The 288358-nt window shown below is 37.2% G+C and overlaps 3 protein-coding genes across 3 annotated transcripts; 1 reads left to right on the forward strand and 2 right to left on the reverse strand.

The window, feature by feature from the left end:
• Nucleotides 1–17023: 17023 nt before the first annotated feature.
• On the reverse strand, nucleotides 17024–57359 carry ADAT2 (adenosine deaminase tRNA specific 2). The gene is made up of 6 exons (XM_007484654.3): nucleotides 57221–57359; nucleotides 38316–38420; nucleotides 27511–27661; nucleotides 22355–22461; nucleotides 17662–17734; nucleotides 17024–17552 (listed from the first exon to the last, which is right to left on the reverse strand). The coding sequence occupies exons 1-6, from the start codon at nucleotides 57314–57316 to the stop codon at nucleotides 17509–17511; spliced, it is 576 nt and encodes a 191-aa protein (XP_007484716.1). The 5' UTR covers nucleotides 57317–57359; the 3' UTR covers nucleotides 17024–17508.
• Nucleotides 57360–57723: 364 nt separating this feature from the next.
• PEX3 (peroxisomal biogenesis factor 3) lies at nucleotides 57724–124682 on the forward strand. The gene is made up of 12 exons (XM_001370528.5): nucleotides 57724–57855; nucleotides 62424–62555; nucleotides 81108–81189; nucleotides 87420–87463; nucleotides 89631–89755; nucleotides 90298–90364; nucleotides 90472–90526; nucleotides 90992–91160; nucleotides 99853–99923; nucleotides 116885–117007; nucleotides 120854–120950; nucleotides 123763–124682. Exons 1-12 carry the CDS (start codon nucleotides 57783–57785, stop codon nucleotides 123844–123846), a joined length of 1122 nt encoding a protein of 373 aa, XP_001370565.1. The 5' UTR covers nucleotides 57724–57782; the 3' UTR covers nucleotides 123847–124682.
• Nucleotides 124683–174044: 49362 nt separating this feature from the next.
• FUCA2 (alpha-L-fucosidase 2) lies at nucleotides 174045–186663 on the reverse strand. The gene is made up of 7 exons (XM_007484655.3): nucleotides 186218–186663; nucleotides 181564–181751; nucleotides 180815–181154; nucleotides 178808–179018; nucleotides 177786–177976; nucleotides 175848–175956; nucleotides 174045–174514 (listed from the first exon to the last, which is right to left on the reverse strand). The coding sequence occupies exons 1-7, from the start codon at nucleotides 186463–186465 to the stop codon at nucleotides 174374–174376; spliced, it is 1428 nt and encodes a 475-aa protein (XP_007484717.2). The 5' UTR covers nucleotides 186466–186663; the 3' UTR covers nucleotides 174045–174373.
• Between the last annotated feature and the right edge of the window lie 101695 nt (nucleotides 186664–288358).

Genomic DNA, 288358 nt, shown 5'->3' on the forward strand with positions numbered 1-288358 from the left:
CATAAATAGCATTAAATTGCCAAGGATGAAAAGTACAGGAAGATCAACATAAGATATATTATCATTGAAATGTGTGACCAAAAAAGAAGTCAGGCAATTCATGCAGGAAGAGTGAAGGATGATTGAAAGACAATTGCATGCTCTGTTTTATCCATGTAATGGCAGGGGATCTAATAGAAAGTCTCCATTTTGTTGTATGGGTCCCTTCCTGTGCCAGATTTATGAGAAGACATATAAAAAGTCCTACAGACTGGGGATAATTAGTTGTAATCTACTTCAGAAATGTAAACACTGATGAGATCACAGTTCCCATTGAAGTGTGATCACTTGCCTAGGACTTCCCTAGCTTCTTCTTCCAGACTTCAATTGGTCAAAATGCTAGTCTCCCTACAGACCAATCTTGAAGTAAAAACTTCAGTAATAGGAACTAAACCAATATACCACAAGTTAAAGGAGAATTCCTGGGTATCTTGTCATCACTCTATCACTTCTTCCTTTTCTCCATCTTGAATAGCCACTCTTGCATGTGACCTTTAGAGACGATGCATCTCCTCCATAGAGTATGTAATCCCCTCCTCTTTGAACTTTCTGAACTGTACTCAGTTATCCAGATAGTGACTGAGTGTGAATTCATCTAACCTCTATTCAGCTCCATGTTTCACATCCTATTCATGCATCCACCAGGGAACCAGAGCCAATTAAAGGATCTCACCATCTTCTCTGCTGCTTTGTGAATCATCCCTTAATCTTCCTCCCCCATCCCACACACACCTGATCTTTCCATTTCTAGTCCTGGGAGGAGTAATTAAATCCATGAAGTAGGAAGATCATGGCAATTGACCACCCTATAGGTCTACTTAAAATCCCTCTTACTAAAAAGATCAAAACTCACTTCTCTAGTCACAGGGCAATTTCCTCCATTAAAAAGCAAGTTCCTTAAGGGCAGGCACTTTCATTTTAATATTTGTACTTCCAGCTCTTCACATAGACATAGTAAGTGTTTAATAAATGTTCATTCATTCATTCAAGTTGATAAAAGTTATGAAAAGCTGTTATCAGGTTCCCCTCCCTGGAGTTTATGGGCTCTCCTAACAAAACAGAAATATCATCAGTAGTTGTAGAGCAACCCTTCCTCAAAGCTTATGGACTCCTGTTCCTTTCCCCTTTAACTATAGTTTAGCCCTCCTACTCAGTGACTCGGCATGGCCCTTTTTAGCAAAATAGATTGTCAACTCTCCATCCAACCCCAAACATAAACATAAAATAAGTATAGAACTTTGAGGAAATGTAGATCCTCCTCTGAAAAGGGTTGGCGATTCCTGTCATGAGGACATTGGGATCCTCAGCTACAACTGGCTTTTGTGTGTTGTCTTTTCCCTTTTAGAATGTAAATTCCTTGAGGGCAGAGACTGTATTTTCTATTTGTAAATCCAGTGCTTAGTACAGCATCTGGCAGAGAGTACATGCTTGATAAGTGCTTATTACCTTCTTTTTAATACCATACCAAGAATTAGCCTGTCAGTGTCCTCAGCATCCCCTTTTATCTCCTTTTACCTACACTCTAAGACAGACATTTGTCACATTCATTCCCACTTCCAAGCCTTTACTCAACCTATACCTTCTTCCTTCCTTGCTTACAAAAATCCTACTCAGGAACCAATTCAAATTCTGCTTCCTTCCTGATATCTATTCAGTTTAAAAAATAGAAATCCTTTTTTAAAAATTAAGTGCCTACTATGTGAAAGTCAATTTAGATTATCTATGTGGATTTTTTAAAACCACTAATAGAAACAGAGTTAGAGTTGAAAGGGACCTTGAATGTTTTTAAGTCTATCTACCTGCCCCTTCCATTTTACAGGGGATGAAACTGAGGCCCAAAGGAAGAATTTTTATAAAAATAATATATACATGTACTAGATAAATAATAGAAAATTGGACTTTGAAACTTCCTTGAACTTTGGGATAACTGGTTTTGGTTGTATCCTAACAAAGATTGCCTGGAAAGAAGTCTTACTTCCTTATAGTCCACAGAATAGATGGTTCTTCCTGGTTCCATCATGTGACAAGGAAATCAGTTCTTTTTGACATAACTCCTAAGCCCAGAATTGTGAAGATTGGATTTAGCTATCTCCTGATTTGTAACAATAAAGATGCTTAGCCTAACAAAATCGGGAATGTCTGTAACCATGCTTGAAGATTGAGGGTTTAGGAGGATGACCTTTGTTAGATAAATTTACAAATCAGAAAGAGCTGACAGACCCCTGGGCTGTCCTAAGTCAAGCTTAGGCTACGATTGGTACAGAGGAGACACAGGAAAGGGAGGTAGAATCATCTAGGTTTGTTTGTTTTTCCCCACAGGGCTTCCTGTCGTCTATCTCTTTTCCCCGAAGAGGTGGCTCTGGCTGGCAGCGTGCTAAGTGTTCTGACATCTTGGGGTGGTGGCAGCTATTTGTCTGGGTTTTGGAGGTGAGTTTGTCCTTGAGTTAATTCAGGTTCAGGCATCTTGGCTGAGCCCTCTTGGAGTTCAGGCTGATTCCTTCCTCCTCTATTCTCCAAAACCTTATCTTCCTAGAGCCTCTAATCTTCCCCCGGGCACAAGCCAGGTGGGAGAAATCCTACACCCTTTCCTTCTCCCTTCTTAATTTCTTTCTACTATATTAATTAAATCACCATAAATTTCCAGCTGACTTGGGTATTTTTTTATTTGGGATATTCATGGCAACCAATAATTAATATAGTTTAGGTCACAATGCTAAAATTATCCTTTACAGAATCATGTAAGGAACAACCTGGAGTTGCTGGTTACACTTGTCCTTTTACCAAGAGGTCAAATCACGAGCCAAAACTCAGCCCCTGCTGCTCCATGGGAAATGTCCCAACCAAAAAGTCAGAGGGCTACCCTCATCATTCTCTAATATACCTAAAAAGTACCTCACAGAATTCAAAGGGCTTTACACATTATAGCTTTTGAGTCTCACATAAATCTTGTGAGGTAAATTGTAATGCATTTTATAGAATAGAAAACGGAAAAGTTAAGTAATTTGTCTAAGGTCACCCAGGAGGTGAATGGCAGAGCCAAGATTTTGAGAATAAGATGAACCCACAAATTAGTATAGTACAAGAAAGAGGTTGACAAGGACATAAAAGGATCTGTGTAGGGGGCAACCAGGTGGCTCAGGGCATTGAGAGCCAGGCCTAGAGATGGGAGGTCCGGGGTTCAAATCTGACCTCAGATACTTTCTAGCTATGTGACCTTGGGCAAGTCACCTAATCCTCATTGCCTAGACTTTACCACTCTTCTGCCTTGGAACCAATGCACAGTATTGATTCTAAAACAGGAGGTAAAGGTTTAAATTTCAAAGGGCGGGGGGCTATATAAAGTGCTATAAGAAATATAAAAGAGGATGACTTTTCCTAAAACTAAATTTAGCCTTTAATTGCATACTTTCTTTTATTATCTAGGTGTTATATGTGTATTTAGACATACCTTCCCAAATTCCTGCTGGAAAAAAGTGGGTGAACAATAAATACTTGTTGAGTATTTTTTTTTTCTGTGTATACCATATGACATTTCAGGATTAGCAAATCTGTTGAGTAACAGGGATGGGTTTCTAAATCAGTAATGATTTCTGGTTTAGAAAAGTGAACAATGGCAGCTATGGGGAAGGGGGTGAGGGGTGGGAGTAGGTGAAGATATAATTACATCATCAGAGATCACAGAGTTGGAAAAGAGCCTGGGGGTCATCTCGCTCCATCCCTCATTTTATAGATGAGAGAACTGAGGCCCAGAGAGGCAAAGCAAGTTACTCAAGGTCTTAAAGATAGTTTCTGCAGAGCTCAGGTATAAATCTAGTTCTTACCGGTTCACTAACTGATTTAAATGCTCAGTTATATTTTCAGTAAGATGATCATATGTAACACTTAGAGTCAGATATGGATTTTTAAATCATATTTCCAAACAAAGACTGAAGCATTGTTCTTATTTAGAAGCAACTTCTCTTCCTTCCACCTCCTCAATCTTTGTATTGGGCAAAACAAACAGTTGAAATAAAAAAATAACTATCTTCATGTTTTTGAATCCTTTTGCTATTTTTAAAAAAATTCTAAAAATCATGGCACTGGTACAGTTTGCTACAAGTTGGAGTGAACCAGCACAATTTAATAATTCAGAATCTTAGAGGGTAAGTGTGATTATTTGAGTGAAGTGATTTGTAATTGTGTTCATGTAGCTTCTGTGTATATATATATTGTTAGGTGGATTCCCAATTATTTTATACTGTTATTTTAACTGCAATTTTTCTATCTCTTTTGTTGGGAATCTATAAAATGCTAATGATTTGTATAGTTACTTCATATATATTGCAACTTTCCTGCAGTTGTTAGTTTTTTAAATAGTTTTTTAGTTGATTCTTGCCATTCTTTAATCATCTTCAAAAAAAAAAAACAACCACCTTTTTTTTCCTCCTCATCTGTAAGATAATTAGGAACAAACTAGGTGATATTTAACAGGATATTTTATTTATCATTAGGAAGATCAGAATTCAAATCCTGTCTGAGATGCTTATTAATTATGTGACCCTGAGCATTAACTATGTGACCCTTAACTTTCCTCAATCGTAAAGTAAGGATAGCAGAATCTACCTCACAGCATAGTTGTAAGGATCAGATGAAATAATTTATGTAAAATACTCTATAAACCTTAAAGTGTTGTTCAAATATAAGCTATCATTTATTATCATTTATTCTTTAGTATTATTTACTCCTTCCAATCACCTTATGAGAGCAATACTATTACCATCCCCATTTTACAGATGAGAAAACTGAGACTAGGAAAGCTTACATGACTGTGCCTATGGTCACATGATTACTAAGTGCCTAATGCAAGATTTGAACACAGGTTTTCCTAACACCAAGTCCAGCATCCTACAGAGGTCCTAGTCCAATGCTCTCATGCTATACATGAGGAAGTTGTGGTATAGAGAAATGAAGTAACTTCTAAGGTCCTTTGGACTCTTAAATCCCTGTTCTTTTTGGAATGTTGCCTCCCTTACTCAATCTTAACAAATCAGTAAGGTTAATCACATACTAGCATGGTTTATAGTACCATAGCTTAAAGGGAGAAATTAGATTCTTCCTCATTTCAAAGATAGAGAAGCTAGATGGTACAGTGGATAGCAAGCCCTTCCTAGAGTTGAAAAGACCTGAGTTCAAATCCAGCCTCAGATACTGTTAAGATAGTTTTTATTATTGTTCCTTTTCCTCTTAAATAGAAAAAAGGAGAAATTAACAAAAACTCTCTTAACAATACTTACTAGCTACTAGGTGAGTCCCTTAACCCTGTTTGAACTGGAGAAGGAAATGGCAAACCACTCTAGTATTTTTGCCAAGAAAACCCTAAAAGGGGTCATGAAGAATTTGGTGTGACTAAATAAAGATATAAAAGACAACAAGCACATTTCAAAAATATCCAAAGGTGGAAATTGTGCCAGTGTAGCCTATAAGTATAACCGCCTACCCCCATCTTCTGCCTCTATCACTAGCTCTTCCTCACCACACAGTGAGCAATTTTAAACATAGAAGAACAGTTGGCAGTTTTGTTACGGATGAAGTCAATCTCAGTTCTCTTGCCAAAAGCCAAGAAAGCAAGTAACTTAGTCCTTTCCCCAGGCCATTCAAGGCCAGCAGAAGTAGGCTGAGCAGAGAGGGGCAGGCTAAACACAGGCTCACAGTTTGATCTTAGTTGTAAGGATAAACACTGTAAGTCTCTTCTTCTCCCTTGGTGTATTCACTTTTTCTGGATAACTCTTAATTCAAAAGAAAAGGAAAGCATTGGAAGCATTTTAACTTTCAAAATCTCTATGGAAACCCAAGAGAACTTGTATTTTATTGCCAAATGACTACCTAACTTGAGTTTTATATCCTATTGGATCACTATAGGCCATCTGCCATACCAGAAACAGCTCAGGCCTAGTTTTCCAAAGGTCTGTCTATAAAATGGCAATTAAAATTAATATAATTCTTGGCTTTGATAAAGAGGAATACAGGAGGGAGAGAAACCAAATTGTTTCTCTGGCTGTCTTTTAAGCTAAAGAATCCTTTTGTTAATTTCAATGGAAATACCCCAATTTCAAATATCCCTTAACGAGAGAGCTCCATTTTGGCAGACGTAGAAGGGGGGGAAATTAAATTAAAACCAACAGCTGTTTCCAGGGCTTTATCACTAATTGTCCTCCCCTCCTTTCCATCAGTGTCAAACACATTTTCTCTTAAAATTTAAACAGTTACTGCCTACACCGGGGTTCTTGGCTACCAATTCCTTTGCTGACATGCTCCAAATACAACACAGGAAGAGGTTTTTTTGTTCCAAGTAGCAAGAAAACACACAGATATTCTAATACGATCTTTTATCTGTGATTGGAGCTTGCCAAAGCATTACATGTCACACAATACTCTAAGGAACCAGAAAACATTTCAAACCCTTTTTCACAGGTATCCACTTTGAGTCAATCTCTTTTTTCCCTTCTTTCCTTAATATCCTTTATGAAATGATAGTCTTTAAACTCTTAACTCATTAACCTTTCCCCAATATCCTACATCACACATATTTTAAAGAAAATCAAATTTTCAGTTGGGATACAGTTAAGAAAGATATCAAGTTGCAGCAACATCTTAGTTTCTCCCTGATAGAATGGAAAAGCTAAATAATAATAGAAAGTAATAATAATCCTTTATATAGTGTTTTAAGGTTTGTAAAGCACTTTATGAATATTATCTCGCTTTATCCTCCCAACTACCATGGGAAGTAGGCACTATTATTATCATCTTCATTTTACAGATGAGAAAACTTGCCCAATGTCAGATAGCTTATAACTCAGAGGCCAAATTTGAAATCAGTTTTCTGGCTCTTGGCCCAACATTCTATTCTGAGTTTGATTGTTTGGGTTTTTGTCTTTGAATCTCCAATGACAAGCAAGGGCCTTGCATATTGTTCATTGTTCAATTGTATCCAAATCTTTATGATCTCGTGGATGATAGCACACTAGTATTGTCAAAGGGGTTTTCTTGGCAAAGATACTGGAGTGGTTTGCTATTTCCTTCTCTAGCTCATTTTACAGATGAGGAAACCGAGGCAAACAGGGTTAAGTGACTTGTCCAGAATCACACAAGAAGTTCCTGAGGCTAAAATTGAACTCAGGTCTTCCTAATACCAGACCCAGCACTCTATCCACTGCACCACCTAGCTGCTTCATACACAGTAAGCATTTCATATTTATTGAATTGAATAGAATTAAGCAACTTTTTCAATTTATCAAGTCAAATTTCTTAAACTTTTTAATTTATCAAACATTTGTAAAATACCTACCAAGTTTTAGTGTACAATGCTAGGTGCTGCCAGACAAGACACAAGTATCAATTAGATATGGTCCCTGTCATGGAATTTAAAATCTAGTAGGTAGACTTAATCACACACATAAAATAACATAGAATATAAAAAGAGAACAAAATAACATCATAGGAAAAGCATAAAGATGTTTTGGAAGGTCTAAGGAAAGAATATCTTAAAATCTAAGAGAAAGAAAATGATTAGGAAGTTCAAAAGTCTGAATCATCCCTTTATTCAGATATCCCACAGTTCACCACCATAAACAAGGTTGTTCAAGTTCTGCTGCCTGATTCCCTCTTAGCATTCTCCTGTGACACACTGGGGAGTCCTGAATACCCATGAAAAACTCTGTCCTCCTTAAACAAAAGATACAGAGCAATCCTAATGCTTCACAAAACAAACTCTTTCAAGTTAAGACTTTTAAATTTTAGGGCAAAATATTTCAGTACCTCAGTCATTATAGGGAAGAAAAAAATAAAAACCAAAATGTGTTTAAACACACCAGAAATCAGAAATCACTTTTTCATTCCTTATAACTGCCACAAAGGTAGGTCAAATTCTACTCAGAAAAGAGATATAATACTTTTTTCTATCATGTAGGCATAAACAGGTGGGGGGGGGGTTCTTTTTAAGGTAGTTTAAGAAATGATTGTTTCTGGAATAACACCTAAATCCTTTTTTCCCTCCATAAATCCTAGATATTTTCCCTACAATTCTATTTCTCAAAAGTTCAATCAAAAAGCCCAAGTACTCTATATAAAGATGCATTTTGAACCTGTTACCACAGGTAACTTGCTGACTATTAAAGAAATACATCATTTGTCTGCCCTAAAAATGATTACTGGGAAAATGTCATAATCAATGAACCCTTCTGCTTACGGGAGAGGAAATTGATAAGGCTAGCAATGAATGATGTTCACTAAAGAAGATATGTCAATCACTTCCTTAATTAAGAACTTAGCTTAGTCACTTCCTTTTGAGGGCTTTGGTCTCCTCATCTGTAAGATAATTTGGAACAAACTAGGTGATATCTAGGATCTTTTCTATCTCTGATATTATTTGATATATGAAGATAGGAAGTGAACTACTCAAAGAACTAAAATGTAAAGAAATGCTTACTTTTAAAAATAAGTAATATTGAGAGGCAGCTAGGTAGTACAGTAGATAAAGAGACAAACCTGTAATCTAGAGGACCTGGATTCAAATTTGGCCTCAGATACTTTATTTCCTAGATGTGTGACCTATGTAAATCACTTAACCCCAAATGCCCAACCCTTACCACTCTTCTGCCTTGAAATAGATACTTGCCATCAATTCTAAAACAGAAGGTAAGATTTTTTTCTTTAAAAAAATAGGTAATGTTGAGCAGAAGCTACATATATAGCATTATTAAATATTTAAAATCAAATATGCTCTTCCCCATAAAGCTTGTCAAATATGGCAAAAATAAAAAGAGAAAAGAGTAAACCTCTGGCTCACAAAGCCTGATAAATATGACTACTTACTCTTCTCAGAAATATAAAAAATATTTATGTCATAATTACATTTGATTAAAAACAAACAGGTCAGATATTTCTTAAAACCATAAAATCCGCAAAAGCCCTCCCCAAGAAATAACAACTGAGGATCCACTTTCTCTCTACCTGGAGCTCTGCTTTATTGGTGGAACATGAAGGCCCTCTTCTGGGCTAGGCTGTGCAGCACAACACTTGCCTGGCAAGAAATACAGGGCCAACCAACAATCAGCAAGCCTGGGGACCAAGAGTCTTTGCAACTTGCTGTTGCTGTTGCTACTTCTGCTATGTGTATATAAGGAGTGTGAGAACCATCAAGTTCCCTTAGAAGGCTGCTTTGGATGACCTAAAGAAAAAATTCCTGATGAGATTTATGAAATGATTGTCCCTGCACTCATACTTAAATCCTAGATATCTTCCCCACAACTGCTTATCTCAAAATATCAAAAAATAAGCTCAAATAGTATATTTACCAAACCTATTTCCATGGGTGGCTTATTTGAACATTCTACTTTATCTGTCCTAAAAAAGATGATTAGGACAATGAAGTTATGATTGCCTTCAGTCTCTCTCTCTCTCACTCTCTCTCTCTCTTTCTCTCTCTCTTTAAATAAAGAACAAGTCTTTAATAAGGACAAGGGAGACAATGCTCTTATGGCCACTGCAGAGAGTTATGCACACACAAAATACCACCACACCAATCTTTAGGCTCTGAGATTATGGAAACAATGTCACTGGAAAAATACACTGGGAATGGGAATTTCCATCATGGGGATTTCTCAAGACTGTCTAGTTTTAACATGAATTTCAGATATGAAGGAAACTACCTATGTATGTAGTTATTTATTAAAAATCACTGAAGAATTATACCACAGAAGTGGTTTTTATTTTTAATAATACTTAGAGAACAAACCAAAAAACTTAATGAAATAATTAACAACTTTAGCAAAGTTGCAGGATATAAAATAAACTCATATATCATCAGCATTTCTCTATACTACCAATAAAGTCCAATGGCAAAAGATAGAGAAATTCCAATTAAAATAACCATAGAGAATATAAAATGGCTGGGAGTCCACCTGCCAAGACAAACCTAGGAACTATATGATCATAACTATTTTGAATAAATACTTGCTTTAGTCTTTCTTTGAAGCAGACATTCTAAAATCTTTATCTAGGAGTATATTGGACTTTGAAGTAGCATATCTAATTTCTTATACAACAGTACATAGGGGCAGTTAGATGACTCAGTGGATTAAGAGCCAGGACTAGAGACAGGAATCCTGGGTTCAAATCTACCCTTAGAAATGATCTCACTGTATGACTCTGGGTAAGTCACTTAACCCCTATTGCCTAGCCCTTACCACACTGGTGCCTTGGAACCAATACACACTATTGATTCTAAGGTGGAAGGTAAGGGTTTAAAAAAAAGCCCAACCTGAGTACATACTTTATAAATGCTTTCAGTAAGCAGAAATCTAAAAACCATGTAACCACAGCATGTATTCCACCCATAATGCTACTCAGAAGGTCCAGGGTATAATACAGTCAGGAATCCTTGTGGTTGCAAACAATTAAGGATCAAATGCTGATATAACAGGCTCTGAGCATCTGCCCACAATTGCAGCACAAAACAATCTACACCCATATCAGGTAATTGTGTCTTACAGTGTACACTCTGATTTGTCAGCACAATCCAGTATTTAAAGTATTGTTTTTGGCGGTTAAGCGTTCACTGGTTGCTAATTTCTGAAACCCTAGACCCTAATTTGTCTCCATTCGCAATATTATTTTAACTTCGGGAAAGGGTGTTTACAAAATATCAGGTTTTGGGAAAGTGTTCATTGGTTCATTTGACACATCCTTTCACAGAATTACTGAATTTAAGGGTTTGAAGAAATCTCAGCAATCATCTAGTCCAACTCATACACAAAATGCATCACCACATACTCAACAAGTGACTATCCAGTTCAGATTCTACTTGAGGACCTCCAAGAAGGGTAAACTTATCACCTCTAAAAGGCAGCTCTTTTCCCCTTGGGACAGCAGTGTGAATTGTAGGTAGTTTTTCCTAACATCAAGTCTATATTTGCCTCTTTGCCACTTTTGCTCATTCCTCCTGGTTTTACCCTCTGGGGCCAAAACAAATCTAATACCTCCTCCAAATGACAGCCCTTCAGATATCTGAATATAACTGTCATGTCCTATTTCCCTACAAGTTTTCTTTTCTTTCTTTCTTCATAGTTTTGCTATAAGAATCATCTCTTTTATTTATACTTCAGCAAATAATTATTAAAACATAGTTTTTTCTGGGTGCAATGGATCATTATCTACAAAATAGGAATTGAGTTAAAATGGGCATTTGTGGGGACAGCTGGGTGGCCCAGTGGATTGAGAGCTGGATCTAGAGATAGGAAGTCCTAGGTTTAAATATGGCCTCAGACACTTCGTAGCATGTGACCCTGGACAAGTCACTTAATCCCCACTGTCTAGCCCTCATTGCTCTTCTGCCTTGGAACTAATACACAGTATTGATTCTAAGATAGAAGGTAAGGGTTTGAAAAATATGTGTGTGTTATATGTATGTGTGTATATATATATATATACATATATATATATATATATATATATATATAATATATAAAGTTACTACCACATCATGGAGTCTTGTTGAAAAGTATTCTTTTTTAAAAGTGCATGGAGGTACAAAATTATCCAAGTATTAAACAGAAGGCCATTATATTGAACAAAGATTTTGAACAAATTATTACAATTCAGCAACTTTCAGAAAAGCTGCTAATGCTAAAGGCTCAATGGCCAGCTGTTCAACAATTTCTAGCAAGTTGAGGGGTTATCCATGGCAGCTGCTGTCACTTAATCATTAATTTTCTTTCTCTCTGGTAGAATGGGTTCTTTTAGAAATGTAAGTTCCCATCTTATGTTTGAAAAACAAACACCTCTGAAATTTTTCTCATAAGCAAAGCCCAATAAAAGTTGCCAGAGAAAAATGAGGTATACAGTTGAGGTAAATAACCAAATAGTCTTCTTTGTGTATCTCCTATGTTCCCCACAACTTTGTAACCATTTCCAGTTCTTCTAATGTGTTGGGCTTCTTCAAGAAGTCTTCTTTTCTCTAGGATGAACATGCCCATTGCTTTCAAATGATCCTTATCTGTCATGAACTTCAAGCTCTTCTTCTGGGGGCCAGTCTCCTTACCATCGTCACTCTATCAACAGCCTTCTGTAACAGTGGTGCCCAGAACTGTGCGCAGTACTACAGATGATGTCTGATGAAGACAGAGTACGATGGTGCTATCACCTCTCCCTTACTGGAAGCCATATCCTCTCAATGTGGCCCAAGATCTCATCAGCTTTTTTGGCTACCATATCACACTGCTGACTCATATTAAGCTTGTAGTCCAATGGCCTCCAGATTCTTTTCAGAACAAATACTGTCTAATCATGCGTCTCTCATCTCATACTTGTGAAGTTGGTTGGGTTTGTTTGTTTTTTTTTTTTAACCTAAGCAGAGAACTTTACATATATCTCTACTGAAGTTCATCTTTTTGGATTCAGCCAGTACTTTAGCTGGCCAATATCATTTTGGACCCTGAATCTATCATTAACTGTGTCATCCACTGTCCCCATGGATGTCGTCTACTATCCCTCTCAGCTCCGTTGTCATCTGAAAAGTTGATGAGCATACCTTCCATTCCTTTATCCAAGTGACTGATAAAAATATTAATAACAGGGCCAAGCACAACCATCTGGGGTACTACATTGGAGAGCTGTCAAACTGACATTAAACTGTTAAGTTACTCATTGAGTCCATCAATCTAACCAATTATGAATCTATCTCACTGTATTATTATGTAATCTGTCTCTCTTCTCCACAAGAATCATAGGAAATACTTTATCAAAAGCTTTGATAAAATATAGGTAAACTCTATTCACAACATTTCTCTTATCTATTGGTTTCAGAAACCTGTCAAAAAAGGAAATAGGGTTATTATGACATGACCTGTTGTTGATTAAGCCATCCTGACTCTTGATAATCACTGCTTACTTTTTAGAGGTCTGGCAATCATCTCTTGAAAAATATATTATAGATTTCCCCCAGAATTGTAGTCAAACCCTAGGCTAATTCTGGTCTCTTTCCTCTTTTGATAATCTGGAATTTGCCCTTCTCTAGTCTGGTGGTATCTATTTTTTATAATCTTTCAAATTTCACCAATAGTGAATCTGTAATTGCATCTGCCAGTTCTTCCAGGGTTTAAGGATGTTGCCCATCTGGACCAGGTGACTTGAATTCATGAAGGGAAGTTAGTGATATTCTCTTACCTGTTTCATAATTTGTCTTGGGTTTCTTTTTTGTTCTGTAATTTCCAGTGTAAAGGTCATTTTCTTTGCAGAGAAAATATAGAAACAAATTAAGAATTAAGCATTTATACCTTCTCTCTATTGACAATTATCATTGTCCCATTCATTCCAAGCAAAATTTCCAACCCTTCTTTGATACATTTTTTCACCAACATAGCTAAACAAAGAAATCCTTTTTGTTTTCTGTAGCATTTCTGACATGTTTAATAAGATGTATACGCTTACATATTCATCTCTGTTATCTGGCTTTGCTTCCATTTTCAGAACATTTCTTTTTTTAAATCTAAGTTGGTAGATGAGTTCCCTGTGCATCCCTATTGGTCTCTCCAGATAAACCTCAATTTTCCTATTCATTGTTTCCTTTGTTTTCTTCAGAATTTCATTTTTCAGTCTTTTGCATGGTGCCTTGAGTTAACTTCCCTTAAAGCATTTTATCCCATGAAGTCCCTATCCTTCCACTGAACCTTTTGAAACCTGGTTTTCCAGAATGTACAGTAACTAGATTTCCTCTCCTCTATCATAAGATGAAATAAAAACTTATCCTAGATTCCATAATTTTCAATGCAGCAACCAGTTCTCTGTGAAACACAGAAATAGAAGAGAACTTACCCTAGTTGAATTTCCACCTTTTAGTGCATGAAATTATCAACAAGAAAATTCAAGAAATTATTAGCTATTTTGCTTTTGAAAGGAGTGTTCCAGAAAATATATGAATAACTGAAATTCCCCCATCACTATATATGATACCTTCAGGTCAGGCTTGTGATTTGTTTCTCAAACTCTATTTCCTCTTCCTGTCCAAGTGTTTGTATTGTCTCCAAAGGAAAAAAAAATACTACCATTACCACTCCTTTGGCTTACACTCAAATAGTATTATATCTAATCCCTGTGGGTTCTAGATTTCTTTGCAAGTATATATTCTTAATATGTCACCCTTACCCCCCTTTAATCTATCATATTTATTTTGAATAAGGTATACCTGCCCAGAGCCAAAATCTAGTCATGAGCTTCATCTTAGTGATACTTATGAGGTCAGATTTTCTCCCTTGTATTAGAACCTCTAGTTCTTGCCTACACTTTGGGAACATGTGCACAGATATTTGAGACCAAGGATTTTGTTAATGGCTCTTTTCTTGCATTTTGTGTCTGTGAGCATTAATGTCTGAATGGCTATTCTTTACTCTTTTTTGTGGCTTCTTTCTATAATATCTAAATCAAAGGATACTATATAAGTTGTCTTGTTCTTTCCCCATTCTAATTAATTTAAAGCACTTTTGATTAGAATTTTCAAGACAAATGGCAAATACATTCTTTGATAGATACACTCTCCCTCTAATTAAAAATCTGTCAATGCAACATTGTAAGCCATGCTCCATAAATCTGTATGAGAGAAAATCTTTGGCAGGAATCAGATGCCAAGAGAAAGCATTGGGGAAGAGCAAAGGAAAAAAAAAAACCCCTCAAGATTCCAGGTAGAGAACAGAAGCTGGGAGAACTCAAAACTGCCAGCTCACCAGACTCCTCCAGTTGAGAGCCTGAGAAGAGGACCTCTGAGGCTGGGGTTCCCCTCTGGATATCATTTGCTTCCCAGTGAACCCCTGAAATCTCTTACTCAGCTTGAGACATCATAGATTGGGACTTTGAAGAAAGCTATCTACTGAAAAATCTTCCCTCCAAAGATTATTCTCTATCTCACTCTCTCCAACTTGTCCTGAACTCCATTACTCTAACTAGATTAGCTCAGGTGTAGGGACCAAACCAGCAGCTGACCGGGAAACAAGTCCAGGTCAAAAGCCAGGACCCCTGAGACTTGGGGGGTCAGTCTGCCAGTCAATAGGGATTCCTGCTACCCACTTTTCTCACCTGATACCTTCATCTCAAATACTACTTAGATCAGGTCTGCCTAGTTCCTGACTCTAAGAAAGGGAGCTGAAGATTTGGGGAGAACCATGCCTCTCCCCAAAAGGGAGGGTTAACTCAGGATCCTAGGGGTCCAAATAACTAGACCCAAAGGAGTAATCCTCTCCTCTGGACAGAGGAGTAACTCCAGGTTTTAGGGGAGTTAGGAGTTTAGTTTAGGAGAAGTAGCATAAGGACCCAGAGACAGGAAGGACCAACTGGTCTCTCAACCATAGCTGGGACAGAAGGGAAACTGTGCCATTTCACTAAAGCTCTTGCCTCTAGTTTTAATCTCTACCTCCCAAACTACTCTCTGAGGATACATACTTTGTCCCTCAAGGAGACAAAGCTGGGTTACCTTCCTCAAGGGGAAGATCTCTTCCTTCTCTTCATTTCTCTCAACTCTTTCTTTCCCTCTCTCCAGTTCCCTGGTGTATGTGTGTGACCCTCTAACTGGCCATATATTACAAATCCAAACACCATTTTCAGATATCACTTTTAATAGCTAAATTAACCTCCCAGATTTAATCTGCTAGTCTAGATCCCTAAAACTCCGTGGCCTTTAGTATTAAATCTTTGCCCAAGATTTTTATTCCTTGGCAATACTTTTGGGGTTCTTTATGGAAATACAGCTCATGTCCATATAAATGACCAGAAGAGGATAGCTGTTATCTATTTTGTAAATTTGGGGAGGTTCTCTTTTACATCTTGGGTACATTCTCCAGGAAATATAGCACATCTCACTATCATTGTTATCGGATCAACAAACAGATGATCCTATACCATAGGCAGGGAAATCACTAACTATCACTATTTTCTCTTCTTCCTCTGCATCTTACTAGATTATCTCTTACCTGATAACTTTTGTGTCTCTACTTTATTACTCTTGGAAAGAACTAGAAGCTTCTTCCTCTTCAAAAAGAGCATCAAATCTGTAGTAAGCTCTCATTGCACAGATATCCTTTTTATTTCCTTTCTTCTCTGTGTAAAACTCTTTCATTTATCATCCTGACAAGAAATCTCTTTCTTCCCCATTAAAACGTAACTTCTATTTTTTTTTTAAGGAATCTTGCATTTGGGTCACTAGGTGACATCGAACACTAGACCTAGAGTTGGAAGGAACTGGGTTCAAATCTGGTCTTAGACACTTCCTAGCTATGATGACCCAACAATCATTTAACCCCATTTGCCTAGCCCTAACTCTTCTGTCTTAGAGTTGTTTCTCAGACAAAAAGTATTTATTTGAGATTTTTAGTCTTATTTTTTAAAATCCTTATTAGTGTTTCACCTCAACCATAAATACCTGGTTAAAACATTTTACAGACAATTCATTGTCCTTTCCTTTGTTTCAACAACTCTGTAGCCATGCTTATCCCCACTTTCCCTTCAGTCTTATCCCATCTCCTGTCAGTTTTACCAGTTTGCCCCCTCACAACTCTATTAATTTATTCAACTCACTAATATTTTCATGAATCTTTTGTTCCTTATCATGTTTTGTATTGCCAACTCTCTTCTCCTTATTCTTCTTGAATCTATTTCAATTTCTATCCCTAATTCTTCTTAATCCTTTTATACTCTCCTTAATTATCTATGATTCTGTTTCTCTCACAAACTGCAGGGAAATTTGAATCAGTAATTGAGCCTGTTCTTCAAACTCTCCTCATTTTTTTTCTCAATTTTTTTCAAATTTTTCCTCCCAAAACTTAACACTTGAAATACATTAGGCCAATCCCCTTCAGGTTGGCTACATAATTTTTTCTTTTCCCTATTTGGAAAAACCTTTCCCTGCTCCTTCTCTCACTACACCCTCCCATAAAACCTAGAAGAAGCATATGATCAACGACCATTTTAATTAATTAAAATATATCATTATTTATTGATCTGCTACTATGTATCAGACACTGTGCTAAATTCAAGAGATACAAAAGAAAAACAAAACAGTCCTTTCCCCAGGGAGCTTATATTCTGAATTACAACATGTACCTATATATGTATAAATAAGACACATTCAAGATAAATACAAGGTAACTTTTGCTGTTAAGTTTTTAAGGCACTTCTAGCTGGGAAAAACCAGAAAAATCTTCTTGCAGAAGATGGAGTTTGAACTGAATTTTGAAAGAATCAAGTATTCTAAGAGGTAGAGATAAAGAGGAAGACTTTTCCAAGAATGGAGGATAACCACTGCAATTGATAGAACATGAGGAACATTTGGTTTGCTGGTATGGCTGGACCATGGCTGGATATGTGATTCAGCCATGTCATGTTAAATGTTTCCATTACAAGCATTTTATTGAAGTCACTATTAAAGATGGGTCTTCCATCAGATGAAGTTCAACATTTGTGACCTTCCTTTTTCCGGACTTTTGATTTTGGTGCTACAAAAATATTAGAAAAGAAAGAGAAAATATGTAAGTATGACAATGTCTGAATTTTGTGCTTTGATTTGTTTCAATGCATTGGTCTGTACATTACAAGAAAACTAACCATTTGGATTTTCTTGTTTGTAGAAGGTCTTTAACATTTCCACTGCTTCCTCAGCTTGATATCCAGGAATGCACTATTGAAATAAGAAAAAGGAGAATGCAAGATTATGAAAGTATTTTGTATTAGAGACCAGAAAAAATGTACATAGTCAGGAATTCTATGAGGCATTTCAAATATAGCAATATATATAGGATCTGGGGTCACTGGGAATGTTGATTGTTGATTGCTGTCCTTTGTACTCAGAGGACCAATATGACACCACTGGGTGATTTTTTTTTTTGGCTTGATGAATTGGATTTAAATGCAGAAGAGTTGCAGAACGTTATCATCCTGACATTATCTTCCAAAGTCATCAAAGTGCACAATAAAAGTTAAGATGACTAAGGATGACTTGGGATGAAGTGGATGAACTTGACTTCTTCAATGTCTAACCAAGCTCTAAGTACTCCACAATGCCTGCTTCAATTTCTTTTATGGCCATTGTAACAAACTGTTCTCATCTGTTTCTTCTTCCAGGGATGGGTTGGAGGCCTATCATTTACCCTGAACCTGGTTTACCTCTCCAGCTTAGAGGGTTTACTGGGTACAGCTGCTGCTCATGCTACAGCTTTTTGGAGCCACATGTATGAAGATGGGATTAACTCTCCCCTGCCCATTTTTAGATTTAATCACCAGAAGCATATATACCCCACTTACACTTGAGTGGGGGAGGTCTGTGACCCATGTGTGCAAAAGTGGGTGACAAATCAGAAACCACTGACTAAACAAAACTATAGATTATAATATGTCCACATAAAAAGCAGGGGAAGGCACAGGAAGTGACGCAAAGAAGTATCTTTTAAAGGATTTTTATTCTTTGGAGTTCTGAGTTCGAGTTGGAGGCTGGTGAAGAATCTGCTTACTGGACCTGAGACCATGGACTTGGTGAGACTGTTCTTAAATTTCTCCTTTTGAACTAACATGTAGTTTGAGCTGCCTCCTTTCCTGGATTTTCTGAAGGAACTAGCCTAAAGAGAGGCCTCCCCTCTTGAGAGAGATTTTGTGACTGAAGCTCTTGCTTTATTCATCCCCTTTATTCATTCAGCCTCAATTGGCTGTGGACCAATTAGCCCTGCATGGGTTGAGCCAGGGGTCAGAGCAAAATACTTAGTGTGTTAGGTTAGATATCTCACCCTATCCTCTCTCTGATTTTCTTACTTTCACTCTTTTTATATTTTATAAATAAATTGCTAAAAAATCATTTGGAATTCATTAAATTCCTGGCAACTATACTCTTGTCCAATCCCTTACATTCTGGCTCTTATATAAGAGCTAGGTAGCAGGTAGACAACAAAAGAGGAAAGCACCTTCGAAAAGGTCTTGGCAAGTCCTCACACCAAAGGTACCATTCTTTCCTAAACACCTCCACTGGAAATGTAAATGAAATAAAACTACTCTTTATTTTTTTCTTCTTTTCCAAAATGGCATCAAAGTTGTCTCAATTTAATATGTCAATTAGTTAACAACTATGTATTGCCTACTACACATCCAGATAATTTAGCTGGTAAGACACTAGCATATATCAAGTATTCAGTGAATAAATAAGACTTATACTGTGTGGCACTAACTAGAAGAATTATAAGCACAAAAAATAATTCAGAGTCTGGGAAAGTAAATGCTGGCTGGAGTAATTGAGAAAAGTTTTATAGAAGAGATGAGACCTAAAGGATGGGTATGATTTCAAAAGATATCTAGGACTATTCCAGATGAGGAGGAAAAGCACTGGCAAAGGGCAAGAAGGAAAAAGTATTTGGCTTTCTTGGAGGACAGGGGAGAGTGCAGGGAGCCAACAGACCCCCACTGGTTTGGGAGCCGGGAACTGCAAGGTAGCCCCCCCCAAGAACAAAGTCCCCCACTAACCCCCTTCTGTGACTTCTCTCTCTCAAACTTTCCTTACTAATGGACTTGTTATGATTATTGTTTCCTCCCCAATACAGAAGAAATAATATGAGAGCAAATACTTACAGGATTTATCTATCGATATATATATATCTCCCACTTTAATCCCCCTAGGTTATTACCCCAAAAGATTGCATTTACAGAATTAAGGCCCAAAGATCACAACCCATTACCCCCCTCCTTTCCCTCTTAACAGAGCCACTTTCACTCCCATTACAAGCCAAGCAAGCCAAGAACATCAATCACCTTCAAGACACACTCCACTGAATTCTGTTTATGGAAAGAAACCAGGCAATATTGCCAGGTGCTTTAAAGTAACACAAGAAAAATAAATCTTGTAAGTTGAGGAAAACCCTAAATTTGATCTGTCGTTAAAATGCCCTGTAACCTTGTACCTAGCTACAAAATGTTTTGTTACCCATCTCCTAAGTAATTGTGATTGACTGTGAAAGCTGACCAAAAGTAACAATGATTCTCCTAGGTCAGAGAGAACTAACCTCTAGATCACCCTATTTATTTCATTCATGTAGAGCAACAATGTTTCATTGGCTATCTCCTTAGGCTATGCATCTGTTGTTAAGTATTATGGAAACACATATGCAGAAAATTGATTGTGTGCCAAAGAAGTATGTAATCACCAGCCTATATAATAAAGGAACCTCTGTGCTAAGGCAGAACACTGTGTAATGCCTATGCATGTGAGTCTAACACACAGTGTTTCTCATCTCCATTACTCGACTGAATCATCACACTTACATGGAGAAACCTTGTACCCTCAGAGAGACCACTGGACACCTCTCCTTAGGAGAGCACTGAGAAGACTAGCCTGACTGCAGTAGAGAAAGTTATCTTGCAAAATAGTAATAAATAAAATAACTGAGTAAAGAGAGTCTTGAAGACCAGATAGGAGTTTGAATTTTATTTGGAAAGCCAAATGGAGTTGATGGGATCAGCTAGACTCTTCAGAAAGAGATGGAAAAGGTAATTATGGAATTATTCACCCTATTGTTAAGTGTATCTGCACTTCCATTGCAATGAGCAATGATGATTCCAAATGTCAAAGTGGAAGGCAATAAGGAGCCATTTCAGTTTTCTTGAGCAGAGAAGTGATATGAAAATGTCACTTTAGGGAAAACCATCCTGGCAGCATTATGCAAAATGGATTAAACGGGTGAAAGTTTGGTGTTAGAGAAGCCAGTAAGTAATCCAGGTGGGACCTAATTAGGATCAGAATTAAAATGAAAGCTGTAAGAATAGAGGTCAGAGGCAAGAGACATTTCGGAGGAAAATCTGTCAGGCTTGGCAAATGACTAGATGAGGGAGAATCTAGGATCCTGTGATTGAAGAGAGGGAAGAATGACTCTAAGATTTTTTTACCTGGATGACTTGGAGAATAATTGCTTCATTGTTTAAGAAAAGAAGAGAAAGGCAGGGACAGAACTTGATTTTGCTCCTTCTTCCTAGTCCCCCCCCCCACTCATCCCACCCTTACCCCCCTCTGCATTGTACTTCTCTTTTATTCTTTTCTTCCCAAATTAAAGCTGAATAATGCATAGAACTTAATCAATATCCCTTTCTAGTCAAGCTAAAACAGGAAGAAATAATGAGCACTGCCCCTCCTTTCCTTCTTCCACTTATACTAGGTCATTTCTTGTGCCTGTGTATATACATGAACATAGAGGTAAATAAGAGAGAGTGGCAGCAGATAAGACAAGTTGTATACTCAAAGCATTGTTATTCAGGAGAGACTGGTGACACAGCAGGAAACTATTCCTTCCAAAACATTGCTACCACCACCAGTAAACCACTATATTCGAGGTCAGGTTGTCCTTAAAGAACTCCTACACTGGGGGTAAGGTTAAGGATAAATTTAAGTTTGACAACATATGATATTCCTCAAATACAAGTAAATGTATGCACTTTCATATGTGACAACAGGAAAGGAAAAGAGAAGGGTGGACCACTAATGACCTCTTGATCTTAAGGGAATTAAGCATCAAATGTTCATATTATAAATAATTTCTATATGCAAAGCATAAAAGTTCTTCATTCATGTATCCATTATTGCTACAGGATGGTTCTGCTAAGTTGTTAAACATGTATTCTGCATAAAGCAATATTAATGAGGGCAATTGTGCCAGCTGTAGAATATTAATATTAATCACACTCTTTTTCAAAGGGTGGTTCAACAAGTGATGTGAAATGAATTTTAAATCTGACTGATAAGTATGGTTAATTATTTCTCACATTTTCTTTATTCTGGAACCTATAACACAGTAGTCACACTAGGGCCAGAAATATACCTAAAAATCCAAAAAGGAAGGAACAAAAGTAAGTTCCCCAGGTATCTTGTTGGTCTCTTACTATCCAGGGACCCAGAGTAAAAAACATTCACTTAGAGATTTAAACTCCAAATCTTCTTTTTGAGTCAATTAGGTCACAAACATATGTCACAACCAAATTCTCTTTTTCAGGCAAAGTAAAAAAACTCCAAATATGAGGCATGCACATATTCACATGCACATAAAGGTACATACACATGTCTAAGATAGGTTCCAATCATATTCAACAACCAAGAACTCTGTCTTTTTAGGAATTCTAAGCACTAGACTTGACCTTACATAAAGAAAGAACATGCCAACTGCACAGAATTCTATCAACAATTTTATAATGCTGATTAACACAATCACCAAACAAAAAGGAAAATAACACTTCCAGGAAAAGGAATAGATAAGATCATCCTTCTCTGTCTTACCTGGAATGGTGTCCCAGTATTTGGTAAGTCTGCAGAAGCAATATCCAGAACAGAGCCGCAACCTCCAAATCGTTCATTCTGGCAGCCATATACAACAAGTGGAATTTGTGTGAAAGAATTAAGGTCTATGAAGCCAAAGTATGAACCCACCTCCAGTGATATAAATAAAGACAAGCCAATTCAATCTAACTGAATTAATCAAACAATTACTAAGCACCTATATACGGAGGACTCTGTTGGACTCTGGGATAGAGACAAAGTTTAGAAAAGCCACTACTCTCACAGAACATACAGTCTAGTAGGAAGAAAATAGACACATACAGATAACTATATTTTGTGATAAGTGCATTAGAGAGCTACAAAACCACATAAACTCTTTAAATGAAAGGTTTCTTGTTTTTGTTTTTTACCAAGAAATAGAATCAGGGAATGCCTCATGAAGGAAATGGTCCTTAAGTGAGCCTGCTTGGGATTACTGTTAGGCTGATAACAGTATTTCATGAATACTCAAATACTATGAGGAGAATATCAACAATTTGGAGACAAGAGGCATACTGCACATAAGAACCTTATAGACTGGGCATATAAAAATGAAAAGGGACTTTAAAACATTTAGCAAACTATAAACAAATACCAATTAATATAATTCAAACTACTAAATGAAAAAAGAAGTCTATATTTTTCTCCTCCTCAAATCATTTCATTCTCTCTGACAGATAAAGAAACAAAGGAAATAATTCACTAACCAGCATATGCATAGTTGGAATCAATAGAACTCAGGTCGAGGCTTGCCCATGCCATTTACCAATTGTGTGATCTTGTTATATGACTTCTCTGGGCTTTTTTTTACATATATGTTCAATGAGAAGATGGGAGTAGATGATTTCTAAGGCCCCATGTTAGCTCTAATATCTTATGAAATTTAGGAAGATGCCTTTCTATTACTGATTTCCTTCTCTGAGAGAAACATATTGATCTTTTCTCTGCTAGAAAGTCTTCATGCAAAAAATGATCTAAATCACTCTTGACTAGAAAAATGCAAATTATGCCACCTCACGCCTATAAAGGTTGGTCAATATAACAGAAAAGGAAAATGACAGCTATTGGAGGGGACATGGGAAAACTAGGACACTAATGAAATGCTGGTGGAGGTGTGATCTGATCTAACCTTTCTGGAGAGCAATTTGGAACTATAACCAAAGGGCTACATCTGTGCATGCCCTATGATCCAGCAATAACACTACTGGGTCTGTATCCTAAAGAAATCCAAATAAAGGGGAAAGGACCTATTTGTACAAAAATATTTCTTGCAGCTCTTTCTGTAGTAGCAAAGAAATGGAAAATGATGGGTTGTCAATAAACTGGGGAATAGCTGAACAAACTGTAGTATATGATTGTGATGGAATACCATAAGAAATGACTAGCAGGACAATTTTGGAAAAACCTGGAAGGGTTATAACATGAACTAATGCAAAGTAATATGAGCAGAACCAGAAGAACATTGTACACAGTATCAGCAAAAAAATTTTTGATAACAACTGTGAATGACCTAGTTTTTCTCAGCAATACAGTAGTCCAAAACAATCCCAGAAACTCATTATAAAAAATGCTACTGGCCTTCAGAGAAAGAACTGATAGAATCTGAATGCAGACCAAAACAATATATTTCAATTTCTTTCTTCTTTTTCCTTTAGGATCTCTTCCACAAAATTATTAATATGGGGAAATGCTTAACATGATTACACATAAAAAATCTATATCAACTGCTTACTGTCTCAGGAAAGGGGAGGAGTGGGATGCAATGAGGGAAGAAGGATATTAAGAAAGGAGTAAAATTAGAACTCAAAAAAATTTTTAAAAGAATGTTAAAAATTGTTTTTACATGTCATTAGGGGAAATAAAATATTATTTAAAATTTTTTTTAATAAAATAAAATGTAGCTTAAGAAATAAAGAAAATCTTCATACAAGACTTGGACCTTAAAAGGGTTAAACTTGAATTTGGCAATTACATTCCTGGGAGTTGTCTTTTGGGGGTTTAGTGTAGAAGGTGTTCTGTGAGCTCTGTCAGTGGCTGTATTGCCCCCTTGTTCTAGAATCTCTGGGCAATTTTCTTTGATTATATCTTGTATCACCATGTCCAGTTTGGTGTTTATTTCTGGTTTTCTGGGAGTCCAATTATTCTTAAATTCTCTCTTCTCCCTCTATTTTCCAGATCTATCACCTTGTCGGTGAGATATTTTATGTTCTCTTCTAATTTCTTGGTGTTTTGGCTTTGCTTTATTAGTTCTTGCTTTAAAGCCTGGTTTTCTTTTACAGTTTGGTCAAACTGGTTTTGTAGATGCGTGAATTTCTTTTGCATTATTTCCCACTTTTCCTCCCAGAGGGCTTCCATCTTTTTGGTCATTTCTGATTCAAATTCTTCATGGGTTTGTGGAGAGTTTCTATTTCCTTTGGAAGATTTTGGAGCATTTTCTTGTATATCTTCTTCTATCTGCTCTGTATTTTGTATTTTGGCTCCATAGAATGTGTCCAAAGTTGCCCCTTTCTTCTTATTTTTCTTGGTATTTTGGGGCTTCTGTGCTTCTGTGGAGTTTGCCATCTCTGAATGTGGAGGATTAGCTTTTCTTATCTCTGTCTGGTGTTCAGAGGCTTTAGTCCTGGGCAGATGTTGGTTCTATGAGCTTTCCCTGGGTTAAACTGAATATGCCTCACTGGAACTGGAATGGAAGGGTCGGACCACGAGGCCACACTCTCCCCCCGGCTCGCTTTCCGGAAGTTGCCTTCAGAATCGCTGGCTGTGAGGCTGTTTCGTCGGCCTGCGGGGGGGATGGGCTGCAGCTTCCCCAAGCTCCGAGGGCAGGGACTTTCACTGAGACTTGGATAGCAGGATCCAGCCCGTGAGGCTGTCTTGACCGCCCTGAGGGTTGCTGTTGTTTCGACCAGCTCTCTGCAGCGGGAGCCCCAGGCAGTAACTTTCACTGGGACTCGGGTAGAAGGCCCTTAGGGTTGTTGTTCCGAGGACCCTGCTCTCTGAGCCGGGCCGGGCTGCGGCTTCCGGGAGCCTAGGACTCTGCGCTCCTACCCCTGAGGTCCGAGTGATCTCGGGTTCTGGCTTTTGAGGGGAGCCGTACCTTTTGATCCGGGTCCAGGTCCAGGAGGAGGGTTCCCAGGGTCTGTGCTGTTGATCGTTTTGAATTTCGGCACCTTAGGAGCTTATAGTTTGAGATCGGTCGGGAAGGGTTTTCCGGAGATCTGAACTTTAGCTTTCTCTAAGCCTCCATCTTACAAGGGTTAAACTTGAAATAGCATGAACAGCCATGTTAAAATTGGGTACCAGTGACATTCCACTTTGTTCATGGACCCAGAGATACTTTCAATTATGGAGGTTGAGATGTATAAGCCAGTAAAAGAAACTGAGTAGTGACCAGTGGTGTTAAAGGAAAATAAAGAGAAAGTAGTGTCACAAAAACCCAGAGAGCAGAGAGTATAATCATCTGTGCCAAATGCAGCAGACAGGCTAAGAAGCATAAGGGCTGAGAAAGGACCATCAAGTTTTATAATTGAGAAACAAGTTTGAGTTATATGATGGGTCTGGATCTCAGATTGCAAAGGGTTAAGGACAGATTAATAGAATAAAATTGTGTTTTTTTCAATGAGCAAAAATTCACTTTTCCCCCCAATTGGAAACAAAAGTAAAACAAAACCACTGTTACAAAGCAGATTCCCACATTGGCCAAGTTCAATACACCCTTGTATATACATATATAAATATAAGAATATACACACATATATATGTATATGTATATGTGCATGTATGCACATGTGTATGTATAAGCCTCATTCAGCAACCTGAGTTTTTCATCTCTATGAGGAGGCAAATAAATGTTTCATCATTAGTTGTCTGGAATCATGGTTGATGGCTATACTAATCGAAGTTCCTAAGTCTTTCAAAGTTATTTGTCTTTATAATATCAATGTATAAATTGTTCTGGTTCTTTTCACTTCACTAGGCAACAGTTGAAACAAATCTTTACAAGTTTGTCTGAAACCATTCCCTTCATCATTTCTTATGGCACAATAGCATTCCACCACATTATATCTTGTTCCATTATTCCCTAACTGAAGGACATCCCTTCAGATTCCAATTCTTTGCCACCTCCAAAAGAGCTATTAAAAATTTTTTTACACATTTGTGTTATTGTGTTTTGCCTATCATCGATGTGAACTTGAAGAGAATAAGAAGCAACTGACCTTGGAGTTCATTACACTAGAGAAGAAGCATACTCTATTTGGTAAGAATAGGACTGAAGGAATCAGTATTTGGATAAGTATTGGATCCAAGGTAGAAGAGTGGTAAAGGTTAGACAATCGAGATTAAGTGACTTGTCCAGGGTCACACGACTAGGAAGCATATGAATTCAAATTTGAACTCAGGACCTCCTATCTCTAGGTCTGGCTCTTTATCCACTGAGTCACCTAACTGCCCCTTTTTCATTCTTTTAAAAATATATAATATTTGAAGTTCTTTCCACCAATGAAATTTTATCATTTTAACTTAACAAAGGTTCATTATTTTTTAAAAGGGTTCTATATGTCTTTTTCACATACCTGTGTAGGTAATTAAAATAGAATGTTGCTATTTTAATTGCAAAATGGACAAAAAAATATGTAAAACAAAGAAATTTTGAATCTTCTAAATTAAAAGGTTGTTTCTAATCAGTTTTCAAATTCACTATTTTTTTGGAAAGTTTACAAAATAAAAATATGTACAAAAATAAGTTGGTGAAAAGTTATTTGAAAACCTTGTATTTTCATGTTGACTTAACATAATGTCACTGATGCTTTATTTCCATTTATGATTTACCATTAGATGGCTCTAACTCCCAATAGGATAATTCAAATGCTTTTTAGCTTCTAATTTCTTTAAGTAGTTAACTAATTATAAGAAAATATTCAAATTTTATTGATAAGAACCTCCCCCCCAATTTTTTATAAAGTGATATGGCCTTTTGTGGTTTGAATGCTTTAAGACATTTTGAATTTTTGTATATAGTGTATAAAACATATATACTATATAGCGTATAGCACACATCCAGCTACTTTTGTAGTCATGTGACAGGGACAAAAGCATTACCTAGCAAAGACAAAGGATACTCATCAGGCGAAGAGCAGCTGCACACATTATACATGGCTCCACAGTGACATATAATACAGTGTGTTCAAATACTTCTGTAGGACTTTTACCATAACGATGACACCACTCTAGGACCTGATCAATTGCTACCATTTCTGCATGTCGTGTAGCCTGAGAATAGAAAAAAAAAAATTCTTTTTATTTGATGTTTCCATTCACTAAAAGTAATTGCTATTTTACTTATTTATATTCAAGCTAACAAAAGCACATTATAACAATTTCCTATTGTATATTCCCATACTTTATGACCATAATTCTTTGCTTTTGTCAAAGCCATCAAGAAAGGTATCCAAGTCTTCCAAACCAGAAGATAACAAATCAGTTCCCCATATATGTAATCATGACCTAACTTAAAAAAGAAAATAGCTTATCTGCAAATCCATAAAATTCCACTAGATTTAGACCTTTCTTTTAGCTAAGGACTCAAAGGAAAACTTCTTTCTATTAAACTTACATAGAAAAAGATGTAGTTCAAAAGAAAAGATTTAAAAATAATGGTTCTGAATATTTCAGGGGAATTCTTAAATTTTCATAAGCTTATGTCCTAGTTTCAAATGTGTTATTAGATTTTCATGATCCCTTACTCTAGGCAAATCCATATTTAGTTTAACATAGTATCATTTCTTAACATGTCTTTAGGATAAGATTTTATAGACAATAAAAATATTTTAGGTAAAGGCAAAAATTTGGCACAACAAATATCTTAAGAACATGATTTAATGTAAATTGTAGATTTTATTCATAACAACTATTTGTAATATTTACCAGAAACATTTTATATCATGTAATGAAAAAATGTTTTGTCTTACAATTGCAGAATAATAGTTTTATGATTGGAAAACATCTTAGTGCTCATTTAGTCCAGTTTCCCTCATTTACAGAGAAAGAATTTAAAGCAAAGAGAGATAAAAACTGAAAAGTCAGGGAAACTAGAATTGTACATCCAGAGAATGCTTACTTTCAGCAAATATTTGCCAAAGTCTCTCTGCTTCAGGATAAGATGAAAAGATAATTATCTACGTTATATGATAATACAATTAGGAAGAATGGGAAATAGTTCGTCCCAAAGATTAGTGAATCGATGTCAACTTGGAAGAAGGAATTTAATGAACAGTCAATATCTGCTGCACTGTTCTATTAAATATTTAAATAGGGGCAGCGGGGTAGCTCAGTAGATTGAGAGCCAGGCCTAGAGACAGGAGGTCTTAGGTTCAAATATGGCCTCAGATACTTCCCAGCTGTGTGACCCTGGGCAAGTCACTTAACCCTTATTGCCTAGCCCTTGCCACTCTTCTGCCATGTAACCAATACACAGTATTGATTACAAGATGGAAAGTAAGGGCTTAAAAAAAAGATTTAAATAAAAGTATATATCAAGCAATTTGAAAATGACACAAAGCTTGTTGGGTTAGCTAAACCAAAAAATGACAAAATTCAGATGCAAAAAGATCTTGATAGGCTAAAAAAAATGTGTCAAACTGAAGAAGCTGTTATACATTTGGGTTTAAAAAATCAACTTCATAAATACAAGATGGATGGGACATTTGTTGTTATTGAGTTGTTTTCAGTCATGAAAGAACAGTTCATGTGGAAATGATCTTGAAGTTAGGTGAAACATAAACTCAAAATGTGTCAATAGCATACAATTATAGCAAAAAAAAAAAAAAGCAGATGTAATGATTTCCCAAACAAAGAGAAATAAGGCCATATCTATAGTGTTGTGTTTCATACCTGGCACTACCTTTTTTTTATACCAGAATGTACTGAAAAGAAGGCAATTAGAATTGTTACAGATCTAAACAATATGCTTGATATAGGAGGATCAACTGAAAAATTGGGGAGGAAGAGACATTAAGTCTGAAGAAGAAAAGGCTTATATGGAACATGAAAACTATCTTCAAGCATCTGAAGAATTGTCAATGTAAAGAGGAGGACAAACCTGTTTTGCTTGCCAGACAGGTAGTCAGCCAGGCAACAAGCTTTTATTAAGCATTTATTTTTTTGCTAAGTGATAGGATTATGAAGAAAGGCAAACACTTGGCCCTGACTTCAAGGAGTTCATATTGTAACAGGGGAGACAATATGAAAATAACTATATATGTATAGATTATTTAGAGTGTAATTGGGAAGTAAACTCAGAAAGAAGGTACTGGTGGGGGATGTGAAGGAATATCCTTGAAAGGCTTCTTGTAGAAAGTGAGTTTTGAGCTATTGTGAAGGAAGGTATATCTTGCAGATGAGGGAGTGCATTCTTAGGCAGAGGGTAGATCTAATAATAATGAGAAGTTGGAAAATTGGCTCTATAGAAGGAAAAACTTCCTGAAAATTAAAACTATCCAAAGTGAAATAAATCTACTTACTCCTTAAGTGGATTCCTCATTGGAGATCATCAAGCAAAAAGAGAATAACTACTTGTTCTTTTGAAAAAATTTTGTTTGTGGGTTACATTAAAACTCTCAGGTATCCCTCTATCTCCCCCCATCCCCCTGTCACTCTAGAGAAGGCATCAATTAATGAAAAAAATATATGTATATATAAACTATTTCTTTCATGTTTCTAGTTATCAATTTTTTAGAGGTGGGCACTCATGACTTATTCCTCAAACATTAATTCTGTAGATATATAAAATATTCTCTTGGTTCTGCTCATTTTGCTTTTCATAATTTCACATAAGTTTTACCATGTTTTATTTAAATAAACCTACTCATCATTTCTTATGACACAGTAGTATTCCAACACAATCATATGCTACAGCTTGCTCAGTTTTCCCTAATTGAAGGGTATTTCCTCAATTTCTAGTTCTTTGCCACCCCAAAAAGAACTGCTCTCAATATTTTAGAACATATAGGTTCTTTTCTTTTTCCCTGATCACCCTGGGGAAGAGACCCAACAGTGATATTGCTAGGTCTAAGGATATACAGAGTTTTAGAATTCTCTGGACATAATTAATTGCCCCTTCTGATTCCTTCAATTTATTTTTCTTCTCTTACTACTTCTGCTAATATTTCCAATACAATATTAAATAATATTGGTGAAAATAGGCATCTTTGTTTCACACCTAATCTAATTGGGAATATTTTATCTTATCTCCATTACAAATAGTCTGTGCTGATTATTTTAGGTAGATTTGGGGAGATATTTTAAAGGTAATTTTGGTCCAGTATAGGTTGGAATATCTGGTTTCTAAGGCTCATTCAAGCTCTTAGACTCTGTGATATTCTGAATAAGATATTTTTTCTGCTCATCCATAATTAGGAGTAGTAAAAGTAAAGGCTCAGAGGGTGTCGTATCTGTTCAAAGTGATCCTGTCAGATCAGTGATGAAGATGGAAACCAAAGTTAGTAGGTCACAAGATATCACCTGTGATAAGTAATGGAGAAGAGCCCTTTTGGTCTTTTTTCCACATTTAAAGAAAATTCTGTTAGTACAGATATTACTGAAGAATAATAAACAGGCATAACACCCTATGCTCAGGAATGCTATAGGAATACAAGAGTGGTCTATACCTCCTTTTATAACATTTTGCCTATTTACAGAGTGCAATACAAGTCACTGTAGGCAAACTCTTAACTTTCCCTGATAATAATTGAATGTGAGAACTCTGGTAAAAAGATTTTAAGGGGACCAGATTTATGATTTCATTAGTATATGAAACTACTGATGAGGAAACTACCAATACAGATTGCCATATGTTCTGCAAAATAGTCTCAGAGAGTTGCTTATGTGTAAATTAAGGGAAAGAAAAAACTAAGGTTAGAGACCTTAGTTCATATAAATAGATATATTGTTGATAAATGAAAAGACTATAAAGAATCCTACAGAGAACAGTAATCAAGATGGTACCAGGCAGAAGGTATTCAAAGGTAATTCTAAAGGGTTTAGTTTACTGTTAGGATGACGAGGAGGGTTTTTGGAATTCCATGGTTGATTGACAGGACTGGAATGGCAGTTGGGAGAGCAAGGGCTTATGGGATAAGAACAGTGAGCTGGAGGGGATTCTGAACAGCCCCTGGGGGGGGTCTTTGATCTCAGAACTGAGAGATGAAAGGTCCAGTTTCTGAGTTGGCTGAAGGACCTCTGAAGCCACCAGTGAAGATCCTGAATCCCTGTCTTTAATCAATAGCTGCTTTCTCTCCAGAAATCCTACTACTGGTTCTTCCACCTGCTACAAATAACACAGACCCCTGAGGGGGTGCTGGCTAGGACTCTCTAATCAGAGCCCAGCCCTCCTGAAAGTCCTCCTTGTCTCCCTAAATTATTTCTAAGTTTGTCCTTAAGGATATACCAACATTTAGATTATAAAAAGTGCATTTAGCTGTGAAAGGAACAAAGACGTTCCTGGGCACAGACATCAGCCCTTTGGACCAGCAACTGCATAGATAACCTGTCAGGGTTTCCTCTACCCACTTCCCCTCAACCCATTTACCCATCCTTTCAATAAATCAAGTAATTAACAGTCAGATTTTTGGTTGGCCTAATTCAATAAAAAGAATGGTGTTTAGATAACTGGAGACAGGCCTCAAAGCTTGAGACCAGTTCTTCTGTGGTGAGGTCAGAAAAGGCCTGCCACATATCTCCTTTGGGGAAGATAATATAGAAACCTTCCCCTGGAGCTGCTGACAGTGGAGACTGACATCTCATCCCCTCCATCATTGATCCAAAAGGGACTCAAGGGATACAATCTGCTTGATATCACTTGAGAAGGTGAGAGAGAGGAATTCTTTCCCTCTCTCTTAGAGTTTACCTCAAACTGTGAGTCTTGAAATTTCTCAGACTTGTGAATGTTAAAGGATTCTCAGACTCTACCTTAGAACATTTGGTTAAGGCCATTCCCCATTTTAAACAGTGAAGCTACTTAGATCTAAAATGTGAGAACTCTACTTGGATCAGAAATGGGAGGACCTCTACTCCACCATACTTGGTACTGCTTTAGGGGAGAAAACTCCTTGCTGAACAATGAGAAATGCTTACACCCATACTTAAGCCATGCCTATTTTTAGAATTAATACAATGGGGTGCTAAGGACCTATTAAAGGTCAGGCAACTTGTAAACTTGCCAGGACAAAAAGAAACTTGCTCAAAGATTCTAACCTACTCAGGTGTGGATTGCTAAAAGGATTAGTTGACTCAGCTGTGAATTCAGAATGGGCTGTCCTTTGGAAAATGTCTACTGTGATTGGTAGATGGAAGAACTTAGGGGAGGTGACATAGGAGAAAACCCCCTATATAAGAAAAAGGAATCTCTTGAAAAAGGGAAGCTCTTGAGATATACAAGCTCTTGAGGAGGAATCTCTTGGAGGACAATCTCTAAGGAGGTCTCACAAGAGAGGCTGACTCTGGCTGGAACTCCCTCAGGGGAGACTCTGTCCCTCTGAATCCTTGCTTGGACAAATCTTATGGTGAGTGATTAAGGACTGACTGGTTTCTCTCTTAAGGCTTAGGCCTGGGTTGGCCAGGGCAGCCCTGGGCCAGCCTATTCTTTTCTCATTAATTCCCTTTCTCTCTCCTTCTCTCTTTCTTTAATTCCTCATTGAATTATTAATTAAAATCGCTATAAAACCCAGTTGACTTGGGTATATTCATAATTGGGAATATTTCCCTGGCGACCACCTTATATTTGATTTAAAACAAAACACTGTAGTGAAAACATATTTTCTGCTGTCACATTTTACTCACCCACTCTTATATCTATTACAATTTATATCTTCCACTATTTTATTCACTACAGTTTACGAACCTTCTACCATTTTAACTCTTACAGTTTATGGCATCCACTATTTTAAATATAACAAAACTCTTGCTCCTTTTCACTCTAGGGAGGGAAAGAGAAGTGCTGCCATTTTTCCTCTCTCAAAAGATTTTTACCTCAACCCCCATTCCTGATCACTTGGTCCTCTCAACTCCCCACTGGTATAACACCTCAACCAGTGAGGCAAACCATCCATTATTATTATAAGAAAGAATCCTCTTTTTTTACATTACATAATCTGTGTATTGTACTGAGAGTGATCTATCTATCTAATCTATATAAATGTGTCCTTTATCTGGAAGCCCATCAATAATACAGTTCAGAAATGGAAAATAAACTGGGAACCCTGATCAGAGGTGATATGAAAAGGAAGACTTAATAATGAGCCATTTTCCTTCAGGAATATGTAGGCAAACTTGATCACAGGGGAAGACCCAGCACAAAGAAGGAAGTAATGATTTAGACTATTAGTAAATTGGCATCATATCCCTGGGACAGAGGCAGGGCCATGACAAAATATAATGAGAGCTGGTAGGGAGAAGTTATAATAATCTATTGGCTGACCACACTAGGATTCCAAGCACTTACTTCACATCATTGGACACAACAGGTAGCACCATTTTGTAGATAGATGGGTAGCTAGATGACTCCATACATATGGTATGAGACTTGAAATCAGGATAAACTGAGTTCAAATGCTGTTTAAATACTTGGTAGCTGTGTGACCTTGGGTAGGTCATTTAAGCTCTATCTATCTTAGTTTATTCATCAATAAAAAGAGGATAATAACAGTACCTACCTCACAGAGCTGTTGTAAGCATCAAAGGAAGTAATGTGTAAAGTGTTTTATAATGATATTTGCTATGATGATGATGATGGCCATCCAAAGTCTGAGGAAACTTTTAAGTCTAGAAAAACAACTAATGAGTTGTCATGAAAGACGTGGAACATAGAGACATAGGCAGAGGAGCAGGAGCTTATCTATCTGACGGCCACTCTTCCCTTTGGTTTTGTGGAAGGCAGATAATTGGACCTAATACAGACTCCCTCTACTTGCTGGTGGTGAATTAACACTAACGTATTTCTTGAAGTTAAGTGGTTGCAAAATTTATATTCTGTAGAAGAGATTATTAAGGTGACTAATTTGTCAACTATCCAAATTCAAGTAGGTTTTTTTTTTTTGATTGGGTATCTGCCAGCAGATTATGATGTCCAAGAGAACAAGTGATACTGAACTTAAACCTACTGAAAAAAGGTTCCACAGCACTAGTGTTACTTGAACTGCAAGACAGTGTGAGGAAGATGATGCCCCAAGAGGACAGAGGCAGAGCCAAGAAGGCAGAGTAGCAGGAAGTATAGTTAAAAACTCCTCCCTGACACCATTCCCCACTCCCACCCCCTACCCCCAAAAGAATCTCTAATCTATCAAGGAAAATACACCAGACTAATCAGAGTTGAGAATTCCATTTTTCAAATCACAGCAAATCACTTTTCTAGCCCAGCTCAGCATAGGAAAGCAGACAGAGATGTTTGGAGATACTGGGGACAGTGTCTGGCCAGGACCACTTCACAGTTTGGAGTGCTCCAACTCAAGGAAAGGGTGCAAGTACAAGTGCAAGGAGAGGTCCAAGGCCCACACTGGAGCTTCATGATCTTACACAGAGAATGGAAACATTTGCCAACTGGCAACTCTGTTGCTGACCACCCAGGTCTAGGTCATAGATTCAAAACAGAGTGAGGGAAGGGATCTAGGCTTATCGGAGATATGCTGGGAGAACTAGCAATCATAGCATAGGATATGAATAGAAACAAAAACTCTATCCTTTGTTACAAAGAAACAACAAATTCAGAAGTAAGCAGTACCAGTCTAGCATGGACTTCACTTAGGAGCTGAGTATGTTCTTATTTCCAACTGGTCTGAAGCCTGCAGAAGAATAATGAAGATACACTGTTAGGGGTTGAGAGTAGCAGCAGTCTGCTTTTTGCTCAAACTCATATCCAAGTCAGAAATTTGCAGACCTGAGACCACAGGGTCAATGACCAGATTCTGCTTTGTATCAGACCACTTTGGAGTACTGAAAGTTAGTAGGACCTCATCCTGAACTATACCTGAGAACCTGGAATGACATAACACTCAACACCAAGAAAGTAGGAACAGGAACAGTCCAGAGTTTCCCTCCAGAAGTGTGAATATTAAAAACTACTCAGACTATACTTTAGAAGATTTTATTTAGCTATTTCCTTATTGTAACAATGGAGATACTTGGTCTAACAAGAATCAGGAATGTCTTGGGAACTTTACACGACTCCACCCATACTTAGACATACTTTAGGGGAAGATAAATTTGTAAACTCCTGATTGAACAAGGAAGATATTTAATTCATACCTTATAGTGAAGCTAGAACCTTAAACTAAGTCTATTTTTAGATCTAATACAAAAAGGTATTAAGTACCTATAAAGGTTAAATTAATCACAAAAAGGGCAAGTAACTCACAAAAGGCAAGTTTAACAAAGAAGTGTGAAGTACCTCAGAAGATATAATCTAACTGGAGAAGGTGGGAACTAAAGAGTGGTGAGAACTAAGAATGGGCAGTCCTGGAAAAAAGTGTCTATTGTGATTGGTAGACATAAAAATTTGGGGGGGGGGTGACATAAGAGAAAATTTCTTTAAAAGGAGGGGTTAAAAGTCAGTTCAGGCAATTCAGTTTGGAGTGAATTAGGTTCTGAACTCAGTTCAGGAGACTGAGTTCAGTGGAGGACTGGAATCCAGCTTAGAGATGGTCTCCTGGTGAGTGATAAGACTGACTCCCTTACCCTTAGGCTCAGGGAGGCCACTTTGGTCAAGGCCTTTAACTACTGCCTGGCTCAGCCTGAGCCAGTGAGCCAGAGCAGTTTAACTCTCTCTCTCTCTCTCTCTCTCTCTCTCTCTCTCTCTCTCTCTCTCTCTCTCTCTCTCTCAACCCCCATTGCCTAGCCCTTACCACTCTTCTGCCATGTAACCAGTACCCAGTATTGATTCCAAGATGGAAGGTAAGGATTTAAAAAAAAAAAAGTACACAGAACCTGGCTCTCACATAAAGTTCAAGGTCAGAAAGCAGGCTGTAAGAATAATTAAATATGGGAAGCTAGGTAGCTCAGTGGATAGAGAGCCAGCTCTGGAGACAAGAAGTCCTAGGTTCAAGTCTGGTGTTATACATTTCCTAGCTATGTGAATTTAACCCCTGTTGCTAAGCCTTTATCACTCTTCTGCTGTGGAACCAAAACTTAGTATTGATTATAAGATGGCAGGTAAGGTTGTTTTTTTTTTTAAGAGTAAACAAAGAAAGAACCCCACCATAAAAATCTACCATGGTAACCAAGATGCTCAAGACACAAACCCAAAAGAAATTTACTCTAAAACATCTACATGTAAAGACTTAAGAAAAAAAAAGCAGTTTGGCCCCAAATTCAACTAGAATTCCTAGAAGAGATAATAAAGCAAGAGTCTTAAAAAAAGTTTAAACTGTTTATAAGTAAAATGAGGGAACAAAGGAAAAAATTGGGGGAAGGGGGGAAGTGCTATAGAAGAAAGAATTGGAAAGGGGAACAAAAAAATTAAACCTTGCCCAAGCATCAATTTCCTAAAAATCAGAATGAACCAAATTGAAGTCAATGATTCCTAGGAATGACAAGAAATAATAAAATAAAATCAAAAGACTGAAAAAAACAGAAGAAAATATGTTAACCTATAGCAAAAACAACTGACCTAGAAAACAGAGAGAGGAGAAAAAATTTAAGGATTATTAGACTCTGAAAGTCATGACCAAAAACAGTCTAAATATCATATTTCAAGAAATATTTCAGATCTCTTAGAACTAAGAGGAAAAAGAAAGTAAAAATAGAATCTACTGGCCATCTCCTAAAAGTAATCCCAAAATGGAAACTCTAAGGAACATCATAACCAAAATCAAAACCCTCCAAGTCAAAGGAAAAAATATTATATGTGGCCAGAAAGAGTTCAAGTGCCAAGACACCCCAGTGATAATCAGCACTCACCCCTATAAAGGAGTGGAAAATCTGGAATATTATATTATAGAAAGTAAAGAATATAAGCTTACAGCCAAGAACAATCAATCCAAAAAATAACTTTTAGGGATCAGAGATAAAAGAACTGTGGGAAAAAAAATCCTGTTGGGATAAAGCATGAAAAAGTTCCTTTTCCACTGCCATCACCTCTTATAGCATAGTCCTTTTGAGATTTTCCAATTTTTAGTAATATTAACACTAAAAGAAAGTAAAAAGAGGGAATTGAAAACATTCTGGAGATGAAGTGAAGCTGTCAATCTTACCTATGAAAGATATGTGCTTTAAATGGGGGAGGAGGGATTTAGGATAAACATTATGAGATGGGTTCCATTTTACTAAGCACCAGGAAAGCAAGGAAGGTGAAAAACCCTGGTCAGAAACACCATATGATTTCAGAGTAGGGGAATTTCCCTTCCCTTTCCTCTCCCTTTCCCTACTACCATTGCTAATTGTGCCACTGCAGCTGTCATCATAGAGATGAACACTGAGATACAGAAATCAGGATTAGAGGTGGAAGGTGCTAGGTAGCAGCAGGATTTACAGCAGTAAACAGGGACAGAAGGGAAAACATTCTAACTAAAAGATGTGGTGCCATTCATATGTAAATGAAACAAATAAGTCAGATGTGAATCCTGTAAAGTGGGATTTTGCACTGAATAGTTCCACTGGATTGGATACCATTACCATATTTTTACATAATTATAACTTCAAATAGTACAAATTTGAATACATGGGGCCACTTTATTTGATTCACTATTCATATTAATTGGGATCTAGCATTAAAAAAAAAAGGCCCATCAAACTGAAAGTGTCACCAAAGCAGAAAATTTTTCTTGTAAAGTTGATTACATATATTCCCACCTTCTCCCACAACTATCACATGCTGAAAAACACCTTTTACTATCATCATCTCTGTTTGCTTAGGATTCAGGTATTTTAGGCAACATACATTTTTAGTTTGATTAACTTCATTCCTCCCCTTTGCCAGAACTTTGTTATTGTAGACCATGAGGCATCCAACAGGAACTTCACCATTTTCTAGGGCTTCTTTAGCCTATAAAAAATAATTAAAAAGGAAATTTGTGATGAAATAGTCAAATGTGAATTAATAATAATAATAATTAGGATTTATATTGTACTATAAAGATTACACAACAATTCTGTGAGGTAAGTTATCGCCATCCCCATTTTACAGGAAACTAAGGGTGAGTTAGTTCTCACAGGCACCAGAAACATTTAGTGAAAACAGCATTATAGCCATTCTTCCAAAATATACTTTTATCAGCAGTGTTTGGTTTCCAGCCTGCAAATTTCATAACCTAGGATCCATTCTGCCTCTGAAATGCTTAATCCTCCTTTTTGTGCATTTGTAAGGATCTAGATGGCACCATGAATAGACCTGGAATCAGGAGGACCTGAATTAAAATCCTGCCTAGCTTGTGACCCTAGGCAAGGCACTTAAAACCTTTGTCAGCCTCAGGTTTCTCATCTGTAAAATGGAGATAATATCATCTAATTCTAGGATTATTGTGAAGAACAAATGAAATAATATGTGTAGCCATAGTATTAAACTGTTTTAAATGCCTTTGCCAATCCATATCACAATTAGCCTTTCAAAAACAAGATGAGAAAACAATTAAGTTTAGTCATACTTACAACCTGCCTACAGTAATGTTTTCCACTGCAAAAAAAAAATACTAATGTGCTTGAGGTGCTCCTCACATCCTGCTCCCAAGTAACTGCGGGGATCATACACCTACCTTTCTTTAGCAAATAGATTTGAAAGGAAATGCTGCTAATGGTAATAAATTGAGCCCCTTCTTTTCTGCTTGTGCCCCAGAGGTGACAAAGGTAGTATACAAAAGAAGTAACCTGTAATTTTCAGGACAGTCTAAGTGTCTACCTTGTCCTACCCAGTTCTATAATAATGGTCAAAGTAAGAATTTATGCAAACACAAAAAGGGGAAATGACAAATTGCAGAGGGGTTATGGGAAAATACATTAATGTACTATAGACAAAGCTGTGAATTGGTATTGCTACTCTGGAAAAAAGGGCTGAGTACTCCAAAGTCACTAAATTGTGCAAATATCCTTTACCTCATTTGTACTCCTACTAGGCTTATACCTCAAAATAATTAAAGAGGAAAAAGGTACTTTATACAATAATATTTATAGCAGTTTTTTTGTGGTAGCAAAGAATTGGAAACTATGAGGGTACCTATAAATTGGGGAACAGCTGAACAAACTGAGGAAAATAAATATAATGAAATATTATTTTAAGTAAACTGAGGATGCCATACATGCTAAGAAATACATGCAGAGAGGAAATAGATTCTAGGTATGGGAGACAACCTATATAAAGCTATAGAAGAAGCTGCGGTCTTTGTGGTGGCAAAAAATTGGAAAATGAGGGGATATCCTTCAATTGGGGAATGGCTGAACAAACCTTGGTATATGTTGGTGAAGGAATACTATTGTGCTCAAAGAAATAATAAACAGGAGGAATTCCATGGGGACTGGAACAACCTCCAGGAATTGGTGCAGAGTGAAAGGAGCAGAACCAGGAGAACATTATACACAGACTGATACACTGTGGTACAATCGAAGGTGATGGACTTCTCCATTAGTGGCAATGCAGTGATCTGTGAATCTTGAAATTTCTCAGACTTGTGAATGTTAAAAATTCCCCATTGGGGAACTTTTTATTGGGACAATTCCCTATTGGAACTATTCCCCATTTTAAACAGTGAAGCTACTTAGATCTAAAATGTGAGAACTCTACTTGGATCAGAAATGGGAAGACCTCTACTCCACCATACTTGGTACTGCTTTAGGGGAGAAAACTCCTTGATGAACAATGAGAAATGCTTACACCCATACTTAAGCCATGCCTATTTTTAGAATTAATACTATGGGGTGCTAAGGACCTGTTAAAGGTCAGGCAACTTGTAAACTTGCCAGGACAAAAAGGTGAAAAACTTACTAAAGGGATTAGTCGACTCAGCTGTGAATTCAGAATGGGCTGTCCTTTGGAAAACGTCTACTGTGATTGGTAGATGGAAGAACTTTGGGGAGGTGACATAGGAGAAAACCCCCTATATAAGAAAAAGGAATCTCTTGAGAAAGGTCTCTCTTGAGAAAGAGCTCTTGAGAGACAGGCTCTAAGGAGGGTCTCTTGAGAAAAAATCTCTTGAAGGACGATCTCTAAGGAGGTCTCTCAAGGGAGGCTGACTCTGGCTGGAACTCCCTCTGGGGAGACTCTGTACCCCAGAATCCTTGCTTAGACAGTCAGAAGAATCTCTCTCCGGAGAAGGCTGGCTGGCTGAACTGGTGTCTATATCCTTGCTTGGACAGATCTTGTGGTGAATGATAACTGACTAACTGATCTTTTCTTTTAGGACTTAGGCCTGTGTTGGCCAGGGCTACCCTGGGCCAATCTATCCTTTTCTCATTATTCCCCCTTTTTCTCTCTTTCTCTCTTTAATTCCTCATTGTATTATTAATTAAAATCTCTATAAAACCCAATTGACTTGGGTATATTCATAATTGGGAATATTTCCCTGGTGACCACCTTATATTTGATTTAAAAACAAAACACTGTAGTGAAAACATATTTCCTGAGGTCACAAATTTACTCACCCACTCTTATATCTACTACAATTTATATCATCCACTATTTTACTCACTACAGTTTACAACCTCAACCATTTTAACTCTTACAGTTTATGGCTCCCACCATTTTAATTCTCACAGATCCTGAACAACTTGGAGGGGTCTACGAGAAAGAACACTATCCGCATACAGAGGAAAACCTGTGGGAGTAGAAACACCAAAGAAAAACAACTGCTTTATTACATGAGTGGAGGGGAATTGACTGGGGATGTAGACTCTAAATGATCATCCTAGTACAAACACCAACAACATGGAAATAGGTTCTGATAAAGGACACTGTAAAACCAAGTGGAATTGCGCATTGGCTACAGGAAGAGGTGGGGGAAGGGTAGGGAGGGAAAGAATATGATTCTTATAACCAAGGAATAATGTCCTAAATTGACTAAATAAAATTTTCAATAAAATAAAATAAAACAAAACAAACAAAGCTTAAAAAAATAAAAATAAAAGTATAAAGCTATTGAAGAAAACAGAAAGCCCAGTTCAGGGAAAAGTATACACAGAATATAGAAAAGGGATTAAGGTGAAGAAAATCTGGAGATAGGCTGGAACAAGTCTATCAGGTTCTTTAAATATCAAGGTGGAAAGGTTGTATTTTATGTCAGAAGCAATAGAGAATCACTAAAGAGTTTTGGCCTTTCCTGATTCCCTTGATTGTTAGTCCTTTTCCCATCCAAAAATTATTTCATATTTATTTTATATGAAATTTGTGCTTATCTATGTAGAGTTTAGAATAGAAATGTAAGCTCCTTAAGGTCTGGTATTACTTTGGTTTGGATTTTGGGTTTTCTTATCCCAACACCTAGCATAGCAGCAGGCACTCAGTGAACACTTGTTGAAAATTAATTCATGATGATGCCTTGAACAGAAATAGGATGGGAAAAGAGCTTTGTTTGCAATGTGTTGAGTTTGAAATGTCTATAGGAAAACACAATAGAGCTAGCTAGTAGATAGTTGGTAACATGGTCTATAGTAACTAAGGAAGAAGATTTGGGATAAGAATGATAATTGAACTTGTAAGAGTTTATGAAATCTCAAGAGAGGATATATACAAAGAAAGGAAAATCTAAGAAAGAGTCTCTATAACATCCAGAATTAGGGAATAGGAGATAGATGATGATTATGCAAAGGAGCCTGATAAGGTATAGAGAGAAAGGTAAGAGGAGAACCAGGAAAAACAGTACCCCAAATGTCAGAGGAAGAATCTAGAGAACTGACAGTTAAATGGGGCAAAAACTGCAGAGGTGACAGTTAAATGGGGCAAAAACTGTAGAGAGGTAAAGGACTAGTGAAGTTGTGAAATAGCAGCTATGGAGTAAGAACTAAAAAAGACAAAAACAAAAACAAAAAAAGTAGAAATGAGAAACCTAAGAAGGAAGGGTAGACAAATGGAAATAGCCTAAGAGTGGGGAGAAAATCAGGAAAATGCTAAAGATTAAAAAAGGAATGCTTAATATATGTGTGTATATATATATATATGTACATACATACACACATACCTTTATTATAAGCTGGCAGATAACTAAAAAATCTAAAGCAAAAGGGAATGTTGGGGAGGATAAGAATATTTTCTATTCCAAGTGATCTTAATATTTCACAATATTATGCAAAATTAACCTAGGAACACATGTGGCCTGATACATGCCCTGAGCTGTGGGTATAATTTATGACTTCTAACTAGTTCCTCTCTTACCCTCTTATCAGAGAAGACTGCTGTTCCACAACTCAAGTACTTACACGCTGAGACCTAGATAGGATTTCTATCATAGTAACCATAGTTACTTTGCTAATGAAACCCATAACTAGAGCTCATATTTAGAATGGGTCTAGTTTAAGGGACAGAAGAGGGAACAAATAGACTGGAAAGTTGGCAAAAATGAATGGTGTGGGGGGAGGATAGAAAGGCTATATGCCAGTGAGAGAACTACTAGAAAAGAATACATGAAATCAAACTACATGTCCAGGATTATTTTGTAAAACAGACTCTTTAGGAGATTTATGTGCAACTATGTGGTCCATTCCAAATGTGATGAAAAGGGGGAAAATTTGGAGCAAAGGTACAGAAAGAAGTGGGAATACAGTTCAAGCCCAACCCATATAATACCATTCTGAGTTCAGGCTTGTTCTAATGAAAGATTGCCAGGATCATATTGCAGAGGCACATATTGCAGAATACTAATACCTTATATAATACACACATTGCCTATAGCTTTAGGCAATTGGGGATGTACATTTTGTTCATACCTTCTTACTTTTATTCTATTTTTCTCCTACTCTTCTAGCTTTCTATCTCCTATCTTATCCCTTACTCGTGTTTATACAGTGTATTAATTATATTCTTTTTGTGATGCTATAAACTATTGTTGAAACTATAAAGAAAATATGGTGGGCATATAAAAGAACCAAGAAGATGATAATTTAGATGATTAATGCTCAATGGTGCTCCCAGCTTAGATGTCTAAATATCTTGCCTGAGCAGAGATGTGTGTATCAGGGTAAAAAGCCCCAAGTCCATGAAGAACACCTGGGGCCACCACCATGTTCTACTCACTTCATAAAAAGACATTAAACAAAGATAATAGGAAACAAGTTTAGAGGTAGGTGTATGGGTTGATGCCTTACCATAGTGTAGAGAAGAACTTGAGTTTTTAAAGGTCATGTCAATGAAGCACAAGCTCTGACAGGTCCTACCAAGCTGGGAATTCTACAAGTATATATATATATATACATATATATATATATACAATATCTCTGATATTGTCCAAGCATTAGTTTAGATAGGTTTAGAGGTTTACCATAAGACTAGCTCTGCCCAGGGGATATAATTTTTAGTCACAACAATTCTACAAAACTACCCACTAAGTTATTCAACCTTTATCAGTGGAAGGAGAAGAAAATGGCAAACCACTATAGTATTGTTGCCAAGAAAACCTTGAATGAGGGTCTCAAAGACTCATACACAACTAAATTGACCAAACATTTTTCAATCAGCATTTCACATCATGACTTTCATTTTAATAAAAGTACAAAAGATGTAAAAGAGTTGTTTCACCATTCACATTTTAACATGATGTGGAGGAAATAATATTTCCCCTACTAGGACTTACAGCTTTTGACTCAGTCTGTTAATCTGTTAATATGTATATATGTCCTACATTGGTGAAGTGAGCAACACAAGATTCTGGAGGAGGGATTGACTCTTTTTTTGTATTTGTATCCCCAAAGCCTAGCACAGTGCCAGGCATATGGTAGTCATTTAATAAGTTTTGACTCATTGATTGAAAGGGACTAAATTGGATTTCATGCAGAAAGCTGGACAATCTTTTTCGATAATCCTAATTTGTTCAGGCCACAAAAACTTATCTTTTTAATACTAATAAGGTTCTAGTAATGCTGCATGGCCACAAATCATAAAACATCAAAATCTCAGAAGAATAAAAATTATGAGCAGGCAAAAGGGCCACAAAAAGTTACATAGTGAATATAAATGTAAGTTATGTTATAACTTATAGGGAAAAAGGAGATATGAACAATGTCTTCAAGGATGAAATTTGGTAGTCAAGTTATACACAAACAAAAGAAGTCAGAAATGTGATATGGTAGATGTAGCAGTCCACACCTATCTATGGTCAAGGGAAATAGTTAAAATGTAAAGATTGTCTTAGGAGAGCGCATGCTCAGTCCTGCGCATGGCAAGTAAAGCCTTTGACTCTTGATCGCAGCATCTGCCAGGTTTAGGCCAAAATCAGGTTTCTTTGTGCTCACCTGGCTGAGACAAACCACACCTATACCTTGTCATAATTTACAACTGATCAATGGCAATCCGCTATGTATTCATCTATATGTATTGTGTACATTTGCATCTCAATGAGAATAAATAGGAGTGTCCACAGAAAGCCAGCCTCTTACCTCATCACCTCACACCTGTCTCTGTCTTTCCTGGAGCTTAGCCTCTGGCCAAGCTCACCTTTAACGTCCTATCTCTATCTCTCTTTCTCCCTCTAAAGACCTTTCCTTATTATCCTCCTAACCTCAAGCCGGTGTGGTCTGGGTTTAGAGTATCTACTCTAAAGGACTGGGTTTTCCTCTCAGCTAATCTCTATACTTCTGGTAACCCCGTGTTGTTAATTTAAAGCTACCTTATGGTCTCATGTCCTCGTTAGAGTTATGTACCTGGGCTTGTTATGTGGAGCTCAATTGTTAAATATTACGTGTGTGTCTGCCTGCTTCTTATCCATCTCCTTGGCTCCAGTCCTTCCCCAAGGTCAACCTTCTATCTTTCCTTTAGTAGGAGGACTGCGGGCCAGCCCCCTACTCCTATAGTAAAAGAGGTATCAAACACTCAGTCCTCAAGCAGCATGCTGCCTGCAACATTCCACAGTTAGGCCTGAAATAGATTAAAATATACTTAGGAAAGATTTTATAAGATAAACAAAGATATAATAGATTATAATGTTTATGTGGTTCTCTAAATCAATATGTGGCCCAAAGGGATACAGTTCAATGGTCCTGTTTCTGATTGAAGTTGAAACCACTGCAGTAGAACACTGATAGTAGCTCACTATTGTTTACTGAAGCAAATCTAAAATTTTTGAGGCAAATATTTAAGGCTCTCTAGCCCTCAGATTTCTCAACTACTTAAATTACTTCACAATTTAAAGCAGAGATGTTAAAGTGGCTATCATGGAGATAATCTATAGCACTCCAGGAACAACTAGAACCATACTAAAATGTAATTGAAAAAAATGTTTAATAAAATAAAGAAAATATGGTAAAATATAGGTAGTGTTAGTTTGTGGTTTTCTAATTTAATCAACACTCTAGAGCCTCTACTCCAGTTAAACATAACTATCTGGGCAGGGAGTGGACATAACAAAGAAATTACCTTGGTAAGGAGAACCTGTTACCACTTCCTTTCAGCTTTTACACCACTATGCCTTTGTCTCTCGTACCTTTTCTCCTTTTGCCACAGTTAGTTACATCTTATTAGCCCTCATCTCTCACTGGTAGCTAAAGTCCTATCCCTTTAGTTTTCAAGATTGTCTCTCACTAATCTCTTACATCAAATCTTCTGCTTCAAGGAGGTTGCTTTACTACTCATTGTGCTCTTAGCATGTCTCATATATTCCCTTCTTATTTTTACCTCTTTGACATGGCACCAACACTTCTCTCTGAATCCTACTAATCCTTCCTGTTATAAAGTCTATTACTGTTTTTTCTGCACATATCTTATTTTCCAACTAAATTATAATATCTTTAAGAATAGAGTTAAGGTAGAATGTTGTAATGAAAAGAAGACTGATTTTTAAGTAGGAAGGCATCAATTCAAGCATTAATTATGACACATACCAGTTTCAGTCTACTAACTTAAACTCTCAGTTAACCAGCATATTGCAGTGTACCTGGCATGTAGTAGACACTTAATAACTTGTTTGCTGACTGACTCTTACAGTCCCCAGACAACTCTCTAAGACTATGAACTGGAAGATAAGCTGCTAACCTACATTGATAGTTTCCCTCCACCAAAAATCACAGATCCCCATCCTTCCTTCAGAAAAAGGGCAGAGATACTTCTTTTTGTTCTCATATTTAGTAGAGATTCAATAACTGTGTTAGATTTTTAAATCATGTATATATGTATATAAATATAAACATGTATACCTATGAGTATACATGCTAAATGTGTTGGTTTAAGATTTTGATTAGAAACATTGTTCACTGATGGAGGGCTCAGTAAAGATATCATAATTAGGCAGACTTGAATGACTATTAGGATTCAGTGAGACAGAAAAGTTCCAATTCTGTCCAGAGAGATAAAACTAAAGATCTGGGAATACATAAGACATGTTGAAGGGATAGTTAATGGTATGTCAGGCTCCTTGGGATAGAGTTAATATAAAGGAATAATAGGAAATGACTCTAGCAACTGGAGTATCCTCCCAAATTTGCAGGGCAGTTTAGCCTAGGTTCAAGGTATATTTTGAGTCAGCATCCCCTAAAACTATAGCTCATCATTCTCTATTTATGTATTCACATTTAACAGTCAACAAGAATAAAAAATTAGCTCAAAGACATTTAATGAAATAGCCGTGTAGGAAAAATAGTAGCAAAATATTTGCCCCATTAATATGAGGTATACTTTTGCACAAATATACACAATATAAACAAGAAGACTGGATATATACAGTGAGCATACACGGAAAAGCTCACACATATAGAACACTGTTATAATTAAAATTAGGTTTTTTGTAATAAAGTATTATATATTTTAGAGGTTTATTAAATATTAAGGATTAAAGAAAATACAAAATAAGAAAGCACATGCCTAGGAGGGCTGAATGGCCCATTTACTTACACTACATCATGAGAGACGTGTCTGCTTGGAAGCGGAAGTAAGAAGAGAGACCCAGTAGGCTTTACAGCCAGTTTAAATAGAAATTTTGATCTCGCCCAGGTAGGGATCTCAGTGAGATTAGAGGGCATCTCGGGAACTAGAGCAAAGACTTCTGGGGATTAAAGTCTGGGGTTCAAATCTCAATTTTTACATTTCACCGTATGATCATTTGGAAAAAAGATTTTCCCCAAAGGATCATGAAAACATAATCAAGTTAAAGATTCCAATAACTTGAGGATAAGAGGAAAAAAAGAACAAAACCAATAATTGCTAGATGCATTGACAAAAAGCCAGTTAGGGGACAGTCCCCTTCGGCATGAAAGTATAGATACAAATAAATGTTCAATCAACCACACCCAAAGTACAATTTTGATCTTCTTGTGCAGCTTATGGTCTGGAGGCTTCTTCATGGTGTCTTCAACAGTTCAGTTTCTGGATTCGGAGAGGTAGCATTTTTCTTAACCTAAAATTCTTCTTAGAAGGAATTTAAACTTTGCAATTTAAAATAATAATATTTTTACATTTTCCCGTTAAAAGGGTGATTGAAAAACACAGATCACTTAGGGATGCATGGCTGAGGTATGAGATATATGAATCAATTGGTAAGAGAAATTAAAAAGACATCAGAAAAATCCAAATTAAAAAAAAATAGTTTCTGGATGAAAATATAGACTATCAAAGTCTTATGTGTAAAAATTCCAAGTAAAGGAAAAATAAATCTATAACAGGTCCTTGAATTAGGACCCAATTAAAATGATCTAAGCAAGTAAGAATTTACCCAGTCAGTAGCCAGGACTACAGAAAGTTTGCCACACTATGAAAGACAGAAAAGGGACTAGATTAGAGAAGCCAAGTTTGGGGATACTCGTCTATAAGTATTTTCAGAGTGAGTTTGGACAGAAGGAAGGCCTATGTCTTAACAAATGTTAAACATAGCAACCTCAAGTCTTCACACTAGGTTCAAGACCTTTGTATTGGCTTAGAAGTGCATCAATCCATCCTGGATTGGTTTATCTTTGGCCCTATGCAATGGCTCTTTTGTGTATATCTTGTCCTGGAATCAGACAGAAGTATTAAGCAAAGTCCCATAATTTTTTTAAACAATTAGTAGCATCATTTTTATAGTCTCAAGCTTTTAGGGCATGCATTAGCATTATAGCAAATGTATTTTAAACTTATATTACTGCAAAATCAAAAAAGTTAAAGAAGATCTTAATACTGGTGACATGTGCTTCAAATATAAAAAGGTGAGAAAAAATTAAAAACTGAAATAGTATATTGTACATGCAAGAAAAATATAATAAAAGAGTTTTAAAATAAAAATGTAGCTTATAATCATTGACACACTGGGTCAGCTAAGAAAATATAGAATGCCAGGCTTTCTCACCAAAAATGTGATCCATTTCTTCTTCATATCTGGCCATGATCCACTGTGAATTTCACAAGGTAACAGGTTTTTTTTTTCCTCTTATCCTCAAATTATTATAATCTTTAAGTTGATTATGTTTTCATGATCCTTTGGGGAAAGTCTTTTCCCCCCAAAGGGCCATATGGCGAAATGTAAAAATGGAGATTTGAACCTTGGACTTCAATCCCCAGAAGTCCTTGCTCTAGTTCCCAAGATGCCCTCTAATCTCACTAAGATCCCTACCTGGTCAAGATAAAAATTTCTATTTAAACTGGCTGTAAAGCCTACTGACTCTCTCTTCCTGCTTGTGCTTCCAAGCACACATCTCTCTCTTGGCTTCTGAGTCTGGGCATACACGGCTCTACCAGGCAGGATGTAGAGTGAGTGATTGTAAATGGGCTCTCTGGGCCTAGACACGTGCTTTCTTATTTTGTATTTTCTTTAATTCTTAATCTTTAATAAACCTCTAAAAAATATAATACTTCTAGCAGAGAAACTAATTTTAATTGCTACAACATGTGGTCATAGTACATGCATGGAAGGCACATACATAAGAAATATGTGGGGCCAAAGAATATCCATGGGGAGGCAACTCACAACTCTGACACTGCAGTGCTACTGATGTCCTCTAGTGATGTGATTACAATTCTCATAATGGTGCTTCTGATCTTCTGGCTTGTTGCAGAGACCCACTCCCTTCTAGTCTTGTCATCTCTGCCAGACATTCTAATAAATGTCAAAAGAAGGATTTGAACCAAGGTCTATTGACTCTAGGTCCTACATTCTTTCCTCTATATTATACTGTCTTTTAATTCATTTCAATAAACATCATTTATTAACTATTATTTATTTATACTATTATTTATACTATTTTATACTTTTATTTATACGATTATTTCTTATTAAGTACAATGTAGCATGAAAAAGTGTTCTAAATCCCTCCTGATTACAGAAATACAAATTAAAACAACTCTGAGGTACCACCTCACACCCAGGAGACTGGCCAATATGGCAGCAAAAGAAAGTGGTAAATGTTGGAGGGGAGATGGCAAAATTGGTACACTAACACACTGCTGGTGGAGTTGTGAACTGGTCCAACCATTCTGGAGGGCAATTTGGAACTATGGGCAAAAGACTTTAAATTAATGCCTGCCCTTTGGCCCAGCCATACCACTGCTGAGTTTGTACCCCTAAGAGTTAACAAGGAAAAGGACTTGTACAAAAATATTTATAGCTGCGCTCTTTGTGGTGGCAAAAAAATTGGAAAATGAGGGAGTGTCCATCGATTGGGGAATGGCTGAATAAACTGTGGTATATGTTGGTGATGGAAATATTATTGGGCTGAAAGGAATAAATAAATGGAACAATTCCATGTGAACTGGAATGACCTCCAGGAATTGATGCAGAGTGAAAGGAGCAGAACCAGAAGAACATTGTACACAGAGACAAACACAGTGTGGTACAATTGAATGTAATGGACTTTTCTACCAGCAGCAATGCAATGGCCGAGGACAATCTAGAGGAACTTGTGAGAAAGAATGCTATACATATCCAGAGAAAGAACTGTGGAACCAGAAATGCATTAGAAAAATATATGATTGATCATGTAGTGTGATAGAGATGTGATTAGGGTTTTGATGTTAAAGGATCACTCAACTGCAAATATGAATAACACAGAAATGTGTTTTTTTTAAACCATTATATTCTGTCTTGGAATCAATACTCTTTATTGGCTCCAGGGCAGAAGAGTGGTAAGAGCTAGGCAATGGGGGTTAAGTGACTTGCCCAGGGTCACACAGCTGGGAAGTGTCTGAAGCCAGATTTGAAACTAGGACCTCCTGTCTCTAGGCCTGGCTCTCAATCCACTGAGCTACCCAGCAATATATTTTGAACAATGATACATGTATAACCCAGTGGAACTGCTTGTCAGCTTTGGGAGGGGGAAGAAGAGAGCTGGGTTAGGGGGGAATTATGAATCATGGAATCATGGAAAAATATTCTAAATAATTTTTTTTAAATTAGGTACAAATGTAGCATATTTAAGAAAAAAATCTATGTCAACAAGTCAGAGCAAATTGAGAAGTAGACCTCAAAAAGGATGAATGCACTTTAAACTATGCCATATGAGGTAATAATTGAAGGAAAGAGTGATGTTAAGTCTACAAAAGACTAGACTCAGTGATTGAGAGAAAGGCTTAATAGCTAGCTTCAAATATAGGAAGAGTGGTCATATGGACAAGGGATTAAACTTTTCTGCTTAGAAATGAAGAACCAGGACCAATAGAGAAGTTACAGGAATGAAGTTTTTTTTTACTCAGTAGTAGTATATTAAGTGCACCTTTACTGGTGATGAAAGTTGGGGATATTATAAGCAAGATTAATATATGGTACTAATGGTCATAATATAGTGAAATGAGAAACACAAGAAGTATGTTAAAATGCTAGATTGGCTAATTACTAGTTGTGTGACTTGAGTCAGATCCTTTATTTCTCTAGTCCTCAATTCCCATATGTATAAGATAATGGAATTGGACTAAATAATCAATAGGGTTTTGTCCAGCACTAATTTTTATATCTGTAGTTTCTATGTCTGAGATGACAAAAGTGATCTCTTTGGAATCAATAGGGGATGGAGAGCAGCATGGAATAGAGAGTGGGGAAGACTTAAAATAGACCTATAAATAGTCCAGGTACAGGACATAAATTATTAAGGGCATACACTAAGATGAATGTGGAACTAAAAGAAAGGGACATTTTAAAGGAGGCAAAAATAAGAAAGAAATTAAAACTGACTTCAAATCTTCAAGCTTGAATAACTTGGGAGAATTGTGGTATTGATGGAAAAACTAGCAAGAAGTTTATATAATAGGCTTACATGTACGTATTATCTAGGTTTAAGTTACATGCTAAAATCCTTCTTTTGGTCCCTCTCTCTCTTTTAGATCTTTGTCCATTCCAAATGAATAACAGTTCATACACTGCAGGTGCCATGATCATTTTCAGATAAACTTTTGGTATAAAAATACTGGTGATTTATCAGGACTAGAATTTTACCTACATACTCCAAGGCAAGTTGAATTAATATAAGGGGTCTATATCTGGCTTATCTACACAGATAAAATCACACTTAGAATTTCTTGGAAAAATATGTTTATAATTTATTGTCAGTTAATATGTCATATTCTAGAATTTATTTTCCTTGAAATTTAGGAAACCAGATAATTTTTCACAAACTTGCTCATTTAAAGCAAAAAAGAAATGTATCTAAACCAAAACAAAAAATCAGTAGACAAGTAATTCACATTCACTTGGTGCAATGGAGGAAAAAATGAGGGCCAGATATTTATGAGCCAGATAGTATAACACTAATCATTAAAAATGCTTAATATTACTCGATCTAGATACTCAACCCCTGCCTAATTTCAAAGTAAGAAATTTTGGACATTTTGATGAATTCCAGAATTTTTGAACCAAAAAAAAATGCTTAAAGACAAATAAAGAAAGGACTAACCCTTTTTCCTCTTAATATAGAACACAAAACACAGAAATTGATAAGGCTTCTAATTCTTCACAATTAAGGTAACAGTGGAGGTTAAGATAAAAAGCTAGAAATTCTATTCCTGGAGTCTTCTGAGACCTCATTTGGAAGTTAGGTTTTTCTCCCATTTCTACTTTACTGGTAATGAGGTGAGAAGAAGATTGATATAACCTGGTCTATTAGATACTGTGGCATAAGATCCTGTAGCAATGTTTCATTTAAAAAAGATTGTTACATACTAATATGTATGAGTTACCATGCAAAAAGGACTGCAAGGAATTGCAGATAGCAAAGCTTTGTTTTTGCCTTTGGCCTATATGGTACAAAAGATGAGATAAGGTAGCAAATGTTACAATTACATATATGTAAGCTTATTCAAAGATACATAATTTGTATTTACTGAGCAGGAGTTAATTATGTATCAAGGAAAGCACAATGACAATAATCGTAACACATAGAATATTTTAAAGTTTCTCATTGGAGAAGGTGAATTTTGAATTGTGCCTAAGGGATTTATTTGTATGTGCAAAGTAGTGCCCAGCACTAGAGTACAAATGGATAACTTCCATTAAAAAAAAAAATAAAGTTTCATCTAGAATAGAGCTGACAAAAGAACTGAGAAATGAAAGTTGTTAGACACAATAAACCCAAGTAATAGAATACACATTAAAACTATGAATAAAGACAAAAGGATGTGACCTAAGGAAATTAGAAGCTAGTGATGAAAAAACTAATATGAATTAAAAAACATGTTTAATAACATCATTCAATGTTAACTAAAGAGAGCCAACACTGAAGACATTCCTTTGAGGCTACTGAGGAATAAAAGGAGGAAAGGAAGAAGAATCAATACTTTGCATACACATAATGCTTTAAAGGTTACAAAGCCCTTTCTTTACAAACTTCTGTAGCTAGTAGTGCAGATATTAATATTCCTATTTACAAATGATAAAATCAAAGTCCACTATATGGCAAAGTGAGTTGCATAATCATTACCATAATAGAAAATGAAGGAACTAGTCCTATAACCCAGATCTTTTGAGATTCAGAGCTTTTTCTACCATTCAATTTGGAGATAAAAAACAATTAAACAAGCTCTCATATGAAATTTGCATCTTAATAGCTGATGTTTAAAATTAAGAATCAGGACAGAGAAATGATTATAAAACCAAACCACATAAAACTACAAAAAAAAATGAGGCAAGAGTCTACTACAGTAGAAAGAACACTGGCTTTGGAATTAGAGGGTCTGTGTTCAAATTTTGCCTCTGATATTTACTTCCTAAGTGACATTAGGAGGATCAGTTAACCTCCCTAGGCCTCATTTTTCACAACTGCAAAACGAAGATATTGTCCTATATGAGCTTTGAGTTCCTTCTAGTAATTGATAATCATTGATTAAACCCTTATTATGTGACAGGCAGGATGCTAAGTGCTAGAAATTCCAAGAAGGGTGAAAACAGTCCTTAGCCCCAACAAGGGAATATTCTAGTTGGGGATACAAGATAAGAGGCTGGATCTACGATGTCACTGATACATGAAACTTCTAATGAGAAAGTATTAAAAGAATAGTGACTTGGTTAGGGTCAAAGGCAGGATTTAAACATTTTTTTTTGTTTACGATTACAGTAATATAACAGCAATACAATGATCCAGGACAATCACAAGGGACTTATGAGAAAGAATACTATCAAAAATCCAGAGAAAGAACTGTGGGAGCAGAAATACAGAAGAAAAGCACATGACTTATCACTTGGTTCTATGGGATTGAGGATTTTCATTTTAAAAGATCACCCTATTACAACTATGAATAATATCTAAATAGGTATTGATCAATAGTATGTGTATGACCCAGTGGAATTGTTTGTCAGCTCCTGGAGAGGGAAGGGAAGAGAAGAGTGAGAGAACATGAATCATGTAACCATAGAAAAATATTCTAAATAAGTAAATAACAATTACATGTAATACTTTTTAACATTCATTTTATTTTGTTTCAAATTCTCTCCTATCCCTTCTTCCTTGTTAAGGCAAGCAATTTAATATAGACTATACATTTATAGACATGCAAACTATATTTCCATATTAGCCATGTTACAAAAGAAAACACATATTAAAATAAAAATAAACCCAAGAAAAAATAAAGTTAAAAAAAAATTCTTTGAGGTGCAGATTCCATCAGTTATATCTCTGCAGGTAGATAGCATTTTTTTTTATCATAAGTCCTTCAGAATTATCTTAAGTCATTATATTGCTGAAAACAGCTAGGTCATTCACAGTTGACCATTGTACAATATTGCAGTTATAATATACAATGTTCCCCTGGTTCTGATCACTTCACTTTGTATCAGCTTTTATAAATATTCTCAGGTTTTTCTGAAACCATCCTACTTGTCATTTCTTATAGCACAAAACCTGTCACAATCAAGTCACAATTTATTCAGCCATTCTCTCCAGAATGGCCAGATCAGTTCGAAACTCCACCAACAGTGCACTACTATATGCCAAACACAGGGTTTGAACCCAGGTCTTCCTGAGTCTGAGGCCAGTTCTTTACCTACCCCAACATGTAGACAATTATATACATACAAGATACATTTAGAGAAGATGGAAACTAACCTTCAAGTGGTAGTAGCCAAGACCAGAAAAGGCCTCCTGCAGAAAATGACAATTGTGCAGTCTAGGGCAGAGATGGCAAACCTTTTAGAGACCAAGTGCCCAAATGCAACCCTCTTCCCACATGTGATCTTCACCCTTACCCCAGACAGGGGAGGGAGGAAATACTGTCATTGAGCTACTGGGTAGATGAGTGGGTGATGAGAGAAATTTCCCCAGGCGCCCAAGAAAGAAAGGGGAGCAGCGCCTTCTAACACAAGTGCCATACATTCACCAATATAGGCCTAGGAGAAAACCAAAGGAACTAAAAGGTAGAGGTGAGGAGACAACAAAATTCAAGAGGGTACAGCCAGTATATAGATTTTCTTGTGATAGGAAGAACAAATAGGTTCATATGCATGGTTCTTGGAGGGAATCAAAGTTCATGGAGGGAAGTAAATTGTAAAAAGACTGGAACACAAGGAGAATGCAAATTGTAAAGATCTTTAAATGACAAATCGATGGATTTATATTTTATCCTAAAGGGAGACACGAGTTTGTTGAATAGGTGGTGAGTGATGCAAGCTGACCTGCTTTGTAGTGTTGGAAGAATATGGAATTTAGCTCTTTGCTGCAAAGCAGGAGGAAGTCCTACAAGGCAGAAGCAGGAAGTCCTTAAGAGCAGAAAAATTCCAGAACGTTGGGGACTGACAGGCTGTTGCTTTCCTTAATAGTCAGAAGAGCCAGGAAGGTTATATAGGAGCTAAATCCTATATTCTTCCAACAGTAGGAAAATCATTTTGGCAAGCTATGTTTAGAATGAATTGAAGCAGGTGTATTTTAATATATAATCACAGGATATGACCTTAAATTGGGTATCCAAATAGAAAAGTTATTGAATGAATTAAGCCAAGAAAGAGGTGATGAAGACTAAATTAAAATATTACCTTGGGCTGGAGAAAAGCAAGATTTGGCAACTTGGGGGTGCAGTGAAGAGATAAAGATGACAGAGGGTTATGAACCTAGATGACTAGAAGGATGGCCCTTCCTTTCTAGCTAAAGATCTGGGATCCTATAAACTAGGTACAGGGCAGCTGTAGCTCAGTGGTTGAGTATTAGTTCTGGAGTGGGTAAGACCGGAGTTCAAATCCAGCCTCAGATAATTCCTGACTGTGGAACTCTGGACAAGTCCTTTAACCTGTGATTGCCTGACAAAATGATCCACTAGAGAAGGAAATGGCAAGCCATTCATTCCTGTGTCCTTGCCAAAAAAGCCCCATGGGTTAGCTATCTATGGTCTGTGGGGTCACAAAGAGTCAGACTGAGCTGAACAACAATAAAACTAGGTAAAGTACTTAATAAATATCTGTTGTACAATAATAGCTGTCATTTGGGGGGGGGATTATATGTAAATACGTGTGTATGTATGTGAGTATATGTATATATTACTTTTTATTTAAAAACTCTTATTTGATTCTCCAAACAACCCTGAGAAGTAGACGTTATTATTTGTATTTCTCCCATTTAACAGAGGAGGAAACATTCTTAAAGAGGGTAAGTGACACAAGGTCAAACTGCTAGAATGGTGGAATGGGAATCCAGATCTCCACAACAGCTACCTTAAGGAATGGTAAACGAAAGCCTCCTAGGTCAGCATCCCTGAAGGAGTGGAGAGACATAAAAGGAGATAAAGAAAGCATGAAAAGGTAAAGAAAAGTGCTGATAGCAAATAAAAAGTGTTGCTAAAGAAATTCCGCACCCCCAGTCCCCCATGGTGTCTCAGTTTCAGTTTCCCCCAATTCCATAATTTATGTTCAAAAGTGACCTCAAAATAGGAAATTACTTTTTTGGTGGAGCGGGGCCAAAGAAAAAAGTGGGTTCTTGACCCACCTTTGTCAGAAGCTGGCTGTGGGACTTTAGATTAGAGTAAAAAACAATTCTCTCCTTCACACCGCCTCCACTTAGACCGCCTGGAGTACGATCTTGGCAGTCCAAAGGCTGCAGCTCTGGACCAGGTGCTGGAAACCGGCACCACGATCTCTAGCAGACCCGATACTAATTAGGTTAAAGTGCGAAAGTGGGGCTCTCTTTCCCAACTTAAAATGCTCCGCCCTACGCAGCAAAAAGGTTCCGCTCTACCAACGGGTGGCGGTGGCCCCGGCCCCGGCCTCTCACTACCCCCGTGGCTGGCGTCACCCCAGCTCGTCCTCCCCCGCCCTCTTCGGGGCGCCCCACCCCCTGACCCCTCACCATGTGCATTGCCCTTTCCATCCATGCCTCCCTCTCCTCAGTCGACACGGACATTCCCCGGGCTGCTATCGCCGCCGCTGTGGTAGTATCCTCCATCCTGCTCCAGCAGCCGGAGACCAGTCAAATCAAAGAGGGAGAGAGCAAAAGCAGACAGAAGAGCACGGGCGGCGGAACGCCGGAGCTCCGCAGCTGCTGTTTCCGGGGGGGCCGCCGGATGGTGGGCACACCGGGGATCGAATTCGGGACGGACGCGGCTTTCCGGCCCGAGGCAGCCGCATAAGCGGCGGCAGTGGCAGTAGCCGGGAGGGCCTCCAGGACGTCTCAGTCAGGTCTCCACGCCCCCTTCCCTCTCCGGTGACAGTGGAGCCGGAGTCTGGTGGCAGTGATTGTACCCAGAAGGACCTAGGGAAGGACCGAAGGCGACTGGGTACCTAATCTTCGGAACCGACGAGCCGGACGCGTTCACCGAAGAAACGGTTCCCTTCCCCCACGCCCCCTTTTCCATCTCTCCGCCGACCCTGGGGCTCGAGGGCCCCCAGCCCACTGCCCCCGGGACCGGAAGATGCTGAAGTCCGTGTGGAATTTTCTGAAACGTCACAAGAAGAAATGCTTGTTCCTGGGCACCTTCCTCGGAGGTGGGTGCCGGCTTAGGTTGGAGAATGCTGGGGGCGGAGGAACCCGCGCTCTCTCACCCTGTGCCCTGTCCTCCGGTCCCTATCAATCTCCAGTGCTTGCTCAGCCTTTCTCTCCCTGACTGGGATCAGGGTAGGGGTTGAGGGAAATATCCCGGGATTTGTTTTCTCCTCTGTGGTTTCTTAGAGCTAGGAGGCCCCTGAGAGATCCTAATTTGACAAATGAGGAACCTGAGGCTCAAAGTTGAAGTAGCCCAGGTAGAAAAGTTGAAATGTACTTGTGTATATAAGTAGGAGATGGAGTCTTATAAGTATGGGGTTTTGATAGCCTTATTACTAAATATATGCATTAGGCTAAAAAAAAAATAAAAAAATACGTGCCCTGGATACAAAAAACTCCTTACAAATCAAGGAAAGATTTTCCAAAAAGTTTGATCCATCTCTTTTATTTTGATTATGGTTTTCCCTGCAAATCAATAGATAAATAATAGCACATTCTATAGTCATCATTAATTCAGAGTTGTGGCTAATTTTGTGTTTTAATCCCAAAAGCTTGAAACCAAATCCTCGTTGTTGATGGAAGTGTAGTTCTGTTTGAGGTTGTTTTTTTTTCCTGTGTTTTGAGGTCTTAAATAATATATTTAAATGTTTTCATCTAAACTGCACAGATGTCACTCAATATTCCATTATTCAATTATATTGAATGTTTAGCTTAGAGAAGTGTTAGTGAGAATTTGATAAAGATGATCTGATATTTGAAGGATTGTTATTTGGAAAGAGTAAGCTGCTTTTGCTTGATTTCAGAGGGCAGAACTAGGAACAATAAGTAGAAGGTAGAGACACAAACTTCAGCTAAATGTAAGGCAAAACTTACTAAAATTAGAGCTGTACCCTTGAAAGGAAGAAAGGGGGGGGGGGAAGCTACATGGTTCAGTGAATAGTCAGGAAGAACATAATTCAAATCTGGATTCAGATACTAGCTGTGTGATGACAGGCAAGTTCAAGCAAGTCACTTTAACCTTTGACTGTCTTAATCTGTCTCATCTGTAAAAATGGGAATAATAATGCCTAACTCCTTCTAGGGTTATTGTGAGAATAAAATGAAATAATAATTAAAGTGCTTTGCAAACCTTAAAACTATTACATAAATTCTAACATTATTAATACCTAATACCCTGTGATTATGTAGCACTTTAAAGCTTAGAAAATAATTTCTACACTTTGACATATTTTTATCTCTGTTTTAAAGATGAGAAAATTGAAGCTCAGATAAATCAATTGGTTTTCCTGTAGTCAGATAGCTAATAAATGTCAGAGGTGGAATTTGAAACTGGGTTTCATTTGACTTCAAGATTAGGTAACCTGAAGAAACCAAGAATTTCCTTCATAATGACAAAAGTATAGATATAGCATTTTATTGAGTTCTTATTGATGTGTAAGGAAGTTAAAACCTTAATGCAACAGTTCAGGAAGGAACAAACATTCTCTCTTTCAAATGAAAAGAGAAGACTGAGAGAAAGCTTAAAGATATGTAGGAAACTTATTTCTTGGTCCCTTTTTCTGTTTGATTATAATTCAAGGAGCAACATAAATAAGAAAGATAAGAGCTTTGTGCTGTATATTGGCGTTATAGATAGATGCAAATAGAATGTAAGAAAAATAATTAGAATAGGAAGACAAATTTACTTTATGGTCCTACATCAAGAAAACTAACTTGTTCCTTTCTTTTTATAAAATTATATTTAGTCAAGAAAAGGAAGGTAGTGCAGGATCACAATTAACATTTGCCAAAACTACACCAAATCTCTGGAAAATTAAGGGTAAAGCATACATTGATTTAGAGGTCAAGCCCAAAGATTTGATTCAAAAAAAGTATGAAGATAGAAGTCACTAAAATTATAGGTCTCTCTAGTATGGGAAATATCATGTCTATTGGTTAGTTAAATGACTATGTTTGCTTGGCAGATACTTGAAAGGGAAGCCTGGCTGGCTTCTAACAAATGTTACGAAAGAGTGGACCACCAGTTATGGTATATCTTGTTTTTTTTTTTGTTGACCACTACCAAAAAAAAGTAGATAGATTTAATTTTATGGTTCTATATTTTTTTATGAGTGATTCCTTCAGGAATATAAAGTGAGGAACAAGCAAATCATTCAAGAACTCTTCTTTCCTTTTCTTCATCTCAAAATTCATCCTTTTCCCCCCATTATTCCAGTCTCTGATGAGGAGGTGGGCCCATCTCCATGCCAAAACAAGCCCACCTTATTTCTTGATCCCATCCTTTAAGAAATTCCAGAATATTCATTCCAACCCATATCTTCAGTTTCTCCTTATCTACTAACTCCTTCCTTCCTTAAAATACCCTTAATTGTCCCTGCCATATTCTCAAGCTATTATCCTGCATACCTGTTGTTATTTTTTTAACCCCTTCCTTCTGTCTTAGAATTAGTATTATGTATTGGTTCCAAGGCAGAAGAATGGTAAGGGTTAAGTGCTTTGCCCAGGGTCACACAGCTAGGAAGTGTCTGAAGCTGAATACCTATTTTCATAGCTAAAATCTTGAAAAATTAATGATTGCCTCTATTTTCTCAATAACTTTTCCAATCTATTGTAATCCTAGCTTTCAACATCATTACTCAAACGGCTTTGTCAAAATTTCCTAATTATCAGGTCCCCACCTTGATGTCTTTAGCATTAGAAATTGTTGAACACTCCCTCTTCCTAAATATTCTCCTATCTAGGTTTTCTGAACCTGCTCACTCTTGCTTCTCCAACCTCTATAACCATTCCTCAGTCTCCTTTATTAGAATGCCATCCATATGATGCCCCCTAATTATAAATTATAAATATATATGTACATATATATATATCCATCTAAGACTGTGTCCTGTGCCTCCTTCTCTTCACTCACATGATTACTGGGGTTCCCCCCCAATAATCCTAGTTTCTCCTACATACTAATTCCACATCAACTTTCTATTAACAACTCTTTTCTCCCAAACTCTACCCTGTTCTTTCTATTAAGTGTCATAATAATTCTATTCACTTGGATTCACAACCTCAGAGACATCTTCAGCTCTTCCTTTCCCTCACATACATTCAGTCTTCAAGTTTTGTTACTACTACTCCCATAATTTATCTTCCATCTTTGTTTTCTCTCTTCACATGGCTACCACTCCAGCTCAAGCCCTCATCACTTTCAGCCTTAAGTGATATAATAGCCTTCTAATTAGTTTTCCTGTTTCAGGTTCCTCTCTTTTCTGATTCTTCCTTCCCACAGTTGCCAAAGCATTTCTGTACTCAGAAAGTTTCAGTTGCCTCTAAGATCAAATACAAACTTTTTCTGTGGGGTATCTAAAGGTTTTCTCAGTCTGGTTCCTGCCTTCTTTCCCAACATACACATTTCTCCATTATGATTGTGTGTGTGTATATATATATATATATATATATATATATATATATATATATATAGTGTGTGTGTGTGCATATATATATATATATATATATTCTGTCTCATAGCCACACACAAGTTTACAAAGGTTGTGCTCCTTCCTGCTTGGATTGGACTCCCTCTTCTGTTTCTTAGAATCAATAATATCCATCTAAGCTCAACACCAGTGCCACCTGCTATGGAAGCTTTTTCCAATCTCTCATATATTGCTTTCCTCTCCAACAGGGAACATAAGTCCTTAAGCGGCAGATAGTGTTTCTTTTTGGTCCTTCAATCTCTAGTACCTGTTAAAGTGCCAGGCGCACAGTAGGTACTTGTTTTTTAAATATATTGATCTTGGAGCAACTAGGTATCACAGTGGTTAAAGCTCCAAGCCTGGTATGGAGAGGACCTAGATTCAAATCTAGCCTTAGATACTTTCTAACTATGTCTCCCTGGACAAGTCACTTAACCCCAGTTGTTTGACTCTTACTGCTCTTCTGCCTTATAACCAATACTTAGTATCAATTCTAAGACAGAAGATAAGGGTTATATTTTATTTAAAAGGAAGTCACTTGACCCCAATTGCCTAGACCTTGTCCCTTTTTTGTCTTAGAATTGATAATAAGAGGGCAATTAGGTGGCACAGTGGATAGAGTGCCAGGCCTACAGCCAGGAGGTTTGAGGTTCATATCTATCCTCAGACACTTCCCTAGCTGTGTGATCTTGGGCAAGTCAACCCCAATTGCCTAGACCATACCACTTTTCTGCCTTGGAGGATACTTAGTATCTATTCTAAGATAGAAGATATAGGTTATATATATATATATATTTTTTTTTTTTTTTAAAGAATTGATTCTAAGAAGGTATGGGTTTAAAAAAAGTGTTGGATCTTATTATTAGCAAATAAACTTATTTTATATTCCCTGTTATTTAGTTTCGTAAAACTAAAGGCAATGATTTTGTCTTGTATAAAAAGAACATTTAATTTCATCCTTCATCTTTCATAGAGATTCATAACTGGATAAATTAGGAATGTTTTTTTTTAAACATTGTGATACCATAGGATTATTTGGTTTTTTAAACATTATGAGAAATATTTTGGTACTATAATTAGATCACTTTAAAAAACTATTTTAGGAGTATATATCCTTGGGAAATATGGACAAAAGAAGATCAGAGAAATACAAGAGAAGGAAGCTGCTGAATATATTGCCCAAGCAAGAAGACAATATCATTTTGAAAGTAACCAGAGAACTTGCAATATGACAGGTAAGACAAAAGCATACTTATATATATATGTGTGTGTATATATATATATATATATGAAGTTGTTTATATGTGTTTGAATGTGTATACTTTGTGTTTATATACCTTGAATATGCATGTATGTAACTGTATGTTTGTGTGTGTGTGCCTTTGTGTGGAAAACAAACTGAGGCTGAGGATTATTTTGATTTGGGGGGTTTCTTTGTAATGAATAGAGAGCTAGCACAGAAGCAGGAACTTCTAAAGTCCAGCTGATAACACATACTGGATGTGACCCAGAGCAAGTCACTTAATATCTCTGATCAAGGCCAGGGGTGTCAAACTCAAATGGATCCCTACAGGTAAAATATTAATTTGGAAAACCCAAGTTTATGTCATGTTTTATTTTTACTTATTTCGTTAAACATTTCCCAACTACATTTTAATCTGGTTGAGGCAGGACTGTTAGCTTTAAATTTAATAATCTAGGTTCATGTTGGGGAACCTTTGGCATGTGTGCCAGAGGGGTCTGCTACCCTCCCCCTTCCACCTGCCCCTGAGGACATTTCTCATATGAACCACCCCTCTGCTCAACTGCCCAAAGGGAGTGCTTCTTCCCTCTGCAGGGCAGGGGTGGGGGTGGGCAGTTCACATGCAATGTGAGGGTTGCAGTTTGGCCATTCGGTCTTTAAAAGGTTTGCCATCACTGCTCTAGGCTATAGACTGTTCTCTAAGACATGTAAGATATAAATTAATATCAATAACTCCAAGTATTAATTGTATAAAATTTATTAGTAATCACTTCAAGTAGAAGAAATTTTTAAAAACGAGAGATAAAAGTGTAAAATCTAATTAACTAAAGTAAGACCATGTGTGTAAATTCTCCTGCCTAGTGTAAAACCTGCTTCAGCAGCTACCATCAAGGGAATGGGGCAGGGGGTGGGGATTACAACAAAATATATCCTCCCTACTTTAGCACTTGGTGTAAACACGGAACATAAGGATGCAAATGGGATGCTGGGTAAGATAGTTCTGGGGAACAAATTCCATCTACACAGACGATAATTTTTTAGAAAGTTCTGAGCCTATATTGGAGGAGGAAGTTTGCTAGTGAAATCACAAGTCTAGGACCTGTGCTTATCCCTAAGGATGCCTAGCACACTGTACCTTTCACTTATTATTTACTATAAATGTCTGTTGATTTGAAATGACTAGAAGTGAGGGGAAGCTCCTCACCATTAGATTGGCTACCAATTAATCAGTTCTTTTGGTCACAGCACCTCGTAGAGATCCTCAGTTAAGGTGGATAGGAGTTATAATCTACATTAGTGGAAAGAGTACCCATACTGATGAAATAATAGTTCTTTTGATATATTAATTTCAGAGAACAATGTTTCAATAAAATATGCCAGGGCTACATATTAATTAATGATAATAAGATTTTAATGGAAAAATTAAAATATAATTATATAAAATTTTAATAAGAATATGTAACTTTTTTATTATTTGAGAAATCATAGACCTTTTAGTTTAGCAAAGTGCCTTCCCTGAAGTAGGTACCCAGTATCTGTTTGGTAATTTAAATACCTGTAGCTAGAGAAATTTGGATAAGTGTGACTTCTTTAATGATAACAAATTCTCCCTTCAGTTGATGTGATGATTATAAGAGCTAGTCTTCCCCCTGCTGTTGTCACTTGGGATTTTTCCTGTTACTTCTTGGTCAGATAGCTCCCATATTTTTCACCTTTTCTAAGTCTAGGGTGGATGCCTAATAACAAGAGCACCTGTTTGTGCAATACTACTATAAGCTATGGGGAAGATACAAAAGCTATGGGGAAGATACAAAAGAATGCCAGCAATTCATAGTCCCATTTCCTTATGCCAATTCTAGGTCCATCTTATTCTTGCTTCTGGGCTATGGAATTAAGGAGAAGCTGAAATATTTATGACGTGGATATGAAATTCTAGTTGGAAGCAACAGGTGATAGCAGTGAGAATAGAAGAGAAGAAATAAGTAACTCAGAAATAGGAATAAGACATGTCCCTGCGTGTTTAGTTAAGGATTCAGATATTGACAGAAGGCCCTGTTCCCCCTCACCCAATCTGATTTTCCTTACCCTCAATGGGTTCCTTTGCCTTCTTTCCTTTTTCCTCCTTGACTCATTTCCACAACACTCTTCTCAAAATTCCTGTCTGCCACCATCCACAAATGTTTGTTCCTCTTAATATACCAGTTCTTTCCCCCAAGATTTTAAAAGCCAGTACAAGCGGTACTATGCAAAATGGAAGCTGAGCACATCCTCGTTCTTAATATTGATGGGCAGGGGGGCTCAGTGGATTGAGAGCCAAGCCTAGAGATAGGAGGTCCTAGGTTCAAAATCTGGCCTCAGATACTTCCCAGCTGTGTGACCCTGGGCAAGTCATGTAACCCCCATTGCCCAGCCCTTACCTCTATTCTGCCTTGGAACCAATACAGTATTGATTCTAAGATGGAAGGTAAGGGTTTAAAAAAAAAAAAAATATATATATATATAGGCAAAGAAAAACTCTTCCTCTCCTGGCAGTTGAAAAAAATCTGGTAGAAAAGGTTCTTTGCATCTGCTGGTATTCTACATGTATTTTCCTATGGAAACAGTGTTACCTAGAGGGGCTACATTCTACTGAAGTATAGAGTTGTGTATAGTACAAAACTTTAAATGTGGGCTAAATTGGGTGTTTACAAACATAAACATAATATATTTGGGGGAATGTTCATATTGAGGTCCAAAGAACCAACTTTAACATGAACTTTGAGAATATAACCTGTTGATGATATGGGATTGTACTAGAAAAATGTTAACACAAAATTAATTTGTAAACTCCTTGAAAGGACCCTTATAATGGGTTATATAGTAAGCCCAGCTTTAAGAAGAAAACTTAGGTCAGAATTATCTTAACTGTGAGAAAACAGTAACTAAAATCATAGATCTATAGCTGCCTGGTACCTCAAAGGCCATTTAGTACATTTCCCTATTTTATAGAAAGGTACACTTTCCATATTCCAGTAAATGTATTTGCTTAGTTGATTAAAAATACACTCTTAAGATCAGTCTTCATTTTAGCTAAGGATTAGATTAGTCTATTTGCAAAGGGTAAACAGTCTTGTAAAGATTAAAATTTAGGAATATGGGGAGACTGAGGCAGGTAGAAATTAGTTTCTCTCTGCAAGGAGTATTATATTTTTTAGAGGTTTATTAAAGGATAAAGATTAAAGAATATACAAGTAAGAAACATGTGCCTAGGCCAGAGGCCTAGACAAAATAACCTCACATCATGGAAGAGACGCCTCTGCTCCAAAACAGAAGTCCAAAAAGCGCCAAAAACCTTTGCCACCAGCTTAAATCCTTTCTTGATCTCAGCCCTCCTCAGAATTCCTGTGAGATTACAAAGCATTTTGGGGAAATGGAGCAAAGGCTTGTGGGGATTGTAGTCCTGTATTCGAGTCTATTTTTACAGTCTTAGCTTTGTAGTTAGCTAATAACTATGCCAGATGCACCTTTATTGTAAGCATTTGGCTTGGAGGGAAATTTGACCAAAAATTTCCCCTTTTAGCCAATGACTTTTCAGACTTATTTCCAACTCACTTTTTATAATAATCATGAAGCAAAAGATGAAGAGATTTTATGGTGGTGAAAGAACAAAAGTATATAATTTTTAATTACAATTTTTATTTCCAAAAGGAACATAGATAATGTTGACAAATTCTTTTTTATTATTTTATTTAATTAATTAATTAGTTTGGAATGTTTTTCCACTGTTACATGATTCATGTTCTTTTCCTCTCCTCCTCCCTGGAAAATTCTTTTTTTTTTTAAACCCCTACCTTCTGTTTTAGAACCAATTCTGGGTATTGGTTCTAAAGTGGAAGTGCGTAAGAGCTAGGCAATGGGGGTTAAGTGACTTACCCAGGGTCACCTAGCTAGGAAGTGTCTGAGGTCAGATCCCAGGACCTCCTGTATCTGGGCCTGACTCCCAATGCCCTGAGTCACCCAGTTGCCCCTTGGCAAATTCTTGAAAAAGATCTGATTGACAGTTGTGACTTCTTGGAAATAATATACTTACAAATCCTAATCTTTTCAGTGACTCAGGGAGAACCCTGAACATTCTTACAATACTAATTCTTAATTTTTGCAATTTAATAGAAGCCTTATTTTTGTCTTTCACAGTAACTTCCCCATTTTGTTTTTATATCACTGTAATTTCTCCTTGTAGTCTTACCCCTCCCAGAGAAGCATCCATATAACACAGAATGTTTTTTTTTTTAAAGAAGAAAAGCAAAAGTCAGAAAAAATGATCAATACATCAAAAAATAACCTGAAAAATATATGCTTTGTTCCACATCCATGAACCTTCCACCTTTGCCAAGGGATTGGGGAGATGCCTTCTCATGTCTTTTCTTTGGGGTCATGCTTATTCTTTATAATTTTGCAACAATCATTTTCCTTTTTTTTTTTACAAATACATTTTTATCCATCTCTTTTTAAATCACCAATTTTTTGCCCCCTTATTTCTTCCCTCTTTCATAGAGTCATCTATATAATAATAATATTCTTTAACAAAAAAAGTCATCAAAACTGATCAATACATCCAAAAAAATCTCCACATTGAAATGTACACTGATCAACTTCCTATAACTTCAAAGAAATGGGATGAAGAAATGTGAGCTAATGACAAAGTCTTGTGACTTCTCTCAGGCCAAAAAAAATCATTACTCATCAAGAATGGGTATTTGACCTGTTCAACTGTGAAACCATCCTAAAGTAGCAGCTCTTCTTTGAAGCCATGCTTATTCTGTGTAATTTTGCAACATTTGCTTTAAGTTGTTTTAAGGTAGTTGTTCTTACATTGTTGTAGTCAATGTGTATATTTTTTTATGGCTCTACTTACAAAACTGAATCAGTTCATTTGTCTTTCCATTATCTGTATTCATTTATTCGTTGTTTCTTATAGCAAAGTAAAATAGTTCTTTTCATTTATATACCACAGTTTGTTTAGTCCTTTCCCAACCAACATGCCTTTGGTTTCTAGTCATTTGCCACCAGGATATTAGTGTGCATAAGTGCATATCAGTATTTTTTGTGGTTATACATATATATGGCATATATAAAGTCTTTCTTCTTGTCTGTCATTTCCTTGAAGTATAAGCCAAGTAGTGGAATCTGAGTTAGGGTACTGACTTAATCACTTTATTTGCATAATTCCAAATTGCTTTGTAAAATGGTTGTACTTATTCATAGCTCCCTTAACAATGTACCAATTCTGCCTATTTTCCTATAACCCCTCTAGCGTCAATTATTCTCATCTTTTTGTCATTTTTGCCAATTTACTGGGTGAGAGATGAAACTCCAGGGTTGTTTTGATTTACTTTTCTCTTAATATTAGTGATTTCATAAGGCTGTTAATAGTTTCTGGGGTGTTTTGTTTGTTTGTTTGTTTTCCTTTTAACCATTTATCCATTGGGGAATGGCTCATATTGGAATTGAGGCCTTGCTGCAAAAATATTTTTCTCAGTTAACTTTCCCTTCCAGCCTTAGCGGCATTAGATTAGTTTGTGCAAAAGTTTTACATCTGTTCTAAAAACATTTTTAAGCAGTTTAAGTGAAACTGGCCTCATATACTTTTTTCATCAGAGAAATACTATGGACTTAGCATATTCTTGATTTTGGCAGTGTTTTGAAGTTTCCCACATCATTTTTATGGACAAATTGGTAAAATATAGGCTGCCTCCAGATGATTCACAGAGGAGCAGCTTAAGCACCCATTCTTGATGAGTAATGATTAAAGATTCTTTTTGACCTTGGGGTAGTCTCTGTTTGCATGCCAAGTATATCAAGTAAAGACTTCATCATTAACCCATGCTGTTTCACATTTTTGTCAATGACTTGACTTAGATTTATCAAATTTTCAAATGATATAAAACTAGGAGGCATAGCCATCAGTTTGTATAGAGGATAGAAAAAAGTGGCTTGACATTGATATAAATAAAAAAAAAATCAGCATTTTAGTTGATCACAAGTTTAATATGAGCCAGCAGTATGATACAAATGCTAAAAAAAACCAACTTATGATCATAACCAACATTAATATAAATGATGTACAGGTCAAAGGAAGTGGCATTTTAGTGATTAACAGGAATACCATTAGTGCCTGATTGTGTAAGAATCTATACTGGAGGCTTAGTTAATAACACTGAATTGTGACAAATAATGTCATATATACATACACACATGTTGTTACCCCATTAGTGTAAATGCCCCCTAAGACTTTGTCCTTGCCCATCCTTCCTTCTATACTCTCTTAGCCTTTCTCAATGCAATTTATTCTTATGACTTCAATTAACCTTTCTTTCCAGATGTTTAAAAATCTATGTATTTAAACCCATCTCTGCCCTGAATGCAAATTCCATATATCTCCATCTACCTGTAGGGCATCTTGACGTCTCACTTCAAATTCCCTGTGTCCAAAATGGAATTCTCTCAAATCTGCCATTCCTAATTGCTTTACTACTCTTGGTGATACTACCAGTCTTCCAGGTTCTCATTCTCCAATTCATCTTTAATTCTTCCAATCACCCTAATCTATCAATTCCATTAAACTCTATGTTTAGGTTTGGGGCAAATTCAAAATTTATAAACAACATGGTCATTCCTGACTTCATCTTAAGTTTTAAATGTAGATTATGCAATATGCAAAGTCTATTAGAGATACACAAAACAGTGCTTTCTGAGGTCAGAAGTTATTGCCACTTGGAAGAATCAGGGAAAGCTTTATGAAGGAAATGGCATTTGAGTTGAGATTTGAAGGACAAGTAGATATTCACAAGGCAATAAGGGAGAAGGAAGAGTCTCTATTACATCTCAGCTTGCTTCCTCTTGTCTAGCCCCTCCAGGTGGTTGTAAGTTTCCAAAATTTGTTTCAATTCTAGCTCTAACTGTTCTTGTAAATGTATCAAGCCTAGGCAATATAGAAGAATCTTGTCCATAAAGATTGGATCTCTAGGCTGTTATCTGTGTTGCTGTATACATTTCGTTGTTATCAGAGAAAATAAACTGTCCTTGTTGCTATGAAGTACTTAGTAGTACTGGACCTGCTTCAATGCTATCTAAAATGAAAGGTGAAGGAGTTTCTCTGGAAAGGCCAAATGAGAGGTGAGACTATCCATTCAGTACCTCAAAACTTCTAGAAAGGAATCAAATTACTAAACTACTAAACAGGATTTGTGTCAAGATACCTAACCAGGAAGTCATAGCTAAATCCAACTCCCTTTTTACATCATAAATAGTACACAATAAAACAAATAGAGAAATGATATGGCATTAGAGCAATTAACTTGAAAAGCGAATGAAAGGAAAAGTACTACCGCAATTTCCACCTGCCCTCTCCCATGAAATACCTTCCATGATTACAGAGCAATAAAAGATGAAATAAGTATGGGTATCATGGCACCAATTAGACCTCAAAGAAAAAATAAAAAAGACAAAGGAATATAGAATTTAGAGCAAACAAGGGTGAATTTCTTTGGGGGGGGGAAAGATCAGAAGATCTATAACTCAGAAGGAGAAATGAGACAAATTGAAAAATGTCAAAAGACAAAAACATTTAAAAGACTACATGAGATCTTTATGAGCTAAAGAACGTGATCCTAAAAATAAGCCCATCTTAAAGGTTATAGCTCTTCCAGAAACAGAATTATTTAAAAACTGAATAACATTGAATTATAAGAAAATTACCTAGAAATACTGGAAACAAAAGACAAATTTGCGTGTGTGTGTGTGTGTGTGTGTGTGTGTGTGTGTGTGTGTGTGTGTAGATTCCAAAAGACCACAATAAAAAACCCCAAGTGTCAAGAAATATTGCAAATAGTCAGGAAATAGCCCTGAGTCATCTTTGCTTCTTCACTTTCCCCTCACAACCAATCAATTTCTAGATCATATTGATTCTATCACCATAATATATTTCCTATCCATCTTCTGGCCACTCACACTCACAAATAGGGCTACTGCCCTATTTGAGGCCTTTATTACCTCTTTTATTGACTACTTTAATAGTCAAGAATTGACTGATAGGTCTCCCTACACTAGATCTTTCTCCCTTTTAGTTCATCCTCCATCCACATAGCTGCCAAAACGATACTCCTAAAGCAAGGTAAGAGTATGGCAATCTCCTGCTCATAAAGCTCCAGGTTCTCCCAATTGCCTCTAGGATCAAAGAAATACAAACTGGTCAATATGGTATTTAAATATCTTCCAAGATTTGGCTCTAATCTACTTTTCCTGATTTCTTACACATTGTTTTCCTTCACACAATCTGCATTCTGATATATAGTACTCCATCTTTAATTTTTCCCTCCTATACAGTTTGTTCCTCATGTCTGTAACATAAGCTTTACTCACCTCTACTTCTTAAAATCTTTAGTTTTCTTCAGTTTAAACTCATGTGTGACCTCCAAAATGAAACCTTTATTAGTCTCCTTCATCTGAGATTATTTTGTTATCTTTGTATCCTTGGTACCTGGCATAAAACAGGTGCTTAGTAAATGCTTTTTTTGATACAGAACTCCTTCTATCATATCTTACTACTGCCATAATGAATTAATGTTTTTATAAATGAGTCTTTTCAGAAGATCTGTCAGAAGGAAATAAGGAGTAAGGGGAGTTGAGCCATAATCCCACTAATAGTTAGGCTAAGTGGGTTAGATTCTAAAGTATCCTAAAAGAGGAAAAAAATTAGAAGGGAGATGAATTCAATTAAAATTTCTTGGAAAAGGTACTAAAATAAATTGAATGATTTGGAAAGTGGAGTTGGGTGAGGGAACTCTCTTAGCTATGTGGGAAAAGTGAATTAATGATGGAAGAAATTACCTTAAACTTTAAGAATTTGGGCTTGGAAGGGGAAATAAGGCAGAATAGGTAAAGAAGGGACCAAATTGGGTAGAAGAATGGTAGGGAGAAGCTTTGAGAGGAGCTTGTGCTCATGTTAGTATAGGCAAAACAAATTATAGGAACTAAGTGCTGATTTAAAAAGAAAGGAAAATAAAATAATAGATTGTAAAGGGAAAGCATGAACTTAAATATTATACCCTAAGTAGAATTGTATCAGACTTCTCCAATAAACTGAAAGCACAGCAAAATAGCTATTCAAAAAATTCAGGTGAATTTGCAGTAAGCATTAATAAGTGCCTACTATGTGTCTGTTACAATGCTAAATCCCGGGGATATAAAAAGAGGCAAAAGATAGTTCCTACCTTCCAGGAATTTGCAATCTAATGGGGAAGATAATATTTAAACAATACAAATACATGATAAATAGAAAATACTTAACAGAGGGAAAGCACTAGAATTAAAAGTAATCCAACAGATTGGACTAGAACTAATTTAAAAGGGCCTTTGAGGAAGATATTTGGAGTTTATTATTTGTGAGTTGTTTACTCAGTAAATTCTGTGGTTATTATGGATATTAATTAAAACTGTTATGGTTTTGGGAGCCTTTCAGCTAAAGAGAATTAAGAAAAAGCTAGGGTGAATTTCAGCCTCTCATAGCAGAGCATCAGAACTTGCATATACCTGTAGCCTGACAAAGGTAATAAATGGGAATTTTCATGGTTAAATTCAATAATATGTTGCTTACCCTGTATTGAATTTTTTTTTCTGTAATCAATCAGTACCTCCCACTAATCATTTTAGACTTCATTTCACAGTGCTCATTTTGGTCATTACTAATTCCTCAGTCTCATACAGTTCCTTACCTACCAAATATTGTTTTTACTTCAGAAATCACTACAACTGTTCTGAGATATGTATCTCTGACTATCAGACTTCTTGAGTCTACCTCAACCCTACGGCCTTCCCTGGAATCTGTAGAGAAAAACCTCTCATCTTCTCTCCTACAATATTTTGTTTCTGTCAATACCACAGAATTAATGAAGTTATAGTCTTTGACAATTCCAGCATACATGTGTGTGTGTGTGTGTGTGTGTGTGTGTGTGTATGTGTGTGTGTGTATAAAAGCCTCCAGAGGACAGGGAAGCTCAAACTACAACACACCTCCCCCACAGACTGCAAGGAGAGATCTTCTGTCAAAGCTCCATGAAGGGAGACTGACAGAAAACCCCAAAACCAAAAAAATGAGAGGAGCAAGATCACAGACAAATATAGGGAGTAAAAAAGGGGTAAATATTGGCAAACAACAAAAAAAGAAGAAAGAAATTGCGATAGACAGCTTCTATACAGGTAACAAACAAAGAGCAAACAGAACAGAGCAGGAGGGATCATCAAACGATAAATCAGAAATCCCAGTGAATTGGATACAGGCTTTGGAAGAACTCAAAATGCAATTAAAAACACAATTAAGAGAGGCTGAAGAAGATAGGGAAAAGAACTTAAAGTCATCTGGATAAGTCATCTGGAAACAGAAAATAGTGTCTTGAAAGCCAAAATCAACCAGCTTGAAAATGAGGCAAAGAAGATGAAAGATGAGGCAAAGGAGATGAGAGATGAGGTAAAGAGGATGAAAGATGACCTCCAAAGAAAATCAGACCTGAAGGAGAAGGATGACCAAAAATCCAGGGAAGAAATCCAGTCTTTAAGAACCAGAATACAACAACTAGAATTAAGTGACCTCACAAGGCAGCAGGACACTATAAAACAAAATGAAAAGAATGAAAAAATTGAGGAAAATATGAAGCATCTCATTCACAAAACAGAGGATTTAGAAAATCGTTTGAGGAGAGAATCATTGGTCTACCAGAAGACCATGACAAAAGAAAAAGCCTGGACATAATACTACAGGAAATTATTCAAGAAAACTGCCCCAATATTCTAGAACAAGAGGGAAAAGTGGAGATTGAAAGAATCCACAGATCATCTCCTGTGCTTAATCCCCAAATAGCAACACCCAGGAATATTATAGCCAAATTCAAGAACTATCAGACCAAAGAAAAAATATTACAAGCTGCCAAGAAGAAGTCATTCAGATACCATGGAACCACAGTGAGGATAATATAGGATCTGGCTGCATCTATACTGAAGGACCGAAAGGCATGGAATATGATATTCTGGAAAGCAAGGGAACTAGGTCTACAACCAAGTATCAACTACCCAGCAAAACTGACTATATTGTTATAGGGGAAAGTATAGTCATTCAACAAAATAGAAGAAGTCCAAGAATTTGTAAAGAAAAGACCAGACCTGACCAGAAAATTTGATGTCAAAGCACAGAACGCAAGAGAATCATCAAAAGGTAACTAAAAAAGAGGGGGAAAAAGAAAAAACAAAAAAACCCTTTTTTTAAAGAGACTCAATAAGTTAAAATATGTATCCCTTAAGAAAAGAGATCATTGGTAATTCTTAAAAACTGTTGTTAATACCTGGGCAGCTAGAAGAATTACACTTAGAGGGAACAATAACAAACTGTATAGGATGAAATAACAAGACATAAATAGGTATATAGATAATGTATGCATAAACACATATACATATGTGTATGTATGTATATATATACAACTAGAGCTAAAAAAAGAGGTTAATACTAAAAGAAATGGGAAAAGAAACAAAAGGGGGTAAATTTATATGTCACAAAGAAGCTCATGGCGGGAGGGGGGATAACATCAATACACTGGAAGGGTAAAGAGGTTGGAGATAGGAAATACTCAACTCTTACGTGCGTTGAAATTGACCCAAAGAGGGAAGAACAATCCAATCCATTGGGGCAGAGAATAAATTCATGCCCTATAGGGGAGTAGAAGGGTAATAAATGGACTGGTGGGGAGGGAAGCAGTATAAGGGAGGGAGAGGGTTGGGGGGTAGTTGTAAAAAGACTGCAAAGAAAATAAGGGGGGAATAAGAAGGGAGGGGGATAGAATGTGTAGTAAAATAAGGGGGGGGAACTAGGGGGATTGATTAAAAACAAACATTGGTGTAGAAGGAAATAGTGAAAGAAGAAAAGGCAGGACTAGGAGCAGAAATCAAAATGCTGGGAAATACACAGCTAGTAATCAACTCTGAATGTGAATGGAATGAACTCGCCAATAAAACACAAGTGAATAGCAGAGTGGATTAGAATCCAAAACCCTACCATATGCTGTCTACAAGAAGCACACATGAGGAAGGTAGATACACATAGGGTGAAAGTTAAGAGGATGGAGCCAAATCTATTGGGCATCAACTGATAAAAAAGAAGGCAGGAGTTGCAATCGTGATATCTGACAAAGCCAAAGTAAAAGTAAATCTAGTTAAAAGAGATTGAGAAGGTAATTACATCCTGATAAAAGGCAATATAGACAATGAGGAAATATCAGTACTCAATTTGTATGCACCAAATGGCAAAGCATCCAAATTTCTAAGGGAGAAACTAGTGGAGCTCTGTAGGGAGCTGACCAGCAGCCGCTACACTAAAGGGAATATTTACCTAATTATGATTTGAGGAGAAGACAGAAGCCGGAGGGATGTTTAAAGAAATTAAGGAAGACACACAGACCAGACAATAGAACGAAGCCACACTGAAAAGCTCCTGTTATCTTTCTCTGCAGGGACACAATGCAGAAAAATAAAAATAATCAACAATACCTGAATGAGGATAGAGATCAGTTAAGAGAGTAACCTCTAACAGATTTAGAGCTTGCGCTCCAAGTGCAGATCACACTGCCTTGAGATCAGGAGAGAAGGAAGGAAAGATTAGAGAAGGAAGATCTTTATTAGAGAACAAAGGGGCTCCATTAAGGGAGTGGTTCCTGGCTTGGGGCCAAGTTCCAAGTAGGAGAGAAGAAAGGTAAGGGAAGGGGCTTTTTCTGGTGGCTCCTCCGTTTTCATTGGCATAATGATGTAAACGATACGTAATACATAATCAGCAGCACACAGTGGATTGCCATTAGTTCAAATGTAAATTACAACAAGTTTGAGGCGTGGATTACCTTAACCAGGTGAACACAAAGAAACCTGGATTCGCGCCAGAATGTTAAGAACCTTTACTGCCATGCGCAGGTTCTGACCATGCGTTTCTCAATACAATTCCACAGATCAAACATCTACCTTATACATACACATGTGTGGACTGTTACAAGCTCAAGGATGAAATAGATAGAAAAACTATTCTAGTGGGAGACCTGAACCTTCCTCTATCCGAACTAGATAAAAATCAAACCAAAAAATAACTAAGAGGTAAGAGAAGTGAATGAAATCTTAGAAAAAATAGAATTAGTAGATATGTGGAGAAAAATAAATAGGGACAAAAAGGAATACACCTTTTCAGCAGTACATGGTACATTCACAAAAATTGACCATGTATTAGGGCATAAAAACATTGTAAACAAGTACAAAAGAGCAGAAATAATAAATGCAACCTTCTCAGATCACAATGCAATGAGAATAATAATTAGTAAGGGTACATGGAGAGCTAAATCAAAAGTTAACTGGAAATTAAACAATACGATTCTCCAAAACCGGTTAGTCAAAAAACAAATCATAGAAACAATAATTTCATTGAAGAAAATTACAATGATGAGACATCCTTTCCAAACATATGGGATGCAGCCAAACCAATACTCAGAGGGAAATTTATATCCTTGAGTTCATATATTAACAAATTAGGGAGGGCAGAGGTCAATGAATTGGGCACGCAAATTAAAAAACTAGAAAGTGAACAAATTTTAAAATCCTCAGATGAAGACTAAATTAAAGATCCAAAAAATCAAAGGAGAAATTAATAAAATTGAAAGTCAAAGAACTATTGATTTAATAAATGAGACTAGAAGCTGGTACTTTGAAAAAATAAATAAAATAGACAAAATACTGGTCAGTCTAATTAAAAAAAGGAAAAAAGAAAACCAAATTGATAGTATCCAAGATGAAAAGGGAGACCTCTCCTCTAATGAAGAGGAAATTAAAGCAATCATTAAAAACTACTATGCCCAATTATATGGCAACAAATATGGCAATCTAGGTGATGTGGATGAATACTTAACAAAAATATAAATTCCCTAGACTAACAGACGAAGAAATAGATTACCTAAACAACCCCATATCAGAAAAAGAAATTGAACAAGCCATCAAAGAACTCCCTAAGAAAAAATCCCCAGGTCCAGATGGATTCACAAATGAATTCTATCAAACATTTAAAGAACAACTAATCCCAATATTATACAAACTATTTGACAGAATAAGCCAAGAAGGGGTTCTACCAAATTCTTTTTACGACACAAATATGGTACTCTGAATCTAAAACCAGGCAGGTCAAAAACAGAAAGAAAACTATAGACCAATCTCCCTAATGAATATAGATGCAAAAATCTTAAGTAGGATACTAGCAAAAAGACTCCAGCAAGTCATCACAAGGGTTATTCACTATAACCAGATAGGATTCATACCAGGAATGCAAGAACGATTCAATATTAGGAAAACCATCCACATAATTGACCACATTAACAAGCAAACCAACAAAAATCACATGATTATCTCAATAGATACAGAAAAAGCCTCTGACAAAATACAACACTCATTACTATTGGAGACACTAGAAAGTATAAGAATAGAAGGTTCTTTCCTGATAATAATAAACAGTATATATCTAAAACCATCAGCAAACATCATCTGCAATGGGGATAAACTGGAAGCCTTCCCAATAAGATCAGGAGTGAAACAAGGATGCCCATTATCACCTCTATTATTTAACATTGTACTAGAAACACTAGCAGTCACAATTAGAGAAGAAAAAGAAATTGAAGGTATTAGAATTGGCAATGAGGAGACCAAGCTATCACTCTTTGCAGATGATATGATGGTCTACTTAAAGAATCCTAGAGAATCAACCAAAAAGCTAGTAGAAATAATCAACAACTTTAGCAAAGTTGCAGGATACAAAATAAACCTGCATAAGTCATCAGCATTTCTATATATCTCCAACCCATTTCAGCAGCAAGAACTAGAAAGAGAAATTCCATTTAAAGTCACCCAAGACAATATAAAATATTTAGGAATCGATCTGCCAAGACAAACACAGGAACTATATGAACACAACTACAAAACACTCTCCACACAATTAAAACTAGATCTAAACAATTGGAAAAACATTGATTGCTCTTGGGTAGGACGAGCTAACATAATAAAAATGACAATCCTACCCAAATTTACTTATTTAGTGCCAGACCCATTGAACTACCAAAAAACTTTTTTACTGAATTAAAAAAAAAAAACATAACAAAGTTCATATGGAAGAACAAAAGATCAAGGATGTCCAGGGAAATCATGAAAAAAAAAATGAAAAGGAAGGAGGACTTGCAGTCCCAGATCTCAAACTATACTATAAAGCAGTGGTTATCAAAACAATTTGGTACTGGCTAAGAGACAGAAAGGAGGATCCATGGAATAGACTAGCAGTAAATAACCTCAGCAAGACAGTCTATAATAAGCCCAAAGATCCTAGTTTTGGGGACCACACCCCACTATTTAATAAGGAACTGCTGGGAAAATTGGAAGACAGTATGGGAGAGATTAGGCACCAAGATAAACTCAGAATGGGTGAATGACCTGAATATAAAGAAGGAAACTATAAGCAAATTAGGCGAACATAGAATAGTATACTTGTCAGATCTTTGGGAAAGGAAAGACATTAAAACCAAGAAAGAGCTAGAAAAAAATCATAAAATGTAAAATCAATAATTTTGATTACATCAAATTAAAAAGGTTTTGTACAAACAAAACGAATGCAACCAAAATTAGAAGGGAAGCAACAAATTGGGAAACAATCTTCATTACAAAAACCTCTGACAAAGGTCTAATTACTCAAATTTATAAAGAGCTAAACCAGTTGTACAAAACATCAAGCCATTCTCCAATTGTTAAATGGGCAAAGGACATGAATAGGCAATTTTCAGATAAAGAAATCAAAACTACTAATAAGCACATGAAAAAGCATTCTAAATCTCTTATAATCAGAGAAATGCAAATCAAAACAACTCTGAGGTACCACCTCACACCTAGCAGATTGGTTCACATGACAGCAAAGGAAAGTAATGAATGCTGGAGGGGGTGTGGCAAAGTTGGGACATTAATTCATTGCTGGTTGAGTTGTGAATTGATCCAACCATTCCGAGGGCAATTTGGAACTATGCCCAAAGGGCGATAAAAGACTGTCTGCCCTTTGATCCAGCCATAGCACTGCTGGGTTTGTACCCCAAAGAGATAATAAGGAAAAAGACTTGTACAAGAATATTCATAGCTGTGCTCTTTGTGGTGGCCAAAAATTGGAAAATGAGGGAATGCCCTTCAATTGGGGAATGGCTGAACAAATTGTGGTACATGTTGGTGATGGAATACTGTTGTGCTAAAAGGAATAATAAAGTGGAGGAATTCCATGGAGACTGGAACAACCTCCAGGAAGTGATGCAGAGTGAGAGGAGCAGAACCAGGAGAACATTGTACACAGAGACTGATACATTGTGGTACAGTCGAATGTAATGAACTTTTCCATTAGTGGCAATGCAGTGATCCTGAACAACTTGGAGGAATCTACAAGAAAAACCACTATCTACAGTCAGAAGAAACAGTGGGAGTAGAAACACCAAAGAAAAACAACTGCTTGAATACGTGGGTCGAAGGGATATGGTTGGGGATGTAGACTCTAAATGAACATCCTAGGGCAAACAACAACATGGAAATGGGTTCTGATCAAGGACACAAGTAATACCCAATGAAATTGTGCATCAGCTGTGGGAAGAGTGGGTGGAGATGAGGGAGAGAAATAAAGATTATTTACTTCCAAAAGTATAATTTCATAAATAGGCATACTTCCTCCAACACAAGGGAAGCATGATCCCGTCCCTTCTTGCAACACCTCAGTCTCTGGAAAGAGAAGGTAATTAGGTTCACAGGCCAGCCCAGTTCCTATAGAGATCTGCAGTTTGGATGTCCCTGTAATAGCCAAACCATAGTTTGTCCATGCCTCTCCTTCTTATGATTCTTATTTATATCTTCCCATAAAATTAGCATGAAGGAATCTCCCCAAAGTGCATGATTATGCCCCATTCTCACTTCCTTTCTCCAATCTGTGTCTATCATAGAGGTTATGTTTCTTGGCAAGGCTAAGGCTATTTAGCCTTGATCTCATCTCGTTCAATAGATCTTGGTTTCTTTCTGTTTAAAAACACCATCTTCTCTCCCTTTCTCAACCAAATTACTATTAAAAATCCATTTACACTTGTTGCCCTTGTTTCTCACCCACTTATTCATTCTCAATCCATTATAGTCTTGTTCTCAAACTCATCATTTAACTGAAAATGATTTCTTTAACAGTATCTACACTAATATTTAATTGCCAAACTTCATAACCTTTTCTGAGCTCTTAAACTTGAATTCTTTAACTCCTTTAAAATTGTTGGTCACCCTCCCTTTCTATATCCTCTCTAGGTTTTCCTAACTTTTTCTTGCTTCTCCTTTTCCCTATCTAATCTTTCTTTTTCAGTCTTTTTGTTGGATCATCATTATATATCCATCTCACGCTTCTTAACTCTGTGTAAACCAGGGCTCTATACTGTTCCTGCTTGTTATTTTTCTTTACTCTCTCAGTGAGCTCCTCAGTTCCCATGGATTTTAATATGTATTTGAAGCTGTCTCCCAAATAGGCCTAGTCCTAGTGTCTTTCATGAATTCTGGTCTCACATTATCAATTACCTGTTTGGATGTATCTTGTGGACCTAGTGTCATCTTTGATTCCTCACTTTCTCTCACATCCAGTAAGTTGATAACCTTGTCATGGCCACTCCCACAACATCCCTTTACACCTGTTCCCTTCTCTTTACTCATTATAGCACTAATTTAGTTCAAGCCCTGATCCCTCTCACCTGGGATGATTTTGGTCTCACTGTCTCAAGTTTCTCTATTCTTCAGTCTATCCTCCACAAATTGCCACAGTCATTTTCCTAAAGCACAAGCATATGCACGTCAGTCCTTATTCATCGAGCTTCAATGTTACCCTATCGTTTAGGGTAATATACAGATGCCTTGCCTTGACTATATATACCCATCACAGCCTAAACCTGTATTTCTGTTATTCTACATTATTCCTCTTCACATTCTCAGAAGTTCAGTAAACATAACCTTCTTGTTGTTCCTAATACACAGTACTCCATTTCCTGTCTCCATGTCTTTGTTTAGGCATACACATGCCTGAGGAGCACTTCCACTTAGATGCTCTAGCTTCCTTCAAAACTCAATTCAAGATTCAGTTTGTAGACTAGGCCTTGTCTGATTGCCCAGTTACTAGTGGGTTCCCCCAGAAAATTATTTTGTATTTATATATTTATTTTGTATATCCTTATATATTGTCTTCGGATAGAATGTAAATACCTTGACAACCAGAGTTGTTATTTTTTGTATTTTTATTCCCAGAATTTAACATACTAATTTGAATGTCCATTCTTTACTCTCTGCCAACATATACCTACTAGACATGTTATATAACCAAGTAGCTTACTATTATTCATATTATTCACTTAAGATACTCACATAACTCTTAGTGTTTTAACTGCTATATTTATTTGAATTACAGTTCTATCAATGCTTCCAACATTGAGAGATGCCTTAATGCAGCAATTAAATTCTGAGAACCTCACAGCTCTTCTGAAGAACAGGTAAATACAAGAAAAATGTATTTAATAAAAAATCTACATAATCCTAAATTTATAGATGCATCTAAATAGATTCATCTTTCCAACACATAGGAATGCTTTAAATTTAGATTTATTGAGTTTTTTTTTTAAACCTTTTCCTTCCATCTTGGAATCAATACTGTGTATTAGTTCCAAGGCAGAAGAGTGGTAAGGGCTAGGCAATAGGGGTTAAGTGACTTGCCCAGGGTCACACAAATGGGAAGTGTCAGAGGTCAGATTTGAACCTAGGACTCCCCATCTCTAGGCCTGGCTCTCAATCCACCAACCTACCCAGCTGCCTCCTTTATAAAGTTTTTAAAGAGCTTTATGCCTTAATATTGGACAACTTGAGAGAATAGTTAGATTTTTAGTTGGGACCAGAAAATAGTTTCACAAAGATAATTTTAATTAATATAATTTAAATGCTTTTTAAATCATATTTTCTTGCTATTTTGTACAAATTGTCTTTAAATAGACACACATGTCATTGATATAATTTAGCACTGTCTGACAGTCTTGATCACCATTCTTTGCCTGTCCTTCTATAATCTGTTCCTCAGATTATATGTATCTTGACATTAAATATCATACAGCTAAGGGGCAAAGCTGGAACTAAAAACTTATGCTTTCTGGATTTAAGTTCTGTTCTCTTTCCAGACAATGAACTTGCATCTCCATCAGAGTAGCTAAAGAATTGGGGGGGGGGGGGAGGTAGGGGGGTTAAGGTTTGGAACACTGTCCATTACCCAATGACTAGAATAGCATAAGTAATCAAATGGATCTGTGAGAGTTCCTTCTAAAAATGCAGTCAGTAATCCATGTCGATGCATCCTGTATCATTCTTGTCCATGTATTCCTCTAGCTTCACCACAGAGGTTCTACTCAGGAGTACTACTCTGCCCGTCTCCTGTTCTTTTTCCATCCTTTGACTTCCCAATATTATCCTTTCATGCTTGTCTTCTTTTAATTTCTGCATTAGTTACAGGTTGTAGGTTTTGTGTGCCTCCTTCCCACTTCCAGCCCCCTTGTGTCTCTCCATTGCCTTCTTTGTGATACAAATTTTTTATTCAATGGAAGCTATTGTAAACAATACATTTTTGCCATATAGCTGTTCTGTCCTTTCCTAAAGGCAATCTAGGCTACTCTCCTTATTGTTCCTCTCTAGGCTCAACTTGTTCCATCTGTACTCTCTGTCTCAAATATTCCTAACGCCAGATAAGTTTCATAAATTATCCTTTCAGCTGCATTCCTTAATCTGGTGTTAGACAGTCTTCTTCCTCATGGTCTTTCCTGTGTGGATAGTTGTCCTGGGCTGAGCCTAACTCAGGCCAGTACCTGGTTGTTCAATTTCAGTATCTAAGATTTACTGATAAGTAATTTAGTGGCTAAGAAAAAGATATTAGCCAAAGAAGGATATTCAACAAGCAGAGTCATAGAAAACACCTCCAGTTAATTCAGCTGAGCAGAGCTCTAATCATAATTCACCATCTGAGCATATGTGAGGCCCTCAAGTATTCATGCTTTATAAATCACATAATAACAAAGTAATGTCAGTATTCTCTTCGGCCTACTAAGTCTCCCATCAATAGCTTTTAAGGAAAAACTACCCTAACTACATGAGGGGAAAGGCTATGATATTGCCCCTACTAAATAGTATAGCCAAACTTTTTTGAGTGGTTACATATTTCTTCCTGGAGGCTGTACAGTTCTGGGACTTGATGCAGCAAGTGCAAAAACAGTCTGAAGAACCTCACCATTCACAAAACGCTTCTTTTCTACCTTATCTCTGAGCTAGATCTCCTCTTCACATTGCTGAACATCTTTAGTGAGCATTCATAATAGCTTGCCTTCTTATAGTACTTTTAAGGTTTGCAAAGCACTTTGCATATGTTACTTTATTTAATCTACACGACACTTTATAAAATGGGAATTATAGTACTTATTTTACAGAGGAGAAAATTGAGGTCAAGCACAGTTAAATACTTTGCCAAGGGGTCACACAATGATTAAATGTCTGAAACAATTCAAATTCAGATTTTCTTTCTTATCCCTTACATTCATTGCTTTATGCGTGATGTTATAGTCAATTTTTCTATTTTAATTCATTTTTTATATTCATTTATTTTTAATTTTTGAGTTCTAAATATTTACTTTCTCATTCCTCCTTCATCCATTGAGAAGACAAGCAAAATTATATCAATTATACATGTGCAGTCATGAAAAAAATGTCCATATTAGCCACATTGCAAAAATAAAAAAGTAAGAAATCTAAAGAAAGTGGAAAAAAGTATCCTTTAATTTTCAGATCTCTTACTGGAGGTGTGGATAGCATTTTTCATCATGGATCCTTTGGAATTGGGTCTTTGCTTTGATAAGAGTAGCTAAGGCTTTCACAGATGACCATTTTTACAATATTGCTGTTGCTGTGTACACTGTTCTCTGAATTCTACTGACTTCACTTCACATAAGTTTTCCCAGGCTTTTCCAAAACCATCCTATTCATCATCTCTTACAGCACAATAGTTTTCCATCATAATCATATACCACAACTTATTTGTTCAGCCATTCCTCAATTGATAGACGTTCTTTCAGATTTCCAATTCTTTGTCACCACAAAAAGAGCTAATAGAAATATTTTTAAGCAGGTATTTCTCTTTGTTCTCTCCTTTAAGGAAACTTGAAGGATTTTGATAACTGATTCAGTGACCCTTTTCTTGGAAAAGAGCCTTCAAGTTGGCATTTTTTTTCCTGTGGTATCAAATGCTTTTTCATAATCAGTTAGCAAAATGAGATCTTGTATAATAGTAAAAATGTGGTTCCTTATCAACTCTTGCTTGCATAAAACCGGCTTATTTTCTATTATCCTCATTAAAGTTGCACTTTGTTCTTGAATAGATTTTTGTATAGCTGGGAATGTAGGCACGTTAGAGGTTAGTGTTTGCTGATATTTTCTTGGTTGCCTTTTTTAGATATGAACAAGTTTGGAATTTATCTTCCCAGTTTTCTTATCTTTCCTTCCTTAAGCAGGAAAGACATATGTAGATCTCTCGTTGCTTCAACATTTGTCTCTTCCAATCCAGGTTTTTCTTTCTATACATACTTGGTCCAGTTCACTGTTTTCTTGTCCTTTAGCTTCCCCACTACCATTTGTATCTCCCCTACAAACATATCTGGAACTGTGGTTCTCCCCAATTGACAAGTGGCCAATGGATATGAACAGGCAATTCTCAGATAAAGAATTAAAACTGTATTTAATCATATGGGGAAAAATGCTCCAAATCGCTATTAATTAGAGAAATGTAAATTAAAACAGGTTAGGAACCACCTCATACCCTAACATGACTAGCTAACATGATAAAGGAAAACAATAAATGTTGGAGGGGATATGAAAAAATTGGGATATAGTTGGTGGAACTGTAGACTGATAACTACTATTCTGGGCAGCAATTTTGAACCATGCCCAGAGTCATAAAACTGTATACCCTTTGACCCAGCATTACCACTATTAGCTCTGCATCCCAAAGACATTAAAGATAAGGACAAATAATCTACCTGTACAAAAATATCTATAGCAAAGGGTACCTAGGTATTTCAGTGGATTGAGAGCCAGGCCTAGAGAAGGGAAGTGCTGGGTTCAAATCTAGCCTCAGATACTTCCTAGCTGTGTGACCCTGAGCAAGTCATTTAACCCCCATTACTTACCCCTTACCACTCTTCTGCCTTAGAACCAGAATTGATTGTAAAATGGAAGGTAAGGATTTTGAAAAATTTATTTATAGCAGCTCTTTTTGTGGTGGCAAAGAACTGGAAATTTAAAGGATATCCATCAGTAGAAGAATGACTGAAAAAATTATGGTTACATGATTGTAATGGGATATTTTTAGGCCAGAAAAAATGACAAAGCAAAATGATTTTTAAAAAGCCTAGAAAGACTTATATGAAGTGATACAAAGTGAAGTGAGCAGAACCAGGAGAACACAGCACACAGTAACAATAGTGTATGATGATCAACTGTTAATGACTTAACTGTTATCAACAAGTCAAGGATCCAGGACAACTCCAAGAGACTCTCATGAAAAATTTATCCACCACCTTAGGAGGAACTGGCAGAGTCTGGATGCAGATTGAAACATACCATTCTTCACTTAATTTCCTCCATGAATTTTTCTCAGTGTAAGCAATATGTGTTTTATTTCACAACATGACAAGCATGAAATATGAAATGATAATGTATGCACAAACTATATCATATAATCTGCCTTCTTGGGAAGGAAAGGAAAGAACATGGATTGCAAAATGTCAGAAAATGATTATTAAAAAGTATATCAAAAGAAATCTGGAAAAATTTTTTTTTACAAAGGGTAATGGTTCTTATGACTGTGAAAATATGGTTTTCAAGACTGTGAATTGCCAAAACTGAAAAGATAATTTTAGTGTCTTATTTGTATAAAAAATAAGTGGTCGCCATGGGAAAAATTCCCAAATATGAAATACCAAGTCAGCTGGGTTTTATGGAGATTTTAATTAATACGAATGAAGGAATTAAGGGAAGGGAGAGAGACAGAATAAGAGGAAATAGTAGGAAAAGGCCTAAGCCTAAACCTTAAGAGAGACTAGTCAGTCTTTTATCCACTCAACCACAAGATTTTGTCCCAAGCAAAACTCCAATTAAGCTCCTCCACACTAACTCCAAAACTCCAACTACGAACTCCAACTACTCAAATTCAATCATCCCCTTCCTTTTAAAGAAATTTTCTCTTGTGTCACCTCCCCAAAATTTTCACATCTACCAATCACAGTAGACCCTTTTTCCAGGACTGCCCATTCTTAGTTCTCATCTTCTTTTGTTCTCACCTTCTCTGGATAGACTAAAACTTCACATCTCTTGCTAAGCTTGCCCTTTGTAAAGTTGCTTGACCTTTTAGTGATTAATTTAACCTTAATAGGTACTTAACACCCTTTTGTATTAGATCTAGAAATAGACCTAGCTTAAGGTTCTAGCTTTACTATAAGTATGAGTTAGGGACTTTTTCATTGTTCAGTAAGGAGTTTTATAACTTTATCTCCCCCTAAAGTATGCCTAAGTATGGGTGGAGTAATGTTAAAGTTCCCATTACATTCCTGATCAAGTACCTGTTTCAATAAGGGAATAGCTTAACCAAATGTTCTAAGGTAGAGTCTGAGCAGTTTTAAGATTCACATTCTTCTATCCTTGATGGTAAAAAAAAGTTTATTATACTAATCTTTACAGATCTTTTTCCATGTTTTTCTATTTGTTTTTCTTCCATTTTCATCCTTGCTCTACTTAGTTGGATTTCTTGTCAGGTTTGTTTGTTTTTTTTTAAGCCATTTTGCCTTCTATCACCTCCCTCTGTTTTAGTAGTGAGATTATTCACAATTTCCCATCATCATTCTCAGTACATTTTGAAAATGAGTTTATGTTCTAAACTCTAGTTGCCTTTTTGTAATGTTAATTGGTACTCACCATGTCCATACAAATTCTGCTCTTGAAGGAAAAATTTGTGATATAATAGCCTGAAGCTTCTGCACAAAGTTCTTTTTTATCCCCTCCACCCTCCCCACCCCCCCAAGGCATCTTTCCAGTTTAATTGTCCATCATCTTTTTCCACCTTTGGTTTGAAGTCATCAAGGCATATATTGATTTAAAATGGAGGTTAGTTTTTTTAATCAAATTCTGTGTAGAATTTCTTTATCTCTTTAACCTTAATGGCTGATATGTAGCCTTGGCTACAATTACTTTCTTGATGGCTTTTTGGAAATATTTATCATCATTACTATAATATAATATAACCAAATATCCCATGAAATGATGTTCCCTTTTGTCTTTGGTTATACAATAAAAACCAATTTTCTTTGCCTCTTCAAGGCAAGATATGATCCATCCTTACATTTAACTGTATTTTCTTCTTCTGGTTTTGTTTATAGCAAGAAAGTCAAAATTGCTATGAATCAGGTCTTCCTTTCCATCTCTTTGAAAGACTTTTTTCAAAAACATGCTGTGCTTCGGTATACTTTTATTATTCATGTACCTAATGAATACAGCATGGCATAGCATCTGCATAATAAAGAGATGATGTTTCTTAATAATTTGTGTGTTGATTTTAATAGCATGTTTTATAACAATACTTTTAGATTCTATAGATTAATTTCACACTTTTAAATTTAAATATTGCAATATTTTTTCTCCTTAGGCCTTCAAACAAGTTAGAAATATGGGAGGATCTGAAGATAATAAGTAAGCTTGCATATATCATGTGTATATTAAAATGTGACTGAAATATTTAAAATCCTACAATATAAAGGTTTGTTGCTGATAGTCTTCATGTCAGTTTTAGTGCTTTATTAGGTGGTTAATACTTATATAATACTGATCTAGAACATATGTAGTAACACACCATAGATGTTTGGGATCTTTAGGCCTCTGCCGTCACAAATAAAGTTAAATAAAAATTTCATTTTATTCAAGTTAGATAGAGGCTTTATTCAGCTATATATTACAATATAATATTCAGTGATAAAACTTTTATTTAAGTGTCTTGTTTTAGCTTGAAATTTTCTAAATGGTTTTAGGAGAGAAAGGCAGCAAGATATAATGGATAGCTGGCCTTGGAACCAGAAGATCTCAGTTCAAGTTCTCCCTCTTAACATATACTGTCTGTTTTTCCCTGGGCAACTCACTTAATCTCTGAGTACTTTGGGCAGCTTCCTAAAACTATAAGTTTGTAGAGAAGGTAATGGCCTGTATTGTAGAGGGATCTCCAGGGAATCCCCCATACCAATGAAATTACAGATCCAGGCCCTGTCTCCGAACCTACGCAAGAAACCATATAGTTCCATTACACATCCCCAGAAATAACTATGATACATTTAATTAAAATGTATATAAATAATTGGTCAAAGATAGGACATGGACCCAGGTCTTCCTGACTCCAATGTTAATTCTCTATCCTCTGCACCATCCTGTCTCTCGATACATTCTTTTCTCTGACATATCTTGTCTATGTAACCTTGAGCAAGTCATATAACTTCAGTGAACAAGGCAAATCTCTAAAATTATGAATGTCTAAAGAGTTGCAGAGGCGATGTGGTCCAGATTTTGTAACTAAATAACTTCTGTGGTTCTGTTCCCAGTCGTTTTCCAGAATAAGATTTTTATTTTTTTCATTGCTTTTTTTATTTCTAAAAAGTCCACAAACTAAATCCTAATCATGAAAAATTATATTACAGTTTTATAATTATATTACAGTTTTTTGAGGGAGTAGGGGAGGGATTGAAAGTATTAACCATCAAATTCAAGTTTGTGCTGTAGATTTTTAAAATCCTTTAATACAAAAAGAATACTTCGCCTTTTCCTCCCCTCCTGTTTTTGATTCTAAACTATGTTCCATACAACACTTAATAAATAAATAACAGATTATATTAATAGTTCATATCTGTATAAAATGTTTTAGTGTAAATTCTGTGACTCTTATTATGAAAAAGCTACGGTTCAGAGAGGCTGAACTTATCCATAAGTCACACAGCCAGTAAATGGCATAGTGAGGACTTAAACACAAGTCTTTTTATTGTCTTCCTGCTGTCCATGCTGCCTTTCAGACTTATTAGTTTCAACCTCCTTCATTAAACTTTTTTACAGAACTACTCACAAGTTGCAAAATATGACAGATTTGAGTTTCAACAGGCCCTCAACACCGTCAGATGAAAGTGGTTATGAATAACAGAATAACCAAAAGATGGGCAGCGGAAAAGAAGTAACTACATAATTAGCTCCTGTATAATTGATAGTGAGCTGTTTTTCAAATTACAAATTATAAACCTTATAACTGTACTCATCAAATTGTTATACTTAAGAAATATTTTAAACCAGTATTTTTTTACTCATTTTCCTTCATACATATTAAATGATGTTCTATAATGTAATTTGATGAGCCAATCAAGTATAATCTTTCCAGGTTTTTTGGCATGCTATAGTTTGTAGCTCTCAAAGGCTCTTCAAATCCTTCCTATTTTGAATTTCTAAGATGATACTGTAAAACTGTTACTAAAACTATTTTTGTTGTTTATTGTTTTAATTAAGAAACTGGATCTCTTTAAATAGTAAGTAACTTTGAAAAATAGCCACTAGTTCTAGTGAAGATCCACTTATATCAAATAAGAAACAAAGAACATTTATTTTTCTTTCCTACTTTTACCTCTGTATATCTCTTTATTATGTTTTTTTTGGACTAGTAATTTTCTGTACTTGTTAAAATTGCAAGACAGTATTCTCCATTTTTTAAGTAATAAATCCTATGAATGAATAAAATTCTGGGATAATACAATCTTATTGTGTGTGTGTGTGTGTGTGTGTGTATTTTAGTTTTAACAATCCCACCTAAAATTATTTCCTTTTCCCTTTGAAGGTTTCACAAGAAGTATTGTTGCTGTATATAGTACTTGCATGCTTGTTGTCCTTCTACGAGTCCAACTAAATATTATTGGTGGATACATATATCTGGATAATGCAGCAGTTGGTAAAAATGGCACTGTAAGTTTATCACACTAAATAGATACCTGTTACCCCTTTCTCTCAAGAAGCTCTACAAGGGGGCAGCTGGGTGGCTCAGTGGATTGAGATCCAGACCTAGAAACAGATGGTCCTGGGTTCAAATTTGGCCTCAGACATTTCCCAGCTGTGTGACCCTGGGAAAGTCACTTGACCCCCATTGCCTAGCCCTTACCACTCTTCTGCCTTGGAGCCAATACACAGTATTGGCTCCAAGGTGGAAGGTAATGGTTTATTTTTCTTTTAAAAAAAAGCTCTAGAAGTTCATGTATCACATAAAAAATATGTGTGTCTATATTTCAGGAGATGATGAACTTAGAAACAATATTATGACCTTTAACATTTGCATTTTTTTTTACATTATATGTTACATGACACTTGGCCTTTGCCCATTTGGGGGGGGATTAGGTCTCTCACATGTAGACTGGGAAAAATGTATTAAAAATTTGACTAAATATAATGTATTTTAATGAGAAAATGATGATGAACTTTTTTGACTCAAACTTGATTTTTCACTTTTATAGACACTTCTTGCTCCCCCTGAAGTCCAACAGCGGTATTTGTCAAGTATTCAGCACCTCCTAGGAGATGGTAAGATGATGCTAAGATGTTCATCTGAGAATTGACTAATTTTACTTCATTTGTAGCAATGAAATCACTAAAGAAATTATTGTGGATTTGTTTGTTTTTATCCATAGGTCTGACCGAGTTAATTACTGTAGTTAAACAAGCTGTTCAGAAAATTTTGGGAAGGTAATATGGTGAATTTGCACTTTTTATTCTCTATATTCCCAGTCCGCTGGGAGATTAAAGAAAAATAGTTAATATCATCTTGGTAAGGGAGTCAATTTGACAAATAATAATTGGGCTGACTGTTACCTATGGTTCTTAGGAAAACCCTTTCTCTTCCTTATAACCCTTCCTCACTGAAATGTTTTGGTATATTCAAAACTTTTTCATTTTTAGGATAATGTGTTACTAGGACTTTTATATAAGCCAAGCAGCCAAATATGTCATATGCCAGCAATATTTGTAAATTACTATGTGAAATCCCCAACATTATGGCTGTACTAAATTACCCTTTTCTTGACCTAACTGCTGAGTTCCTATCTGTTAAAGTATTTGTTTGTTTTTTAGCTTAAAAATTGCAAGAAGCAAAGTATTTTGATGTATAGTTTTTAGTATGCTTTATCCCACTTACTTTTTCTTTATTCCCAGTGTTTCCCTTAAACATTCATTGTCCCTTTTGGAGTTGGAGCAGAAACTAAAAGAAATCAGAAAAATAAGTGAACAGCATACATCTTCATCATGGATTGATAAGACTGGACCCAAATCTTTACTTTGTCAGTATATGATGCCAGATGAAGAAACTCCATTAGCAATTCAGGTGCTTATTTCATTGCCCTTTTAACTATATTGATTTTTGCCCTGTTTTTCCAAATAAATGTTGATTAAACTTTGCTTTAATCTCTTCAAACTCAAATATTTGGGTTTTTAGTAATTTAAAGATAATACTATGACACTAATGAGGAAAAGTAATATTTAATTGTAGAATTTGTTACTAATATTTATATGGGAAATCATTTTCCCTTTAACCTTACAAAGTCAGGCTGAAATAGCCTGCTTCCTAGTTAAGGTTACTTCCAGGACCCAAACCATCAAACTGGGTTGGGACTTTGTCTTTTTTTGTTGTTGTTGTTGTCTTTTTTTATTTTTTAAACCTTTACCCTTTTTCTTAGAATCAATACCATGTATTGGTTCCAAGGCAGGAATGTGGTAAGGGCTAGGCAATGGGGGTTAAGTGACTTGCCCAGGGTCCCACAGCTGAGAAGTATCTGAGGTCAGATTTGAACCTAGACCTCTACTCTCAATACACTGAGTCACCCAGCTGCCCCCCACTTTCTGTCTTTCTTTAAGACAAAAAGGCAGAACTGATCAGCCATGACAAACTTTGACCCATTTGAAAGTAAGGTGGGGTCAGTTTCCCTGACATTTTCCTTATTTAGGCAAAGACCCATTTCTCCTATAACAAAATAATGAAGAAGGAGTTAAGGTAGCTAAGACCATCTATTAGCTATTTACCAATCTTGGGGTGTCTTGGCATGTCCAAGGGAGGGAAAGAATAATGGGCTCCAAAATTATAGACCTACATGAAGGAACTTCCTGGTTGAATCACTGACCTATTAATTAATTGGTTAAATACTAGCCTAATCAATAAATTGATATTCTTACCCCAAAAATAGTTCTCAAATATTTTTAATTGAAATACTTCATTAATTTGGAAACCAAAATTCTCAGAGAAAAAAAGCAGCCTAATTAAAAAATATTTTAAGTTGATAAATACTATAATAATCTTCTCCCTTAATGCTATTCTAATGCCTCATCATTTCAAAGGCTATACCAAGAGAGTGCAAATTACAATAGTCTCTCAAGCCAGAAAGATTTTGGATTTATTCTTGTTATCCAGGGACATCCTAGTTTCATTTGTAGAGAGTTCATCACAGGTTGACTGCAAAGTAATGAAATTTATCTATTTAAATTTTTCTTTATATATGCCATCCTATTTTATGCATCATATACATGTATTTATCCCTTGATAAATATTTATTAAATAACCATGAGGCTTTAAAAGGTTTCCACATGTGCGTGTCAGCTTATTTATATTTCTCCACTTATTTTTGTTTTATATTTATTTTGAACGTAATTATTAAGCACGAACACTTCATTATACAAAGATGACTAAATAAGATTGTTTGTGAGATTATGGGTTCCTGCTATTTTTAGTAAATATATTTTATTTTAAAGTTCTTTTAAATGTATGTTACATTTAATCTGGTACTAAAACTGGCCCTTTGTGTTTATTATCTTGTGTTCTTACTAAATGTTGTATTAATGTTTTTTCTTTTTTAAAATTTATGTCTCTACCTACTGATTCCCCCACTCACCCAAACAGAAGCCTCTTATCAAGGAAAATTTATTCAACACATTTACTCTCTAAAAATATATGTCTTATTCTGCATTTCTAGTGCATATTTCTGCAAAGTAGTATGTGGCATGTTTCTTCAGTTTTCTCAAGACATGATTGGCTACTATATTGATTCAGAGTTCAATTTTTACAATGTTGTGGTCATTGTGTAATTTGTTCTCCTGGTTCTGTTCATTTCAATCTATGTCAGTTCATACAGATCTTCTCAGCTTTCCCTGACTTTATCTTAACTAATAATTTCATATAGTGCAATAATATTCCTTTTCTTTCATGTCATTCTTTTTTTAGTTATTCTTTAGTTGATGAGCTCCCAGTTTGTTTTCAGTTATTTGTTACAACAACAAAAAAAATGTTACTATAAATATTTTAGTGCATGGCTTTAGCCTCATTGGGGGACATATTTGTGAATTTTAAGATAGCTACAAATTGTTTTTCAGGATGATTAGATTATTTCACAATTCCCCCTTCCATGAATTAATGTGCCTATATTCCCATATCCCTTCTAAAAACTTACACTTTCATCTTTCATCAACTTTGCCAGTCAGACAGGAGGGAAGTCGATCTTCAGAGTTGTTTAAATGTTCTTTTGGTTATTTTTAGGAATTTGAAAATTTTTTCATATGATTCTTGGTACTTTGTATTAGATCATTTGGAGACACTCTATTCACTTTTGGTCTTTTTGCAATTGGAGTTTTTATTCTCATATTTATATCAATTCCATTTATATCTTCGCTATCATACTTTTAGCGAAGACCCATAAGATTTTTCCCCCACTTTGTTTTTCTAATTAGAATTTGTTTGTGTAAAATTTTTTAAATGTTATATGATTATCCATTTTATTTAACCTGGCCCTTTGTGTTCCCTTGCAGATTTTTTTTGTTATCTTTATGTTTTTACTAAATGTTTGTTAATGTTCTTTTTCTTTGTTCTTTTTTTGTTTATTTTGTTTTGGTATCCCTACCCACTAACTACTGCACCTACCCAAACAAAAGCCTTCCTTTGGCAAGGAAAAAAAATTAACACATTGGCCATAGCTAAAAATATATGTGTAATTCTGTATTTCTAGTGTACCCTTCTGCCAAGTGATAGGTGGCATGTTTCTTCAGTTTTTACAAGTCATGATTGGCTATCTCATACTCTGATCATCTCTTTATATATTTTCTTAAGTACTCTTCCCCTGGACATAGTTATGAAAAGTACATCCTTTCCTTCTCTTTTGATATATCTTTTATCTAGGTCTGTGGTGGCAAACCTATGACACATTTGCTGGAGGGGGCTGCTCCCTTCCCCATCTCCACACACGCCTGAACACATTTTTCACATCACAGCCCCCCTGCCCAGCAACCCAATGGGAGTGCTTCCTCTCTCCCCGGTCTGGGGAAAGACAGGGGGGCTCACATGTGGCATGAGGGTTGCAGTGTGGGCTCTCGGTCTCTAAAAGGTTCTCCATCACTGTTCTAGGTCATAAATCCATTTGGAGTTTACTGTGCTATTTGATATAACATGTTGATCAAAACCTACTTTCTAGAGGATGGCTTTCCAGTTTGCCCAGTATTTTCTTGCCCTTACCTTAGTTGTTTCTATCCCTGGGCTTATTAAACATTGTTCTACAATATGGTCATTTATTTTTGTAATATTTCTACCTTATATGTTCCACTGATTTTTTTCTCATTATTTCTCTTTAAATTCTTGAAACTTTATTCCTCTAGAAGAATTTTTTAAAAAATTTTTGTCCATTTCCTTTGATAGTTTGAGTGATATAGTAGTAAATCTATAAATTAAGTATCATTTTTATTATATTGACACAGCCTAACCATGAACACCATGGCCTAACCTAATCTCTTCAGTTGCTTATGTTTTCCATCAGCTGTTGTTTTGTTGAAGAAGAAAATAGAAAACTACCCCTATCTTTGCCAAGAAAACCCATATTCTTGTACCCAACTGAAAGACTAAACAACAGCAAAATTGTTTTGTTAATGACATACAGAAAAGCTGATCATTTCTTTGGATTTATTTCATATTGTAAATCTATTATAACATATGCTCTATATTATATTTATATTACTTAATGAATGGTTCATTGTTTCAGTTTCTTTTTAGCTGAATTTCTGGCTTCTGTAAGTCATTTCTGTGCAAATATAATAATTGTTTCGCCTTCTTTGCCTATGCTTATTACTTCAATTTCTTTTTCTTATCTTATTATAATAGCTAGCATTTCTAGAAATGTACTGAATAAGAGTGGTGACAAGGGCATATTTACTAGGTCTTGATCTTGTTGGAAAATCCTCCAGGGTTTCTTTATTACAGAAATTATACCTTTGTTTTTATGGCATTACTTTTTACTGTATCATGAGAAAATACAGAGGCAGCTGGTAGTGCAGTGGATAGAGAGTGCTAGTCTGAAGTAAGAAAGACCTGAATTCAAATCCAACTTCAAACACTAGTTATGTGAAAAGTCACTTAGCTTCTGTTTGCCTCAGTTTCCTTAACTGTAAAATATACATAATTATAGCACATACCTTCCAGATTTCTTGTAAGGGTCAAATGAGATAATTCATAAAAAGTACATGGATTTATACTAGTATTTTGGCATCATATTATAGTATAATTTTATATGTTACTCTTCCCATCATTTTCTCATCTATTTTATGCACAATATCATAATAGCCAGCATTCATGTAGCACTTTAGATTTGCAAAGTACTATGTGTATTGTCTTAATGCTTACAACATAAACCAAACTACATTCTATAGGTATGGAAAGTGATGCTGAGAGAAGCGATTTGCCCAGGTTAACACGGCTAAGTTAAGTATCTGAGGCAGGAATTTTAAATCAGAGCATCCAAAGTTGCACTATTAACTGCAACACTTATCTATCTAGTTGTTTATTAATGTTTTTGCTGGGAAAATTGCATAAAAGACTAATCTAAGGTAAATGACTTTAAAATATCATCTTTATATTCACTTTGAGAATGTGGCAATAGTTCAATTATTCTCAAAACTTTTTTCCCTGTGGCAAAACTTTTATAAGTTAAGGGAATTTTTGTTTATAATGTATGTATAATGTATATTTGTATTTAGTCTGATTTAAACCATTATAATTTGTGTATCTTTTCCCTGACATAGGTAAAGAAAAGAGAAGGGCAACAAATAATACTAGCTGATTTTAAAACATATAAATCATTTTGCGTTTTTTAATTGAATAAAAGAATTATGATATGATAAAATGAAAGTTTCTTGCCATTAAAAGTGAAGAATAAAAGGAGGCAGCATGATCAGTGGAAAAGAATGATGAGCATAGAGGTTAAGAATCTGAATTCTCAACTACCACTCATTATTTCTGTTAAGTCATTTAATTCTCAGGGCTTACTTGTCTCACTTGTTATATGAGAAATATGTACTAGATGATCACTTCCAGCTCTAGATCTTTAATCCTGGGACATGGGGATGACAGAGCCTCAGAGCATGATTGTAGAATTTCTAGAGATGATGGGGCTCTGGGAAATAAGTTCATATAGCCCACGTGACAAGAAAGTGCTTCATCAATCAAAAGAACAGTGACGTACTTGGCATGAGAACTCACAGCCAACCAGCTGCCCAAAGCTCCCCTGGTGGGAAGTCGAATTCTTTAATAAAGTTCTGGTGATCTCAGACACGCCACCAGTATTAATCAGGTGCCTGGTGCAGTGGCTACCGTGCGCAGCCCAAAGTCAGGGGGGCCTCTCTCTGCCTCAGATTCTCAGTTGTTAGAAGGGATAATAAAGCCATCTACCTTTGAGGACTCTTGTAGAGATTAATTGAAATACTATCGCTTAGTTTGGAAACTCCTTGGATGCGCAGACTGTCGGGGCGGCTAGGTGATGCCAGAGAGAGAACGCGGAGCCCGGAAAGCCCCTCAGGCCTTTACGAGCTGTACGAACCTGGGCCAGTCACTCAACCGCTATCTCCTCGACTGCAAAATGGGGGTAAACGATTGCCCCTCCCTTGCAGGGTTGTTGTGAGAGTTCAATGAAATGATCGTTGTAAAGCACGTAACATGGTGCCTAGCGCGTGGGAAACAGTATATAAATGTTTGCTCTTGTTAGTATTTGCAGAAGACCCTCCCCTCAGGCGGGTAAATGGACTTGGGAGACCCCATCATACGACCAAAAGTTGTCTGAGCGTAGAACTGAAATAACGTACAACTACCTGGCGGGAGATTCTAGTTTGTTGCAGTTTTCTTAACCCCTTACTCTGTGTCTGGGAATCAGGACTGTGTATCGGTTCCAAGCTAGAAGAGTGGTAAGAGTCAGGCAGTGGGGCTTAAGTGACTTACTCAGGGTGACCGAGCTAGATCTGACGCCAGATTTGAACCAAAGACTTCCCGTCTCCAGGCCTGGATTTCTATCCACTGAGTCACCCAGCTGCCCCGAGTGGAATATTCTTATGGGGGGTAACTAGACCAGTGATGGGCAGCCTTTTGAGCTTGGCGTGTCAAAATTCGTCAAAAAACCAAGCATGATTCGGGTGGTGTCCCTTTGAGAAAAGCCGTCGTCCTCGGCACGCGGCCCCGTGCTTCTTGCCGCATGTCAGTGCTGACACACGTGCCATAGGTTCACCATCTCGGAACTAGACTCTGCTCTAAGCGAGACCAGTATTGATTAGGAAAATCCCAGGGAAGGAGAGGTGGACACGGGTGGGCAAAGCCATGAGATGAGAAGAAAACAGTAGTTAGTGCTCAGATTAGGGGAAGTCATTCTTGTAAGGCGAGGTGCTGATACTTAGTCTGAAGAGAATAAGAAATCTGTGCTAATCTGACTCCATAGCAAAGGGTTCTGCCAGAGATTGAGAGCCAGAATGGCAAGGAGCCATGAATCTTATATTTTGCCTAACCTGAAATCACTTGCCCAAAGTTAGGTTTTTTATTCTAGAGACTCTGAAGTCCTGTTGCTTTCCTATGGTGCTGATGACTCAGATAGCCCTAGGAGGGGCCTGCTGCCTCAACCACTCACACCCAGGCATGCACTCATAAGCCGTGTCTCTCCCCACGACTTCCATCAAGGCCTCCCGGACTGCTGGAATACAGGAATAGACACAGTGTGTGTCATTCTCGCCGGGGGCAGTAACAGGAAAAATCCTACCACGCATTCAGCTAGTTTCTGGGGTAAATGTGAGCTTGTCAGATTTTGATTCTGTAGCGGAGTTTACTTGATATTTGGGGTTCCTGTTTGTATAAGACCACTTTGGCGACGTGTAAGTCACACTAGGTGACTTCCTCATGCTCAAGCAGACTCTGCCCGTAGAGGCTGTGCTGGGCCAAATGAGCAGGAAGGGGAGCTAGACCTGTCACTTCATTGGTTTGGGTAACTTGAGGTAAGGAATCACTTTCCATTCAAGTCAGTGCCTTCTCTTCAGCCTAGGATATTAGACGGTCACCTAAAGTTCTGAGACATTAAGTGACTTGCCCAGGGTCACGCTGCTGTTAGGCATCAGAGGCATGGCTCAAAGCCAGATTTTCTTTGTATTGAGCCTAGTTCTCTATCCACTGCCTCATGTTGCCTTTCTCAAGATGAATGAAAGGAAAAACAATGGTTGTGGAAGCAGAACGCTCCTAGGTGGTCCCGTTGGAAGTTATGATTCCACGATGGACAATAGAGTCATGTAGTCGTGCGCCTATCAAAGAGGCAGCATGAGAAGGATGGTTCAAGCCTTCCGTTTGTGGGCATCATCTCCTCACCACACTGGGGAGGATAGGCAGCGAGGGGTCCCCACAGGGAGTAGAACAGAAGGCTGGGGAGCCCGAAAGTGTCTTTCAGGAACAAGCAACCTCATTTGCCTTTGCTGACTCAGCTCCAGGGAGGAAGTAAGCCGGCTCGGGGACAGTGTCAGTGAGTCACTGAGGAAGGCCAACGCGGCCACTGCTTAGGGTTACAGGGGGCTGGCCCTCTACCAGCAGCTGTCAGGTGTCAGCCGTGAGCCCCAAAGGCCACAGGACACAGGAATGCGTCTTTGGGTCCTCCGTCATAGGTCACTGAGCTGTGGGAAGAGAGCCGGACCATCACCTATTGAGTTTCACCAGGAAGGACGTGTCAAGTTCTAGTAGAAGGGCAGGTGCCCATTGAAGATCCGCTTGTTCCCAAGGGCGGGTACCCGCTTAGAGAAGGCAGAAAGTTATCTGGTGATAGCTATCTCATGCCTGCTACTCGTGAATTAGCCCTAATACAACTTCATGATAAATCGGGCTGAGTGACTGCAAACTATTTTTGTATAGAAAGTTCTGCCAGAGTAAGTCATCCTTCTGATGGCCAAATTCTGACTTTTACCACTCTCTGTGTGCCCATAGACTACTGTAAAGGTTAAATTTAACACTTGGATACAGTTTGTTTACCAAAAATAGAGGGAAAACAGTAGAGAAATGTGAAAGAGGTTGGAGAAAGTACCTATACTAGTCCTCAGCCAGGAGGGCCGTAGTGAGTCATGTGGGCTCCTCCAACATGGACGGTGGTCTCTTAGGAAACTAGGGAGGGAGTCAGCCTTTTCACTCACCCAACCAGGAGTCAGAGTCTAAGTTGAAGTCAGGATCCGCGCTGTAGTCTCCAATGAGGTTCCCTCAAAGACTATCTCCAGGAGACCCTGTCCACAAGCCTCAACTTCACCAGACTGCCAGACGAAGGATTTTGTGGTGGTTTCCTATCCCCGCCCCTCTTCACAGGGGCCAATCACAGTTTCCAAAATTGTCACCACTGTCCTCCGAGGATTCGCAGTACTATGTGTAAAAATGTAGGTGACGACAAGATTGTATTTACTGAAAAGGTTCAGTGTATGTGGTGTTGATTTAGCTGCTAAGCTACATAAAATTACTTCAGGTAATGGGCTCTGATTGAGAGGGCTATGAAGTTTCTTTGTATAACCTTGTAGGAGAGAATACATGGAAGGTATGTAAGTTGTGTGAACCAGATTTTAACATCTAGATTTGCATGCCTATTAGGTAGAGTTTATAAATATGTTAAACATGAATATGTATGTAAATTATGTTTTTCTTTAAACATTCTTTGGACATTGACAAAAATTAGTGTTTGAAAAATCTAAAATATGGCCTGTTTAATTTTTTTTAGGCTTGCGGTCTCACAGAAGGAGATATTACTACTATTAAACTACTTAATGAAACAAGAGATATGTTGGAAAGGTATGTATATCCTGCATATTTTAAAAAATGTATTTGAATTTGTGTGTACTTTTAAAGCTCCAAAAATAGTATAGAATTGAATTTTCAATGTGACTTCCAATATTGAATCCTAGAATCCCAGAACTGTAAAGCTATAAAACTAGTTTAGAATACTACCTTCAGGTGTAATATCACTTAAACATTGGAGATCGATGTATTCTTAAATGTTTTCAAGCATAGAGATTCTGACCCACTTAAATTTGTTTTATACTTAGTCATTCCTAGTATCTAAAAATTGTCCTTGTACCTAAATTACTTGCCATTTAAACTTAGTTATAGTTCTCTAGGAAATTTGACATTTCAGTACTTTGAATATTTAATTATGAACATTTTCTTCATCAGTACAAACTGCAGTTCATCTCTTTATCTAATGAGATTCTTATCTTTGAACTTGCATTGTCTTCCTCTATGTCTTTTACATTTTGTGGTCACTAGAAGGTGCCTCTCAAAAGACTTGATTCTTTTATACATAATCTCAGTCTGCATTGCATCTTGGGAAATTGTACCTAGTAATTCACACTCACAAAGGTTGTCTTTTAAAACAGGAATGTAGAGGTGTTAAATGTCTAGAATTAAGATATACCTTGAGAGGGAAGCAGAGTCAAATTAGAGGAGTAAGAGGGAGCATTTTTGCCTAGCTCCTCCAGCACACTCCCTCCATTGTGTCCTAGAAAGTATACCAGACAAAATGCTGACTGGGAAAACTGAGAAAAAGTCACATTGAGTCATTTTTCCCTCTCAGAGCAACTTTGGTAGAAAAAGAGGGAGGTCTTATGGAATGAGAAGCTATCCAGGAGCACTTACAGCAACAGCAGGGAGTATTCCAGTGCTGAGATACAGAAAGAGGACCAAGACAGCACCAGTGCAGGAAGCACCTGTGCAGAAAGAGATCTCAGGGGATTCCTGAACTATCTGACAACTCATTGGCCTATTAGCCAGTTTCAGGTCACAGATCTAGGGCAGAAGGGAGCACTTGTAAATGAGCTTGGATCTCGACTCTCTACTGGAACAAGTTCTCTGAGCCCAGGAGCAGAGTGGTGATTCAATTCTAGTCTTTATCCCAGCACTTAAGTCTGCAGTGAAATAACCAGGCCAAGAGTGCCAGACCAAAGTGGAGCCAACAGTTTAGTCATTCTGAACCTGCAGAACTTACCAGGGTGCTAACATTAACTGAGTACAATAGCAGTCCACTGAAACCTATAAAAATTAAAATTAAATCTTAATAATAAAAATATTATATTTTAAGAGGTTTATTAAATGATCATTAGAAATCAAGGAATAAAGAGGATACAAAATAAAGACCACGTGCCCAGGGCTGATTAGCCATTTCAAAATCCCTGCACTTAGGTTACCACTACCACCATGTTTGCTGTATCATGCCAAAGAGCAAGGCGGGACCCTCTCCATCCTCACCTCATAACCTCTGTCTACAGGAAGTGGGCTCCTGGGAAATTTAGTTCTTTTTTTAGGGTAACAGATTTTCAATATACATTACCCCTGATGATTAATTTTGGGGAGGCTAGTCCCCCTATTTGATCACTTAACATAATCAACTTTTAAATTACAGTAATTTGGGGATAACAGAGAAAAGAACAAAATCAATGATTTCTAGGCTCAGTTCAATGCCAATTAGGGGGCAGTTCCCTTTGGCATAAGAGTATACATAAAAAACAAATGCATTCAACCCCACACAGTTCAAATCACCACATCCCAAAGTTCACTCTGGACCTTCTGATGCAGTGTGTGGTCTGTGGAGGCATCTTCATGGTGTCTTCTCCAAGCAGTTCACTTTCTGAATTCGGAGAGGTAGAATGGTTCTTAGCCTAAAATTACTCTAAAAAAAAAATAAACTTTGCATTTTAGAATAATAATAACAACACATTCCCCCATAAAGATGGTGTTGAAAAACACAGGGATCACTTAGGAATGAATGGCTGAGTTATAAGGTATATGAATCAATTGGCAAGAGAAATCAAAAACATCAAAAAAAATCCAAATAAAAGAGAAAAGATAACTTCTGGGTAAAATATAGACTATCAAAATCTTATGTGTAAAAATTCTAAGTAAAAGAAAAGTAAATTTATAACAGGTCCTTGAATTAGGGCCCAATTAAAGTAATTTATATCCCACAAGTCTGTAGAACAAAATGCAGTAATATTTCACTTGCTCATTTGCAGCCAAGACTACAGGAAGTTACCACACTATGAAAAACAGAATAGGGACTAGATTTTTGTGTGATAGGGAAGTGTCATTTCCTGATCTGATTTTACCTTCACACTTAGGGATAGGGGGAGCCAGAATGATAGCTACACTTCGGTACTTGTCTGTGAGTATTTCACAAAGGGTGTGGATGCAAGGTGTCCTTCGTCTTAATATATGTCAAGCATCGCAACCTCGAGTCTCACACTAGGTTCAAGTCCTTTTGTATTGACTTAGAAGTTCATCAATTCTACCTGGATTGGTTTGGTCCTTTTTGACCTTGTGCTCCATGGCACTGTATAATGGCTCTTTTTGTATTTCCTTCTCCTGAAATCAGACAGAATCATTAAGCAAAGTCCCATAATTTTTTTTCTTTAACAATCAGTGGCAACATTTTCATAGTCTAAAGCTTTGGGGGTATGTTTTGACATTAGGGCAAATGTATCTTAAACTTAATATTACTGCAAAATCAAAAAAGTTAAAGAAAATCTTCCTAATACTGGTGACGTGCTTCAAATACAAAATGGAGAGAAAAAATAAAACTGAAACAGTATGTTGCATATGTAAGCAAAAACAATAATAAAAGTTTTTAAAATCAAAAATATATAGCATATAATCATTGACACACTGTGTAAGCTAAGAAAAGGTAGAGTACAAAGGTTTCTCACCCAAAAAAAACGAGATCCATTTCCTTTTTCAAACCTGACCATGATCCACTGTGAGTGCAAAGCAAATTATTTTCACGAAGTAACAGTTTTTTATAAATAACAATAGTACAACATGTAATGCACATTCTAAAAGCATCAATATCCCCAAATTATAACAGCCCATTTAATGACAATAACAAAACAAACCCACTATCATATTTTACATGAATCTGTTGTATGACATTTAAAACTAATGGACACTTGTCACAATTTTTTTTTAGGTGTAGCAATGTTTCAACCTTGGCTGAGATATTTTTTTAAAAATCTATTACTACCATCATTACAAAAATTTGGCAGAGGAGTCTAGAAAAAAAACCAGATCTCTGTATTGTTGATGTTGGGTCTAAAAATGCCACCAAGAACCTAGAACATTCTGGTGAAAGGGTAAAGTGAGGTGAAGATTTATAAATGATAGATGCCCCTCTTGGGAGCCATCCAGGGTTACCATGCCCTGGGATCAATTTTCCACCTCCTTTGATATGAGACTGTAATGTCCCATCCATTCACATTTTTTACAAATGTGAGAGGTAGGAATTATAATAGTGCTTCACTTCAGCTACTAAAATGGACTCTTTACCTCTTGTTACAAATAACTCAGAGGCAGGCAAAATGATCAATTAGAGTTGTTGAAAAAAATTGAAAAATCGTGTCTAAAGACCACTTAAAATCAATTTGAGATATTTAGCTCATTAAATTTACCAAAGGTTGTTATACAGTTGCAACCAGTTTTGATGAAGTCCATCCATCCTCTATGTGACAATTTACAAAGCCAAAATAGAAAAAAAAAACTGTTTATGGACTTTTACAATGTTTTTGTTCAGTAGTCATAGGGGAGAAGCAAAAGAATATAACAGTACTTAAAACATGGTAGATTAAACTGATTTAGTGTAACTGAATAGTATTGAATACATTAATATATGAACTTAAAACAACAAAATTAAATATTAAAACAATCAGGAAAATACAATAAGATATAGAGACTTTCATAAAAAATAAATGGAGTCTGAAAAAGCTTGAAATTTCACCTTCAGACTTTTTTAAGTTCCTTTTGCTATCCATTCAGATTCCTGTTGTCAGTGTAACAGTTAAAATTAGTTTCTAGTAATAAAAGTATATATTTAGAGGTTTATTAAAGATTAAGAAATAAGGAAAATACAAAATAAGATAGATGTGCCTAGGAGGGCCGAAAGGCCCATTCCATTTCACTTACTACATCTCGAGAGAAGCGTGTGATTGGAAGCAGAAGCAGGAAGAGAGAGCCTCAAGTAGGTAGAGTCAGTTTAAAATACAATTTCTGTTCTCACACTCAGGTGAGATTCAGGGAGATTAGAGGGCACTCTGGGAACTAGCAAGGATGTCTGGGGATTGAAGTCTGGGGTTCAAATCTCCATTTTTACATCAGCACTCTTGGATCTCCCATAGCGAGGGAGAACATAGGTTTTAGGAATCTCAAACTGGGCAGGCCCAAATGGCAAAGAGTTGCAGGGAGATAAATTTTTCCCCTAAATCTCAGGCAAGATAAGTAAAGGATCAGTGCACTCATGAACTGTAGAAACTGTTTGAAATAGTCAAGGTACTGCTCTTTCATAGAGTATGCCATGCTTTAATCAATTTTCTGTTTGGAAAAGTAAAAACTTCTCCCCATACCCCCTAAGGTAAAATGCCAGTTTCCTCAGAGGGAGTTGAGGCTAATCATTGCCTAAGGAAAAATACACTCCATTTTTTTTTACTATATTCTAGGGAGAGGGGATCCAAGAACTCCTAGCTTCTCGGTAGCAGCAATCAGCAGCCCAGCAGGATCAGCAATAGCAGTTGGGGTGGAAACATTTAGACATTTAGGAGTGGAGCCAGAGATCATGAGGAGGATAGCTGGGGGCCGGGGACTGGAGAAAGCAGTATCAACAACGCCAGAGGCAGTATCAAGGAACAAGGAACATGAACTTGGGCTCAAGCATAATGCAAGAGTCCTCAAACAGAAAATAGCCAGGCCCATAAGGAGGACGAATGGGCAAAAAGAAAAAAAACAAACAAGCAACCATACAAACTGACAGGAGCAGATCAGCAGCCCAGGTAGAGAGTTTGGAGTCCTCTCAAGAGTTTGTGGGGGTGGGGGTGGGGGCAAAAAGCCTTGGCAGGAGAAATGTGGCTGAAAATTTTATCTAGGCTATCTTTAAAAAAAAATTTTGAGAGTTTTTCTCATCCCTTCTTACCAACTATAAAAATTAAAATTAAATCTTAATAATAAAAAGATTATAGTTTAGGAGGTTTATTAAATGATCACTAGAAATCAAGGAATAAAGAGGATACAAAATAAAGACCACATGCCCATCGTTAATTAGCCATTTCAAAATCCCTGCACTTAGCTTACCACTGCCACCCTGTTCTCTGCATCATGCCAAAGAGTGAGGCGGGACCCTCTCTATCCTTGCCTAATAACCTCTGTCTACAGGAAGTCAGTGGGCTCCCAGGAAATTTAGTTCTTTTTTAGGGTAACAGATTTTCAGTTATACAAACCCAGTAGACCCAAATGAGAATCAGGAATTTGCAGAGCTCAGACTAGAAGAGTGAACAGACCTCTCCCTAAGTCATACCAGTTTTGTACAAAATCTGCAGAGCTCTAGACCAAGGTATGAAAGCAGCAAAAGTAAGAAGACAGAGGCTCAGCCAGACAATCCCATCCTCTCTCCTCCCCCCAGAAGTAAAAAGAGATTAGCACTAACACTAAAATCAAGAAATAGGCTAGAAGAATTAACAAGCAAATAACAAAAGGTACCTGGCTATAAAGAACTAGTATGGTACACAAACAGCAGAAAATATTGACTTGAAAACATCTATAAGCAGTCTTAAAGGAAAAAAAAATCAGATTTGACTCCAACAAGAATTCCTAGAAAAGTTCAAGAATTTTAAGTGCATAAGAGATTTTAAAGGCCCAAATAAGAATAGTAGAGATAAAAATGGAAAAAGAAATGAGAGATAGGAAAAACAACTGACCTGGAAAACAGATGCAGAAGATAATTTAAGAAACACTTGACTAATTAAAAATCATAAATAAAAGAACCTTAATATCATATTTTTAAAAGAGAATTGATATCCAGGTATCTTAGAACCAGAGGATAAGATAGAAATTAAAAGAATCTACTTTTCACCAACTGAAGGAACCTCCAAAATGAACACTCAGTACTATTATACTAAAATCCAGAGCTCCCAAGTTAAGGAGAAAATGCCACGAGTAGTCTAAAAGAATTCAAGTACTGAGAGCCAATCAAGATCAAACAAGATCTGGTAGCCATAAAGGTCAGAGAACTTGGAGTATGATATTCCAAAAGACCAAAAATCTAATCTTACAACCAAGAATAACCAACCCAGCAAAATTGAGCATTATCCTACTAGAGGAAAAAATTGATCTTTAATGGATTAAAGAATATCAAATATTCCTAATGAAAAGACCAGAACTGAGAAGACAATTTGATATTCAAAACACAAGACACAAGAGAAATATTAAAAAGGTAAACATGAGGGAGGAATCATAAGGAATTAAACAAAGTTAAACTATATTCTTAAATGGGGAGACAGTATGTTTTAACCTTCAGAACATTTTTGTTACCATCATGGGCTTAGAGGGAATCTAGACTGAGGACTTGGGTGTGATTCTAAAAAATAAGAATTCTTTGGGAAGTGAGGGGTAAGGGAAGGAAGAATGGGGGAAATTATCTCATATAAATGGAGTGCTTAAAGGGAAGTTTGTACAATAGAGGGGGAAGTGAGGGGAGTAGGTAACACTTGAACTCTCTTCTGAACTAATTAAAACAGGGAAGAATACATATACATATGCAACTGGGTATAGAAATACATCTTCCTTAACAGTGAAATAGGGAAATGGCTTCAGGGAAAGGAAAGGGTGGAATAAAAGGGATTGGATTTAAGGAGACAGTGGTCAAAAATAAAACAGACTCTTAAAAAGGGGGTAGAATAAAAAAAGAGAAAAATGAGAATTAGAGAATAGAATAGAATGGAATACACAGTAAACAATATAAATGTAAACAAAGAATATTAAGAACTATGAATGTGAATGAGATAAACCCACCCATAAAACAGATAGCAGAATGGATTAGAAGACAGAATCTTAGCAATATGCTGTTTACACGAAATACACTTAAAGCAGAAAAATATGTGAAATAAAAGGTAGGGTGGGGGAAGGGCTAGAAAACCAAAACAGAAACTTTTCTGTTTCCTTGGAAGTAAAAAGGACAGAAGTAATAATTATGATCCCCAGACAAAGCAAAAACAAACATATGCCTAATTAAGCCATAAAAAGAGAAATATTTCCTTAAAACTACTAGAGACAATGAATTAATATTAATTCTGAACATATATGCATCAAATGGCATATCTTCTAAATTTAAATTCTTAAATGGGAAGAAATAAGATAGTAAAACCATAATAGTAAAAGACATCAACTTCCTTTAGACCAAGATAAACCTAACCATAAAATAAAAAAGAAACTTAAGTAAGTGAATAGAATTTTAGAAAAAAGTTGATTCTAATAAACCTATAGAGAATATAAAAAAGAAAATGGAAAGATTTATACCTATTACTTAACTGTTCATGGTACCTTCACAAAAATTAACCATGTATTAGAACCTAAAAACCTCATAAATGCAGAAAAGCATAAATATTAAACTCCTATTTTAGACCATATTGCAATAATAATTATGCTCAATAAAGATCCTTTAAAGCATAAAAATTAATTGATAACTAAGTCCTAAAGAATGGGTGAGTCAAAGAACAAAGCATAAAAACAATAATCTGGTTAAAGATAATGACAACATGACCAAACATACCAAAATTTTGGGATGCAGCCAAAGTGGTATTTAGGGGAAAGTTCATACTTTTAAATACTCATTTCAGTAAAAGAAGACAAAACAGATTAACAAATTGGGCATGCAACTAGAAACCCCTACCCAACTAAATACAGAAATAAAAATACTAAAAATCAAAGGAAAGATTAACAAAATTGGAAGTAAAATTTAACTAATAAAACTAACTTTTTTAAAAAAGAAAGCTTTATAAGAATATGATTAATTAATTAATGACCAGTTAATAAATGGTCAAAAGACATAAGCATGTGGTTTTCAGAAAAAATCAAAACCATAGTCACATGCAAAAATGCTCTAAATCAATATTGATTAGAGAAATGAAATTAATACAACTCTGGTACCACCTCACACCTATCAGATTGGCTAATTTGACAAAAACAGAAAACAGCAATTGTTGGAGGGAATGTAGAAAAATAAGGTCATTGATGCACTATTGGTGAAGTAGTGAACAGATCCAACAATTCTGTAGAACAATTCTGAATTGTACTCATACTCTTTTATCTCGATATACTAGGTATTTACCTACTACTAGGTAACTAGGTAAACTCCAAAGAAATAAAAAAGAAAAGGACCTATGCATAAAAAATATTTATAGTAGTTCTTTTTGTGATGGCAAATAATTGGAAATTGAGGGATGACCATCAATTGGAGAATGGCTGAACAAGTTGTGATATATGATTGTAATGGAATAATGTTGTGCCATAAGAAATGATGATGAGCAGGATGCTTTCAGAAAAACCTATGAAGATTTACAGAACCAATTCGAAGTTAAATGAGCAGAACCAGAAGAACATTATACACAGTAACATCAATATTGTGCCATGATCAACTGTGAATGACTTAGCTGTTCTCTGCAATGACCCAAGGTGGAGTTATCTACCTCCAGAGAAAGAACTGATGAGATCTAAATGCAAACTGAAACATACTTTTTAAATTTTATTTACTCTTGTTTGATTTGTTTCTATTTTTGGTCTGTATTTTATTTTACAACATAGATAATATGGAAGTGTTTTGTGTGATTTGCATATGTAGAAATCTATATCAAATTGCTTGCCTTATCAAGAAAGGGTTAGGGGAGGGAAGGAGAGAGTTTAGAACTCAAAAATTTTTTAAATGAATGTTAAAAATCTTGTTTACATGTATTTGAGAAAAATAAAATTAAAATTAAATTTCAAAAGGAAATAAAAAATCAAATTACTAGTATCACAAATGACAAAGATAAATTCACAGCAATGAAGAAGAAATAAAATAACTTATTAGGAGCTATTTTGCCCAACTACATACCAATAAAACTGATAATTTAAATGAAATTGATTATTATTTTTTAAGATAATTACCCATCTTAATAGAACAGGTAATAGAATACTTAAATAGTCTATATTAGAATAGGAAATTGAACAAGCCATAAATGAACCACTTCCCATTCCACAAAAACAACAACAACAAAACAGGAACAATGAATTCATAAAATAATTCATTATACCACAAACTATTTGAAAAAAAAAAAGAAAAAATAGTTAAAGAAGTCCTACCAAATTACTTCTATGACATAAATATGATCTTGATATCTGAACCAGGGAGAGTCAAAAAAGAGAAAACTTTAGGCCAGTTTCCCTAAGAAATATTAATGCCAATTTTTTAAATAAAATATTACCAAGGAGATTATAGCAGTATATCACAAAGGTTATATATTATAACTAGACTAGATATATACCAAGAATTCAAGGCTAGTTCCATATTAGAAAAACCATAAGCATAATTAAACATTAATTTTTTTTAAACCTACACCAATCATAATTGTTTCAATTTGGGAGGAGACTGTTGACAAAATAAAACACCCATTCCTGTTAAAAGCCTAAGAAAGCATAGGAATAAATGTCACTTTCCTTAAAATAAGTAGTACCTAAAATCAATGGCCAGCATTGTCTATAATGGGAACGAGCTAATGTAAAGGTTAAAATTATGGTTGAGACTGAATGTAATAATTATATTTGGTCGCCAAGGATTTTATTTATAAAATCCTAATGAAACACCCAAAGTCAGCTGGAAATTTTATGGTGATTTAATTGACATAGTGGAGGAGATTAAAAAGAAGAAGGAAGGGGCTAGTACCGGGTGGGAAGATTAGGAGATCTAGAAAGTAAGGTTTTGAGTGTGAAAGAGGAAAGAATCAACCTGACCTCCAAAGGGGCTCAGCTAAGAGGCTTGAACCTGAATCCGCTCAAGGGCAAAACACCACCAACACACCAAGATGTCAAAACGCCTAGCACACTCTCAGCCAGAGTCACCTCTCCAGGGAAAGAAAAAGATACAGGAAGTGATGTGCCTTATTTAGATGGTTTTACATCACTTTCCTGCGTCTCATTTGTACCAATGATAGCTTAGCTTGATTTAGGATAGCCCAAGGGTCTGTCAGCTGTTTCTGCACATTTCTGCACATGTCTGCACAAGGCCATCTCCTCAGATAATTAAATATTGAGTATGGTGTAGGCATCCTGACCTTATTAAACTGAGTAGGGTAGAGAAATGTGGACTTCCCAAGACCTGATTCTGTTATTCCAAGTATCTCTATTGTTATTGATCAGGAAATAGCTAAATCAAATCTTCTAAAGAATGGTCTGATTAGGGTGGAATAGTTTTAAAATTCACACTGACAACCTTTCCAGTGTGATCAGGAGTGAAGCAAGGATGTCCATTATCATTTACTATTCAGTTTTGTACTAGAAATGCTAACTATAGCAATAAGAAAAGGAAATTAAAGAACTAAACATACACAAAGAGGTAAGTAATAAAGAGGCTAACAAGAAGAGATAAACAAATTCCATTTAAAATAATTACAGACAATATAAAATAATTGAAGATCTGTCTGCCATGACACTACACCAGAACTTTATGAACACAATTTCATAACTCTTTGCACAAATAAAGGCAGATATACATAATTGGAAATATATTAATTATTCATAGGTAAACTGAGCAAATATAACAAAAATGACAGTACCACCTAAATTAATTTACTTATTTAATGTCATGCCAATCAAACTACCAAAGTACCACTTTATAGAGCTAGCAAAAATATTAACAAAAAGGGGGAAGCTGGGTAGCTCAGTGGATTGAGAACCAGGCTGAGAGATGGGAGGTCCTAGGTTCAAATCTGGCCTCAGACACTTCCCAGCTGTGTGACCCTGGGCAAGTCACTTGACTCCCATTGCCTAGCCCTTACCACTCTTCTGCCTTGGAGCCAATACACAATATTGACTAGGGTTTAAAAAATGTATTAACAAAATTTAACTACGTAAGTTAAAGAATATCAGGGGGGGAAAGGTAAAAAGATAGCCTATCAGTACCTAATTTCAAACTATATGACAAAACTAGTACTGTCAAACTAACTCTACTGGATAAAAAATAAGGTAGGTCAGTTAGAAAGATTAGGTACACAATGGGCAGAAACAAATTAATAACAATAACCACTATTTGACAAACTCAAAGATCTGTAATAGTAAAATTAGGACTCTGATCCTTAGAATTCAATATGGTTTATTAAAATTACTTGGATAGGTAGTAAAAGGAATAAATAGAGAGAGAACAAGGGCTAGGCTAACTTTCCCTGTGGCTGGTCCAGTGGCACCCCCAGCAGCAGCTTCCTTAGCAAGACACCAGAGACAGAGGGAACACTTCCTCTTTTGCCCCTTTTATCCTCTCATGTCCAGTTCAAATTCAGAGTCATGTCCAGATCAAGTTCAGAGTGACTACAGGAAGGGGAAAGGGGAAATGTCCTTCATACACCTTTAATTCTTTGAAAGACCAGCATGTTAAATCTCCTCACCTGGGTTTTCTAGGAGAGTAACATGACAGGTCTCCCCAGTGAATCCTTCTACATATGGAGCCTACACCTTTAAAGATTCTCTTACTAGAGGTATATAAAATATTGTACCTTAAATGGAATTACAACAGTTTGGGGGATAAGAGGGAAAGAAAGAAAGGGGAAAAATGATTGACAAAAAGACAATTGGGGGCACTCCCATTTGGCATGAGTTTACATTCAGAATAAATGATAGGTTCAAACCCCACACAGTTACATATAAAGTAAATGGCTTTTTGTCATCTGGAATTCCTAGAGCAGAGGCAGACAGAATAGCTTGTTTTAATTCTAAGAGCTTCAAGGTGTTCTACATCCAATTGGAGCTGTTCAGGGATTGAATTTTTTGTCAGCTATAAGGGGTTTAGTGATTTCCCTATAGCAAAGGATCCATTGCCTACAAAATCCTGTTGCTCCTAAACTGCCCTCAACTTCTTAGTGGAGGGAGCAGTCAATTTCTAAATAGCCTCAATGTGCTTAGGGGAAATGGAGCAGGCTTTAGCAGTTAGGACAAAACCTAAATATTCCACTTTGTAGAGAACACCATTGAACCTTGCCTTAGAGACCTTGTGGCCTTTCCCATGTGGCTCTAAAACGATGCTTACTCTCTACCTAGCATGCTGTCACATTTGGTGCGGGCAAGAGTAGATCTTCCACAAATGGTATTAAATAGCTCTTCTGAAAAATATTTGCTAAGTCCTGTCTTAAAATTTGTGAAAATAGAGTCAGGCAATCGATGAACCCCTCTGGAAACCTCAACCATGACCATTTAGAGCCTTTCTAGGTGAAGGCAAATATATTCCTGGAATTTTCATGGATAGGGACTAAGAAAAATGCAGAGCACAAATCCACCACAGTAAAATATGTGACCGTGCTGGGAATAGATGAGATAATTGTAACTGGGTTGGGGACCACAGGGTGTCTTTATGACATAATTATTTATAGCACTTAGATCCTATAAAAACTGATATAGATGGTTTTCCAGGTAGTCCTGACTTTGGCTTTTTTACAGGGAGAATAGGTATATTCAGATTTGCATGGAATTATTATTCCTTACCCAGAATAATGAATCTATCACTGGGGAAAATCCCTCAATTGCCTCTCTTGATAGGGGTTACTGGGGAATGGAAGAAGGTAGGCCACCTTTTGTCCTAATCTCAGCAGGAACAGCTGACTCAAGTAGGCCTACATTGGAAGAAGATGTGGCCCAGACAGACTCAGGGATAGAGAGAGAGAACACTTCCTCATTAACCCCTTTTATCCTCTCTTTCACGTCCGATTCAAATTCAGTCATGTCCAGAGCAAGTTCAGAGTCATGTAGCCTACATAGGTGATATAGATGATGTGACTCCAGGAAGGGGAAAGGGTAATTTTCCTTCATGCAGATCACAATTTATTGGCACAAGAACTTACTATGTGAGAAAACATATTGGGAAAATTATAAAATAGACTGGCAAAAACTAAATATAAACCAGCATCTTTTGCCTTATACCAAGATAAGCTCCAAATAGGTACATGATTTGGACACAAAGGGCAATATCATAATTAAAATAGAGGAACACAGAAGAGATTGTTCATCATATTTTTGGAGAAGAATTCATTACCAAAAAAAAAAGAGAAAGGGAGCATATAGCAAGTAAAATGGAAAGTTTTAATTACTTGAAATTTAAAAAGGGCTTGCACCAACTAAATCAATGCAGCTAAAATTAGAAGAGAAACAGGAAGCTGAGGGAAAGCATTTGCAGGAAATTTCTCTTAAAAAAGTCTCATTTTCAAGATATATAGGAAACTGAATCAAATTTATAGGGGTCATTCCTCAACGGATAGTCAAAAGATAGATATGAATAGGCAATTTTCAGAAGAAATCAAGCTACCAATAGCTCTATGAAAAAAATATTCTAAAACACCAATAATTAGAGAAGAGCATGTTAAAGCAACCCTGAGGTGCCACCTCACACCCATCAGATTGGTTAAATTGGTAAAAAAGGAAAATGACAAATGTTGGAGAGACTACAGGAAACAGATTCTTTAATGTGAACTAGTCCAGCCATTTTGGAAGAATCATTTGGAATTATATCCAGAAAGCTATTAAACTCTGCATACTGTTTGACCCAGAAATACCACTTTGAGGTCTATATTCAAAAGAGATCAAAGAAAGAGGAGAAGGACCCATACACAAAAAGTATATCTAGAAGTTCCTTTTGTGGTGGCAAAGAATTGAAAACTGAGGAAATATCCATCAATATGATTGAGTACTTTTGCATATAAGAAATGACAAAGGGAGATGGTTTCAGAAAAAAAAACTGAGAAGGCAGCAGAACTAGAAGAACAGTTTATAAAATAGCAACAATATTATTATATCGATCAACTCTGAAAGAATTAGCAATTCTTATCAACAGATGCACTAACTCCAATTCATGGGCTCATGATAAAACATGCTATCTACCTCCAAAAAGAGATGATGGACTCAAAAGGCAAATCAAAGCATATGTTCTTTTTCTTCCTTCTATATACACAGCTTAAATTTGTAATGAGCTTTGTTTTTCTTGTCTTCTCAAAAGGTAAGATTAGAGAAGAATTTGGAACTGAAAATAAGATAAAAAATTGAGGGGGAGAAAGCACCATGTGAATGTTTAAAATTATATGCTTTGATTATTTTGGGAAAATTTAGCACACAAACAAAAATACAATTCATTCTTTATCAAAATGATTAGCTCAATCAAATAACTACTTTGCTTTCTGAATTTAGCATTGATTTCTAATAATAAATTGTGCATGTCAGTCAGAGAATACACAAAGCAAAGGTTGATGAGAGGAGAAGACATTCACAGAGATAGAATATTGAGAACTAAAACATAAGGAGCAGTGAAAGTATCTTAGGAAAGAGGGAACAACAACAAAAAAAGAAGATTCCTTTTCCAGGACCCCATTAGACTCTGTGTTAGGATGCAGTGGAACCCATGGGAAGGCAGAGAAAGCAAGGGTGTTGGTCCAAAGAACAAGTGAAAGATATCCAAGACAGAGCATGAGGGGCAAGGCAGACATGAGGATGCATGCATGTATATTATATATGTGCACAATCTATGAATGCTCTTGAAACATCACTCATTTGGTGTCATGCTAAATTTTCTACCAACTTGTTTTTGCTTTCACTGCTCTTCAGTGTTTATGAGATGAGACTATTAGTATCCTCCCATTATACTCCTCCCTAGTATTTTACATATGTATTTGTATTCTAAACTAGTCTTGACTATGGCTACCATGTCTTGCTCCCAGGGACTCATAGCCACCTTGGTATAGCTACTATTTTTCAATTGCAATTGTGCCAGTGGTGATGATCAAGTTTAAAATGTTTGATGTTTTCCATTTCTTATTTTTTTGACATTGATGTATCATTTAAATAAGTTGAAGCAGTTGCCATACCCTTGTATCTTGTTCTTTTTTTCCATTTTTGATTTTTGGCCCTTGTTCTCATTTGTGACCAATATGGCTATTTACCAATAATCAAATTGGACTCCCACCTGAGTAATTAGTTGTTTCCTGTCAAGATACATATGGTTAGTTCAGTTTTTATGATGTTGTTCAGTGCTTATCATGCCCAGCATCTTTTGACTCTTTTTTAAGAAAGCATTCATAATAGATAAATATTCTGAGTAGTTTACAACTCTTTCCTCTGTTCCTACCTTTGCATTGAAGTGACTTAGAATTAGAGTTTTATATTGACTTGTTTTAAAAGATTATACCCAAGGGGGCAGCTGGGTAGCTCAGTAGATTGAGAACCAGTCCTAGAGATGGGGGGTCCTAAGTTCAAATCTGGCCTCAGACACTTCCCAGCTGTAAGACCCTGGGCAAGTCACTTGACCCCCATTGCCTAGCCCTTACCACTCTTCTGCCTTGGAGCCAATACACAGTATTGACTCCAAGACGAAAGGTAAGGGTTTTAAAAAAAAAAAAAGATTATACCCAGTTCTCTATAAAAGTTCTTGGACTCTACATCCTCTTCAATGGATATTAAAACTAAGCAGCAGTTATCTTCTTGGTGGTGCTTTTGCTTATGTTCACTATGGATCCTGCAATATGAGATGATCAAGAATTCCATGAAGATATCATTTTTATTGCCTCTGAGCACATGATGAAATTATCAGCTCCTTTTTCTGTCTCTCTAGGGCGACTTATGAGTTTTTCCCCCTTACATAATCCCAGCTTCCTTTAATCATCTGGTTTCATTTATCAGGAATATTTCCATATTTATCAAAGGAATTATTATGCCCTCAAACACCTATAGTGATGTAGGGCAACAGTGTCAAACTGAAATAGAAACAGCCACTAAATGCTACATATGGAGGCCTGGAGACCTCATATTGACTTAGAAAACCACATATTAACCTTATCTATATTCTATTGTATATTTATTTTGTTAAATATTTCCCAATTAACCTTAATCTAGTTTGGGGCACACTGGAGTTTTGCAGCCATATGCAGCCTGTGCAGCTGTGTGTCTGACACTTCTTTAAGGTTGCAAAGTTCTTTATATATAATAGTTTATTTTATCTTTATAGAAATTTTGTCAGATAGGTGCATTAGGTATGATGATCCCTTTTTGCTCATAGAAACTTAAATAATATGGTCAGTGTTATAAAGCTAATAAGTGTCTGAGTTGGAATCCAAACCTAAGGCTTCTAGATTCTTAGTCAAGTATCCAATGTTCTATGTGGAGTCTCTGGTTCAGTTCTACTATTTTGTCAACTTGCTGGCGGTAAACAAAGATCTCATAGTTAGGGTGCTTATAACATCCTAGACACGTGGAACAATTAACACAAAAGTAGAGAGGTAAGAAAGCACGGAGATACATGTAAAATGGTCCAGTTTAGTTAGAGCCAAGAGTACTTGGAGAGGGAGGGAGCAGAGGATGGAGAATAAATATCTTTATTCACCAGCAATCTAACAACCAATCTAATAGGCCAGGAGAGTTTCCTGGAGGAAACAGCATTAACACTGCCAGGGACACTAAATTCTATAAATGGTTGAATAACATAAAAAAATACATGAGTCTTTTTTTTTCTGTTCCTGTGTATGGAAAATAATTTCTTTATATTACATGTATTTCATTTTATTCATTAATTTGAGTTAATACTAATATGCAAGTTTTAATTCAAGTCATTATAAATTTGGAATTGATATTATTAAATATTGATCATGACTAGATATTTGGGGCAGTTTTTAAAAATTCCTTCTCTATAAGATAGGTAAATATTAACATATCTTTTAAATCTTACACAGTCCAGACTTTAGTACAGTTTTGAACACCTGTTTAAACAGAGGTTTCAGTCGACTTCTGGACAATATGGCTGAGTTTTTTAGACCTACTGAACAAGATCTGAATCACAGTGACTCCATGAATAGGTAAGATCATATATATATTATAGATTATATTTATATATTACAAGGATCATATATTATCTGTACATATAAAGGAGTTTAATAATTACAATAAGATAAGTGCTTTAAATGCTATATAAGAAATATATTAAGGAAAAATTGTATTCCATGTTAGCATACTAAGAATATAATAAATACTTTAGAATGTGAAATTAGAAAACTATTCCTTCAGTTGAATTGAATTCTGCTAAACTAAAGACTAGAATTCCTTTACAAAATATTATAAATGGATTAAAGTTAGTCTTAGTATTTCTCCCAAAGAAGAGTTTCCATAATATATGGAAATGGTTAGGAAGTAAAGATATATTAACCTAAGCTACCTTCCAATGATCTCTGGGAAGCAATGTGGTTCAATGGAAAGAGCATTGACTGTGGAATCAAAAGACCTGGGTTTGAATCCTCCCTCTAATGTTTACTCCTTGTACAACCTTATGAAAATTACTTAACCTCTCTAGGGTTCAATTTTCTCATCTTTATTATGTGAGATTTAGACTATAAGTCCCCTGAGGTCCCATCTAGTACTAGTTTTATGATTATACAATCTCATGATTAATTCTTTGGAAATAACTAGCAATCAGACAAATTTAACATTTAATTCTTAAGTCTTTATGTATTATTCTTAATTTGACCCACATAAAGAACTCAGTACAGTTATCATGGGAGTTGTTAGTTCTTCCTTTACCCCTTTTCACAGATTACTTTAATTCTTTTTTGATAATTTGTTAATTGTAGAATTATACCTATCATTTTTTATGCTTTTAGAAGCACTTAAAATTATTACTACAATAGAACTTAAATCTATCCTAAAAATATTCTATATCTACACCATCCAGGATAAATAATAATTTATTTTTCCTTTTCAACCTTTATGTTAATCAAAAACAACTGATTTGCTCTCTATTTCATATATATATATATATATATATATATATATCCAGTAGAATTTTGTACAGATTAGGCACTGAATAAACAAATAAAATTTCAAATTTTTCCACGTTCTCAACACCTGCATTTTAAATATTTAATATTCTTGGGGGCAGCTGGGTGGTTCAGTGGATGGAGAGCCAAGCCCAGAGACAGGAGGTCCTGGGTTCAAATCTGAACTCGGACACTTCCTAATTGTGTGACCCTGGGCAATACACTTGACCCCAATTACCTAACCCTTACCACTCTTCTGCCTTAGAACCAATACACAGTATTGATTCTAAGATGGAAGGTAAGGTTTTAAAAAAATTTTAAATATATAGTATATTCTTTTTATTTTGTGCTATACAATAAAAATCAATGTAAATATCATTGATTTGATGTTTATATAACTTAGAAGAGAGTAGTTTTTTTTAAAGAAACACATCAGTTTTTTAATTCTCTAAATTATTGGTTTTTTTTAAAGAAGTGCTATTTTGCTTTTGTTAAAATGTTTCAAAACACATGTATAACTGTAACTAGGTTGATAAAAGATAAGTTAGTACAGTTCCTTATAAAGATGGATTTTAATGAATGAGCTCATGTTAAGGATGGGGTAGATGTGACTTGTGCTTGTGTTGAAATAATTTCCTTGCTTCTGAAATTCCTTCCTAGTCTATCATTGAATAACTACTATGGTAATTATTTTTCTGTGAAAATATTCTTGAAATCTTTCTAGAGGTATTTCTAAAACAACTTAAGTATTTTAATTATTTCCTCAAAAATCCTATTTACCCATTTTACTTAGTAAACTTTTTTTTAAAACCAAGATTGGTCTGTCAAATCCCAATTTCCCACATAATGGAGTTCTAATTAATGAGGTTTTACTTTATTGCCTAAATAGCAAACTGTTGACTATTTGTTTTCCTTGTAACCAGATTCAACATAATTTGTAACCATTAGGATTCCTGGATTGGGTAAGAGGCTGAGCTGGAAGACTTCTAAGATTCCTTCCAACTTGAAGGTTCTGTGATCCCATAAGATAATAGGAAGGTAAAGGTGGTAGTGAGATCATAAACCCCTTTTGACAGGTTAATGATTGTTTTAAGGTTAGGATCTTAGGTCACAGGATTCGAGATCATGAAGTTTATAACTAGTCAGGGCTTGACTATCATCCAGTCCAGCCCCTCATTTGGTACATGAGGACCCTGAAGTTCAGAGATATTAAATAAAGTCACTTCACCTTGAGGAGGATACAAAAATAAGTTCACAGAGCTAAGATTCAAACCCAGGCTCTCAGACTTCAATGTTTTGTTTTGTTTTTTCCATTATACCACCTTCTTTTGGTTTCTCTTTTCTCAAAAAAGTTTAAGGAACTTTTTCTGGACCTGTTCTTTGCCATTATCACATTTTTACCTTGTTCTTTACTGATCTGTGTACATACCTAACTTACCTTTCCATTAGATTGTAAAGTCATTGAGGGCAAGGACTGTGTTGTTTTGCATCTTGATATCCCACAGGCATCATACAATGCCTTAGATGTGGTAGGCACAACAAATATTTATTAAGTGAGCTTAACTATATTATTCATTTGCCTACAGATCATCTAGTTGTAATCTTTTCTTTCCAAAAAGATTGTTTGTTTTTTGCCATTAAGTTATAATCTTCTTTAAGGTAAGAACTATGTCTTCCACTTCTATATTTTCCACAGCACTTACAATAACCATAAACACCCAATAAATGTTAATTGTGAGAGGAATGAATACTATCAGAAAAACATCTTATACATTATCAGAAATGGTATTAGAAAAGTCTTTAAAATTAATATATGAGTGAAACTTTGCTGCTATTACAGTTTTAGAAAATCTGAAATCCAATAGGATATGCAACTCTTTTCACCATGGGATTTTGTTATGTAAATGTAAGTTGACCATATTTATGAAAATTCAGATAAAAAGTAAACTATATTTGAAGTTCCAATTCCACAAACTGTTCTTCACAGCTTATTTATACATGCTCTAGCCTCTTACCAACTCCCTCTTTCACTTTATCATACACTGCTCCCCTATTCAAATCTATATTTTGTTTTAGGCAAACTGTTCTATGCCTTATACAAACATTTCTGACAGGCTCAAGCCCGTGACTCTTGAAATGTCCTCCTCTTTCCTCTTTCTTTCTGTTAATTTAAGTCACACTCTTTGAATGCTTACTTCAAACCCTCAATTACAAAGTCTTCCTTGACTTCTTATAGTTTTCAGTGAACAGTCCTTTTCCTCTTACACTCAGAATCTGGTCAAACTAGCCTCCTCTCTTTTCCTTACACATGACCCTCTGTCTCCTGGCCTTGTATTGACTGTTTCTTATATCTAAAATGCACTCTCTTCACTTCTCCTCCTTTAAAATGGAGTTCAGACACAATCTTCTGTATGAAGGCTTTCCTAATGGTCCCAAGTGCCATTAGTGCTCCCTCCTAACAACCTTGTATTTAACCCCTTGGTCTATATTTATGTTTATATGTACATACATACATATATATATATATTTATGCTGAAAAGCATATTTTACATGCACTTATCATTTCCATTAGCATGCAAGCTCCTTTGCACCCAGGGATTGGGCCATTCTCTCTTTGTATCTTCACTTGCCCAGCATAGGCACTTAATAACTATTGTCAATTGATCCATCATTTTTGGAACTTAATATATGCTGCCTTGTATAATTGTTCATTCTTTTATGCCCATATCTTTTCTCCAGTGAGATTATAAATCTTTTGAAGGTAAAGGACTTGTCACAATTTTTTCATATCTTCAGCACCTAGCAATGTTTTTGATGAGGAGCACATTGTATTTTGTTTTTGCCTGTCAGAAGATGACCGCACCAAATAATTCTTCTTATGGTTTTCCACAGTCTCTCCAGTGTCAGCCTACCATTAGCTAAGATAATTCCAATAATAAATGGACAGATCCATTCAGTTTGCAGTGAGACTCCTAGTCACTTTGTTCAGGTAAGAAGCATCATTTTCTTGGCACCATAAAATACAAATTTATAGTAGTTTAGGGTTGTTACCACTGGTATTATTCATATATCTGAACTGTCTTTATCTCATGCAGTATAATATGTTTTTAAAAGCCATAAAACAGTGAAAGGTAGGATGTTCCTTTTAGGTCAGAACATATTCTGGGTAATTTGTGAAACGAGTGAATTTCATGATATTTCTGTAAGACATGCCTATTGGATTGCAGATTGGATTAGATGTACCATAATGAACCATGGAATTCATATAATTATTGGAAAAGATCATTAGCAATTAACATTACATATGTAACATTCATATGTAACTTTTACTATTTACACAAGGCTTTCCTCACAGTACTTCTGGTCTAACAAAATTAATATTAGTGTCCATATTTAAGGAAAATTGCCTAAATATGCACTAAATTCCTCCAAGGCAGGACTCTCAACTTAGAATCTATGAACTTGGTATTTTGGTTTTTCATTTTCATTGCATTTTCATTACTATATTTCAATACAACTGATTCCCTTGATGATCTATGTATTTTATTTTTGCATTTAAAAACATATTCTAAAAAGAAATGCATGACCAAACAAAAAAAAGAGTTTAAGAAATCCAATCTAAAATAACCCAATGATTTCTAGGGTTTTAATCTATCCTCTTTTTTTTAAACTATGATTTCTATAGGTTAGTATATAAAATAATTTCTTTTTTTTCTTTTATTTACTTACTTGATTCATTTTATTGTTATTTTTATTTCTATTTGTTTTAAATTTTAAGTTTTCTTCAATGGTTACATGATTCTCGGTGTCTCCCTCCACTCTACCCTCCCACAATTGACAAGTAGTTTCACTGGGTTACACATATGTCATCACTCAAATACTATTTCCATATTATTCATTTTTGTAATCTTTTTGAAACAAAAACCCCAAATCATATACACACATAACCAAGTGACAAATCATATTTCCTTCTGGATTTCTATTCCTGTAGTTCTTTCTCCAGATGTGAATAGCACTCTTTCTCATAAGTCCCTCTGGATTGTCCTGGATCATTGCATTGTTCTTGATAACAAAGTTAGTTACCTTTGATCATCCCAAAAGGTTTCAGTTTCTGACAATGTTCTCCTGGTTCTGCTTATTTCACTCTGCATCAGTTCATGGAGGTTTTCCCAGTTTTTATAGAAATCAAGCAGTTCATCATTCCTTAAGCACAATGAGTATTCCATCACCATCATATATCACAATTTGTTCAACCATTTCCCCATCTAAGGGGCAACCCCTCATTTTCCCATTTTTTTGCCACCACAAAAAGCTCAGCTATATATATTTTTTAATTTTATTTTATTTAGTGAATTTAGAACATTATTCCACTGGGTATTACATGTATCCTTGATCAGAACCTATTTCCATGTTGTTGATGTTTGCACTAGGATGTTCATTTAGAGTCTATACCCCCAATCATATCCCCAGTCATATCCCCCTTGACCCTTGTAATCAAGCAGTTCATCACAATCTGAATGTGGATAGTGTTCTTTCTCATTCAGCTATATATTTTTTACAAACAGTACCTTTCTCATTTTTTAAAATCTCTTTGGGATTCAAACTCAGTTGTGGTATGAAATACATTCTTTTAGAGCCCTTTGGGTATAATTCCAAATTGCCTTCCAAAAATGGTTGGATCAATTCACAACTCCACCAACAAAGCATTAGTGTCCCAATTTTGCCACATCCTCTCCAACATTTATTACTTTCCTTTACTGTCATATTGGCCAATTTAATAGGTAGGTACCTCAGGGTTGTTTTGATTTGCATTTCTCTAATCAGGAAGGATTTAGAGCGTTTTTTCATATGAATATTGATAGTTCTGATTTCTTCATCTGAAAACTGCCTATTTATATCCCTTGATCGTTTGTCAGTTGGGGAATGATTTCTTATAAATTTGACTTAGTTCTTTGTATTTTTGAGAAATTAGGCCTTTGTTAGAGAATTTTGTTATAAAAATTTTTACCCATTTTGTTGCTTCCCTTCTAATTTTGGTTGCATTGGTTTTGTTTGCACAAAAACTGTTATTTCTAAAATACCAAAACATTTTTGAAAGGGATTACTAGAAATGACTGAAAATAAAATGAAGGCTTTAGCTATGTAGTTTATAATCTCTTAATATGGGATGATTTTTTTTTCTTGTGAAGTTTTTAACTCTGAAAGATTTATTAATTTACTGCAAAATCAAGCCATATGAATTTTAGCAGCCAGTCCTACGTTAAAGAAATGGTGAGGGGGCAGCTGAGTGGATCAATGGATTGAGAGCCAGCCTAGAGATAGGAAGGCCTCTGTTCAAATCTGGCCTCAGACACTTCCCAGCTGTGTGACCCTAGGCAAGTCACTTAACCCCTGTTGCCTAGCCCTTACTGCTCTTCTGCCTCAGACCAATTGATTTTAAGATGGAAAATAAGGGTTTAAAAAAAAAGAAAGAAAAGGAGAAAAATCACAAGAATATATTTTATGTTATTATGGAGCAAAAATGGACATAGAAAAATGAATATAAAGATTACAAATGATTGAAATGAGAAATAACTAGCATTTCTTTATATTAGCAATTTAATGTTGAAAAAGATTACTCTCAAATAATTTCAGATATTTCAAGAAGTCAGTTTTACAGATAGCTCAAAACCCAATTATGCCATTTTAAAATCAATTTACTGAAAATTCATTTAAATTTTATGAGTGTATTTTCCTAAACAGCTGTTAGTGTTTTATATAAATTGAGTAATATTTTAACACTGAATTGTCATCTCTATTAGGACCTATTGATGATGGAACAAGTAAAAGACTTTGCTGCTAATGTATATGAAGCTTTTAGTACCCCTCAGCAACTGGAGAAGTAATTCTCTTCTTCAAGATAAACCCCACTGAAGTCCACTTGAGTGGACAACAGACACATACTGCATACAGATCAAGTATTTACGGTGCAATGATTTGTTACAGAAATTCCAATTAATATTGTTAATCAAAATATTATTTCATAATGTAATAGAATTATTTGGCCTGTTTAAAGTGTTCATTTAAAAAAAATCATCCAACTGCACCAGTTGTTGACATATCTGTGTGGTTATTGTACACACAGTAGAAATATCACATTTGTATCCTTTCACCATTAATTTCCTTTTAAAATTGCTCTTATTAAGAGTTGAGTATACCATGGTTCTTAGTATCAAATCTACTAAACAACTAGTTTAGTTATTTTTATATGCAAAATACAGTATACTTTAATGTTAATTCCAAGGAATATCTATTGGGAAAATAAATGATGGGCTTAGGGAATGGTGGAGTCAAGAAAATTTGCTATTTAATTTTTTTTAACAGTGTGCAGGCTTTAATATGCAGGAATGGGTCAAACTTTTTCCCCCAAGTTACTATTTAAAAAGGTAAACTACTCATCCTCAAAAAATGCACTGGTAGAGGACTTTTTTCCTTTATATAAAAATCAGTGAATTTTAGCTATTTATCAGATATACCTGACCAAGATGTGAGGTATTCTCTATCAAGCCTTAGAAAATTATATTGAATTAGAGGTTAAAATTGTGTTGATGCTGTTTACTAACAGCTTTTGTTTTTACACAATTGTTGTGAATTTGTTTGTAAATATTCTTATTAATTTACTTTGTATTGATTTTTGAGCCCAGTGAATGTCTGTATTGCAATAAAGTATTTTAATGTAAAATGTGGTTTGTTTTGAGTTTTTTAGCCTCCTTAATATTCTTATTCTAAAGATTTCTTGTTCAATTCTATGAACAGAATTGCTTTGGGAAGCCAATTTAAGCTCAATTTAGCTTCCTTTTGACTGGCAGTCTGATCAATATATTTTCCTAACTTGGTGGTAGGATGAGTAAGACTGGAAGACTTCAGTTCAGATGCCATCTCAAATATTTACTATGAATGACCTTAGGCAAATCACATAATCTCTTCAGCCTCTTTCCTCATCTGTAAAATGGGGTAACAAAGGAACTGATCTCACAATATTGTTGAAGAAGATAAATGAAATAGCATATATAATGCTTTACAAACTTTTAAATGTTTTATAGTCTCCAAAATTGTTAGTGCATGTAAGAATTAAAAATTAATGTTTTGACTAAAATATATGAAGATTATAAATAATAATGGCGGTTGCTGATTCAAAATATTATTGGTCAAAGTCGAAATGACTTTTAATAGCTTTTATTTACAAAAGACATGGAAAGAGTAAAAGCAGAGAAATACAAAAGGGTAGAGAAGACATTAGCCTATCTAACTAAATATTGTTTGGGTGCTCAACTCAGATAGGACTTGTTGACCTTCAAATGGAATTAAACTCTCTCCAAAAGACAGAAAGGGAAAGCCAGCTATCTACTCACCCAACTTCCCTCCAAGGGACAGGTCAAGATGATGACTCAAGCTGAAGGTGACTCCTGAGGCTTACTCTTCCTTGAGGCGACCTTCTTCTTGAAGCTTCCTTCTAACTTCAACTCTTTCTTGAAGCTGGCTTCTTTCTTGGAGTTGACTTCCTTAGCCCCAGAAATTCAGGGCCTTTTTTTTTTTTGGCTTCTTGTCCTTTCCCCTTTTCACAAGGGCTAATCACAGTTTCCAAATTGCACAGCATTAACCAGGGGGCAGTGTTTGTGGGAACCAGTTCTCACCTTCTGGGGAGATGAATACTCATCAAAAGGGTTCACAGATTCTTGACTGACTGAGGTATGAATTCTCATTTCCTGACTGATAGAGTTGAAAGAGGGCAGAGCTCCTCCACCTTGTGCTAAGTAGGGTATTCAAACTTTTGTTGATTCAATTCAAAAGTAGACAAAGGGGAGTTAATCCTGTCTTCACAATCCAGTGAGGTACTAAGTAGGAATACTTGAGTCATTGTTAACCAAAGTGTTAACTCAAAATACACAAAGGGAATAAAGGATTTCCTCTCAAAAGTGTAAACTCAGAACAAGGAATTCCCTTTTACAGTGCATTTTTAAGCTTTAATAGTTTTAATAGCTGTTAAGTCAATAAGCTTTACTAGCTTAAATCTCCACTAAAGCTTGTATAAATGTTACCTATTATTAGCTATTGCTTGAGGAAGTATTAGAGGTAAAATAAATACTGGGTTTTGGTAAGGTAGTGACAGAAGCGTGAATCCTGTCAGACTGTCAGGACTGCCTTGGGTGTAACTTTGAGCTAAGGTCTTGCTTAGGAATTCTGAGAGACCTGAGGAGTTGGAAGTTCTGTTAGGCCAAACTCTCTCTCTGTCTCTGTCTCTCTCTGTCTCTTTGTCTCTCTCTGTCTCTCTGTCTCTGTCTCTCTCTGTCTCTGTCTCTCTATGGCTCTCTCTGTCTCTGTCTCTGTCTCTCTCTCTCTTCTGGGAAAAAAAAGAGAAAGTTGTAAGTTTGGGGAAGAGCTATGAAAGGAAGATCAACAGTTAGAAGAAGAAAATCTAGTTTTTGTTCCTCTGTGGTTACAGGCCGGGCTTGGCCTTCTAGGCCAGAAGCTACTAGACCCAAAAACCAGTTGGAGAATTGAACAGAACAATGTGAATTTTAGATTTTCTCCACCCTGATTAGTCTTTAAAATCCTAGCAGCCAGAAATGTATACACCCCTACTTAAGGATTAAGTGTTGAGGAGGATGGCCTATGACAGACATATGCTAGCAAGTGACAAATTAGAAACAACTGACAGACCCCTTGGGCTGTCCTAAGTCAAGCTTAAGCTACCATTGGTACATGTGAGATGCAGGAAGTGATGTAAAGAACGGCCTATTTATTTTGTGTCACTTCTCTCCGGCCTCTCTCGCAGAGATGTGGCTCTCTCTCTGGCTCGTGTGGCTTGTGGCAACATGCTAAGTGTCTTGGCGGTTTGCGGCTTGGTGGGGAGGTGACTGGGAGAAGCTCAATAGTGTGGGTTAGGTGAGGTGTCTTCCCTGAGCGACCTGGGCAAGTGGTTAGGCTGATTCCTCCTTTCCATTACCTCCTAAAGCACTATCCTCATAGGAGGCCCTTCATCTCAGAGTAGACCTTGTGACTGGAAGCCAACCTAGTTTTAATCTTCTGAGGAGGCCTCATGGCTGTTCTCTGAACTTCCCTTGGCTTAGGCTAGGCCAGAGAAAAACTTATACCCTTTTCTCTCTCTCCTTCTTAATTCCTTCCCTCTATTATAATTAAACCACCATAAAAATCCCAAACTGACAAGCATTTTATTGGGATTGAATTAATCCCTGGCAACCATTAGTATAATATATTCAGTCAATAACCCCTAATTTTACCCTTGACAACAACTACAAGGAGGCAGTAACTTTATAATATATAAGAATAATAATTATTAGAAATAGGTTTAGATAGTCAGAAATTGGATTAAGGTAGTGATTAAGAGAGAGAACAAGTCTGGTTTTTACCAGACAGAAGTGGTTCTCATGAGAGGCCTTGAGTTGGATGTGGTTTGAGTTAGTCCCCTTTTTAGACTTAGAGAATGCTATTCTTATATTCCTTCAACCTTTTAAGTCCTTATAAACCTTAATAAATTGAGGTTTTGTTTTTACCTACTACTTCCACAGTTCTATCAGTCCTTATCCCTGGAGAAGGCCTTATTGTTATACAGGCCTCACTGTTCTTCTCAACCTAAAACAACTTGACTACAAAGTTTGGCCAGCTGGCCCTTCTTACCAACAGTTTCAAAATTTATCCACAACAGTTCAAATAGGCTCTTCAAAAAAGGAATTGTACAGGATGTCTCTATTTTGTTCTTTAATAAGTTTAAAGACAGAAGAGAAAAAATGAGCCATTTTTTATATGACATCATGCAACCTGAAATCTCTTAACATTCATGATCTTTATTCTGGTTATCAACAGCTTAGAGAGTTAGGTTTTTATCCTACCTCCAAATCTTACTAGCTGGGTGATCATTTCGATACAACTTAACATTTCAAAGCCTTAGTTTCCTTATCCATTAAAAGGAGAAATAATTATTTGGACTGCTTATTTCACCAGATTGTTGTGAGGAAAGAACTCTGCAAATTTTGAAGTGTTATATAATTGTGAGTTTTCATTAGTATTTCCTTCCATCTCTGAGGAAGTACAGATGAGTAGCCACAGATGGAAATTCAATTCTAGAGTGGTCAATTAGCTGAGTCTAAAATAAAAAAACAAATCATTCCAAGGTATTTTAATAGTGGAAACAACCCCAGGAATCTAGGTTTGGTCTTCTGCTATTTAAAATTTTTATAAATGATATTGGGTCAGAATCATTGATATTGCCCATATAGGTGTTCTCTTTCTCTCACTGTGCCATTTCTCCCCTTGTAATTCACTGCCTCTCCACCCCTCCTCAGAGAATCCATCTTTCCAAGGTTTGGCCTATGTGCCACTTTCAAATAAGGCTTACACAATTCCACAAAATTACTTTGGATTAATTTTTTATATATTTCATTTTTCTGTGTACACATCATTCCTACCCAACGCTAATAAAACATTAGTTTCCTGGAGACAAGGGACTATTTTACTTCTGCCTCTCACATAGTAAATAATTAATAAATTCTTGTTTCCTTCTTTCCAGTTTTGGGTACCACTTTTAGAAAGATTCCAGAGTGCAAGAGGAAAAGAAATGTTCACTGAAATCACAAGAAAACAAGGAAGACAGTAGTGAAGGGTTTGAACTATACATTCAAAGAGTGTAATTTAAATTAAAAAAAAAAAGAAGAGGAGAACATTTTAAGGGAGATAGGCTTGAACCTGATAGAAATATTTGTATAAGGCTTAGAACAGTTTTCAAAAAAAAAATGTAGATTTGAATAGGGGAGTAGTGTATGATAAATTGAAAGCGGAAGTTGGTAAGAGGCTAGAGCATGTATAAATAAGCTTTGAAGAAGTTATTTTGAAGAACAGAAGTTTAAATATAGTTTACTTTTTATTCTGAATTTTCAAAAATATGGTCATTTTATATTTACATAATAAAATCCCATGGTGGAAAAGGGTTACTTATCCTACTGGGTTTCAGATTTTCTAAAACTGTAATAGTGGCAGAGTTTCACTCATTTATTAATTTTAAAAACTTTTCTAGGGGGCAGCTGGGTAGCTCAGTGGATGGAGAGCCAGGCCTAGAGATGGGAGGTCCTAGGTTCTAATCTGGCCTCAGACACTTCCCAGCTGTGTGACCCTGGGCAAGTCACTTGACCCCCATTGCCTAGCCCTTACCACTCTTCTGCCTTGGAACCAATACACAGTATTGGTTCCAAGACAGAAGGTAAGGGTTTAAAAAAAAATCTAAACTTTTCTAATACTATTTCTGATAATGTATAAGATGTTTCTCTGATAGTATTCAATCCTCTTACAATCAACATTTTTGGGGTATCTACTCTTGTGAACAAGGGGATTGACCAGGAGCAAAGAGAAATCTGAAATTTGAAGAGGAGCAAATGGAGCATTCACAAGATCTCAGGAGATGGGATGGAGTTCCATCCAGGTTCAAAAGCAGTTAGAGCCAAAGACTCAAAGTTCTTATCTGAGTCTCTGTGTGGAGCTGGGTGGAAGAAATACCTCAATCTCAAAATCCTTTTGCTTGAACTGAATAAAGATCTCAATGCTCAACTGAAGCCAATTTTGGGGATAGAGACTCTTTTTCCCATAGGGGAACCCAGAGCTTAGTCTTGAAAGATTTTCCTTGGTCAAATCCTCCAGTTATATTAGGAAAGAAATCTTAGGGACTTTCCTCTTCCCCCTGCCCTTCCCTTCTCTTCTCTTTCCTTCCCTTCTCTTCCCTGCCCTGCCCTGCCCTTTCTATAACATAGAAAGTTATTTTGGTGACAGAGAAGATCAAAACACAGACTACAAAGAAGAACAAAACCAATACTGTTTTATATCTAAAGGCTCCAAGAAAAATAGGAATTGCTCTCAAGATCAAAAAGAATTAATGGAGTAAAAACCAAGCAAGAGGCAGAAAAAAAATCACAAAATGTAAAATAAATAATTTTGATTATATCAAATAAAAAAGGTTTTGTACAAACAAAACCAATACAACCAAAATTAGAAGTGAAGAAACAAATTGGAAAACAATCTTCATAACAAAAACCTCCAACAAAGATCTAATTACTCAAATTTATAAAGAACTAAATTAATAATACAAAAAATCAAACCATTCTCCAATTGATAAATGGGCAAGGGACATGAATAGGCAATTTTCAGTTAAAGAAATCAAAACTACTAATAAGCACATGAAAAAGTTTTCTAAATCTCTTATAATCAGAGAGATGCAAATCAAAACAACTCTGAGGTATCACCTCACATCTAGCAGATTGGCTAACATGACAGCAATGGAAAGTAATGAATGCCGGAGGGGATGTGGCAAAGTAGGGACATTAATTCATTGCTGGTGGAGTTGTGAATTGATCCAACCATTCTTGAGGGCAATTTGGAACTATGCCCAAAGGGCACTAAAAGACTGCCCTTTGATCCAGCCAGAGCACTGCTGGGTTTGTACCCCAAAGAGATAATAAGGAAAAAGACTTGTACAAGAATGTTCATAGCTGTGTTCTTTGTGATGTCAAAAATTTGGAAAATGAGGGGATGCCCTTCAATTGGAGAATGGCTGAATAAATTGTAGTATATGTTGGTGATGGAATACTATTATGCTAAAAGGAATAATAAACTAGAGGAATTCCATGGGAACTGGAATGGCCTCCAGGAATTGATGCAGAGCAAAAGGAGCAGAACCAGGAGAATATTGTACATAGAGACTGATACACTGTGGTATAATCGAATGTAATGAACTTCCCCATTAGGGGAAATGCAATGATCCTGAACAACTTGGAGGGATTTGTGAGAAAGAACACTATCCACATTCAGAGTAGAAACACAGAAGAAAAACTACTTGATTACAAGGGTCGAGGGGATGTGATTAGGGATATAGACTCTAAATGAACATCCTAGTGCAAACATCAACAACATGGGAATAGGTTTTAATCAAGGACACTTGTAATACCCTGGGGAATTGCTGCAGGAATCGTGGGGGGAGGGAAGGGAAGGAAGAAATATGATTCTTGTAACCAAGGAATAATGTTCTAAATTGACTAAATTAATTAATTTTTAAAAATAAATAAAATACACTGAATAATGTTTTAAAAAAGAATTAATGGAATAACTCAAAAAAAGATTTTAAAAATCAAATGAGATATAGAAGAAAAATTAGTAAAAGAAATGAGTCATTACAGAAAAAATTATGAAAAAAAGTTAGTGCCTTGGTAAAGGAGGCACAAAAAAATACTAAAGATATTAATATCTTAAAAACAAAAAATGTCAATTGGTAAAAGAGGCACAAAAATCCATTGAAGAGAAGAACTTTTTTAAAATCAGAATTTTTCAAATGAAAAAATATATTGAAAAATGCACTAAAGAGAAAAACTTAAAAGACAGCACTGACAACATGGGAAATGAGGTATAAAAAATTCACTGAGGAAAAGAATGCTTTAAAAAATAGAATTGGGCTAATAGAAAAGGAAATACAAAATCCCACTCAAGAAAATCATGCCTTAAAAATTATAATTGGAAAAATGAAATAGTGACTCCATGAAACACCAAGAAACAAAGTCAAAAGAATGAAAAAAAAATAAAAGAAAATGTAAAGTACCTCATTGGAAAAATAACTGGCCTTGAAAATAAATCCAGGAGAGATGATCTGAGAATTATTGGACTACCCAAAAGCTATGGGGGAAGGGGAGAGCTTAGACATCATCTTTCCAGAAATTATCAAGGAAAACTGCCCTAATAATCTAGAATTAGCTGGTAACATAGAAGAGGAAAGAATTGACTTATCATATTCTGAAAGATATCTCAAATGGATAACTCCCAGGAATAGTATGGCCAAATTCCAGAACTCCCAGGTCAAGGAGAAAATATTGCAAGCAGACAAAAAGAAACAATTTTAATATTGTGGAGCCACAGTCAGGATAACACACGATTTATCAGCTTCTACTTTAAAGTATCAGAGGTCCTCAAATTATTATAATCCCTTTGTGCTTTCCTTGGGCATAAGATAAATTTCTATATCCAACTGTGTGTATGTTAAGCCAAATCAGTTGAGAGTAAGTTTCAAGTATTGCCTGCCACCCCAACCCTATATTTTCCTACATTATAATAGTTCTTTTGTGCCTTTTTTATTTGAGATAATTCACCCCCACTCTATTTCTCCCAATTCTGGTTGGATATTTTTGGTGGGGAAGGGGACATCACCCCACTGTATTTCATTCACATCCACATTCTCTATCTAGATTTTCTCTCATTGCCCTAATATTTATAAAGCTCCTAAGGGTGACAAATATTATCTTACTGTGTAAGAATATAAATAGTTCAATCTTTTTTAATCCTTATGATTTCTCTTTCCTATTTAGTTTCTTATGCTTCTCTGGAGCCTTCTGTTTGAATTTCAAATTTTCTTTTGGTCTTTTTCTCATTAAGAATGTTTGAAGGTTCTCAATTTCATTAAATATCCACTTTCCTCCCTGAAGGATTATACTTATTTTCACTGGGTAGATAATTCTTGATTTTAATCCTGTCTCCTTTGCTGTCCAGAATATCATATTCCAGGCCCTCTAGTTCTTTAGTGTAGAAGCAGCTAAATCTTATGCTATCCTAACTGTGGCTCTACTATATTTGAATTATTTTTTCTGGCTATTTGTAGTATTTTCTTCTTAACTTAGGAGCTCTGGAATTTGGCTATAATACTCTTAGAATTTTTCATTTTGGGATCTCTTTGTGGATGCTATTGATGTATTCTTTCCTCTTCTGTTTTGCAACTTGGTTCTAGAATATCAGAGCCTTGGTAATTTCTTGAAAGATAATGTCTAAGCTCTGTTGTTGTTTTTTTTTAATCATATCTTTCAGGTAGTCTCTCCTTGATTTATTTTCCAGGTCATTTTTCCAATGAGAAATGTCATATTTTCTTCAATTTTGTTAATTTTTGTTTCTTAATGACTCGTAGAGTCTTTAACTTCCATTCATTCAATTCTAATTTTCAAGGACTTATTTCCTTCAATGAGCATCTGTACTTCCTTTTCCGTTTGGCTAATTCTACTTTTTTAAAGAATTTTCTTTGGTGAATTTTCATATAATCTTTTCCCATATTTTTGTGCTTCCTTTAACCAAGCTGTTGACTCTTATTTTGTATTTTTCTTGCATTACTCTTTTCTTTTCCCAAGTTTTCTTCTAACTTATTTGATTTTTAAATACCTGTTTTTACCTCTTCTGAAGTCTTTTGGGGACTGATTCCAATTCACACTTTTTCTTTGAATTTTCATTTGTTTTACATTATTTTGCATTTTTACATAGTTCTCTTCTGGGTTTGTACCATGATCTTCCCTGTCACCATAATGGTTTTCTATAATTATGCTTGGCTTTGTATTTTTTTGGTTCATTTTTCACATTTGTCATATACCTTTTCATTATATATTAAAGTTGGACTCTGTTCCTGGGCTGAAGAAGACTCGATCTCCAGCTTCTTCCTGTAAGGCTCGGTACTTTGCTGTTAGTTCCCATGAGTTTTGAGGCCTATCCACTGGCTTTGTACTGGTGAAGGACTTCACCATTGGCTTATACTGGTTGGGGGGCCTTACTACTGGCTTGCACAGTTATAGACCTTGCTTTTTGCTTGCACAGTTGGGGATTTACTATTTACTTTCATTGCTGGGGGCCTCTCTGTTAGTTTACACAATGAGGAGCTTTGTGGGTATCCTACACAAGGGATGGGACAATGTTGTAGTCAAGGTCCAAATGAGACCACTCTGCTGACCTTTACTGGTACCAGGCCTTCTATTGGCTTGCTTTGGACTGAGGCCCATTCTTTCTCTGCTAGACTGTGGACTGCCCCTCCTGCTTCAGAGAGTACTCACCTTCCAAAAAAACATCTTTTCCTACTGATTCTCCAATCTTTTCTGGGTTGAAAACTGCTTCATTGATCCAACATTTATTTATTTATTTTAATTTTAAAGCCCTTACCTTCCATCTTGGAATCAATATTGTGTATTGGTTCCAAGGCAGAAGAGTGGTAAAGGCTAAGCAATGGGGCTCAAATGACTTTCCCAGGGTCACACAGCTAGAAAGTGACTGGGGCCATATTTGAATCCAGGACCTGCCATCTCTGGGCCTGGCTTTCAATCCACTGAGCCACCCAGCTTCCCCCAACTGATCCAACATTTAGTGAAAGGCTTTGTTTTAAAAATAGTTTGGAAGGGAATTTGGGAGAGAACAGGCAGGTTCCCTCCTCACTCCATAATCTTGACACCAGAAGTCTCAGACAACTTTAAAAATTTTTTGATTTATATTTTCAGTTCAAATTCCCTAAATCCACCCATCCTCTCCCTTAGCAATTGAGAAGGCAAGAAATGCAATAAAAATTACACAAATAAAATAATGCAAAACATTTTCACATTAGCCATTGTGTGGAGAGGAAAGCAAAAAAAAATTTTTTTTTAATGTTTCAGTTCACTCTTAAGAGTTCACTAGTTTCTTCTCTGAAGGTGGATGACATTTTTTATCATAAGTCTTTTGGAAATGATGATGATCACTATATTGATTAGAGTAGCCAAATCACAGTTAATTATTGTTACGATATTGCTATTACTATGTATAATTCAAAACCAAATGGTTAAATTTTTTTTCAAAATCACAACTCCAAAGTATTTTAGCTTTTTCAATTCTATGAGGAATACTGAATGACAAGAAAGCATTCATTGTGAGGGTTTTTTTTTCCTTTTTATCATCCTCTGATGAATAGGGGACATCATTTTCACAGCAAACCAACTCAGATAGTAAAGAGGAAGGTCACACTGGTTGTTCAGTGCCAAGACACTGAATAGAGCCAAAGGAACCAAGTGGAGTGTGTGTTGACCTTAGTGATAGGAGAGTGAGTCTGGTGAACAAGTCACTCAGCCTTTATAAATCTTGTTTACTCCTCTCTAAAATGGCACAAAGTACTTACCTCACTGTTTTTATGAGAATCAAATGAGAGATGTTTGTAAAGTTCTTCAAAAAACCCAAGTATACTACATAAATGTGAGCTATTAATATAGCTCAAACAACTGGTTGACTGATTTTTTTCAACTGCATTCCAATTTAAAAACTCTTATGTTCCTATTTATAAAAAAGTTAGGGAAATATTAGGCAAAAAATTTAAAATGAAGTGTAAACTTTGTTGCTGAAAATAATGGCAAATATTTTTTTAATTAATCTATTTAGTCAATTTAGAACATTATTCCTTGGTCACAAAAATCACATTATCTTCCTCCCTCCCCACCCCCCACCTTTCTGGTAGCTGACACGCAATTTCATTTGGTTTTACATGTGTCCTTGATCAGAACCTATTTCCATAACATGTTTGCACTAGGATGTTCATTTAGAGTCTCCATCCCTAATCACATCCCCTTGACCCATGTAATCAAGCAGTTGTTTTTCTTCGGTGTTTCTACTCCCACAGTGTTTCCTCTGAATGTGGATAGTGTTCTTTCTCATAGATCCCTCCAAGCTGTTCAGGGACATTGCATTACCACTAATGGAGAAGTCCATTACATTCAATTGTACCACAGTGTATCAGACTCTCTGTACAATGCTCTCCTGTTTCTGCTCCTCTCACTCTGCATCACTTTCTGGAGGTTGTTCCAGTCCCCATGGAATTCCTCCACTTTATTATTCCTTTGAGTGCAATAGTATTCCATCACCAACAGAAACCACAATTTGTTCAGCTATTCCCCACTTGAAGGGCATCCCCTCATTTTTCAATTTTTTGCCACCATAAAAAGCACAGCTATGAATATTCTTGTACATGTCTTTTTAATAATGGCAAATATAATAGTAAAACAAATAACAGAAAGGTGAGTTATTGTGTCTATGTTGCTACAAAAAAGGAAGAAGGTAAGAGAATAGAAAACTCAGAAACCATGTAGACATCAAATTTATGAAACTTTTACCCAAAATTACAAAATTCTAAGATTCATCATTCGATACCACAAAATTATCTTTAAAAAAAAAACTGCTTCAAGCAAAAGTTTTCTTAGCATTACTTTCCCTAGCTAAATCACACAAACTTCTATTCAACTTAAACATTTTCTATTTTCACCTTATTGAAAACATTGTCCTCTCCTTTTACTCTGGTTTTAACTAGGGATGCATACTACAAGCAGAAGCATAGCAGGAAGCCTCCCACACTAGGAAGACAAGATAAGAATCTCAGACATGTGAATAGTTTCGCTGCAAGCTATTTAAGAGAAAAATAAGCACAGAGGGTTTATTGGTATATTCATTGAATCTGTCTACACATATATACTCACATTCAAAACTGATGAGTCTATCAAAGTGAGAAACATTTTATGTAACTTTTATTTCCAAAGCTGATTGTTGAGGGGATTCGAGGTTTTTACATTTTTGATTGACTCCCAACTCTGATTTTCAGTCTGCTTACTATGGGCTGAGCTCTTGGACACTTATGACAGATCCCCAAAGAAATCTTTAGTCTGAATATCTCAAAGCAAATAGTCTGCTGGTTTACTAATAGTTAAAGAAGATAAAATCATTGAGCTAGAATTCTGAGACATTAAATGTCATCTAGTTTCACAGTGATGACTTAAACCTAAGTTTTCTGATTCCAGTGATGAGTTCATTTAAAATATATGTGAGCATATATATATATATATATGTTGTAAGTGGCGTATGCATATGTGTGGATGTGCATGTATGTATATGTATATCTTTGTTGAATATATGTATATGTGTGTGTATGTATGTGTATATGTATATATATGCACACACACACACACACATATATATATAGTGAAAATTCCACTATATATTTTTTTTATTTAATTTAATTTAATTTAATTCCACCACTCTTAGTTAAACTTAGTTAAACTTAGTCTTAGTTAAACTCTTGTTTTTAGAAAAGGCTTTGGAATGACCAATCATAGGCCTGAGATGAGGACCAAAGTTTGGTTCTTGCCTGCTTCCTATACTTGCTTAAGTCATGAAGTTAGTTCAGAATTTCATTGGTCTGGAATGGGTTGTTTAGCAATCCAGTCCTTCTGCTAATAATGCTTTGCCTTGGAGGGCTGTGTGAAAGAAAAGGAGTTGTAGAGCCTGTTATCTTTAGCTACCAAAAACTATTCTTCAAGGGTGTCTTGTTTGATATCTAAAAAATCTGGGCCATTATCTTGCACCAGAATCCCAACAATGAGCTTTTCTGAAGTCCTGTGGGAAAGAGGGGGCTCTTCTACCCAATAATGTGGGTCCCCCTGCACCTCAACTCCGACAACTAAGCATTTTGTACTTAATCCCATGATGTCATTCACCCTGCTCTGGTCTTGTGTGTTCCCTTCTCTCCTTCCCTTTGTGATTTTTGCTTTAAAAGTCCCCAGATTTGAATACATGTGGGACACTCTGGGATGACAGTATCTGCAGTGTCTCACTGCACACAACCCCTGGGCTTGTCCAATTAAAAGATGCAATTTATAGATCCTGACTCCTCTAGTTTATTTATTCTGAATCTTGGGTTGATAACAACTGTGTGTGTCACACACACTATGTACATACATATATATGTCTACACATTGTTACAAGGGAATCACTTTAAAAGACTGATATATATTAATTTAAGGTCGCCAAGGAATCAGCAATGTAATTCCTAAATGAAAACTTAAGTCAGCCGTCAATCTTTTATGGAGTTTAATTACAATAGGAGGAAGTAATTAGAGATAGAGAGAGAGAAAAGGGAGAGAAGGAAATAGGGCTTAAATACCCCTTCTGTTTAGGCTGGGCCAAAAGGCCCAAGCCCTTAGATAGCTGGGGCAAAGAAAAGAGATCAGTCCCTATTACTCACGTCACCAAAATGGAGAAACAGTCTCAGAGGCCCCCACCTTCAGCTTCCTTCAGCGCAAGCTTCTCAGAGCCCACACAAACCACACCGACCAACTATTCCCCCCCCCTCGAGTCTTCAGCCCCCCTATCTTTAAGGAAACCCTCCAAGTTGCCTCCCCTCAGTCCTCACATCTACCAATCACTGTTCATCAATTTCCCTGTGCCAATGGAGGCTCTAGCTTAACCCAGGACCACCCAGAGGTTTCTGGCTTTTGCACATGTCTGTTGAAGGTCATATTTTCAAATGATTAAATCTTTGCTCCTTTGCTACAGCCCTTTCTAAATCCTGTTAACCTGAGTAGGGTAGAGATTGGAATAATTAAATTTTGATCTAGGCTGCAGCCCTTACTCAATCCTGTTAGGACTGAATAGGGTGGAGATTTATTCCAAGTATCTCCATTGTATCAATTCTAAAATCAATCATGACTCAAAGAAATTCTGTTCTATGCTTAAGCATAGGTCAAAGTCCTTTCCATTTGTTCAGCAAAGGGTTTCTGTCCTAAAGTAATCTTAAGAAGGGAAGAGAAGGAACCTCCCATGCCAATGGGGTTCCTATTCCAATAGACTATCAGTAAGAAATTTTCCAAGTATGAAATATCCCAATGGTGAAATTTCCAACATTTATAAGTCTAAGGAAATTTGAGGTTTACAACATATACATATTATATCTTTATATAAGATATCCATATTAACACATACATATTGTATACACACAAAATGCACATACACTATTGGGAAATAACTCTCTTGAGATAATACTGTAAAATAATCTTTCTGTTACCAACTGGTTAGAAAAGGGATGACTTTAGTCCAAATATTTGTATTTTCTTGGCCAGGTGTCTTTATAGCTTTTTGCTGTCAGTATTGCCCAGGCTCTGCCACGCTTAAACTTCTTGGATTTTTTTTTCTTCAAACTTTCTTAATCAACTTGATATCCCATTGCTTAATCTTCCTGCCATTTACAGTAGCAGCTGAGTTCACTGGGATGATCACATATGGCTAGCCTCCAGTCCTCAGTTTGAGAAGATTTGAGCTTATCAAAGTAAAGGAGTAAACTATATTACCTAAGGCTGCTTTATTCCATAATCCCCCATCTTATGATAACAGAGTCTACTTAAATCCTTGTTGACCTGTTACTTCTTACCATCACCCTGATTTAGCACAAACTCTTCTCAGATGGCTCCTCTTGCCTCTGAGGACACTGGCTCACCTCAAGGTATTTCAACTAGACTTGAATAGATTTGAATTCCTTTTCTGCTGTCTTCCTGATACTTTCCACAGACTTTCAGAAAATCCCTATCTGATTTGTAAGGCAACTTTGAATTCTTTAATAGGTTTTCCTCTCCAACCCCACCCTCAAGACTTTGTTGAGTGGGACAAGACATAAACTCTCTTAATATAAATATCTCCTATAAAATAAAGAACACAAAGTGCTTCTCTTATAGAGATTATTCCTTCAAATTTCTATCCGAAAAATATCTGTTTCATAGACAAAGACAATAATGCTATTAAAACATTTTTACTGAGGCAAGCTATTATTCTAATTCATTTTCTCAACTTCACTATTAAAATGAGTTATGTATAGAGGGCATGATACCTGACATGTCACCCATACTCCCTTCTTTTTCTCTGGTTTTGGCTCACTCACCTCACCCTATACTCATGCTGCCATGTCTTGGGGATTTTCAGGATGGAGACAGAGGGGAGATTGTCCTGAATTCAATTCATTCTCAGAATGGTAGCACACTCTGGGGAAACCTTGGTGTAGGAAACATTCCCCTCCCTTTATTTGGATGTAATCAATCAGTGACCTCTGATGTAATCAATCAGCATTTACAGTTGACATCTGTAGGGATAGATAGACCTTCAGAGAAAGGAAGTTGAAACCAACAAGAGGAGATGCCTGGGCAGTGCCAGGCAAATTAAGGAACTGTGATTGGTTCCTGAGATGTTACCTAGGAGATTTAATAGGTGGAGAAAACAGCTTATAAAGCAAGACCAAGACTCCACACACACTCTCATGCTCTTCTGGCTGGAGATTGGAACCTGAGTGCTACAGGCTAGGTCCACCCTCACTCTTACCTCCAGGGGTTCCTGACAGGTGGCGAACGATCAGTCAAAAAAATAACTAATGGAAGGCAGCTTAATCATTACAGCCATGGGACTGCTTTGCATCTGATAGCTACTCCGCCATCCCCAGGTCTGGTTTTTATTTTTATACCCATTTTCTTGCCACACAGATACATTACCTAACACACATGTCTAAATGGAGATAATTGGAAAAGCGATATGTCAACTTTTAACAAATCACTTGATTAACATTCTATATTCTTGTATGGTGATTATAGATTCTTGACAGCATAAAGGTTCCACACAAGATAAATGATTTCATCACAGGTGACTTAATTTTTCTCATTACCCTGTGAGGAGCCACAAGCTGCTAGCATGCGGCAGCGGCCACACCCCTGGCAATGGCTTCGACAGGCCGGCTAAACCTTGTGAGGGTAGCCATCGGGTCATCGACCCCTGGTGAACCAGGGCTTTGCTCACCCAGCATGTGAAGACTGCTTCGGCAGAACAGGCAGAAGAAACCAACAAGAAGGTTCAACGGCTGAGAAGGCGACGCAACAAGGCACTATGGAGTGCTTAGGGCGTGTTGGAGCACAAAAGACAACACCGCCATCCAATGCAGCTGAGGAAGTCTCCAGGTGTAACGACTTTTTGTACCACTGGACCCAGGCTTCCAACGCCAAGAGAGTGGGACTGTCTCTGTGCATCGAATTTTTCCACTTAAATCTCCTTTACACACAAGTGTCTTTGTGCACACTCCTCTATCCTAGAAAAAAACACACAAAGACAATCGTCATCCTTGGTTACCGAGAGACTACTACTACTACTACTACCCTGTGAGGAGTTTTGAGCTTACAAACAATCAAGGAAACTAATAATTGCTTTTAATAAAATGGAATAATTAATCAACAGTTCTTAAAAGACAATTCAACAATCATATCATTGAGGTTGAGGGGTACTGGGAACACAATTCAGATTTAATATTAGACTAGTCATTTTTCAGGGTTTACTAGGGAGTTTGTCCCTGGTGAGTTACTGGTTTGTGTAATTGAGTCACTGAGTTATATTGAAGCTTGGTGTACCTGTACATTTTGTATGGGCCTTTATGATTGATTTGTATGCTGGCTTCATGAGAATAGGTTTCTGTGAATGGAAAAATTCTGGGCTTGGCTTGTAGCTACAGTTTTACTGGGAATCATGTACCTAAATAAAAGTTAACACATGATAGTCTTTTGGGATTAGATTTGAGAGTCTGATCTTTTGGTGATGTTTTGGGGAATTAGGGTACAGGTATTTTGCTCTTGCATTATTCTTTCTGAGACTAAGAGGAGTAATAATCATGTCAGTTCTATAGGTAAGAGACATTGATGAGAGAGAGGACATGCAAGGGGGACTGAGTGGGCAATCAAATGTTGCCAAGGGCCACTCTGTGGCCTCCTTAGCTACCACGCATGATTCTGACAAGGCGTCGTGGCCTGATGGCTCCCAGCACCTGAGGGAGAACCCCTGTAGATGGTGAGTGTCAGTTCATCAGAACAGCACACAGAGTGGTAGGCTAGGCAACTCTCTACCTCTTTCCTACATTTCCCTCTCTTTACTATCACTACTTTGATGTAATAAAGCTGTTAAAGCTCCTAGAAGCCTTATCATTTAATTTTAACTATTATAATCCCTATTATAACGGCTCCTAAGTGCCTACCAAAAGGAAACAAAAGCAAAAAAAAATCATAGCATACCATTTACTGATTAGAAGGCAAAATCAGAAATAGACATAACAGCAATCCACCCATAAACCTGGGTCACATTCTCTTATCGATGCATATAACCTTTGAGGTAGGGAGAAGAGTGGCAGGAGCTTAAAGAAAGCATGCAGGAAGGCAGGAGTCAGGGAAACACCTATGCTTAGGGTAGTTTATCACTTCAACTGGAGGTTAAGTGATATCTTTTAAGTAATGTTCTGTACCATGTCACCTGATCCTCTTCTGAGCCTCTCCATCTCCTATTCAATGAAGCTACTTTAGGACTCTTTTAATTGAAGAAATGTTAAGCTTAAGACTACAGAGTTTCCCAGGTTTATTCCCCTGTCTAAGCACTGAGACAGTGGTGTTCTTTCAGTGAAAAGCAATTCCCTTTAATTCTGAAATAGAACTATTTAGGAATTTCTTTTTATTGCATTTGAGTTTTCCCCTAATTGAGGCACAGAAAGTAGTAGACAGTCACACAGGGAAACTCTTAAGGTGATTCTTCTTTCAACCTCTAGGTCATGCTAGACAGCAAAACAGCTTTCCCTAAAGCCATCAGTCAGTGTCACCCATAGCAGATATTTCTCCTTTCCTCCAACCAGATCAGCTTCCTTCCTTTACCTATACTTATCAGCTATGCTTAGCTGGTGTCAGCCTTGAAGCTCCAGCTCCATGGGCTTTTGTGTTCTGTCTTTTGGATTCTGATATCTTGGTTTCTATAAACAAACATCTCTCTCCTGCATTCAGTTTATTTTGTCTCCTACTTCTGACCTGGCATCTGATGCTTCAGATCAGAGTCTCTTCATATATACACTGACCCATCTCTAACTTAGGTTAAGAAACCTCAAATCCAGGGGACAACTAGGTGGCTCAGTGGATTGAGAACCAGGCCAGAGACAAGAGATCCTGGGTTCAAATATAGCCTCAGATACTTCCTGGCTGTATGACACTTGCAAATCACTTAACCCCCATTACTTAGCCCTCACTGCTCTTATGCCTTAGAACCAAAATGTAGTATTGATTCTAAGATGGAAGGTATGGATTTAAAAAAAAACCTCCAAAGCCTCAAATTCATATTTGTGTCATCTGATACAAATTATTGTTATATATATATATATATTCCTGTAGTCTCAAAACAGTTCTTTATATCAGCATTCCAGCAATAAACTTCCTAAAAACAATCCTAACTATACCGTTTCTATATAAAACTAACTTTAACAGAAAAACACACTGTAACCAATCAGCATTTTTGCCTCAATGAAGATCTTCAAAACTATATTTCTTTGAACTACTTTCTTTTGCATTCCATACAAAATATATTTTCAGCTCCTCTCATCAAATAAAATGTCTACCTTAATAGGAGGATTTTGCAAAAATATGGCATTTATTTCTCCTGCTTCCATTTTCTTTTTAACAATGTCTTAACTTCAGGCAATATGAAATTTCTCAGCATCTGTGGAAAAGGCATGGAGAGAGAAAGGACTTATAGAAGTACAAGTAAGTCAACATGGTGAAGAGAGGGGGTGAGGAGGAAAAAGGTAGGAAATAGATTGATCCATTAGCCTTCAAATAGGGATCAATAGGCAAACCCCAGAGCATTCCCCTGTAGCAGCATCCCTCTATCTCTAGTACTATCTCTATCTATCCCCATTTTAACTAAGCAGCTGCAAATGTCCCTCTACCAGCAGCTCTCTAGTCACAAGCCAGAGAACCTAGTAACAACCACCTGAAATTGTTTCTACAGATCACCTCTTTTATTATAATTGGCACTTCACAGTTGATTGTACCCCATAATCCTTCAGGCAAGGTAGTTAAGGAACAAAGACAAAATGTTCAAACAAGTGGTTTTTGGTCATGGCAGCCATTGCCTGTTTTGGGGTATACCACTTATTATATAGCAAACTTACCCATATGGTAGTGGAAATTTTGGATTATGTTGGCAATGTTACAATGTCCATTTTACAGTTGCCATTCCAAAATGAAGTGGTTCTCTGGCAAGTCCTGGAACAAGTGTATGTACTCTTTATGGCTGTGTTGCAGACTGTTGCAGACTGACTCAAGTGAAGAAAGTATTCAGATTTGTGGTCCCCCTTAAAGCTGAGAAGATTATGGCCATGGATACCAACCTAGAAGGCATTATTAAGTCTGTGTTTGAACAATTGATTAAGGAAAAAGGACTAGATCTGGTTATGGGCAAGGACAATGGGCAGAGAATGTACCTCAGGAAAATGAAAGTGGCAATGAAAACAAGGCTGCTAGTGACCCTGAGAAAATCTACCCATTGAAGGAGGTCACTAATCTAACTAGTAATGCTGGTGTAATTCACTCCAAAGCCCATAGACAATTCAGTCCCCAAGAACTTGAATCCATAAAGCGCCATTTCCCAAAATTTGTGGACAAGCCTTTCAAATCACAGAAGGAGCTTAAACTGGCTTTCAGGATCTTTGATCCTGATTTTGAGGATGTGGAGTTCTTATTGTCAGAACTGTTCGGCCCCCATGAACAGAGGCAATTTTTGGAGAAAACTAGATCTGACTGCACTTTGACTAGTTGGCCAACTGTAGAGCAAAGGGTGGACATTGACTTTGCCCATCCCACCTGCATGTCCTACCTAAGAAGGTGCAGGGAGGATTTGCTTCAGGCAATAAAACTATGCTGTTCAAAACCAAATGCATGGGCCAAGTTTGACAAGATCAGGCAGGATAAAGGGGAACATCCTGCCACATACATAGACCATCTGCCAGAGATGGCAGACTCCATCTTAGGTCTAGAAGCTGAAAGTGAGAAATCGACTGGCCTCGTCCGTAGAAAATTTCTAAGGGGATGCACACCTAATTTGAGAACCTTTTTCAAAACTATTTCCCTAAATATAACTCAGTTTCCCTGATTGAATTGAGAGACACGGCGAGTTACTTGTTTGAAAATAATTCAGAACAAAGTAAGCAAGTCCAGGATCTTAAGGGGAAATTGGAAAGGACAGAGAATGATTTGAAACAAAAGGAAATTGATGAAATTAAAAATCTGAACACAGTTAGGACTTACACTAAATCTACTTACCAGAAACCTAGTCACAAGGGAAGATCAGTGAAAAGAGAGACTAGGGAATGTTTCTTTTGCCACAGGAAAGGTCACTTGATTAGAAATTGCTTTTTGAAGAAGAAACATGAGAGTAATAACAAAGACAAACAAAATGCACAAACTAGGTACAGTTAAAGTCCTCACAACAAGCTCTGGTCTTGAATGAAATGCAACTGACCATAAAAACTGGAGCTAAGCCTAAATATTCCGATATGGTTAGAAAAGAGTTATGAAGCCAGGCCCATAAGATATTTAGTGTGACAAATGGAGATAGAAGAAGTAGTGAGAATAAGGCTGCAGTTAAAAATAATAGACAAAAGTTGGGGAATGGTGTAAATTCTGTGCAAAGAAGTGAATCTGTGAGTGATAGCCATTGCAATAATGCAAGAGAAAGGCAAAGACAGATTACAGAAAATGAGGCAAAAATTAGGGAAATAACATCTCAAATAGTAAATGAGATGAAAGACTTTGAAATGACATAAGAATATGATCATGTCATCAATGCAGATACATACAGATGACATCTGAGAAAAAAACAAAAGTCCTAGTCATGAACTGCAACATGAATAGCCCAAGAAGAAGTCAATGACAGTCTTGTGAATGATAGTGTAAAAATGGAGATTTGATTCCAGGACTTCAATCCCCAGAAGTCCTTGCTCCACTTCCCCAGAATGCTTTGTAACATCACTGAATTCTCACCTGGGCCGAGATCGAGATGGGGTATTTAACCTGATTGGAAAGGCATCTGGGCTCTTTTTTCTTTCCTGTTTCCACTTGTAAGCAGAAGTGGCTCTTTTCATAATGTAGGTGAGGTTGTCTAGGTCAGAGGCCTAGATACGTGTTTTCTTATTCTGTATTTTCTTTAATCCTTAACCTTTAATAAACCTCTAAAAATATAATACTCTGTGCAGAAAGAAACTAATTTCTACCCTGCTTCAGTTTCCCCAATTTTTAATCTTTAATAGCCTGATGAAAACAAAGGAAAGCCACCAGAATACAGAAGAGAGAGCCCTGCATATGTTGTAATAATGTAAGGATAGCACTACCTGAATCAAATAGTACAGTTCCACTAAGAAATACAGCCAATAAAACAAAAGGAAGAGTGCATTTGAAAGAGTAGCAGCCACAAAGAAAAAAAGCCTCTATATAATTTTTATTCCTAGCCTCTGCCCGTCACACAGTAACAAAACAGGAAGAAACAATGTTGTTATAAACGAACATATAATTCTCTAGATTCTATCTCCAAGATACAGAACTAAAGTAACCATATGATAAATCTTCTAGTGAAAGGCGAAACAATACGATTTAACAAACTTGAAATCACTGTTTTTATGCATAATGCTCACACCCATCCATGTAAAATACGTGTTCAGCTTACTTGCAGGCAAAAAGATGCAAAAGCTTACCCCCATGCATGAATAAAACACCTGTAATCTTACTTGCAGACATGAAGAATAATTGATAAATTCTGGCATTCATGAAGATTCCATCTTACTTCCATGCAAAAGTAATTTTCACTCTCAATTGCACACACACATAAAAATCTCACTTGCATAAATTGTTCATGTGTTGCTGGTTCCTGACTGATTTTACCAGTGGATCCTAATTTGAAAAACACATCTTCGATAAAGACTGGACGATGGTGACTAGCATGTGGACCAGACAAAGGAATAGAGAGGAAGAAAGAGTTTCTATAAGCAACATGAATGGACATGGAAGGACGTTGGAACTTTGAAATCTTGGAACTTCTGACCATGAGGATATGTAAGAATGCGTCATACATGTGAACATCACATATATATGCATGCACATCCTACATAGCAAAGGAAGATATCTCATGGAATGGGTAAGTATACAATGTGTGTAGTTGCATAACGAAAGACACACTGATGAAAATTTCTGTGGAAAATTCAAACAGATAAAGATATTTCTTTTCTGCATGAGTTTGCACAGAAATTTAGAATGATGTACATATGTAAATCTGTACTAAGTATATCCTGTGGGCACATATACTTACTAATTGACTAACTTGCTATTTTTTTAGAGTAGTTTATTAATATTCTAACTACTAACATAGTGACAGCCTAGTGAATTTAAGTCTTAAGAAAGAAGAGACATAGAAGTTCTGAAGTATAGAAGTAGATTAGCATTTGTTAGTAGTAGAAGATTTTACTTAGTGATTGTATAGACATTAGTAAAAAGGATATTTGCACATTCTTAATGTTAGTGGAATTGTCTAGATGATTTGAACATTGTTAATTGACTTGTTGTGATGTAAAAAAACTATGTTCCTGTGAATTCCCTTACCTAAACCATTTTCCTATAACCCATTCTTAGCTTAGCATCTGGGTAGATAGAATAGCTAGGTTGAGTTAGGATTTTTTTATTTTGGGGGGTAAGAGAATATTTAAGATAGCACAGGGTTAAAAATGGATAGATAGAATTATTATACAGGTAAGTATCATTAAAAAATGCAAGTTGCATTTTTTATGGAATAAAAGGGGGGATAGTGGAAAAGGCATGGAGAGAGAGGACTTACAAGCCAAGTCATGCAAAAAAACAAGCTGGGGACCTGATCTGCAAAATCAAGGTGAAGATTCCAAATAGAATGTTCCCAGGAGGAGGCAGTTGAAGCTGACCGGGGCGGGGGGTGGGCGGAGGGGGAAGGAACTGATTCTGTCTCTCTCTCTCTCTGGGGGTGACTGACCAAGAAAGAAGACTTTGGCTCTATCTGGGTTTTTCTGACCAAGGGAGGCAAGCCTGGCTGTAGGGGGAAGAAGCTGAACTGATCTTGTTAGCTTTTGTCCCAGGCTGAAGTACCCTTGGGGGGGGGCTTCTGGAATTAAGCTGAGAGACCTTGATGGTTTTGTGAATTGAAAGAAGAAAAGAAGATTTTAAACAGTTGTCCTCCATCTCTCTGGCTGTCTTAGAGTCACAGCTGTGACTGGACTGACTTCCCAAACCCTCAAATTCTCCTTATAGATTAGGGAAACTCTCATCCTCAGTTCTCTGTTGTTTCCCAATAAACCCTTACCTGAGAAAGAAAACTAGAGTATTTTATAGACCACTCAGGGGGGAGGGAGGAAGCCAAAAGGCTTCAAGAAGTGGGTGGTTAAGGGAGGGAGTGAGGGTGGAAAAGGGTAGGAAATAGATTGATCCATTGACCTTCAAATAGGGATCAATAGCAAACCCCAGAGCATTCCCCTGTAGCAGCATCCCTCTATCTCTAGCAGTATCTCTATCTATCCCCATTTTAACTAAGCAGCCTCAAGTGTCCCTCTACCAGCAACTCTCTAGTAAGCCAGAGTATCCAGTTCAGCAACAAGAAATAGTTTCCACTCAGATCATCTTTTTAATACACATCCCACAGAATCTGCTATGGTTCTGGTTACCAGTGGCTTCCTTTGGGCTAAATCTACCAGCTCATGCTGAGGCAGCAAGGTGGCCCAATGGATAAGGTGTTGGGTCTGGAGTCAAGAATGTGTTAACTGGAAAAACACAGAACTATTAAATAGTCAGAGAAAAACACTTCTTTAATTAAGGAGAGTGTCATGGTCTTTATGTTCACCCTGTCCATGGCTTTGGGGGTCCTCAACTAGGTGTGACATCCAAGGTGGGTGTGAGTGATGGAAAGACAGTTGAGAGTGTCAGCCTGGGGCCAGGCTTTGCACAGAACTGCTCCCTCTGGCTCAGAGTTGTGTTTATTTTTATACCCCCTCAATAGTTACATATTTTTTTTAACACAGCTACATTATTCAACATACATGTTCAATGCAAATAATTGGATAAGTCATATATTAACTGTGAATTTTAGATTTACTCCACCCTGCTTAGTCTTTAGAATTTTAGCAACCAGGAATGTATATACCCCCACTTAAGGATTAAGCGTGGGGGAGGAAGGTCTATGACCCATGTGTGCTAACAAGTGATAAATCAGAAACAACTGACTGATTCCCTGGGCTGTCCAAAGTCAAGTTTAAGCCACCATTGGTACATATGAGACTCAGGAAGTGATGTAAAGAACTGCCTTTATATTTCCCTTCACTTCATGTGAGAGAGACTTGGCAATGGAACTTGACTTGGAGGAACTCAAGTGTGAGATCTCAGCCTGCTTCCCTTAGATTGTCACATGGTGAGTACAAGGCTTATTCCCCTTTCCTTTCTGGAGGCACAAGCCTCTGGAGAGGACAATCTCTTGGGACTCCTTTTCCCTTGGCTTTCTGGAGGCACCAGCCTCTGAAGAGGCCCCTCATCTTGGAGGAGGCCTTGTGGATGGAAGCCATGCTAAATTTAATCCTCTGGCACCCCCCTCACAATTGGCTGGGGCCTCTGAACTCCTACCTGGTATCTCTCTCTTTTTCCTCTCTTTCTTTCTTCCTTAATATCTTCACTCTATTGAAAATGAACCACCATCAATTTCCATTCTGACTTGAGTATTTCATTGGGATTTAGAATTTAAAATCCCTGGCAACCAACTAAAATATATATTCAGTCCAACCTTAAGTTTTACACCTAACATAACTTTTAACAAATTGTTTGATTAACATTCCATGATTTTTCTACATTTTACATTGCTATTGATTCTGACAACACACACAAAGTGTGGCATTTAAAAGAGTGGATACCATAAACTGTAAGAGTTAAAATGGTTGAAGGCTATAAACTGTAGTGAGTAAAAATAGTTGAAGACTTAAATTGTAGTAGATATAAGAGTGGGTGAGTAAATTGTGACCTCGGAAAATATGTTTTCACTACAGTGTCTTGTTTTAAATCAAATATAAGGTGGTCGCCAGGGAAATATTCCCAATTATGAATATACCCAAGTCAACTGGGTTTTATAGAGACTTTAATTAATAATACAATGAGGAATTAAAGAAAGAGAGAAAGAGTAAGAAAGGAATAAGTATGAAGGGCCTTAAGCCAACATGGCCTAGACCTGAGTCTTAAGAGAGAGAGATCAGTCAGTCTTTTATCACTCACCATAAGATCTGTTCAAGCGAGGATTCAGAGGGACAGAATCTCCCCAGAGGGAGTTCCAGCCAGAGTCAGCCTCCCTTGAATGACCTCCTTAGAGATTGTCTCTCAAGAGCCTCTATATCTCAAGAGCCTCTCCTTAGAATCTGTCTCTCCAGAGCCTCTTCTCAAGAGATTCCTTTTTCTTATATAGGGGGTTTTCTCCTATGTCACCTCCCCTAAGTTCTTCCATCTACTAATCACAGTAGACGTTTTCCAAAGGACAGCCCATTCTGAATTCACAGCTGAGTAGATTAATCCTTTTAGCAATCCACACCTGAGTAGGTTAAAATCTTTGAGCAAGTTTCTCACCGTTTTGTCCTGGCAAGTTTACAAGTTGCCTGACCTTTAATAGGTACTTAGCACCCCTTTATATTAATTCTAAAAATAGGCATGACTTAAGTATGGGTGTAAGCATTTCTCATTGTTCAGCAAGGAGTTTTCTCCCCTAAAGCAGTCCTAAGTACGGGTGGAGTAGAGGTCCTCCCATTTCTGATCCAAGTAGAGTTCTCACATTTTAGATCTAAGTAGCTTCACTGTTTAAAATGGGGAATAGTTCCAATAGGGAATTGTCCCAATAAAAAATTCCCCAATGGGGAATTTTTAACATTCACAAGTCTGAGAAATTTCAAGATTCACAAAAGCATTTGCAAATGATAAATGATTTCTTGTCATAGGAGGATAGCTAGAGGTGTAATATTGGGATTTGCAAAAAGACTGCAATGCAAACATGACCTTCCTATTACAGAGGTCAGATCTCATTAATCTGTGGGGTACTTAGACTTGTGGACAAAGAAAATCATTTGTTACTTTTAATAAAATAAATAATCAATCAGGAGATCTAGAAGACAACCAATAAACACTGTTGCCGACTTCCTGTCAAGATGGCAGTTTAGAGAAAGCTAAAGTTTGGAGCTCCAGAAACCCTTCCTTACCGATCTCAAATGGAATGCTCCTAGGGCATCGAAATTCAAAACAAACAGCAGAATAGACCCCTGAAACACTCCTCCTGGACCTGGATCAAAAGGTATGGCCCCCCAAGAGTCAGAACCCGAGATCACTCGGATCTAAGGGGAAGGCAAAGGGAAGGTCCCAGGACCCATCCCCCCCAACCCAGAGTGCTGAGGCAGAAGCAGGAACCTCAGGGCAAGCAGGGGGGGCTCAGAAGCCGGCTGTTCTGAGGGCCTCCCCCTGAAAACGACCTGAACCAGTTGCGGGGGGCACCCAGACAGCAGGAAGGCAGAGAGAGATGGGGGGAGCCTGTAGCCCCCTGACCAGAACCTTCCATCTGGGTCTCACTGAAGGTCGCTGCCTGAGGGCATACTCAGTCTGAGGTTAATCCTATCACCAGCCCTCAGAGCTCCAGGAAGCCAATGCACCTCCCCCCTCAGAGTGCAGGGTCGTCTGAAACAACAGTAACCCTCAGGGCTGGCAAAAGGGCCTCGGAGCTGAAGGCCGAATCCTGAAAACAACCTGATCCAGTCGAGGGGGCACCCAGACAGCAGGGAAACAGAGAGAGGCAGGAGGAGCCTGTAGCCCCCTGACCAGATCCTTCCATCTGAGGCTCACTGAAGGTCCTTGCCTGAGGGCATACTCACTCTGAGGTTAATCCTATCACCAGCCCTCAGAGCTCTGGGAAGCCGCGGCCCCTCCCCTCTCAGAGTGCTGAGGCACAGAAACAAGGGCCAAGCCATAGAATGGACAATCTGCCTAGGGCTAAAACCTCTGAACGCCAGACAGAGATAAGAAAAGCTAGTCCTTCCAACTCAGATAGAGTCCTTCCCACAGAAGTACAAAAAACCCAAAATTCCAAAAAAAACAAGAAGAAGGGGGCGACTTTGGACACATTTTATGGAGCAAAAATACAAAACACAGAGGAGATAGAAGAGGAAACACAAGCAAATGCTCTGAAACCTTCCAAAGGAAATGGAAACTCTCCACAAACCCATGAAGAATATGAATCAGAAATGATCAAAAAGATGGAAGCCTTCTGGGAGGAAAAATGGGAAATAATGCAAAAGAAATTCACGCATCTACAAAACCAGTTTGACCAAACTGAAAAGGAAAACCAGGCTTTAAAGCAAGAACTAATAAAGCAAAGCCAAAAGACCAAGAAATTAGAAGAGAACATAAAATATCTCACTGACAAGGTGACAGATTTGGAAAATAGAGGGAGAAGAGATAATTTAAGAATAATTGGACTTCCAGAAAAGCCAGAAATAAACAGCAAACTCAGCATCGTAATACAAGATATAATCAAAGAAAATTGCCCAGAGATTCTAGAACAAGGGGGCAATACAATCACTGACAGAGCTCACAGAACACCCTCTACACTAAACCCCCAAAAGACAACTCCCAGGAATGTAATTGACAAATTCCAAAGCTCTCAAACAAAAGAAAAAATCCTACAAGAAGCCAGAAAAAGACAATTTAGATATAAAGGAATGCCAATCAGGGTCACACAAGACCTTGCAATTTCTACTCTGAATGATCATAAGGCATGGAACATGATCTTCAGAAAGGCAAGAAAGCTGGGTCTTCAACCAAGAATCAGCTATCCAGCAAAATTGACTATATACTTCCAAGGGAAAGTATGGGCATTCAACAAAATAGAAGATTTCCAAGTTTTTGCAAAGAAAAGACCAGAGCTCTGTGGAAAGTTCGACACTGAAAAACAAAGAGCATGGAATACCTGAAAAGGTAAATATGAAGGAAAGGGAAAAGGAGAAAAATGTTATCTTCTTCTTTTACTCAAACTCTCTTCTATAAAGACTACATTTATATCAATCTATGTATACTAACATGTGGGGAAAATGTAATGTGTAAACAGGGGGAAAAGAAAGACCAAATAGAATAATCTTTCTCACACAAAGATTCACATGGGAAGGGGAGGGGAAGGAAACTCCTATAAGAAGGAGAGGAAGAGAATTTTTACTTAAACCTTAATCTCAGGGAAATCAACTCTTAGAGGGAAAAACACCCAGATCCATTGGGATCTTGAATTCTATCTTACCCAACAAGGGTAGGGAGAAGGGAATACCAAGGGGGGAAGGGGGGAGGGAAAACAAAAGGGGAGGGAAAGAGAGGGGGGAAGGGGGAGAACAAAAAGGGAGGGACTAAAAAAGGAAACATATCAAGGGAGGGGACAAGGGGGACTGATTTAAAGTAAATCACTGGACTAAAAGGTAGAGTTGAAGAAGAAAAGGTTAGAATTAGGGAAGGATATCATAATGCCAGGGAATCCACAAATGACAGTCATAACTTTGAATGTGAATGGGATGAACTCACCCATAAAATGTAGATGAATAGCAGAATGGATTAGAATGCAAAACCCTACCATATGTTGTCTTCAAGAAACACACATGAGGCGGGTTGATACCCACAAGGTCAGAATTAAAGGATGGAGTAAGACCTTCTGGGCCTCAACTGACAGAAAGAAGGCAGGAGTGGTAATCATGATATCTGATAAAGCCAAAGCAAAAATAGACCTGATCAAAAGGGATAGGGAAGGTAATTATATTTTGTTAAAAGGGACTTTAGATAATGAGGAAATATCACTAATCAACATGTATGCACCAAATAATATAGCACCCAAATTTCTAATGGAGAGACTAGGAGAATTGAAGGAAGAAATAGACAGTAAAACTATATTAGTGGGAGACTTAAACCAACCACTATCAAATTTAGATAAATCAAATCAAAAAATAAATAAGAAAGAGGTAAAAGAAGTGAATGAAATCTTAGAAAAATTAGAATTAATAGACATATGGAGAAAAATAAATAGAGATAAAAAGGAATACACCTTCTCAGCACCACATGGCACATTCACAAAGATTGACCATACATTAGGTCACAGAAATATGGCACACAAATGCAGAAAAGCAGAAATAATAAATGCAGCCTTTTCAGATCACAAGGCAATAAAAATAATGTTCAGTAATGGTACATGGAAAACCAAATCAAAAACTAATTGGAAATTAAACAATATGATACTCCAAAATCGTTTAGTTAGAGAAGAAATCATAGAAACAATTAACAATTTCATCAAGGAAAATGACAATGGCAAGACATCCTTTCAAACCTTTTGGGATGCAGCCAAAGCGGTAATCAGAGGTAAATTCATATCCCTGAGTGCAATATATAAACAAACTAGGGAGAGCAGAGATCAATCAATTGGAAATGCAAATTAAAAAAACTCGAAAGCGATCAAATTAAAAACCCCCAGCAGAAAACCAAACTAGAAATCCTAAAAATTAAGGAAGAAATTAATAAAATTGAAAGTGATAGAACTATTGATTTAATAAATAAGACAAGAAGCTGGTGCTTTGAAAAAACAAACAAAATAGACAAAGTACTGGCCAATCTAATTTAAAAAAGGAAGGAAGAAAAGCAAATTAACAGCATCAAAAATGAAAAGGGGGACATCACCTCCGATGAAGAGGAAATTAAGGCAATCATTAAAAATTACTTTGCCCAATTATATGGTAATAAATACAACAATTTAGGTGATATGGATGAATATATACAAAAATACAAACTGCCTAGACTAACAGAAGAAGAAATAGAATTCTTAAATAATCCCATATCAGAAAATGAAATCCAACAAGCCATCAAAGAACTTCCTAAGAAAAAATCCCCAGGGCCTGATGGATTCACCAGTGAATTCTATCAAACATTCAGAGAACAGTTAATCCCAATACTATACAAACTATTTGACATAATAAGCAAAGAGGGAGTTCTACCAAACTCCTTTTATGACACAAACATGGTACTGATTCCAAAACCAGGCAGGTCAAAAACAGAGAAAGAAAACTATAGACCAATCTCCCTAATGAATATAGATGCAAAAATCTTAAATAGGATACTAGCAAAAAAACTCCAGCAAGTGATCAGAAGGGTCATCCACCATGATCAAGTAGGATTTATACCAGGGATGCAGGGCTGGTTCAATATTAGGAAAACCATCCACATAATTGACCACATCAACAAGTAAACCAACAAGAACCACATGATTATCTCAATAGACGCAGAAAAAGCCTTTGATAAAATACAACACCCATTCCTATTAAAAACACTAGAAAGCATAGGAATAAAAGGGTCGTTCCTAAAAATAATAAACAGTATATATCTAAAACCATGAGCAAACATCATCTGCAATGGGGATAAACTAGATGCATTCCCAATAAGATCAGGAGTGAGACAAGGATGCCCATTATCACCTCTACTATTTGACATTGTACTAGAAACACTAGCAGTAGCAATTAGAGAAGAAAAAGAAATTGAAGGCATCAAAATAGGCAAGGAGGAGACCAAGTTATCATTCTTTGCAGATGACATGATGGTCTACTTAAAGAATCCTAGAGATTCAACCAAAAAGCTAATTGAAATAATCAACAACTTTAGCAAAGTTGCAGGATACAAAATAAACCCACATAAGTCATCAGCTTTTCTATATATCTCCAACACAGCTCAGCAGCAAGAACTAGAAAGAGAAATCCCATTCAAAATCACCTTAGACAAAATAAAATACCTAGGAATCTACCTCCAGAGACAAATACAGGAACTATATGAACACAACTACAAAACACTCTCCACACAACTAAAACTAGACTTGAGCAATTGGAAAAACATTAACTGCTCATGGATAGGATGAGTCAATATAATAAAAATGACCATCCTACTCAAACTTATCTATTTAGTACCATACCCATTGAACTCCCAAAATATTTCTTTACTGATCTAGAAAAAACCATAACAAAATTCATCTGGAATAACAAAAGATCAAGGATATCCAGGGAAATAATGAAAAAAAAACACATATGATGGGGGTCTTGCAGTCCCAGACCTTAAACTATATTACAAAGCAGTCATCAAAACAATTTGGTACTGGCTAAGAGACAGAAAGGAAGATCAGTGGAACAGACTGGGGGAAAGCGACCTCAGCAAGACAGTATATGATAAACCCAAAGATCCCAGCTTTTGGGACAAAAATCCACTATTCAATAAAAACTGCTGGGAAAACTGGAAGACAGTGTGGGAGAGATTAGGTTTCGATCAACACCTCACACCCTACACCAAGATAAATTCAAAATGGGTGAATGACTTAAACATAAAGAAGGAAAACATAAGTAAATTGGGTAAACACAGAATAGTATACATGTCAGACCTTTGGGAGGGGAAAGACTTTAAAACCAAGCAAGACATAGAAAGAATCACAAAATGTAAAATAAATAATTTTGACTACATCAAATTAAAAAGCTTTAGTACAAACAAAACCAATGTAACTAAAATCAGAAGGAAAACAACAAATTGGGGAAAATCTTCATAGAAACCTCTGACAAAGGTTTAATTACTCAAATTTATAAAGAGCTAAATCAGTGGTACAAAAAATCAAGCCATTCTCCAATTGATAAATGGGCAAGGGACATGGATAGGCAGTTCTCAGATAAAGAAATCAAAACTATTAATAAGCACATGAAGAAGTGTTCTAAATCTCTTATAATCAGAGAGATGCAAATCAAAACAACTCTGAGGTATCACCTCACACCAAGCAGATTGGCTAACATGATAGCAAAGGAAAGTAATGAATGCTGGAGGGGATGTGGCAAAGTAGGGACATTAATTCATTGCTGGTGGAGTTGTGAACTGATCCAACCATTCTGGAGGGCAATTTGGAACTATGCCCAAAGGGCAACAAAAGAATATCTACCCTTTGATCCAGCCATAGCACTGCTGGGTCTGTACCCCAAAGAGATAATGGACAAAAAGTCTTGTACAAAAATATTCATAGCTGTGCTCTTTGTGGTGGCCAAAAACTGGAAAACGAGGGGATGCCCATCAATTGGGGAATGGCTGAACAAATTATGGTATATGTTGGTGATGGAATACTATTGTGCTAAAAGGAATAATAAAGTGGAGGAATTCCATGGAGACTGGAACGACCTCCAGGAAGTGATCCAGAGCGAGAGGAGCAGATCCAGGAGAACATTGTACACAGAAACTAATATAGTGTGGTATAATCGAACGTAATGGACTTCTCCATTAGTGGCGGTGTAATGTCCCTCAACAATCTGCAGGGATCCAGCAGAAAAAACACCATTCATAAGCAGAGAATAAACTGTGGGAGTAGAAACACCGAGGAAAAGCAACTGCCTGACCACAGTGGTTGAGGGGACATGACAGAGGAGAGACTCTAAAGGAAACCTAATGCAAATATTAACAACATAGCAATGGGTTCGAATCAAGAACACATGTAATACCCAGTGGAATCACACGTCGGCTATGGGGGGTGGGGAGGAGGAAAAGAAAATGATCTTTGTCTTTATGAATAATACTTGGAAATGATCAAATAAAATATTATAAAATTAAAAAAAAAATAAACACTGTGGCCAAGTTGAGGGATCAAAGGGTAAGAGAAACAATTTAAGGTTTTAGGTATTTATTTAATATCTGGCTAATCATTTTTCTAATGTTACATTTGGGGTTTCCAAGACAGATTTTAGTTGATAAAACAAGTCACTGAGGCATGGTGTACTAGCTTCTCCCTAGGGTGATTGATGTACTGGCTTAGGAGAACTTGTTCCTGGCCTGTACATGGTGTAATAATGGGGGGTATTGAGAGAGAATGGAATCTTCCCTCTGTCAAGGCAAGAACGAACGAAGGAAGAGGAGATGATGTAATTAAATCAAAAGATAGAAGGAGAGTGAGTCTGTTTTTTTCCCTTCAATCCCCTCTGATTATGGCCTCTCACTGTGTCTGCCCTTTCTCTCTCTATTTCCAAGCTCTTCCTAAATGATAAACTCCTTCCTTCTAGGGAGAGAGAGAGGTCACTTCTCTCTCCCCTCAGCTGTGACTGCCCTTCACTGAGGCTTGAGTCAATTAAAGGGTTTGATAACAGGTTATTCCATGAAAACAACAAAGATGAAGGACAAGGTTAAAATGGATGGTGGATTAGGGTTAAAAGGAAAGAGGGAGGAAGGAATTCCTATCTAGATAAACCCTTGCCCCCAAAGTTAAAGTTAGGAGACTCAAGTTTGGTGGCCTGAGCCCCTGAGGGGATCAGGGCAGTGAACCTTGGCTTTTGGCACAGCACAGCAGGTGTCTTAAGTTCAGGATAAAGAGATTGTGACCGTTCTTCTTGTGGACTACTTCCTTCTTCAAGTCTTTGCCAACTTGTTGACCTGGGAGGATTGGGATGAGGGAGAGAAAGGTTTCTGAGTTTCCTTAGCAGGTCTCAGTCAAGAGAGAAGAGCCAACTGACTCTCTCAGAATTTTTTCCTTTCAGAGTTCCAAGCCTTATCTCTATGCCCAACCCCCACTGCTATTGGGATCCTTGCAGCTCCACCAGGCTTTCCTTCCAAAAGTCTCTGGATTTCCTCTTTCACAAAGGGGGTGGAGACTTTTGAGTATAGCTCTGTTAGAAGTTAAACCATAAGAGTCTTTTAGGGTTGATTTTGTAAGTATGATCTTTTGGTGATATTCTGGGGGGATAATGTTCATTCATTCATATTAATTCATTCATATTAGTTCATTCATATTAATCCTACAAGTATTTTTCTCTCATATTATTTTTCCTGAAACTAGGGAGAGAACAATAATCACAGCAATTCCAATAGTAAAGAATGTTAGTGAGAGAAGTCACACAGATGGGGGTGCTAAGTGGATGTCTCCATCCTTCCTAGAGGCCACTTTGCAGCCTTCAGTTCCCACGAGTGACCGTGTCAAAGCATCCTGGCTTGATGGCCCCCTGCAGGATTGGGCTACAGCATAATTCCTCAAAGCCTCCACACAGAGCCCAGAGACTCAGGCTGCTCTGGCCACTGAACCCCTGGGAATGCCAACCACACAAGACTGACAGTTCCAAAGAATAAAAGAAATTGAGGGACTTATATACTGTTTAAGGGAATGGGAGTGGAGGGTGGGGTTATAGTTGATTGGCTTTACAATGGCTACAAAGAAAATGAGGAGCTCTAGACAGGATTATAGGTGAGCTACTGACGCTTTACAATGGACACAAAAGGGAAAGATCCAGTCAAGGGCTTGGCTACCTAGGTACAGGACTTTGACACAAAGGGAGAAACCATTGGGACAAAAAGGGTACTCAACACCTGATTGGATTTGCTAACTCCACCTAAACTACTTTGAGGTCTATTGTTAATCTGAAACTTGTGAAGTTGGACTTTCCCTCAGGGAGAAACTTTCATGTTACAAGGTCAAACTTGAGGTCTTCATCTTCAAGCTAACTAGACTGGGGGGGGAGGTTATTAGATCTCATGAGACTACAAGTTTGGGGGTTTCTAGGTTCCAGGTAGACAAAGGTATGTGTTCAAATCCAGTCTCACTAGCTGTGTGACCCCGGGCCAGTCACTTAACCTCTATTACTCTACTAGAGAAAGAAATGGCAAACCAATCCAGTATCTTTGTCAATTAACTACATGGACAGAATAGGAGTGCTATGGTCCATGAGGTCGCAAAGAGTCAGAGACAACTGGACAACAACCAGCTAATGCTATAAAATCTGTCAGTTTCCACTCTTTTGAGCTTATCTGCTGATCTTGGCAGACTTATTATGCTCCTTCCCATATTACCCTCTTATAATTCTCCTTATTTAAAAAAATAAAAAGTAATTTCTAGACAACTCAAATACCTAGACCTAAAAGAAAAATTCTAGGATCAAGCAGGAACCAGAGCCAAGGAGCACCAAGAGAATGAGCCTTACCATAGAAAAATAAACCTGAGCCTTGTAGGTATTATGAGTTGAGTTGAGAGAGAAATGATCAACTCTAACAACATATACTGCTTTCCCTTTTAGAGGTCCCCAACCAGGGTACTACTAGAAGTGTGGAAGACTCTATAAGTCCTTGGGCTGGTGGGGTTCACAGAAGAGGGAAAGAGAATTGTTTTGTTTGTAAGCTTGAGTGCAAGGGTAAAGCAATTCATTTTCTCTTGATCCTGAGTGCTTTCCAATCTTGGGGGAACCTCAATCTTAGGAAATATGATGAATTTGAAGGATTCTGTGGAAGGTAGAAACTCAAATAAGAGAAATAGATAGTTGTCTTGACTGTTGTTGGTTTTGGTATGTCTTTTCTGTTTTTCATTTTCTCTCAATGAAGAAAAAGTCTATAGTTAATATATTATTAGCCTGCTTGATTGTGTGGAAGATGAATACATTTTTTTTGAGACTGTAACTGCGAAAATGTGGGTTTCAAGACTGTGAATTGCCAAACTGTAAAGATAATTTTTAGTGTCTTGGTTTTATATTAAAAATAAGTGATCACCATGGGAAAATTCCCAAGTATGAAAATACCCAAGTCAGCTGGGTTTATGAAGATTTTTTTAAAAATACAAATGAAGGAATTAGGGGAAGAGAGTAAGAGAGAGAAAAAGAAAATGGTAGAAAAAATAGTAGAAAGGGCCTAGACCAAATGGCCTAGACCTGAGCCTTAAGAGAGAGCAAGTCAGTCTTTATCACTCACCCCAAGATCGTCTCAAGCAAGCTCCAAACCCTGAACTCCATCTCCAAGTACGAACTCCAACCAGTCCGAACTCCAACTAAGTTCAGAGAGCCAGCTCCTTTTAAAGAGAAATTTCTCTTATGTCACCTCCCCTAAATTTTCACATCTACCAATCACAGTAGATGTTTTTCCCAGGACTGACCATTCTTAGTTCACATCTTCTTTTGTTATCACCTTCTCTGAGTAGACTAAAACTTCACATCTCTTGCCTTTTGTAAGTTGCTTGACCTTTTTAGTGATTAATTTAACCTTTATAGGTACTTAGCACCCTTTTGTATTAGATCTAAAAATAGACCTAGCTTAGGGTTTTTGCTTCACTATAAGTATGAATTGGGGACTTTTTATTGTTCAGTAAGGAATTTTACAACTTTATTTTCCCCTAAGGCACTGTCTAAGTACGGGTGGAGTAATGTTAAAATTCCCAATACATTCCTGATCAGGTACCTCCATTTGTTACAATAAGGGAATAGCTTAACTAAATCTTCTAAGGTAGAGTCTGAGCACTTTTAAGATTCACAAGATCTAGACATGAGCTATATATTCTGATTATCCCAGGGAAGAGCCTGACTTGGAATATGTACCAAAGAGAAAATAATTTATAAGATGTACCCAAGATTGAACCCAGTCCATGGAAACTCAGAGTTTCTAACTTCTCCCTAATGTTGAATTTCTCTTTATCTGCAGAATATTATTCTACCATCACCTACACCAAAAAAATTTTTCTAAAAATACTTTGTCATGTTTACACCTAACCACTTTCCAGTGTGGCTATTATTGTCAGAGGCCCCACTGACTTCCTAGCTCCAAATGCTTTGCCACAGAATCAAAGGGATTGAAGGAACTTTGAACCCTGTTTATATAGTATGTGCCAGAAATAGTAGTCTAAGGATCTCTTGAAAACTATTTTGTTCCTAAGCAGCCCAATTCATTTACATAATATCCTGATAATTAGGAAATTTTTCCTTATATTCTTAAGACAAAATTTGCATTTTTGCAACTTCCATATATTTCTCCCAGTTTTGCCTTCTCAGAAGAAGCAGAATAAATCAATCTGTTCTGACAAGACTGACAGCCACATGACAGCCCTTTACATACTCAAACTCAGCTGTCATGTTCCTCCTAAATCATCTTTCTTCCTTTTCCTAAATACTTTCAATACCTTCAACCAATAGTCATGTGGTATGAACTGACGGCTGTTCATCATCTTGGTTAGCTTTCATTCAGTCTTTTTATTTCTTTATTTTTTAATTTGAAATTTTTTATTTAATTAATTGATTTAGAATATTTTTCCATGGTTACATGATTCATGTTCTTCCCCTCCCCTCTTCTCACCCTGCCTCCTGTAACCAACAAGCAGTTCCACTGGGTTTTACCTGTGTCATTGATCAAGACCTATTTCCATTTTATTAATATTTGCACTAGGGTGATCTTTTAGAGTCAGCATCCCCAATAATATCCACATCGACCCATGTGATCAAGCAGTTGTTTTTCTTCTGTGTTTCTATTCCCACAGTTCTTTCTCTGGATGTGAACAGCATTCTTCCTCATAATTCCCTCAGAATTGTCCTGGGTCATTGCACTGCTGCTAGTAGAGAAGACATTTTATTGTGCTACAGTATATCAGTCTCTGTGTATGTTCTCCTGATTCTGCTCCTTTCACTCTGCATTAATTCCTGGAGGTCATTCCAGTTCACATGTAATTCATGCACTTCATTATTCCTTTCAGCACAATAATATTCCATCACCAACATATACCACAATTTGTTCAGCCATTCCCCAATTGAGGGGCAGCCCCTCATTTTCCAATTTTTTTGCCACCACAAAGAGAGCAGTTATGAATATTTTTGTTCAAGTCTTTTTCCTTATTATCTCTTTGGGGTACAAACCCAGCAGTGCTATGGCTGGATCAAAGAGCAGACAATATTTTAAAGCCCTTTAGGCATAGTTCCAAATTGCCATCCAGAATGGATCAATTCACAACTCCACCAGCAATCCAGCTTCAGTCTTGAGGCATCTTTACCCTCTCTAATCTTCTCATATTTCAATCCATCACTGAAATTACTTTCTCTTCCATACTAATATCAGCAATACCTGAAATTTATTTAGCCCTTGGAGGTTTACAAAAAGTTTCATACACATAATTTTATTTCCAATTGCCTGCCAATGGGTCTGCCTGCTCAAGTCTCCACTGAAGTCTATCTTCCATTCAGCCATTAAAATGTGCAGAAAGTTAATATTAATTTTTATCTCTTTTGGATCCCCAAACTAGCCTTTTGATTTTAAGGCTCAGATAGTTTGATTTTAGGACTGAAATTCAAAATGTCCTTCTCTAAGGTCATCAGTGGGATCCATCCTTCTTTTGTGTAGATCTAGATCTAGGCAGGCAGAGTAGAGACCAGCTCCTTATTTAATCTGTAAAAAAGGATTCTATTAGGTAAAGAAGTCAATCAGTTAATCACCATGTTCAGTTAAATGGCAAGACGGGAAAAGCAATTCCTGGCATCTAGAAGATCCCACCATTTGTTCTGAGAGGTCTGCATTCTCCAATCAGAGAGGCTCCAGAAAGGGAATCATGAAGAGCAAAAACTGACAGAGGGGACTGTAAGTTGACCACTTTTTTCTCAACTCAGGAGGCAACCAGGTCTGGCTCTGGGTTTGCTCAGCTGCTTCTCTCTCCACCCTGCTTTTTGCTATTTAATAAATAATTTTAAAATTATGATATAGTTTCCAGAAAATTTTAATCATTAAATGTGATTTTCCTAAAACACAGATAGATCTTATTATTCCCCAGATTCAATAAACTCCAGTGTCTTCCTCTCACTTCAAGGAGCAAATGCAACATGCTCTGTTTTGACATCCAAAACCTTTCATAACCTATCCCCTTCTTAACTTTCTTGTCTTCTTTTATATTCCTTTCCAACATATACCCTTAAACATAGTGATACTATCCACTTAACTTCCATGAACAAGACACTCCATCTCTTGTCTAGTCTCTCTAGCTGTTCCCCTGTATCCAGAATGTTCTCTCTCTTCCACTACAACTATTGACCTCCGTGGCTACCTTTAGCTCCCAACTAAAATCCCACCTTCTACAGGAATCCTTCTTTAATCCCTTGCAATTCTAGTGACTCCCCTCTGTTCATTATTTCCTATTTATATATGTAATATATATGCGTGTATATATATAAATATATGTGTGTGTGTGTGTATATTGTCTTCCCCTACTAAATTATAATGCCCTACAAAGCAGGGACTATTTTTTCCCTTCTCTTGTTATATCCTCAACACTTAGTAGAGTCTGGCACAAAATAAATTCTTACTAAATGTTTATTGATTGAAATTCTGCAAACCAAACCCTCCTATTCCCATAGACCCTGTTAATTCAAACCCTGTTGCTTCACAACTGGACTATAGCTGTGTAATAGTGTACAAAGCAAGGTTTATGATTTAATAATATTAATTAGCCCAGGCATGGGATATTAAAATAGCATTGGGCATTACTTAGTTTCCATCTTTCCCTAAAATAGAATTGCATAAATACCACCTGGTCCAACTGATACCTGCAAAATTATCCCTTCGAAGGACCAATGATGATCAGCATTACCCTCTTACTCTAAAATATCAAGGCATTTTCCTTGGTAATTTATTAACACAATGTCCAGGTTCTTTTTTTAGATAATAGGTTTTAAGTAGTACAATAATTCTTAAATTGCCTCTCCTCAATCCATGTTCCAGGTCAGTTGTTTTTTTCCTGTGAGAAATTTCACATTTTCTTCTAATTTCTTTATTTTGATTTTGTTTGTTTCTTAAAAAACAACAACAACAACAACACCTTACCTTCCATCTTATTATCAATACTGTGGATTAGTTCAAAGGCAGGCAATGGAGGTTAAATGACTTGCCCTGGGTCACAGAGCTAGGAAATGTCAGAGGTCACATTTGAACCCAGGACCTCTCATCTCTAGCCTTGGCTACCAATCCATTAGGCCACCTAGCTTCCCCCTGTTTATTTCTTGATGTTTTATGGAGTGGTTAGCTTCCATTTACCCTGTTCATTATGCAGGGAAACAAGAGATGTACTGTTTACACTAGAGAAAAATTCATGGAGGAAATAAAATAAAGAATCTTGTGTTTCAATCTGCATTCAGACTGTTCTAGGTGTGATGGTAGATATCTTTTTTTCCATTATAAGTCTCTTTGAATTGTCCTGGATTCTTGCCTTCTTATTTGATTTTTAAAATCTATTTTTACCTCTTCCAGAAGTTCTTTTTGGTCCCAACTCCAAAGTACATTTTCCTTTTGGTTTGTGAATATTAGATTCAGCTCTCCCCTGATTGTAACAATGAAGATACTTAGCTCTTCCTTGATTGTGGAGATTAAATTGTAATCCCCTGTCTATTTTTAGATTTTAATCCCCAAAAATGTAAGCACAGTACTTAAAAGTCGAGTATGGAGATCTACCCATTTTGGATTTTAACCACAAAAAGGTGTGAACACCCATTTCATACATTGAGTGGAAGTTCTGTGACCCACATGTGAAAGAGTGGGCAGTCCTAGAGTGGAATGTCAGCTGTGATTGTTAGATGTAAAAAATTAAAAGTGATGAAGAGAATCACTTGGAAAGGAGAGAGACTCTTGGAGTGAAGAGACACTTGGAGTGGAACCTCCTGTAAGAAGTAGTTCTGCTGGAGTTGAGGCAGATAAAGAATCTGCTGATTGAACTGACACATGGTGAGTGTAAAGGCTGACTTCCTTTCCTTGGCCTTACTGGAAGCATTATCATCTTGAGACTCCTTTCCCCTGGTGGGGGCCTTTGAATTCCTACCTGGCTCAGAGTAATTATGGGTCTTTGCTTAATGATTCTGTCTGATTCCAGGACAAGATATACAAAAGAGCCATTGCACAAGGCCAAAGAAGCATGAAGCTAAACCTGAATTGTGCCAAAAGAGCACACAGGTCAAAAAAGAAAAAAAAAGAAAGAAACCAATCCAGGAAGGATTGATGCAATTTTAAGCCAATACAGAGGACTTGAACCTAGTGTGAAGACTCAAGGTTGCGCCATTAAGACGTAGGCCTTCCTTGTATCCACATTCTTTGTGAAAATACTTAGAGATAGTATCAAAATTTGGCTCCTACCTGGCTCCTATAATCTAGTCCCTTTTCTGTCTTTCATAATGTGGCAACTTTCTGTAGTCCTGGCTACTGACTGGGTAAATGCTTACTTGCTTATATCATTTTAAAGGCCCCTTTATTTTTCCTTTTCTTGGAATTTTTAAACATAAAACTTTGATAGTCTATATGTCATCCAGAAATTATCTTTTTTTATTTGGATTTATTTTGATATTTTTGATTTCTCTTACCAATTGTTTCATATACCTCATAACTCAGCCATGCATCCTTGAGTGATCCCTGTGTTTTTCAATCACCCTCTTCAAGGGGGGGGGGATGTATAATCATTATTATTTTAAATTGCAAAGTTTAAATTCCTTGAGAGAGAAATTTTAGGTTAAGAAACATGCTACCTCTCCAAATCCAGAAACTGAACTGTTTGGAGAAGACACCATGAAGATGCCTCCACAGACCACAAGCTGCATGAGAAAGATCAAGAATGAACTTTGGGTGTGGGATTTGAATGCATTTGTTTTGTATGTATACTCTTTTACCAAAGGGGACTGCCCCCTAACTGGCTTTTTGTCAACGCACCTAGTAATCATTGGTTTTGTTCCTTTTTTCCCCTCTTATCCTCAAATTATTGTAATCTTTAAGTTGATTATGTTTCCATGATCCTTTTGGAGAAACTGGTTTCCCAATACAATCACAAGGAGGTATGTAAAATGGAGATTTGAACACTGGACTTCAATCCCCAGAAGTCCTTGGTACTTCCCAGAATTCCCTATAATCTCGCCTGAGTCCACACCTGGGAGAGAACACAATTTGTATTTAAACTGGCTACAATGCCTAGAGAACACAATTTGTATTTAAACTGGCTGCAATACCTACTTCGGTCTCTCTCTTCCTGTACTTGGAGATTGCAAGATGTAGTGAGTATGCTAAACGCAGGGATTCTGAATTGGCTAATCAGCCATGGGCATGTGGTTTTCTACTTTGTATTCTTAACTCTAATAATCCTTAATAAACCTCATAAAAGTTACTACTTTTAGTAGAGAAACTAAATTAATTTTTACACCCTGCCCATGCCTCCTATCCCACCCTTAGCCCCCATCCCCACCCATGATGCCTCCAGCCCCAACCCCATTGCCCTGGATACCACCCCCACCCCCCACCCCCCACCCCCGTGCTGCCTGCCCTGCCCACACTGCCTTAACTCCCCCGCACTCTTAACCATCCCTCGAGCATACTGCCTCCCACCTTTCCAAACTCATTTCTCATACTGCTCCTACCTCTCATCTTTCTGGCACTCTGGGCCCACAGCCCCTCCACCTCAGCTTAACCACCCCTTCCCCTTCTCTTACCTACCCCATTGAAAACAGAGCAAGAAGCCTAGAAACAGAAACACAAGAAAATTCAGATAGAAGTTTATTTCTTTTAAGGGAAGTTCCAACTTTCAACAAAAATGGGAACTTGGTATCTATAAGACATCATATACCTTTCAGTCCTGAGTATTTAAATAAATTCAAGGAAGGCCTTCCCTTGTTGGAGGAAGAGTCAATATTAATTATAAAAAGATTGGAGAACATATTCAAAAATTTTGACCCCACTTAGATGTCAAAAATTTATTGGAAAAATTTCTGACAAACAGAAAAATAAAGTCATCTCTTTGGCTAAACAGAAGCAAGGTAGGGGAGCAAATTATTGGTCAACCAAAAATCCACATTGGAACCCCAATGTTGAAGCAGATTATACAAAACTAAAATAGGCCAGACAAGCATTATTGACAGCCATGAGAGCTTGTTCCGATAGGCCTGATTCGTGGCACATTTATAAGGGCCATACAAAAAGACATGAGGAAAACAATAAATCAGTGGAAGACTTACAGAAAGAAATTGAAATGTTAAAAAGAAAACTGAAAAATCAGGGAGAGACCATAGCCCCTTTTCAGGAATCCTTTATGGTGGAAAAGGAGTCCATATAATGATGATCTGTAAGAAATGACTATGGGAAAAAACAAATAATAACAACCATAGAAATGACTATAATTATGATCATAGAAATCACATCTTTAGAACTGATAGAAATAACTATAATGACTATAATAATCAAAATCTTAGAAATCAAAATTATAGAAACAGAAATTTGGAAAATGATAACTCAAAACAACTAACTCCACAATAGTATAACTTAAGTGGACCTCATCCAAAAAATACTCAGGGTGCTACTGCCCTTTGTAGTAGATGCTCCTCATTAGAATATTTAAGGTAGAAGAGAAGTGCTGGAGTGATGACATCAGGAAATAGGTTAGAGGAAAAGCTAGGATTCTTACTCCTTCCCCCCCACCCTACTTCCTGTCTCTCTCTCAGTTGATCCTAATGGCTCTTCTTAATGTGGTGAGTTATCTGAAATGTCAGAAAGACTATTCTCACACTATAGCTCTTTCTGAAAGGGGTTTATTCTTAAAGTAGGGAAGTTAGGGAGATGGGAGACAGAAAGAGGGAATTTAGGGTCTCCTTAATCTTTTATGAGATTCAATACAAGGAAGTAAAGTTAATCGTCTCTGAGGGGATATCATTGATAACTGAAAAGGTTCTTCAGAGCTATGCTCCAATCTTTTCAATGTTAAATCACTAGCCAGGAATCCAGAGCAGTTTGTATGCTGGCCCCTTCTCCAGAGTCCAAGAGGAGAAGAAGTGACCAGTTTCAGGTGCTAGCTTTCTTAACTGCCTCCCTGACCAGATTCTTCTTTGGAATCTTCCTTCCTTCTCTCCTTGACTGACAGTTCCTTCAAGCTTCCATTTCCTTGCATTTGTTTGCCAATCTCACTAGTATTATAATCTCTTCCTCACACCGTCTATGTAGGGAAGAAGGTGGTGCCCCTTAGGCTCTATTGTTTTTGTTGATTTTAACCCTTTTCAGTTTTGTCTCCCCTCCAAATAGTAGCAAAGAAGAAAAAATGGATTTTTTTAATACAGTCCTGTGATTGATTATATCTTCTGTTGATAATGACTTGACTATATTGATTGTATTTAACTATTGATTATGATGAGACTTCCCTAGTGATGGATCTGTACTATTTTGTTGCCTTTTATTTGTGCCATAAAGTATTTTATTTTTTTCTTTCTCTCATTTTCATTTTTACATTTGAATCACATGTAATTATATTGAAAAGATTTTCTTTTAACTATTTTTTATTTTTGCAATAAGCTAAGATATCCATTTGCTTAGCATATAAATGCACACCCAAAAGCTTTAGACTATGGAAACCTGCCATTTATTGATAAATGTTATGGGACTATGATTAATGATTGTGTCTTATTCTAGGGAATGGGATAAAAGAAAAGGAGCAGAGATTATATCTATACAGTGCTATAGATACATGAATTTAACCTGAAAAGTGCAAAAAGAGCACACAGGTCAAAAAGAAACCAATCCATGTGGGATTGATGAATTTCTATGCCAATATGAAAGGACTTGAACCTAGTGTAAGGCTCGAGATTGCAGCACTTGACATATGTTAAGATGCAGGACTCCTTGAACTACACTCCTTGTAAAATACTTTCTATGAAAGTACATAACAATTGGCTGTTCTGGCTCCCCTATCCCTGAGAAATGACAAAAGATCAGACTAGGGAATGACACTTCCCTTTTACACAAAAATCTAGTCCTTTTTTCTCTCATAGTATGGCAACTTCCTGTAGCCCTAGCTTATTTTGGGTAAATAAAATATTACTGCATTTTTTCCCCTACAGATAGGTAAGACAGAAATTTACCTTAATTGGACCCTAATAACAAGGGCCTGTTATGAATTTATTCTTTTTTAATTTGGAAATTTTATATAGATAGTTTCTGATATTTTGATTCTGATTTTGACTTTTTTATTTCTCTCAAAAGCTTAATTTTTTCCTCTATTTTTCTTTTATGTTTTTGTTTTTTTCTTTTGATAATTAACTCATACACCCATAAATCAACTACTTTGAGTTGATCCGAGTGTTGGTGAACCCCCTCTTCAGGGGGGATTGTATTGTATTTTTATTTTAAAAATTCAAGATTTAGAATTTTGTTTGAGAAGAATTTCAGGAAAAGAAGTTTGCTAACTACTTGAATCCAGAAAATGAATTCTTTAAAGAAAGATGCTTGCAGAAATTTACACTGCATCAAGAAGATCCAGAATGCACATTTGGGTGCAATCGATTGAACAGAAGGGGATTGAACATTTATTGTAAATGTACACTTTTATGCCAAATGGGACTTCCCCCTAATTTGGCTTTTTGTCAATGCAAAACATTGCTTTTGCTTTCTCTCTTTTCTATTTCCCTCTTATCTCTAACTATTGAAATTTCCTCTTAGAAAGTGAAATATTGTATACACCTGTATGTAGAAGTTTTTAGGGAGTACAAGATGATTATGTTAAATGATCAATGTGGAGACTAGTCTCCCAATGATCAGGAGGGGTTGTGAACACTGGATTTGGCTCTCCCTGATTATAACAATGAAGGTACTTAGCTCTTCCTTGATTGGGAAGATTAAATTGTAATCCCATCTATTTTTAGATTTTAATCCCCAAAAATGTAAGCACAGTACTTAGAAGTTGACTATGGAGATCTACTCATTTTGGATTTTAACCACAAAAAGGTGTGAACACCCATTTCATACACTGAGAGGTCTGTGACCCACATGTAAAAGAGTGGGCAGTCCTAGAGTGGAGTGTGATTGTTAGATGTAAAAATTTAGGGGAAATGACACAAGAGAAAAAGGTCTTTAAAAGTGGAAACAGACACACACAGACACATTTAGAGTGAAGAGAGTCACCAGCCTCCGGAAAGGTTCATCATCTTGAAACTCCTTTCCCCTGACTGGAGCCTTTGAATTCCTATGTGGCCATAAGTTCCGTTCTGACTTTAGTAATTCATTTTTGGGACTTAGAAATTAAATCCCTGGCAACCAATTAAATATATTCAGTCCAACCACAAATTTAACAGGTTTTACTCGTTCTTTTCTAGGATTGTGCCATGCTTTTCCCTGCCACCTGTGACAAGGAAATCACTTTAAAAGACTGATATATATTAATTTAAGGTCGCCAAGGAATTCAGCTATGTAATTCCTAAATGAAAACTCAAGTCAGCAGTCAACCTTTTATGGAGTTTAATTACAAACAGGAGGAAGAAAGGTATTAGAGATAGAGAGAGAGGGGGAGAGAGAAAGGGGAGAGAAGAGAATAGGGCTTAAATACGCCTTCTGTTTAGGCTGGGCCAAAAGGCCCAAGCCCTTAGATAGCTGAGGCAAAGAAAAGAGATCAGTCCCTATCACTCACGTGACCAAAATGGAGAAACAGTCTCAGGGGCCTCCACCTCCAGCTTCCTTCAGAGCAAGTTTCTCAGAGCAAAACCTCTCCAACCAACCCCCCTAGTCCTCAGACCCCGCTATCTTTAAGGAAACCATTCAAGTTCCCTCCCCTCAGTTCTGACATCTACCAATCACTGTCCATGTCTTCCCTGTGCCAATGGTGGCTCTACCTTAACCCAGGACCGCCCAGAGATCTGTGGCTTTGCACATGTCTGTTGAAGGTCATATTCTCAAATAATTAAATCTTGATCCTTTGCTGCAGCCCTTCCTAAATCCTGTTACCCTGAGTAGGGTGGAGATTGGAATAATTAAATTTTGATCTATGCTGCAGCCCTTCCTAAATCCTGTTTCCCTGAGTAGGGTGGAGATTGGAATAATTAAATTTTGATCTATGCTGCAGCCCTTTCCATTGTTCAGCAAAAGGTTTCTGTCCTAAAGTAATCTTAAGAAGGGAGGAGGAGGAACCTCCCTTGCCAATGGGGTTCACATTCCAATGGTGAAATTTCCAACATTCACAAGTCTAAGAAATTTTAAGGTTTACACACCTTAACCTCTATAATTAGGCTCCTTTTTGTTTTGTTGCTTATTTTCCTAGTTTATGATGTCACTTTTCACTGTATATTAAAGTTGGGCTCCGTTGTAGGTTGGAGAAGTCTCTGCCCCTAGCTTCTTCCTGTGGGACTCAGGGCTTTTATTCTACTTTGCATGAGCTTCCATCTTATGTGCTGGCTTGTACTGGGGGATGGGGCTTGGCAGTAGCTTGGCTCGCACAGTGGAGCCTTGCCAGCAGCCTACAGTAGGGTCCAGGCCCTGCTAGAGTGTAAGATTTGGTTGAGACCTGCTGGCTGACCTTTCCTGGGACCAGGTTGAGGCCTGCCCTTTTCAGGCTGCCCACTCCAGATTATTCTCACCCCAGGGAGACAGAACTTTCCCTACTGATTCTCCAAACTTTCCTGGGTTGGGAAACTGCTTTACTATTCAAAAATTCAGTAAGAAGCTTTGTTTTGAAGTGGTTTGGCCCCAGAAACAACTCGGCATAAAACGGAGAGACATTTTTGAACATGGCTGGTACAGGAATATATAGCTTTTTTTTTTCCCCCAAAGAGACACAAAGGATCAGTGGGACATAGAGATGTTCATTGATTGCCATGCACTACTAATGAAAGGGTTACCGCCTTCCTGAGAGAAGTGACTTTGTCCCTATGTCCATTGTCCATATGTAAATTTGTTTTGCATGACTATTTTATTATAGTGGTTTTGTTTTTTCTTTGTGGGCAGGATGTTAGGGAGAAAGTTTTGATAATTGATGAAAATAACTTAAAAATAGTTAGGGAGCATTAGAGTTGAAGGTAACCCTTGACAAAGTGTCAGAAACTAGAACAGCTTTGTATGTCAGAATCTGTGATTTCACTGGTACAGGGCAATTCCCATGAGAATACTTCTATTAATGTAGGAGGATGTGCAAAAATTCTGTAATTGAAAGTCTCAGAAAGGTGACTGAGAGATGACAGGACTTCTCTGAAGTGGCACTTGAACTCAGTTCTCCCTGGTTTTGAGAGTGAAGCTAAAATTTTTGTTTAAACCCTTACTTAATGGCACCTTAGAATCAATACCAGCAGAAGAGTGGGAAAGTCTAGACAACTGGGCACTTGCTCAGGGCCACACAGCTAGGAAGTAGGCAGATTTGAACCCAGTACCTCCCTTCTCTAGGCCTGGCTCTCAATCCTATGAAGATTAAATTTAACTTTCCCCTGATTGTGAAAATAAAATTAAATCTAATCACCAAAAGTGTAAACAAGCTACTTACAGTTGAGTGGGAGGTCTGTGAATTCTCTTTTCTCTTACCTCACAAATTTGAACTCAGTGTGCAGATAGTGGGTGACAAATCAGAATCGACTGCCTGCCTCCTGGGCAATCCGAAGCAAGGCTTTAGACTATGATTTGACTACATAAAAAGTGGAGGAAGGCACAGGAAGTGACATAAAAGTGTCTTTAAAGGAATTACAACTTCCTGGGAGACTCAGTTCTTCATTCTTTGGAGTTGAGACTAGAGAAATCTGCTGACTGGACCTGAGACCCTGTTCCTGGTGAGGCTGTTCTTAAATCTCTTCCTTTGGACTAAGTGAAAAAGCTAACTCCTTTCCTGGATTTTCTGAAGAGACTAGCCTCAGGAGAGACCTTCTCCTTGAGAGACTTCCCCAGGTCCTCAGCTTTGCTAAGGGCTCTCTGGCTAAGGACTAACTGTCCCTGCCTGGGTTGAGCCAGGGATTACTTAGTGCTTAGGCTAGATATCTTACCCTATCCTCTCTCAATTTCCTACTTTATTCTTTCTATATTTTTGTAAATAAATCTCTTGGAATAAATTCCTGGAGACCCTATTTTAAATATAATCCAGTCCAACCCTTTTATAAAAACCCCTATTTCCTCTTTACAATCCACTTCGCTATCCCTTGTCCAACAGTCAACTGTTGAAGATATTGCCATCTCCACCTTCCAAGCAACCAGGCACCATCTTGGATTCTCCAACTAAATCCAATCTGTTGTCTTATTAATATCCTTTGTAACAGCTCTCATCTTGTGACACTACCACCCTACTTCAGGCCCTTGTGACCTTGGAACATGGCGGTAGCTTGCTGGTGGGTCTCCCTGTCCCCAACTAGTCTGTCCCCCACTAAGCTGTCTGACCCTCCTAATCTGACCCCCAATCACCTCTATGATCAACTACAAGTCTTCCCCCTTTAATTCTGGGATCTCTCTATGGATTATTTCCCATTTACCCTGAGCATAGCTTCTTTGAATATTATCTCTATTGTCCTTTATCCTTCTTGTTTATCCCCAGTGCTTGGCACAGAGTAGGTATTTAATATTTATTGATTCTTTCCTTTGGTATGGTCAGCTTTCCTAAATTCACAACAAAGTTCCTCAAGGGGAAACGAGACAATATCATTGTACTTTACTGAATAAGGGTGCTAAGATTATTACAATTTAGGGAAACAAAAAGTTGGCAACACCTTATGAGTGAACACTTGTCACGTGGGTTTCTTCCCTGCCAAAGCATGTGTGACATCCTAGAAATTTTTTTACTGTATTTGCTATAAGGACAAGACTGCTTTTAGGACTTTGAGGGAGAATAAATTAGTTCTTTTATGAATCATAGCCCAAAATGTATTCTTAATTCTAGACTTTTTGGACATGCTAGTCAATTATGAAACCATAGAAACCCTTTTTATACCTAAGAAACAAAAATATAACAATTATGCCTAAAACACAAATTATTAGTGAAATAAAAAACTCTATCCAAACAATGGTGTGAAATAATGTTCTTTTGTTACAGTAACTCTACTCAAAAACATTGACAATAAGGAAACAAATACTATTTTTAAAATCCCCTCTCCCCCAACACACACAAATATCTGTCATGAGCAAGTCTGATGATCAAGGTCTTCAGGAAACTGAAGCAATTAACTGGGCAATTCAAACTCCAAATAAATCATTATCACTCAGATAATCATCTCTAGTCTTTGTTTTGCTTTGATCATGCTCCTGCTTCTCCATATAGATTTGTGTACAGAATTGTGAAAGGACTTCGTAGAATGTAGGCAAAATCAAACTTGAAAATGTAGTCTGCTAAATGCTACTGTACATTTCTCAATTCTAGAGACCAGCCCCATTTACACGGCAATGCATCAAGAGTTAACTCAGGAAGCTCCACTATTATTCCTCGATTCGGCACAGTAATCCATTTAAGTGGATCTTGATAACCCAGTAACTTCACCTGTAATTAAGGGGAAAAAAAGTCACCATGGTGCATGGCTTTAACAATCCATTCCATGTTTTATTCGTTTTCCTTTTATTTTTTCCTTTAAAAAAACACTACAGCTATTGACAGGAAAGGACAGTTACCCAGATATAGACACTATGTATGTGGAAATGGTTCCAGGCCCCCTTGGTGAATTCCCATCAGTAGTTTTATACTGCATCCTAAATTAAGTAAGATGTATACTAACCAGACAAGCAAAAAGAGCAACCTTGTCAGTATTAAGTCGGGAAGGGGAAATAAATCTTAGCTCTTTAAAATGGCTATCAGCAAACACTTATTGCCAAGCCCTCATTTACCCTTACTCAACAAAGTCAATGGGTTGCTAAGTCATGTCTACCTTCACATTTCTCATATGCAATTTTTTGTAACTTTTCACCCAGCTGCTAGGCTCTCATTACTTGACTTCTGGTTCTGATTTCTCTATTTTAATCCATCCTCCAATCAGCCACCAAAGTGATCTTCCTAAAAAGCAGGGGTCACTCCTTTCCTCAATATACTCCAGGGGTTCCCCATTATTTCCCAGATCAAACACAAAATCTTTTGTTTGGCTTTTAAAGCTCTTTACACAGTGGCTTCTTCCAAAACATCCACTCTTCTTGTACTTTTCCAACCCTCCACATGATCAACAGTCCAACCACTTTTCCTTGCTTTTCCTTGAACACTTTTCCTTGCTTTTCCTTGAACACTACATTCTTTATCTCTTGACTCTGTGCCTTTTCCTTGATGTTCCCCATGTCTGAAATACCCTATTCTCCCCACTTCTGTCTCTTTCCGTTCTTCCTTCAAGACTTAAATAAGATCAAATCTGGCCTCAGACACTTCCTTGCTGTATGGCCCTGGGCAAGTCACTTAACCACCATTGCTTACCCCCTATTCCTCCTTCTGACTAAGAACCCACATCCAGTATTGATTCCAAGACAGAAGGTAAGACTTTAAAAAAGGCCTTTCCCAGTCCTTATACTCCCCATCTTCCCTTAATCCCCATTGCTAGTACCTTTCCATTTACATTGCATATATCTTGTACAATTTTTTGCAGTTTCTTCCCCATTAAAATTGTTCCTTGAGGATAAGGACTATTTCTGTCTTTTTTCATATTTTCAGCACTTAATAAAATGCCTAAAACAAAGTATTTAATAAATGCTGATTTATAATTACTATAAAGCTAGACATCTGTCTTGGTTATCATAAATAGCCTTAGTTCATTAAATTAAAATCAAAATTGTATATTTTTAATCAAGAAATTCCAGGCAGTAATTTCCAGAAACAGAAAGGTTAAATTCTTTCTTACCGTTGTTGCCCCAGAAGTTGCCTTGGGCTCTCCAAGTACTAGCATTCTTGATGATGGCCACTGCAGGAATATAGCATAGACTAGATTTTCTTTAGGTTTCGATGTATACCTATTATTAAAAAAAAAAAGGCAGGCACACACATAAGGAGACATTATTAAAACAAAAGTTAAAACATATTTTTAAAAGTGTCCGAGTTATTATGAATTGGGTCTAGACATATTTTATCAAACCACTTTTTAGAAAAGAAGGAATAATTTACTACAGTCTTAATGAATTAGGAACTGTCGATCTGAATTTTAGCCAATGTGCACCAATTCTTGCTCTCAAGCTCTTGTGGCTCCTGACAGTGTGGCATGCTGACACGCATGTTCTATTGGAGCCATAAACCTCCTCCAGTCGGGTGTTCAGTGATTTCAAGGTATGGTATTTCACAGTAATGTCAAAGGACATAAACCAAACCCCCACTGGAATGTCTCAGTTAATTCAGTCCCTGGATATCAGCTTAACACTTCTGTTGTCTGTCCCTTTATCCCCAATACAAAGACACCTTAAAAACAACCTAATTTTTCCGTCTGGTATTCCTCCCACCTCTAACCACTAAGTCCCAGACTTTCCTCTGAACTTTTTGTTTTATTTTATTTTTTAAACCCTTACCTTCTGGGTATGGATTCCAAGGAAGAAGAGTGGTAAGGGATAGACAATGGAAGTCAAATGACTTGCCCAGGGTCACATAATAGTATCTGAGGCCAAATTTGAACCTAGGCTCTCAATTAACTGAATGCCTACACCCCCTCCTCAACTTTCTAGACTTTCAGGTCTAGGTGCATCCCAAACCCTCTTTTCAAGCCAGCCTAGCCCAGGTCTGGAGCTCCATTCACTCAACACTAAAGTCTTCACATCCCTCAAGGATTATATTCCCTATTTATTACCTTGTTCCTATGACACTATTCCCTGTAATATTGCTTTTCCTGAATTTCTATTTTCAATGACTTAGTTATATCAATTCTAGAATGTCATGCTATTAGTATAGGCATGTTATAGTGGAGTAGGGTAAGCCTCTATTTCCATTTTTCTTTAAAATTAAAAAAAAATTGTCCTTATAAAGATGAATTAGAGGCATCTTTGCCTGGGCTTGTTATTAAATAGTTAGCAAGAAAAAGGGTAGCCCTATATAAAACAGGACACTGAAAGATTGCCAATCCTGAGTCAAGCCTTCATGGAAAATCTTGATTCATAGATTAATTTTTAGAACATCAAATGCTACCATGTTCAAATGTAAATAAAAACCATTCCAAATGATTTGTTTTACTCTTTACTTTGTCTCCCTTCAATTATGAATAATCAAGAGCTATTCTATACATGTCATCCAAAAAATAAGAACAGAGACTAAAAATCAGGCTAATGTAATTCATGCTCCAGTTATCCCAGTTGAGCAAGTTCAGCCACACTGAATTTGCTATTTTATGTGACTATTGTGCAGCTAGCTTTATCTCTTTTCACAGAGGCTCAGAGACTATTTTAAGATGAGCAAACTAGCAATTCCCCAATAAGTGATTTGGGACTCTGAAAAATAATAAAGAAACCAGTTAATTTTTTTTAATTGAGCAAAAACAAGTAATACTTTTAAATCTTGTAGCCCACTTAGTGGTTCATTATACATATCTTTTCTGAAGAAAAGGCTTCATCCTCTTGTATACATAGAATCAAGAATTCTCTTTTCTCTTACCTCCCAGACAAAGTCAAGCAGTCCTTTGAACTCAGAATTTTTATTTAGTTAACCCACAGTGTAGTAAGTAGAGCTAGACTCATGAGCCAGGGGAAACTTGGGTTTAAGCCCAGCCTCTGACACTGAAAGCAAGTCGCTTCAGAGGACCCTAGAAGATGCAGGCGTTGGTAAAGGAAGTCATGGCCCCAATATTTTTTTTTAATCCACTCACCAGACTCTTGGTGTGAGAGTGTCATTCTGTGCTCGCCAAGGTTTGGTTTCATAAATGGCTTCCCCATTGACTTTCATCCAGGCTCCTGTTTGCCTCAGACGTTCTTCATATATTGGAGAAATCACTCCATCTTTGTTGGGACCAATGTTCATCAAAAAGTTTCCTCCACATGAAACTGTTTCCACTAATTGCTACAAGAAATATTAAAAGGTATAGATCAACTGTGAAAGACTTAGCTGTTTTTATGAGAGTGTTCTCTTATAATAATGACCAAAAGGGAAATGTGTTTTGCACGATAATACCCATATAATCCAGATCAAATTGCTAACCATCTCTGAAAGGGAAGTGAGGTAAAGAAGGGAGACAATGTGGATCTTATGATTTCAGAAAATGTATAATAAAAATTGTTGTTATAAGTAATTAGAAAAATAAAATATCTGAATTAAATCTTTTTAACGATTAAAGAGTATAATTATAGCATCATTGTTATGATTAGAGGGATGGGGGCAACTAGGTAGCACAGTAGATAAATGAGTCAGGCCCTGAGTCAGGAGGAGGTCCTGAGTTCAAGTCTGTCCTCAAAGACTTCCTAGCTATGTGTCCCTGAGCAAGTTCCTTAAAAAACTCTGAATTGCCTATTCATTGCTACTCATATCTTAGAACTGATACTCACAGAGATAGGGATTTTTAAAAAAAGGGGGGGGGGGCTAGAAAAGGAACAAGCATTTAAGTGTCTAAGGTGCTGGTAATTCTTTTATTTGACTTATTAATTATGTAATTTGCCTTTTTAATACTCCTTACATAACACTTGTATATAGTAATCCAAATACGTAATAACTGACATCTGTGTAACAATGTAGGAAAACAGTAAGCCTTGCACGGCAGAATTTGGAGAAACCTTAAGATCTAGCCTAGCACAGTGCCTGGGATGTGGAGATGGGAGAGAAGGGGGAAGTAGTCCTTAGGGAAAAAGCCAAGACCTCTACAGCCACCATGGGGAGTCAGGGCCCATTTTATCATACCGACACTATTTCTTCAATTGTGAGGTAGTCAGAGAGTGGAGCGTTCCTTCGGTAACTCCAGGATTCCTTATCTATTGTCATACAGTTTTCCCACTTGTGAGGCAACAGGTGTCCAGGGTTGTAACGGTCACTGCAGGTATAGTAGCCACCATGCCTGCAGATATTATCAAGTCCCCAGCGATCATTGGTTACAACTGTATCCCGAACTGGGCTGAAAAAGAATACGGTTTCATGAGGAATTTTGGGTTAGAAACTAATATTTGTGAGTCTGAATTGATCAGAGCTCTTTTTTTCCCTTTTATTCTCTACACTGGACAAATGATTTGGAGCTCTTGCTTCTTAATGCTGTCCAAAACTAAATGCAGTATTTTTTTTTAAACCCTTACCTTCCATCTTGGAATCAGTACTGTGTATTGTACTACCAAGGCAGCAGAGTGGTAAGGGCTAGACAATGGGGGTTAAGTGACTTGTCCAGGGTCACACAGCTAGGAAGTGTCTGAGTCCAGAATTGAACCTAGGACCTTCCTAGGCCTGTCCCCCTCCTCAATTCATATAGTTCTTGACATGTTTTTCCTACCCCCCCCCCACAATTTCTTATAGTATAATAGTACTCCATCCCAATCATATGCAACAACTTGTTTAGCCATTCTCCAATTAATGGGCATCCCCTTGATTTCCAATTCTTTACCACCACAAAAAAGAGCTGCTATAAATATTTTTGTACAAATAGTTCCTTTCCTCCTATTTTTGATCTCTGGGATATGGACCTAGTAGTGGCACTTTGAACGGGATTCCAAATTGTTCTCCCTCATCCTATCTAACATTTGTCATTTCTGATGGGTGTTGAAATTACTTCAGAGTGTTGGAGCTGTTCATAGCTAGTGTCTTACCATGCCTTTCTTTCCATAGTCCCTCCTAGAAACTAAGGGGAAGATTTCCAGGCACCAAGTATGATGGGTGAATGTATTGGAATAATATCATGGACTGTAGTGATAACACTCTAACGGGGGGTTCCTTCAACAAGTCCTCAATGAACAATAAGTTAAAAAATAAAAACAGAACCCCAAGTGAGGGGCAGGAGGGTAAAATGGTTCTGTTCTTTGGGTTTGAGGAAGAGAGTAGAGGATAAAAAGAAAAAAGAAAGGAGGTAGAACCTGCTATTTCTCATCACTGGAGTACATAAGACTAAACATAGAAGAGAAGGAGGGAATGTCCATCAGAGTAACCTCACTCCACTCCCACAGAATTAGGAAGACTGGGCACACATGTGTGCACACACACACACACACACACACACACGCATTGATCTGTCAATTAACTGCACATGTGGAGTGAAAGAGAACAGAAGAGTCAAGGCTAACACCGAGGTCACAAACCTGGGGGCCTGAAAGGATGCTGATGTATAGGAGTCTGACAAACAAATGAACACAGATGTCTGTGTGAATAAGACTGAGAGGCACCCTACAGTAGATAACTTGGGGGCCAGGAAGTTCAAATCCTGCCTCTGATACTAGCCTTGTAACCACTGGTTTAACTTCTAAAAGTCCAAGTTTCTTCCCCTGTAAAACAGATATGAGTATCTGTCTCAGAGAGTTTGGGGAGGCTCAAATAAGATAAGGCTCATAAAATGCTTCATAAATGATGCTGTCATCATTATTATGATTAAGCATTTTGATGCAGTAGGTACAGGGCTGGCCTCAAGTCTTACCTCCAAAACCTATCAGCTCTATCACCTGGATAAGTTGCCTAGCTCCATCATGTGCCATGTACCTCCCTAAGACTCTCAGGTGGCAGATAAAACTGTCCAGCAGCATCACTGGAGCAAGTTTCCAAACTGGCAGTCCTAAGCACTGATGGAATCACAGGGCTAGACCAGGAAGAAATAACTACTCAAGAAACATACAGGCACCCTTGTCACCCAGGAAATCAAAGAGGAATTAGAGGAACTTAAAACATTTCCCATGTAATGACAGAATTCAAGGTAACTAAAGAAACCTATGCACGTACCTCTCATTATACAACCAGGCTAAGAAGTCAGTGCTGTTCCAGTAGGTGTCTGGTGCATCTCCATCGCCATCTGCCCAGAGAATCTCAGGCTTGTATGTGTTCACCAGGTCATAGAGATCAGGAAGGCTCTTAGCAACTGGGTACCTTTTTGACTTGAATTTATTAGCTTTATCCAAAAGGAAAAGGGGGTTGAACCATTCAAAAAGGGAGTAGTACAGGCCAAAGTGCAGGTCGGTCTTACTTCTAATGGCTACTTCTATTTCTTTTACAATGTCCCTTCTTGGCCCCCTATCCACAGAATTCCAGTTCCATGAATTATTAGATTTCCACAGGTTGAAACCTGAAAAACAGAATATGAAACAGGAAATCTTGAAAAACAGAATATGAAACAGAAAAATACTCCTGAGCTAGCAAGGGATATGACTAGGCAATTTTCAGATAAAGAAATCAAAACTATTAATAAGCAAAATCAAAACTATTAATAAGTGTTCTAAATCTCTTATAATCAGAGAGGTGCAAATCAAACAACTCTGAGGTACAACAGAGGGAGGGAAAGAATAAGATTCTTGTAACCAAGAAATAATGTTCTAGAGTCACTAATTAAATAAAAATTTTCAAAAAAATTTAAGATGGTGGTTTATATTCCTCCCTGGACACTGTCAGCTTTTTTTTTTCTTTGTAGTTCAACATTTAGCATTATATTAGGCACAAAACAAGCCCTTGATTACTTATTTCACTGTTTCACCCACCTTCATGATGTTTGGTAGTCAAGACAATGTACTTGGCACCTGAGGCCTGAAAAATATCTGCCCATTGATAGGCTTTAAAAAATGTTCCTTTAAATTCCAGTGCAAAGTCCTCATATTTGAAATCAGGAGGATAGTTAGCTTTCATGAAGTCTACAAAGGCTGGAATTTTTTGCTCTCTCCAGTACCACCTACAATAAGAAAAAGAACCACCTCAAATACTCAAGTTCACAATTGAAAGATGGCATTAAATGTGCTCATTTCTTCTCCTCTTCTCTTGATGCCTAAACTCCTGCCCGTTATTGTGTGGAGGGAACCTTGGATTGTGCCAGCCATGCAGGTCAAATGGGAAGGCTTTGAGTGGAGGACTTTGTGTCTGTCAAGAGAGCTCACTGGCCCAGAGAAGTTCAGAGAGGCTCCTCATCAGAACAAAGGCCAGGATGAGAAACAGAAGCTCCTAGAGGGTCAGGACCGTGACATCAGGGTTTTGTAACCTGGAATGTGGCTCTGTAGAACTTAGCTGAATTTTTAAAGCAGCTCACAAAAACTGTCCCACAGTCCTAGTGGCTGTCTTTAGAGCAAATTTGTAAAATGGGGAAAATAGGGTTGTTATGAAGATCAAATGAGATAATATAAACAATATAATAAGCACTTAGCCTAGCACATACTAAGCACTCTATTGTATATTGTTAGATGTGAGTGGAGGTAAATCTTTCTGTCTACCTTAGTTTCTTCAAGGATAAAATGGAAACAATATGTCCTAGAGCTGGTGTGAAGAGGCTGGCCCACACAGTAGCTGTTTAATATTCATTGTTTTACCTATTCCAGTTATAAACCTCTCTGGTGAAGGGTAAAACCTCACAGACCAAACTGATCAATTAATAAGCTTCTAAGTCCCTACTATGTGTTTCTGTTTTAAGTACAAGGGAACAAAGACATAAATAAAACAATTCCTACCCTCAGAAAGTTTATAACAACCCTTTAAACAGTGAATATTTCAGTATTCTAATGATTCAGACTAATATGCAAATAAAATAAATTTCTTTTCCTATTTACCCTTCCCCTCCTTTAAAACACAATTTATTCTAAACAGTCTGCTTATTCAGATTAAAACATAACTTACAGAATTATATATTTGTAGCTGTAAAGAACCTTAGCAATCACCTAGTCCAACTCCATTTTTTAAAAACCTTCTGTCTTAGAATCAATACTAACTCTTGGTTCCAAGACAGAAAGGATGGTAAGGAGTAGGTAGGTTAAGTGACTTGCCCAGGGTCATACAGCTAGGATGTATCTAAGGACAAATTTGAACATCTCCCATCTCCAGGCCTGGCTCTCTTTCCACTGGGCCACCTAACTGCCCCTTTCCATTTTCATAAAGGAGTTTAAGTACAATCTGTTTCATGTATTTAGACAAGTTTACTTAAGGGTATTTTCTGGCAACACTTATTCCAGTTTTCCCAAATAAAGTGTAATGATAACTAGTAGAAATAAAACCAAATGATTTTAATAAATTGGTTATTTCAACATTCATTTCTTCTACCTTCTTCACTCAGCAGTAGCAAAGAGATAAATACCAGAAAATGGAAAAAGCATCCTGAGATTTCTGAAATCCTAAAACTCTGTAAAGGTCTCTCCCAAAGGGAAGACCTAATTGTAGATTACAAGAACATGGAGAAACATGGCCCAACATCTCTGTCATGCCTTGCCTATCTCCTATCCAAATGTGTACCTATCCAAGTCCTCCTACCATATGCCACTCTCCACATACACAGGGCACCCTCCCCCCAGTTCCTCTCCTTTCCTTCTATTGCTCTGGGTACCAACTAGATGAACCTTAGCACTGTTTGTGGAAAGGATTTGTCAGTTGACTTCCCTATCCATCAATCCACCACCCCAGACTAAACTAGGTTGTCTTTCCCTTAGAATATAAGCTGCCTAAGAGAAGGGGCCATCTCTTTTGTATTTGTTTGCCCAGCGTTTAAAACTTAATGTCTAATACAGAATGAGCCCTTAAATGCTTTTTCTTCAATCATTCAGGAAAAGATCACAAGTTCTTCCTCTACTACTCCAACTATTGGAAGGTGTACATAGATAACTCCATGACCAGCGTAGACTTAGATTATTAAATTCTTAAAATATAAAATAACATAAAGGGCAGTCTTTGGAGTAAAAAAAAAAATTATCTTTAAATCCTACCTCAGAATTTAATCTACAAAGCACTAATCTACCTAGTCTTGAGTTTCCTCAGATAAAGTGTTTGGGTCTAAATGGCCTTGAAAGTCCCTCCCAGCAGAACTAGGAGAACATTGTACACAGAGACTGATAGATACACTGTGGTACAATAAAATATAATGGACTTCTCTCTATTAGCAGCAATGCAATGATCCAGAACAATTTGGAGGGATTAATGAGAAAGATTGCTATCCACATTCAGAGGAAGAACTGTGGGAATAGAAACACAGAAGAAAAACTGCTTGATCACATGGGTTGATGGGGGTATTATTGGGGGTGTAGACTCTAAATGATCACCCTAGTGCAAAACATAATATGAAAATAGGTTTTGATCAAGGACATGCATGTGTAAAATCCAGTGGAATTGCACATTGGCTACTGGAGGGATTGGGGGGGAGAGGAGGGAAAGAACATGACTTGGAACCAAGGAAAAATATTCTAAATTTACTAAATTTTTTAAAAAATTAAAAAAAAAAGAAAATCCCTCCTATCTTTTATCCCATGATTCTATGATCATATGAACTGAGGTTTCTTCTGGCCCTAAATCCATGATAATAAAATTTCTGTTAAGTACTGAGAAAGAACTAACCAAATACTACCTTTAAGGAAAAGGTTTAGAAAGAAAGTATCAGGTCAGAGTTCCAATTAGGATAGGCCCTGGCACCCCACTCAAAAACTTCAAACTAAGCAAAAAACTCAGGAAAAAAAGCCACTCTATTATGTAGTGTCCCCAGCCACCTTGGTTCCAGAATGTGGCCAAATGCCACATTTATCACCAACAAGAAAAGATGAGGGGGAACAAATTCAAGGTACTTGCTATTTTGGATTCAAAATACTATGTTTGCAGTTCATAGTGGCTCTTCAGGTGAACCAACTGCTCAGGCAGCAGGACCCACCCTCAAATACTCTTACATATTGTAGGTTTTAAAAAACTAATTTTTATTTAATTAAATTAATTTTAATTTAATTTAAAAAATATTTTACACGCCATCATAATAATTTATTTAAATATTGCTCAATACCATATTGTTCAAATTTGGCCTCATATACTTTCTACCTGTGTGGCCCTGCTTCACTCTTGTTGCTCTTCTCTCTAGGAAATGATAAGATAGAAGGTAAAGGTTCAAAATAAATTTAGCTTAAAGCTTATAAAAGCACTGTTCATACCTCCATGAAAGCTCTATAAGAAAGGTAGTGAGAGTATTATTTCAGTCATATAAAGACTTTAAAAGGGTTACCTAAAATATCCTGGAAGAATAAATCTAGTTAGTGACTAAGAGTTGAGATAAACTTCAGTCAATACTTCCTATTAGACCTCTGGAACCAGGAGTACAATCGAATGGAAAACATCATGGAGAGAGAGGGCTGGATTTCTGAGGATTTGGGACTAAACTGTGTTTCTAGTATTTACTAGCTGTGCAACCTTGGGCAAATCCCTTCACTTCTCTGTAAAATAATAAAATAAGGAGGCCGGACTAACTTACCTCAAGACATTTCCAAATCAATAATATAGGACCTTATTTCTGGTCTAATAGCCAATTATTTTAAATCTAATTAGTCATTCTTCCATTTACCTTTCACAAATTTCCTACTTGGACAAAAGACTAATCAGGCCAACATCTTTTATTCAGTGATCAAAGTGATCCTACATCAACTACAAGTAATATAAAATATATAAATTTAAAATCCTCTGACTGATACTCTTTCCCAACCTGCCCTTTCCAGTCTTAACACCTTAAGTCCATAATCCAGTGACACTGACCTCCTTGTTTCCTCACACAGGGCATTCTCAATATTTTGAGCCCATTATTTATTCTATGCCTACTCTATTGGGGGCTCTGCATCCACACCCAGGAATACTTGGTGACCTCATCTCTCCTGCTGACTTCCTTCATGACTGAAATCAAATCCCTCCACCCCAGGCTTCTCTCGAGATTATCTCCAAAACCCTAAGAGATGTTGCAAAGCCTTGTTTATTTTCTCCCCTATGAGAATGTGAGCTCCCGGTGAAAGCATGGACTAGAGCTTTCTTGTGTTTAATTTTTTTAATGTCTACACTGTTCAGCGATGCGGGATAAATTCTACCTGCTGCCTCCACTCAAAAAGAGTTCGCGAGAGGGCCAATGGGAAAATATGGGGGGGAGGGGAAGGGTGCTTTTGAATCTTTGGTTAGAAATAAGTATCGAAATGAGTAGACCGGATTCTGTACGAATCACCGATCCATTAGCTAGCTGTGTAGCGGCAAGAACAGCCAGGAAAGAAACTGGGAGAGACGGGGGAAGTGGGTGAATATCAGATGAGCAAGAAGGAAGCGTACAAGTGCCCCCCCCCCCCCGCTAGGGATTGGGGTGGGGGGGGGAGCTGTGGAGGCAGCAGGAGAATTTATGAGAGAACGAAGAGAAAACAAAAAAAGTGCGCTCACCAGAACCACTCGCTTCCGAAGCCGGGCACGGAAAACAAGCCCCAGTGAATGAAGATCCCAAACTTAGCCTCATCAAACCAAGCTGGGAGTTCGCGGGCATCCAGGGAGTCCCAGGTGGGCTCATAGCGCTTGGTCTGCGCCGAGCATCCTGGCAGGAGCTGGGAGAGCAGCAGTAGCAGCGACAGCAGCAGCAGGGCTGAGCCCCGCGCCGGGACCAATGGCTGGCCCGAGCTCTGGCTCCCAGCCATACTCTCTTCGTGGGAGAGAAGCGACCAGTTAGCAGCGCTTACACTGCTGCCCGGCACCGCCGTTCCTCTTCCGCCTTTAAACTAGTCTGTCACCTGACTCAAGGGGGCAGGACTTTTTTCTAAATCGAGGGAAAGCTCAAACTCGGGCAATCTTCCTCGCTTGCTAGTTTTATTACTTGTGCGTAAGGATCGTTATCTCTTGTTATCTCTCTCAAGGCCATGGGCCGGTTATCTCGGCCCCTCCTCTTAGAATGTGACCTTCTGGAGGAATCCGGACAGTTTTTCACCTTTCTTTATGTTCACAAAACTCAGCATGTGGTCTGGTATATTGAAGATGCTTTTAAGAAAGTAGCAGTGCTAGGATCCAGGACAATCCTGAGGAACTTATGAGAAAGAATGCTATCCACATCCAGAGAAAACTGTGGGGGCAGAAACAGAAAAACATGATGGATCACGTTGTTCGATGGGTATATGGGGATTTTGACTTTAAATGATCACTCTATTGCAAATATTAATGATATGGAACTAGGTTTTGAACAATGATACATGTAAACCCAATAGAATTGTTAGTTGGCTGGGAGGGGGAAGAGGGGAAAGAAAGAACATGAATTGGTAACCATGGAAAAATATTCTTAATTAATTTTAAAAAATGCTGATAGACTTGTGCTGACAGGATTGTAAATTTAGAGGTGACGGATTTTGGATGCCTGCCTCCTGGTTTAGTCCCTAGATAAATGCTGGAGTTCAAATAATGCCTTAAACACTCTGCATGCCATGGGTAAGTCAATTCCTCACTCTTCATCTGTAAAATGGGGATAATACTAGCACCTACCTCCCACAGTACTTGTAAGGATCTCATGAAATAGATTACACAAATGCTTTCTAGTGTTTATCAGAACATCTTGTCTAACCCAACCAGAAAACTGAGACCTTGGGACTTACCCTGGATGACATAGTTAATAAGCAAATGAAGTAGGATTTGAAAAGCAGGTTCTCTGGCCCTTCACTGTATACCCTTGGAGTGGGACTGATATCAAGAGCCTGAGGACTTCCAGGACAAAAATATTACTAAGACAGTAGGTGGGAAGGGCTTCTCTATCAAAGTGCCACAAAAGTGTTAAAGGTGAAAACTGTCGATAGAGCAGGCACCAAATTTCACCCATCTCAAGACGATATGCCATTTATTTAAGGCTCCAGGAGGTGGCACATTGCAAAGTGGCAGTCAGGATATCTTTGAGAATATTCTGGAGAGCATTAAACTGGGAAAAATCTGTAGATTGAGATGGTCCCTCCCCCAAGAAAGAAATTTGCCAGAATCAGTCAAGAGTTGTCTGGTTGTCTTAGAAAGAAACCACACATTTCTATCGTGCTTAATTTAAAATTGCATTTGGAATAATGAAAAAAATCAAAGGATTCCCCACAGGTGGAATAGAGGCAGAAAATGAAATATGCATTTTCTTTTTTTTCCTATCTTTTTCTTTTATTGTTGTTTTTAAATTTCAAATTACATATAGAAAGTTTTAACATTTGTTTTCTGACATTTTGCCATCCAAATTCTCTCCCTTCTCCCCTCCTCAAAGGGGCAGGTAATCTAATATAGATTATAACATGCTATTATTATGTAATAACACATTTCCTTATTCATCATGTTGCAAAAGAAGACACACTATCAAACTTATAAGAAGAAACTCATGAAATAAATAAAGAGAAAAATGGTATGCTTTGATCTGTATTCAGTCTCCATCAGTTCCTTCTATGAAGGTGGATAGCATTTTTCATCATGGCTCTCTTGGAGTTGTCTTACATCTTTCATGCATTTTCTTTTTAAAGTTTTTCTTCATTTTTTAAACTCGGTTTGACAGCCAACATCAACTTTCCTTATACTAATATAGAGCTTGTTTTGTTTAGTTTTTAAAGGAATATCTTATATTGTATTAGTAGTTTCAACCCTCTCCTGCTTTTCTGCATCCCCTTCTGAACTTCCTTTTACTCTCTTCTATATACTTGAAAAATGTTTTATTGAAGGGCAGCTATGTGGCTCAGCTCAAATTTGTCCTCAGGTGAGCTGTGTGGCCCAGGGCAAATCACTTGACCCCATTGTCTAGCTCTTATTGCTCTCATTAATACACAGTATTGATTCTAAGTAGGGTTTTTTTTTTTATTTGTAACAAATAAAAAGGGGGTCTGGTCAGAGTTACAATAATTTATTAATAAAATGAGAGACAGAGGATAGAGACAGAGAGAGATAGAGAGAGATTTCCTTTAAGGTATCAGCTAGCTGAAGCTCTGTCCCCAACAGAGGGGCCATAGATCAAAAGCAAGTGTCAAGAAACCTCTAGCCTTCCCCAGCTCAAATTTTACCCTCCCCCCTCCCCCCCCCCCCCAGCCCCAGGTCCTCCCTCGGTAAAGGGTGAAATTATGGCTGAGACTGAATGTATAATTAATTTAGGTCGCCAAGAATTTTATTTATAAAAATCCTAATGAAAAACCCAAATAATAAAATACCCAAGTTAGCTGCCAAATTTTATGGTGATTTAATTGATATAGTAGAGAAAATTAAGACGAAGGGAGAAGGATTCGTCTCTCCAGGGAAAGAGACATGAGGCAGGAAGTGACGTCTTTATATGGACGTTTTTACATCACTTTTCTGCCTCTCATCTGTACCAATGAGGACTTAGCTTGATTTAGGACAGCCCAGAGGTCTGTCCTTTTTTTACACATGTCTGTTGAAGGCCATCTTCTCAGATAATTAAATCTTGAGTTTGATGCAGACCTTCAAAATCTTGTTAAACTGAGTAGGGTGAAGAATATAGAGTTTCCAAGACCCGATTCTGGTATTCCAAGTATCTCCATTGTTATTGATCAGGAAATAGCTAAATCAGATCTTCTAAAGAATGGTCTGATTAGGGTGGAATAGTTTTAAAATTCACACCTCCAAGGTGACATTGCACATTGACATGCATGCTGATGCCAGGGGATACCAGGCCATTAGATATGATGTTACTCTGTCATACCCATCATTTGGAGTGCTGCAGGATGGGAGTATTATACTTCACACAAAATTTTAAAAAATATTTTATTGATGTTTTTTATTCACTTTATTTTATTTTTTGCATCACTATATCACTCCCCTCTCTACACACACACACACACACACACACACACACACACACACACACTTTCTCTCATGTCTCCTTTCAAAAAAAATTACAGTCCTCCTTTTTAACCTAAATACAATCAAGCAAAAACAAATGTAACTTCAGACTTGGCCAATATTTTTTTGTTATAAAGGAGGTTTCTATGCTATCCTCATCAAAAGAACTGTGGGAGTAGAAACACAAGAAAAACATGACTTATCACTTGTTTATATTGCTACATGATTTGGGGTTAAGGTTTTAAAAGACTGCTCTCTTGCAAAAATGAATAATATAGAAACAGGTATCAAGTGATAATCTTTGTATAATCCAGTGAAAGTGCTTATCATCTCGTGGAGGGGGCAGGGAAGAGGGGAAGGAAAGAAAATGAATCATGTAAACATGGAAAAATATTTTTAAAAAATAAGTAAAATTTAAAAAACAAAAAACAAAGAAGTTTTCTATTAAGGGATGGAGTTCATTGGAAGTATATGGTGTGTGGGGGAACAGCAATAATTTTTTTTGGTTTGTTTTTAAAGAAAATATTTGTGATTGAGTACCATAATCCTAGCATGGCTAATTAATACCTTGTGTTAACTTGTAAATAAAACAGAACTACTAAAGTAGTCTGAAAACCCAAATCTTTAATCAGGAAAGGAATAGGTCCAACGTTGCAGCCACTTCCAGAGTCCAGCTCCAAAAACTTTTATGAGGTCCACACCCTGGGAGTCTGGGGAGAGTATCCCTGGGAGGATCACTGCACGAGATAATAATGTATGAATGGTTTATATATCTTGGAAATATGACATCTTATGACTATAATTCAAGACATCTGACCAGTCCTTTGTAGTTTGCAAAGAGTTTTGAAGACACAAGAAGATACCAAGGGCCATGACATATGACATCATTGTGTCATTCCTTCTAGAGAAAGAAGTTATTGCAAATGCTGGTGATAAAACTCACCTTACCAAGATGCCATCTATCAGTAGAATTCTACTTTATTATTCATCATAATTATACTTCTATTTGTCAGTGAATTTCTTATGTGTGAAATATCAACATTATAATCTTTATTACCTTCCCTTCTTTGGCCTCAGTTTCATTATTTGTAAAGTAAGGGGGTTAAATTATATGATTTCTAAGGCCCCCTCCTCTAAATCCTTTAAATCTTTTAGGATAATTTTCCAAAAGCATTTTTTAAACACCTGTAACTTGTAATCTGGGGTACCCCCAAATCTGTATTATATACGTTACATATATAAAGTTATATGTTAGATAAAGGTATATAAGTTTCCCAAATTCTTTTGTTCTCAGGAGCTATCATCTCCCCCAGTGATCCTCTCAGGGATGCTATCTCTGGAGTCCCAGGGTGTGAACCCTGTAAAAGATTTTAGAACTGGGCTCTGGACTTGGCTGAAACATTGGGCCTATCCCTTTCCTGATTAAAGATTTGGGTCTTCTGACTACTTTAGTAGTTCTTTGTTATTTGTTTTAGATCTCTACAGAGAGATCTCTTTTGATGTGCTTATCTAATTAATTTAGATAGGTATTTGCCATATTTTAATCATGTGCTTCAACATATTGTATTTTTGTCTTATCATGATACATCATAAAAAAAAAAAAAGCTTATATTTTGAATATTGTGAAACCAGACTGGGAAATCACCACTGTATTTGTTTATAAGTTAAGACAGTCGGTATTTTTGCAGATGTATGTGCAGAGAACTTGGAAGAAACTAAATAATAAGCATTGAACAAATTAATAAACAGATTCAATTAAATATTTATGTTATACATATTGACTTAGAAAAACACAGAACTATTACATAGTCAGAAAAACCACCCTTAATCAAGGGAAAGGGGTTCAGTATGATAGTAGGCCTCTACACATAGCTGTGTGCCACATGCAAACTCAGAGTCCGAGGATTGAACTCTGGCCGCTCTAGACACTAACCCCTGAGAAAGCCAACCACTGGACAATTCGGAGGATCCATTAAAGTTGGGGAGCTTAGATAACTTTCTAGGTGAAACATGGGGGGCTGAGAATGAGGGGGACAGTTGATTGACTTTACAATGGTAACAAAGGAAAATGACAGGAAGAACAGTGAGGGGCTGATGCTTTACAATGGACCCAAAAGGGATGGACCCAGCCAGGTAAAGGACTTTGACCTAAGGGGAGAAAGCTTTGGGACAGAAGAGATGCTTAACATTTGATGGGATTAGCTATTCCCACCCAAACTACCTTAAGCTCTAAAAGGCTGTGAAGTAGGACTTTCCCTCATGGAGGAACTCCCATGTGACAAGGTCAAACCTGAGGTTTTCACCTTTAAGATAAGTTAACTGGGGATCATAAAATCTTTCTAAGCTACAAGTTTAGGGGCTTCTAGATTCCATGGTGATATACACAAGCCAAGGGTAAGTGCATTTGTAGGCCAGATATGGGGAATGATGGTCATTAGAGTTTCGTGTTCTGATGAAGCAGGTTGTATGAAGGGGTCACCTCCCCTTTGTTTAGTTGTTATTTAGGGCGAAGTTGAATTTGAGGAGCACTTTAAATAATGGAAACACTTTAAATAATGGAATAAATAAAGGAATAAGAACAGTTTCTTAGAATAGTGTGGGGCCTAGGAATAGGAGTCTAAGCATTGTAGACCTTTACATAAGGCTTGAAAGTAGAATAATCACTGAGGAAAAAAATTAGAGGAAAGTGAGGTAGTCTGAGCTACTTTAGTGAAATTGAATTTGAGGAGCACTTTATTTTTTTTAATATATTTTTTAAAAAGCCCTTGGGGGCATCTGGGTAGCTCAGTGGATTGCGAGCCAGGCTCTTACCACTCTTCTGCCTTGGAACCAATACACAGTATTGATTCCAAGACGGATGGTAAGGGTTTAAAAAATAATAAGATAAAATAAAATAAAATAAAAACCCTTACCTTCCATCTTAGAATCAGTACTATGTATTGGTTCTGTCAGCGTGGAATCTAGAAGCCCCCAAACTTGTAGCCTAGAAAGATTTAATGATTCCCAGTTTCCTTAGCTTAAAGGTGAAAGCCTCAGGCTTGACTTGTCACCAGAGAGTTCCTCCTTGAGGGAAAGTCCAACTTCATTGTTCTCTGAATAACCCTGCACTTTGAGGTAGTTTGCATGGGACTAGCTAATCCCACCAGATGTTGTCTCTTCTGTCCCAATGCTTTCTCTCCTTAGGCCAAAGTCCTTTACCAAGGGGGCCCAGACCTTGACTGGGTCTTTCCCTTATGGGGCTCATCCTAAAGCTTCAGTCCCTCTCTGTTTTATTCCTATCTGGGACTCCTCATTTACCTTTGTTGCTATTGTAAAGTCAGTCAACTATCCCTCTCATCCTCAGCCCCCATTTTTCACCTAGAAAGTTATTTAAGCTCCCTAACTTTAATGGCTCCTTGGAGTTGTCAGTCTAGAGCAGTTGGCTTTCTCAGGGGTCAGCGTCCAGAACTTTGGCATTTGGATGCAGCTCTGCATAGAGGCCTACTATGGCACCGAACCCCTTTTTCTTACTTAAAGAGTGGTCTTTCTGACTATTTAACCGTTCTGTGTTTTTTTACAAGTACAGTTCTAAGGCAGAAGAGTGGTAAGGGCTAGGCAATGGGAGGTCAAGTGACTTGGGTCACAGAGCTAGTGTAAAGATTAAAATTTAGGAATATGGGGAGACTGAGGCAGGTAGAAATTAGTTTCTCTCTGCAAGGAGTATTATATTTTTTAGAGGTTTATTAAAGATTAAGGATTAAAGAATATACAAGTAAGAAACATGTGCCTAGGCCAGAGGCCTAGACAAAATAACCTCACATCATGGAAGAGACGCCTCTGCTCCAAAACGGAAGTCCAAAAGACGAAAAAAGGCCCAAAAACCTTTGCCACCAGCTTAAATCCTTCCTCGATCTCGGCCCACCTCAGAATTCCCGTGAGATTACAAAGCATTTTGGGGAAGTGGAGCAAAGGCTTGTGGGGATTGTAGTCCTGTATTCGAGTCTATTTTTTTACACTAGGAAATGTCTCAGGTCAGATTTGAACCCTTAGTGCAATAGGCAGCCTATCAGTCTCATAAGCTGAAGGTCCCCAGTTCTATCCTGGGAAGGAGGGTGTGATATACTGGGAAAGACTTCTGGAGACTAGAAGAGTCACTGGGATTGGGTTTAGCCCCCACCTACAGTGGATTGTTTTCACCTGAGGGTCCATTATTAAATCTGAAACTGCTAGCCTGGGATTTCCTACAGGGTGGACTCCCATGGCAACAGGGAACAAGTACAAACTTTGGGGTCTTCAACTTAGAAGCTAATCCTAAAATTTGGGGTTCATCAGATTTTACTATGTATAGGAACCGCCTGCAGTTCCTGTATAATGAATCTGTGGGATTCTGTGGGACCTAAGAAGGAGAATGAAGGCTGGAGGAAAATGGATGAATAGATAATGGTGATAGAGGGAGAGACACAGGAATAAAGACTCAGAGACAACAAGTTAAAACACGTGGGGAGTTGCGAGTTCCGTCAATATCTCTCTTGAGCAAGATAACAAGTGAAGAACTTATAAGTATGAGAAACAAGAGAATATGTGGGGAGCTGAGATCTCCGGGGTACCTCCCATGGACCAGAGAGCCAAAGGATTAATGGGAGATATGTGGGGCAACTGCGTTGGGCAAATCAAGAAGACATGAGGAGCAATATGGGCAAGGCCAAGGGATGTAAGATCAAGAGGTGCAAGAGGCAAGAGCAAGAGCGAGGGCAAGAGAGACAAGGCAAGAGATGTAAGAGGAGGCTCACACGTATTCCCCAACTTTTATTGGAGATTTTAGGAATGTCAACTGGGAGGCGACTAATGAATACGTGACATAACATAGGTTTTAACATTGGTGGATTTGACAATCATGAAATAAAAGAGGAGATTAATCCAATATGTGCTTTGTAAAAGAGTGTGGTCCAACAAGGCGCGAGCTAGGACACTGTGGCCAGCAACGCCCTGCCCAGGAATTCACATGTCCTTTGGACTGTCGATTTCCATACAATGATCATTACATGATCTGACCATGAGTCTGGTAAATGAATACATAGGATACAATATCAATTCATCAATCATACTTCCAAGATGCTAACATTCCTGGTATGCTACACTATGCTACAAGATTAGAGAAAGGGGATAGTTATGAAGGCAAGAGTCTAACAAGGAGGAAGTTTCTTTTTTTAAAGAATATTTTTATTTTATCTTTTTCTCAATTAAATGTAAAAATAATTTAAAAGAGTTTTGAAAAATAATTTTTGAGTTTCAAATTCTCTCCCTCTTTCTTCTTTAGCCTACAAGGAGGAATGTCATCAGTGCAGGTGAGAGATGATTAAGTTTAGGCCAAAGTAGTGAGAGAATGAAGAGAAAAGCATAGATCCATATAGTCTGAGAAGGAGGGGGAGGCAAAGGAAGAGAAGGGAAAGAAGAGGAAGAGGAAGAAGGAAGAAGATGGAGGAGCAGGAGGAAGAGAGCCAGGATTCTAGAAAAGTATTTATAACAGAAGGATAAATAGTTGAATATTTTCTCTCATACAAATTTGAACATATTAGGAAATCAATAATACATGGAATTGAATTGAAGTACAAGGTGAAACTAGAGGACACACATGGTACAATATATATTTTGCATCCACTTATCCATAATAGCTGAAATTTGTACGACATTTTAAGGTTTCTGATAAAGTAGGTACTTAGAGATTTCATTGCATTTCTTTGCATCCTGTAAATTTCAAAACTACTCCACCCTAATCAGACCATCCTTTAGAAGATCTGATTTAGCGATTTCCTGATCAATAACAATAGAGAATCTTGGAATAACAGAATCAGGTCTTGGAAACTACATTTCTCCTCCCTTCTTAGTTTAACAAGATTAGGAAGGGCTGCAGCAAACTCAAGATTTAATTATTTGAGAAAATGTCCTTCAACAGACATGTGCAAAAAAAGGACAGATCTCTGGGTGGTCCTTAGTCAAGCTTGAGCCACCATTGGCACATGTGAGACACAAGAAGTGAAGTAGAGAACAGACTCTGGAGTTCTTGGGACTTCCTGTGGAGAGGGCAAGAGTTCAGTTCAATCCTGGAGCTTGGGCATGGAGGAGCCCCACAGATAGCTTTCCTTCAGACCGGTCACGTGAGTGATAAGGACTGACCCCTTTCTCTGCCTTGGTTCTCCAAGGCCTTACCGCCCACTTTGGCTCAGCCTGAGCCAGAGTGGTTCTGAGTTAAACTCCTTTCCTTCTCTCCCTCTTTCCTTCTCTCCATCTCTCTCTCTCCCTCTAATATTTTCTTCTTCCTATTGTAATTAAATCACCATAAAAATTTGGCAGCTGACTTGGGTATTTTATTATTTGGGATTTCCCTTGGCAACCATTTAAATTTAGATTTTTTTCAGTCTCAAACATAATTTCACCCTTAACAATCCCTAGAATTTAGTACAGTGCTTGGCACATAGTTAATTAAGAAATGCTTGTTAACTTGTTGATAAATGAGGACTGAAGCACAGAGAGATTAAGTGATTTGCCCAAAGTCATAGTGTTGGAGGGAAAATTCAAAGGATTATTTTCCTGATTATAATCCAGCTTCTCTTTGCACAACACCATGAGTTCTTTCTAGCTAGACCAAGATTGTGGTATGCACTTAAGATACATAACCACAGAGCCTCTTCTCTCTTCTTTATAGCCTGAAGTTGAGACTCATTGATGCACTGGTGGAGTTCTTAGACCCTCAGGTCCAGAATTTTCTTTAGGCCAAATGCCTGTATGTCCCTGAGCAAGGTAGATTAGAGCTCTTTGGGGCCAAATTTAGCTACAGATAAGTTGCTAAGCACTAAATATTTGTGAATTACTCAAAGTGTCTACCTTTAATGGTAGACATGGAAATTTGGTAATTTGGAAATTTCACTTTGTCCAAGGTTGAGCCTCAATAGCCAGGCTGCCCTTCCTAGTTTAACCTAGATCCTACACAACATCTTTACCTTCCATTCCAGCCAACAAATCTTGTCACATTTATTTTCAGCAATTCGATGAATATTTATTAAGTACCTACTATGTGCAGGATTCTGTTTTATCCCTGAGTGTAAAACAGAAAAAAAGGGAAAAGTCCCTGTCTCAAGGACATATATTCTAGGGGGTGGAGGGTAAGGCAGATGAAGACAAAGAATACAATGTCCACAGATACAGGAAAACAAATGAAATGTAAAATATTCCCCAACCCCTTTTAATTCCAGTCCTTTCCCACAGGTAATCATTTCCAATTTATTCTGATAAGAGCTTGTTTGTGCATATTAATATGGTTATTGTCTCCCATTATATTATAAATTCCTTAAAGGCCTATTTTTGTATCTTAAGCACTTGACAGAAATCCTGGCACATAGTAGGTGATTAATAAATGTTATTGATTCATTAATTCATTGAGAGTTATTTTAAGAGGTAAAGGTGAGGAGTTAGTGTGTTTCAAGCAGGAGGAATAGACTGTGCAAAACCAAAAGTCAAAAAGTGGGTGGTCTGTCCTGGATAGAATTCTTTTATTTATATAATTTAAAAAAATTTTGGATTATTTAATTAATTTAGACTATTTCTCTATGGTTACATGATTCATATTCTTTCCCTTGCCTCCTCCCTCGCCCCTCCTGTAGTCAATGAGCAATTCCACTGGATTTTACATTTATCATTGATCAAGACCTATTTCCATATTATTAATATTTGTAACAGAATGATCATTTAGAGTCTACATCCCCAGGCATGTCCTCATCGAGCCATGTGATCAAACAAATGTTTTTCTTCTGTGTTTCTACTCCCACTGTTCTTCCTCTGGATGTGGAAAACGTTCTTTCTCATAAGTCCCTCAGAATTGTGTGAGATTTAAAATGGTTGAGGTCTTAAACTGTAGTGATTAAAATAGTGGAAGATATAAATTGTGATAGATATAAGAGAGGGTGAGTAAATTTGACTGCAGAAATATGTTTCACTACAGTGTCTTGGGTTTAAAATCAAATATAAGGTGGTCGCCAGGGAAATATTCCCAATTATTCAAATACCCAAGTCAATTGGGTTTTATAGAGATTTTAATTAACAATACCATGAGTAATCAAAGAAAGAGAGAGAGAGTAAGAAAAGAATAAGTATGAAGGGCCTCAAGCCAACATGGCCTAGACCTGAGTCTTAAAAGAGAAATCAGTCAGTTTTTTTATAACTCACCATAAGATCTGTCTAAGTAAGGATTTTAATGACACCAGGACAGCAGCATCTCAGCTGCTTTCACCAGCTCCCTCCTCCATCTGAATGTTTCAGAATCAGTCTCCTCAGAATGAGTCTCTCCAACCTGAATGTTTCAGAATGACTTCCCAGCTCTTCCCTGAGCTCTTATTTTTAAGGGCAAAATCTCCTCTGTCACCTCCCCTAAGTCCTTACATCTACCAATCACTGTAGATGTTTCTAAAGGACCGCCCATTCTTAGTCCACACCTAAGAAGGTGTGAATTTTTGAGTAATTTACACCAGGAAAGCTCTGAGTAAGTTTTCCAGTTCTTTGTTCCTTGTAAATTCACAAGTTGCTTGACCTTTATAGGTACTTAGCTTAAGAAAAGTATGGGTTTAAGTACTTTTCATTGTTCAGAAAAGAGTTTACAACTTTTTCTTCCCCTAGGGCAGACCCAAGAAGGTAAAGTAGAATTCTCACATTCCTCCTATAAGTAGAGTTCACTGCCCAAATGGGGAATGGTCTTAATCCAATCTTATAAAGTAGGGTCTGGGAAATTTTAAGGTTTACAATTGTCCTGAATCATTGCATTGCGCCTAGTAGAGAAGTCTATTATATTCGATTGTGCCAGTGTATCAGTCTATCAGACTCTGTGTACAACGTTCTCGTGGTTTTGCTCCTTTCGTTCTGCACATGGATAGAATTCTTAAACCACCATCTTCATCATCTCACTGTATGTTCAGCTATGTATGTACAACTATAACCCTCTCCATGTTTAAGTGCATGCATATCCAGAAGCCCATATATGTGTGCTTTTGAATCTAGCTGCCTTCTTGCTCAGAACTCTACAACTCTATAATATCTCCCTAGTTGTTACTGTATTATCTCTAATATTTTTGTCTGGTTCCACCCTACTAATCAGTTTGATTTTCCAGTATTCTGTCTCAAAGGATGATTATGAGCCATTTCCTCTCGTTAATCCTCTTCCTCCTCCTCCAATTTCTCATCCTCTTTTTCTGACTCTCTTTTTTGTTCTTTGTCACTCTGCTCTGTCACTCTCTCTGTCTCTTTAGATACACTCCTTTGTTCAAGCTGTGTTCTCTCCCTGCCTTTCATCTTCAAGACTGTCTTCCTTACTCTCCTCCAGCTAAACAAGCTCTATTCTATCCTTCAAGGATTCACTCAACTGTCTGCTCTTCATCTTTCTTGATTACTCCCACAAATAACAACCTTTCCCTTTTCTGAGCTTTTATATATCATGTAAAATTGGTACTCCACAATTATATCCACTTATTTCATATTGTACCATTTAGCTCAAACCAAATTAATAAATGTTATCAAATGTCCATTAAGTGAAAGGAACTGACTTACATGGCACCATTGCCTTGTAATTGTTTCATGTGTGATTAGTATTTTCTCGCCAGGAAGATTTTTAACTCCTTAAAGTCAGAGGTCTTTTCTCTGATTTTTTTCCTATCCAAAGATCTAACTTAATGCTTCTGAAGAAAGATCAAAACAAAGGGTTTTTTTCCTTATTTTAAGGACCTGGGTGGATGGGAGTTGGGACAGATTTTTGTATGTATGTGATTTCCAGGTGTGATCAACTTTAAAAAAAATGTCTTTCTAATGTAAAAAATTAATTCCTAAGCATCTCACCCGCCCCCCCCCCCAACCCTCTCTGTACCATAAAAGGCACCAACTAACAAAAAAAAGTATATAAGTTATTTCTTTCATGCTTCTATTTATCAGTTCTTTCTCTGGAGATGGATGTTAAATTTAAAATTAGTTTTCTCCCCTAAAAGTATTATATTTTTATGAGGTTTATTAAAGATTAAGAAATAAAGAAAATACAAAATAAGAAAACACATGCCTAGGCACAGAGCCCATTCACAACCACTTACTGTAGCAGTCCAGCCCATAGGTATTATGGAGAGACAAGGATTGTGAATGAGCACATGGCCACCCTGTGCATGGCAATGAGCTCTATTCCCAGCATGGCTGAAGTTTAGGTGGGAAACCTTGCTTCCCTTTGTCTCACTCGCCCGAGGATAATAACCCCACCTTCACCTTGGCATAAGTTGCATTATCCAATGGCAATACACCAGGTAACTCAACCATATGTATTGAGGTATCATGTAACTGATCAATATGTATTGAGCTCATTTGTATATCAAAGAGAATAAATGGGACGTGACACAGCCAGCCCGCCCACTTGGAGGACACCGACAGGTTTGCAAAGGAGCAACTTCTCCCCTTTCTCTCTCTCCTCTCTATCTTTCTCCCTGAGGCCTGGTCTTTAGGCCAGGCCTTCCTTCCTCTCTCTATTTCTTCTAATGCTAATACCTAGCATTATCTACCGCCTTTAGTTTCTGATCTCCTTTCCTTCTGAGCTATCTTTATCCTCTGACCAGTGCAGTGTTAAATTGAGATCATTGGATGGGAATAGCCTGAATTAGTAACCACCAGTGGTCGGAGCAGGCTGTGGCTCCCGAAAATCAATAATTGATTACTGACTCGATTATTTACATCTCTAAAGTCGGCTCGTTCACACCCTTCGCGGAATCCGAAACTTCTATCCTGTTTCTATCTTCTCTCCTTGTAACCTCTCGCGGGCCGGGAGGTTGTACTTACTCTACATCTTGCCTGCTAGGTAGAGAGCCCTGTGTGCTTAGAAGCAGAAGCAGAGAGAGAGAGGCCGAAATAGAAAGAGAGTCAGTTTAAATACCCATTTTGTTCTCAGCTCAGGTGAGGACCTCAGGTGAGATTTTAGGGAATTCTGGGAACTACCAAGGACTTCTGGGAATTGAAATCCAGGGTTCAAATCTCCATTTTTAAATTTCTCTGTTTGATCATTATTGGGAAGTTTCCCCAAAAAGGATCATGAAAACATAATCAACTTAAAGATTATAATAATTTGAGGATAAGAGGGAAAATGAACAAAACCAATAGTTGTTACATGCATTGACAAAAAGCCAGTTAGGGGGCAGTCCCCTTTGTCATGAAAGTATACAAACGAATAAATGTTCAATCAACCACACCCAAAGTTCATTCTTGATCTTCTCCTGCAGCTTGTGGTCTGGAGGCATCTTCATGGTGTCTTCTCCAAACAGTTCAGTTAAAAAAAATAAAATCTATATATTTCTAACAGCATTCTTTTCTTGACATTTTGTGAAAATCTTCATGGTGTCTTCTCCAAACAGTTCAGTTTCTGGATTCGGAGAGGAAGCATATTTCTTAACCTAAAATACCCTAAGTGTCTCCCTTAAATACCAGACTCCTTTGAAATAAGATATATTGGTAGGCTTTATTATCTATTTTTTAAATTTTGAATGGAAAGGCTCCTTTCCCTGTTTAAAATGAGATAGTTTAAGATATCAAAAGGTAGCCCAGAGCAGTTTCCAGATTTTCTTTATTTTTTTTAACATTATTTTATTTGGTCATTTTTATACATTATTCATTGGAAGCATAGATCATTTTCTTTTCCTCCCCTCCCCTCCTCCTGCCACCCCTCCCCGAGCCAACACACGATCCCACTGGGTATCACATGTGTTCTTGCTCCAAACCCATTTCCTTGTTGTTGGTATTTGCATTAGGGTGCTCATTTAGTGACCCCTGTAGTCAAACAGTTGCTTTTCCTTGGTGTTTTTACTCCCACAGTTTGTCCTCTGCTTGAGGATAGTTTTTTTTTCCTCATAGATCCCTGCAGATTGTTCAGGGACATTGTAAAGCCATTAATGGAGAAGTCCATTACGTTCGATTGAACCACAATGTATCAGTCTCTGTGTACAATGTTCTCCTGGTTCTGCTCCTTTCACTCTGCATCACTTCCTAGAGGTTGTTCTTTTGTGTTTCTATTCCCACAGTTCTTCCTCTGAATATGTATAGTGTTCTTTCTCATAAATCCCTCAGAATTGTCCTGGATCATTTCATTGATACTAGTAGAGAAGCCCATTACATTCGATTGTACCACGGTGTATCAGTCTCTGTGTACAATGTTCTCCTGGTTATGCTCCTTTCATTCTGCATCAATTCCTGGAGGTCATTCCAGATCACTGGATCCAATTCATTATTTCTTTTAGCATACTAGGATTCCATCACCAACATATACCATAATTTGTTCAGCCATTCCCCAATCGAAGGGTAGCCCCTGTGAACTTCAAAACTATTCCACCCTAATCAGACCATTCTTTAGAAGATGTGATTTAGCTATTTCCTGATCAGTAACAATGGAGATACTTGGAATAACAGAATCAGGTCTTGGAAACTGCATTCTCCACCCTACTCAGTTTGACAAGATTTTTAAGGTCTGCATCAAACTCAAGATTTAATTTGTCTGAGGAGATGGCCTTCAACAGACCTGTGCCCAAAAAGGACAGACCTCTGGGCTGTCCTAAGTCAAGCCAGGTCCTCATTGGTACAGATGAGACGCAGAAAGATGATGTAAAAACATCCATATAAGGACGTCATTTCCTGCCTCATGTCTCTTTCCCTGGAGAGATGACTCTGGCTGACAGCGTGCTAAGCATTCAGACATCTTGGAGTGTTGGATGGTGAGTTTGCCCTGGAGCTGATTTCAGGTTCGGGCATTTTAGCTAAGCCTCTTTGGAGGTCAAGCTGATTCTTTCCTCCTTCACACTCAAACCCTTACTTTCTAGATCTCCTATCTTCCTACCCAGTATTAGCCCCTTCTTTCCTATTAAATCACCATAAAATTTGGCAGCTGACTTGAGTATTTTATTATTTGGGATTCACCCTTTACAATCCTCATTTTGCAGTTTTTTGCCACCACAAAGAGCATAGCTATAAATATTTTTGTACAAGTCTTTTTCCTTATTATCTCTTTGGGGTACAAATCCAGCAGTGTTATGGCTGAATCAAAAGACAGATAGACTTTTACCGCCCTTTGGATATAGTTCCAAATTGCTATCCAGAATGATTGGATCAATTCATAACTCCACCAGCAATGTATTAATGTCCCAATTTTGCCACATCCCATCCAACATTTATTACTTTCCTTTGCTATCATGTTATCCAATCTGCTAGGTTGTGGCATTTAAAAATAGTGGGATGCCATAAACTGTAAGAGTTAAAATGGTTGAGGGTCATAAACTGTAGTGAGTAAAATAGTGGAAGATATAAATTATAGTAGATATAAGAGTGGGTGAGTAAATTTGTGACCGCAGAAAATATGTTTCACTACAGTATCTTGGGTTTAAATCAAATGTAAGATGGTCGCTAGGGAAATATTCCCAATTCTGAATATACCCAAGTCAACTGGGTTTTATAGTGATTTTAATTAATAAATCAATGAGGAATCAAAGAAAGAGAAAAAGAGTAAGAAAGGAATAAGTTTGAAGGGTCTTAAGCCAACATGGCCTAGACCTGAGTCTTTAGAGAGAGAGATCAGTCAGTCTTTTATCACTCACCACAAGATCTGTCCAAGCAAGGATTCTAGTGACACCAGGCCAGCTCCATCTCAGCTGACTTTACCAGCTCAATCCTCAATCTGAATGTTTCAGAATGAGTCTCGAGAGAGACCCTTCAAGGCAGCCTTTCCCAGCTGACTGTTTTTAGAGAGAGTTTTTCGTCTCCTTTTAAAGGGCAATTTCTCCTATGTCACCTCCCCTAAGTCCTTACATCTACCAATCACAGTAGACGTTTTCCAAAGGACTGGCCATTCTTAATTCACATTTTGTTATCACCTTCTTAATTCACATCTTGCTCTCATCTTTTCTGGGTAGACTAAAACTGCTGAGTAATTCACATCAGGAAAGCTCTGAATAAGTTTTCACCTCTTTGCTCCTTTTAAGTTCACAAGTTGCCTGACCTGTATAGGTACTTAGCACCCCTTTCTAAAAATAGGCATGGCTTAAGTACGGGTTTAAGTACTTTTCATTGTTTAGCAAGGAGTTTTTTCCCCTAAAGCAGTTTTAAGTACAGGTGGAGTAGAGGTCTTCCCATTTCTAATCCAAGTAGAGTTCTCACTGTCCAAATGGGGAATGTTCCCAGTAGGGAATTGTTCCAATGGAGAATTCCCCAATGGGGAAATTTTTAACATTCACAAGTTTGAGAAATTTCAAGATTCACAAGGTGTGAGGTGGTACCTCAGAGTTATTTTGATTTGAATTTCTCTAATTATAAGAGATTTACAACACTTTTTCCTGTGCTTTTTGGTAGTTTTTATTTCTTTATCTGAAAATTGCCTCTTCAAGTCCCTTGCCCATTTATCAATTAGAGAATGACTTGCTTTTTTTGTAAAATTGATTTAGCTCCTTATAAATTTGAGTAATTAGACCTTTGTTGGAAGTTTTTGTTATAAAGATTTTTTCCTAATTTGTTGCTTCCCTTCTAATTTTGGTTGCATTGGTTTTGTTTGTACAAAAACTTTTCAATTTATTGTAATAAAAATTATTTATTTTACATTTTGTAATATTTTCTAACTCTTGCTTCATCTTGAAATTTTCCTTTCCCATAGATCTGACAGGTATACTATTCTATGTTCACCTAATTTATTTATAGTTTCCTTCTTTTTTCAAGTTATTAACCCATTCTGAATTTATCTTGATGTAGGGTGTGAGATGTTGATCCAAACCTATTCTCTCCCATACTGTTTTCCAATTTTCCAAGCAGTTTTTGTCAAAAAGTGGATTTTTGTCCCCAAAGTTGGGCTCTTTGAGTTTATCATACACTGTCTTGCTGAGGTCATTTACCCCTAGTCAATTCCACTGCTCCTCCCTTCTGAGAATTCTCTCAAATGCATCATCCTATGATTGGAGATCTTTTAAGATCCATTTAGATAGAATATTACATGATCCTTTAAGCATTTCAACAATTTACATACAGATATACATTTGACTTCTCTCTCTCTTACTCCCTATTTCTAATTTGTTGCCAGCACTTGTTCATTTTATTTTTATAACATCTTTTCCATGGGCTCTCATCACCTCACACCTAGAATATTACAAAAATGTGCTCATTAACCTGCCTGGTAAAAATCTCTTTCCATTTTAGTCCATCAGCTATCAAAGTGATCGTCTTAAAGCACAGGTCTGACCACATTCCTCCTACTTAATGATGTATTGACTCCTCACTATTCCTCAAAGAAGACACTCCATTTCTTAATTCCAAGAATCTTTACTGGCTGTTGCCTTTGCCTTGACTTCTCTTCTTTATCTCTGCCTCCTGATTTCCCTGACTTCCTTCAAGTCTCACGTGAAGTCCTTTCTTCTGCAAGAAGTTTTTCTAGACCTCCTCTGTTGATCATTTCCAATGTCAGAGCTTTTTTTGTTTCTAGTTGGTTGCGTGTTCTCTTTCATGAGAGGCTGTGTTCCAACATTTTTTGTAGTCTTAGCACAGTGCCTAGCACACAGTAGATGCTTAATAAATTTAAATTGCCTGACTTGCACACAAAACACACTAGGACTAATTAATTAGGTAACATACTCAAGGAAAGCTTCACATAGGAATCTTAAGCAGTAAATCTGAAGAGGAGAAGAAATGAAATCAGATAGGAAAGAGCTTTCTAGATAGGAAGAATGGCATAAGTACATAGTAGGAGGCAGCAAAGAAAGAGATTCATATGGAGAAAATAGAGGCTAGGTTGTGGTAGTGAAGAATAGTAAGCTAGGCTCAGTAGATGAAGCATCATTATGTAATAACAATAATAGATCAACATTATGAGATAGTATTAATTTTAATCTGATGTAGATTCCTCAGGGCTAGCTAAAAAACCTTTCCCAATGCTGCTTCAGGTATATCTGAATGCAGAAATTATTCTTGAGTTTTCATGGATACATTTTGTATTTAAAATATCACCTTGTCTCAGGCTCTAGGAGTTGAAGCTGACCAGGGGATTTGTTTCTATCTTCTCTCTCTGAGATTTGACTGACCAAGAGTTGGAGGAAAGCCAGGCTGAAGGAGAGACCTTTCTTGGTGAAGAAGAAAGAAGATTTTAACCATTGTCCTCTATCTCTCTGTCTTAGAGTCACAGTTGTGACTGACCTATGGTCCCAAATCCTCAAATTCTCCCTCATTTTAGATTAGGGACACCCTCATCCCTCTTACCTCAGTTTCTCATCCTATTATTCCAATAAACCCCTGACTTGAAAAAGAAAAGAAAAGAGTATCTTTATAGTTCATTCAGGGGGGAAAGAAGAAACCAAAGTCTTCAAGAAGAACTGGGAGGTGAGGGGGGCAGGGAGGAGAAGGTAAAGGAAGGAAGAAGTGAAAGGGAAGAGGAGGTTAGGAAATAGATTGATCCATCAGCCATCAGTAGGGATCAGCAGGCAAACCCCAGAGCATTCCCTTATATCAGTATCTCTGTGGCAACATTCCCCTGTGACAGTATCTCTCAGCATCTCTCTATCTCTGTAACAAGTGTCCCATACCAGCAGCTGCTCTCTAGCCAAGTCAGAGTACATTCCAGTTGGCAATAATAAGAAATAGTGACAAATGAATTTACATTTCTATTTCAATTGGCACCTTTAGTTTGACTCGAACCCCATCCTTTTAAGGCAGGAAAGAAAGAAAGAAACTATATTCAAACAAGGGTTTTTTGGTGTGGTAGACATTGCTATGATTGCCTGCTTTTGGGTATATCATATTCTATATAGCAAACTGATTCAAATGGTAGTGGAGACTGTGGATTATGTAGGCAACATTACAATGTCTATTTTACAATTGCCATTTCAATATGAATTGGTTCTCTGGTAAGTCCTGGAACAAGTATATTTACTTTTATGGCTATGTTGCAGACTCTAACCCAAGTGAAGAACGTATTCAGATTTGTAGATCCCCTTAAAACTGAGAAGATTATGGCCATTGACAACAACTTGGACAAAATGATTAAGGCTGTATTTGAACAACTGATCAGGGAAAAAGGTCTAGATCTAGTTATGGGCAAGGACAATGGGCAATCAACAAATGCACCTCAGGAAACTGAAGGTGGCAATGAAAATGAAAACCAGGCTGCTAATGACCCTGAGAAAATCTGTCTTTTGAAGGAAGTCACCAAGCTAACAACTAATGCTGGTGTGATTCACTCAAAAGCCCATAGGCAATTCTCCACACAGGAACTTGAGTCCATTAAATGCCATTTCCCTGAGGGGATATGGACTTTGCAAATCCAACTAGCATATCCTACCTTAGAAGGTGCAGGGAGGATTTGCTTCAGGCCATTAAGCAATGCTGTTCCAAACCAAATGCATGGGCCAAGTTTGACAAGATCAGGAAGGATAAAGGGGAACATCCTGCCACATATATAGACCATTTGTCAGAAATGGCAGAGTCAATCTTAGGGCTGGAAGCTGACAATGATGAGACAGCTGGACACGTTCATAGATAATTTCTTAGGGGATGCACACCCAATTTGAGAATATTCTTCAAGAACTATTTCTATAAATATGACTCAGTTTCCCTGATTGAATTGAAAGAGGCTGTAGGTTACCTATTTGAAAACAATTCAGACCAAAGTGAGGAAGTTCAAGATTTGAAAGGTAACCTAGAGAGGCCTGAGAAGGTTTTGAAACAAAAGGAAATTGAGGAAATTAAAAATCTGAACACAGTTAGGACTTATACAAAACCTACTCAAAAGAAACCTAGTCAACAGGCAAAACCAGTGCAAAAAGAGACTAGGGAATATTTCTTTTGTCACTGAAGAGGACACTTGATTAGAAATTGGTTTTTGAAGAAGAAGCATGAGAGTAATAACAGAGATAAACATAATGCACAAACTAGGTACAAGAATCCACTTGCTGTTCACACTGCAAGTTGAAGTCCTCACAGCAAGCTCCTGATTTTAATGAAATACAAAATGCTATAAAAACTGGAGCAAAGTCAAAGTATTCAGATATGGTTAGAAGAGAGTTATGATTCCAGGCCCATAAGATAAGTAGTGTGATACTTGGAGGTAGAAAAATGGTGAGGAAGAGGCTGCAGTTAAATATAGTAGAAAAGAGTTGGGAAATAGTGTACAACTGGTGCAAGAAAATGACTCTGTGAATGATAGCCATTGCAATAAAGCAAGAGAAAGACTGAGACAGATAAAAGTTGTTGAGGCAGAAATTAAGGGAATAACATTTCAAATACTAAATGAGTTGTATAGTAACCACACAGGAAAAGTCTGTAAAGAAAACCAAATCATTCCTAGAAAACTTTTTCCAGTGTAGAGTAGATAATGGAATTGAATTATGCAAAAGAAAAAGAGTCACAAGAACTCAAGAAAAAGTTAGTGACTAATACAGAGACCCATAATTTCAATTCCCTAAAGGTTACTGTTGATAAAGATGACATGGCTCTAAAAACATTCACAGATGAAGTCCCACCTAACTTAATTAATTCTCCCAAGAGCTTTATGGAAGTAGTACCCTTAGAAATGACATCTAGTTTGAATCCAGAAGAAGCTAGTACTTTCCATTCAGCAATAAGTGTTATTGATAAGAAAAAATTAACTGGAAATGAAGCTGAAATTACTTTTGAAAAAATTGATCATATTCTAAGTAGTGGAGGTGACATTTAAGTTAAATTTGAATCTGGGATGGAATGGCAGGCTTAGTAACAACCCAGGATTCAGTTAGTGCCAGCATTCTATGGGGCAAAGAGGTATCTGGCCATAGCAACAGTGGTGGTTTAGAGTCATGTTCCTCAGGGCTAGCTAAAAAACCTTTCTCAATGCTGCTTCAGCTATATCTGAATGCAGAAATTATTCTTGAGTTTTCATGGATACTTTTTGTATTTAAAATCTCACCTTCATTACTTGAACATAGAATAGTATACCTGTCAGATCTATGGGAAAGGAAGGAATTTACGACCAAGCAAGAAATAGAGAACATTACATAATGTACGATGAATAATTTTCATTATATTAAATTTAAAAGGTCTTGTAGAAGCAAAACCAATGCATCCAAAATTAGAAGGGAAGTAACACACTGGGGGAAAAAAGTTATGACAAAATTCTCTAACAAAGGTCTAATTTCACAAATATGTAAGGAGCTAAATCAAATTTACAAAAAATCAAGCCAATCCCCAATTGACAAATGGTCAAGGGATATGAATAGGTAATTCTCAGATGAAGAAATCATAACTATAAATAATCACATGAAAAAGTTTTCTAAATCCCTCCTCATTAGGGAAATGCAAATCAGAACAACTCTGAGGTACCACCTCAAATCTAGCTAATTGGCCAATATGACAGTAATGGAAAATAATAAATGTTGGAGGGGATGTGGCAAAATTGGGACACTAATGCATTGGTGGTGGAGTTGTGAATTGATCCAACCGTTCTGGAAGGCAATTTGGAATTATGCCCAAAGGGACTTAAAAGATTGAATCCCTTTGATCCAGCTATATCACTACTGGGTTTGTACTATAAAGAGATAAAAAATGTTTATACAAAAATATTTAGATAAATATTTAATAAAATATTATTATTTTTTAAGTGGATCATTTTATTGGTGGGTATAGCACCCACAATCCATCATCAGGTGGGAAACCTGATTGAGAAGTCTCTCCAAACTTAGCTAGGTTAGTCCCTGACCACAGGTTGCTGGGCTTGCAAATAGAGCCTTTGAGACCCCAGGGTAACATTCAGACCTTCTGGAGACCCCAGAGTAGGAGTTGAGTTGACAAAGTCCTAATTTCATTTGTGTTAGATGAACAAGAAAATAAACCATGTATTACAAGCATCACCATCTTGAATATTTAACTGTTGTTTTTGTTGCTTAATCATGTCACACTCTTTATGACCCAATTTGGGATTTTTGGGGCAAAGATTTGGGTGTGTTTTCCATTTTTCTTCTCCAGCACATTTTATAGATGAAGAACTGAGACAAACAGTATTAAATAACTTGCCCAGGGTTGCATAATTAGAAGGAGTCTAGGGTTGGATTTTAGTTCAGGTCTCCTTGACACTAGGCCCAGTGCTCTATCCATGGTCCCACCAAGATAACCTGAATATTTAAGTATTGTGACCAGAAGCTGAATGGCTTTATTCTATATTTCCTAACTTTATCAGTAACTATGATAAGCTGATTCCATCTAATTTTGTTACAAAGGGTAGGGGGATTTGGTATAAAAACACTAATTAAATAGTGACAATAACAATAACCATGATAATAACAACAAAAACACATTACATGTATATAATATTTTAAGGTTTGTGAAGTATGTCCCATATGTGATTTTATCTGATCCTTACAACAACCTTGTGATGTAGAAGGAAAGGCAAGAGTAAGCAATTTTATGTCTAGTATATGCCAGGGATTTTGCTAAACACATTATAGATATTAACTATTTTAATAATAATACATAATAAGGATTAGATAGATATTATTATTGGATATACTCACTAGTGTGAACCTTAAAATTTCTCAGACCCTACTTCATAAGGTTAGGATTGTAAACCTTAAAAAATTCCCAGACCCTACTTCATAAGGTTGGGTTAAGACCATTCCCCATTGGGACCATTTCCATTTGGGCAGTGAAGGTACTTAGATCAGGAATGTGAGACCTCTACTCCAGCCCTACTTAAGTCTGCCCTAGGGGAAGATAAGTTGTAAACTCTTTGCTGAACAATGAAAAATACTTAAACCCATACTTATAGTAAGACAAAAAGTTCTTTAAGCTATGCCTATTTTTGGATATAATACAAAAGGGTGCTAAGTACCTATAAAGTTCAGGCAACTTGTGAACTTACAAGGATCAAAGAGGTGAAAACTTACTCAGAGATTCTAGTCTACTCAGGAGTGAATTACTCAAAAGATTAGTCTACTCAGGTGTGAACTAAGAATGGTCTGTCCTTTGAAAGATGTCTACTGTGATTGGTAGATGTGAGAACTTAGGGGAGGAGACATAGGAGAAAATTCCCTTTATAAGGAGATGAGAAATCTGAAAACAACACAGTCTGTTGAAAAACAGTCTCTTGGAGAGAGTCAGAAGAATCCCTCTCTGGAGAAGGATGGCTGGCTGAACTGGTGTCTATATTCTTGCTTGGACAGATCTTGTGGTGAGTGATTAAGGATTGACTGATCTCTCTATTAAGACTCAGGTTTAGGCCATGTTGGCTTAAGGCCCTTCATACTTATTCCTTTCTTATTCTCTCTCTCTCTTTTCTTAATTCCTCATTGTTATTAATTAAAATCTCTATGAAACCCAGTTGACTTGGGTATATATTTAATAATTGGGAATATTTCCCTGGCGACCACCTTATATTTGATTTAAAAACAAGACACTGTAGTGAAAACATATTTCCTGCGGTCACAACTTACTCATCCACTCTTTTATCTACTACAATTTAAGTCTTCCACTATTTTAATCACTACAGTTTATGACAACCAACTATTTTAACTCTTACACTAGGTAGATGCTATTGTTATCCCTTTTTACAGATGAAGAAACTGAGGCTCATAGGTTAATAAACTTGTCTAAAGTCATGCAGTTTTTTTCATTGATTTCACTAGGTTATTTGCCTAACAGGGATCTCTGGGTGTAAACCTTAAAATTTCTTAGACTTATAAATGTTGGAAATTTCACCATTGGGAAATTTCATACTTGAAAAATTTCCTACTGATAGTCTATTAGAATGTGAACCCCCCCTTGGCATGGGAGGGTCTTTCTCCTCCCTACTTAAGATTACTTTAGGACAGAAACCTTTTGCTGAACAATGGAAAGGGCTTTGACCTATGCTTAAGCATAGAACAGGAAGTTCTTTGAGTCATGATTGATTTTAGAATTGATACAATAGAGATACTTGGAATGACAGAACCAGGTCTTGGAAAATACAATTTCTACCCTACTTAGAGTAACAGGATTTAGGAAGGGCTGCAGCAAAGGATCAAGATTTAATTATTTGAGAATATGACCTTCAACAGACATGTGCAAAGCCACAGACCTCTGGGCGGTCCTGGGTTAAGCTAGAGCCACCATTGGCACAGGGAAGACATGGACAGTGATTGGTAGATGTGGAAACTGAGGGGAGGGAACTTAGATGGTTTCCTTAAAGATAGCGGGGTCTGAGGACTAGGGAGGTTGGAGAGGTTTTGCTCTGAGAGGTTATGCTCTGAGAAGCTTGCTCTGAAGGAAGCTGGAGGTGGAGGCCCCTGAGACTGTTTCTCCATTTTGGTCACGTGAGTGATAGGGACTGATTTCTTTTCTTTGCCTCAGCTATATCTAAGAGCTTGGGCCTTTTGGCCCAGCCTAAACAGAAGGGGTATTTAAGCCCTATTCCCTTCTCTCCCCTTTCTCTCCCCTTTCTCTCTCTCTCTCTCTCTCTCTCTCTCTCTCTCTCTCTCTCTCTCTCTCTCTCTCTCTCTCTCTCTCTCTCTCTCTTTCCCCCTCTCTCATACCTTTCTTCCTAATGTTTATAATTAAAAACTCCATAAAAGGTTGACTGCTGACTTGAGTTTTCATTTAGGAATTACATAGCTGAATTCCTTGGTGACCTTAAATTAATATATATCTGTCTTTTAAAGTGATTTCCATATCACATGGGTCAAAGATATGGATGCTTTTGTCATTTTTTCACAAATTTCCAAATTACTTGCCTGAATGATTGGATCACGTCATGTATCTAGTAATGGCTCATTAATGTGCTCCATGGATTTTTTTTGGTTTATTAGTTTAATGAAAAAAATTATTATAGAGAGCCAGGTCTGGAGACAGGAGGTCCTGGGTTAAAATATGACCTCAGACATGTCCTTGCTGTGTGACCCTGGACAAGTCACTTAACCTCACTTGCCTACTCCTCATGGTTCTGCCTTGGGTTGATTTTAAGATAGAAGATAAGGGATTTTTGGTTTTAAGGAGTCTATTGTCATAAATGTGGTACATGTAATAGAAGGAATTAATTTAAATAACTGGAACAAATATACAAATCTCTAATATTATGTAACTGTACAGAGTAATTCTCTCCTCAGTAGTTTTTAAAACAAAGAGGATTGAGATAGAAATCTTAAAAAAAGTTATCTCTTGTCATGGTGTAGGTGCAGAGAAGATGAAATTGATAATGAATCATTTTCTGAAGATCCTATTTAAGGTTCTGATCAAGGACACATATAAAACCCAGTAGAATTGTGCATCAGCTACCGGAAGGGGTGGGGGTGGAGAGGGAAAGAATATGATTCTTGTAACCAAAGAATAATGTTCTAAATTGACTAATTAAATAAAATAAAAATACAATAAAAAAATAAAGCTGCTATTTACAATGAATTGATTTTGTCTTGTAATTGCTTACCTCACAGTTCTTTGTCTCTGAACTGAATTCAGAAAGTCAGGTGATCTTTAATTAGTTAATTCAAAGTAATTATCCTCAGACTCTCATCTATATGTGCCTCAGATCTTTGCCTTGTGTATGGAGAGTGACTCAGGAAGATAGAGGAGAGGAGGTAGCCCAATTCTTATTTTAAAAAAGAATCACAAGATCTGAGGATTATTATACACTTATGTCTGATACCTACAGCCCCGGACACCCAAACTGTCAACCAGTAAAGGAATTGGGAGATTTTCCTTGACTATCTTTAACATGTCTTTGCCTGGCATTAATGTTTATTGTAATTAAATTTTACACCTTTCTTAAGCACCCATTTTGTGAAAAGCACTATACAAGACATGGTGAGAATACAAAGATGAGTATGACAGAGGCTGGCACTAGCGAATAATGAGGTTTTGCTCCAGAAGCTATTGCTGCTTCCATGGATTTAAGGTCTGGGGTCTTCTGTTCTCTAAGTCTGCAATGAGAGCAACACTGCTTGCTATTAGAGTCCTGTCTCCCATAGTTTTTTGTTATTATATACTTTTCCCTGATAATATGCATTTTGACTTTTCCCATCTCTCTTATTTTGGCCCTGTTCATAGTGATGTTTCATCGGGCAGTTTCTTACTATGTGTCCTTGAAGAGAACACAAAAAACAAGTCCTGGTATCTCTTTGCATCCTCTGCTGAATTTGGGGTGTCTGTCTATACTGTGTGGTTTGTCTGTTAAAAGTCTTAATTGTAGCCAGGTTCTTAACCTCCTCTAATTCTTTCTGCCTTAATATTTCAGAGCTCTCTTGGAGCTTTTTCCTTTAGATCATTATTTTCTTTTTCTTGATCTACTTTGTTATCATGAAGATAGGTATCAGTGCCTCTAAGTTCATTAAGTGAGATGGTGTCAAATTTAGGGTAACAATTCCTGAAGAAATCCCTCAAGTGTTTATCACAGCCCTTGAGAAATTATCTCCTCATGTATGCCTCTGATTCTTTTGAATTAGGGCTAAAACCTAACAGTCCCTCAGTTTTTCTCAATAAGGAGATCAATAAATGAGCTTGGATGTTCGTTTTTTTTCTTGGGATAATATGTCAAATTTTCCCCATGCATTGGGTCTTTCTGACAATTGCTTCATTCCCTGCAATAGATCCTCACGGCACTTTTTTAGATAAGCCATTGATCTTGGATTAGAAAAATCCAGATCATCAAAAACTTCTGTCCAGTTCATGAGTGAAGAATCATTTCTAGTTTGCTCAATAAAATTTTTATGTTCCTGGGGCACAAAAAGTTCAGATAAAATGATTTCTACATCCTCAAAATCTGGTTCATAGATGTGAAATACTCTCTTTAGTTCTTTAATTTCGAGATGAGGATCTAATAAAAATTTAGGCATATGCTTACGTAAAGACTCTAAGTCATGGGTGGTGAATGACTTATGAACCTTTGCATGTAAAATGCCAGAGTTATCAGTGACCTATATCATTCAAAGGCATAATCTTTTGAGCCTTTGATGCATTTGCAAGATTGTTAGCAGATGCATTAGTTGATGCCTTGTTGTTTTGTACCTGTATGTTATTGGCAAGGTCATTTCCCCCTACTGCCCCTAATGGTATCCCAGTATTAGTATTAGTAACTACAATGTCCTTATTAGTCTGTCCCATCACGTCCCATGCCTCGTTTTCTCTGCATGTAATCCTGGCATATCTCAGTTATAATAGGGATCTGATCAAGCAATGTCTCTAATCTACTATCAATGACTAAAGCATGTACAGTTTTCTTTGGAAGATCAGGTTGGCACCAGCTTTGATATTCTTTAAGATGTTAGTCACTACCATGAACACAAAATTGACTTGGAGCATGATTTGCCAGAGGTAATTTACATCTAGATCATTCCCTGCCAACTGTGTCCATCCCATAGTCATATTGGTTAATGTCTCCAGAACATTGTCTATCATCCCTGCCACTGTATTATAAATGAAACAGTATCCCCAGTAAATGGCAATTATTCCTAGCACAGTTGACCACAGTATTAGTTGTAACATGTTTCCCATTAGCTCTTTTCTAGGCTCTAACTGCCAGGAGTTAACAGTTAGAAAATGGTTGTTGTCCCCACAAGCTTTAGACTCTCTCCCTCAGTATTGTAACTGACCAGAGTGGCAGTTGGTAACTGACTTTTTCTTCCCCCCTGCCCCCCACCCCCGGAATCAAGATGTTTTTGATCTTGTGTGGAAAGTGCTAGGCAGAGTCAGTGACAAAGGCTGCTAGCCTCAGGAGTTGTAATTGACAACAACTTCACAACTGAAAGTTGCTGACAGTAACTAAAGGTTTGTTTTTTTTTAATAAATGGGGTTCTTTTAAATCTGGGGTGCCAACTGTCTTAAAAAAATATAAAGTGGAGAGTTTTGTGCCTCAATGGGGAACTTGGACTTTTGGTATGGAGAGAGGGAAAGAGAGGAGAACCCTCTTCTCAAAGTGGGGTTCAGGGGAGACAGCAGATATAACGGGTTGGCTAAGAGAGAGGAGAGGGGGTTTGAAGATTTCTCCCCTTATGTCTTCCCTCCTTAGCTAAAGCTGCTCTCCTAGATTCTCTCTTGTCCCTCTTGTCCCCCCTCCACTACTTGAGACCAAAGAGTCTCCCCTTGATCCGTTCACTCACACTCAGCTTGGGGAACAGATAACTTTTAATGTCAACTCAATCAAGTAATACAAAAGGAATAACAGTCAGGGAAGAATGGGAAAAGGAAAGTGGGGAAAGGGAGTCCCTTGTCTCTATCTAAACCCTTTCCCCTCCCTCCTTGAGTTTGGGGGGAACTCAGGCCTTGGCAGCCTGAGACCCCTAAGAGAAAGTCAGGTTGACTCACCCCTGGGCAACAGGAGCTGAGACAAAGTCTGCTCAGGTTTCTCTTCAGAAAGTCCCTTCAATTGGAAAGTGTTGGGGGGAAAGATTTCCAGTCACCAGCAGGGAAAATGAGTAACCCTCAGGAGAAAGTCTTCTCTCCTCAGGATTCCCCTCCTGCCCCCGCCCTCCATCGAGGTGATCAATTTCACATACTCTTCAGTCTGGTACTTTTTCTCTAGTGCCAGCCTCTGTCATATGAGGAAGATAGAATCCATCTTTTTATAAAACCTAACATCATTCCACTCTTAGGTCTTGTCATTTAATCAGATCCAAAACCATATAAATCTAATCAGCCCACATTCTTCAATTAAATTCAACAATTGCTTGTTGAACTGAATAGACTTTTGCCACATTTTGACCACAAGAGTCAGTTTGGTATAGTAGTAAAGAGAACTGACCTTGAGGTCAAGAAGACCTAGGTTCAATTTCTTGTCTGACTGAGACCCTGGGCAAGTCACTTAACTTCTGAGTGCTCTAAGCCAATGGTGTCAAACACCAACCATATCTTTGGACCCTCCCCAGTCACTGTAGGTTTCTGAACCAGATTAAAATGTAATAGAACTATATAGAATAATGTGAATTAATATATAATACAATATAGATAATGTTAATATATGACTTTGCAAGTCAATTTGCATTGTTTTATGCATGTTTTAGCGGTCTTTTTTTCTGCCTGTATTGGTGGAGAGAGTTTTCTCCTTTGGGAGTTCTCTAGATTAATGAAATCACAATTCTAGTCTCTATCCCTATCCCACAAATATTCTTATGGAGGCTTTGTCAAATGACTTGCTGAAATTCAGGGTACTAAATCTATGGCATTTCTCTGAGCTAACAATCAGTAAACATTTAACTCAATAACCATTATTAAGCACCTATTGTGTTCTATGCATTGTACTAAGTACTGAGGATACAAAAAAGGAAAAGAAATATATTCTCTGCCTTCAAGGAACTTAGAATATAATAGAAGGCAGCAAACTTTAACCAGTGAGCTTCATCTATTTCTTATTCAATATTCAATTTCCTTATCATGGTTACCAATTTTTTTAAAGACTCAGATCATTTTAATCTTTAATTATTTCCTTCAAAGGTTGGCTTAAGAACCACTTCCTTTGTGAAACATTTTCTGATTCCCTCAATTGCTAGTGCCACTCTCCTTTCATTACTTTGAATGTATTATTTATATTTTACACATTTTCTTAGAATATAAGCTCCTTTCTGTCAAGGACTACTTTATTTGTTACTCTATCTTTTATGCTAGACAGGCCCTAGTTCCATAACACATAGCAGAAAACCAAAAAGATAAATTATATTAATTATCCAATATGGGAGTTGGAAGGAAACTCTAGTCATCTAGTCCAAAAGGAATCCTCATTATCACACACTTGTCAGGTAGTCACTCAGACTCTTCTTGAAGACCTTCAATGAGGGACAGTCCATTACCTCGGAACACCAGGCAGCTCTTTGCACTTTTAGGCAACTCTAATTCTTTGGAAGTTTTTCCTAACATCAAATTTAAATTTACTTCTTTGCATCTTACCCTCATTGTTGCCAATTGTACATATTGGGTTTCTTCTATATGACACCTTTTCAGATACTTGAACACAGATCTCATATTCCTGCCCCCTCACCCCCATTATTTCTTTTTCCATGTGTAAAAAAGAAGGGAGGCTTCCCTTTTTTTATGGAGAGAGTTGGATGGTTGTTTCACCGGAAGGATGAAATCACCAGAGAAACAGTTGAGTGAATCAAGTGGTGAGGGAAGTTATGGAGGTTGAGGTGAATCTTGTTGATGGAGGGAAGAATGGCAAGATCTCTCCCTCCCTAGGTGAAATGAAGCAGGAGTTAGAGGTTATCTCTAAAGAGAAAGAAAGGAGACTTTCTCCTTTCTCAAGGGATAGTTTAACAGACTATATCTCTTGAACACAAATGAGAGCACAAGCTGAGGGGAAAAGTTGACACTTCCCCTGCCAGCAGTTTCAGAAGAAGGCTTCTGTTTGCCTTCCTTAATGGAGCTGTGTGGCAGGCTTAGTCTGGGTTTGCCCCAGAAAGAGACAGGACACGATCTTTGAGTCTTGCCTCCAATCACCCAACCTCCCTTTCAGTTATAGAGGAAATTCAAATCCAAAATCAGACTTGAATACTAAGGTTTTAATTGAGGGATAGAGTAATGGGATGAAGGAGGAAGGGAAAAGGTTGCCCTGTCAGGTTGTACACACAGTAGTTGTTCAAGAGGCTGACGCCTGTGGCCACAAATACCTCAGCCCCTTTTCATAAACTGACTGCTCTTTTTAACTCTATGCTATTTGTTATCCTAAAACCTGAATCATAAAATAGTTTAGAGAAGACAAGGGGAGACCAAGAGGAGCCAGGAGACTGGCTCTGTGTTTGAGAGAGCTTAAGCCAAAGACTTCCTTCGGGTCTGTGATTCTTGATGGCAGGTGAAGGAAAACAGCAGAAAGATGTCTTTGTAGGAAACAGCTTTGGGATCAGAGGCAGGAAAACAAGGTCTTCGTCTCGTGGCTTCAAAGGGAGGGGAGGGGTCCTCAGCCACCCAGGAACTGAAACTGTTAGTTTCCAGTCTTGAGTTAGAAGACCTGGGGCTCACCAGAATCCTCCTCAGCCAATGGTTCTCCCCCACAATCCTTTTCTGTCCAAATGGTCACCTCAGTGTCTGTCAATCAAAACGTAGGATTCCAACAAAGGTTCCCTTGCCATTCTTACAAATCCTACCTCTTGTTATATGCATTCTTAGCCAAAGAAGCACTGGGATTATTTAACCTAAAATTTAATTCTTAAATCTAATTCTTGTTATCTAATGTTCTTATCCTACCCCCAAAGAAAAAAATCTGTCTTTCTAAACCCATTTCTACACTTACTTAACTACCACTAAAGCTAAGAAGGATTTATGGAAAGTTGGGTTAGGAGAGACATGTCGGAGGGAGATATGATTTTGAACATTTGAGAAAAACAGATTTTGGACAAACATTGTCTCTAACAATTTGTAACAATCAATTTATGGCAAATTGGCAACAATTTTCTACTGCTACTTTTCTTGAACAATGTAAACTTTACAAAAGTTAATATTATTCTGTCTTATTGTTAGTCTTATAACTACCTAACATACTATTTGTTATCTTACTTTCTATGTTCTATCTTATTTCCTACTCTGTCCCTCATTTCTGACTCTGAGTATTTTAATTTCCCTAATTCCTTAGCTACTCTGTCCCTAATCTTGCATTATCCAATATATTTTATGTTATGTACTGTTAGTGCTATATTATTCCTAAGTCTATTGGTCTTAGTAATTTATGATACATGTAATTTTCACTGTACAACATTTACATACTGTTTTTATACATCTATATACATATATACATGCATTTTGCCTTTGATGTCAGCCGGCGAGAAAGGTTATTTTGGTCCTTTCTCTCCGTCTGAGATTGTGCAAGAACTTTATTTACAATTTTTGAAATTGCAATTGTTGATACCCGCTTATTTACGTTGGGATCTGTAATAAAAAGTTATAATCTGTGAGGAACTATTTCTGGTTGTGGTAAATGGATAAGCTGGCAGACGAGAGCTACTAGGGGAACCTCAGGGATGTATAATTGTAATGGAGATAGAAGTATTTCTTCAGAGAGATAATGAGAGATACAGAGATACTGCTAGAGGGGATTACTCTGGGGTATTCTGGGGTTGCCTATTGATCACTAATGGCTAATAAATCAAGATATTTCCTACCCTCTTCCTCCCTTCACCTCCCAGGTTCCACACCATGCCCTTATGGCCTCCCTTTCTCCTCCCTTGGTCTTAGCCACCTTCTAAGTAACCCAGGGGAACTATGAGATTTCAGAGAAATATTCTTTACTCTTCTATTCTCAGGTAAAGGGGTTTATTGGGAACAACAGGATGAGGACTGAGGTAAGAGGTATAGGGGTGACACTAATCTATAAGGAGAATAAGGAGGGTTTGGAAAATGTCAGTCCAGTCACTACTGTGACTCAGAGACAGCCAGAGAGATGGAGGACAACTGTTAAATCTTCTTTCTTCTTCCAATTACACAAAGCCACCGACAAAAGTTAATCTCTTCTCAGATTAATTCCAGAAGCCCCCCCCCCCCCAAGGTCCTTCAACCTGGGACAGAAGCTAAAAGGGATCAATTCTCAGCTTCTTCTCCCTTCAGCCAGAAGCCAAGGAAGTCTCTCTCTTGGTCAGTCACCCTGGGCCCCCCTTCCCCCCCCAGAAGAAGTCTCTCCCTTGGTCAGTAACCCCAGAGCAAGAATAAGTTCCTCTCCCCTGGCCAGCTCCAACTGCCTCCCTGGGAACATTCTGTTTTGGAATGTTCACCTTGCTTGACAGATCTGGTCCCCAGCTTTGTTTCTTGATTGTCTTGTCTTGTAAATCCTGTCTTTCTTCATGCCTCTTCCACAGATCCCTAAAATCAGTTTGTGTTGTGTTTGTGTCTAGATATGTGGTGAGTGCATGCACATACTTACTCCATGTTGAATGTCATTCATGTCATCGTGTTGTCTAGAGTGATCATTTTCTTTCTTGCATGTTATGTGGGTGTTGCATGCATGTCCCTAATGTGAAGTTTATTGTGTTCACAATGCAACCATATTATGTGACTTGTCCATAGATGCATTTCCTCTTCTTGATTGTTTATATATACAATTATAGTTGTGGATGAGAGTTATAGATTACATTGCAAGGTCTTGGCTTGCAGGAAAATATCATGAAGGAAGAGAATGGAATTCTGATGTCAATGGGGGATGGGGCTAGAACTTCTAGCCAAGAAAAGGAGATGAGCAGTTGGAGAGGGGTTTTCTCTCTTTTGAACTTGAAGAGAGAGAGGAGCATCTTACTGAGCTCAACCTGTTGTGATCCCTCATCTATCTGAAGAAAATCAGATTAGTCATCCCTTCCTCAGTAGTGGATAGACTTTTTCCCTTTGGGAAAGATAAGAGACTATCCAATCCATCAAAGAAAATTTTCATTGATCTATTCAATAACTGTATATCTCTATATCAGGAAAATACAACAGCCTGACTCCACAATCTCACCAAGAACTCAGGTCCCCAGACCTGAGCCCTCAACCCCTGAGGGGAATTTAAGTTAAAATAGAAATTAGAGATTTCCTAATTTTCTCTCTACCCTAAACTTACTATTCCTAAATACTACAAAGAGTAAATAAATCTTATTAATCCAGAAGAAATTGACCATCTTATTCACCTAATGTACTAAGGGGATCAGGATAATACCTATCAAGGGAAGAAACCAGAAACCAGAGACTGAAGGGGATTTCCTCCTTACCTTTCAGTTCTAGACCTCGATCAATTCTCCCACCTTCCCTTGTGTAGCTCTATCTAAGTGAGGAAGTAGTGTTCTTTTTATCTGTCCTTTCTCTCTCTCTCTTAGACCTTTCAAACTTTAGTTCCTGACCCTATCTCCCACCCCCGTACAGTTGTCCATTGCATCTTATGCAGTTCCTTAGGTGTTTTGGGTTTCCTTTCTCTCCTTTCATGGTCTTCTTGTTGATTTTTTCATCTGTGGTAGTCACAAACTTTCCTGTCACCAAAGTTTGTTATCTGATGGGAATCTAATCCTCTTTTTATCTCCTCTCCTGCACTGGAACTTTGTGTGTCAGATTGAAATGTGTACATTTTTATTTTATATGGATTATTTTCTTGCTGTTAGTTATGCTCATTTGAAAGTGAGAGTGTACCAAATTTTCAGTCCTTGTCCTCAAATTCTGCATCTTTATCAGCATTTCTTTGATCTTTTTCAATGTGTTTTGGGTCCTGATCTGTTTGTAAGTTTGTAATTTCCATATTGGATATGTCATTTTGTGTTTTCACGTTAGACACATGAAATCTAAATCATGTCTTTATCCCTCTCTCTCCTGGCTGCACTGGACAATGTCTGCTTCCCCTTAGCACTGGTTCTTGAGCGTGACCTTTGCCCTCTTCTTGGGGAGCAGTCTTCAATGCTCTTTCTCAGCTCAAAGGATAGGGCTTCTCCTCTTTGTGTCTTCTTTGTGTGCCTCCCCTTCTCTGGAGTCCTGGGCTCCCCTAATCAGCAACCTCGAGCGGGATGTTCCATTCATCTGGCTTCCCCTCTGAGCCTGCCCCAGAATCTATGAGCTGGATTCTTAGTCTCATGTGTGGAGGTTGCTGGGCAGGTACTTGACAAGGTGCTGTCCCTTACTTTCTCCACCTAAGAGACCCTGCCCTGGGTGGGGATGGGGGTGAGGGGCACTGGTGGCATTTGCAGCTTATTTCTCTGGATGATCTGTGCAGAGTACCCCCTGGACGGTTGGGGGTATCTGCAGTGTAATAGGGAAGTTTTAGAGAAGGGAAGGTTAACAGATGGGATCACACTAACCAATTATATAAAACAGATTTATTATCTAAAGGAATAAGGTAATGAAAGGAGAACAGGAACCTGGAAGCCCCCAGTTAGAAAGGAATTTTCTAAGTACATCAGGCTGCAGTGGCAGAAATGTCAAGGACTGGGGATAATGTCTCTTTCTGACCTTTGCTGAGATCTGGCTTTTTAAATTCCATTTTCCTAGCCAAATACCAGTCCTTTTTCCTATGGAGGCCCTAGAGCTCTCAGATGGTACTAAACTGCTATGATTTCCTTTGCTGAAAAGAGGGGTTCCTCTCTCCTACTAGTTTCTCTTTCCCAGTTCAAGCCTTTAATCTCTAGTTGACCTCCCCTGGTTTTCAGATCATTGGTACAGGGCAATGAAGAGATATCATTTTCAGACTCAAGGCATACTTCAAAACTTTGCTATCTTCAGATATGGGTAAAGGTGAAATAGTTTCACTTTGCTCTAATAGCATCTTTAGTATTGCTTGACTTTAGTGCTTGGGGAATAAAGAGGCAAATAATCATTCTTGTCCTTTTCTGGTCACACTTGTCTTGTTACTTAAGTATGATGAGATATCAGTGACAGTAGCTTAAAATCATCCACATACATTGGAGCAATTCTCAATGCCTGAAAAAACAGTTGCTTCACTGGAGGTCTAAGGAAATGTTTTAATCTGGGCAGTAAGGGTTTCCTGGGTAAATCTACCAGTGGTGGGCTTCTTGACATAAACTGTGGGTTTGCAGCCACTGTCATAGATTTCTCTGCTGTGCTTTGGATCTCCCGGAACTCCGGTGACTTGCTCTGAGAAGAAAGACTGCTAAGGGAGAGAGAAGTCTTTTGGGAGTTATTTTTAGACTGCTAGTCTGTAGATCATGAGTTAGATCAACTTTCCAGAATTGTTTACTGTCTAATTTTCTCTGATTTGATTAAGGCTTTATAGATTGAGTCTTTTTGTCTACATTTTTTCTCTTTTTGTCTACTCCCACACTGGGCCATCAGTCTAAGATTCAGGCTCTGGAGGTGGTACTAGAGAAACCTGTTACAGGCATGAAATCTTGGAGTGAGAGATAGGTCCTACATTTTGGCTTGTGAGGATTTTCAAATTAGAGAAAGGGAGACAAGATAAGGTATCATGGTATTATTCAGTGCCTTAGTGTTTTCTAAGCCTTGATCTTTTTCTCCCCCTTGTTTTCCTGCTTTGAACCTGTGGCTTCAGTTTGTAAACATGTTTCCATTTGCAATAGATGTTGGTTTTCTTTGTTGTTCTGTGAAGTTGCCATGACCTTGTGTTCTTCTGTTTATAATTGAATATTGCCAAAGAGTGATGCTGTATCAGGTGATATGATTGCATTTGTATAATCCCTTGTGATTAGTTTTGTATTCATTGTTGAGTTATTTGTGAGCAGTGTATTTTGTTTTCCTTTTTTGCAAATTCTCTTCATTTGGTACTTTAGCTAGTGTATCTGTTTCTTTGTAGCTCTTGAATACAGAGTCTGTGTCTGACAGCTACACTCTATTCCAAGATGGATCCAGAGTCAAAAACATGTTTACAAGGAAAAACTGCTTGATCTTGTTTCCCATCCCCTTCAGACATGTCCCCAAAGTTTGAAGAAGCTTTTGGTTCATGGGTGGACAAACAGCTGTGTTGAAAGTTTGTAGCTGTGTCTTCCAATTCCCAGTTCTTCCTTTCTCCTGTTTTATTCTGTTGGTGCTTGGGATCTTTCTTGTCTGTCTCTATTGAGGATTCTATTATACTTCTGTGCTACAAGCTAGAAATTGAGTGTGATGTTCTTGGAAATGCTACACTGTTTGTATTATCCCCCGATAATGCCCTTGGGTGGAATTTTTAGGCTTTAGGATTTAAAAATAATTTCTTTTCCTTGTCATTTGTTTTTCCTTCTGCTGGAACATGCTCTAGCACTCCAGAATGTGAGGGTATGCATTTCTGGATGCTGGAACCTGTTTCCTGTCCCACACTGAACCCTTCTTGCACTTCCTCTTGTTTCCTTTTTGTTTCCTGCCTTTTGGAGCTTGCAGAACATTTAGATGATTTTGTTACCCTTGCAAAATTGTTATTTTGTTCTTGAAGTGAGGACTTATGTGAATTTTTCATGTGATTTGTTACATTCTCATATCTGCATCTAAAAAAGTTTTCTAAATGTCATTTGATGTGGTTCTTGTCAATATCATTGTTTTCCTGTAACCCATTATGTGTTCCCTGTGTCCCAAAGATTTTGCTTTTAATCTCTTCAACATTATTCTCCATTTCTCTATTTTCTTTATCTTTCTCACACTGCTCCAAGCTTTTTCTTTTAAGTTCCGTATCCCCCTACTTCCTCTACTTCCTCCACTAAGAATTCTGCTAATAGTTTTTGTGCACTGGGACATTTCTTGCACCCATTTCCAGTGTTTAATGAAATTAATGCTCTCTCCTGGCTACATAAAGCATGATCTTTATTTCCAGTAGCAACTACAGAGAAATATTTCGGTCTTGTTCCCTGGCTAATCATTTTTGTCATTGTCTTGAGATGGGGTGCTTGCGTTCTCAATTCACAATGATCACAGCATTAGGGTTTACAGTTGTTGTTATTGTTCCCCCATAGTTGTTTGTGTTGCCCTTATTTTGGTTGTAGTTATTATAAACTGATCTTCTCCCCTTACTCTGGTCACATTCTGCTTTCTTTGGGCAAAATCTGACTATGTGTCCTAGCTTATGGCACAAGAAGCATCCTTTGGGAGCTGCCTGCCTGCTCTGTTGGAATTGAGGTCTAGTCTGTTTAAAGTTTCTTACTTTGGCTAGGATTTTGACTTCTTCAATTTCCTTTTGCCTTATTGTTTCATTTGCATCTTTGAGTTTCTGCTTCAGTTCTCTAATTTGGTTCTCCTTTCCTCTCTGTTGTTCCCTATTGGTGTCATGCAAATAAGTCACAGACTCCCTCAATTCTTCCAGTGTCATGGATTTGTATCTAGGGCAGAACTGTCTAAAGAAATTTCTGATTGGGGTAGTGCAACCTTTCAGGAACTATCTCCTAACATGTTGCAGTATCTGGTCACTGTGCTTGAAGAACCCTGAGAACCCCTTGCCATGTTACACCTGTTAAACCTTGCCATTTCCTGATCTGAAATGGTTTCAGCATATGTGTATGTTATCATTACTTTTGGCTAGTGTCTGGAAATTACATGCTTTGTTTTGGAGGTTCTCCATATTATGCCACTAAGTCATATTGTCATTGTAGGCCACTCTTAACTCCTCAATTAATTTTTTTAAATTTTAAATTTTTTTTTTTAGTTTTAATTAAAAAAAAAAAAACCATACCTTCACTCTTGAAATCAATACTGTATATTGGTTCCAAGGCAGAAGAGGAGTAAGGGCTAAGCAATGGTGGTTAAATGACTTGCCCAGGATTACACCACGAGGAAGTGCCTGAGGTCAAATTTGAATCTAGGACCTCCTGTTTCTAGGCCTGACTCTCAATCCACTAAGCCACCCAGCTGCCCCCTCAATATTTTTAAGATACTTTTTTTCTAACCAAATCCTTCCCTTCCAAACCCCACTTTTACTTGTGCAGCTGATTTCTTTTCAATCCAAAGCATAAAACTTAAGATTTACAGTGATCCCTTACTTATCTTGGGAATTACATTCCAGAGACCCTTGCAATAGGGTCTACAGTCCTACAGACCCACAGTCACTGAGCCAATCAGTGCCCAGGATATGGAACACAGCACTGTGGTTGGTCACCATTTTATCAGCCAGGAGTGTGTGCAATAAGTGTAACTTCATGTTACAGAATTAGAGATATTTTTTTTAAACCCAAGATACAATGAAGCTGCGATAAGTGAATTGAGATATAGCAAGGAATTACTATATATCTATCTAATTTAATCTTACATAATTAAGTCTAATGCTCTGGTCTGACAAAATTATTTTGGATCTTGACTCTATCTTTCAGTAGGTATCCCTCTATTACATTTTTGTTATTCTCAAATTTGATGATCATGCCACCTTTACTTATATTTAAAGAACTGATTGATAAAGGTATAAAACAGAAAGGGAATAATCCCCAAGACACTTCACTGGGGACCTCCTGCCAAGCTGACGTTGAACTACTTTGTTTAAAAATTTGGAAATGCTTACTGTACAATTTGTATTTAGTCTAAAGACACATTCTAGATTTTTCCCATAACATTTTTATATTCTTACATTTCTGATATATTAAAAAAAAAAAACCTTTACCTTCATCTTAGAATCAATACTGTGAGTTGGTTCTAAGGCAGAAGAATGGTAAGGGCTAGGCAATGAGAGTCAAGTGACTTGCCCAGGGTCACACAGTTAGAAAGTGTCTGAGGTCAGATTTGAAATCAGGACCTCCCATCTCTGGGCCTTGCTCTCAATCCACTGAACCACTCAGCTGCTCCCCTCCCCCATTTCTGATATTTCTGTATAGGTATTTAAGTAGTTTATTCAATTGCATATATATATATACATATATATATATATATATATATATATATATATATTAGCTTGCTCCTATAAGGAGGAAATGGGGTTCATTTCAAAAAAGTTGGACTTTATATTTTGTGAGTGTGGTCACCAGGAATTAAATTAATTTCAAAGAGATTTATTTACAATTTCATTACAAAATGTAGAAAGAGTGAAGTAAGAAATAAGAGAGAGGATAAGGTAAGATATCTAGCCTGAGTAATATGTAATTTACTCCAGCCCCTGGCTCAAAAACCAGGTAGGGGAGTTTAGTCCTCAAATGGATAGGCCTTGGCCCTTGTAGCCCAGGATCTGGGGAAGTCTCTTCAGAAAAATCTAGCAGTTAGGAGTCACTCACCATGTGTCAGTCTAACAGCATATCCTTCTGCCCCTCTTCACCAGCCTCAACTAGAAAGCATGAAGAATTGAACTCCAGCAAAAGTGGAAGTTCAAGTTGAACTCCAAAGAATCAAAAACTCTGTGTAGCACTCTCTCTTTTAAAGGCATTTTCTCTTGTGTCACTTCCTGTGTCTTCCCCTAATTTTACTTCTACCAATCACAGTTGATACTCTGCTCTAGGACTCCCCAGAAGGCAGTCAGTCAATTGTGATTCATCACCCACTATTGCACCCGTGGGTCACAGACCTCCCCCACTCAAGTGTGAATGGGGTGTTTGCAATTTTGGTGATAAAAAATGCGCAGCTCTCCATCCTTAACATTTAAGTAGAGTATTTACACTTTTGGGGATTAAATCTAAAAATAGGCAGATCTCCTACTCTAAAGTACCATGTTCTAAAAATAGGCAGGGGTTACAATTTAATCTTCACAATCAAGGGAGAGTTAAGTATTTTCATTGTTATAATCAGGGGAGAGTTAATTTTATCTTCATACTCCTCAACATGAGAACTGAATGTTTTTCCAAGAAATTACTGATGCAGGAATTCTGTGAGAAACTTGGTTAGATGGTTACACACTGACATATTGAATTAGCACCTATAGAAAACTCTGTTTGAAGCCACTGAGGTAATCTAAATCCATTGACTTCATCCTGTGAATCATTTACTTCCATTGTGAATGATCTAATCCCTCTGCTTGATTCAACCCTCTATAAATATTTGCCTGAAATCAATATTTTGTCACTGATCAGTAAGAGACCTTTGAGTCTGTCTGTAAGTCTGTCTGTGACCCTCCTGATCCCAACTTCAATCCTCTTATCTAGTTCTGTGACCTACAAATAACTTGATGAACTGGTCTCTATAAAATGGTAGTATAAATACAAATTAAAATTGAGCACAAAATGTTTTAGGAACTTAAAATATACTTGATTTAATTAATTTTTAATCTTTTCCTTTCTCAATAGACAAGTAGTCAAAGGATAGAAATGGAGTTCTCAAAAGAAGAATTACAAACTATTATTTTTTTTAATAAACCCTTACCTTCCGTCTTGGAGTCAATACTGTGTATTGGCTCCAAGGCAGAAGAGTGGTAAGGGCTAGGCAATGGGGGTCAAGTGACTTGACCAGGGTCACACAGCTGGGAAGTGGATGAGGCCAGATTTGAACCTAGGACCTCCCATCTCTAGGCCTGGCTTTCAATCCACTGAGCCACCCAGCTGCCCCCTTACAAACTATTTTTAAGCATATGAAAGAACATTCCAAAATACTAATACTAAGAGAAATGGTGAGGAGGTGGTTCAGTGGGTAGAGATCTAGGTCAGGAGATGGGGGGGAAGGGTGTACCCTGAGTTCAAATGTGGTTTCAGGTGCTTCCTAGTTGTGTGACACTGGGAAAATCACTTAACTCCAATTGTTAGTCCTTACTGTTCTTCTATATTGGAAATGACACTTATTATTAATCAAAGACAGAAGGCAAGGGTTTTAAGACAGAAAGAGAAAAAGAGAGAGAAATGAGGATCAAAACAACCCTGAAGTCTCACCTCATCATACTCAAGAGAGTGGCAAAAGGCAGCAAAAAGAGAGAATAGCTAATACTGAAGAGAATGAGGGAAGTTTATGCATGCTAACGCAATGTTGGTGAATCTATGAATTAGTGTAACCATGTTCAGAAAGCAATTTAGAATGATGCAAATAAAGTCACTAAAATATCCACATTCTTTGACCCAGAGATGCAATTAGACTTTTACCTCAGGATGGTCATTGAAAAAGAGAAAGTAGGGGCAGCTGGATGGTGCAGTGAATTGAGAGCCAGGCCCAGAGGTGAGAGGTCCTGGGTTCAAATCTAGTCTCAGACACTTCCTAGTTGTGTGATCTTGGGCAAGTCACTTGACCCCCATTACTAGCCCTGACCACTCATCTGTCTTGGAACCAATACACAATATTGATTCTAAGATGGAAGGTAAGGGTTAAAAAAAAAGAAAAGGAAAGGAAAAATTCCTCATATTCACTGAAATATTTCTTTTAGCATTTTGTGATAACAAAGAACTAAAGTAGATGATCAATGACTGAAAAATCGTTATACAAATTGTGGTGCATAAAAGTAATGGAATATTAAAGTGTCATAGGAAAGCCTAACTATGATAAAAATAGTAAAGCACGTAAAGATTCACACACTCTATTGTTACACTCTCTTGCAGAGTGAAGAAAATAATATACACAATGAATATAACAGTATAAATGGTAAGAAAAATCATAAAACAATCAAAAGTGAATGTTGAAAAATTATAAAGGACCAACAGAAATCACATGATTGTCTCAATAGATGCAGAAAAATTCTTTGACAAAATACAACACTCATTCCTATTGAAAACACTAGAAAGTATAGGAATAGAAAGGTCTTTCCTAAAAATAATAGACAGTATGTGTTTCAAAGCATCAACAAGCATCATCTGCAATGGGGATAAGTTAGAAGCCTTCCCAATAAGATCAAGAGTGAAATAAGGATGCTCATTATCACCTCTATTATTTAATATTGTACTAGAAATGCTAGCAGTAATAATTAAAGAAAAAGAAATTGAAGGTATTAAACTAGGCAATGAGGAGACCAAGCTATCACTCTTTGCAGATGATATGATGGTTAAAGATGGTTAAAGAATCTGGAGAATGGAGATTTTTAACCTTTGACTTCATTCCCCAGAAGTCCTTAGTATTTTTCAAAATTCCCTATAATCTCTCCTGCGTCTTCATGTTGGTAGGATCATGTTATTGGTATTTAACTGGCGGTAACTCCTACCACATACTCTTTTTGGGCAGCAATCAGCAGTGATGGTGGTGAGTAGGGATGGCTGAAAATGGCCAACCAGCCATTGGCACTTGGTTTTTTATTTTGTATCCTCTTTATTCCTTGATTTCTAATGGTCATTTAATAAACCTCATAAACTATAATATTTTTATTATTTAGAGATAAAATTTTAGATTTTACAAATCCTAAAGAATCAACTAAAAAACTAGAAGAAATAATCAATGACTATAGCAAGGTTTCAGGATGCAAAAACCCCCACATAAACCATCAGCATTTCTATATATTTCCAACACAACTCAGCAGCAAGAGTTAGAAAGAGAAATTCCATTTAAAATCACCTAAGACAATACAAAATATTTAGGAGTCTATCTGCCAAGACAAACACAGGAACTATGTGAACACAACTACAAAACACTTTCCACACAATTAAAACTAGATCTAAATAATTGGAAAAAAACATTAATTGCTCATGGGTAGGATGAGCTGATATAATAAAGAATGTGAGATTAAAATTAACATCCAATATTTTATAAGATTTATTAATAATAATTTGAAGTTGAGGAAAGTAAAAACTGTGAATAAAGAGAAGTTTCCAGGACCAAGAAAGCCTGAGAAGAGCCAGAGGGGGTGGAGTTACAGAAACCTTATCTACAAAAGGTAAGGACCCAAAGTAAGGATGAAAGTAGGATGCTGGGAATCGTAGTTCTTTAGGGTAACAAAATTCTAATTACACAAGATGACAATCCTCCCCAAATTAATTTACTTAATTAGTGCCATACCTATAAAACTACCAAGAAAAATTTTTATAGAATTAGAAAAAATTATAACAAATTTCATTTGGAAGAACAAAAGATCAAGAATATCAAGGGAAATAATGAAAAAAAGGTGAAGGATGGGGGGCCTAGCAGTACCAGATCTTAAAATGTATTATACAGCAGTGGTCATCAAAACAATATGGTACTGGCTAAATGACGGAAGGGAGGAGCAATGAAAAATTATAAAGGGTATGCCCCAACTCTAAGTTCCTCCTGGGTTCCATTGCTACACCTATCCTCCAGAGAATATGGAGTATCACCCACTGCTTGCTGCATGTAGCAAGATGGAGAGAGGTCACTGCCAATAAAGCCTCTGAATTTTATGAAATAGAGTATCATTGACTGCCCCATGGAGGAACAAGCCAAACTCCCTGGGGAGAGGTCATTCGTGTCCTGGTATGACTACATCTGATGATGTGTCTCTTAGGAAACTCATTCATGAGACAAAGAAATGGAAGCTTATAACTGGCCTGTCCCAGAAGTGAGATTCTGTGTCACTCCTTTGTGCCAGGTCTCAGGATTCTTAGCTATATCTCTGTCTCTCACAGAAATGTGCAGTGATATACGCCCATCTAATTTTTGGCTTACCATTAGAGTAACCTCTTATGGAAGGTCTCTATCCCATCCAACTCCCTCCCTGGGAGTGGGGGTCTGGTCCAGTTCCTGTTCACTTGGCCCCACTTCTTTGGTTCTGCCAGAGGAAGCAGTCACACTTACCTCTCGTGTGCTCAGGGATATCTTTAGCTGCTTAGAGTGGAGCTGATAGCTGAGGTACTCTGTTGGACACATTTTGAATCTCAAATAGGAGAGTTGGATGATTGCCACTAGCCAGCCTAGGACAATTTCCAGAAATTCCCTGAAGTGACAAGTGAAAGAAATGAAACATTTGCATCAGAAGTGACATCAATACATACAGTCATGCACATGTACTTTTTGATACTGAAAAAAAAAAGTTCAAATGAAATTGCTTTGGGACACACAGTTCTATTTATGGTAACTCAGCATCCAAGAAAGACCTATTCCAAGGTCTCATTGTGGCCTGGAGGTGACCCTGGATCCCCAGAGGCTAGGCCAGTAGATCACAAGTTCTAGCAGGTCCTGCTAAACTGGAAGGGCTTAGAGTACTAACTCGTCCAGTGTTTATCAATCAGTGTTTATCAGTGTTTATTATCTGAGGATCTAGTAAAGTTCAGAAAAATCCCACCCTCAAATTGGCTACAATAGTTTTTTTTATCATGGGGATTCTCAAAAAGCACCTTCTGAATTACAAAGGGTTATTGTTCTTATAATTTTTTATTTAAAAATATTTTTATATATTATCTCTTTTTATATATTTTATAAAATACACATTTTATAAAATATATATTTTAATGTTAATCATAAGATGATATATTTACTGCTAGATAATATTTTATAGGACATATAGACCAATCCCCTCATTTTACTGATGAGGAAACTGAGTCCCAGGGAGATTAAGTGACTCACCAAAATCATATTAGTGATAAGTAGAAGAACCATGATTCAAATCTGAGCCCTCTCTGATTCTAAATTCAATGTTCTCTTCACCATGATACAGTAGCTCTTTCATTCTTTTTCACAACACTGAAAAATTGATGAGCCTAATTAATAGATAATAAATGAATTAATAGTGTACAAGGATGGATAGAAGGATAGACACAGAGGTACTATTCAATATTTGTGGCATCAGGAGGCCCCATTGACTATCCTATGCTGGATGTGATACATTCTCCATTGAGTGAGAAAAATAGCTTCCTTCTAAATAGGCATTCTTAAATTCAGGTTCATTTTTCAAAAAGACATTTAATAACTATTTCAATGTAATTGGTTTCCTTTGTAACCTTATGTATTTTATTCCTTTAAAAACATTATTCTTGGGGGCAGCTGGGTAGCTCAGTGGATTGAGAGCCAGGTGCAGAGATGGGATGTCCTAAGTTCAAATCTGGCCTCAGACACTTTCCAGCTGTGTGACCCTGGGCAAGTCATTTGACCCCCATTGCCTAGCCCTTACCACTCTTCTGCCTTGGAATCAATACACAGCATCGACTCTAAGACAGAAGGTAAGGGTTTAAAAACAACAACAACATTATTCTGAGAAAGGGTCTATAGGCTTCTTCAGATTGTCAAAGGGTACCACAACAGAGTAAGGTTAGACACACCTGTTCTAGAATAATGGAAGCAAAAGGGGAAGTCAGGGAAATTGTAGTTCCTCAGGAAATAAAAAAAAAGATAGAAAATTAAACAAAACAAAAACAGACATGGAAACTTAAGAGGATGGTGAAAGGAAAGAGAATTAAAAAGAGAAACACAGAGAGATGTAAGAGGAAAAGAGAAAAGAATAAAGAGACTCCCTCCTTCCCCTTCCTTCCCCCCAGCCCCCAGGCAAAAGAGAAAAACATATGGTGGTGGGATCAAGAGATAGGGAAGAGAAAAATAGGAGAACAGAAAAGAAAGGAAGATGAAGAAGTAAATTGGAACACATAAAAGTTAACATGAGGAAAAAAAACAAGTAAGAAAAGGCTTACATAGTGAGTTAAGAAAAAGAGAAGGAAAAAAACTAATTCTATGAAAAGTGAGTAGATAGGAGTGGGTGGATAAAAATGGTTAGGCAGAGGATCAGAAAGTGGTAGACAGTTGATAAGTAGGAGACTTTGAATGAGTAGGTGAATGGTTGGAAAATGTGATTAAGGGTAAGTAAACTGTGGGCATACACAAGTGGGAGTAGGAAATGGGTGGAGAGTAAGTGAAGAGTTGTGTGTATTCTTTACATACTGCATTTAGTTGTTTATAGAACCTTCCAGTCAGAAAGGACTTTAGAGGTCATTGAGTATAACATTTACCTGAGTAAAAAACAAACCAACCAACCCAGGATAACATATCAGATACAATGATCATCTAATCTCTGTTTAAAAACCTAGAGCAAGAAAGATCTGAAACTACTTCCCTCAAAGGCAGTCTCCTGATGTTAGAAAACTTTTCTTTACAAATCCACAAAAAGAAGCAATCTCATGGGGCATATATTCTAATGAAAAGGAGATATGAAGCAGAGGTAAGAAATACCAGCATTCCCCACTGTGGAACCTCCTGAAGAATAAGGAAACATACATGTTAGAGATGAGACTTATCCTGCACAGGTTTGTTCTCTCAATTAATTATCACAGGCTCTTAGAGATATTATGGCTTTTTCCCCTTGGGATTCTACATATGAGTGGCAATTCAAATACTATTATATTGTTCAATCATTTTAGTCCTGCCTGAGTCTTTTGACCGTATATGGGGTTTTCTTGACAAAGATAGTAGAGTTTAATGAAGAAACCAAAGCTATCAATAACCATAGGAAAATGTTCTATATCCCTCTTGATTCAAGAAATGCAAATTAAAACACAACTCTGAGGTACTACCTCACACCTATCAGATTGGCCAATATTATAGTAAAGGAAAATGATAAATGTTGGGGGGAATGTGGCAGAACTGGGACATGAATGCATTGCTGGTGGAGTTATGAACTGATCCAAGTATTCTGGAGGGCAATTTGGAATTATGCCCAAAGCACTATAAAATAATGCCTACCTTTTGATCTAGTAATACCACTACTAGGTCTGTATCCCAAAGAGATTTTTTAAAATGGGAAAGAACCTGTTTGTACAAAAATATTTATAGCTACTCTTTTTGTGGTAGTAAAGCATTGGAAACTAAAGGGATATCCTCAGTTGAGGAATGGCTGAACAAAAAAAAAATTGTGGTATTTGATGGTGATGGAATACTATTGTGCTATAAGGAATGATGAACCGGTTGATTTCAGAAAGAGCTGGAAAGACCTATGTGAACTAATGCATAGTGAAATAAGCAGAACCAGCAGATCATTATACACAGTAGTGGCAATATTATAGAATGATCAAATGTGATAGACTTTGCTACTAATAGCATTACAATGATCCAGGACAATTCTGAGGGACTTATGAAAAAGAATGCTATCCACCTCCAGAGAAAGAACTGTGAGAGTAGAAATGCAAATGAAAGCATCTATGATTTACCACTTGTTTATTTGGTTATATGTTTTTTTGGGGAGTTGGTTTTATAAGATTATTGACTTACAAAAATGAATAATATGGAAATATATTTTGCATGATAATACATGTATAACCCAGACTGAATTGCTTGTCAGTTTTGGGAGGAAGAAGGAAAGAAGGAAGGGAAACAACATGAATTATAACTTTGGAAAACTTAGGTGGAAATTTGATATTAAAAAAAGAAATTTAATAAAGAAAAAAGATGAGTGTTTAGCAACTTCCTTCTCCAGCTCATTTTACAGATGAGAAAACTGAGGCAATTAAGGTTAAGTGATTTACTCAGCGTCACACAGCTAATAAGTGTTTGAGCCTGGATTTGAACTCAGGTTTTCCTTATTCCATCTCTAGACTACAACAATGGGTAAATTTAGCTAAAACTGGAGACCACCAAAACATACAGAAAGATCTCCATGGGCCACATATTGACATTTTTTTTTTTAGTTAACACAACACATTAAAATCAGATAGGAACTACATTTTATTCTAGTTCAAGCCACTCCTGGGAGTTTTGTGTTCCTCTGGGCTTCCACAATCCAGAGAGCATAACTAGGAGCAATGATGGAGGTTATAAGAGATGAGTTTGTATCCAATATAAGGAAGAATTTTCTAATTATTAATGCAGTCCAAATTTTTTTCAATTATTAGTGCAGTTTAGGCTGTCTCAATAATATATTAAGATCTCTGTCAATGGCAGTTTCTTATAAAGGTTAATAATGTATGAATGGCTTATATGTCTTGGAAATATGACATCTTATGAATATAATCCAAGACATCTGCACAGTCTTTTGTAGTTTGCAAAGAGTTTTGAAGACACAAGAAGATATCAAGGGCTAAAATGGAGGAAGGACCTGTCATATCACATCATTATGTCATTCCTTCTAGAGAAAGAAGTTATTACTGCAAATGTTGGTGATAAAACTCACCTCATCAAGATGCCATCTACCGAGTAGAATTCTACTTTATTATTCATTATAATTGTACTTCTATATATCAGTGAATTTCTTATCTGTAACATCTGTGAAATATCAACATTTTAATCTTTATTATTTATTATTATTGTATATTTATTATTATTTACTACCTTTCCTTCTTGGGCCTCAGTTTCATTATTTGTAAAATGAGGTGGTTAAATTATATAATTTCTAAGGCCCCCTCCAATTCTAAATCCTTTAAATTTCTTAGGATAATTTTCTAAAAGCATTTTTTAAACACCCTTTGACCTCGACTTTGTTTTAGATTTCTACAGAGAGATCTCTTCCGATACGATAGGTATTATAGTTATTTGTCTTCTAGAGAGTTGTATATTTTTAATCATGTGCTTTAATATACTGTCTCTTTTCTTATTCTTATAAAATAAATGCTTATATTTTGAAATATTGTGAAACCAGATTGGAAAATCACTGTTCTAATTGTTTATAAAATGAAGGCAGACAGAATTGTTGCTGATGTATGTGCTGAGAACTTGAAGCAACTAAATAATAAGCAATGAACAAATTTATAAATAGATTCAATTAAATATTTATGTTGTACACAAAGTGCATTTGTAGGCCAGATATTGGGAATGATGGTCATTAGAGTTTCATGTTCTAATGAAGCAGGTTGTATGAAGGAGTCACCTCCCCTTTGTTTAGTTGTTATTTAGGGCAAAGTTGAATTTGAGGAGCACTTTAAATAATGGAAGAGAGATAGCTTCTTAGCATAGTGTGGGGCCTAGGAATAGGATTCTAAGCATTGTAGATCTTTACATAAGGCTTGAAAGTAGAATAATCACTGAGGAAATCTGCTTCACAAAAAAATTAGAGGAAAGTGAGGTAGTCTGAGCTCATTAGATCTAATCCTTAGAATACTGAGAAATAACTACAAATCTCTAAACATTTTTGCAATAGGTAATAACCCCAAAATAAAAACAAAAAAGAATAAACATATAATTAGAGAAAGGGGATAGTCATGAAGGCAAGAGTCTAATAAGGAGGAAGTTTCTTTTTTTTAAAGAATGTTTTATTTTATCTTTTTCTCAATTAAATGTAAAAATAATTTAAAATAGTTTTGAAAAATGATTTTTGAGTTTCAAATTCCCTCCCTCTCTCTTCTTCAGCCTACAAGGAGGAATTTCATTAGTGCAAGTGAGAGATGATTAAGTTTGGGCCAAAGTAGTGAGAGAATGGAGAGAAACGTATAGACCCATATAGTCTGAGAAGTAGGGGGAAGCAGAGGAAGAGGAGAAGGAAGAGAAGGGAAAAAGAAAGAAGAAGGAGGAGGAAGAGGAAGAGAAAAGCAGGAGGAAGAGAGCCAGAACTTTAAACTAAAGTCTTCTAGAAAAGTATTTACAGACAAATGAAAACTGAAGGATAACAACTGAAGATGAGGAATTGAATAACTTCTCTCATAGAAATTTGAACATAATAGGAAATCAACAGCATCAATAATACATGGAATTGAATTGAAGAACAAGATGAAACTAGAGGACACACATGGTACAATATTTTCTATTTTGCATCCACTTGTAGTGTATCCATAATACCTGAAATTTGTATAACACTTTAAGGTTTGCAATGCACTTTATGTACATTATCTTGGGTTATCTTTCTGATAAAGTAGATACTTAGAGATTTCATTGCCTTTATTTGTATCCCCTGCATTTAGTACAGTGCTTGGCACATAGTTAATTAAGAAATGCTTGTTAACTTGTTGATAAATGAGGACTGAAGCACAGAGGGATTAAGTGATTTGCCCAAATTCATAGTGTTGGAGGGAAAATTCAAAGGATTATCTTCCTGATTATAATCCAGCTTCTCTTTGCACAATACCATGATTTCTTTCTAGCTAGACCAAGATTGTGGTATGCACTTAAGATACATAACCACAGAGCCTCTTCTCTCTTCTTTATAGCCTGAAGTAGAGACTCATTGATGCACTGGTGGAGGAAAGTTCTTAGACCCTCAGGTCCAGAATTTTCTTTAGGCCAAAATGCCTGTATGTCCCTGAGCAAGGTAGATTAGAGCTCTTTGGGGCCAAATTTAGCTACAGATAAGTTGCTAAGCACTAAATATTTGTGAATTACTGAGTGTCTACCTTTAATCCATGGTTTGTCCAAGGTTGAACCTCAATAACCAGGCTGCCCTTCCTAGGCTAACCTAGATCCTATACAACACCTTTGCCTTCCTTTCCAGTCAACAAATCTTGTCACATTTATTTTCATCAATTCAATAAATATTTATTAAGTACCCACTATGTGCAGGGTTCTGTTTTTTTTCCCTGAGTGTGAAACAGAAAAAAAAAAAACTGAAAAGTCCCTGTCCTCAAGGACATATATTCTAGGGGGTGGAAGGTAAGGCAGTTGGAGGCAAAGAATACAATGTCCACAGATACAGCAAAACAAAGGAAACACAAAATATTCTATAGGAAGCCTTCCCCAACCCCTTTTAATTCCAATCCTTTCCCTCAGGTAATCATTTCCATTTTATTCTTACAAGAGCTTGTTTGTGCATATTAGTATGGTTATTGTCTCTCCCATTAGATTATGTCTTTTGCCTCTTTTTGTAACCTCAACACTTGACACAGATCCTGGCACATAGTAGGTGATTAATAAATGTTATTGATTCATTAATTCATTGATAGTGATTTTAAGAGGTGAAGGTGAGGAGGTAGTGTGTTTCAAGCAGGAGGAACATATTATGCGAAGACAAAAGTCAAAAGATGTGTGGTCTGTCATGGATAGAATTATTAAACCACCATCTTCATCATATCACTGTATGTTCAGCTATGTATGTACAACTATAACCCTCTCTGTGTATATGTGTGTACATATCCAGAAGCCTATATGTGTATGTATTTGAATCTAGCTGTCTTCTTGCTTAGAACCCTACAGCTCTATAATAGTTTCCTAGTTTTTACTGTATCATCTCTAAAATTTTTGTCTGGTTGCACCCTACTAATCAATTTGATTTTCCAGTATTCTGTCTCAAAGGCTGATTATGAGCCATTTCCTCTCATTAATCCTCCTCTTCCTCCTCCAATTTCTTATCCTTCTTTTATTTTTCCTCCTGTTTTGTCTCCATTTTTTTTGCTCTTTGTCACTCTGCTCTGTCACTCTCTGTCTCTGTGTCTTCATTTACACTCCTTTGTTCAAGCTGTGTTCTCTCCCTGCCTTTCGTCTTTCTTACTGTCCTCCAACTAAACAAGCTCTATTCCATTCTTCAAGGATTCACTCAACTGTCTACTCTTCACCTTTCCTGATTACTCCCCAAAATAACAACCTCTCCCTTTTCTGAGTTATTATATATCATTTAAAATTGGTACTCCACAATTATATCCACTCATTTCATATTGTTCCATTTAGCTCAAACCAGATTAATAAATAGTTATTTTAAATAAATAAATATTATATATATATATATATATAAAATAGCCCAATAAGTGAAAGGAACTGACTTACATGGTAACATTGCCTTGTAATTGTTTCATGTGTGATTAGTATTTTCTCTACAGGTAGATTTTTAACTCCTTAAGGTCAGAGACCTTTTTGATTTTTATCCTATCCAAAGATATAACTCAGTGCTTGTGGAGAAAGAAGAAAACAAAGGGTTTTCCCCCCACTTATTTTAAGGACCTGGATGGGTGAGAGTTAAAAGGGATTTGTGTATATACATGATTTCCATGTGTGATCAACTTTATTTTTTTTAAACCCTTACCTTCCTTCTTGGAGTCAGTACTGTGTATTGGCTCCAAGGCAGAAGAGTGGTAAGGGTTAGGCAATGGGGGTCAAGTGACTTGCCCAGGGTCACATAGCTGTGAAGAGTCTGAGGCCAGATTAGAACCTAGGACCTCCCATCTCTAGGCCTGGCTCTCAATCCACTGAGCTACCCAGCTGCCCCCTGTGATCAACTTTAAAAAAAATTCTTTATACTGTAAAAAATAATTCCTGAGCATCTCACCCCTTGACCCTCCCTTTTCCATAAAAGTCATCAACTGACAAAAAAATGAATATAAGTTATTTCTTTCTTGTTTCTATTTTCAGTTCTTTCTGTGGAGTTGAACATTCACAAGTGATTCTTCAAATAGAAATTCTGTAGTTGTATACAATTTTCTCTTCATTCTACTAGTTTTACTCTTTATTTCGTGTAGATATTTTTAGTTTATTTTTTAAAAATCTACTTATAGCATACTAGTATTCCATCACAATCATATATCACAACTTGTCAGCCATTTCCAAATTCATCGGCTTTTACTAAAACATTTTTACTTACTTTCATTTTAACTGTTTTAAAAAGTTTTATCAAGTTCCTACTCAGTTTCATTGCTCAGAGGACTTGAGTTCTAGTCCAGATTCTACCACAACTTGCTATGATATATCAGGTGTGATATGGAAATCACTTTAAAAGACAGATATATATTAATTTAAGGTCACCAAGGAATTCAGCTATGTAATTCCTAAATGAAAACTCAAGTCAGCAGTCAACCTTTTATGGAGTTTTTAATTACAAACATTAGGAAGAAAGGTATGAGAGAGGGGGAAAGAGAGAGAGAGAGAGAGAGAGAGAGAGAGAGAGAGAGAGAGAGAGAGAGAGAGAGAGAGAGAGAGAGAGAGAGAGAGAGAAAGGGGAGAGAAAGGGGAGAGAAGGGAATAGGGCTTAAATATCCTCTCTGCTTAGGCTGGGCCAAAAGGCCCAAGCTCTTAGATAGCTGAGGCAAAGAAAAGAGATCAGTCCCTATCACTCATGTGACCAAAATGGAGAAACAGTCTGAGGGCCTCCACTCCAAGCACCAGGCTCCAACCACCACACTCTCCTCCACACGGGAAGAAGGAAGCCCTCCTCAGCTGTCCTCTACCTCACTTCCTGTGTCTCACCTGTGCCAATGGTGGTTCTAGCTTAACTCAGGACTATCCAGAGGTCTGTCCCCTTTGCACATGTCTGTTGAAGGCCATATTCTCAAATAATTAAATCTTGAGCTTTTGCTGCAGCCCTTTCTAAATCCTGTTACCTTGAGTAGGGTGGAGATTGTAGTTTCCAAGACCTGATTCTGTCATTCCAAATATCTCTATTGTTATTGATCAGGAAATAGCAAAATCCCATCCTCTAAAGAATGGTTTGAACAGGGTTGAGTAGTTTTGAAATTCACAATCCCCCCTGAGGCCCAAGGAAGGCTAACCTCTCCGATGGGTCTTGTAAACATACTAGCTATGAAATTACAATAGTTAGAGATAAGGGGAAAATAGGAGAGATAGAGAGAGACAGAAAAACCAATGTTCTGCTGGGCACATTGACAAAAGCCAATTGGGGGGCAGTCCCCTTTGGCAGAAGAGTGTACATTCAAAATAAATTCAATTAACCTTCAGTTCAAGCAACCACACCCCAAGGTTCATTCTTGATCTTGATGTAATATAGGTTTTCTGGCATCTTTCTGCAACAGTTCATTCTCTGGATTTAGGAGTTAGCAAGCTTCTTCCTTGAAGATGTTTCTCAAACAAAAAAAACTTTTCAAGATCTTGGAATTTTATTAAAATACAATCCCCCCTGAAGTGGGTGTTAAAAAAATCCAGTTCAGCTCAGGATGCATTTTTGAGTTATGGGGGTATATGAGTCAGTTATTAAAAGAATTCAAAAACAATAAAAACAAAACAAACAAAAAATATATAAAGGGAAAAATATGGAAGAAAGTTAAATTTTTGGGAGAAAGGGAAGAAAAAAAATTCAAAATCAGAATCAAAATACCAAAATCTATGTATAAAATGTTGAGTAAACAAGAATAACCCCATAATGGGCCCTTGTAAAGGTCCAATTTATAGTAATTTCTATCCCCCAAGTCTGTAGGACAGAATGCAGTAATATTTCACTTACCCACTTGCAGCCAAGACTACAGGAAGTTGCCATATTATAAGAAGGAAAGGAACTAGAATTTTATTTTGATAGGGAAGAGTCATTCCCTGGTCTGACTTTTTTTATTCTCAAGGATATAGGGAGCCAATATGATAGTCAAATTTTTGTACTTGTATGAGTACTTCATAAAGAGTGTAGATACAAGGAAGTCCTACGACTTAACATATGTCAAGCGTCACAACCTCGAGTCCACATTAGTATTTCCTATGTGCTCTTTTGGCACTATTCAGGTAAAGTCTGTGCTCCTTGTTTTTATCCCATTTCCTAGAATCAGACACAAACATTAATCATAGTCCCATAACATTTTATTAATAAATGGCAGGTTCCCACAGTCTAAAGCTGTTTGGGTATGTATATTTAAACTTATATTACTGCAGAGAGAGAGGGGAAAAATTTAATTGTATGTATCTTTTGTACAAGAAATGAGGAAAGGGGAAAAAATCAAATATTCAAAAGAAAAGCAATAATAGAAAAATAAGGGAAAGAGAAGAAAAAAATCAGGAATTCAATGTGTTTTTGAAAAAACAGCATCCACTTGTCAATGGATTATTATCTTCAATGCATGTGATAGGATACAGTTAATCAGTCTCAGCAGAAAATGCTCTCTTTACATGTGAGCAATGAATCCAAGAGTCCTTTTCTCCAGCCTTTATAGATGTTGGAGTAGTTAACAATATTTGGAATGGACCTTCCCATGAAGGCTGAGTTGCTCTAGTACGCTGGAAATTTTTAATATATACCTTACCTCCTGGGTTCAGGTCGTGAAGTGAAAAATCTAGTGGTCCAGCTTGTACTGCAGCTCCAGATTCATGAAGTTCACGCAGTTTATGCTGTAATTCCTGTATATAGGAAGCAATAGTAGTATCTCCCCCAATAGTGATGTATATGCCGGGGAGAAAGGCTTAGCCTGTATAGGCAGATGTCCAAAAAGCATCTCAAATGGTGAAATATGTAAGTCTTCTCTAGGCCTGCTTCTAAGATAAAATAGGGCCAGAGGGAGAATTTCAGGCCATTTTAAATGGGTCTCAGTGCATAATTTGCCAATCATAGTTTTAAGTTCTTTGTTCATCCTTTCAACTTGGCCTGAGCTCTGGGGATGATATGGAACATGGAATTTGGGAGTTATCCCCAAACAAGAATATATTTGGTTTAAGACAGAATCAGTAAAATGACTTCCTCTATCAGAATCAATATGTGCTGGCAGGCCAAAATGAGGAATAATTTCTTTTAAAAGCACCTTAGCAACAAAAGCCTCCATGGCTCAGGTCACAGGAAATGCTTCCGGCCATCTGGTCAGTTGATATACTATGACTAGACAAAATTTATAATGTCCGGCCTTTGGCATTGTTATGAAATCTATCTGTAGGTGCTCAAAAGGTGTGTAAGCCAGAGGATGCCCACTGAAAGCTTTGCCATGAAAGGCATGTTGGTTATAGGCCTGGCAGGTAGAGCAGGCTGAACACACTTTAGAGGTGATGGTAGTTATACCGAGGGCTATCCATACTCTCTTAACAGAGTTCATGATGCCCTGGGTACCAAAGTGACCATTTTTATGCACAGATTGGCAAATTTGGTGATAGAAACTTCTAGAGAGCAGGGGTTTCCCTTCAGATGATACCCACACTCCATTAATCTGTTTTGCTTTAAATTTTTGTTTCCATTTTTCCACTTCCGTTTCAATATAGGCAAGTGATAAATTTAAATCATCAGTGGTTGTTAATGTTAAAATTAATCCAGGTCCTTCTATGGCTGATAGCTTTGCAGCAGCATCTGCTTGATCATTTCCTCTAGAGACAGGGTCAGAGCCACCTGTATGGGCAGAGCAATGAACTACAGCTAGGGCTTTAGGCAGTTTGAGAGCAGAAAGAACTTCATTAATAATTTCTGCATTAGCTATGGATTTTCCAGCTGAGGTTAAAAATCCTCTCTGAAGCCATAGCATCCCGATTGAGTGACAAGTGCCAAAAGCATATCTAGATTCCGTATAAATTGTTGCCTTTTTTTCCCTTGGCAATTATACAGGCATGTTTCAGAGCTATGAGTTCTGCCCCTTGAGCGCTAATATTAGAGGGCAGAGAAGCTGACCACTCAGTGGCAAATTCTGTGACTACAGCAGCTCCAGTGTAGCGTATGCCATCTCTCATAAAAGAAGCACCATCAGTAAATAAGACCAGATCTGAGTTGTTTAAGGGAGTGTCCACGAAATCACCTCGAGGCTTTTCTGCCATGGACACTAGTGTTTCACAACTATGTAATGGTTCTCCTGAAGTTGGTAAATCTGGAAGCAAGGTGGCAGGGTTAAGAGTTGAACAGCACTTCAAGGTAATGTTTTCATTGTTTAACAAGGTTATTTCATACCTTGTAATTCGCTGATCAGAAAATGCCTGTGTTCTATGTCTTAAGAACAATGCTTCTACCTCATGTGGGCACATAATTGTCAATGGGCATCCCAATACTAGATCAACAGTTTTTGTCACTAGTAAGGCTGTAGCAGCTACTCCTCTAAGACATGGTGGTGCTCCTGATGCTACTGGGTCCAGTTGGGCAGAATAATAGGCAATTGGGCACTGAGAAGGTCCCAAAGTCTGAGTTAAAATACCTGAACCTACCCCTTTTCACTCATGTACATACAAAGTAAATGGCTTGTTATAATCTGGGATGCCTAGAGCTGGGGAAGACAGGATAGATTTTTTAGATCTGATAGAGCTGACAGGTGTTCTGGTTCTAATTTGAGGGGTTCAGAGACCAAATCCCTTGTTAGTGCTATAAGGGGTTTAGTAATTTCCCCATAGCAAGGAATCTATTGTCTACAAAACCCTGTTGCTCCCAAAATTGCTCTCAACTGTTTCTTAGTGGTAGGAGCACTTAAATTTTGAATATTCTCAATTTGTTTGGGAGAAATCAAGCGGGCACCTGCAGACAGGATGAACCCTAAATATTCTACTTTAGGGAGGCACCACTGAACCTTATCCTTCGAGATCTTATGACCACTTTTGTGCAATTCCAAAAGAAGGTGCTTGCTATCTTCCTGACATGTTTCCGCATCTGTTAAGGCCAAGAGTAGGTCATCTACGTACTTGATTAATTTGCTGTTTTTAAATTTTATATTATCTGTATCTTGGCTCAAAATTTGCTCAAATAAGCTCGGGCTGTCTATGAAACCTTGTGGCAAATGACTCCAGCAGTATTGACAGCCCTGCCAGGTGAAAGCAAAGATATGTCTCGAGTTCTCATGTATGGGTATAGAAAAGAAGGCTGAGCACAAGTCTACTACTGTAAAGTATGTAGCTGTGCTAGGAATAGAAGAAATAATAGTATAGATATTGGAAACTACGGAGTGTCTCTTTATAACGTGATTGTTCACAGCCCTCAAATCCTGCACAAAAAAGGTGTTTGCCATCAGGCCCTCTTTTTGGTTTTTTAACGGGCAGGATAGGCGTGTTGTATTCAGATTTACAAGGGATTATTATTCCCTGTGCAATTAATGAGTTAATTACTGGGGTAATTCCCTCAATTGCCTCTTTAGAGAGGGGATACTGAGGAATGGAAGGAAGTGGGCTAGATTTAGTTATCTGCACAGGAACAGCCAACTTAAGTAAGCCTACATCGGAAGAAGATGTGGCCCAAAGAGACTCCAGTATATCTTCAGGTATTGCAAAGGTGGGATGCTCTTTTTTCTCCTGACTCTCTGAGAGAATTACAGGGAGTAAATTTAAAGATTCCTCTGGTACTTCCAATGATAAGGAACCATCTGGGGAGCAGGTTATTGTGGCTCTGAGTTTGCATAGAAGGTCCCTCCCCAGCAAATTTAAAGGTGAGTCAGGAATCAAAAGGAAGGAATGTTATACCTCTAGGGGTCCTACAGACATCATTCTAGGAGGAAGTCTTTTAACTCTTTGGGTTATTCCTGATACTCCCATTACATTCTCTGAGCCAACAGAATAACATTGTAAATCAAGTGTTCTCTTTAATACAGACCAGGAAGCTCCAGGGTCTAATAGACAATCATAATAGGTGTTACCCACCACTTTAAAGTAACATGGGGTCATTAGTATGGGGGGGTAGTGAATAGGGACAACGGGTAGTAGGACATCAGGGTATGGGAAATCAAAGGTTGTATCCTCTGATTCCTGTGCCCCAGCCCCCCCCCCCCCAGGACATCTTCATTGTGTTTGGGAAGTTCCTTGGGAACCCCCCTGAAAAGCACCCCCCTAAAGGGCACCCCCCTGAGGGGCATTCGTGCCTCGAGTGTTTTTTGGACAAGCACCATTTTTTATATTTTGTTGTGGAGTTATTTCATTTGAGTTATCATTTTCCCAATATCCATTCCTATAGTCATCATTCCTAAAGTTGTGGTTTTCATTGTCATAATTATATTTACTTCTATAATTATCACTTCTGTAGTTGTTATTAAACTGAGTATTCCTTCCTATAATCTTGAGAAACTCTCTACACTGTACCGTATTGTGGTCCTTCTTCCCACAGAAGTGGCATGGATTGATAATTAGATTTCTGGAGAGGGGCAAGTGTCGTTGGTTCATTATCATGCCCACTTTCTAATTTAGTTATCCTATCTATTACACATCTCATTTTTTCCTTAATTTCCTCCATGTCATCATTATTTTCTTCCTCCTTTTCTTTGTTTCCCTTTAAAACATATATAGCTGTTCTTTGCAATTCTTCAAGGTCCATATCTGATCATCTTGGGCATTGTGTTCTAAAATAATTCTTAATTGCTTTGCAAGTGTTATTGACAAAGATCCTTCTAACTTGTCTTAAGCTACTCTCTTTAGTTAGGTCCCAATCTAAGTATCTGTCTCCAAACTCGATTATTCTATCCATGAATTTGGAGGGTGTTTCTTCCTCCTTTTGCTTAATTTTTTCAAGTTCCATCCACTTATCTTTACTGTCTGCACATTCCTTCATTGCTGTAAGGATGGCCTCTCTACAACGGTATAGTTGTAGATAATCCTCAGGATTGTTGTTGTCCCATTCGGGATCCTGAGATGGCCAATGTGCTGCATTACACCCCCGGGTTTTGTTGACATGAGCAATTATTTTTTTTTCACGTTCAGTTAAAAAAACCTGTAGCAAGTTCTCAACGTCCTTGTAAGACGGATTATACTGAAAAAATATGTCTCCCATCTTTTTTGTTACTGGAAAGGGATCTTGTTCATATGTGGGGATATTTCGTGTAAATTCATTTATTTCTTGGGGAGTAAATGGTACCCTGTGTCTTAAAGTCACCACATCTCCATTCCATCCTATTTCAGGTACTTCTCTTAGAAGAAACAGGCCTCTAGTTGAGTTTTGTACCTGTGGGTCAGTTTGACAAGGACCGGTTTTTCTAGGATGACAAGATTCCCTTTTGGCTGGAATTTGGTTTTCTGTAGGAGAGGGAACATGAGAAACTGGGATTGCAGGGGAAGGGTTTTGGGGATTAAATTCAGTCAAAATTTGCACTACACGAGAGAAGCAGTCTGTTAACTGAGCGATAGGGAAGGTTTTTTCCATCTCTATTTCAGGGAAGGAAATTTCCTCATTCAAAGGTTCAGAAACAGGTCTGTTTCTGGTAGAGTGGGTGTTTGCCCATTGATCCTGTAAGAAACATTTTAGATCTTCTAATTGGGCTTGCATTTTATCCTCAATTTTTTCTATTTTATCCTCAATATTTTCTATTTTATCCTCAATATTTTTTATTTTAGCATCTCTAAATATAGTATTGAGGAGTACAAAAATGACAGTACCTATTAATATAAAAATTTGGAGGTATCCTTCATTCCTCAATGCCCCTAATTCTTCAGCTGCCATATAATTGTCAAAGAATGTAGTACTCATTTATATATATATATATATATATATATATATTGTAATTTCACAAAACACGTGGGGAGCAGGGCAAAGCAACAAACTTTCCACAGGGTTTTTTTTTTTCCTAATGCAGGAAGTTGTTCCTTAAGGGAAAGGATATTTAGAAACAGCTCTTCCAGCCAGGACTTTAGGGTCCTGTTGCTGAGATTTAAAACAGCTGTTTTCTGTCTATCAGAGTCACACAGCTGAGAAGTATCCGAGGTCCGATTTGAACCCAGGACCTTCTGTCTCTAGGCCTGGCTCTCAATCTGCTGAGCTACCCAGCTGTCCCTTAAGATTAAAGGGAAGAAAAAGAAAAACTGCTGATTCCAATTTAACTTAAGGAGAAAAGAGAAGAGAGAAAAAGTTTTTTATACTCACGTGTTCTAGCAGCTGTGTCTTTAAGCCAAGTTTTTTGTTAAAAAGGACTAAGTGGTGAGACGGTATAGAAAAAAGGCAAGGAATTTCAGAAGTTTATTGAGAGAATTCTTTAGACTCCCGTGTGGTCAGCCACAATGTGACAAGGAAATCACTTTAAAAGACTGATATATATTAATTTAAGGTCGCCAAGGAATTCAGCTATGTAATTCCTAAATGAAAACTCAAGTCAGCCATCAGCCTTTTATAGAGTTTAATTACAAACAGGAGGAAGAAAGGAATTAGAGAGAGAGAGAGAGAGAGAGAGAGAGAGAGAGAGAGAGAGAGAGAGAGAGAGAAAGGGGAGAGAAGGGAATAGGGCTTAAATACCCCCTCTGTTTAGGCTGGGCCAAAAGGCCCAAGCCCTTAGATAGCTGGGGCAAAGAAAGGAGATCAGTCCCTATTACTCACATGACCAAAATGGAGAAACAGTCTCCAGGGCCTCCACCTCCAGCTTCCTTCAGAGCAAGCTTCTCCGAGCACCTCTCCAACCACACAGAGCCAAAACTCTCCCACCACCTCCAGTCCTCAGACCCCTCTATCTTTAAGGAAACCATCCAAGTTCCCTCCCCTCAGTTCTCACATCTACCAATCACTGTCCATCATTTCCCCTGTGTCAATGGTGGCTCTAGCTTAACCCAGGACCGCCCAGAGGTCTGTCCCCTTTGCATGTGTCTATTGAAGGCCATATTCTCAAATAATTAAATCTTGAGCTTTTGCTGCAGCCCTTTCTAAATCCTGTTACCTTGAGTAGGGTGGAGATTGTAGTTTCCAAGACCTGATTCTGTCATTCCAAGTATCTCTATTGTTATTGATCAGGAAATAGCTAAATCCCATCCTCTAAAGAATGGTTTGAACAGGGTTGAGTAGTTTTGAAATTCAAACAGGCAAATTGTTCCACTTTTTTTTCATTTCCTCATTTGAACTCCACTGGCACCCCCCAAAGCAAGAGGTTTCACTAAACTAGAAGTTGGACCTTCAAAATTTGTTCTAATTCTAATATTCTACAATTGTGTGATGCTATATTATATATGCCACTGTATCACCTCATTTGACTTCTATCCTTTCATTTTGGATGCCATTTTGATTTCTTTTTCTCATTTGGAGAGGTGGGTTTTTCTTTTAATCTTCACATATTATGAAAACTAAATATGTAACAAAGGGAAGAAACTTAGTATTTCCTGAGAAAATTATATTATTCAGAAATTAATTAAAGGTGAAAGGTTATTCATATTTGCATGTATCTTACTCTAAGTGTTGGGGTGTATGGGATGTTCAGGGAGGGCTAGTATCTCTGGTATGGAGGGCTTGTTGTGTCCTCCTAGGGCAGCTCTCCAGCCACTGACTCCCACCTGACACCCAGCTCTCACTTGTGTCTCCCAGTAGCTGCTAGCATGTGGCAGTGGCCACACCCCAGGCAACGGCTTCGACAGGCCGGCTAAACCTTGTGAGGGTAGCCATCAGGTCTTTGACCCCTGGTGAACCAGGGCTTTGCTCACCCAGCATGTGAAGACTGCTTCAGCGGAACAGGCGGAAAAAACCAATAAGAAGGTTCAACGGCTGAGAGGGCAACGCAGCAAAACACTGTGGAGTGCTTAAGGGGTCTGAGCATAAAGGACAACACGGCCATCCAATGCAGCTGAGGAAGTCTCCAGGTGTAACGACTTTTCATGCCAGTGGACCCAGGCTTCCAACGCTGAGAGAGTGGGACTGTCTCTGTGCATCGACTTTTCCACTTAACTCTCCTTCACGCACAAGTGTCTTTGTGCAAACTCATCTACATCACAGATGAAAGCGCACAAAGACAATCGTCATCCTCAGTGACCAGAGACTACTACTACTCTAAGTGTCTCCCTTAAATACCAGACTCCTTTGAAATAAGATATATTAGTAGGCTTTACTATCTTTTTTTTCTGTTTCAAGTATTGAATGTAAAGGCTCCTTTCCATGTTTAAAATGAGATAGTTCAAAATGGCAAGAAAAGAATGCTGTTAGTTGTATTTTTTTAAGCCCTTCCTTTCTGTCTTTTGTATTGGTTCCAAGGCAGAAGAGTGGTAAGGGCTTGGCAGTGGGGGGTTAAATGATTTGCCCAGGATCACAACAGCTAGGTGTTTGAGGGCAGATTTGAACACAGGATCTTCAAGGAGTTTATAGTCCTGACTTTCAATTCACTGAGTCACCTCACTACCCCCATTACTTGTGTTTTTGAAAGATCAATAAAACCCAGTAAAAATACTTTCCTTACATGCTTTGCATTTCATCTTTAACCATCAGTGTGGGTGACTAAGATCAATGGCTACATGCATCTTTGAACTGGAGAATGAATGTAGTAATACAATAGCTTTTATTTTAGGTTACTGAGATATATTGGCTTTTTACAAAAATATATAAGTGAGAACAAACTCAAGGAATTTTAATGTATGTTTATTTGGAGGAAATTGAGTTAAATAGCAGCTTCTTTATAATCAGTTTACTAATCAGCTGATGTTTATCAAATATTCACTATGAATACCATGGCACTCCCTGTGGGGCATACATATAGATGTAGAAGTGTGGACCATCTAGTCTAATGTCATCTTACAGATGAAGAAAATGAGACTCAAAAAGGTTTAGTGACTTTGCCCTCGGTCACACACATAACAAAGGACCAAGGCACCAAACCCAGGGCTTCTGACTCTAAAGTCAGGACTCTTTCAAATACATCATCCTTTGATTGGAGAGTGTTTAAATATCCATTTAGATAGAATATTCCATGATCCTTTAAGCATTTCAACAATTAACATATGGATATACATTTGACTTCTCTCTCTTTTACTCCCTATTTCTAATTTGTTGTCAGCACGTGTTCATTTTATTTTTATAACATCTTTTCCACAGGCTCTCATCACCTCACACCTAGAATATTACAAAAACTTGCTGATTGACCTGCCTGGTAAAAATCTCTTTCCACTCTAGTCCATCAGCTATCAGAGATCATCTTAAAGTGTAGGTCTGACCACATTCTTCCTACTTAATGATATATTGATTCCTCACTATTCCTCAAAGAAGAAACTCCATTTCTTAATTCCAAGAATTTTTACTGGCTGTTGCCTTTGCCTTGACCTCTCTCCTTTATCTCTGCCTCCTAATTTCCCTGTCTTCCTTCAAGTCTCAGGTAAAGTACTTTCTTCTTCAAGAAGTTTTTCTAGCTTCCTTTGTTGATTATTTCCAATGTCAGAGCTTTTTTTGTTTCTAGTTGATTGCATGTTCTCTCTCGAGAGGCTGTGAGCTTCTCATGGTCAGGGTCTGTATTCTGACGTTTTTTTGTAGCCTTAGCACAGTGCCTAGCACACAGTAGATGCTTAATAAATTTGGATTGCCTAACTGACACACACAAAACACACTAGGACTAATTAATTAGATAACATGGTGAAGGAAAGCATCATATGGGAGTCTTAAGCAGTAAATTTGAAGAGAAGAAATGCAATCAGATAGGAAAGAGCTTTCTAGATAGGAAGAATGGCATAAATAGATAGTTGGAGGCAGGAAAGAAAGAGATTCATATGGTGAAGATAAAGGCCAGATTTGTCTTAGTGAAGAATAGTGAGCAAAGCTCAGTAGATGAAGCATCATTATGTAATAACAATAATAGATCAACATTATGAGATAATATTAATTTTAATCTGATGTAGATTCTTCAGGGCTAGTTAGAATTTTTTTTCCAATGCTACTTTAGCTATGTCTGAATGCAGAAATTATTCTTGAATTTTCATGGATACTTTTTGTATTTAAAATATCACCATCATTAGGTGAATATAGAATAGTATACCTGTCAGATCTATGAGAATGGAAGGAATTTAAGACCAAGCAAAAGATAGAGAACATTACATGATGTAAAATGAATAATTTTGATCATATTAAATGAAAAATATTTTGTTTCAACAAAACCAATGCAATCAATGTTAGAAGGGAAACAACAAACTGGGGGGAAATTTTTAAGACAAAATTCTGTAACAAAGGTGTAGTTTCCCAAATATCTAAGGAACTAAATTTAAATTATAAGAAATCAAGCTACTCCCCAATTGACAAATGCACAAGGGATATGAATATGCAGTTTTCAGATGAAGAAATCAAAACTATGAATAACTACATGAAAAAGTTTTCTAAATCCCTCCTCATTATGGAAATGCAAATCAGAACAATTCGGAGGCACCACTTCACAGCTAGCAGATTGGACAATATGACAGTAAAGGAAAATGATAAATGTTGGAGGGCATGTGACAAAATTGGGACACTAATGCATTAGTGGTGAAGTTGTGAATTGATCCAACCATTCTGGAAGGCAATTTGGAATTATGCCTAATGGGCTTTAAAAGATGGCATCCCTTTGATCCAGCTATACCACTACTGGGTTTGTACCCCAAAGAGATAAAAAAATATACAAAAATAATTAGAGCTGTGATTTTTGTGGTGGTAAAACCTAGAAAACAAGGGAGTATCCCTTGAATGAGGGAATGACCAAACAAATTGTAGTTTATGATGATGATGGAATGTGCGATGTATCAGGAATTATGAACTGCTTGATTCCTATTTGAAATTGAAAGACCTCCATGAACTGAAGTGGAATGAAATGAGCAGAATTAGGAGAACATTGTACACAGAAAGTGAAACACTGTGGAACTATCAAACATAATAAGATTCTACTACTAATAGAAATGCAATGATCAAGAATAATATTGTGGAACTTATGAAAAAGTATGCTATTCACATCTACAGAAAGAACTATGGGAGTAGAAACATAGAAGAAAAACGTGATTTATCACTTGGTTATATAGGTATATGATTTGGGGTTTTGGTTTTTATAAGATTACTCTATTACAAATATGAATAATATGGAAATAGGTTTTGAGTAATAAGATATGTATAAATCAGTGGAATTGATTGTCAGCTCTGGGAGCAGGGAGGGAAGTGGGGAAGGAGAGAACATGAATCATGTAACCATGGAAAAATATTCTCAAAAAAAATAATGTGGGAAAAAAATAAAATAACTATCATCTTCATTTCCATATCCCAGATGTCCCAAAAGTCTTAGTGCAGTTTTAAGCTTTAATAACTACTTCCCTCCCCTATTCCATAAACCATGACTTGCAACAAAGGAAAAATCAAAAAGCAATACAGCAAAAAATATAGCATCTAAGTGGATAGTATATGCAATGTTCCATTTCAATAATCTATTTCTGCAAACAATGGATTTACATTATTTTCTCATATAGAGGGCAGTCTTTATTATTGTAGTTTTATACCATTTCACTTAATTTGTTTTTGTTTTTCTATTTACATTGTTCTAGACCTGTATCTAGTCTTGGTTCTGTTTACTTCACTATGCATCAGTTCACATATCTTCTCTTATATTCTTTCATAGTTAGCTTTCCTTCCTAATATTCTATTAGGTTCATGTATTTTTGTCATGTATTTTGATTAGTATCTATAATTCCTTGCTATTACAAAAAGTGGGGCCAAAGAATTTAAATGGGAGCCTTTTTTTCTGACTTTTAATTCCTTGAGGTATAAATTTAGTAGCAGGATCTCAAGGTGAAAAGGTATGAACATTTTAATCATTTTCTAAGCTTACTTGAAACTGGTTTCCAGAAATGATTGGACAGATTAATAGGTCTATCAAACAGTGTATTAGTATCCTGGACAGAAGTTATTTTATAGAGTACCCTCAAAAGAAAATCTGAGTTGGAAGGAGATGCTCCTTTTATTGTATAGACAAGTTCCATAGATGGACAAAGTTAACAAAAGGCTCAGATTTAAATTGGAGGGTCACCTACAGTTAACAAGGTTGAGAATGTCTAAATGTACAGAGCAGATCTGAATAATCTGTGGTATAATCACTGCAGGGTATACTTAATCCTGGTGTACAAGTTACTATTTTGTTACTTGTGACATTGGAAAAATTCATTTCTAAGATTTACTTTTTAATTGTGAAGGGTAAAATTTTACATATATATCTTACAGAATTGTTATAAAAATGACCACAAAAATATCCCCTCCAAGGTGCACTATAAATGTTAAGTCCTGGACTGATACCTTATTGTGTTGTGTAGGTGATCTTGAATTTCCAAAGGTTACACCAGTAGATGCTGAACTATGGCTCACCCTAATAGCTACAACCATATTCTAGAAGAGTTGTGATCGTTGGGAGTTGGTTGAAACTTTTATAAAGAAAGCACAGATCCTTGAAATATCAACATAAAACTATTCTTTATATCAAAGTTTAGCTGATAGCCCTAACTTTCCATAACACTTAGACAATAAATTGGTAGACCTTTAGGGATGAAAATGATCTTGGAGATCAGTCCAACTTCATTGTAGAGGTGAGTAAATAAGGCCCAACACAATATCTCCCCTAGTCCTTGTTCATCTCTTCCTCCCCTCAAAAAAACAAAAACAAAAAAGCACAAACACAAAAAAACAAACCCATTCCACTTTTAGAAAGACCTTTCAATATTCATCATCATATTACCCAGGTAATCTGGTACCCCTCTTATACACTGGAATTTCAACTAGAACCATTTGTTGTATCGAAAATAGCACTGGATCAGGGGATTTTTTTTTTTGTGTGTGTGTGACCCTCCAGGGGCAAAAACTATATAGACGATTTTAGCCAAGTTAGTCTTTCTGGGTCTCTCTTTCCTCATCTTATAAAATAAGGAAAAATGGACTGAATGTGTGATTCCTTCCACCTTTAACGTTTTTGGATTCTGAGCCTGACAATCCTCTTCTACCACGATACAAAAACTGTTTTAGCTTCTTAACATTGAGTTGTCCATGCTCACCACAGAAAAAATCCAATTTCCAACATCCAATAATTCAGAGGACTGTGGGTGGGTGGGGGGAGAGAGAAAAGGGTTGGCCAAGACACTCGTGGCAAGCATCTCTGGTGGCACCACTGTCCGTACCCCAAATGCTGTTACTAACTAGGGCCAGCTGTAGGCGGCTCCTTCCTGTGTAAACTTTTTTCTTTTTTTTTCTTCTTCTTCCTCCTTCTCCTCCTCTTCTCATAGGCATCTCCCCTCTCAGTGTCCACCCTCCTTGCCCCTACTTTCCCCTTTCCATTAAGACTATCTTTGCTCCTGAAACTGAAGGAGCCCGTCTTTCCTCGCTTCTCTTCAGCGACTCGCGCCCAGAGCGCAGCCCCCTGTCTGTGCCCGCTGCCCCACCCTGCTTTCCAAGCCCTGAAGTCTGTCAGCTCCTTGGGCTCTCCAACAGCCTCGGCCGCCTCTGCCCGGGTGGGGATGGCAGAGGAGGGCAAACGAGAGACCCTGGAACACACACGCCTTCATGGGAAAGGCAAAAAGCCGGCCAGGGAGACGGCGGAAAAACTGGAAGGGCTGGCGGTGGCTGCAGCTCCAGAGGCTGGCGAAGCGGCCGCGGCAGCGCCGGCACCTTCTCCCCAGCCTCCCTCAGGTTCCCGTTGGCTGCCCAGCGACCCCAGCCCCCGAGGCCGCTCACAGAGCGACCTCTCCTCGTTCTCCAGCAGGGGCCGCCCGCTCGTGCTCCACCTCACCGGCTCAGGTAGGGCAAGTCCGCGAGGCGAGTGGAAGGGGTGGGATAAAGGGAGGCGCGGAGATTGAGGACCAAGAGGGTCCCAGAATAAGAGCTAGATGGGAGGGGAAGGGGTAGATACATTTCCGTCTTCTTTGGCTTCTATGTGTATTGGAGAATGTCTTGCCCATGCCCGAGCCCACGTCCCTGCACAAGCCCATTGCCAGATTAACAGCGGCTCCGAGTAGAGACTGCCTTGGAGGGCTGAGCTTGCCTCAGACATTCTGGAGGGCTGGGGTGACCTCGGCGCTCTTGGCTGCAGGTGGCCACGCGCTGTGGCCACGCGCTGTAGCCCCTCTACCGCCGATCTCGTCCAAGCATGGCATGTCCCTCTAGCCCCTAACCCGGAACCTGCCCGAGGGTGATCCTGGGCAGAGTGGAGAAAAGGAGTCCAAGGGAACATTCTTTGGGCCGGCCCCAGGAGCTCTTGGATACTAGCTGCTACTATACTCCTTGGTTGTCGTCATCAATTGTTTGACTTTGTTAAAGCAGGCAAAATGTATTTCTGTACTAAGTGTTCATCTGATGAAAACAATCTTAAGAAAATGTGGCCTGGATCGCTTGCTTGTGGTTAACCCCTTCATTGCACCCAGGAAATTTCGTTAGTATGTGTAGGGTTTCTCTGTCAGGAAGAGGAAGCTTCTCTAAAGTCTATTAGAATGGCTTTCCTTCTGTTCCCCCTCTAGGTTAGTCGTAAATTTCCTAAGCTGGGTCATCATAGTTGGGCCAAAGTTGGATAATTTTCCTTTAGCGTTTCTTGGTAAATTGCTCATTTAGGGGTTTTCTGAGAAACATGAAGAGAATGTGAAGGACTTTTCCTTTTTATCTTAAGCAGGTGATGAATATTTTTATTGCTTTGGTTCTGGGCATTACTTGAATTCAAATATCCTTTGCTGCCAGTTGTACTGATCTATCTATCAGCAAAGTATTTTAGGAAAGGACTGAATTTTGGAGATGAACACTGGGAAAGCGTCATTACAGTTCTGTTTGAGTGAGCTGAATCCCTCTGTAGAGTGGTTTCATTGCTTCTTCCTTGGCATTACCAAAAGCTGATTTGGGAGCTGGGTGTTAAACAGACTGACTTTCCTGATAGCATGCTGCTTAACCTTGGACAAATCATTTAACCTTGTACTTTATCTTACTCAGTATTTAAAAGGAGGATGATTATATGGACCTACCTCAAGGGGAGATGAAGTGGATTGAATAATTAATGATTGTAAATTCCCTTTGAACAAAACATTATCCTAAGTATTATAGTATTGCTTTAATGCATCATGTTGGGATAAATTTTTTTTTCTAGTTATTTCACTACTTACAATGAAACTGTTTGGAAGGGAAAAGTTGAAACAAAAAAAAATCCTTAAAACAAAAACAATAAATCCAGTGAGATTTTGTATTACCAAAAGACATTGGTGTTATCTAAAGGAATTTTAGAAAGAAATGCAAATGTTTCTTTTAAAAATGTTTTTATTCATGTATTGTTATTATATCACCTTAATTTTGACTAAAAAGGGTAAAATCAGCAAAAGTAACCAGTATGTTGAAAAGAGCTTCATATAGTATGTAACATTCCACCCAAATAGTCCATCACCCTGCAAATAAGAGGGGTGACTTTTCATATCTTTTTTGCTTATTTGGGGCCTGGCTTGATCATTGTGACTTTATCCTTCAGTATTGATTGCTTTGTTTTCCTGTTCCCATTTAAAAAAAAAAATTGTAGGCATTCTGTATTGTCTTGATTCTGCTTATTTCACTTTGCATCAGTTCATATGTGTATTCATCATATAAGTTATTTCTTATAAAACAGTAAAAAAATTTAAAACTCATTCATAAATATATATATACATATATACACTATTTCTTACAGAAAAGTAATGTTCCATTATATTCATGTACCACAACTTATTTAACCATTTCTAATCAACAGGCATCTTCTTCGTTTTTAGTTCTTTATAAAAATATTGCTATAAATATTTTGGTGTATATGAATCCTTTCTTTTGTTGTTGACTTTCTTGTGGTATTTAATACAACATTTTAGTCACTTTATTTACATACATTTAATTCCAAATTGCTTTGGACCATTTAACAGATCTACTAGCAATACATTAATATAACTTTGTTTCCACAATTCTTGCAATATTGAATCTTTTTATCTTTCTTGTGTTGTGTTTGTCAAATTGGTTACTGTTTTGCATTGCTTTTTTTAAAACTTGGAGCATTCTTTCATATAGTTGTCAATTATTAACTTTTTTGAGATATGCTATTAAATGGAAAAAAATATTGTGTGCCTTTTTTGTTGTAAAAAAAAAATCATTTATCCTGTCAGTTTTCCTCCTGTATGCTGGGGTATTAGGCCTCTTTCAGCCCCATCCTAAGATTACCACTTAAGCAGTTTTTGTCAAAAGTTGTATTTCCTGTCAGAGGGCAGCAAGATTTATCTTATTTCTCTCCCTCCTGTTATCTTCCTTTATTTTTTCAGACTTTATAATACATTTTATAATGCCCTTCTTTTCCTTATTCAAAATGTATTTTTAAAAAGGAGAAAAATGTATAAAACAATGAAACCCATGTTTATTTAAGAGAAAAAAATTGTTAAATGTGATTTCCAGGATGTAGATTATAAACTTTAGTTAATTAAGAACATAAAGGATGAATTTGTCTCAGATTAAGTGGTCATGTTTAAGTGAAGAAAAAAACATAGGACATTACACTGGAAAAAAACAGGAAATTTAAAAAAGGACTTATCCAGCATTTAAGGTGATTTTACCCACATCTAATTAGCCCTGATGGATTATCTATTTTTTGTTGTTGTTCTTATGGTCTTCTGGTAGACCAATGATTCTTAAGTTGTCTCTCCTGGAACAATTTTCTAAATCTTCTGTTTTGTCAGTGAGGTACTTCATATTTTCCTCAATTTTTTCATTCTTTTGATTTTGTTTTATAGTGTCCTGCTGCCTTGTGAAGTTGCTTGCTTCTAATTGTTGTATTCTAGTTCTTAAAGACTGGATTTCATCCCTGGCTTTTTGGTCATCCTTCTTTTTCTGGTCTGATTTTCTTTGGAGGTCATATTTCATCTCCTTTGCCTCATTTTCAAGCTTATTAATTTTGGTTTTCAAGACACTGTTTTCTGTTTCCAGATGACTTATCTTGCTTTTTAAGTTGTCTTCAGCCTCTCTTAATTGTGTTTTGAATTGTATTTTGAGTTCTTCCAAAGCCTGTATCCAATTTGATGGGGTTTTTGTTTTTTTGCTTGGTATTCTCTTATCCTTCTCTGTTTCATTTGCTCTTTGTTCATTGCCTGTATAGAAGCTGTCAATTGTAATTTCTTTTTTATTTTTCTGTTATTTGCTCACATTTACCCCTTCTTTACTCCCTGCAGTTGCCTGCACTCTTGCTCCTCTCATTTTTGGTTGGATCTGTGGGTTTTTCTGTCAGCCTTCACCCTTGGAGCTTAGTCAGCAAATCTCTCAGTGCAGTCTGTGGGGAGGGGTGTTGGTACTTGAGCTTTCCGGCCCTCTGAAGATTTTGATGGGATTAAGTCCAGCTGGGTTGAGTTGGATGTGCCCTCAGGCCAAAACCTAGGGGAGGGAGCAATATGCAGTGTCTGTGCTGCTGCAACTAGGTTGCCCACTCTGAGCTCTGTGCTTCTTCTCCAACTGCTTCCCCACTGCCTGTGTTTGGCGCTCTGAGCCTGGCACATCTTTGCCTATGAGGTACTCCCTCCAGATCAGCACCCTTGCCTCCCAGATGTTCCAGCTGCTGCTGGAGGCTTGGCACTCTAGGTGGGGGAGGGGCCTGGGATCTTCCTTCCCCTTAAACCTGAGTGTTTTTAAATTCAGGCTTTTGGGGGTGTACCTTTTAAGTTGAGTCCTGCAGGAGGGTTCCTTGACTGTCTTATTGTTAGGTTTGATTTTTAGTCCCCTAGGAGCATTTGGTTTGTAATCGGTAAGGAAGGGTTTTCAGAGATCTGAACTTTCGCTGTCTCTATGCTGCCATCTTGACTCCGCCCCCTCGGATTATCTATTTTTGAAGACTATAAAAGTGAATCCCATCCTCCCAAGGCCTTATATTTTTTAAGAGAAACAAGTGGCATGTAAAGTAAAGCCAGGTGATAGTAGAAAGACTATCAAACCTAGTTTCTAGTCACAATATGACCTTATGTAATCACTTCATCTTTCTGGGCCTGTTTCTTAGCATGTTAAATGAAAAGGTTGAACTAAAACAGATTTATAAAACCAATGTATCAATGTAAATTACAGATCTTTTTAAAAAATAAAATAAATTAATTAAGTATATTTTCCATGGCTACATGATTTCATGTTCTTTTCTTCCCTTCCCTCTCCCTTTCAGGAGCCAATGAGCAATTCCACTGGGTTTTACATGTATCATTGTTCAAAACTTATTTCCATATTAATATTTGCAATAGAGTGATCATTTAAAGTCAAGATCCCCAATCATATCCCCATTGAACCATGTGATTAATCATGTTTTTCTTCTGTGATCCTCCTCCCACAGCTCTTTCTCTGGATATTGTCAACATGGAATCTAGAAACCCCAAACTTGTAGCCTAGTAAGATCTGATGAACCCCAAGTTTTAGGACTAGCTTATAAGTTGGAGACTCCAAAGTTTGTACTCGTTCCCTGTTCCCATGAGAATCCACCCTGAAGGGAATCTCAGGCTAGCAGTTTTAGACTGAATAATGAACCCTAAGGTAAAGACAATGTCCATCAGGTGGGGCCAAGCCCAAGCCATGTGACTCTTCTTGTCTCCAGAAGCTTCTCCCACTGTATCACAACCTCCTTCAGAGGATTGAACTCAGGGCCTTTAGCTTATGAGAGACTGATGGGCTGCCTACTGTGCTGAAGAGTCACTTGGCTTGGGTTTGGTCTCACCTGATGAACATTGTATTTACCTTAGGGTCCATCATTCAGTCTGAAACTGCTAGCCTGAGATTTCCTTCCAGGGGGATTCTCATGGGAAAAGGGAAAGAAGGAGTACAAGCTTTGGGGTCTCCAGCTTACAAGCTAACTTGGGGTTCATCAGATATTACTAGGCTACAAGTTTGGGGTGTCTAGATTCCATGTTGACAATGTGTAAAGCGTTCTTTCTCATAAGTATCTCAGAATTGTCCAGGATCATTGCATTGCTGCTAGTAGAAAAGTCTGTTACATTAGATTGTGCAACAGTGTATGTCTCTGTGTGCCACCTCTCCCGGTTCTGCTCATTTCACTCCACTTCAGTTCATGGAGGTCTTTCCAGTTCGCATGGAATTCCTCCAGTTCATTATTCCTTTTAGCACAATAGTATTCCATCACCATCGGATACCACAATTTGTTCAGCCATTCCCCAATTGATGGACACACCCTCATTTTCTGATTTTTTTTGCCACCACAAAGAATGCAGCTATAAATACTTTTGTACAAATATTTTTTCTTATTATTTCTTTGGGGTATAAACCCAGCAGTAGTATGGCTAGATCAAATGGCAGGCAGTCTTTTAAAGCTCTTTGGGCACAGTGCCAAATTGCCTTCCAGAACAGTTGGATCAATTCATAACTCCACTAGCAATGCATTAGTGTCCCAATTTTGCCACATCCCCTCCAACATTTATTGCTTTTCTTTGTTGCCAAATCTACTAGCTGTGAGGTGGTACCTCAGAGTTGTTTTGATTTGTGTATTTCTCTAATTATGAGAGATTTAGAACACTTTTTCATGTGCTTATTGATCATTTTGATTGCCTATTCATATCCCTTGTTCATCTATCAATTGGGGAATGGCTTGATTTTTTGTACAATTGATTTAGCTCCTCATAAATTTGAGTAATTAGACCTTTGTCAGAGGTTTTTATCATAAAGATTTTTTTCCCAATTTGTGGCTTCTCTTCTAATTTTGGTTGCATTGGTTCTGTTTGTACAAAACCTTTTTAATTTAATGTAATCAAAATTATTTATTTTGCATTTTGTAATTTTTTCTAACTCTTGCTTGATCTTAAAATATGTCCTTTTCCATAAATCTGACAGACACTATTCTATGTTCACCTAATTTGCTTATAGTTTCCTTCTTTATATTTAAGCTATTTATCCATTCTGAATTTATCTTGGTGTAGGATATGAGATCTTTATGAATGCTTTATGATGATAATGACCAAATTGGCTTCAGTGAAAAAATCTGAATTTTAAAATTTTTAAATCACAAAAAGTGCTATTAGAAATGTTTTCATATATATTAGACCTTTCTTTTTGCTTGTGACCGCCTTATGATATATAACGAACATTGAGACCTTTAGGTCATAAAATATAGACATTTTAGTCACTTTATTTCTTTGCATAGTACAAAATTGCTTCCCAGAATGGTTGGACCAATTCATAGTTTCAGGAACAATATAAACTCTCCAACATCGACTATTTCTATGTTTTGTCATTTTTGCCAATTTTCTCAGTGTGAGGTGAAACCTCAGAGCTGTTTTGATGATTCATGCATACTTTAGAAAAATCTGTTATAAATGTATGATACTTTTAAGGTTATTTATCTCTTTCTCACTCTATGCTCCAGGAAATACTCATCCTCTAAGGAAAGAAGAGCAGCTTCTTTCCAAACCATTAGATATTCTTTCAGAACTAGGTTGCTTTTCAATTTGGGAGCAGAATTACTGCCCTCTCACTGACAGCCTGGATATGGCCACTAGCTTCCCTACATTCTTTTATCCATTCCTAAGAGACACAAAGATCGATCCTTCACCCCACATCAAACTGCTTAGAGCTCAAAGTCTTTGTACCTCAGATGCAGATAACTGAAATCTAGATGATGGCACATTCTCCTGGAGGCAGCATGGTAGAGTGCTTAGAATTATGATTTTGGGATCAAAAACACCTGGAATTAAATCCTACCTTTGAGCCCTAGGAGCTTTGTGACCCTGGGCTAATCACTTGCCCCTCTGAACATTAGTTTCCTTATCTGTATAATGGTAGTCATAACACACAAGGGTATTGGGAGACTCAGAAGAGGCAGAGTATAAAATTAATTACAAATTTTAAAATGCTATATAAATGCCTTTTATTCTCATTGTAGTTGTTGAATCTGAAGACCTGAGTCAAGACCAAACTTTCCTATACCCTCTTTGAAGAAGAGAACTTCTGTTTCCTCATTATTCCTCCTCTTCCTCCTTAGAAAGTAAATAAATGAAAAACTGTCACATCACCTTTAAGTGGTCTTAAGCACATAAGTAATATGGTGGGTCTTCTAATAGTTAAATTAGTTTCTAGTAAAGGAAAAGAATATTTTATGAGGTTTATTAAAGATTATTAGAAAGCAAGGATACAAAATAATAAACCACATGCCTAGGGCTGATTAGCCCATTCACAGTCTACTTACTACATGTTGCAATGTCCGAGTAGAGGAAGAGAAAGACTGAAGTAGGCATTACAGCCAGTTAAAATACAAATTGTGATCTCACCCAGGTGGGAACTCATGCGAGATTATAGGGAATTCTGGGAAGTACCAAGGACTTCTGGGGATTGAAGTCTAGGATTTAAATATCCATTTTTACATACATCCCTGTGATCATATTGGGAAACCAGTTTCCCCAAAAGGATCATGGAAACATAATCAACTTCAAGATTGCAATAATTTATGGGTAAAAGGAAAAAAGAATAAAACCAATGATTGCTAGGCACATTGACAAAAAGCCAGTTAGGGGGAAGTCCCTTTTGGCATAAGAGTATACATACAAGTAAATATGCAATCAGCCACACCCAAAGTTCATTCTTGATCTTCTTGTGTACAGTTTGTGGTCTGTGGAGGCATCTTCATGGTGTCTTCTCCAAACAGTTCACTTTCTGGATTTGTAGAATGTTTCTTAACCTAAAATTTCTCTCTCAAGGAATTTAAACTTTGCAATTTAAAATAATAATAAATTTTACATTTTTACGTACCTCCCTGAAGAGGGTGATTGAAAAACACTTAGGAATGCATGGCCGAGTTATGAGGTATATGAATAAATTGACAAGAGAAAATAAAAAAAAATCAGAAAAATCCAAATAACAAAAGATAATTTCTAGGTGAAATATAGACTATCAACATCTTATGTGTAAAAATTTCAAGTAAAGGAAAAATAAATCTATAATAGGTCCTTGAATCAGGGACCAATTAAAACAATTAAAATGATATAAACAATTAAACATTTACCCAGTCAGTAGCCAGGACTACAGAAAGTTGCCACATTATGAAAGACAGAATAGGGACTAGATTATAGGAGTCAGGGAGGAGCCAAATTTTGCTACTTGTCTGTAAGTATTTTCACAAAGAGTGTGGATACAAGGAAGGCCTATGTCTTAACGTATGTTAAGCATTGCAACCTCGAGCCTTTACCCTAGATTCAAGTCCTTTGTATTGGCTTAGAGTGCATCAATCCTTCCTGGAATGGTTTCTTTCTTTTTTTGTTTTTGACCTGCTCTTTTGGCACAATTCAGGTTTAGCTTTGTGCTTCTTTGGTCCTGTGCAATGGCTCTTTTGTATATCTTGTCCTGGAATCAGACAGAATCATTAAGCAAAGTTCCATAATTAAAAAAAAATTTTTTTTAAACCCTTACCTTCCATCTTGGAGTCAATACTGTGTATTGGCTCCAAGGCAGAAGAGTGGTAAGGGCTAGGCAATGGGGGTTAAGTGACTTCCCCAGGGTCACACAGCCGGGAAGTGTTGGAGGTCATATTTGAACCCAGGACCTCCCGTCTCTAAGCCTGGCTCTCAATCCACTGAGCCAGCCAGCTCCCCCCCCACAATTTTTTAAAAACAATTAGTGGCATCATTTTTACAGTCTCAAGCTTTGGGGGCATTCATTGGCATTATAGCAAATATATTTTAAATTTATATCACTGTAAATCAAAAAAGTTAAAATCCTCTTAGTACTGGTGACATGTGCTTCAAATATAAAAAAGGAGAGAAAAAATAAAATAAAAAATATAGCTTATAATCATTGACACACTGTGTCAGCTAAGGAAATATAGAATACAAGGTTTCTTACCAAAAATGAGATCCATTTCTTCTTCATACCTGGCCATGATCCACTGTGAGTACGAGCAAATGAATTTCACAAGTAACAATTTTTTTTATAAAGAACTAGTAGTACATGTAGGTATCAATATCTCCAAAATTTTTAATAGCCCAATTAAATACAATAGCAAACAAAAAAAAAACCACTATCATTTTTTACATGACTCTGCTGTATGACATTTAAAGAAAATGGATACTTGTCACAAGTTTTTCAGGTGTAGCAATGTTTCAACCTTGGAAAACATATTTTTAAACAAAACAAAACTTATTTTGGATCTAGAACATCATCAAGAAATCTAAATATTATTAAAAATGTGGCAAAGGAGTCTAGGAAAAAAACCCAAACCTCTGTACTGTTAATGTTGGGTAAAGTGAGCTGAAGAGTTATAAATGAGAGATGCTCCTCTTTTGGGAGTCATTCAGGGTTAGGGGTACCATGCCCTGGGATTAACTTCCCAGCTCCTTTGGTATGAGACTGTGATGTCCCATCTATTCACATTTTTATAAATGGGGGAGGTGGGGATTATAATTGTATTTCACTTCAGCTACTAAAATGGACCTTACCTCCTGTTAGGGGCAGGCAAAATGACCAGATATTGTTAGAAAAAATCTAAAAATCGTGTCTAAAAGACCCTTTAAAATCAGTTTGAGATATTTAGCTCATTAAATTTTCCAAATATTGTTATATAATTGTAACCAGTTTTTTATGAAGTCTATCCATCCTTTAGGTGACAATTTACAAATTCAAAACAGAAAAAGGGCTGTTTTTATATAGGCTTATTCAATAATATTTGTTCAGTATAGTTATAGGGGGAAAAGCAACAGAATATAACAGTAGTTAAAACCCAGTACATTAAAATGATTCAGTTAACAGAATAGTATTGAATGCATTAATATATGAACTTAAAACCAACAAAATTAAATCTTAAACAAAACACAATCAGCAAAATGCAATAAAATACAGATTTTTATAAAACATTGGAGTCTGAAATGCCTTAATAATATAACCTTCAGTCTCTTTAAAGTTATTTTTTTATCCACTTAGATGCCTATTGTCAGAAGGCAGAAGATTGTTAAGGGGTAGGCAATGGGGTTCAAGTGACTTGTCCGGGGTCACACAGCCAGGAAGTGTCTGAGGTCAGATTCCAACCCAGGACCTCCCGTCTCTAGGCCTGGCTCTCAATCCACTGACCCACTGGGCTGCCTCCCCATAGTGAAGGTGGGTTTTGGGAATCTCAAATTGAGCCAAAGAGTTGCAGGGAGCTGAATTTCTCCCCTGAATCTCAGGTGAGATATGTAAAAGGATCAGTGCACTCAAAAGATATCCTGTGAAATATGCCATGCTTGTAACTTCCTGTTTGGAAAATTCTCTTCCTTCTCCTCTTTCTCCCCTGCTGTGGTCCCCGGCCCCCTACCACGTGGAGGCTAATTGTAGCCTAAGGAAGAACACCCCCATTTTTGCCAGCTGGTTTTTGAGTCCTGAAGAAATTTGGGCAGCTACTAGCAGCCTGGGTCCTGGGGCTGGGCCTGAGGCAATGAGCGATCTCGGTTGGAGGCCAGAGTTTCTGGGGCTGGTGCTGGAGCTGTGTGGGTCGGGACCGGGAGAGCGATCTGAATCAAGAAGGTCCAGATTGCTAGAGCGCAGAAACAGGCAGCAGGAGCAGGAGGGGCAGGGACCAGGTGAGCGATCTGAATCAAGAAGGTCCGGAATGGATGTCTGGAATGAGTTGAATCACAAACAGCTTTGGGAGGGTAGGCGAAAAGCCTTGGCCAGAGAAACGTGGCTTAAAAAGAAATTTATCTAGGCTATGATTTTAAAAAATTGAGAAGTTCTCATCCAATCTTGTGGTTGCCAGAAACTGTAACAGTTAAATTAGTTTCTCGTAAAGGAAAATTATATTTTATGAGGTTTATTAAAGACTATTAGAAATCAAGGATACAAAATAATAAACCACGTGCGTAGGGCTGATTAGCCCATTCACAGCCTACTAACTGCAGGTTGCAATGTCCTAGTAGAGGAAAAGAGCGAAGCTGAAATAGGCGTTACAGCCAGTTTAAATACAAATTGTGATCTCGCCCAGGTGGGAACTCAGGTGAGATTATAGGGAATTCTGGGAAGTACCAAGGACTTCTGGGGATTGAAGTCTGGGGTTCAAATCTCCATTTTTACAGTCTCTAGGACTAGCTTGAAAGTCCTCAGTTCAAATCCAGCTTCAGATATTTACTAGCTATATGACCTAATAACTGCATCTACCTCTTAAGGTCATGAGGATAAAATGAGATAATATTTACAAAAGATTTAGCTCAGTGTCTGGCACAGAACAGGTCCTATATAAAATGCCAGCTGCTATTTCAGAAAGTACTTTTGTGTCTACTAGCTTTAAATTTATATGCTAAATCAGCTTAAGTGAATATCAGTTCATTTCTCTAGGAAAGTATTTTCAAACAGAGGTTTTTTTGATAAAGTTTTAATTTGAAGAGCTAATTTTCAATTTCAAAAAAAATTGTGTATTTGGTTTACAGCAATAGAAACTAGCATTTCTTAAATTTCTCAGGATCAAAGAGGTTAAATAAATGATTTATTCAGAATAATTGCTAGTAAGTGAAAAAGCAAGGAATCACACTTAGGCCTGCTCTGTCTAAGCCTGAATTCTTTCTTCTATAACATTTTCAGCTCACAGTCTTTAGGACATCTAGGTTGGTCATAGATTTCTGGGTTTATGCTACAGTGTTTTTATAGACTCCTGGAGAAATAGAGTAATTCTAATATACTCAATAGAATTAGAATTAGAACTCTATCAAAGAGTACAGTGTTTTGTAAAACTAAAATATAAATAAGAATACATTCAAATAGTTGTTGTTCAGTTGTGTTTGACGCTTTGTGACACCATTTGGGGTTTTCTTGGCAAAGATACTGCAGTGGAGTGCCATTTCCTTCTCTAGTTCATTGGCCAGATGAGGAAACTGCTACAAATAGGGTTAAATTATTTACCCAGTCGTACGCCCACTAAGTGTCTGAGGCTACTAAGTGTTTGAACTCAGGAAGATGAGTCGTCCTGACTCCAGGTTTAACATGCTCTCCACTTCATGACCTATATTCAAATAGAGATGCATCCAACGAGTTGTAAAGGCACATATGAAGAAATACTTCTTGTGAACTAAAAAAAAGTTTCTGTCCCTGATCTCCACCAACCACTGCCACCAACATTTTCTAGACAGAGATTTTTGAATCTCTCCCCTTTCATTTCATATACATACTTCTTTCTTTCAATTCCATAGAGACCATATGGAGTTCAGAAGCTTTACTAGGTATTAAGAAGGGAAAAAAGCATAAAAACTTAAAATTACCCTGTTTGTAGAAGAATAGACATCTTTCACACCATTTTGCAAAGTTCTATTCTCATTTCTGACTCATCTATGTCTGGGTTTGCAGCCTAGCATTCTCTGTAATATGCTTACACAGGGCTATATATTTTCATAAGTTCCTTTAACTGTTTCTTCATCACCAATTAGCAGTTCAACTTCATCTAAACCTGATTCACCTAGCCCTATATAACAGTGATATTTAATTTCCTTCTGGTGTGACTCTTTATCCAGTGCTTCTGGGCCAACTGATTTTCTTATCCAGTCTCAAAACTAGCTCTTTCACTTACATTTTCCACCAACTTCTGTCTTGATCTTCCCACTTTAATAAGTGGAAGGATAAACATTTTTAGCATCTCTAGCATCTTTTTCACCCAAATACAGAGGTTCTTATGTTGGAAGAAACATTGGCACCCAGGGAAGAGGGATCCTTAGTCTCTTACAGTTTGCCAATAATTTGTTACATAAAATTTAAGCTCACACTAACATTATAAATAATTTCCATCCATGTACAGAAGCAACATAGTATATTATCTAGAAAAATTATCTTCGTATCAAGAAGACCCCCTCTGATACATATTGAGTGTGTGATGTGACCCTGGGCAAGTCACAAACAATTAGTGATCTAGGCCACCCTCTAAGTTGCAAAGAAAGTCCCAACCTGGACTGATAGAGGGCGTTTCCTAATCTAGAATTTTTTTATATTAATAAAATCACGTCAGGTTCCTATTTCTATCCTTTCATCCATCTGAAGAGAAGTGTTTTATTTCAATAGACATTTTTCAATGATAAATCCTGTGATCTTACTGCCCTGAATCATAGTTGGAGCCTAGATTTGTCATCAGAAGATCTGGGTTCAAATCCCAAATCTGCTACTTATCTTAAACAAGTTATATAGTCTCAATGGGCATCAGTTTTTCAGTCTGTAAGAGGAGTGAGTTGGACTAGGTAGCCTCTGAGGACCTTTTAAACTCTAAATCTGTGATGGTATGAGCATAGATACTCCTTCCAATGTTACAGATCACAATCAATTTACAGCTTCTTCTCTATACTACTCTTATCCATGTTGTCATAAAGCATCATCCTCAGGGGCCCTTTTCTCAGGTCCTTCATTATTGGGTAGATACTAATGGAGTACAAGGTTCATCCAGTAGTTTTCTGTCAGTCTTGCTATATGGCCAACTCACTTCCTTTTCTAGTCTTATATCCTTCCAAAACATAACGGCTTTTCTTGACAGTCCACCATCAGTAATACAGTTCAGCTTACTCACACACATCTCATGTCTCTCCATTATCCTTCCACAACCTACATGCAAAATATATTTGTTGTTGTTCTTTAGTCTTTTCAATTGTGCCCAACCCCATTTGGGGTTTTCTTGGCAAAGGCACTAGAGTGATCTGCCATTTCTTTCTCCAGCTCATTTCACAAATGAGGAAACTGAGACAGAGCCACATGACTTTCCCACATTCACTTAGCCAGCAATGGCTGAATTGATCTCAGGAATAGGAGTCTTCCTGATTCTGGTTACAGAATTCTATCCATTGTGCCTAGCTGTCAAATAATTACAGATCACCAAAATAAAGTTAAATGTAGAAGAGCTATTATTATGCACCATGAAAATTTATTCTTTAGTTAATTCAACTTATTGACTCAGCCAAGGAGAATGACATTGGGGGGGGGGGGTGGGAAGAGGCAGTAATTTCATCCTCCATTTAAGTGTTACTCCTAATGCCTCATTATGGCAAAGAAGTGACTCCCAGTTCTCAAAGACATGACAGGACAATGTAAATTTTCATGGATTCTAGCAAGCTGATGACGTGGAATCTAAGAGAACCCCAAATTTAGTCACCTTGAAAGATAGAGACTCCAAAGCTTGTCCTTGTTCCCTACCCTAAAGGGAATCTCTGACTAGCAGTTTCAGACCAAATAGTGGACCCCAAGGTAAATGATAATTTCAGTTAGCTGGAGTTAAGCAAATGTTAAGTACTCTTTTTGTCTAAAGTAGTTTCTCTCATTGTATCAGAGACCCTTTCCCAAGAAGACCCACACCTGGGCAGGGACTGCCCTTTAGTATCCATTGTAAGTAGTCCATTCCCTTTCACCCTTGCACACCTTACATGGTTACTTTCCCAAGACTGATTGTATCCTGTCTGTAGTTTGAAGACTCCCATTTCCTTGTAGCCATGGTAATATCAATCAATCATATTTCCCTGTCCCTCGGTTCCCCAAAAGGTATATAAGTTCCCCAAATTCTATGGTGCTTTGGAGCTGTCATCTAACTCAGTGACACTCCCAGGAATGGTGTAGCCAGGATGCCAGGGCCTTCTACTCTGTGTGGTTTGGGGCTTGTGACTCTGTCTGGAGGTGGAATGTATCACTAACTGATAGAGGGTAGATAACATTATCTTTACCTAATACTGATATCACCAGAGCAGTAATCTTTCTACCTGGCAAAGAGATTTTAAAGTTCTAATGATGGACCACTTGCTTCAATTATCCAACAGTAACAAATTCCAGTACAATCAAAGGACCTGGACTACAATTTTAATTAATTGTAACAAGATTTTTATCAGTATAGTAATGGTAGCTCATTACAATTTAATTACATAGGCTCATACTTTTAAACTAACTCTTAAGTTCACTACATAAGAAGCCATTTAGCTCAAAGTATAATAGTAGTTTCAATCAAAGTAGAGCTAAGAACATTTCAGAAGTACCATAATGTTGCATGCATGACTTGTTATCTTTGATCATACTAGCTGAAGTTTACACAAAGAAGTAGGTTGCAATAGCTCTTGTTGGTCTGTGGGATCAGCATGTGACCTATAGGCTAAACTTTGACATTTACTTATCTTATTTAATAGCTTTTTGCTGCCTATATACAGCCTTGAAAATGATATTTAGGGCTTATCTCTTTTAAAAGTACTGACCCTCTGTTTTTTGAGGGTTGGGGATGGAGGCCAAAGATGAGAATGTGTGCATAATTCTTAAAAATTTCTGAAGAGCTACTTAAAAATCTGTTTTAAAATTGTTTTCAAACAAACAAACAAAAACAACAACAACAACAACAACAACAAACAAACCATGTGATCATTCTGACTGTACTTCTAGATTAGGAGATCAGTTGTTTGTACCATGTACCAGGCAATTTATGGCCACGAACCAACTAATCAGCTTCTATATTGTTGTTCAGTCATTTTTTTTTCAGTTCTGTCTTTTGATTTTTTTTAACCCTTACCTTCCATCTTGGAGTCTATACTATGTATTGGTTCCAAAGCAGAAGAGTAGTAAGGGCTAGGCAATGGGGATCAAGTGACTTGCCTAGGGTCACACAGCTGGGAAGTGTCTAAGGCTAGATTTTCACCTAGGACCTCCTGTCTCTAGGCTTGGCTCTCAATCCTGAGATTGAGATACCCAGCTGCCCCCTGTCTTTTGATTCTTTATGACTCCATTTTGAGGAGTTTTCCTTTTTTTTCTTCAATTGAAAAACATTTATTTAATTAATTTAGAATATTTTTCCATGGTTACATGATTCATGTTCTTTCCTTCCCCTCCTCTTCCTCAACCCTGTAGCCAACAAACAATTCCACTGGGTTTTACATGTGTCATTGATCAAGACCTATTTCCATATTATTATTATTTGCATTAGGGTGGTCTCTTAGAGTTAACATCCCCAATCATATCCTCATCAACCCATGTGATCAAGCAGTTGTTTTTCTTCTCTGTTTCTACTTCCACAGTTCTTTCTCTGGATGTGGATAGTGTTCTTTCTTATAAGTCTCTCAGAATTGTCCTGGATCATTGCATTGTTGCTGGTAGAAAAGTTCATTACATTCGATTGTGCCATAACATATCAGTCTCTATACAATGTTCTCCTGGCTCTGCTCCTCTCACTCTACATCACTTCCTGGAGGTTGTTCCAGTTCCCATGGAATTCCTCCAGTTCATTATTCCTTTGAGCACAATAGTATTCCATCACCAACAGATACCATAATTTGTTCAGTCATTTCCCAATAGAAGGGCATCCCCTCATTTTCCAATTTTTTGCCATTACAAAGAGGACAGCTATGAATATTCTTCTACATGTCTTTTTCCTTATTATCTCTTTGGGGTATAAGCCCAGCAGTAATGTGGCTAGATCAAAAGGCAGACAGTCTTTTAAAGCCCTTTGGGCATAGTTCCAAATTGCCATCCAGAATGGTTGGATCAATCCATAACTCCACCAGTAATGCATTAATATCCTAATTTTGCCACATCTTGCGGGGGTTTCTTGGCAAAGATATTGTACTGTTTTGCTATTTCCTTCTCCAGCTCATTTTACAGATGAGGAAACTGAGGCAAATAGCATTAACTTAACCAGACTCACACAACTAATAAGTATCTGAGACCAGTTTTAAAATTCTTGTATATTTTCGCTCATCTGGATGTTTGCTCTTTTACCTCCACAAGTTATTAATGATTGAATACAACATATACCTATTTTTTCATTATCATTTCTATCATCTATAAATATTTATCAAATAATGGGACTTCTAAAAGGTGAATAAGGATTTTTCATTTTTTGTACTTATATACTTAGCCTCCAGGACAGTGCCTGACACATAATAGGCACTTAATAAATCCTTATTGAGCTATTGTTGATTGATGTATCCTTTAGTTCCTACCCATTAGCTAACTTTTCACAGATGATCATTGTCCAATATTGCTGTTACTCTATGTAATGCTCTCCCAGTTCTGCTTATTTTACTCTGCATCAGTTCCCGCAGATCCTTCTAGCTTTTTCTGAAATCTTGCTTATCATTTCTCATACCACAATAGTATTTCAAGTTCCTACCCTTTAAGGGGACATATCGTACCTGGAGAGATTTCAGATCTAACTCTAAATGAAGGAAATTGGTTTTTAATAAACATATAATATAGAGATATCATGGTTTAGTGAATAAGGATTTGACCTTGGAAATCAGGAAGAACTATGTTCAGTACCCTCCTTTCACACAAACTTTGTGACAAGTCAGTATTCCAGACAAGTCTCTCAGGCTATAAGTTTTAGAGAAGGTGCTATATTACTAGACAAAATGTCCTAATATGGAACTTTCCTATCTCAGTGAAATCACAGATTCAGGCTTTATATCACTATCATAGTTTATGTATTCCAATAATGTAGCTAGGTAACACAATGGATCTAATGTTGTTCTGCACTCAGGAAGACCTGACTTTAAATCTAACCTTAGACACTTAAAGCTATATTCCTGGGCAAATCACTTATTCTGTCTCACTTTCCTTAACTGTTAAATTGAGATGATAATAGCATCAATCTCCCAGGGTTATTGTGAGGATCAAATGAGATAATATTTGTAAAGCACTCAGTACAATGCCTGGAACATACTAAGTTTTATATAAATTGTTGACTTAGAAAAACAGAGAACTCTTAAATAGTCAGAAAAACCACTCCTTAATCGAGGGAAAAGGGTTCAGTGTGATAGTAGGCTTCTACACAGAGCTGTGTGCCACACACCTATGCAGAGTCTGAGGATTGAACTCTAGTCATTTTGGATACTGACCCCTGAGAAAGCCAACCAAGCTAGATAGACAACTCCCAGGAGCCATTAAAGTTGGGAAGATTAATTACCTTTCTAGGTGAAACTTGTGGGTTGAGGATGACAGGGACAGTTGATTGACTTTACAATGGTAACAAAGGAAAATGAGGAGTTCCAAACAGTAATAACAGTGAGGGGCTGATGCTTTACAATGGACCCAAAAGGGAAAGATCCAGCCAAAGGCTGGACCACCTTGGTAAAGGACTTTGGCCTAAGAGGAGAAACCTTTGGGACAAAAGAAATATGTAACATCTGTTGGGATTAGCTATTCCCACCCAAACTTCCTTAAAGTCTAGAAGGCAGTGAAGTAGGACTTTCCCTCATTGAGGAACTTCCATGTGACAAGGTCAAACCTTTAAGCTAAGTAAACTGGGGATCATTAAATCTTTCTAGGCTACAAGTTTGGGGTTTCTAGATTCCATGTTGACAAAATGTTAGCTATTATCTATAAGTGATATTCTTAAAACAAATAATCTTTGGGCAGCTCTAAACTAATTCCTACTGTGCTGCTGCAATTACAAACATCCTTGCTTCCTCCACTGGAATTGCTTTCAGGGCTGTTTCTAAGACACAAGATTTCACACTCACTGCTTCATAGTCACATTTTGGTTTGGTTTGGTTTGGTTTGGGTTTTGTTAAATTCTATACTCTTAAAACAAAAGCAAGCATGATGTTTGCTCTTTTTTTTCTTCAAAGATAAAATCATTATCAATTTGAAAGCAATAGAAAAATAATAGAATTTCTGAAGTAACAATGAAATTATGTCCTAAAGAAAGTGAAAGAAGGTTTGAATAGCTATCATAGAGAGACTGTTGGAGGACAAAAGAGGAATAAGGACCATAGTTACAAGAGCCCCTTTAAATAAGGAAACTTGCATATGCTTAGAGCTATAAAATTCTATGGTGTTTTTCTCAGGCCATGGGTCTGAGAGGAAGCGTAAAGGTAGCAGATAGCTGAAGTCATCCAACTTTTAAAATGATATGACTGGCATAATTAAGTGAGAGGGAATTTATGGTCTAAGCATAGTAAGGGCTTTTGGAGAGGCTGACTAGGGAATTCATTTTGGGCATAAGATACAGAAATTAATTCATTTATTCACTCAGCTAACATCAGCAAAACTACTTTTTAAAAAACAAACTCTTACCTTCTGCCTTAGAGTCAATACTGTATGTTGGTTTGAAGGCAGAAAATGGTACGGGCTAGGCAATGGGGGTTGCTAGTGTTAACATGGAATCTAGAAACCCCAAACTTGTAGCCTAGTAAAATCTGATGAACCACAAGTTTTAAGACTAGATTGTAAATTGGAGACCCCAAATTTTGTATTTGTTCCCTGTTCCCTGAGAATCCACCCTGAAGGGAATCTCAGGCTAGCAGTTTCAGACTGACTAATGGACCCTAAGGTAAATCACAATCCACTTAAGGTGGAGACTAAGCCCAGACTCAGTGACTCTTCTTGTCTCCAGAAGCCTCTCCCAGTTTATCACACCCTCCTTCAGGATCAGATTGAACTCAGGACTGATACACTGCCTAGGCTGGGAAAGAGTCACTGGGCTTGGGTGTCCCAATAAATCCAGACCAGGCTTGATGCATGCCTGTTTTGACACTGGATTGTAAAGGATCTTGAATGATGTACTAAGGAGTTCTAACTCTGTTCTTCAGAAGTAGTAAACCATTAAAGGGTTCTGAGCAGAGGAGTGACGTCATACATTAATGAGTAGGAATGATCAATTTGCCAATGGCATGAGGGATAAATTGGATGAAAGCAAAGATTATGTAAAGAGAGAGCTCTTAGTGACAGGGGAGAAAAGATTGGTGGATTTTGAGAAGTCATAGTAACAATGTCAAATATTTACATGTCAAAGTATCATGGGAAAAAGAGGGCCAGAGTGTGGCTTTGTCAATTGATGTCTAAAGCAGGATGGGATGAAGTTGGTGAATTTGCATGGGGCTTCATGAAGAATTTTGAAGTAATATACTGACCACCAGAGTTTCTGATTTTTGTAGCTAAAGACATATTGAAACAAGGAAAAGTGTTACCGACATCTCAAATGTACTAAATGTCTCCATTTTCAATAATTCTCACCATTTGATTCAGCCTCCTCTCCTTATAACTGTTTCTTTACAGGGCTGGCAGATAAGTCATCAATATGTGTATATACAAGTATGTCACCCCTCTGCTCAGAACCCCTTAAAGTCTCCTTATTACACAAAGAATTTCCTCAGAACAGCACAGACAAAAAACAAATAGTAGTAAAAGATTACAGTAACTTTGTATTTGACAAAAGTATAGATCTAGGCTATTGGGAAAAGAATCATTATTTGGTAAAAAAAAAATGCTGGGACAACTGGAAAGAAGTTTGGCAGAAACTAGGTATACACCAACATCTTACACTATTCACTAAGATAAGATCAAAATGGATATATAATCTAGATATAAAAAGAGATAACATAAATGAATTAGAAAAACATATTACCTATCAGATTCATGGACAGGAGAAGAATTTATGAGTAAACAAGAGATGGAATGCATTGTGTGACAGTGAAAATGTGGGTTTCAAGACTGTGAATTGCCAAAACAGTAAAGATAATTTTAGTGTCTTGATTTTATATAAAAAGTAAGTGGTCGCCATGGGAAAAATTCCCAAATATGAAATACCCAAGTCAGTTGGGTTTTATGGAGATTTTAATTAATACAAATGAAGAAATTAAGGGAAGGGAGAGAGACAGAGTAAGAGGAAATAGTAGGAAAAGGCTAGGGCCTAGGCCTTTCTCTTTTAGAGAGAAACTAAGTCAGTCTTTTATCCATTCACCACAAGATTTTGTCTCAAGCAAAACTCCAACAAAGTTCAGAGGCCCAGCTACTCCAACTAGTCCGAGATCCAACTCCCTCTAAGTTGAGAGAGCCAGAAATTTCTCTTATGTCACCTCCCCTAAATTTTCACATCTACCAATCACAGTAGACGTTTTCCACAGGACTGACCATTCTTAATTCACATCTTCTGTTGTTAATCACCTTCCCTGAGTAGACTAAAACTTCACACCTCTTGCGAAGCTTGCCCTTTGTAAGTTTCCGGACCTTCTAGTGATTAATTTAACCTTTATAGGTACTTAGCACCCTTTTTGTATTAGGTCTAAAAATAGACCACCTAGCTTAAGGTTTTGGCCTCACTATAAGTATGAATTAGGGACTTTTTCATTATTCACTAAGGAGTTTTATAACTTTATCTTCCCCTAAAGTATGCCTAAGTATGGGTAGAGTAATGTTAAAGTTCCCATTACATTCCTGATCAAGTACCTCCATTGTTTAAATTAGGAATAGCCTTAACCAAATGTTCTAAGGTAGAGGCTGAGCAGTTTTAAGATTCACAATTATGAGATGTGAAATGGATAATTTTGAGTACATGAAATTGAAAAGTATTTGTACAAATAAAATAAATGTTGTTAAGATTAGAAGGAAAGCAGAAATTTGGGGAGAGTTTTTCATATGTAAAATATATAGATAACTTTGTCAAATTTATGAGAATAAGAGTCATTCCCTAGGTATAAAATGGGCAAAAGAGATGAACAGTTTTTGGATGAAGAAATCAAAGCCATATATAGGTACAGGAAAAAAAAATTATTTAAATCACTATTGATTAGGGAAATGCAAACAAAAAACAATTCTGAGATATTTTAAACCCACCAGAGTAGCTAAAATGACAAAAGGGCAAAATAACAAATGTTGAATGTTGGAGATATGGAAAAATGAAGACATTAACTGTGAACTGAACCATTTTGGAGAGCAATTTGGAATTATGTTCAGAGGGCTAAGGCTATTTCCTAAGGAGATCAGAGAAAAAAGGAAAGAACTTATAGCTTTCAAAATACAGCAGCTCTCTATATGGTGACAAAGCACTGGAAATTGAGGAGATGTCCATCAATTGGGGAATGGCTAAATAAATTGTGGTATATGATTACGTTGGAATACTTACTACACCATAAGAAATGAGCAGATTAATTTTTCCAAAATTGGAAGAAATTATGTGAGATAGTGAAAAATGAAACAGGGAGAAACCAAGAGAACATTATATACAGCTATAGATTTAATATTTGAAGAATAACTTGTGAATTTTCACCTCCTGAGAATGAACTGAAAAGTGGAAACAGGAAATACAGAATCTATAAATACAAAATTGTTTGCTGTATGATACTTTCTATGGTGTGGATAGGGGAAAGAAGGGCTGAGATACCTGGAAATAAATTCTACTTTTTAAAAAATTGCCTTAGGATGTCATTATACAGTGTGTTACTGTAGTGTCAGAGGGGACCTGGCAAGGAGATCTCAGGTTACCCCTTAGGGTTTATTTAAATTTATTAAATTTCCCTGGGCTTTGTCACATATAAAATGAGGAGATTGGACTAAAAAGCCTCTGTGGTCCCTTCCAGCTCTAAACCTATAATCCTGTGGACCTCTCCCCTGCAACATAGACATCAGGGAAATATCCTTACTAGCTATCACCTCTTTTACAAAAAATTAAAGCTCAAGTTAACAAAGAATTTTAAGTCGTGTTAATTCTACATTTCTTTCTATGACCTCTCTCACAATAATCTATTTTATCCCCTCAAGATATTTGAGTTTAGACTATTATTTACTGGCAAGAGTACTAGTCGTCATCAGTGTACACTTACCTATGTGATGTGCCAGGTCTTTCTTGTACATGCTGTCCCTGCATGGCCTGGTGGGCTGCTCTTTAAGTACTGCCCAGCTCTGATGTGGGTCAGTTTGGTTGTGTTTGTTGTTGCTCTCAATTGCAGACCAATGTGCCCTGCAGCTTCAGACCCACTGACTTTTGTACAGGGTTGAGGAGTCAGCAGCAATCCAGAAGATTTAAATTTTTCTAGAAACAAGTTAAGAGATTTGCTTCTTGGTTCATGGGTCTATTGTGATTTGGCCCAAAGGTTATTTCTCTGGTTGTCAGCTTTAGTTTTCACTTTTTTGTTTTTGTTCAGTCATTTCAGTCATGTTCAGCAATTTGTGACTTTATTTGAGGTTTTCTTGGCAAAGATACTGGAGTGGCTGGGTTTTTCCTTTTCCAGCTCATTTTACAGATGAGTAAACTGAGTAAAACAATTAAGTGACTTGTCACTTAAGGGTCATACAGCTAGTAAATGTCTGGGGCTAGATTTGAATTTAGGTTTTGCTGATTCTAGTTCTGTCACTCTATTCATCGAGTCATCTAGCTGCTGTTCCGTTTTCACTAGTGGAGGGACATATTTAACAGTGTCAGAAGTTTGGAAAAATTCAAAAATAATGAGGACTCTAAGAAGAGGTCACCTGAGATGGAATTAAGGATATTTTGCCTAAGGAAAAATGACATGGGGCAACCTGATACTTTGCAAAAGTTGAATGGACTGCTTCAGGAGGTAATGGTTTTCCTTTCACTTGAGGACCTAAAGCAACCTTTGAATGACCACTTATCAGGCATATGGGAGAGGAGATTCCTTTTTTTTTTTTTAAACAATTCATTGATTTACTTAACCCTAAATGTCTAGCCCTTACTGTTCTTTTGTCTTATAACTGGATACCTAGTATGAATTCTAAAACAAAAGAGAACCAAAAAAAAAAAGAAAAGAAAATAAATCTGTATAGTCCCTGGCCATTTAAAAAATGTTTTATTCTGTATCTTGACTTCATCATCTTTCAGGAAGTGGTAACTCATCATTGCTCCATCATTGGTCCATTGAAGAGATTATTTTGCAGGTACCAGTTGGATCAGTAGCCCCCAAAATAGCACAACAGAAATTATGCAATTCTATTATAGAGAACAATTGAACCTAAGTAATGCACAATCCTGGTCTAATATCCAGTGCCTTGCTTTTCCCTCTATTCCACAGTTAAGTCAATAGATAAAGAAAAGATAAAAATGTCTATCTCCCACATAAGCATGCAGGCTAACAATACAAATAGACTTTATGTTAACTGGCAGAAAATGAAAAACACAAAAGGCTTGTACCTGTTCCTTGGTGCTAGTTCCTGCTTAGTCCTCAAACTTCTCTTTTTAGTCTAGGTATTTGAGTTTGTCCAGAAATTCCTACTTTTTTTAAATTAAATAAAGGCTATATGGGAAGGAATATGATTAAATCTGCCCAGATTAACAGAGAAGTCCAAAAGAATGGAAGTTGACAGATTCTGTAGAAATAGCTGATTGTTTAGAATCAGAACAAGTATCCCATCCTTCCTACAGGTAAAGAGGCAAATCCTTGGCTAAGGGAGATTCCTTTCTCTTATGCCTCCAGCAGACAAGGGTGGATTTCCTAACATATTCTTTGAGATGCTCTTGTATCAATGAGAATTATAGACCTTACCCCTCCTTTATCTTCCTCTTATCCACTTTCCCCCTGGGCTTTGTAGAATAGTTTTGTAGAGGTACAAAAGCTGAGATATACAGAGTAAACCTTTGAGTGGTGGTTCTGGGCATTGCCTAAACATCTCACAGAGAATCCAACCCCACCCCCACCCCCACCCCCACCCCCAGAAAAAAAAAAGAAATAGCTGATTACTATTTAGACACTTTATCACCTCATGGACCATAGCATAGTTCTATCTGTGGAGTTTTCTTGACAAAGTTACTGGATTGGTGTGCCATTTCTTTCTCCAATGGACTAAAGCAAACTGGTTCAGTGACTGGCCCAGGGCCACACAGCTAGTAAGTAAGGCTGCATTTGAACTCAGATTTTCTTGATTCCAGACTCAGAATTCTATTCATTGAGCCACCTAGCTGCCTCAGAATGAGCTGGTAGATTTAGTCTAAAGGAAGTCACTGGTTAAGCATGGCCATATCAGTTTCCGTAGGAGTGCTGAGGAATTTCAGATTGCCAGAAGTCAGAGAGTTGGTAAAAACAAAAATGGAAGCAGTAGGAATAAATGCCCTATTTGTATAAAATCCCCCTTTTCAGGTGTATATTTCTTTTATGTGCTGAAAAATGATATTTTATATGGATCATAAGGGAAAGCAGTTTGAAGAAATGTAGTCTTGATGACCTGAAAGTAGCTTCTTGAATAAAACCACACAGAACAGACTTGATTAAAAAAATAGACATTCACCAAGGCAAAAATATTGACTTACAGTGTATTGTTTCTCTATAGAAGTTAGTTCTATATGAAAAATCATACAATTAGCATTGTTTTTAGGCCTTGGAAGGTTATTGCTGGAAAACTGATACAAAGAACTATCTTGAGACATTAGGAATTTTGTCTAACAATCTGTATTGAGTATGATGCAAATGTGGATTTGAGGTCCCTTAACCTAAGTTAGAGATGGATCAGTATATATGGAGAGGCTGTAATCTGAAGCATCAGGGAACTAATTGAGTGCAGGAGAGAGATCAAAGAATCCATCTACTTATAGTAGCCTAGATGTCAGAACCCAAAAGACAGAACAGAAAACCCTATGTAGCTGGAGCTAAAAAGCTGACAGCTGCTAAGCATAGCTGATAAGAGACTCAGCTGGTGATACAAGGAGCTTATCTGATTGGAAGAAAGCTCTACTGTTTGGAGGAACTGATTGGAGGAAAGGAATGAAATGGGCAAAGAAATGGTTTCAGGGAAGACAGCTTTGCTCTCTAGCATGACCTAAAGACTGAGAGAAAGAATCCCCTTGAAGGTTTCACTTGTATTGCTGATTACTCCTTTCTGTGACTCAGTTGGGGAAAACTCTTCAAATCCAGTAAAAAAGAAAAATCTAAATACTTCTGTCTATTTCAGGATTAAAGGGAATTGTTTTTCACTGAAAGAAAGCCATGCTACCTTAGCACCAAATCAAGGAAAAGGACCTGGGAAGCCCTTCAGCCTCAAGTTTAACATTCCTTAAATTAAAAGAGCTTAATACTCCTTCAATAGCCAAGAATAGCACAGAAGCAGCTTTATCTAATAGGAGAATGGAGATGATCAAAATAGGATCAGGATCATGGTATAGATCATTTTCCTCCTACCCTCAAAACTCTGTACATTGGTGGGAGAGTGTGACCCAGATTTTTGGGTGGACTTTTTATGTTACAATTACTTCAGATTTTGCCTACTACTCAATAAATATGCTATGGTTTTCTTGCTTTTGTTTTTGTCAGCAAGGATTTAAGTAGATTTTGGTATCATAAGATGGGAGATTATGGAATAAAGCAGCCTTCGATTCATATATATATATAGTTTAACTCCTTTAATTTTATAAGCTTGTCTCTTCTCAAACTGAGGGTTGGGAGCTAGCCAAACTTCATCCCAGTGAATAATGAGTAGTTAGAGTTGCAGTGAACTCAGCTGCTACTCTAAAAGTCAGGAAGATTAACCAATGGGACTCTATCAAAGTGATTTAAGAAAATTTGAAGACTGGCCTCATATACTTCCTAGCTGTGTGATCCTGGACAAGTCACTTAACCTTCATTGCCTAGCCCTTACTGCTCTTCTGCCTTGGAAGCAATACGTAGTATTGATTCTAAGAGAGAAGGTGAGGGTTTAAAAAAAAAATTCAAAGAAAAAAAATCCAAGAAGTTTAAGCATGGCAGAGCCTGGTAAATATTGACTGCAAAAAGCTAATGACACCTGCCCAAGAAAATGGGAATGTTTGGACATAAGTCATCTCTTCTCTAAACAGGTAACAGGAAGATAATTTTATAATATCACCTTGAGTTATTTCCTAAATGTGTATGTGCATTATGTGTGTATACAAAAAAAATATGAATGTACACATTCATATTTTATATAAGGATATATAAGTATGTTTATATGTATGTAGGTATATGCATGTGTGCGTGTGACACACATAGATATTGTTAACCCAAGACTCAGAATAAGTAAGCTAGAAGAGTCAGGGTCTATACATTGCATTTTTAATTGTACAGGACCAGGGGATGTGTGCATTGGGACCTTGCAGATACTGGCATCCCAGAATATCTCATACCTGTTACAATCTAGGGGCATTTAAAGCAAAAATCACTAAGGGAAGGAGAAGGGAAGTGAAACACACAAAGCACAGAGCAGGGTGAATGACATCATGGGTACAAAATGCCTGGTTTTCAGAGTTGAGGTGCAGGGGCCCACATTATTGGCTAGAAGTTTGATGATTGGGGACACATAATGACCCCCCTCTTTCCCACAGTACTTTAGAAAAGCTCATTGTTGGAATTCTGGTGCAAGATAATGGCCCAATTTTTGGATAGTGAATAAGACATCCTTGAAGAATAGTTTTTGGTAGCTAAAGATAACAGGCTCTAAAACTCCTTTTCTTTCACACAGCCCTCCAAGGCCAACATAAGATATTAGCAGAAGAGCTGAATTTCTTAACTTAACCCATTCCAGACCAACTGAATTCTCAACTACCTTTATTTTTTTTTGTTTTTTGCTTTTAATTTTTATTAATTTATTTATTTAGAATATTTTTCCATGGTTACATGATTCATGATCTTTCCCTCCCCTTTTCCCTCCCCACTCCAGGAACTGACAAGCAATTCCCCTGGGTTATACATGTATCATTGTTCAAAACTTCTTTCCATATTATTCATATTTGCAATAGAATAATCTTTTAAAGACAAAACCCCAATCATATGCCCATTGAACCATGTGATCAATCATATGTTTTTCTTCTGTGGTTCTACTCCCATAGTTCTTTCTCTAGATGTGAATAGCATTCTTTCTCATAAGTTCCATGGGTTCTTGATCATTGCATTGCTATTAGTAGCAGAGTCCATTTTTTTTTAACCCTTACCTTCCATCTTGGAGTCAATACTGTGTATTGGTTCCAAGGCAGAAGAGTGGTAAGGGCTAGGCAATGGGGGTCAAGTGACTTGCCCAGGGTCACACAACTGGGAAGTATCTGAGGCCAGATTTGAACCTAGGACCTCCTATCTCTAGGCCTGGCTCTCAATCCACTGAGCCACCCAGCTGTCCCCTGAGAGTCTATTACATTTGATAGTTCCACAATGTTTTACTTCCTGTGTATAATGTTCTCCTGGTTCTGCTCATTTTGCTCTGCGACAATTCCTGCAGTCTTTTCAGTTCATGTAGAAATCCTCCAGACCATCATTCCTTACAGCACAATAGTATTCCATCACCATTCTCCAACTGAACTAACTTTGGAAAAAAAGAATTAAGACTTAAACCATTATAGGAAGCAGGCAAGAGCCAAATTTTGGTCCTTGTCTCAGGTGTGTGATTGATCCATCCAAAGCCTCTTTTAAAATTCGGAGTTCTACTAAAAGAGTGGTGGAATTAAGTGCATTTTCACTTTATGTGTATGTATATATATATATATATATATGTATATATATATATATATTTATTTATTTACATACACTATACACACACACACATCCCTACATACACAAAGATATGTGTGTGTATCAAATATTGTAAATGGACTCATCATTGGAGTCCAAAAACTTTGGTTTAAATTGTGACTTTGACCCTTACTATCTGTGTAACATTGGGTTCCTGTTTGGATCTCTGCAAAATAGCAAGTGAAACTAGATGACCTTTAATATCTCTTCTATCTCTAAGATTTCATCTTCTTTACTATTAGTAAATCAATAAAATGTATTTACCTTGAGACAGTTAGCCTAATGATCTGTCCCAGAGCTTTGCCCATAGTAGGCACTTAGTAAATGTTTATGGAGTGACAAAATCAGAGTTGGTAGACTATAAAAAATGCAAAAAATTCTACTACCCTCAACAATGAACTTGAGAACTAAAAGAGTTAAATAAAACAATTGTTTATCACTTTGATAGACCCAGCAAATAGTTTTAAATTAGAGAGATATTTACAGATTTATCTAGGGAATATACCAATAAAACACCTAGATGTATATTTCTTTTAAATAGCCTGCAGTGAAACTATTCTCATGTGTGAGATTCTTATCTTTTCTTCCTAGTGTGGGAGGCTTCCTGCTATGCTTCTGTCTGTACTATGAATCTTTAGTTAAAACCAGAGTAAAAGAAGAGAACAATGTTTTCAATAAGGTGAAAATATAAAATGCTTGTTAAGTTGAATTGAAACTCATGTGACTTAGGGAAAGTAATGCTAAGAAAACTGTTGCTTAAAGCAAGTTTTAAAATATATAGTTTCAGAGGACAGATTTTAGATTCATAATTTTGATTAAAAAGTTTTACAAATTTGATCGTTAAGTTTTCTGTTATCTTTGCCCCATCCTTTTTGTAGCAACATAGACTAAATAATAACACACTATTCTGTTATCTGTTTTACTATTATATTTGCCATTACTTTCAACAACAAAATTTTTTAGACTTTATTTTTAATTTTTTGCCCAATATTTTTCTAATTTTTTAAAAATTAGAAAGATATTTTGGTATACAATTGAAAGTAAAGAAATAATCATCTGGCCTCAGACACTTCCCAGTTGTGTGACCCTGGGCAAGTCACTTGACCCCCATTGGCTAGCACTCACCACTCTTCTGCCTTGGAGCCAATACACAGTATTGACTCCAAGATGGAAGGTAAGGGTTTAAAAAAAAAAGAAAGAAAGAATCAGTTAACCTATATTAGAAGTAGCTCACATTTATATAGTATTTTAATGTTTTTCAAAGAACTTTATAAACATCTCTCATTTGATTTTCACAATAAATCATAATGGTAACAGTGAGGTAATGTGCTTTTATTGTGCCCATTTTAGATATTGGTAAACAAGATTTGTAAAGGTTGAGTGACTATATTCACAGACTTCACTATTATCTGTGTCAAGATGTGAACCTGATGCTCATAATTCTAAGGTCAATACACTCTCCACTGTGCTTCCTTTGGTACTTTTCTGTGCCTTGGCACTGGACAATCAGTGTGGCTTTCTCCATTACTGAATGATTGGGATTTTCTGCATTAAAATTTTTTTGAATTGCAAAATTCTATTTAATTAATTAATTTAGAATAATTTTCCATGGTTACATGATTCATGTTCTTTCCCTCCCCTCCCTTCTCTGCCAGCCAATGCACAATTCCACTAGATTTTCCTTGTGTCATTTGTTCAAGACCTATTTCCATATTATTGATAATTGCACTAGGGTGATTGTTTAGAGTCTACATCCCCAGTTATAACCCCATCAACCCATGTGATCATTTCAGCTATTTTTCCATTTATAACTCAGTCTCTAAATAAATAAATATTTTTTTGTCATTTAGTTTTCCTTATAGAAATTTTAAAAAGCTAAAATATTTTGGGAGTTATACTTTTAGAAAAATGCTTACTAAAAACCTTATGCTTCTCAATTGTACACAATAACAGCAATATTGTAACAATAATTAACTGTGAAAGACTTAACTACTCTGATCAATGCAGTGATCCACAACATTTCCAAAAGACTAATGATAAAGAATGTTACGTAGCTCTAGAGAGGGAGCAGATGAACTCTGGGTGCAGAATAAAGCATTTTCCCCCCTGTATTTTTCTTGCCTCCCCTCCACCCCTCGCTATATCTAATGTGGAAATGTTTTGCATTACTTCATTTGTATAATGCATATCATATTTCTTGCCCTCTTCAATGAATAAGAGAGAGGGTAGGGGGAAGAAGGGAATTCAAACTGAAAATAAAATTGAAAAAATTTTTAAGCCATCTGGTTCTCTACTTCAAAAGTCACTAAACTGAATATACCCCTTTGATTCAGTGATACTACTTTTAGGCAGATATCCCAAGGCAGTGATCAGTGGGAAAGAATCCATATGTACAAAATATTTATTGCAGCATTTTTTATTGTAGCAAAGAATTGGAAACAAAATAATTGTCCAACAATTATGGAATGGCTGAACAAACTGTGGTATTTAAATATCATATGAAATGAAGAATATAAAAGATTCAGACAAACATGGAGAGACTTGTATGAACTTAGCAGAAATGAGAAAAATTTACAAGAGATGACTAATATGATTTTGTAAGAGGAAATCTCTGAAAGATCTCACAGCCGAACAAAATGGAAACCAATCAATCTAAAAGACTGATGATGAAATATACCTTCCACCTTGCTGCAAAAAGGAAATGGACTAGAGAAGAAGTTCTTGCCTATTTTGTGTCGTTGACTCCTTTATCTAGGGAAGTCTATGGGCTCCTCAGAATATTTTTAAATGCAATAATCAACTGTGAAAGACTTCGCTACTTTGATCAATACAGTGATCCACAACATTTCCAAAGAACTACTGGTTAAAAAAGAAAAGTTATCTACCTCCAGAGAGGCAGATAAATAAATAAATATCTAAATAAAATTCAAACTATTACAAAGGAAATAAGTTATATTGAAATATAGTACCAAAAATATATTTTTGAAAGTTTATGGGCTTCAAGATAAGAACCCATGGCCTATAAGTACAAAATCAGACATATACTCTCAGTCGATGTAGGCATTGTGTTGTTTAGCCTTATTTACAATGTGAATCATATAACTTATATGGAAATTTGTTATTAAAATAAGATAAAAATAAAATATAAAATAGGGAGAGAGATTGGAAGAAATACAGGAGTGTGAGAAGGTAGAGAACACGTAGTTGAAATAATTTGTGATTGAGGAGGAAGGGAAAAGGGGTTGGTAGATAGTAATAGACATAGGAAGTAAAAAAAAATTATGAGATTTTTTCATTGAAATGAATTATAAAGTAGTTGCTAATATTTAATTTAAAAAGATAACCTCAAGTTGACGTTTCACAACTTATGTAAACAAGAAAAAAGAAAAACCTTTTTATAGCTGGTCTACTTGTCCTGTCATCATGAAAATTATGTGTCTGAAAGAGGAAATAAAAATGATCTTTGTACGAGTTTCTCAGACAAGATTCCCATTTTTGTGGTTAATAATATTATTAGTTAATGTTTACACAGTGCTTCAAGGTTTGCAAAGCACTTTATATCTATTATCTCATATATATCTCATCCCAACAACACCAAGAAGTAGAAGCTATTTTTATCTATATTTTTTATATTAAGAAACTGAACACGTAACCATGGAAAAATACTTTTTAAATAAATAAAGAAAGAAAAGTAAAAAAAAACACCTGAAGCTAATAGAGTGTTGTCATGTACCCAGGTTCACACAGCTAGCAATTCTCTAAGGCAGAAATAATACTCAGATCCTCCATTTTCCAAGTCCAACACTTTCTTTACCAAGGGACCCAACAGCCTCCTTATGCTTTTGGTTAAGATGCGGTGTGTAGTACTGTCTAAATATCTTGTTTGTATATAGTTGCTTGAATGCTATCTTCCCCTTTTTGATTGTGAACTCCTAGAGAGCAGGGATTATTTTTGCCTTTGTATCACCAGCATTTACCTGGCACATAGTAGATGCTTAATAAGTATTTTCTTGAAACAGAAAGAGTGCTGTATTGGTAGATTCTTTACAGTCTGGAAGGCATTCTTTCTTAGCCTGAGCTCCGCTTGGTGATGGTTGCTAGTTCTATTGGTTCAATAATTCTACAAATTTCCCTATGGCCAGCAGAGGACAGTATCAGCCTGGCTTTCTAGCAGATAAGGACGGTTACTGCTAGATAAAGGCAGATAGATAAAAGGAATGTCATAGATCCCAGCATTAATTATGTTGCTTGTTGGCCATATGTGGCCCACCTGTTTCCTATGCAATCTATCTGTACCATTTAGCCAAAAAAACAAACAAACCCAAAACTCAACTAAAAAGAAAAATAAACAACAAAATCCATCCCAGTTAACTAGAACACCAATGATTGTTTCAG

Source organism: Monodelphis domestica, chromosome 2 (genome assembly GCF_027887165.1).
Source record: "Monodelphis domestica isolate mMonDom1 chromosome 2, mMonDom1.pri, whole genome shotgun sequence".
In the NCBI taxonomy this organism is placed as follows: Eukaryota; Metazoa; Chordata; class Mammalia; order Didelphimorphia; family Didelphidae; genus Monodelphis; species Monodelphis domestica.

What these genes read in the sequence shown, in the direction of transcription:
- ADAT2 (XM_007484654.3), bottom strand. Translation starts at nt 57,316, where the DNA reads ATGGAGGATACTACCACAGCGGCGGCGATAGCAGCCCGGGGAATGTCC. An exon ending in ATACTGGGACACCATTCCAG is followed by an intron (nt 17,735 to 22,354) that starts GTAAGACAGAGA and finishes TTATTTCAATAG; the next exon opens with TGCATTCCTGGATATCAAGC. An exon ending in CAAACAAGAAAATCCAAATG is followed by an intron (nt 17,553 to 17,661) that starts GTTAGTTTTCTT and finishes ATATTTTTGTAG; the next exon opens with CACCAAAATCAAAAGTCCGG.
- PEX3 (XM_001370528.5), top strand. Translation starts at nt 57,783, where the DNA reads ATGCTGAAGTCCGTGTGGAATTTTCTGAAACGTCACAAGAAGAAATGC. An exon ending in GTTCAGAAAATTTTGGGAAG is followed by an intron (nt 90,527 to 90,991) that starts GTAATATGGTGA and finishes CTTTATTCCCAG; the next exon opens with TGTTTCCCTTAAACATTCAT. An exon ending in CTCCTAGTCACTTTGTTCAG is followed by an intron (nt 120,951 to 123,762) that starts GTAAGAAGCATC and finishes CATCTCTATTAG; the next exon opens with GACCTATTGATGATGGAACA.
- FUCA2 (XM_007484655.3), bottom strand. Translation starts at nt 186,465, where the DNA reads ATGGCTGGGAGCCAGAGCTCGGGCCAGCCATTGGTCCCGGCGCGGGGC. An exon ending in GCCTGGTTGTATAATGAGAG is followed by an intron (nt 179,019 to 180,814) that starts GTACGTGCATAG and finishes ATTCTTTTTCAG; the next exon opens with CCCAGTTCGGGATACAGTTG. An exon ending in CAACTTCTGGGGCAACAACG is followed by an intron (nt 174,515 to 175,847) that starts GTAAGAAAGAAT and finishes CCTTAATTACAG; the next exon opens with GTGAAGTTACTGGGTTATCA.